Source organism: Sceloporus occidentalis, unplaced genomic scaffold (assembly GCF_023333645.1).
Source record: "Sceloporus occidentalis isolate IW3139 unplaced genomic scaffold, rSceOcc1.0.p SCAF_119, whole genome shotgun sequence".
NCBI lineage: Eukaryota > Metazoa > Chordata > Lepidosauria > Squamata > Phrynosomatidae > Sceloporus > Sceloporus occidentalis.
Genome location: NW_028317099.1, coordinates 1,644,379 through 1,888,171, shown reverse-complemented (window position 1 = coordinate 1,888,171; position 243,793 = coordinate 1,644,379). Strand labels below are relative to the sequence as shown.

General features: G+C 41.8%; 5 protein-coding genes and 1 pseudogene across 5 annotated transcripts; 2 read left to right on the top strand and 4 right to left on the bottom strand.

Moving 5' to 3' along the window:
- Positions 1-18,536: 18,536 nt before the first annotated feature.
- On the bottom strand, positions 18,537-40,202 carry LOC149282327 (transcription initiation factor TFIID subunit 7-like). Its single transcript, XM_089498361.1, has 12 exons — positions 40,190-40,202; positions 38,714-38,787; positions 38,393-38,471; positions 29,756-29,889; positions 28,495-28,621; positions 28,346-28,404; positions 28,168-28,240; positions 24,274-24,378; positions 19,720-19,872; positions 19,419-19,531; positions 19,164-19,223; positions 18,537-18,581 (listed from the first exon to the last, which is right to left on the bottom strand). The coding sequence occupies exons 1-12, from the start codon at positions 40,200-40,202 to the stop codon at positions 18,537-18,539; spliced, it is 1,035 nt and encodes a 344-aa protein (XP_089354487.1).
- A 10,872-nt stretch (positions 40,203-51,074) lies between these two features.
- Positions 51,075-54,935, bottom strand: LOC149282326 (mitochondrial import inner membrane translocase subunit Tim8 A-like). Its single transcript, XM_089498378.1, has 2 exons — positions 54,834-54,935; positions 51,075-51,236 (listed from the first exon to the last, which is right to left on the bottom strand). Exons 1-2 carry the CDS (start codon positions 54,933-54,935, stop codon positions 51,075-51,077), a joined length of 264 nt encoding a protein of 87 aa, XP_089354504.1.
- A 2,527-nt stretch (positions 54,936-57,462) lies between these two features.
- LOC149282325 (tyrosine-protein kinase BTK-like) lies at positions 57,463-146,201 on the bottom strand (annotated as a pseudogene).
- A 10,910-nt stretch (positions 146,202-157,111) lies between these two features.
- Positions 157,112-162,158, top strand: LOC149282324 (large ribosomal subunit protein eL42-like). The gene is made up of 6 exons (XM_089498377.1): positions 157,112-157,226; positions 157,593-157,600; positions 158,351-158,456; positions 158,852-158,919; positions 159,850-159,972; positions 162,097-162,158. Exons 1-6 carry the CDS (start codon positions 157,112-157,114, stop codon positions 162,115-162,117), a joined length of 441 nt encoding a protein of 146 aa, XP_089354503.1. The 3' UTR covers positions 162,118-162,158.
- Positions 162,159-165,248: 3,090 nt separating this feature from the next.
- Positions 165,249-179,326, bottom strand: LOC149282323 (alpha-galactosidase A-like). The gene is made up of 7 exons (XM_089498376.1): positions 179,148-179,326; positions 177,570-177,744; positions 170,125-170,302; positions 168,413-168,504; positions 168,135-168,296; positions 167,771-167,968; positions 165,249-165,506 (listed from the first exon to the last, which is right to left on the bottom strand). Exons 1-7 carry the CDS (start codon positions 179,324-179,326, stop codon positions 165,249-165,251), a joined length of 1,242 nt encoding a protein of 413 aa, XP_089354502.1.
- A 30,585-nt stretch (positions 179,327-209,911) lies between these two features.
- LOC149282322 (myelin proteolipid protein A) lies at positions 209,912-217,958 on the top strand. Its single transcript, XM_089498375.1, has 7 exons — positions 209,912-209,915; positions 213,664-213,850; positions 215,102-215,258; positions 215,742-215,910; positions 216,014-216,087; positions 216,859-216,924; positions 217,881-217,958. The coding sequence occupies exons 1-7, from the start codon at positions 209,912-209,914 to the stop codon at positions 217,956-217,958; spliced, it is 735 nt and encodes a 244-aa protein (XP_089354501.1).
- Positions 217,959-243,793: the final 25,835 nt, after the last annotated feature.

Sequence of the window (243,793 nt, the reverse complement as noted above, 5' to 3'; positions counted from 1 at the left end):
CTTTAGATTACATTGATTTGATTGTATCATATTATTTACTATAAAAAAGTATAAAATATGGTGAAAAATTTAGAAAAAAATGACTTTTTTAACTTTTACTTTTTTTTTTTTTTTACTCATCTATAAAAGCTAATGAAAAAAACCCTAATTAGATTCTACTATTTGTCCTCAGTTTAGAAATACCCAATGTTTTTATGTTTTTTTGCTTTTTTCTGCACGTTATGGGGCAATAAGTACAGGTAGCATTTTGCTATTTCAAAGCATTTTTCCAAATCTGGCAATTCTTTCCCCCTTGTGCTATTTTGGGTATCTTTGAAGTTGGCCAATGCAATTTACCCCAGTATCCCGGTGGGCCAGTCCGGCTCTGTTCAAGTCTGAGTATTTTCAATGGATAGGATGGTCTTTGTGTTTTGATTCAAAAGGTGTCTTATGTCAGTCACTCCCTTATCTGCCCATCGTGTGAATGGGTGTCCTGTCTGGCCATTTTGAAATTACGGGTTTCTCAAGAAAGGCAAAAAGATCGATTGTTGGAAGGATAAGTTCATTCGTGGTCTAATTAGTTGCCATGCTCAGATTCTACTGTATAGCAGGGGGTTTGCTTTTGCCTCTCTTGGGAGCAAGCCCACTGGTGTATGTAGCAGAGTAGTCAGAGAAATGTGTGAGCAAAAGGCTTGATCAAGGGTTGTAGTGGTGTAGTGTGAGTTTCCAGAGATCCAATCTATGGCCTGTCTGTATAGAATGCATAATTTCTTTATTCGCAGCTGTTTCAGTGAACTTTTGATCTTTAATGTTATTTGCAATCTGCTTTATAACAGGGCATTTTGTTATTTTAACCCATATAGTTTGGCGCAAAACAGGATGGATATAAAATACGTTTTGGTTGATTTCTTCACTGACAACACTGTCCATATATGTGAAGTATCACAATTAAAAAACAAAGACATGAAAAAACTACACCCCAAGGCCATTCACAAGTGGGACAAAAGAGAAGAATTATATGTTTTTTGGAAGAAAAGTTTCTCAGGCGAGCCGGAGCGTTGGCCTTGTCGAGTCATCCAGTTTAGCGGTTAGTATGTCTAATGTGCTCATACCTTTAGTTAGAATTTACGAAAAATGTAAAAAGACTACAGATATCTTATTCAAACCCAGTTTAGCAAATGAGAGTTTCCTACTGATTTGTAGCAGGTTAGTGCTCGCGGTGCTGTTGCTGCACATGCACAGTGATGCACGAGGGCTGATCAACATACACACAACTTCAGCCTCACAGACACAATAACTAATTTAATTTTGTTAATCAGAGGTGATAAATTCACTGTTATCTAACTTACCAGTTTTAAAATTTAGTCTGATCATTCTTTGCAATAAAAAGATAGTAATAATTTTAAATGTTGAAAAGTGTGACTGATTCACAATACATCATCAAAATATCACTCCAGCCAGTTAGCAACTCTGTGTGTAGTCAAATGTATGCTGTCATTGAAGCCCAACAAATATAAGTGAAAACTCATCATTTATAATAATAGAATAAACAAAATTGCACTGAATTTACTGTGTATGTGTTTGTTTTTCTAGGAGAGCGTCAACCCCTAATTGATCTGAGGAACAAAATTGAAAAGGGGTGTCCCTTGGACAGTATACCCCTCTTTGCAACAGAGGAAGCATTAGGAAAGGGGAGAAGAGAGAAAGTGAAAAGGAACTCAGCAGATGTTGACGAGACTTCTTTAATGGACATGGTAAACACATTAAGTGCTCGCTCACATTTTAGCTAGTCACAAATGTCAACTGATTTTAGTTAGTATTTAATAAAGATCAACAATTCCAGTTACTTTTAGGCCTACAGTCCTGTATATTTAAATACTAAATTGGTTTAGATCTTTAAACAAAATAGCATAAAACAAAGACAATCTGAATAAACACAATGATAATTGTACTTTATTTTATGTAAAAATTTTTGGCATATCTGATAAATTTTAGTATTAGATATACACAAAAATAGAAGAAATCAAGATTTTCTTTTTTCACTGCACAGTAAAGCATTTATGTTTAATAGTTTGACCTTAATGTGCAGAAAAGCACATTTTTCTGGAATACTTTTTTTAATTGTGTGATGCTGTTTTCAGGAAAATGCAACTGTAAGAACAAAAAAAAAGAAGACTAAAAATAGTATTCAACAAAAGATAATGGCAGCAGTGAAACAAAGCTGCTCTCAAATGGTGAGCAGTACGCTACTTTTTTTATTTTATCTTTCATTATAATAGTTTAGAATATATTTTAACTGATGTTATACTTCAGGAACCAAGACCTGTGAGAGAGTTGGAGGAATCAAGCATACCAAGTCCTCAGCCATCTGGGAGTTCGGACATGGCTGAAGAGGTCGACGAGTTAAAAAAAGAAATCAAAGAGTTAAAGGAAGATGTTAAATATGAGCAGCGCTACAGGAAAAAAGCAGAGAAAGAACTAAGGGAGTGGAAAGGTAATGAAACCTAGTTCTACCACAGCAATTGTTCTCAAATCTTAACATCAGTTCTCTACTGAAGAATTATCATCACAAAATTATTAAACATCTCACATGTCATTGCCAGGGACAGTGGTCTCTTTGACTACTCTTGTATTTTCTTTAAGATACATAATATCTCCTGTATTTAATATATAGTACCCTCCTGTAGCCAAAATAACTACGATAATTAACCATTCATTCATTCATTCTATCCTTCCAGTCAAATTTTGCACAACAAACATAAAAGACAGTCTTCACTTGTCAATGCTGAAAAGTGACCATAGTATAAGCGGGAAAATCATGGCTAGGTGTGCATCACACGATTTTAATGCACTCAACGGAGCTAAGCCACTTTGCATCAGCTGGTTCTTTGCCTCCACCCCATGCATTAAAATCATGTAATGCACCACTAGCTGTGGATTATCCCATACTTATAGGTGAAGACTCAGATGTTACAAATGGAGTTACACAAAGTATTAAATGAAGGGGTGACAATAATTATGAAATACATATAATTTCAGTGGAAAATGTTTTTTTTTTCATTTTTAATTAAAGGTTAGATTTTTTAAAATATTTTGAATAAAAGAACAAAAGGATAAAGCATGCCAATATTTGTGGAGGGCACTGTACAGTATTTAATTGTGATTATGTGTGTCTCTGCTTTGTTTTTCCAGAAATGCATGCTGTAGTACAGGATCTAAAGTGTACAGTAGGAGAAATAAAGAAAGTGTGCGGCTCAAAGCAGAGGCCTGACACACTGCAGAACTCATATTCTGAGGACATTGATACACAAAGTGAAGAACCATGCAATTCTCAAGGAAGTGGGCAAGTAAGTGGGTCCCAATTATACAGTTATTGTAATCCTGTCTGAATACTTGATTCTGCATGGAGCTTTCGTACAGTTATTGGAAGTCCGTTGAGGCACATACAGAGGCTTACTGAATGCTGCTATGTAGCAGCATTCAGTAAGAGGCCGGTGCATTCTGGGAACTCACTGATCCCAGTGTGCACCATCTGTGAGAGTGCGGTTTAGGATACCTCCGCCGTGGAGGAAGAGGCAGCGGAATTGGTCATAAGTATCTGAGCATTTGTACAAAATCTCGGTATTGGTACTGACACTAGTATTGGTGCAGACCTACTAAAGAGCACTTCTGAGCCATTTTGTTATACATGTTTTAGCAGCCTAAAATCTGTCACTGTGGTGGTCAAACTTCCATAAAAATGACTGTTTTTTAATCCCTTTTAGGTAATCGATTACATCAGTTTGGGAGAGGGAGTGAAAATCAAGAAGAGCCAATTAGAAAAAATCAACACCCGTGATTTTAAAAAATTTACAAATGAGCTTTTCTTCGTCATATTTGGTCGAGAAACTCTGGCAACACACTCTCTAAAAGGAAGAAAGGCACCGAATGCAGAGACCAGCAAGGAGGCACTTCCAGCTCATAAAGTGGCTGTCTTAATGGGTAACTTCTGATGACTCAGTTAGGCCCAACCAATATCTAAGTTTAAAATATTTTCTTATTGATTAATTGCTTTAGGAAAAAGGTAGTTATTTAGATGAGCGTTAAATCTTGTTTTAATAACATGTGATGCTTTGTCATCAAATTTGATAATTAAATGACTTATGAAAATAAGAAAACTCTGGTGTGGACTTATAAACTAACATGTTCTTAAGCCCACTTTGCTTTTGTATTAATGCTTCACATTTCAGAGGTAGCATTTCATTCATATATCTTAAGCATACTGTATGCCTGTGGTGAAGGAGTGGTAACTGGGGGATAAAAAGTTTTTCTGATTTTTTTTTCAGAATACATCCAAAAGAGGTTTGATGTTTCAAAATCTGACATAAAGACATCATACGGGCAAAGTTGAATAATGAGGACAAGCTCTTCAGAAAACGAAATTTCCAAGGAGAATGTGGGAAGAAATAAAGAATCAGTCTATTATTTCTAAATAAATAACAGGCTGATAGTTAGACTGTATTTGTAGTATTTAAAGTTCACTATAAAGTTCACTGTCATTTGTACTGTTTCACAAAAATGTATTGTATGTATATTTTGTTCAATACAAAAAAATTAAATCATATTACAATGCTAGTGTGAAACCTGTGTTTTTTGTACTGTCAATACACTTTCAAATAAAACAGCTTTTTTTAACATCCTGGTTGTATTTTGATGGTATTGTACAGCATTGTATTCAGTAGTATTGTAATTGTACTACTACAGTTGTAATGTAGTATTAATTTAGTACTACTTCAGCTGTATTGCACTAATACTGCAGTTGTTTTTTACTAGTACTTTAGTTGTACTGCAGTAAAAGTGCAGTAATAATGCAGTAAAAGTGCCATAATACTGCAGTAATAGTGCCGTAATACTGCAGTAATAGTGCCGTAATACTGCAGTAATAGTGCCGTAATACTGTAGTAAAAGTGCAGTAATACTGCAGTAATAGTGCAGTAAAAGTGCAGTAATACTGTAGTAAAAGTGCAGTAATACTGCAGTAAAAGTGCAGTAATACTGCAGTAAAAGTGCAGTAATACTGCAGTAAAAGTGCAGTAATACTGCAGTAATACTGCAGTAAAAGTGCTGTAATACTGCAGTAATAGTGCCGTAATACTGCAGTAAAAGTGCAGTAATACTGCAGTAAAAGTGCAGTAATAGTGCAGTAAAAGTGCAGTAATACTGCAGTAAAAGTGCAGTAATACTGCAGTAAAAGTGCAGTAATACTGTAGTAAAAGTGCAGTAATACTGCAGTAAAAGTGCAGTAATACTGCAGTAAAAGTGCAGTAATACTGCAGTAAAAGTGCAGTAATACTGTAGTAAAAGTGCAGTAATACTGCAGTAAAAGTGCAGTAATACTGCAGTAAAAGTGCAGTAATACTGCAGTAAAAGTGCTGTAATACTGCAGTAATAGTGCCGTAATACTGCAGTAAAAGTGCAGTAATACTGCCGTAAAAGTGCAGTAATAGTGCAGTAAAAGTGCAGTAATACTGCAGTAAAAGTGCAGTAATACTGCAGTAAAAGTGCAGTAAAAGTGCAGTAATACTGTAGTAAAAGTGCAGTAATACTGCAGTAATACTGCAGTAAAAGTGCAGTAATACTGCAGTAATACTGCAGTAAAAGTGCAGTAATACTGCAGTAAAAGTGCAGTAATACTGCAGTAAAAGTGCAGTAATACTGCAGTAAAAGTGCAGTAATACTGCAGTAAAAGTGCAGTAAAAGTGCAGTAATACTGTAGTAAAAGTGCAGTAATGCTGCAGTAAAAGTGCAGTAATACTGCAGTAAAAGTGCAGTAATACTGCAGTAAAAGTGCAGTAATACTGCAGTAAAAGTGCAGTAAAAGTGCAGTAATACTGCAGTAAAAGTGCAGTAAAAGTGCAGTAATACTGCAGTAAAAGTGCAGTAATACTGCAGTAAAAGTGCAGTAATACTGCAGTAAAAGTGCAGTAATACTGCAGTAAAAGTGCTGTAATACTGCAGTAATAGTGCCGTAATACTGCAGTAAAAGTGCAGTAATACTGCAGTAAAAGTGCAGTAATAGTGCAGTAAAAGTGCAGTAATACTGCAGTAAAAGTGCAGTAATACTGCAGTAAAAGTGCAGTAAAAGTGCAGTAATACTGCAGTAAAAGTGCAGTAATACTGCAGTATTACTGCAGTAAAAGTGCAGTAATACTGCAGTAAAAGTGCAGTAATACTGCAGTAAAAGTGCAGTAATACTGCAGTAAAAGTGCAGTAAAAGTGCAGTAATACTGCAGTAAAAGTGCAGTAATACTGTAGTAAAAGTGCAGTAATGCTGCAGTAAAAGTGCAGTAATGCTGCAGTAAAAGTGCAGTAATACTGCAGTAAAAGTGCAGTAATACTGCAGTAAAAGTGCAGTAATACTGCAGTAAAAGTGCAGTAAAAGTGCAGTAATACTGCAGTAAAAGTGCAGTAAAAGTGCAGTAATACTGCAGTAAAAGTGCAGTAATACTGCAGTAATACTGCAGTAAAAGTGAAGTATTGCAGTTTTTTCTTGTCCAAAAAACTGCATTCTTCTACATGTAACAAAGTGCAGTAGAGGAAGATAAGGCAGTATGATATTGCAGCCAAACATTATATGAGGTTTTTACTAATGGGTTTGTGAGAGGAGGCCTGTGAAGGTTCCAGGCTGGAAGTAGTAAAAGATCACTAATTTTGTAGGGATATACCGAGGAATTTTCAATGTGGACCCAATGTGAATTAGAAGTATCGCACCACCACTGTTTTAGGAGAGTTATCAAAGTAGATATGTAATAACCTTTAATATTAGGCATCCCAATCCCTCCGGCGAGTTTCGATTTAGTGATAATGGTAGCCGATAATCTTGGTCTCTTCCCAGCCCATACAAAATGTGACAGGATTCTATTTATTTTAATGAAAAAGGATTCAGGGAGGTGTATGGGCAATGTCCTAAATAAATAAAGAATTTTTGGTAATATGAACATTTTTAAAGTAGCTATTCTGCCCAACCACGAGACTTCATGCTTAGCATATTCCGCAGAGTCTGACTCAATAGTTGCAAGGAGGGGGATGTAGTTGTTAGTGAATAGGGAAGAGAAGGGGTATGACAATTCTACTCCCAAGTATTTTAGACTAGCTACCTTTCTTCTTAAATAGATACTTATCTGCAAGAACACTGATATGGTACAAACTATACAAAAAATGTACTACATAACTATAAGGATCTGTCTTGTAACTATAATCTATTACACTTACTGTATTTATATTTTGTAATGAAAATGTAAAATAAATAAACTTTAAAAAAAAATAATAATAAATTACCCGCAATTTGTCCTGATTGGACACCCCCTGGCCATTGTTTGGATAATGAAGGCTCATTAGCTTCACTAGCAGATGTTTCTCACTGTGAAAGGACCTCATGGGAAGCAGGGTATCATTCTTTTTATTACATTATTTGTATTAAAATGCCAGAAAGGAAAAGTGTTAAAAGGCCCTAATAAATTAAATACATTAGACACAATGTAAAGCAGAAGAATATTAAGGATATGATGGTCAAATATAATACTATGAAGGGCTTCCTTTTAACAAGTCTATTGTACACAGATAAAGGTTATGGGTATATGAGGGAAAAATATCTTACTACAGGTGAGGGGTTAAGAAATTCATATTCTATATTACTAGGATAAAAAAGGATGGGGCTGCTTACTAGCAACTGTATTCTATACACCGATATTTGATAAGATAAAGGATGCGGCTATATGAGAAAAATGTTTTCGCTAAAGTTGTTTGCTAAGGAATTCATATTAGATACTGTACATAAAAATAATATTCATGGAAAATAATATTCAGGTTGTCTTTGGAGGCAATACTAATGATTTTATGGCATACATGGATAATTGATAAGATAAAGGATGTTAGCATATCAGGAAAAAGGTTTTTCAACAAAGATGGTATACACAGTATTAAGGCAATTATATTGTACACCATTTTGCTTTTTTTTTTTTTTTAAGGCCAACAAACTTGTTCTGTACATTCTGATATTGGAAAGGTTAGCTATATAAAAACAATGCTTACATTAAATTGCTAAGGAATGTATAATAATGAGTTTCATATATGGATATTAGATAAGATAAAGGAAAAGCTCTTTCACTAAAGATGCAAAAATGTTTGAGTATATTATCGTTACTTGTTTTATACTAAATGTATTTGCTATTTTTTTTTCCTTTCAGTCCTTTTCAGGTGTTCAGATCAGAACCTACTAAAAATATAGCAGAGAATAAGATACATTCACGAATTAAACGTGATCTGCATGTTTCTCCTTGGGAAAAAGATAAAACCTGTAGAAATGTTGAGAAAGGTGTATAATGCTTCTAATGTCTCGGAGCTTTGTTGTGTTTGTGGATATATTCTACATACGTAGCAGAGCCCTGCATAGGAATACCTTTTACAGGGGAAGATTTACATTGTAGACAATAGTGTATCCATAGAACATGATATGGAAAAGGTGAGCGAACTTCAGGAAAGACTTAGATCTAGGGAGACTACTTGGGATCCTTTTGGTCTGGGCAGACTATTTGGTTCACTTGGAGCAAAGCTGATGTCTGGTATGTTTTTGTTGCTTGTGGCTTTTATATGTATCTATGTAATTGTTGTTTGTTGCAAAAATGTCTTGGACCAACAAGAGCAATGCCACAGATCCAGGAGCAGAAATATGATGATGACTTCCCACTTGATGAGTTTCCCCTAGAGACTTTGTACAGTGACATGTTTGAAGATCAATATGAGAAGGAGCAAGGCTTATGGAATTAGCCAACTTATAACTCCACTGGACTCTGAAGAAATTGATTCTTACAGTGAGTCCGTAAGAATAAAAAGGGGGGACTGTGGAAGTTGAAGAATTTTGCTGATTCTGGATGTCAGTACAATGATCTTTACCTCATTGCTTATTCTGCTGATAGCAGATAAGATAACACTACAATCACCTGTCTACCTCATTTCTTAGTTTACTTATGTCTTGTTTGTGTCTCGGAAGAATGTGTACATATGGTATGTTTTCGTATGTTTTCTTTGCTCTAAGTGCCTTGTTGCAAAAGAATCAGAGTCCGCCACGACAAAGGACAAGTTGTCCCTTTCTTGACCTTCTGTAAGTAAAGATTTCACATGCCTGGGGTGGGGGGGTATTTTTTTTGACCTCTTTAAACCGTGTGTGTCAGCAAATCAAAGTAAATATACCAACAGATGGCTAGACAATATGCTAATAACTATTTGCGCTTCTTTGCCTATATATTGTTAGAAAATTAAGGAGGGGTAGAGAAGTCTGCGAACTGGACTCTCCCCTGTGCGCACTTGAATAAAGAAGCTCTTGCTTACTCAACTCATTGAACTGGTGTCGTCAGATTTCTTGCCGACATTCACAAGGGATACTAATTATGTCAGGCGATATGAATTGTACACTAGATATAGAGATGGATACCACAACATCTAAGAGACGTAAAACTAAAGCCGAAGCATTTTCAGCGTGCCTTTTTAAACACGGCCTCTATGACGTATGGAGGGTTCAACACCCAGACTAAAGAGATTATTCTTTTTTTTTCAAAAGTACATAAATCCTATTCAGGTAAAGATTTCTTTTTTATGTTGAGCCATAACTTAGATTGCTGCATTAATTCATCTGTGGGAAATATTGTATGGTCTGATCATGCTCCAGTTTATATCTCTTTGAAAGATAATTGCATGATTTTGCTATTTCCATGACGAAAAGTCATGATTTTATTAAAGACACGGAGGCGAGTATTGCTTAACTCTTTCTTTACTGAAAATAAATAGCAGCAAGAATATATGAATAAAAATTTATAACATAATGAATCAAACCAAGTACAACATGTGGCCCCAACAGCCAATCCTTAAGCAGCATCTTGTGTAACTGTCAGCTCCTCCTCCGGGACCTCCTCTTTCTTTGACTGACGAACGTGATCACCCGAACAGAAAACAGTGCAGTCCTCCCAATGCGAACAATGAAGGCAGCAAAAACAGGTGTTATCTCCAACCTCGAACACGGTCTTTCCAATGGCACAAGTTACACTGGAAAAATACAAGGTGACAGTAAGGGAGCATAGGGGTAATGCATGGAAATTAAACAAGCGAACCAGCATAATGAAAACATGGAGATCCCCATATGAGAAAACTGAGTAACGCATTAAGAAACAAACATACGAAAAACAAGGAATCCGCATACACAACGTCAAAACTTACCATACAACTCATAAACATCGACCAAAACTTACCATATAACCCGCAAACATCGGGTGGGAGGGAGTTCCGCGACACAAGGGTGGGAAGCAATACTCGCCTCCGTGTCTTTAATAAAATCATGACTTTTCGTCATGGAAATAGCAAAATCATGGAATTTTATGACAAGACACTGAGGCTCCTATTGCAAGTTTAAAGCTGATCCATGATAGAGGCAAACATGTGGAGAAGGTTTGAAATAAAATTCTTTAAATGTAGATTGTCTGGACCAATCTGCCGCTTTCACCAAATCTTCTAAACGGGACTTGACTTTGGTTGCAACCGCACTTCTAGATGAATGAGCCCCCAAAACGGAGGTATCCACCCCCGCGAGACCCAAAACGCACTTTAACCATCGTGCCAAAGTCGTTGAAGATACTGGTGCAAATGGAGCCTTAAAGGAGATGAAAAGGTTTGGAAAAGAAGAAGATCTCAAATTCGAAGCGCGAGCTTCATATTCCCGAAGGCAAGCTACTGGACACAAAGAAGGATTAGCAGGAAAAATCGGATAGGACACTGATAGAAGTCTTGGTGCGTCTGGAGATGTTGAAAGTAACTCCGTAAGAACGTCCGTCAACGTCTAGGGCACGGACATCAGCAACCTGTTTGCATGAAACTAAGCAGAGTAGAGTAACCAGCTTGGCTGATAAATCTTTCAGGGAAAGATCTTCATTCAAGGGCCATGAAGCCAGGAAAGAAAGGACACAAGAGACATCCCAAGTGGACGAATACCTAGGACGAGGGGGTCTGCTAAGCCGGGTGCCTTTCAGCAAACGGCACACCAAAGGATGCTTCCCGACCGGACATCCATCTATACCTGCATGGGAAGCTGAAATAGCAGAGCGGTAGACGTTGATGGTTCTGTAGGCCCGGCCGTCCTCGAAGAGAGAAGTGAGAAATTGAAGAACCGCATTCAAAGGTGCCGAAGTGGGATCCAAGTCCCTAACCACGCACCAATCAGACCAAACTTTCCAGGCTGATCCATAAGCCTTTCTAGTTCCCGGGGCCCAAGACTCTGCCAGAAGACGCGAAGTCATGTCCGATACTCCATGGAGAGTCCAAGGTCCCCAGAAATCAGCCAATCTACCAGCTGCAATGATCCGTCCTGAATCAGCGGATGAGGTTGACCGTCTGGGTCCAGTAGAAGAAGAGGTGATGGTGGCAACAATCTGGGGTCGTCGATCGACATTTCCAGTGTTGGAGGAAACCATGGTTGCACCCTCCATAATGGGGTGACAAGGACCAACTGGATGCCCTGACACCGAACTTGAACTAAAGTTCGGGGAATCATGGAAAAAGGTGGAAACGCATAATGGGTGCCCCCGGACCAATCCTGCGTGAATGCATCCACTGCTAGTGCTTCTGGATCCGGCCGCCAGCTGAAGAACCAGTGCTTCCTGCTGTATTCAACTTTACCAGCCAATCGCCTGGTAACAGCAAATCTCGAAGGAGATGAATACCCTCCATCTTGAAGTGCCGATACCGGACCAAGGTGTTCAGCGATGTTAGATTGATCACCGGCCGAAAACTGCCTCTTTTCTGAACCAGGAATATGTTGCTGACATAACCTGGAACCCCGTCCTTGGCTATTTCTATAGCATCTTTCTCCCTCAGGGAGGTTAACTCTAAGTCTACTAGGATTTGCTGGTGACGTGAAAACAAAATAGGGGTAGGCAGAGTTGTCTGGTAAGGAAAATCTACTAATTCTATGACGTATCCCTTTACACAGTTTAGGACCCATATGTCTGCCGTGAGACTTTCCCAAACATGGAAAAAATGACGGAGACGTCCGCCCACCTGAAGATGGAAAGAAGGGATGGTTAAATGTGTACTCACCATATGGGCGTTTATGTGTTCTTCCGGAACCTCTGGTACGCCATGGTCTAGCTCTAGACGGGAAGAAAGGTGAAGTATGCTTGAATTCCCGGTTATTGGGGAATTGCGAGAAGGAGCCTCTGGAAATCCGTGAGGAACTGGAAGCATTGCGGCCGGCCAGACGGACCCTGAATCTGCCGGCCCTGGTGGAAACCCGATTCTCAAAAACACGCTTCATGGATGATTGTGCTTTATCCAGAGCGGTGAAAGCACCTACAAACTTGCCAAGCTTCTTAATAAAGGAGTCCCCAAACAAAAGACCTTGAGCATCTTTGCCTGCCTCTGTTAGCGCTAGGTTAGCTAGTTTAGGTTCCACCTTTAACAGGATAGCTTTACGTCTTTCAATACAAAAAGAAGTGTTTACATTTCCTGCAATGCAGATAGCCCTTTGAATCCATCCCAAGAGGGTATCAGGATCAATGACTGTAGCGTTCTCTTTGGCATTAGCTGCCAGTTCAAATAATTTGGTCAAAGGGCCAAATATATCAAGGTGTTAATCTTGGCAGGATTTTAGCGCTGACTCTAAGCCTTTCCTGGCATTCCACCCTGCTTTAGCTAAATACTGGATCATTTTGGGATCCACTGCAGGGGTTTCACAGACTTTATTGGGTACAATCGGTCTCGGGCATTCGGCCCTGAGCTTGTTCCGAGCAGACTTACTCAGTGGACGTCTGACCCACTTCTCAAGATATTGGGCTATATGGGCCTCTGGTACCCATTCCGCTGATCTCGGGTGATGGAGATCTTCTGGGTCAAAGAGAGCCTCACCCTGGGGATCTAGAATTCCCTCCAAGTTTGGGGTAGAAATAGAAACCTGATGGTCCATCTGTTTGGAAGGACCCAGTTCAGAAAAATCTAAAGGCTCCCCATCCAATTCCTTGTCTACTTCAGAGGAAACCCCGACACCGACCAAACCTCCCCAGCGGAATCAATTTCCGATTCAGAATCCTCGGGGAGCGCCTTGGCGCATTTCCACCGCCGCGCCCGTTCTGCCTGGCGCGGATAGGCTCTTTTACGTGTAGGAATCACTTAGTCTTGGGCGGCATGTACATCGCCAGTCTTAATTGTTCTGGAGGTAGGGGGGTTAATGTGTTTCTGTTTGGCAAGCACCTTTCTAGGTGCTGCTGCTACAGAGGCTGTGGTACATGGGTCATTAGAGGGATTAGAGGCAAAATGGAGCTCTTCCTGATGACAGGATTTGAGAGCCTGAGCAATAGAGTGAGACAGTGTAGAGGTCATGGAGCCCACAGCTGCAAAAATTGCCTCAGATACAGATTTATGGAAATCCCTCTGTTGATCTGAACAAGGAGAGAGTTCACTCTCTCCAAGATCCCTGGGTGGCATCTGCCTGAATTCCGGAGGAGTAACCTCCTCAGCCTGAGAAGGAATCTCCTTAGTAGTCTTGTGGATGATGACTACAGTGAAACTAGAATGTTTAGACCCAGAAGAAATAGCTGGAGTCCAAAACCTAAATGAGTAAATCAGGTTGGGAACTTACCCCTTCCTGATGGAGAGAGAAAGGAAAAAAGAGACCGGTTGTCACAGAGAGAGATCGTGTAGAACTGAGGGGGCGGGGAGAAAACGTTGGCGGGAAAAAACGTGAAGCCGGCCGTAAGAGAAATGGCGGGCTCATAAAGAGCAAGGAATGAAAGAATGAAAACCGCGAGGCTGACCGTTTCCAGAGGTTTCGCATAAATCATACGCGAAAAAACCTGAATGGAAAACGGCAGTCTCGAGGAATAAAAAACGGAACCAAAAGTGCAGAGGAAAACGGGGAAGGTATTAAGCGCGCACCTAGAAGGCGAAAGGAGTCCTACGGCATAATGTAACCAGCTGAGGTAAAAATATATAGCGAAACGGCGACCGACAGTCAAAAACCCATAAAGACATGCAAGACAAAAGGTAAGTATCTCTAAATGAGTATAATAAAATTATTGGTAGTAAGTATAACAATTTAAATAATTAAATCGCAATATAGAATACACTGGAAAAAAGCACTTATCTGATCCAGTGAGCAGCAAAGAAAGAGGAGGTCCCGGGGGAGGAGCTGACAGTTATACAAGATGCTGCTTAAGGATTGGCTGTTGGGGCCACATGTTGTACTTGGTTTGATTCATTATGTTATAAATTTTTATTCATATATTCTTGCTGCTATTTATTTTTAGTAAAGAAAGAAAAAATTCTCATTTTAAGATGAGAAATAGATGGTCCATTAACGAAACTATTTTAACAAAAACAGAACAAAAAAGGATAGAGCTGAATCAACCGTTTACGTTACAAGAGATCTCTAAAGTAATTCAAGAACTTAAACAGGGGAAAGCTCCGGGCCCCGATGGTTTTTCAGCCATATTCTATCAAATTTTGGATCCAGTGATCTCCCCTATTCTATTGAGGTCATTTAATGCAATTGTCTTAGGTAAAAAATTTCCTAGAGAAATGTTAGAAGCCAGTATTTCACTGATTCCGAAGCCAGGTAAGGATCCTTCAGCAGTTACTAACTATAGACCAATCTCTCTTATCAATCTTGATGTTAAGATTTATTCTAAAATATTGGCTTTGAGATTGGCCCGAGTGATTAGAGACCTTATCCACCCTGATCAAGCAGACTTTATGCCAGGTAGGGCCGGGGACGAAAATAGAATTTTTATAATTGAATTCATCCATAAAAATAAAATCCCCTCAGTGATAATGGCCCTAGATGCCCAAAAAGCATTTGACAGGGTGAATTGGAGATTTATGGCTGAAACTCTTCGTGCTTTTGGTATATACGGGTCTTTTCACCCTTTGACGATGGCCCTATACACAGTTTCTACGGCTAAAATAAAGGGCCCTGCGCTGGATTCCCTCAAGTCCCTAAGCAAATCATAGTAGATTGGGATAATCTATTCTCGCGGTTTGTGTGAGCGGCAAAGATGACTAGACTCCCAACAGATCTTCTTAAAAGGAGTACAGATCGAGGTGGTCTTGGTTATCCGGACTTAAACGAGTTATATGAAGCCGCCCAAATATCTTTTATGTTAGCTTGGAATTTGACAAATGAGAAAAATGTTCCAGGTTGGTACGATATAGAGAATTATCTGTGTAAGAAGTTTGATCCTTTTTTATTCTTTTGGATGCCTCAAACTCAGTTTAAAAGGAAAAAAATCCCTAGTCTTATTATTAATGATCTTTTATCTACTTTTTTTTTTTTTAAATTAAGAAACGTTTGGAAGATGGGACCATATTTACCAAGTGTTGTCCGATAGATGTCCTGTCTTTTTTCATCCCCGATCTCTCATTGGATAGCTGGAGATTGTTGGGTGTGAAAAAGATAGGCGATCTTTATCTCGCATCCCAGATGGCCTCTTTCCCTTCACTGACTGAACTATATGATATACCGGTAAAATATATTTTCAAATATACATTTCCTTACTGTTCACTTGCCAGCTGAGTCTACTCCTTGGTATGAATTTGTTACCTCTACTACTTCTAAGAAAATAATATCTAAGATTCTGAAAATCTTTAAGGTTAACAAAAATTATGAGAAGAGTAAGGCACAAAAACAATGGGAGAAGGATTTTGATCTTTCTATTTACCTGGCATGGCAGGTTACCCGGAAATCATCGCATTGTTTAAATCTTCATGAACAGTTTTATAAACTCATGTATAGATGGTATATGGTACCGGCTCGCATTGTTAAATTTCAGCCATCCAAAGGAGCCTCTTGCTGGCGATGTCATATTGAAATAGGTACCCATAAACACATATGGTGGGAGCGCATGTGTTTAAATCAGATTAAAACTCAAGTAACTGATCTCTTTTTAAAGTTATTTGGATTTAATATAACACTCTCCCCCCAGGGGTTTCTCTTCCATCTAGACTTACCAGATATGAATGGAAACGATTTAACCCTTTGGCTAAATATTCTACTTGCATTTAAAATTTGCTTAGCTAGGAACTGGAGGAATACGACTCTTCCTATATGGTCTGAGATTAAATCTCAGATCAATCAACAATGCTCCGCTGAAAAATACTTTTTTATGATCTAATGCCAAAGAGAAACATAAGCTGATTTGGCATCGCTGGCTGCTGTATATTGGATAGTTTTTCTTCTTACCCTTATTAATCCCTGTGCATTGTAAAAATCTAATACATATATATTTACCTCCGTGACCTTTATTTTTGAATTTGCTACTACACTCTCCCTCTCCTCCTTCGACAATCTCTCTTGGAAGTTAAGTATGACTGCTAGAAATTTGAATGTGAAATTCTATTACAGGTCTAGATGGATATACGTTTATTGGCATGTGATATTAGACTTATTTTTCCATTCTAGGTTCAACATTGAGATTTGTATGTATGGTTATCTTTATTACCTTATTTGCTCGATTATAAGACGAGGTTTATTTCAGAGCAAATGCTCTGAAAAATACCCGTCTTATAATCGGGGTCGTCTTATAATCAGACCTCAAAGTCTGACTATGAGACGACTAAGATCCAGATCCCCCGCAGCTGCAGGGGATCTGGATCCTCCTGTCTCAACCCCCCCGCCCCACTTACCGGTACTTCAGAGTCCCCGGTGTGCAGCTGGGGCAGCGTGCAGATGTCTACGTGATTCGCGTAGACAACTTCCGCTGCAGCCGGAAGGAGGCGTGGCTAGCAGCAGGGGTTGTCTACGTGCATCGCTCAGACATTCCCCGGCTGTCAAAGATCAGAGTTCCCCACACCGGCACCGACGCGGGGAACTCTGATCTCTGACAGCAGGGGAATGTCTGGGAGATGCACGCCAGACAACCCCCGCTGCTAGCCACGCCTCCTTCCGGCTGCAGCGTGAGTCTACACGCTGCCCCAGCTACATGACAGGAGACTCAGAAGTACCGGTAAGTGGGGCGGGGGGGGGGGGCGAGTGTTAAATGGGGGGCATAAGGCATTTCTGGAGACAGGGTGCTCTGTGAAATGCCTTTTAACCCCCTTAATGCCACTCTGCCTCCAGAAATGCCTTTTTAACCCTCTATACGCCACTCTGCCTCCTGAAATGCCTTTAACCTCCCTATATGCCACTCTTCCCCATAACATGCCTTTTAACCCTCTAAGTGCCAGAGTGGCATATAGGGTTAAAAGGCATATCATGGGGCACAGTGGCATTTAGAGGGTTAAAAGGCATATCATGGGGCACAGTGGCATTTAGAGGGTTAAAAGGCATATCATGGGGCACAGTGGCATATAGGGGGTATAAGGCATTTCTGGGGCAGATGTGCATAACTGGGGGGCAGGTTGGAAAATAGAAGGAAATAAAACCAAAATATTTTTCTCAATCATAGCTTTTATTAAAAAAATTGTTTAAATGAATTAACATTTACTTGTAAAACTTTTTTCTTATAGGGTCGTCTTATATTCAGGCTTTTTCTTTTTTTTCTAAATTAATATTAAGATTTGGGGGGTCGTCTTATAATCAGGGTTGTCTTATAATCGAGCAAATACGGTATATACGGACTGTTAACGGAAGTCCACAAAGGGGACAGGATACTTACATGCTTAATTATTGGTGCTGCTCTCTGCAACATCTTTCTGAGGGAAAGGGGCATGTTTTATTGCAAAAGGGAGGGCGTGTAATATTTTGTTACTTCATTAGTTGCTGTAATGATAGTGCTGCCACCTTCTCTCCCTCATGAATTGAGCAGCAGAGATGCTTTGGTTGCGTCAGTTGGGGGCATCAAAGCACCCTGTCGACTAGACCCACCGTAGAGAAGTGATGAATTTTCTTCTAATATATTTTATTTGTGGCCAACGGATGTACATTTTGTATGACTATTGTAAGATATCTATTGCACTGTGCATGCCAATAAAAAAAATAGAAAACAGTTTACACTGGACTTTGCACATGTTTTTTTACATTTTACTGTAGTGTTAATAAGCAGCATTTATTACAATTGGTCTCATTACACAAGGTTTTCAGGTTTTCTCTGCCAAGCTTGATATGACTCTCTAATCAAAGCAGATGATATTAGCTTCATTATAAAACCTTGTAATTTATGTAGTTTTGAGAAGTGACAAATTCACAATAAATGTCCAAAGTATTTTTTCTGTCCAAAGTATAATTTTACCTATCCATTGAAGGGTAACATTCTTTTTATACATATGTTTCTCGGTACTCTTTTCTCAAAAACTGTTTCCAAGTATAAAATGACAAGCAGTTGTTTATTAAGGACACTACAAATCACGTACAATGAAGTTCAAGTAACATTTACAAATACAGCAGACTTCACAAATATTGGAAGGTGGTACACCTGGTACAGTAACCCTAATTGTGACAGGCAACTGGAGGGTCAACAAATATGTTTCATCTGAGAATTTTAGACTCAAGAGCAGACAGTCAAAGTAATATAGTTCTGGCAAAAAAAATCCAAACTGCAGTCTCATCACTTCTCTATCAATGCTTCAAGCTGCTCTTGCAAGGACGTCACCTGAAACGTACGATGAAATACAAGTATGTGGTCAATGCTAAGTGTTAGCAAAAAAATTACTTATTCTAACATACTTGTTAAACAATGCTAACCATCATTCATATAACTATGTAAAAGGTAATTGTCACAATACAAACGACGCCTAAACTAAATTCTAAACCCCTTAAGGATCCAGGATGTAATGTCTATATCAAAATCCCTTTAATCTCTGGGAACTAATATTTCATCCTATGATATTCTGCATCAGTAATGAGATGTACCTGCTGGTACACAGGAGACTGGGCTGTTGATTCGGCCTGATGTCACTACTTTTAGTTGGACAACTTTGAATGGAAACCGTGTAAACGCAGTGTAATAAGTGATTGAATGCCAGAACCTGCAGAAAGCCATAGGACTGCTTTGTGTCAAATAGTAAGCACGTTTTGGCAAACTGGATCGTTCAATGAGTTCTAATACATATGTTTTAAGGAGGGTGCATCTCCTAGTTTCCTAGGAAAATTAGGAGATGCACCCTCATTCTTCAAAAAAGGTTATTTCACCAAATGTATCCTTTGTATAAAACAGCCTTAAAGATAACCTCACCTGTTGTTTTTCTCTGTCCTCTTGTTGTCTGAATTCATCTAGCACAGCTTGAAGACGAGTCTAAGACAGACAGAAGCATTTATTGCCAACAGTTCATATTCATACAGAATTCTCACATATGCAGATGAAATGAAAAGTATTTGCCTTCTTTAACTTAATATAACCGCTGCAGAGGTAGTACCAGGTGATAACTTCAGTTTGATGCATCAGTGGATTTTAAAAACAAAATAGTGCAGATAGCTGTGAGCTACCTACCTTCAGTGCCACATTCTCCACTTTCATTATCAGCTCTTCTTGACGTTTTCTCCTCTCTTGAGTTTCACGTAGTTTTTTCTGTAAATTCTCAACTTGTTTCTGTAGCTCCAGCACTAAAAAAAAAGCAAAAAGAGCAGTATGAGTATGTTGGAAATAGTGGAACCATCAGCTTATTTTCTTTTTTTGATTGCTATGGCCCATTTTAGTCTTCCTCCTATACCGTGTTCACATTGTGTATGGTATATGAGATGAAAGACAAAACAGTCAGCTAAATGCTAAATTCTCCCAGTGAGGAACTGACCAATTTGATTGGTACCCCCATCCTGGCGATCTCTTTGCTCCTCTTCAGTCTCCATAATATTCAGATCCTCCTCCTCTTGTCTTTCTTGTTCCTCTTCTCCATCACTACTGCTACTAATGTCATTGAAGATTTCACGTAACTCATCCCTCTCCACTGTACAAAGAAACAAAGAAACCACACAGATTAATGGAAATGGCCAAATAGAAACTAAAGTATCAAAGTCTATGTCAGACAAAAAAAAAAAAAATTTATCTCTAGAACATATGTAGTATGAAAGACGCTCAGGTAAGGGGGAACATGGCAAAATAACATTGCATCTAAAATTCCATGTGCCAACTCATGAGATATATAGGATAGTGTGCTCACAGGACCACATTCTCCTGCCTGATGGATTGTTAGCAGTGATCGTGCTTCTGCTTTGCAAACATACAGGGCTTATCAATGTTGTTGCTACCTGTCCCTACACATTTTTCTTAACAGTTTTAGTACAAATTAATGAATAATGACCTATATATACATACATACACAAGTATGTACAGTCGTGATCAAATGTTTGCATACGTTTGGAGAATGGATAATATATGTACCATTTTTAAAGTCTTTGAGCAAGCAAACCATGTTTCTTTTTTTTTTTCCCCTCACAGGATTCATATTCATCTATAGGTTATAACAGAATGGCACAATCATAAAACAAAACATGACAACAAAGAACAAAAAAATGAGCCCTGCATTCCCTTAGTTCTTAATACAGTGTATTGCACCTTTTAGCATCAATGACAGCGTTCAGTCTATAAGGCCCCAAATTCTTGCAGGTGGTATAGCTACCCATTCGTCAAGGCAAAACGCCTCTAGATCATGCAAAGTCTTTGGTTGTCTTGCATGAACCGCATGTTTGAGATCTCCCCATAGTGGCTTGATGATATTAAGGTCAGGAGGCTGTGATGGCCCCTACAGAACCTTCATCTTTTTCTGCTGTAACAACTGAAGGGTCAACCCAGCCCTGTGCTTAGGGTCATCATGCTGGAAAGTCCAACAGCATCCCATGCGCGGCTTTCGTGCGGAAGAATGCAAATAGTCTGCCAGTATTTTCTGAGAACATGCTGCATTCATCTTGTCGTCAATTTTCACAAGATTCTCTGTGCATTTAGAGCTCACCCACCCCGAAAACATCAGTAAAGTCGTCACCATGCTTCACAGTGGGAATGGTATTCTTTTCACTTTAGGCCTTGTTTACCCCACCGTAAAGCTCTATTTTGGTCTACTCACTCCAAATTACAGTGTGCCAAAAGCTGTGAGGTTTCAAGGTGTTGTCGGGCATATTGCGGTATTGGCGCACTAAAGGCTTCTTTCTGGAAACTTTTCCATGCAGCTAATTACCGTCGTATTGTGCTCCTTGAAACAGCCACACCGTCTTTTTCCTGAGCAGCTTTTATTTCTCCTGAGGTTACCTGTGGTATTTTCTTTGTATCCGAACAACTCTTCTGGCGGTTGTGGCTGAAATCTTTCATGGTCTACCTGACCTTGGCTTGGTATCAAGAGTTCTCAGAATTTTTCACTTCTTAATAATTGAACAGTACTGACTGGCATTTTCAAGGCTTTGGATATCTTTTTATATAATGTTCTTTATAACAGTTCCATTACCTTGCTACGCAGGCCTTTTGACAGTTCTTTTCTGCTCAATGCATCCACGTGAGAGCTAACAAACTCATTGACTATTTATACAGACACTAACTGCAACAGGTGTGGGAAATTAACCCTTAATTGCCATTGTAACCTGTGTGTGTCACCTTGTGTGTTTGTAACAAGGCAAAACATTCAAGGGTATATAAACTTTTTATCAGGGCCGTTTGGGTGATAGCCGTTAAAATGACTTAAAAAGGAGCCAAACAACGATGTGATAATAAATGGCTTCATATGATCACTAGCTTTAACCCCTTCGTGACAAAGGCTGATTTTACTTTTTGTACCCTTCGTGACAATGGCCGTTTTAACATTTCTGCGCTGCTCGTGTTTAGCTGTAATTTTCTTCTTTCCCGTTTACTGAACCCACACACATTAGATGTTTTTTTCAGGACAAGAAGGGCTTTCTTTAGATGACATTGTTTCTAACTTTTAGTTGAAAAATCTTTTACTCATCTATAAAAGGTAATAAAAAAACCTGCTAAATAGATTCTACTATTTGTCCTGAGTTTAGAAATACCCAATGTTTTTATGGTTTTTTGCTTTTTTCTGCACGTTATGGAGCAATAAGTACAGGTAGCGTTTTGCTATTTCAAAGCCATTTTTCCCAAATCTGGTAATTCTTCCCCCCATGTGCCATTTCGGGTATCTTTAAAGCCGGCCAATGCAATTTACCCCATCAAATCATATATTTTTGAAAACTAGACAGCCCAGGGTATTCCAAATGCTGGTATTTTAACCCTTTCCAAGCACTTATTCTACCATCAGCCTTTGTCAAACTTTATGGTAGTAATTTTTTTGCATTTGTTTTTTCACACACATTTTACTTTAGGTATGAATAAACAGGTTCTGGTATATGTAACTATCAATATGTGTTTAGCAACATCTCCTGAGCGCAGTGATACCCCACATGAATTATTTTGCCTGGCTGTTTGGGGGCAAAAGGGCCACATTTGGGGCATGCACATTTTTCAATGTTGAACTTTGGCATTTGGGGATCCACTGCCCATGCCCTATTTGGTACATCTTTGAGCCGGGCCATTTCAGTGTGCCCAACAAAACCATATATTTTTGAAAACTAGACACCCCAGGGTATTTTAAATGCTGGTATTTTAATTCTTTGCATGCACACATTTTACCACCAGCATTTTTTCAAAGTTTGCAGTAGTATTTTTGTGTGTGTATTTTTCCCACACACACCTACTTTATGTATGAATTTACAGCTCCTGGTATATGCCGCTGTCACACGACACCCCAATATGTGTTCAGCAACATCTCCTGAGTACAGTGATACCCCATATGCATGGGTTTGTCATTTTTGTGGGGAACTAAAAGGCCACATTTGGTACGTGTGCATTTTTCTAATTGGAAATTAGATGTGTGGCCATCCTTCCCCCCGTGTTAATTGGGACCTTGTTGAACCCGGCCAATTCAATTTACCCCATCAAATCATACATTTTTTAAAAGTAGACACCCCATGGGCATTTAATATGCCAGTATTTTAACTCTTTCCATGCGAGAATTGTTTTAAGCTAATATGCTAATTTTAGGACTTGCTCACAAAAATATACTTTTTATATATATATATTTTTTTTTTTTTTGCCTTTTTTTTATTTTTTTTTTTTTAAATTTCAACTTAAATAGTGACATCAGTGGGAAATTATTTTTACATTTTACTGGGTTTTTACTATTTTTTTTCTAATTATTATTAATTTTATTTTTAATTTATTTTTTCTAATCACACTGTGATTAGAAAGCTGAGCTCCATTGACTTGCATGGTTGAATGCAGTACCTATATTCAACCTGCAAGTGGAGCCAGAGTTCTCTAGAGGGTCTGGAGACCGTCTAGCGAACTTTTTAGACTTTATTGTTTTTCTTTATTGAATTTTCCCGGACCGCCGCCATCTTGCTGATGGTGAAGATCACCGGCAGCTCCGGAGCGGTCACAGTCCATCCCCAGTTAAGTGTTTGGTGTCGCTGGATGCCTCCTGATCGAGGCATTCCAGCGACACCATTTAAGTTTAGGAGGCGATCGTTGATCGCCTCCTAAACGCTTTTAAAACGGGCGTCCGCCGCCATACAAAGTATGGCGGATGTTAACGCCCCGGGGAGGGGCCAGAGATGGCCCCTTTGTGCCGATAATGGCGTTGCTGAATGCCTCGAGGTCGAGGCATTACAGCAACGCCGTTTCGGTGCAGAAAGCGTAAATAGATCGCTTTCTGCACCCGTTTAATGACGTGCCGGTCCTGGCACGTCATTTGTCGTTATCGACTTGAATTTCCGTGACGTGCCCGGACCGGCAATTGTCATCAAGGGGTTAAATAAAAGATCATGCATGATCAGTCATATTTTCAAAATCAATGCCAACATTTTCATTTCTGCCAGGGTATGCAAACTTTTGAGCACAACTGTATTTGTGCAAACTGCTATATAAATACAAAATGCACAGTTCTTTTCTTGGTTAGCCATTTCATGAGATGAATAAAATTGTTTAGATTTTGCCAATTACTTTCACAAATATGTATATTCCTACGGTTCTTGCAGGGCAGCAATGTCCCAAAGGCCATGTAGCGGATCAGAGTGAAAGCCAATCTGCATTGCCAGACTAATTTTAGGGAAAAGTCAACAATTACAACTTCAATATCGGTCTGACAATTGTTTTCAAGTAGACAAGCACAAAAGGTAAAATTAACAGACCTGTTTTTGTAACCTTATCCTGTTACATTGGATATTAGCTTTTGTAGCTTCTTAAACGTAGTAAATGCTTTGATTGTAATATGAGCGATTGTTTTTTTTCCCCAAATATACCTTGCGTAATAATTAAGATAAAATTGACGATTGTAATACATATATTCACTTAGAAATAAAGGCACCTGAAGATCCACGACCTTGCTTAATTCCAGACATGCCTGGAGAGCCATCTAAACCAGTCAAATTTTCTGTCTCTTTGGTCTCATCTTCAGCGATCACTTCCCAGCCTATAGTTAGTGTCAAGGAAAAATAAAATGCAGGTTCCCTAACACACTGCTCAAAGAACATTAGCGGAACAGACAATTTATCAGATGTCTTCTCAATTCCCATGCCTAACTTAAAGTCTACACATCATTATTAGTCACACAATCAACGTAAAAAAATCAGTCAAAAGTGCCAAATGACAGCCCTTTAGCTTTGAATCTAAACAGACACAGGCTACACTTCTAAGACAGTCAGTCTAAGTCAGCAGTCCCAAAAACCATGCCTCTAGGGCATTTAGTCCTCTTGGGCTGCCCTGAATTATGAGTCTATACCAATTATATTGGTGGACCCAATGTTATAAGCAGGTCATTATTTTCCTTGTCAATGATACACACGAGAATTAAGAAATCATTAATTCTCACCTGAAGATAATAATATTAGTTTCCAGCCATACCTAGAGCGTGATAGGCATGGTTCTCATAGATTATGCCTTAAAGCCTTCCAGGATGTAAATGTTTGCCAATTTCCAGGAGGTAAAGTAGTGTAGGGCTGCAACTAACGATTATTTTAATAATCGATTAGTTGGCCGATTATTTTTTCGATTAATCGGATAAAAAAAAAAAAACATTTTTAATTTAAAATAATGTAATAAAACGTACAATTTACACTTTCATCTCTTTATTGTAATGGCCTCTCTCTCTATTCACCTTCTTATTTCACTGACATAATAATAAAAGCTACAAGAACCCAAACAGTGTTTCTCAAACTAGGTTTTAATACATTTATTAGTAAATATTCATTCATATGTTAACTATTTTTCATATTTAATAAAAACTGAGAAAAAAGCCTTGTTTATATTTTCTTTTACCAAACTGCCCCCAGTTGTGCACATCTGACCCCCAGCTTGCCACTCTGCCCCATATATCCCTTATACTCCTTATATGCAACTGAGCCCCCTGATATACCTTTTACCCCCAGATATGCCCAATATTGATATGCCTTATACCCCCTAATATGCCACTCGCCCCCATTTATGCCTTATACCTCCCTATATGCCACTGTGCACCCCGATATGCCAGTCCAACCCCCCATAAATTCATTATACTCCAATTCACCACTCTGCCTCCCCCAGATATGCCACTCTGAAATTCATTATACTCCCTATACACCACTCTAAACTCCCCCAGATATGCCATTCTGCCTCCCTGAAATTCATTACACCCCCATACACCACTCTGCCTCCTCCCCCCTCCCATACACCACTCTGCCTCCTCCCCCCTCCCATACACAAGACACCAGGGAGCCGGGTAGAAAGGCAGAGTGGCGTATGGGAGGGGGAGGAGCCAGAGTGGTGTATGGGAGGGTGGCTCCCATACACCCCTCTGACTCCTCCCCCCTCCCATACACCACTCTGCCTTTCTCCCGACTCCCTGGTGTTTTGTGAACCTCCGTTGCTAACAGGCACTTTCACTGCAGCTTCATAGAAGACTCAGCGTAAGTGAAGGGCAGTAACGGATGCTGTCTGCGCGATGCAGACCCCCACCAGCTGACAGAGAGGATGATCCTCTGCAGGAGACCTCGATTCTCTGTCAGCCGGTGGGGGTCTGCACGATGTGCACAGACAGCCTCCGTTACTGCCCTTCACTTACGCTGAGGCTTCTGTGAAGCTGCAGTGAAAGTGCCTGTCAGCAACGGAGGTTCACAAAATACCAGGGAGTCGGGAGAGAGGCAGAGTGGTGTATGGGAGGGGGGAGGAGTCAGAGGAGTGTATGGAAGTGGAGGGGAGAGACGGAAGTTGCCTGTGCGTATCGCACGGACACCCACCGGCCGACAGTGAGGGGAATCCAGGTCCCCTGCAGCGTTGCGGGGGATCTGGATTCTAGTGTTATAATCCGATCTCTGTTTGAGGTCGGATTATATAAGGAGAGGAGTTTTTCCAGAGCATTTGCTCTGAAAAAAACTCTTTTTATAATCGATTTTAATTATCGATTATTATCGATTAGTTGTTTCAGCCCTAAAGTAGTGAGAACAATCCACCAGGCTATGGATCTCTTCGAATTAGCCAATCCTCTCTTGTGACCAGAACAGGCAAGAAATAACCTGTTTGTCTTTCTAGTCACAGGTTCTATTTAAGTAAGCAAGACTACAGTGTGGGACATCCAAATAAAGAAACTCATCTTTAGTTTTGGAGGCTGAATGGGAATACAAAATAGAAAGCTCCACCCTTGGGATGAAACTAAAATTGCTGGCAAGGCCTCTAAAAGGCAAACTGAAAAATAACCTTGTATTTGTGAATAACCACAAGCTTTTACTTCCTCAGAAGAGATCGCGGCCAGGAAAGACTTTATTTGCTGAAAGAGTACTAACAAACATCTGACAGTAACTTCAACCAGACAATACAATATCATATTGATACCCCATGGAGCAACTGTTACACAACGGGAGTGGAGAAAATAAATATGTACAAGAAAAAGTGATAAGGGTACCAGTGAACACTATACAGTGATTTATTACATAAATTGTGACTAATCCTCTACCAACAAATGATAAAGAAGAAACAATACTTCCCCTATTTCACAGCTGCTACCCTAGAACAGCATTCTCCAGATGCTGATATAAAAAAGCACTGTTCCACTTAGGGGCGCTAAGTAAATAGGAAAAGAGAAAAATATAAGTTTAGCCAATAATAACAGATATAATTTCTCAATCAGTGGTGAGTATTGCACTCACGATATTTATGTGATATTCAGGCTCTTCTCAAAATCTTCACATCTAAAAATGTGAACGAAGAGAGAGAAGGGACAAGATTGCACAGTATCTCACCTAAATATAGAGAAAATAAAAATTGATTGCACTTACAAGAAGTTGAGCACATGTGCTAATGTGTCTTACAACAGGGTTCTCCAACAACCCTGGTTGATCCTAATTGGAATGATGATCTTCAAAGTGTTTTCAGGTTGTTACAGGGCTGTAACTTCTCGGGAAAAATTCCACAGCGCGACAGGAGGAGCGAAGGGCGGGGAAATCCAGCTAATTTGGATTTCTTGTAAGTGCAATCAATTTTTATTCTCTCTATATTTGGGTGAGATACTGCGCAATCTTGTCCCTTCTCTCTCTTTGTTCACATTTTTTTTTAGATGTGAAGATTTTGAGAAGAGCCTGAATACCACAAATACCGTGAGTGCAATATGTACAACTGATTGAGAAATCAATATTGGCTACACTTATTTTTTTTCTCTCTCTTTTCCCAATTTACTCAAGCGCCCCTAAGTGGAAGTGTGTACAAACTGGAGTGGACCTGTATAAAAGTTTAATGAAAGAGTTGTCTGCCATTGAAGGTTAACCAATAGTTTCAGGAGCCGCTAATTATAAATTAGCCGAACATTTTCCTTGGCAAAAATACAAGTAAGACTCAAATTCCCCCTGAACAAAATTCAGAATGCCAGAACTGAATATGCATATTACACCATTGTTATTGCCAAGGGAGGTGGGATTGGATTCTTTTTGTGGCGAAGTAAGGTTCCAATTACTGCTGTGAAGGAACCTACGTTTTTAAGACAAGCTAGATTTCATTTTGCCCAATTGGCCTATCTTGTGAGCTACATGTTCCAACTGGGTGCTGGTTGTTCACCCTTAGACTCCCTATTGCGTTTCAAGGAAGTTTTCTCATGTCTGTGAGTTACTTTAATAAAGTAATAAAGTACTTACAAAATCCTTCAATATGTATTGCTTATTGGTGGGTCATATAGAACACTTTGCTTACCATTTAAATCTACGGCATATTAACCTATGTCAATTCTAGTAAAGGATACGCACACTAACCGCCTCAGCATCTGTACTCAAGAGACGTTTCACCTCCTTCTCCACATCTGGGGACTCTATGTACTAAGGTAAACAGGATGAAATTTATTAAAAAATAATAATAAAAAAAAAAGATGCATCAATGCAGGAATATATAAAACAAGATGAGAAGAAAAAAAAAAAAAGTACCTTCTTCTTGGCTGTTTTCCTAAAGCGCCTTTTTCGCACATTCTTCAGAGGAGGTGTGACTAAAATACATTTGCGGTATTATGCATTAGATTATGGATCTAGACTACATAACAGACAGCCAGCTGCTACTGTAGAAATTGGCCACTTACTTCCATGATTCCAAATGAATTTTTTCTCTCTATCCCGGTCTTTTTTCTTACTGGCCTTTGGGTCGCTTGTCCCAGTTGGCTCTTCCAATGGGGGATAGAGATCACCATCCACAGTGCAAACCAGCATCTGAAAGTATAGAGAAGGAAAAAAGGGTTGTGGGTGGAAAGGTTTTCCTTAATTTGAAGCATTCGATATAAACACATCATATATTTTTTATATAGTTTTTTTAAATGGCATAATTCAGTGGGATAATGTTTCTCGCACACTTACGACAAAATAGTGAAATCTTCAATACACTGCAACTACATGTGGAAGCTGTGTGGTATCACAATAGTCTCTATAAGCAAATGTTGTTTTGCTACCAGATGAAAACAGTTACAGCACAACTGCAGGATGACTCCATGCGTTTGCAAGGGGAACCTTGCTGCTATCATATATATTAAAGTGCATATGATGCCTGGAGTGCCTCGTCATAAAAGAAGGGAATGCTCAGTATGTTCAGTAGGGCACCCATTTAAATAACTGAAGCAGTAGTCAATTAAACGCATGCTAGGAAAACATCAGATAGCATACATGTAAATGGTTGCTGCTACTCCTGTTGACAAGAATGAAAGTTTTTACTGTGAATGTGTGCTGGGTGGTCAGGGCCGGCCGAAGACTTAACGCCGCCTGGGGCGAAGTTTAAAATGCCACCCCCCGCCGACGCCGGGGGGGGGGGGCGGCATTATCTACCCCCCCCGGTACTTACCCTTAAACAGTCCTGCGGCGAGTCTCCCTGTGCAGCCACGGTGCCGGCTTGTAATGCTGAGCGCCGGAAATTCACGTCACTTCCGGCGCTCTGCATTACAAGCCGGCACCGAGACCGAACAGGGAAACTCGCCGCAGAGGAGAGAGAGAGGGGCGCCGAGCGGGTAAGCGAAAACCACTCGGTGCCCCTCTCTCTCTCCTCCGCTTCAAAAAAAACAAAGTGCCGCCCCTTCTGAAGTGCCGCCTGGGGCAATTGCCCCAGTCGGCTCCATTGTAGGGCCGGCCCTGTGGGTGGTTGTGGTAATTAAACAAGACATACAGTGGACTCTGATCAATTCTTCTATGCATTTGCATGCAAAAGACACAGGACGACACAGCATATGGACTGTACAGACAATTCTTGACATTCCTTATGTATTAATGTGTTAAGCAGAAATACAAAGATACTGACAAAAGAATTCAGAAGTTTTTGTTTATTTTTTGCTTGAAGCATTCAGCATTTACACCAATTACCTGGCAGATATCTGCAGTCTTGTAGAAAGTTTTCTTATCAATGGTTTTCAAACACTCTAGGATACATGGAACATCAACCAGCTTCGCAGCCAGAGGAACCCGATCAACTCGTACAATCCCATGACGACCATCCGCTGTGGGTTACATTCAATTTAAAAGAATAAAGACTGTCATAAAACGTACAGTACTGCACATTTCACACATTTCATATGACTTAGAAATATTTATTTACCATCATCCACTGGCCACAAACAGCCACAATTGTTCAGACGTTTCCACAGCACTAAGGATACACACTTGGGAGATAATCTAACTATGAATATATAGTGACTGCATACAACCCACTAGGGCTGCAACTAACGATTATTTTCAGAACCGATTAGTTGGCCGATTATTTTTTCGATTAATCAGACAAAAATAGTAATTTTACTTACCGTAAATTCTTTTTTCCTTAGTGTAGTGTCAGTACCACGGGGTGTCGCTCTTCCTGGGACAAGGACCTAGAACCGAAGAGGTTAAGATACCTCCTAACCCCTCCTACTCCTCCCTATAAGAGCCCCGGCAACCCTCATACCTTCAGAAAGTACCAAGAAACACAAGATAGCTTGCAAAAAATAATTTTAATACAAAAATGCACAGGGAGGGATATATGTACTGACACTACACTAAGGAAAAAAGAATTTACGGTAAGTAAAATTACTATTTTTCCCGTCGTGTAGTGTCAGTACCACGGGGATATAGCAAGATGACCCCTCCTGGGTGGGGAAAAACGGTCACGAGGTAACTGCCTGAAGCACCTTACGCCCGAAGTCAGCATCAGAGGAGGAGAAGATGTCTAGCCGGTAATGCTTTATAAACGTGTGAAAGGAAGACGAAGTAGCTGCTTTGCATATTTCTTCTGGAGATGCCGAAGACCTTTCAGCCCAGGATGTAGCCATAGCTCTGGTGGAGTGAGCAGTAATGCGGGATGAATGAACCTGACCACTGAGAGAGTAGGCTAAGCGAATAGTATCGGAAAGCCATCGAGATATCGTGTGCTTGGAGGCCGCATTACCTGTGGATCTACCAAAATAATTAACAAACAATTGATCCATGGAGCGGAAAAAAGCAGTGCGGTCTATATAAATTCGTAGAGCTCTGTGGACGTCTAAAGTGTGCCAGAGTGATTCTTCCGGAGTTGAAGGAGACGGGAAGAAAGAGGGCAAAATTAATGGCTGATTGACATTAGCTTCAGAGATAACCTTGGGCAAAAAAGAAGGTTTAACATACAGGACGACTTTATCTTGGTGGAAAATAGTAAATTCTGGAGCCGCGGAAAGAGCTTGAAGTTCACTGACCCTCCTCGCTGAGGTAATGGCCACCAAAAAAGCCGTCTTGAGGGATAAAAATTTTAGAGATACCTCTTCCAAAGGTTCGAATGGTTCAGAGCAGAGTGCTTGGAGGACCAATGACAAATCCCAGGAGGGAAAATGCGAACGTCTGGGAGGCCGTTGAATGATGGCAGCCTTAAAAAAACGTCTGACGAGAACTTGGGACGCCAACTCCGACAGGAGAAAATGACTCAGGGCTGAAACCTGTCCCTTAAGCGTCGAGACTGTGAGACCCGCTGAAAAACCTTCCTGCAAAAAATCCAGAACAGAACTTGTGGGGGGAGAAGAGAAATCCAAACCTTTGGAGACACACCAGTGGAGAAATTTATTCCAGACTCGAAGATAAATAGTGGACGTAGATCTTCGTACTGAGCCCAAGAGGATTTCTGACATAGAATTGGAAACGCCTCTGCTCTGGAGGATCATCCTTGCAGCAGCCAGGCCGTCAATCTGAACTGCAGAAGAACATCCTTGGACAGGTTCTTGTTTTCCAGAAGATGGGAGGAAACTGGCAGCTCCCATACTGAAATCGCCATACTGAGCAGCTCCGAAAACCAACTTCGATTCGGCCAATAAGGGAGAATAGCTAAAACCCTGGCTCTGTCTACCCGAATCTTTAGGAGGATCCGAGGAATCATGGCTACTGGAGGAAACACATAAGCCATCTTGAAAGACCAAACCACTGACATTCCGTCTAGCAGGGGGGGATTGTCCTGTCTGTAAAGGGAGGCGAAAACTGGCAATTTCCTGTTTTGTCTGGTCGCCATAAGGTCTATATCTGGTAGGCCGAATCTTTGAACTAGGAGAGAAAAAATGCTCTTGTCCAGGGACCAGTTTGCTTGGGAGCAACGAGATCTGCTGAGATCGCCTGCCAGACAGTTGTCTACTCCTTTGATATGTGTCGCTGCTAAATCCTCCAGGTTTCTTTGGGCCCAGCGCATGAGATGGTCTGAAAGGTCCTGTAGCCTTGGAATCCGGGTGCCACCCTGTCTGTTTATATATGAGACTGTGGTGGCATTGTCGGACTGGATTCTCACAGCTTTCCCCCGTAATCTTGGACCGAAGGTCTTGAGTGCCAGGAACACAGCTTTCAGTTCCCGAAAGTTTGATGATTGGGCTTGATCGATTAAGGACCACCTGCCCTGACTGCAGAGGTCGAGTAGATGAGCTCCCCAGCCTACCTTGGAGGCATCCGTGGTGAGGGTGATCCAATGACGTGGTAGAAAAGATCGCCCTTGGGTGAGGCGCTCCTTTGCTTTCCACCAATTCAGCCGGAGTAAAACCTCCCTGGATACCGTGAAGGTAACATCTAGATCCTCGGGTCTCCTGTACCACTGTTGTAGGATGTCCCATTGCAGGGGTCTCAACTGCGCTTTGGACCAGCTTACTGCCGGAATACACGCTGTAAGACTGCCCAGGATACTCATAGCCAACCTGAAGGAAAGGGTTGGATTTTGTTGCAGAAAGGAAACCTGATTCTTTATCTTCTTGATCTTGGAGCGTGGGAGATAAAGTCTCAAAGAGACGGAATCCACTATGAGCCCCAGAAACTGGATCTTCGTAGTTGGAATCAGGTTGGACTTTTTGTAATTTATGATCCAGCCGTGTTCCCCCAAGCATCGGGTCGTAAAGCTGAGATGTGCCCGGAGCTCCTGAGAAGAACTTGCTTTTAGCAGCCAATCGTCTAGATAAGGGACGACTGTGATCCCCTCTTTCCGTAAAGCCGCTGCAATAGGAGTTAAAAGCTTTGTGAAGATCCGAGGAGCTGACGACAGGCCAAAAGGGAGAGCAGTAAACTGGAAATGACGAACTCTTGTCCCGACTCTTATGGCAAACCTGAGATATTTCCTGGAGGCTATGGCGATAGGCACATGGAGATAGGCATCTTTTAGGTCTAACGTAACCATAAGGTCCCCTTGTCTCAACAGGCGGGTAACCGTGAGAATGGATTCCATTCTGAAGTGACGGTAAGGAATATATGCATTGACTTTCTTTAAATCCAGAATTGGACGGAAGGACCCATCCGGCTTTGAGACCAGGAAGAGACGGGAATAAACTCCCTGAAACTCCTGATACTTTGGAACAGGCTCTATGACACCCTTTTTTAGAAGGGTAAGGCTTTCGGCCAACAGTGCTGAGTTCTTCACCTGAGAGGGGTAACACGAAATCAGGAACAGAGGACGAGGAAAACTGGAAAACTTTATCCTGTACCCGTCCGCAATGATCCTGAGGACCCAGGAATTGTTTGTGGTTTGCCTCCATTTTGGTAGGAACCATTGCAGACGACCTCCAACACCGTCAGAACTTCCTACCCTCTGGTTTCTTAGGGTGTTCCTGAAACTTTCTCTCGTGTTGTTTACGAAAGGCTTGAGTCTTGAAAACTGGTTGAAAAGGCCTGGAAGGTCTATACTGGTATCGCTTGTTCCATCTGCTTTTCCTATCCTGAGGAAGTGCCTTTTTAGTATCAGACATGTGTCTGATCAGTTCCTCCAAGGAAGAACCGAATAGCTTGGTTCTTTCAAAGGGCAGATCGCATAGAGTAGATTTGGAGGCAGTATCTGCTTGCCCTTCTGGCAACGGAAGACAAACCCATGTTACGGGCTGAAAGCTTAAGGCCCTCTTCTGCAGCTTCCAGCAGGAAGCTGTTAGCCAGTGTCAGGTTTTTAAATAGTTTAGACAAACCTTCATCCATAGATTCTGAAAGACTGCCCTCTAAGGACTGCAACCAGACACCCTGCGCTTTAGCCACAGATGCGCTAGACAACGCCACTTTACACTGGAATCCAGATGATTGGTAAATACGTCTGCAAGACGTTTCTGTCCTCTTATCCATAGGATCCTTAAGACCAGCCACTTCACTAATGGGAATGGTCGTACGTTTGGAAAGCTGGGCTATCTGGACGTCTACTTTAGGGATATCTTCCCATTTTTCATTGCCCTGAAGGTAAAAAAGCTGCTTAGAGTGCTTTGATATAAAGGCTCTTTTGCCTGGATTATTCCACTCTCTATACATGAGATTCTGCATGTGAGATAACATGGGCAACCCTTTGGGGTGCGCTGACAGGTCTGAATCCTGAAAAAGCCGTGAGACTTCCTTAACAAATTTACGCAGCTCCTGTGGAGGAAAATTGGTCTCATCCTCTGACTCCCCACTAGATGAAGCTGAATAGGATGAACTAGAAACCTCCCCAGAGGATAAATCAGAATGAGGGGATAATACCCTCTTACGTTTGTGGGATTTAAGTTTAACAGGTTCCACAGGTGTAGCTGCTGCTGCTTTAAACGTTTCAAACGTTTGCGCCAGGTTGTCCTGGAACCAACCTAAAAAAGACTGCATGTCTTTTTGTTTTTCTTTTGCCAAACTCTCAGCAGAGCAGGCATTGCAAAATTTCTTCTTACAACCATCCGGCAACGGAGTGGCACATTCAGTGCACGATAAATGTTTGGTTTTAACCACAGCCTTTTTTGGAGCAGGTGTAAAAGATTTCTCTTTATCCGGCCTATCTGGTGAAACCGGACCAGACATCTAATATAAAACACAAAAAAAAAAAAAAATTTTAGTAGAAAATATACAGGGCAGAGGATTTGACAGGGTAAGATTAACCAAATCCTACCTTACAACTCCTCAATCCGTGGGGGGGGGCTGGTGACACGGAAATCCCAGTGTTGACAAGCTCCTCTGCTGTCAGACTGGGCAGCACAGCTATATATATGCGAAAAACAGTTAGTTTTCGCGCCCTGAACAAGAGAAACTGAATCACGCATGCTTAATAGCGTGTCAGTACTCTTGGTGGAACGCATCGCCCTCTGGCGTGCGTTCCACCGCTGTGCGCATGCTCCAACCTGCCGGCATAAGAGCGCGGCGTCTAAACGGCTCCGTAACGTCCGCCGATGCTCCTCGCTCTGCTCACCACCCGGGGAGCAATCGGAGGGAACCCCCGGACACAACCCGTGTGCCCCACCAACGAAAAAAACAAAAAAACAAGGTCCGTCCCTGACAAGGGACAAGGAAAGAACTGAAGGTATGAGGGTTGCCGGGGCTCTTATAGGGAGGAGTAGGAGGGGTTAGGAGGTATCTTAACCTCTTCGGTTCTAGGTCCTTGTCCCAGGAAGAGCGACACCCCGTGGTACTGACACTACACGACGGGAAAAAAATGAATGTAAATTTTTCATTTATTTAAAATAATTTCATAAAAAAATGATGTTAAACACAAACAGCAGAATAAAAAAACTTTGATAAAATGCATTTCTTATTTCCCAACCAGCCCCCCCAATTTATGCACATTTGAGCCCAGACATGCCACGCTGCCTCCCAGACATGCCACGCTGCCTCCCAGACATGCCACTCCACGCTGCCTCCCACATATACCACTCCACGCTGCCTCCCACATATGCCACTGCGCCTTATACCCCTGATACACCACTCCATCCTCCCCAGACATGCCACACTGCCCTCCCCACATATGCCTTATATAATGTATATGCCTTATACCCCCCAGATATCTCATAGTGCCCTCATAGAGTCACAGACCCGTTCGCATAGCACTGACACCATACTTTTATAAATAAATACAGGGTTAATCTTCACTGCCCCCAGGATTTAGATTCCCCTTAGATTGTCCCCCTTTATCTCTAACTGCACCTTAAGTTAACTTTATTAAATTAATTAAATTAACCCTCAGTCCTCATCATTAAATTAACCCTAAGCACCCCATTAACCATAACTACCCCTAAATTAACTCTAAATACCCCATCAAACACAACTATCCTAAATTAACCCTAAACACCCCATTAACCACAGCATCCCCTAAATTAACCATAAAGACCCCATTAACCACAGTAGGGCTGCAACAACTAATCGATAAAATCGATGATAATCGATAATGAAATTTGTTGCCAACGAATTTCATTATCGATTAGTTGAATCGATTTTTATCGATTCTAAAATGAGGGTTTTTTCAGAGCAAATGCTCTGAAAAATACCCCTCGTGTTATAATCCGTTAGTGTGACTCACAGGAGTCACAGCAGCAGTTGCTACTTACAGTTCCTCCCTGCAGTCACTGCCGACTGGCCCGCCCACTTCCTTTTTCCAGTCCCTCCCTGCAATCGCTGCCGGAGAAAGAAAGGGGCGGGCCAATCGGCAGGGACGGACAGGGAGGAAGAAAGGGGCGGAGCCAAACAGCCGATTGGCTCCGCCCATTTGTTTAGCATCACCATAGCTGTGACACTCATCTAACTGTGAGTATAAAATTAATATTTGGGCTGCTGAAAGTTAGGGGAGGTGGGGGTTAACTTAGGGGCAGGTATAGTTAATGGGGTGTTTAGGGTTAACTTAGGGGCAGTTATAGTTAATGGGGTGTTTAGGGTTAACTTAGGGGCAGTTATTGTTAATGGGGTGTTTAGGGTTAACTTAGGGGCAGTTATAGTTAATGGGGTGTTTAAGGTTAATTTAGGGGCAGTTATAGTTAATGGGGTGTTTAGGGTTAATTTAGGGGCAGTTATAGTTAATGGGGTGTTTAGGGTTAATTTAGGGAAAGTGGTGATTGATGGGGTGTTTAGGGTTAATTTAGGGGCAGTTGTGGTTGATGGGGTGTTTAGGGTTAATTTAGGGGCAGTTATAGTTAATGGGTTAATTTAGGGGCAGTTGTGGTTGATGGGGTCTTCAGGGTTAATTTAGGGGCAGTTGTGGTTAATGGGGTCTTCTCTTCAGGATTAATTTAATGCTGAGGACTGAGGGTTAATTTCATTAATTTAATAAAGTTAATTTAAGGTGCAGTTAGAGGTAAAGGGGGGGCAAACTGAGGGGAATCTAAATCCTGGGGGCAGTGAAGATTAATCCTGTATTTATTTATAAAAGTATTGTGTCTGTGAACGAGTCTGCAAATCCTATGAGGGCACTATGGCATATCAGGGGGGTATACGGCATACCTAGGGAGGACGGAGTGACATATCTGGGGGTATAAGGCATAAGTGGGGAGGGCAGTGTGGCATGTCGGGGAGGGCAGTGTGGCAAGCCTGGGCTCAAATATCCAGGTTGGGGAAATAAAAACAAGAAAAAATTTTTATTCTGCCATTTGTTTTTAACATCCTATGTTACTTTATTAAATAATTTAAAATAAATGAAAAATTTAATTTTTTTTATCCGATTAATCGAAAAAATAATCGGCCAACTAATCGATTATGAAAATAATCGTTAGTTGCAGCCCTAAACCAACCCTAAAGACCCCATCAACCACAGCATCCCCTAAATTAACCCTAAAGATCCCATCAACCACAGCATCCCCTAAATTAACCCTAAAGACCCCCATCAACCACAGCATCCCCTAAACACCCCATTAACCATAACTTGCCCTAAATTAACCCCCACCTCCCCTAGCTTTAAGCAGCCCAAATATTAATTTTATACTTGCAGTTAGATGAGTGTCACAGCCCTGTGGTTCTGGCAGAAGGAAGGGGCGGGCCAGTTGTCACAGAGATTACAGGGAGGGACTGGTAAACAGGAGCTGCTGCTGTGAGTCACTGAAATGGATTATATAATGAGGGGTATTTTTCAGAGCGTTTGCTCTGAAAAAACCCTCATTTTATAATCGATAAAAATCGATTCAACTAATCGATAATGAAATTCATTGGCAACGATTTTCATTATCGATTATTATCGATTAGTTGTTGCAGCCCTACAACCCACTTTATTTAATGCAGAAAATTTTAAATTTCCTTTTTTTTTTCAATTACCGTATTTGCTCGATTATAAGACCAGGTTTTTTTCAGAGCAAATGACAAGCCTGGGGTGAGGTGTGCATAACTGGGGGGCAGGTTGGAAAATAAAAACAAGAAATGCATTTTTCTCATAGTTTTTATTAAATATGAAAAAATAGTTTAAATAAACAGAGAATTTGCATATTGTTTTTTTTATCCGATTAATTGAAAAAAATAATCAGCCAACTAATCGATTATGAAAATAATCGTTAGTTGCAGCCCTTATTCCAACAGAGATCTATATGACATAATAATTACTATTATGTCATATAGATCTCTGTTGGAATAAGGGCTGCACAATAATCATCTAAACAAAAAAAAAAAACTCATTCTAGTGCACAATTCAAGATTTTCAACAGCAAAAACCGCTGGCTGCAATCGAGAAAATGCCACTTTTCAAACTTCACACGAGAGTAACTTACTATAAAAAAAAAATACCCCAATGTTTTAACCTGTCATTTCAGTTCTGTATTAATGACCCATTTATATCTACAGTGTAGCGCTACTCACGATGTAATTCAATAGACAGTCGATCTTTTGCATTGACATTTCCAGACTGGACCATCCTTCTGACAGTGGATGCATATTCCTGAGACGAAAGAAATAGTTATGCAATCACGTTTTAGTTAAATATTTCCTAGAATGTAATAACGTAATAGCCCATGAGAACTAAATTGTATAACCGTGTTCTAGGTGGCACGCTTAAACACGCGGAAGAATTTAATGTTTCCGAGTACTTAAAGGCCCCATTTAATGAGAGCAACCACTTGTATGTCCCTTGATGATGTGCATAACATAAATCATTCTGAACCACTGTTATTCTTTTCTTACCTGTGGAAGCCTTAGAATGAACTGACTCTCTAGCTCATGAGGAGCATCATCTTTGTTCCTTGATGTCTTTTGTTCTGCAGGGTAGAAAGATGATTGATATATATTTACATACGCAGATACCCAGTGTCAAAAAGATATGAACCAATTTTTAAATAAAAAAAAAAAGATATAATATTTGGCTATTTACTGTTATTTGCAGTGCTGACTATCATATTTTACATTTCTAATCACATACCTGGGTCTTCAAACACAAAGCTGTAGGCATCAAACGCAATGCTGATGTGTAAGACTCATACTACACATGCACATACTTCCCTAAGAGTGACTTTGTAAGTCCCAAATCCATATGTAATATTCATATTTTCTAGGAGCTGAGAGTACTTGCTGTATGATTGCAAAGCAGTTTTCTACAGGCCTGGACCTCTCGAAAAATGTGTATAGGGGCCAAGGAAATGTGAGTGTACAGAGGGAAATATTCCAGTGGCTCTTTAACCCCTTAAGGACAATGGGCGGTTCCTAAACCTATTGAAAACAATGCATTTTGAGCCTGGCTTTGTCATTAAGGGGTTAATGTTTTGGGGATGTTTTCTGCCAGAGGACCTGGACATTTTGTTAGTATACTTGGCATCATGGACTCTATATTAAATATCAACAGATATTATATGAACACCTGTCTCTGTCAAAAAAGCTTTTTAAAAAATGCCCATGATTGGATCTTCAAGCACGACAATGAAACAAAATCAACACAAATGGTTAACTGACCATGAAATCAAGGTCCTACCATTACTACCCCAGTCCCCTGACTAGAACCCCATAGAAAACCTGTGGGTTGAACTGAAGAGGAAAGTCCACCAGTGTTGACTTTGAAATTTGAAGGCTCTGCAATTCTGCATGGAAGAATACTCTCAGATCCCTAGCCATATAATCTCCAACCCATCATGCATTATAGGAGAAAACTTAAAGCTGTTATCTTGGCAAAGGGAGGTAGCAGAATGTATTGACTAAAAGGATGTCAATAATCGTGCTACACACATTTCAAATGTACTTGTTTGGACAAACGTGTTGTGGTGCATCCTCATCTGAAATATTGGTAGGCATCAATGTCACATACAGAAAAGTAATCAGCTAAAGGCTCATGAAGTTTCACTGTAACGTTTAAGGGACACTGGGGCCATTACAAGCATTTTAACGCATATTGCAGCTGAGTAATGGGGGACTCGCCCTCAGCTATATCCCATGCAGAATACAGTCACACACCCCCCCCCCTCTCTATTCGCGTTTCAGATGTAATAAGCACATCCGCAACGCAATCCAGGTAGTAAATTACGAAAATCTTATTGTAAAGATCTCCCACTAAACAAGAGAACGTTTATGCCCTGATAGTCTAACAGAACCGACCACCTTCACCCGTACATAATAATAGTCATTGCTGATAAACACGCTTCTATTATATACGGTCCACATAGAAGACATTACTTGTAGAAGCCATAGCGAATCGTGCGTTGGTGCCTCCAAGAAACCTGTAGCGCAATAAAATAAAAAAAAGGAAAACACAACTACATCGTCGAAATCTTCACATTCAACGAGACCTGTATGTTGAATAAGGATCTATTGCAGGAAGTGTTTTAGTCACAAAAACCGACTCGCCAGAAAGGAAATCGCTGACCCGGAAGCAGCTTCATAGTATTCCACCCGGAAACAGAGACTGTTTTGAAAATTAAATTCAGTGGAGTGTGAAAAAATGTGTGGTTTCCTGGATAGTGATGCCTTTTACCACCAATACATTTGTAATAATTTTTAGTACCTTTACGGAAAGGACAGTTATAATCCATTTAATGGGATCGGATATATAATTTTATATAAAACCACTGGGCTGAGAACGTGTGTGCCATAGTGCTTTACACCGACAAAGCTCGACACTTTTGTAAACAAAAGTATTTAAAGGTTAAATAAAAAATATATGTGTGGTGAATGAAAGAAACACACATCAGTTATACCGTCTTGTCCCCAGCGAGTAAAAAAAATGAAATATGTGCTTTTACTTGTTTTGTGTTTAGAAACTCCCTAATATGCCTAGGATTTAAATTATTCTTTTGTATGTTTAACCCCTTCGTGACAAAGGCTGATTTTACTTTTTGTACCCTTCGTGACAATGGCCATTTTGACATTTCTGCGCTGCTCGTGTTTAGCTGTAATTTTCTTCTTTCCCGTTTACTGAACCCACACACATTATATATTGTTTTTTTCAGGACAAGAAGGGCTTTCTTTAGATGACATTGTTTTGATTGTATCATATTATTTACTATTAAAAAAAGTATAAAATATGGTGAAAAATTTAGAAAAAAAATTACTGTTTTTAACTTTTAGTTGAAAAATCTTTTACTCATCTATAAAAGGTAATGAAAAAACCTGCTAAATAGATTCTACTATTTGTCCTGAGTTTAGAAATACCCAATGTTTTTATGTTTTTTTGCTTTTTTCTACACATTATGGGGCAATATGTACAGGTAGCGTTTTGCTATTTCAAAGCCATTTTTTCCAAATCTGGTAATTCTTCCCCCCATGTGCCATTTCGGGTATCTTTGAAGCCGGCCAATGCAATTTACCCCATCAAGTCATATATTTTTGAAAACTAGACAGCCCAGGGTATTCCAAATGCTAGTATTTTAACCCTTTCCAAGCACTAATTCTACCATCAGCCTTTGTCAAACTTTATGGTAGTAATTTTTTTTGCATTTGTTTTTTCACACACATTTTACTTCAGGTATGAATAAACAGGTTCTGGTATATGTCACTATCATAAAACACCCCAATATGTGTTTAGCAACATCTCCTGAGTACAGCGATACCTCACATGAATGATTTTGCCTGGCTGTTTGGGGGCAAAAGGGCCACATTTGGGGCATGCGCATTTTCAATGTTAAACTTTGGCGTTTTGCGATCAACTGCCCATGCCCTATTTGGTACATCTTTGAGCCGGGCCATTTCAGTATGCCCAATAAAGCCATATATTTTTGAAAACTAGACACCCCAGGGTATTTCAAATGCTAGTATTTTAACTCTTTCCATGCACCATATCTACCACCAGTCTTTGTCAAACTTTGTGGTAGTCATTTTTTTGCATTTGTTTTGTCACACACATTTTACTTCAGGTATGAATTAAAAGGTTCTCGTATATGTCACTATCACAAAACACCCCAATGTGTGTTCGGCAACATCTCCTGAGTACAGCGATACCTCACATGAATGATTTTGCCTGGCTGTTTGGGGGCAAAAGGGCCACATTTGGGACATGCACATTTTTCAGTGTTGAACTTTGGCATTTGGGGATCCACTGCCCATGCCCTATTTGGTACATCTTTGAGCCGGGCCATTTCAGTGTGCCCAACAAAACCATATATTTTTGAAAACTAGACACACCAGGGTATTTTAAATGCTGGTATTTTAACTCTTTGCATGCACACATTTTACCACCAGAATTTTTTCAAAGTTTGCAGTAGTATTCTTTTGTGTGTATTTTTCCCCCCACACACATATGTTATGTATGAATTTACAGCTCCTGGTATATGCCGCTGTCGCACAACACCCCAATATGTGTTCAGCAACATCTCCTGAGTACAGTGATACCCCATATGCATGGGTTTGACATTTTTGTGGGGAACTAAAAGGCCACATTTGGCCATCCTTCCCCCCGTGTTAATTGGGACATTGTTGAACCCGGCGAATTCAGTTTACCCCATCAGATCATACATTTTTTAAAAGTAGACACCCCATGGGAATTTAATATGCCAGTATTTTAACTCTTTCCATGCGAGAATTGTTTTAAGCTAATGTGCTAATTTTAGGACTTCCTCACAAAAATATATTTTTTATATATATATTTTATTTTTTTTGCCTTTTTAAAAAAAAAATTTAACATTTTTTTCAACTTGAAGGTTCCCCTGATAGTGACATCAGTGGGAAATTATTTTTACATTTTACTGTTTTTTTTACTATTTTTTTCTAATTATTATTAATTTTATTTTTATTTCCCACCAACCTCTTCTAATGAATGTGACAAAAAAAAATCAAACTGCATTTTCTTACATCCTTTGCATTTGGATTAGGATTCCTTCCATGGAATAGGCAGAGCTGCTGGGAATAAAAATGATCGTGTTTAGCAAGGAATACCCACGTTGTATATCTTTTTAAATTTAAGTCAATATTAACCCCTTAAGGACCAGGCTATTTTTTACTTTTTGTGCCCTTTGGGACCGAGGCTGTTTTAACACTTTTGCGGTGCTCGTGTTTAGATGTAATTTTCTCCTCACTAATTTAGTTTACCCAGAAAAGTTTTTGGGTTTTTTTTAGGACAAGAAGGGCTTTCTTCAGATACCATATTTTTGATCATATTATCTAATTTCCTATAATATAATAAAATATTATAAAAACATGAAAAAAAAACCTCGCTTTTTCTCACTTTTATTTGAAAAATCTTTTACTCATCCAAAAAAAGCTAATGAAAAAACCAGCTAAGTAGATTCTACTATTTGTCCTGAGTTTAGAAATACCCAATGTTTGTATGTTTTTTTTTGCTTTTTTCTGCAAGTTATTGGGCAATAAGCACAATGTCAGGACTCGGGTGATCAGGTCAGGTACACAGCCCGCTTGGAAGGGCACGAAAGGCACACAGCCCGCTTGGAAGGGCACGAAAGGCACACAGCCCGCTTGGAAGGGCACGAAAGGCACACAGCCCACTTGGAAGGACACAAAGCAGGGAGTCCACTTGGAAGGACACAAAGCAGGGAGTCCACTTGATCAGGACACAAAGCAGGGAACCAGGAACAGTACAGGTGCAGCACCACAGCAGGAAGGTCCATAGACTTCAATACAAAGGCCCTGACTGAAGAGCAGGTTCATAAAGGCAGGGTAATCCAGATAACAAGGCCCAGCTGGATGTATGGACTAGGGCTCAACCCAGGTAACAAGGCACACCTGAGTTCTGAGTGCTCCAGAGGGCAGAGGGTGACCACTAGTGGTCGCAGATGTAAACGCCACAGGTATAAAAAAGCCATGGTTCAGGCAGTGAAAAATTGGTTCCTGACACACAAGTAGCGTTTTGCTATTTCAAAACCATTTTTTTCCATTCTGCCCCATGTGCTACCGTATTGGCCCGAATATAGGCCGCACTTTTTTCCCCCACTTTAAGTCTTTAAAGTGGGGGTGCGGCCTATATTCGGGGTCTAGCGCCCGACTGCATGTCCCGGGCGGGCAGCAGGGTTAGGATACAGATCCCCCGCAGCGGTGCAGGGGACCTGCATCCTACTCTCCGATGCGCTCTGACAGCCTCCCCTGTCGGCACTTTCCACGGGGGGAGTGCCGGCACGGGAGATTGTCTAAGCGCATACGCGCATCGTGGCGATGTGCGTAAATGACCTCCGCTGCCGGCACGTCTGCTCGATGTGCTTTAACAATCTCCCTTGCCGGGAATTCCCACGAGGGGAGTCCCGGCAAGGGAGATTGTTAAAGCACATCGTGCAGACATGCCGGCAGCGGAGGTCGTTTACGCACATCGCCACAGCCGGTGAACGTCTGCACGATGCGCTTAGACAATCTCCAGTGCCGGCACCGGAAGTTGTCTACGCGTATTGCGTAGGTGTCCCCTGCCGGCCCCGCAAGACACATGGGAGTCTGCTTTGGTAAGTCGGGGCCCCCCCCGGGGCACATCTTGGGGGCAGAGTGGCAGCGTATCTCGGGGGGGCAGAGTGGCAGTATATATCGGGTGGAGGGCAGAGTGGCTGTATATATCGGGTGGAGGGCATAGTGGCAGCATATCTCGGGGGGGCAGAATGGCAGCATATCTATTTTTCCTTAAAAAAGCACCTAACTTTAAGGGTGCGGCCTATATCCGAGCCAATACAGTATTTTGGGTAGACACTGCTGGTATTTTAACCCTTTCCATGCACTAATTCTACTACCACCCTTTGTCAAACTTTATGGTAGTAATTTATTTTGGGGGGGGTGTATTACTAAAATTGCGCTTCAGGTATGGATTTACAGCTCCTGGTATACACTTTCAAAGAAGACCCCAATATGTGTTCAGCAACATCTCCTGAGTACAGTGATAACCCCTACGCATGGGTTTGCCAGGTTGTTTGGGAGGTAAAATGCCACTTTTAGGAAGTGCACATTTTTTTTACTTGGAACATTTACATCTGGTCCTACTTACCCCATGCCCTAATAGGACCATCTTTGAAGCTGGCTAATTCAATTTACCCCATCAAACCATATATTTTTTGAAAACATATTTTGTGTTCAGCAACATCTCCCGAGTACAGTGATTCCACCCATGCATGGGTTTGTCTGGTGTTTGGGGGTTAAATGCCACATTTGGGAAGTGCATCCCCCCCCCCCCCCATTTTGGTCAGTCTGTGCCTATGCCCTATCTTTGAGCCTGGTCACTCCAATTTACCCCATCAAACCATTCTTTTTTTTTTTAGACAAAAAAATGTCTTGAAATGACGTGCCAGGCACGTCATAGGTCATCACCTGACCATTTTTGCGTCACGTGGCCTTAGGTAGTTGAAATGCTTTTACTTGAACTCTTTCCATATCAAGATTTTTGGGAAGATACGCGATAATTTTAGCACTTGCTCATAATAAACTTTATTTTTTTTATTTTATTCTTTTTTGGCCTTTTTTTTACATTATGCTGGAACTGGATGGTTCCTCTGATGAATAATTATTTTTAAATGTTACCAATTTTTTATTATTTTCTAAATATTTTACTAAACACAATGTGACTTGCATGGTTGAATGCAGTACCTGTATTCAACCTGCAAGTGGAGCCAGAGTTTTCTAGAGGGCCTCGAGACCCTTTGACAAACTTTTCCAACTTTGTTTTTTTTCAAAGGACACGCCGCCATCTTGCGAGTGGCAAAATCACTTCCGGTGGCGGTTGTGACCGCTCTCCTAAACTCTTTTAAAACTGGTGTCCGCTGCCTTTCAATGTATGGCGGATGTTGACGCCCTGGGGAGAGGCCGAGGCATTTCAGCAACACCGTTTAAAGGAAGAAAGTGATCTTAGATCACTTTCTAAGCTTGTTTAATGAAATGACATGTCAGACAGGTCATAGGTCATCACCTGACCATTTTTGCGTGATGTGCCTAACCCGTCAATGGACATTAAGGGGTAAAAAGGCTATTTAAAGAGTTCAAAATTTACAAATACTATGAACTTTCTCCAGAATGTCTGTGTCCTTCTGCATAGGGGGTCTCAGGAACTTTGTTCAATGTTCTAGGTGAGGTCTGGCCAGAGATCTGCAACGTGTCATAACCACCTTGCTAGTTCTCCTAAAATAAAACCATTGCTTCTAGTGTAATGGGCAGCAGCATATAACAAAATTAGTGCAACTTTTTTTGAATTCTTTGTCGTTTTGCTTGGAATATTGATTTGTAAAATCAAATAATTTGTCAATTCTTATAAAAAGAAAAAGTCAAAATGGAGTTAACAAAAGAATAACTAAAGTAGAATGACAAATTATATTTTACAAAATAAACAATAGATACAAAAGTATAAATATATGTGCTTATCAACACATAAGGACAGTTGAAGTACATAAGGTTGAAAAAAGACCTAAGTCCATCAAGTTCAACCCTTCTACCTAACCTTCCTACTCTTGATCCAAAAGAAGGCAAAAAAAACCCCTAATGAAGCTACTTCGAATTCTGCAATTTACGATCATATCACTGCTTTTAAGTATAAGTTGCTTGACTACTATATTCAATTTATGCTGTCATTTTATAGAATAAGAAGATCTTATAGACATACTTAACATTGTTGCCTGTACTACTTTTTTGATCAGCTTTGCTAAATTCTAGGTAATAGGAACCATAAGAACCCTAGCCGGTTGCACTAGCACAGTTTACCTCTCCGACCGTTTATACAGTAGATTTGTAGGCCTGTTATAAAAATGCTTGCAGTAAAATGTTGGGTAAAAGTAAATACAAGCATACAAATTGGCACTCATGATATTTTGCACACATCCATTTTGTCTCGGATACTCATATGTTTTAAATTTTGCTGCATTTGTAAAATGTTACAGTGCATTATGCATATTTATATAGATTGTAAGCTTGTTTGAGCAGGGCCTTCCTCACCTGCTGTCTCTGTTAGTCATTTTGTTATATTACATGCTACTTGTTATGTCCCGTCTACCCATTGTACAGCGCTACGGAACTTGATGGCGCTATATAAAACAATAAATAATAATATCTCCCAATGTTGCAAATGACAAATAGAGAACTTTTGGTTAGGGGTATGGCTGGGCAACAGGACTTTGTTGGCCTATTGATAATTATGTAACTGTGTAAGACATTTAGAAGAAGAATGCATTATATTCACATAATATGATCCACAAAAACACTTTTTGATGTTTTTATACACACTATTGAGACCTTTGGGGTTGTAGAACATCGTAGTTCGCTCACACCAAGCAAACATTCCGAGCCTGTGAGAGAGCGATTTCAGGGGATGAACTTTCCCTTAATTACTTAAGGATTTAACCTTTAATTAAACAGTTAAAAATAAAATGCTAAATTGTCAGTGCAAACAAAAGTCCTAATAATAGCACCACTCACTAGTAAAAGATTAGAAGCAATGGGAAGGTGAATACTCAAAATTAAAGCTTAGGGTAGGAGATAATATAACAATGCAGTGGGGGTTGCATTAAACCCCATATGAGCCCTTCCTAGCCTACCTAAAAAGCGATAGCCGTAACTGTGGTTATACTGATGTAGAGCATTACAAACAGTGCAGCCAGTTATCGCAAACAACAGTGAGGCATAATTTCTTAAACAAAGTGAGGTAGCAAAACGCCAGCTTTGTCGGGTGAAATGAGATTCATGGATACAGGAAGTTTAAAAAGCCCACCCTCTGCACCAATTGGTTGTGTATTAAGTATGCGTATTAAGTATGTACTTTTTCTTCTTTTCTATCGGTTTGTGCAGGACAAACCTCTATCATCTAAAATCCATTTGGCACCCCATAAAACTGTGAACTTACTTTACTTACTAATAGGTGCACAATTGATAATGATAATTATAATATAGTACCTTATTGTTGAAAACGTAATTTCATAGGTAAGGCGTAAAGACAATATACTCTGTGTGTATATATATATATATTTCTACAAGGTGCTGGAAACAGTCCTCAGAGATTTTGGGCCATATGGGCATGATGGCATCACGCAGTTGCTGCATATTTGCACATCCATGATGCAAATCTCCTCTTCCACCACATCTGAAAGGTGCTCTATTGGATTGAGATCTGGTGACTGTGGAGGCCATTGGAGTACAGTGAACTCATTGTCATGTTCAAGAAACCAGTTTGAGATGATGTGAGCTTTGTGACCCTGAGCTTTGTGCATTATCCTACTGGAAGTAGCCATCAGAAGATGGGTACACTGTGGTCATAAAGGGATGGACATGGTCAGCAGGTAGGTGGTCGCATTTAAACAATGCTCATTTGGTACTAAGGGGCCCAAACCATGCCAAGAAAATGTCCCCCACACCATTACACCACCAACCTGAACTGTTGCTAGAAGGCAGGATGGATACATGCTTTCATGTTGTTTATGCCAAAGTCTGACCCTGCAATCTGAATGTTGCAGCTGGACTCATCAGACCAGACAATGTTCTTCCAGTCTTCCATTGTCCGATTTTGGTGAGCCTGTGTGAATTGTAGCCTCAGTTTCCTGTTCTTAGCTGACAGTGTGGTCTGCTGCTGCTGTAGCCCATTTGCTTCAAAGTTCAAAGTGTGCGTTCACAGATGGTATTCTGCATACCTTGGTTGTAATGGGTGGTCATCTTGAATCAGTCTGCCCATTCTCCTCTGACCTTTGACATCAACAAGGCATTTCCACACAACTGCCGCTCACTGGATATTTTCTCTTTTTCAGACCATTCTCTGTAAACCCTAGAGCGTGAAAATCCCAGTAGATCAGCAGTTTCTGAAATACTCAAACCAGCCCGTCTGGTGTCAACAACCATGCCACGTTCAAAGTCACTTAATTCCCATTTCTTCCCCATTCTGCTGCTCGGTTTGAACTTCAGCAAGTTGTCTTGGCCACATCTACATGCCTAAATGCTTTGAGTTGCTGTCATGTCATTGGCTGATTAGCTATTTGTGTTAACAAGCAATTGAACAGGTGTACCTCTAAGACTAAGATCCAGATCCACTGCAGCACAGCAGGGGACCTGGATCCTCGTCTCCGGTAACCTCCGCTGCTGCCGGCACTTCCTCTGGGGGCTTCTATGACGGAGGGCTGGCGTGATGTGACCTTCCGGTTCTCCATCATAGAAGCCTTGGCGGAAGTGCCGGCAGCAGCGGAGGTTATTTGCACGATATGCAGCGAAAACCTCCGCTGCTGCCGGCACTTCCTCCGGGGCTTCTATGACTGAGCACCGGAAGGTCACGTCACGCCGGTTCTCCGCCATAGAAGCCCCAGCGGAACTAACAGGCAGCAGAGGTTGTCTACGCACATTGCGCATACGTCCACTGGCTGCCCCCACCAGAAACCAGCTTTTGTCTAGCTTTCTCTGCAGAATTCTGTTTGCTTCTTTGGAGGGGGTACTGTCATGTCTTTACCTCTGGCTGTCAGTATCTGTTAACTTGCCTATTTCCTATAGTGGTCAAAAGCATGAAGACTCCAGTAAACTGTCATGAGTTTTACATTGGGCTGGTGCTTGTTCTTGCTTCAAGCATCTTTATTGGAAGCAGTTTTGTTCCCCTTGTGATCCTCTCCAGCACTTAAAATCTAGTTCATCAAGGGGACTATTTGGCTTCTGTAGATCTTCAAGATGCCTATTTCCATGTTGCTCCTGACCATCATTTTTTTTTTTTACGTCTGGCTTTACCAAGTTCTCAGAAGCTTGTCCACCTTCGGTTTTGTTCCCTTCCATTTGGACTATCATTAGTGCCTCAAATATTTACAGCGGTGTTGGCTGTGGTTGTAGCACACCTGAGGCAACTGTTGGAAGTTGCCACAAAGTTGGAAGCATACAATTACCTAAAACGTCTTTGTATGCTGTAGCAATATAATTACCCTTCACTGGAAGTAAGGGGCCTAGCACAAATCCTGAAAAACAGACCCAGACCATTATCACTACTCTACAAACTTTACAGTAGGCACTACACATTCCGTTAGGTAGCGTTCTCCTGGCATCCACCAAACCCAGATAAATCCATCAGACTTCCAGATAGTGAAGCCTGATACATCACTCCAGTAAGCATGTTTCCACTGCTCCAAAGTCCAGTGGTAGTGTGCTTTATATCACTCCTGCAATTTGCGCATACTGATTTTAGGCTTATGTGCAACTTCTCAGACATGGAAAATCATCTCATGAAGCTCCCAACGCACAGTGGTCGTGTCGATGCAAATCCACAGGCCTTTTCCCTCCCTCTATTCTCTATCCCCAGATCTTCACGCTTTGATCCTTATTTTCTTCCCTCCCATCTCTTGCTCTCTTCCTCCAATTTTCACCATCCCCATTACATATCCCCATTATATGGTGGAGCACCGATCTGTTCACTAACGGGCTCCCTGTTGCTTGTGAGAAGGTACTCTTTTCTGTAGATGAAGTTTACAGAGAACCGGTTGGCTTGCTGTCTCGGCTCTGATTCGTTGTCTCAACAGGTAACCAGTTTTTATCCCTACAAAACATTACACAGAGCTCTGTCTTCCTCGCACCCGTTGTAACTCCGGTTTACTATGTGGTATTTACCTCCTGTGTTCTTGCATGTTCTGCCATCCTTGTTCAAATAGTTCCATCATTTGGCTGGGCCTAGCATTTTAAGCATAGTCAGCAGCTTTGTTACAATCATTTTAGGAGTTTTTTTGCCCCATGCATTCCAGGACCTTTCCCTTCCTATTGCATTACTTGCTGTAATTAATTCACTCTGCCAGACCAGTGAATGACATCCATTAGAATAAAATGTAGAATTAATAGAAAAAGATTGATATTTTTCAACTTTAAGAAAACATCAAGCTTGAAGCAAATCCACCTACAGTGGAGGACACTAAAACAATGTGCTTGTGTGACTGGAGTTTGAATAACACAAGTACAAGAATATCTGTGTCATGTTTAGTGTATTACTGACAATTATTGTAATATTCTTCCCAGTTACTAATGTGTCATCAGCATTTTCTGCAACCCCTTTATGCATTACGTTAAGCCTACAAGCCTGTGGAAAATAAAATTATATATACACACACACATACTGTGTGATACTTTTGGTTCAGACATTTTACTTTGAAAAGGCCATCACAATCTCAATGTCCTTCTAGACAATGCCTCCACGTGAACTGAATAAGTCCCCTCCTCAATCAGAAAGGCTCTCTGTAAAAACCCCTCTAGATTTCTGTGTCTGTTCCAGTCGGTTGAGGATGAACTGATTGGCGTCTATAAATCTTTCCACACAGTTCACAAAGCAACTTTCACTCCGGGTATCCAGCTTGGGTCCTGGTTTCTCCATACATTTTTCCTATAGGGTAAGAGTAAATTAGTCAGGTGCATTGCACATGAAATAATCAATGAATAGAGCTGGCTGATGAGTTTAATTCCTCTCTACTTATTTTATGCATATGCATTGGTGAATAAGGTAAACCATTATGACACCATAGATTGGGTGTTCTGCTGCATCTTCTACGTAAGGTATTTTTTTGCAAGTTAAATGAATACATAAAAATGTCTGTACATGTGCATTAATTGTTAAGGGGCTCTAAAAGTGTCTTCTGTAATCAAAATGCATTTTTTTTTATTTTATTTTTAGGCATACATGACAATTTACTTAAAGTTGTATTTATTATGTAAAGAGGGAGACAGGCAGACATTAGGAGTTATTTAAATTAAATGTACAGGAAGGCCAAAATACAAACAAATGTGTATTCTTGTAAAGGCTTAAACCCCCTACTCCATTATTTCTTCATTTAAGCCACACCAAAAACAAAAAATAAAGAAAACCAAATAGTTTACTTAAAAGTCCCAACCCCGCACACCATGATAAATGTATCCAATATATGCAGTGATACATACGTGCACACAAAATCCATATAGATGATAGTACACAACACATTGCAAAGTAAGCACACATATGGGGTTATTACTACAGGGATTATTGTAGAGTGATCTTTGTACAGAGACACCAGAGTGTAGCAGTTGGCATCCTGAGCCAGAGTTTCCAGCTAGGTACAGACACTTTTTCCAAATCTCCCTTTTCACGGTTCAGCTTTACGTATTTTTTTCAAGAATAAATTGGGCTTTATTTTCATTTGTATCGTCCAACAAACTGTGCATCACACAATATAATGGTACAAATGTGAAAAAAACAGACACTAAATATGAATAATTCCAACCCGTCTTATTAAGTGTATCATACACATGTACATGCAACCCATGTAGATGACAGTACACACACAACCATCAGGACCCGGTATTTACAGGAAATATTGCATCTACTTGTAATCATGCAAGTCTTCCAACACATTGGTCGCTCACAGATAGTCCCCTGTACTGGGAGCCATCACGTTTCCTAAATATTGTTCTCTTTGTAGTTTTCATTTCATGCAGCGGCTAAAGGTTTCTAAAGTCTACTATTCCATGACAGACTGGAATGCCATAAAGGGAAGGGTTTACAAATGTGCTTTTGCAAAATGTGTGTCAGTGCTTACTCTATACCAGGGGCGTCCAACATGCGCGATATCGGCAGCCAAGGCAACAGATCTTACGCAGGCCGTACCTCGAGCCCTGTTACAACAAGAGCCCTGCTACTTACCAGTGAGAGGGTGTTTTGTACTGCAAAGAGGAAGCGGAACCCAGCAGAGTTCACTTGACATCACATGACTCTGCTCCGGTCCTGCTTCCTCTGTGCAGTACCAGAGAACGCAGAGGGAGGCCGCGCCCCCTGCTGAAGTCTGTGAGCATCGAGGAGCTGCAGTGCAGGTAAGGGGGTGGGGAGGGTGTTTGAATGAGTATGCGTGATTGAGGGACTGAATCTGTGAATGAATGAGTATATGAATGAATGAGTGTGTGTGTGATAGCATGGATGTGTAAGTGCTGGAACCTAGGCATGATGGGACTGTGATTGCTGTTAGCAATCACACTCCTATCATGCCAAGTCAGCCAGTACATGCTAACAGCAATCACAGCAAGCACAGTCCCATCATGCCTAGGTACCAGCAATTACTCGTTGCCTGGGTATGATAGGAGTGTGATTGCTGTTAACAATCACACTCCTGTCATGCCAAGTCATTTGCTATTTTTTTTGTCCAATTGTGGTGTGTTACCTACTTTTATTAAAAGTGAGTTTTTATTATTTTTAAAGGTGGGGGGTCATTTTCGGTTTTGGCTAAGTGAATGTTTTGGTCCAGAATTTTCATTTTGGTGTATCCCTAGAATAAATAGAACTATTTCATTTTTAATTATCCTGAATTTGTAGTCACAAAACCTTCTAGGCCCAGAAATAAGTGAGAGGAAAAGTAAAGGTTTTGTGTCGTTTACTTTATTTTAATCTGCCATATTTTCTCACAGTGAAAAATGAGTGCGGCCCGCGCACGTATACAAATCTGATGAAGTGGCCCACTGCAGAAAAAACTTGGACACACCTGCTCTATACCATATGTTCTATAATTTTACAATACTACACAATGCTATCAATTTGTATATTTTAATGAAATAAATGAACACTGCATTATGTAGTACATTTTTTTGGACTTTATTTTTGGGACTGGAAAGAGCTTCACAGTCTCTCTATATCAGGGGCATCCAACCTGCGGCCCTCCAGCTGCTGCAGGACTACATCTCCCATCCTCAGCCAGCCCCTTAGCTGAAAGAGCATTATGGGAGATGTAGTCCTGCAGCAGCGAGGCCGCAGGTTGGACGCCTCTGCTCTATATGATAAAAAAAGGGGGGGCTGCACGCCATTGTAGTTTTTTGTTAACAAAAAACCCACAAAACTGTATTTTAATAGTTGGTCTTAACTTCTTAATATTTCAGTGGCAAAAGGTGGAGTATTGATAGTGATGTGACTGGAAGCTGTAGAATCAGAAATGAATTCGGTAACCATATGTACAATTAAACACTAGTTTAATAAACAGGTATTCATATTACAATAACTAATGTGGTTATTTCCAACAAACTTCAAAACATGCACACTGGATTGGGTGCTGATCCTATGGGCTTTTTGTGTGGTCCATTTTGTGACTGCGCTGAAGAACACTATCATGAATTAGAGCCCTGCTTTTTGAATCCCGCTCCCGTTGTTTTGAATCCCGCTCCCGCAATGTGGGTGTTCCGCCCCCGCCACATTTGTGGCCAATCCCGCCCGCTCCCGCCACATTTGTGGCCAATCACGCCTACCTCCTTACCTGATTTCCCGCGCAGTCCCGCAAGGCTGCCCTCCAGTTGTTCCCTCACAGCGTCTCTTCTCTTGCTCCGCCCAGGAACGAGGCGGAGTCACAGGAAGTGACATCACATCACGTGACTCTGCCTTGTTCATGGGCGGAGCAAGATAGGAGACACTGTAATGGAGCAGCGAGAAGGCATCCTTGCGGGATCCGCAGGTACAGTGCCTGACCGCCCGCTCCTGCCCGCAGCCCCAGAAAGACCGCCCGCAAGTTTTTTGGCAGGTCCCGCCTCCCAATGCAGTCCTCTATCATGAATCATTATCTTGGTTAAGTGCCAAATAGGTTTTTGCCTAAATTGTATAATTACCATGATAGAGGTATGCCTGCCACCTAGGTTGAACATTGCCAATTATTTGCATGCATTTGCCAGGGGGCACCACACACATTTAAAGATGCTAGAGCATCCCCTTAATGGATTTCTTTCAAATTATCACAACCGAAAGAAACCCCCAATACACTATGATAGCTGACACTGTGGAGACTCAATACACTGAGCTGGACCTTGACCAATTGTCGGACTGGGTCTCTAAGACCCTTCAGTCATGACTCTCAGTTGCCACAGTGGCATGCCTTTTTTGTCTGTAGAGATACAGTAATCCGGCATATGATTAACCAATTATAAAGCCTCAGCACGAACAACTATAACGTATAAGTGTATATAATATATCGACATATACCCAGCAGAGCTCGGTCAGTTGATGTACAAGGCCCTGGAATCGTTGTTTTTGAGTCTCCGCTTCAATAAATCTCTGTAGCTCAGGATCTCCCACAGCCTCCATCATTCATGCACCGCACCGGCACCGTGACCTTCACTCTGTCCCGGAACCAGAAGCTGATCACATACAACAATCGCTGCGTTTCTATTGGTCACAGTATCGCCATCTTGCTGCTCCGTGTTATTATGAAACGTATAATACATAAGGCTACGCGAACCTATATTTTAGACGCTGTATTGCGATGTCTGTGGAACTTGCAATAATTAACGTACCCTGTAATTCCCGCTTCGTAATAGTAAAGGTGATATTAGCATAATGTAATGTTAAATTAGCAGTGGACGGTGTTCTACTTTGTACGAAAGTGTATCAATAAAGGAAATATTTTTGTTATGGGAACTAATTTCAGTTGTGGCCTGATTTCCATAGATAATGCCTCAATATTTATCGTGATCAAATCCCACTTTTGTTAAGGGTTCGTCAGATTATTATATCCAACCAAGAACGTTAAAAACGGTATATATATATATATATATATACACACACACACATATATATATATACACACACACACACACACACCGGTTTTAAAAATATATATACATATATATATATATATATATATATATATATATATATCCAGCCACCGTTAAATATGTATCATGACGATGTTGATGGGATTTGTTAGTATTATCCAGTAGATGGAGATAAAGCTGTAGAAATGTGTCCGTGATTTGTAAGTGGGCTACAGCGTGAGTCTGCCATGATACCAATACCACAGGGCTGCAAAAGGGTTATTAAAAACGGGTAATCAGAATCTTCTTCATTGCACTCGCACAATTTTTTGCCTATCTATTTCTCGTGACTAGCTTGCCCCTTTTATTGGGGTTAAAGTTGCCTCATTAGAAAATGGGGTGAACTAATGATTAGTTACTTGGGCGTCTGACTTACAGGGCAGATGGCTGGGGTAAAAACTTAATATATTGTATATTTTGGTTTATTTTCAAGCTACAAACGTTTGTACTTTTGAGTTTATATTAAATAAAAGACCATGGCATGTTTTATCCAGTTTTGTGTATTGTATTTTATTCTATGGAATGTTTGGTTATTTAGTTTTTATTGTTCTTTTAATTTTAGTTTTTATTTAAGTTAATATATCCATTACACAAAGTACTGCACTTCAGCGTAAATTTATTGACGTGCCCCTGAACCATGATTATGGACTCCTACCATAATTGCTCAGCTTCTCAGGTATTTGTATAAATAAACTAAGTTACCAGACAGTTTTTATGAATCACCTTTACTAAGAATAAAAACATAAATTTAAGAAACACACTGAAATTTGAATAGCAACCTTTTCATACTGTGTGTTGATTACGTCTGTGACGGGACCGACCTGTACCCCGACTAAGTACTCCGGGCAGTCGTTGCTTCCTCCTGCCGGGACACCAACAATTAACCCCTTTCAGAGCCAGACAGAGCCTGCGTTGTAGATAGAAGGGGGGACGTCGCTGCACTGGAGCTGCGTTGGCACTGTGGCTATCCGAAGCTTAGCTACACAGCGTGGCTATTGTCCTGAAAAGGACAATAAAGAACAATCATAGCAGCCCACCCCAAGCATCAGGCAACACTCATGTTGAGGTGAAAACAGGACTTCTTTATTAAAACCAAATACAGAGCTATATATACACAAGTAAGAAAAGGGCAAATATCACATGATCTAATTACCATGTCAGGAAGGAAGTAATTAGATCAAATCCTACAACACAATATCCGGGGGCACGATAGAATGACATGAGACATAAATTATTACATTAGTTGGGGACGTAGACATGGAATGATGGTAGACATATAATTGGCTTGAGACAGACAATAGCGATAACAGGAGCTCACAGGATTAACAGCTACCTGTTGTGTAATTGATAATTAGGCATGCTGCAGTGACACCTAATCATACCTACAGGGGGTCTTAAAACAAGGGCTAATTCACACAATAACAGGGGAAACACTTCACACCTATACAATCAACAATGCAAAGACAATCAGCCTTCTTCCTACAACAGGATGTCCAGTTGCCTTACAGTTTTGAGACTCTGAGTAATAAAACATGGGGGAAATCAGTAGAAACTGACCCCCGTGTCCACACACAGAAGTCTCTACAAGGCCTGGGCTCATAGTCAGTGGGGAGGAGGCTGGCTCTCAGGCCTCTCCAGGGGCCCCAGTGATGGAGGGTTCTGTCACAACGTCGATAAGACAATTTTTACTAGAGTACAACAGAATACTATGTACTATGCAATTAGGGAGTATTCTGTTGTACTCTAGTAAATATCGTCTTACTAATGTAACCAATATGCAGTTATAGCCACCAAGGAAGTAGTTATGTTAAAAGCAAGAATTCATACAGAAAATATTTTCTTAATTATCTTTATTTTAATTCATTAGAGAGACAGTTTTCATCTTTATTTAAAAACACGTCTAAAATTTCAGATTTTTGTTCATGTACCACAACTTAACTTGAAAAACCCTTAAATCTAGCACTGTCCACCATTAATTACAACATAAATATACAAATGCAATTTATTTTACTTGTTTTTCACAAATCCTCCATAACTTCTATTATGGCAGAATGTAGAACTCGGAAGGCGGGTCTGTCATCAGCTTTCTGTGAAGGTATGAAAACGAAGGGAAATTAAAAACCGCCATTATTAAACTATACCATTGTGTACCTGGTTGTATTTATTGCAGATAGAAATGTATTTATGGATTTCCTATTTAACTATTTTTGGCTGTTGCAAGTGTGGTCAAGACTTGATTTCATATCACGCAGACAAAAAGCCTAAAGTGCAATGTTTTTAGAGGCATTGCAGGAAGAAAAAATGTGAGGCTCGGGATAGTATATTTCATTTCATTTACAGGGTATGCTGAGACAGCACAGAACACAAACATCGACAGCTTTACAGTGTATGTATAGGCATAATGAAGTCATGTGAGATTAAACATATACTTCCATCACCTTTACCCACCATAACTTATGTAATGGTATTAAACATATACACAAGACTTCCATTACAGATTGAAGCCATGCCTTTACATTTAAATATCGAGGCTCCTGCTTTAAACACTGATTGGCCAGTGACTGTTCAGCAACTTATCTTGTGAAAAAAAAGAAATTAATAATCTAATCGCTACCTGTAGGAAAGGACTGTTGTGCTTTCTATAGCTGCCTGGTACTGTCATAAAAAGTGTAAAAAGATAAAGATCACTGCATGATCTGTTGCTACATTTCTTCACCCATGAACTAATTTGTTTAAATGTGCGACAGGAATTTAACTGCAGACTGAGTGTGTCAATAACCGTAGCATGTTGCATTGTGGGACTAAAGGATCCTGCAGTGTGAGGGATACTATTAATGTATGTAAGTGCGTATGTATATCACCTCTGCCCAGCAGCTGGACATGACACTGTATACTCTTTCAGTTGCTAGTTGAGGTCTGTACAGACGAACGCCTTTCATTATCTGATCCACAATCTCGCTGTTACTGTATCTTTCGTATGGCATTTTTCCAAATGTGAACACTTCCCACATCAGGATACCTAGTTGACACTATAAGTTAGTTTCATAGAAGATACATTGAACACACTGCTCCTTAGACCTGTACACCACTTCAGCCCTGGAGTTAAAGATCCATATCAACATGCTTAATTTTAATATTTATGTATACTGCAAAGTGAACAAAATGTAGTGGACAGCAGGTAATTCCACTGGTTGCTATAACAATTGCACATTCACCTTACCCCAGAATTGTTCCCATTGAACTTGATGGTATGGACAAAGTGTAAAATTAAAAAAACAGAATTTTCACATAAACAGCACTCACTTTGGAGAAAATACCAAAATGATTTTTAAGTATTTGGGTGGATAAGGCCTGATTCTAGGGCAGCACCCCCTTGTATTCCATGATTAAACTCAACATCACTTCAAATGGGCAAAGAAGTGTGTTTTGTGGGTGTGGTTAGAGTTGGAGGTTGGGGGCAAGGCTTTACCAAGGTTTTTTATCTGAAACCTATATTTGTTTGCTTAAAACTTATCAATGTTCCTTCAGATACAGTACCTTAAGGCCCATGTCTAAATATGCTAGCATAATCACGTTAGACATTTTTTTTTAGCATATGCATTATTTTAACATGTTGCGAACAAGCAAATGTAACAAGCTGCCTAGCAGTGTCTATAATAGCACAAGATGCGCTTTACTTTAGTACACTTCACGTATTACACCACAGCATTATAAATGTACAGGTAAGTAACACTCAAATTTTATATGCCCTGGAAAAATATACGATAATACAATTTTTTTAATCATGTAAACGTTAAATTGTTGAAATTGGTTTTTAAGCATCAGTAGGTTATTGGATGTGAATGGGATGTTGGATCGAGTAAAACCTAAAAGAATTAGATACTCAGGTAAAAGAAAATACTTAGAAAGTGATAAAATACTGATAGAATGAGATAATGTCGATACCAAACATAGGGGAATACACAGAGAATACAGAGAATCAATACATTTACTAAAACATGATATCAGGACGGGGTGACAGTCATAAATAAATTGTGCCTGATCTAATGCAAAATAAGCAAAAGAACGAAGAAAGGACAGTGAGAACAAAAAAAGCTAAAATAAAATTCAAAGCATACTTTCCTGGGTAGATGTTACTTACCAAATGCCCACACATCAGATTTACTGCTGAATTTGCTGTAAAGCAGAACTTCAGGTGGTGACCAACGAACAGGAAATTTAGAACCCAAAGAGCTGGTGTACTCATCATCTAAGACATATCTTCAAATAAATAAATAAAAGCCACATTTCAGGTTGGCCTTGGTACATTTGATTAGTGAATTTTATAGCCCTTCAGAGGAATTGTAGCAGCATAAAATGACCAATGTTGCTAGGTACTATGAGGGTTAATGAAGCTCCAGTTATAATTTCCAGTTGCTAGTTGAGGATAGTAGTTTATGTTTTATATGAAATAATCCATATCTAACTTTTGTTATACACACTATAATCTATGCCCCCATTAACTAATTGATAATGGGTGATGGATTAAATATCAGATAGCTCAGTAAAGATAATAACAGCATGCAGGTAAAACAATGTATATATATGTATATATATATATATAATATATATATATATATATATATTTGTATGCAGTGTACGTATATATATATAACCTTTGTAACAGGAACCAGGGTAACACAAAACTGCTATCCTGCTTCTATCTGTGTCCTATGTGGTGGTATGGATAATCTATGAAGAAGCACTAGATCCCACCACTTGTCACCAGTGTAACGGGAACCAGGGTCATCACTCTTTCCCTGGTCATTGTTGCTGTCTTCCTCTTGCTAGTATGTGGCTAGAAGATGGGTAGCTGGTCTGGTCCTCAGAGTAAGTATGCTCCTCTGGGAAAAATCTCCATACCACCAAACACATAGCAAAGTACACCAGTCCAGAAGCAGGGAAAACACAAACTTTATTCATGTAACATAGGGATGAAGAGCAGTCAAAAGCAATAAAAGAATATTAACATAGATAAGCATTTTCATTGGGTTTCTAAACAGGGACTAACGAACAAATTATAACAACTCTAGGGACAAACTAGGGAACCAATTTTAAGACACAACTGCATTAAGGATTATACCAGGAAAGGGACCAGTGAGGGAGGATTATGCAGAGTGACCACTAGCCCTCTAACTTGTAATTAGATACTCTGCAGGAAAGAACACAAGTATCTTGATTAACCCCTTAGGTCCTGTGGCTGGCTCATACATTGCTACATCACCACCCCCCTTCTAGTACATTTGGGAACAGAGTTGCCTTGCCAGGTAACTCTGTTTCCCACTGTGGAGGGAGTGAAGTGGTTACCTGCCCTTTAGCTGGACAGATCATTTCCAAACTTTTGAGTTTAGTGGATGTAGTCCATTGTTTGTGCTCATGTAAGGGCCACTCGGTTGCAGTTCCATTACTAAGACAAGCATCTCGTTTAGCACCCTTATTGATGACACACAGTCTATGTGCAAGAGGCTTTTCCACCCTACACCCATGACCTTGTACCAGAGGCGTATCTACTGAAAATAGCGCCTATGGCAAGCACTGAAATTGCGCCCCTGTCCAAATATCTAAAACCCATTTACTAGCCCCTGCTGCCCATATATATATATAAATATTAGTCCCTGCTGCCGATAGCAGGTATAGATCAACACACAAACCCAGATCAATTGAAATTCACTTGTGATCTCAGCACTGAAGGTATATATCAAATAAACAGAATCAGACATACAAGTCCTGTATTTGCAGGTATACAATAAATATATGAAACGTAGCATCGCAGGTGTAGATCAACTGAATAAGACATATTAACCCTGTATTTGCAGGTACACATAAATAATGTATGGAAACATAGCATAGCAGATATGGATCTACAGAATAAGACAAAAACCAGCTTTGCAGGTAAAAAACAATTGGAATTCACATTAAAACACGGCATTAAAGGTATATTTAAAACCCCCTAAATTACAGGCATAGATCGCAGGTTGCACCCCAAAGCCAGCCCTGGCATCCACACTGCCCACATAGAACCTGGCCAGCACCCAGATTACACACATAAGATTTGCAATCTGTGTCCCCAAATAGCCCAGCACAAGTCAACTTTGTCCCCAAACAGTCCGGCCAGTGCCATCTTTGTGCCATATACACCCTGCCTGTGCCATCTTGGTCCCCAAGGCTCAAACCTCCTGCTAGTGCCATCTTTGCCCTTCCACAATTATACATCTATGATACACAAACACTTTTACAGTCACTCACTAATTCACACTTTAATTCAGACAACTCATCCACACATTAACTCATGCTCTCCCTCATTCACTCAATGCATCCACACATTAACTCATGCTCTCCCTCATTCAGACAATTCATCCACACATTAACTCATGCTCTCCCTCATTCAGACAATACATTCACATATTAACTCATGCTCTCTCTCTCATTCACTCAATGCATCCACACATTAATGCACACTCTTTACTTATATCTACCCCTCTCCCTCCCCTATCACTTTCTACCCCCCTCTCCCTCCCTTATCACTTTTTACCCCTCTCCCTCCCTTATCACTTTTTACCCCCCTCTCCCTCCCTTATCACTTTCTAACCCCCTCTCCCACCCTTACCCACTATATACCCCCCCCTCTCTCACCTTGAAGTCCAGCGACGGGAGCACGATGCTGCTGTCTTCCTGCACCGCTCGCTGGTGCCCGCTGCTTCACTGCTGAGCGCCGTAATATGACGTCATATTTCTGCGCCCAGCAGTGAAGCAGCGGGCACCAGCGAGCGGCTTTTAAACGCTGTCTTCTTTTTTTTGATGCGGGGGAGAACGAGGGGCGCCGAGCGGTTGCTAGGCGCCCCTCTCTCTCCCCCGCATCAGTGTTTAAAAGCCGCTCGCTGGTGCCGGCATTTCATGCTGAGCGCCGCAATATGCCGGCATATTGCGGCGCTCTGCATGTAATGCCGGCACCGGGACGGGGGTAGAGGGCTCGTGGAGGAGAATGAGGGGAGCCGAGCGGTTGCTAGGCGCCCCTCTCTCTCCTCCGCATCAAAAAAAAAAACGGCATTTAAAAGCCGCTCACCGGCACCCCCCTTGAGATGGCGCCCATGGCACGTGCCATGGCTGCCATACCCTATATACGCCTCTGCTCTGCCTTGTACATATCTTTGAAGTTGTGGTTCACTGATGACACATACTTGAGTATGGAGCAGCCATTAGGTCTCAGGAACCTGCTCCATGTATTCCTCCATCTAAATCTACAGATTAGGCTTTAGCTCCTTGCAATCCTGTACACCTTTTCGGCTGCATGTCTTTGTCTGTGGCTTGGAATGAGGCAACTGTGTCTTATGGGTTGCATCTGAAAAAGGAGATAAGGCTCTTGTACCTCACATCCATGTGGACCTTCCTGAGGCTAAAGATGAGGCTCAAGTATCCCATATGTATGTCTCCTCTTGCAGATCTGAATGAAAGGTTACTTTATCAGAATCCTGTGCATCTTTCTGATGCTCAACGTGTAGCTTAAGCGTCAGGCTTGGTTTGAGACAATTCAGGTACGAATGCCTGGTTTTCCCTCTGCCGCTGAGGATGGTGCTCTTGTGCCTCACATCCCTGCATCTCTGGCTGCTGCTGAGGAAGTGGCACTGACATATTGCATCCCTGAATCTGTGGCTGTCACTGTGAAATGTGTTCTGTTACCTGCAAGTCCGGTTGCTGCTGGTATATTGGCACCTCATATCATTGCACCTCTGACTGCCACTGGGGTTGGGGCTCTTGCACCTCAGATTCTTCAAATGTCCAATGACACTTGCTTAATGGCAAAATTAGCCACACTGTTAACATCCTGTGGATTAGGATTTGGTGATTCCTCAGTCTTTGGACAAATACAGCGCTTCTTTCTTTATAAACGGCCATCCTGCTTCTATCTGTGTCCCACGTGGTGGTATGAGGAAGCACTAGATCCCACCACTTGCCACCAGCGTAACAGGAACCAGGGTCACCACTCTATCCCTGGTCGTTGTTGCCATCTTCCTCTTGCTAGTACCTAGTTACAACATGGGTAGCCGGTCTGGTGCTCCGGGAACAATCTCCATACCACCAAACACACAGCAGGGAAAACACACACTTTATTCAAGTAACAGAGGGATTTAAAAAGAGACAAAGGCAATAAAAGGACATTAACGAAAAGGGGAGGGGTAAGACATTTTATGTCGACAGGATGCTTCATATTTGCATTATCTTCTTTACTTAAACCTCCAGCAGCAAAGAAATGGTTAACATCAGAAAAAACAAACAACCGATCAGAAACATGTCCATAAGAAGCCCCTCAGGACTGTGTTCAAGGCTTTCACTTTCCATCCGTGTCAGCCTTGTCTTCCTCGCCCCATCTGTATGGTGGGGGATGCTCTAGCGCTGGTGCATTCAACTGGTATCCCTGCGGGACAAGTGTGTGATCGAGCGTGCGGTAGGTGCGCTGGTTTTCATCAGCAATATCTTTCTTGTAAAGACTGTGGAGTTTCATCCTGTTATAAATATTTGTGCGCTCAATTCCTTCATTACCTATCGGCATTTCAAAATGGAAGGCATTCAGCTTTTACGAGACCTGATGAGAGAAGGGGACTGGTTTACGAGGATTTGAAGGACGCACGCCTTCACATGGACAACAGGAGATTCCTGCAGTTTTGGTGGAAGGGCGAGCTGTGGCAATTCCCTTTGGTCTGAGTTCCTCCCCATGGTGCTTCACCAAGCTCCTGAAACCTGTCATGGAGTTCCTGCGGGGACATGGGGTACAGTCCATAGTTTATCTGGACGACATTCTCTTGATGCCTCAGGATCAGAGTACCCTCTATAGGGACACCATTCTTAAGGTCCAGTGGTTCCAGTGGTTGGACTTTGTAATCAACGAGAAGAAATCAGAACTGACCCTGACTCAATCATTCGGGGTCTGCTGTAGTGTTCATGCGTGTCTCTGAGGGATATGGTGCATATGATAGGCCAACTCTTGGCTTCCATACAGGCTATTTTTCCAGGTCCCCTTCATTATCGGGCTATACAACGTCTAAAGGCGTCCTATCTCCATCACTCAGGCTCTCACTACCAGGTCATTCGGCTGACCGATGAGGTGCTTCTGGAATTGCGATGGTGGCTACACCATATGGGCACACCCCAGATTTCATCCTGCGAGGTTTCGGCCACGGGTGGCCTCTGGATGGAGGAGAAGAAGAGTTTCCACATCAATTGTTTGGAGCTAATAGCCAGGTCTTTTGCCATCCACAGCTTCACCAAAAACATGTCGCACTGTTCCCTAGTGTTCAGGATGGATCACCACCTCTTCATCAGGGTGGAATACATCCCGGGGAACGAGAACCTGGTTGCGGACTGGTTTTTCAGGCATTTCTGGCACTTGCAACCTGACGTCTTCCGCGCCCTAGATCTAGCTCGGGGTTCACTTCCTGTCTAAAACGCCAGGTGATTAATTTCTTCAGCTGGTTCCTAGACCGGCTGTCTCTGGCGGTGGATACGTTTCTTCAGACGTGGCCAACCTTGGGGGCATATGCTTTTCCCCCATTTTCGGTAATACTCCAGACTCTCCATCAAGTTCACAGTCAATGGGTCACGATCCTGTTGATTACCCCGCTGTGGAGGACTCAGCTATGGTTTCCCATTCTTTTGGAGATGTCATGTGCCATCCTGCTGTTGCTGCCTCCAGATTAGGATCTACTTTTGGATCCAGAATGCAACCCACATCTGTTGATCCTTCTCAGTCAGCTATTGTTGGTGGCTTGGATGGTTTCATCTGAGACTCAAGACCTGCTCTGGGACTACTGGGCTCCAGGCACTAGAAGATCCTACCTGCAGGCGTGAGGGTCCTGGGATAGCTGGTGCGTAGAACGACCCAGTGATCCCTTTACAGCGCCTGTGGTGAAGGTACTGATTTTTTTTCACTAGGCAAGTTGTACCATACTTTATTCATGCACAATTTAAGAGGTGCCGGTCGGTGTTTGGGGAGAGCACTTTGTTTCAGTTTATCCTCTTCTATTTCTCTCTTGTCTAATTACATGTCCCCTTGATTCTACACCCTCTCATCTTACCCAGTCTCTCTCATCCACTCTTGACCCTATACTAACTCATATGTTCAACCCCCCCCTCTCCACTGGATCCTTCTAACCCTTCAAGCATACTACCATAAAGCCCTTTACCAATGTGGCTGGACTCCACCAATTTGTCAAACTACCTCCCTACTCTCTACTTCCTAACGGTTCCAAACATTTTGAATGGCTTGTGTACAACTGACTAACCAAGTTCCTCAACTCTATACATGACAATTATCAATCTGGATTCCATTGTAAACAACTTACTAAAGTGACCGATGATTTACTCATTGCTAACTCCAAGGGTCACTACTCTTTGCTAAAACTTTTGGATATTTTTGCTGCTTTTGACACTATGGACCACCTTCTTCTTCATCAAATCCATCACAATCTTGGTACCTCTGACACTCCTCTTTCCTGGTTCCCATCCTTTTTACACATTAAGCATCTGCTTTTCCAGTCATTCTTCATATCCCCTTCTCTCACCCCAATGTTCAGTTCTAGGACCTCTGCTGATCTCACTTTATATTACCTCACTTGGCAAACTAATATCATCCATGGCGTTCAATACCACCTGTATGCTGATGACATCCAGATCTACCTATCCTCTATTGACCTCTCTCCCTCTGTCTTAGATCATGTAATTTACTGCCTTGCATCTATCTCTACCTGGATGTCTGCACGTTTCCTAAAACTCAATATTTCCAAAACCAAACTCCTCATAATCCCCTTCCTCCAATGCTAACATTCCCTAATCAGTTTCCTTTAATGTCAATAGTGCAATTATCTCCCCGTCCCCTCACGCTCACTGCCTTTGTGTCACCCTTGACTCTGACCTTTTGTTCACCCCTTAGATTCAGTCTTATTCAAAATACTGCCGTCTCCATCTTAAAAACATTGCCCCACATGTCCACAGTATCTCACGCCTTGACTATTGTAACCCTGTCAATCCACCATGAATGCTGCTGCCAGACTTATCTTCCTCTCCCATTGCTTTACTAACACTGTCAGTCTCTTCATTGGGTTCCTGTGCACTTCAGGGTTCATTCCACAATCCTGACTATCCTGACAATCTTACTTTCAAAGCCCCTTATAGCGGTTCCTATACATAAATCTCATCCCTCATCTCTAAATACACTCCTAACTAGTCTCTACGCTCATGAAATGATCTAATTCCGTCCTCTCATGTTCTCATGCATGCCTGCAAGATTCTCAAGGATTACCCCTATCCTCTGAAACACTCTTTCCCAGGCTACCTATCTTTCCCCCTGCTTTCGGTTGTTATCTCATTTGACACAAAAAAGGTACACCAGATATTTTTTTTTAAAATTACCAAAAGCCAAAACAGATTATGATGAGGTTCATACCTTGAAAGCCCAAAATCTGAAACCTTTACTGTCCCGTCTTCAGCTACTAAGCAGTTCCTGGCAGCCTGAATGAAAGCATAAGATTATGGAAGTAAACACATACAATGGTGAGATTACATACAGGTAATGAGTAATTATAGACTGTGCAGGATTATTTGCTACTATGTATTATGTTACTTCCATAATGGAATAATATCCAGATCAGGTACTGCTGGATTCTGTGTAATACGTTATCATTCTACGAGAACAATTACAATAAGAACAGACTGCTTAGCAAAAGAGCTAATATGGAACTGTGAAATTTTTGATCTCCTTACCAGATCACGGTGCAAAAACTGCTTTGATTCAAGATACATCATTGCTGCACATACATCATTACACATTGAAAGCAAGTCTCCTTGGGCTACCTTTCCACGCAACTCCTTCAAGTATGAAAGGAGACTGCCATTTGACAAATATTCGGTAATGATAAAAATTGGCCGCTGCTTAGTGCAAACACCATACAACTGAACAAGGTTCGGATGAGACAGTTTCCTGAGGATCAGAAAGCATAACAAACAAGAATGATATAGCAAAGCACACAGAAGCAATATAACTAGAATACGTGTGTGCAAAGCCATTGCAAGTATAAAAAATGTGTTTAGAAAATTATCAGTGGTACAAAACGGTATTGTAGAATGAATAATTTAATCTGTTAAATAAGGGTTATGTAAACAGTTAGTAAACCATTAGAAGTGATTTCAGAATTAGAATATTTAGTGGGATATTTGCATAACCAGTAAAACTGATCAAAGTAAGATTATTCTTGATCAAATACAGTATATACGTTTATCGCTACCTGCAAATACATTAAATAGTAAGTCAATTGATTTCCTACATTTATAGAGTTGGCTATGGCAGGCCCTTCAATTATGAAACTCTGCATGAAATTAATCTAGTTTTTTGCTTCACAACATGCTCAAACAACAATTGCAATGCAAGATATGTCTATACAGAAAAAATCTTTTCTAAAATTAAACTTCTTATAATATCGCAGGATGAGCATAATTACCATATTGGCTCGGATATAGGCCGCACCCGAATATAGGCCGCACCCTAAAAGTTAGGTTCTTTTTTAAAGAAAAAAAATTCTTAGTAAAAAAAACCATACATATGCTGCCACTCTGCCCCCGCGAGATATGCTGCTACTCTGCCCTTCCCAGACATGCTGCCACTCTGCCCTCCCCAGATATGCTGCCACTGTGCCCCCCCGAGATATGTTGCCACTCTATCCCCCCCTGAGATATGCACTCTGCCCCCGATATGTGCCCCCCTCGAGATATGCTGCCACTCTACCCCCCCTGAGATATGCTGCCACTCTGCCCCCAAGAGGTCCCCCCCCTAGACTTACGCAGTACGCGTACTCAACTTCCGGTGCTGGCAAAGTGCTGGGAAGTGCCGACAAGGAAGATTGTTAGCGTACATCGCCCAGACGTTCACCGGCTGCGGCGATGCAAGCGTTAACAACCTCAGCTGCCGGCACGTCTGAACGATGTGCTTTAACAATCTCCCTTGCCAGGACTCCCCCCGTGGGAATTCCCGGCAAGGGAGATTGTTAAAGCACATCGTGCAGATGTGCCGGCAGCGGGGGCTGTTTATGCACATCGCCGCTGCACGTCTGCGAGATGCGCTTAGACAATCTCCCGTGCCGGCACTCCCTCCGTGGAAAGTGCTGGCAGGGGAGGCTGTCTGAGCACATCCGAGAGTAGGATACAGGTCCCCTGCACCGCTGTGGGGGATCTGTATCCTAACCCTGCTGCCTGCCCGAATATAGGCCGCACCCCCACTTTAAAGACTTAAAGTGGGGGGAAAAAAGTGCGGCCTATATTCGAGCCAATACGGTAATAAGTAAATGACAATTGACCATGTAACTGTACATTATTTTACCTCTACAGATAAGCAAGGATTATATGTGTATACAAGAGAGAGAGAGAGCTTTCCTTATCTGTTTGCATAGGGTTTCAGTGCAACAAGGAGTGAAACTCACATCATGCATTTTGCCTCTTCAATGAATTCATCTTCAGACATGGAACCTTCCTTGATCATCTTTATAGCCACTTCATGTTGGCCTCTCCATTTCCCATACTTAACCACACCAAATTGCCCATCCCCTAGCTCCTTCAAGAAAGTCAGATCCTTGGGGTCAATCTCCCATGATCCTTTGAAATAGGAAAAATGTGCAAATCAGTACATCTTTTAAAACTTCCCCATCTACAACTGTCCTATCTGTTACCTCCTACTGTCTAGTTCCAGTGGCCTCTTTTGATTATTGCAAGAATTTTCACTTCTTTCTTACCATATCCAAGCCCTGCAACAGAGGGTGCACTTCTTTTCACTGAACACACGGGGTATTTCAGCCTTGATATCAGTCCTGCATCAGAATGAGATTACAGTAAGTGAGTACGATTTGTGGAGTAGACACATGATTAAATTAAACTATTCCTTTTTACCTTGAGGTTCCCACTTGCTGTTTAAAATAAGCTTTTAAAAAAATCCATAATTTTCAAGAAAGTTTGGTTTAATTAAAAAATTCCAAAACTAATAAAACAGTACACTGCCAGAGTTTATACACTATAGTTACTTACTGCGTGATCATAGATACATTTTTTTGTACCCTTTGTGACCAAGGCAGTTTTAACAATTTTGCCGTGCTCCTGTTTAGCGGTAATTTTGTCCTCACCCATTAGTGTACCCACACAAGTTATATATTGTTTTTTTCAGGACAAGGGCTTTCTTCAGATATTTTTGATCGTATCATTTTATTTTCTATTTAAAAAAATGCTGAAAACCCCAATTTTGCTCATTTTTTGAAAAAAAGCTGGCCAATTCAATTTACCCCACCAAACCTTATATTTTTGAAAACTAGTTATTTCAAATGCTGGTATTTTAAACTTTTAAGCCTTTGTCAAAATTTGTGGTAGTAATGTTTTTGTATTTTTTATCACACAAACTGTACTTCAGGTGTGAATTTACAGCTCCTGGTATACGTCACTGTCAAATAACACCCCAACATATGTTCAGCAACATCTGTTGATTACAGTGATACCACTCATGCATGGGTTTGGTTGTTTGGGGGATAAAAGGCAACATTTTGGAAGTGAGCTTTTTTCCATTTTGGTCAGTCTGTGCGTTTGCCCCATCTTTGAACTCCAATTTACCCCATCAAACCATTCTACCCCTTGGGTATTTGAAATGTTTTTACTTTAACTCTTTCCATGTCAGGATTTTTGGGAAGATACAGAACTAATTTTAGTACCATAATAATACACTTTATTTTTTTAGTTTAGTACTTTTTTTTTTTACATTTTGCTGGAACTGGAAGGTTCCCCTGATGGTGACATCACTGCATAATTATTTTTAAATTTTACCACATTTTTTAGGTTTTTCCCCCCCATATTTTTATTATTATTTTTATTTATTTTTTTAAAATATTTTACTAATCACATTTTGATTAGAAAGCTAGGCTTCATTGACTTGCATGGTTCAATGCAGTATCTGTATTCAACCTGCAAAGGGAGCCAGAGTTCTCAGGAGGGTCAGGAGAGACCCTCTTAGAAAGTTTGGAAACTTGGTTATTTCTTTAAAGGATGCGTCGCTATCTTGCAAGTGGCAAAATCTCTCACAGTGGCAGTTGTGACCACTCTCTGGAGCAGTCACAGCATGTCCTGGGGTGGGTGTTCTGTGTCGCTGAATGCTTTGCTATCAAGGCATTTCAGCGACACCATTGAAGCTTAGGAGTCCATATGTATGGCGGATGTTGACGCCCCGGAGAGAGGCCCGACATGGCCCCTGATGCCGATCTCGGTGTTGCTGATGCCTCGACATCGAGAGATTACAGCAACACCATTTAAGTGAAGAAGCTTGTTTAATGCCATAACGTGCCAGTCACGTCATTGGTCTTTAATCTACTGTTTTTGCGTGACGTGCCTGGCCTGTCATAGGTTGTTAAGGGGTTAAAAATGACTCATTGTCTAGTATAAATGTAAGTGTAATCCCTTTGTCTCCGTTGTATGCATGATGACATTAGTCAGGTGCTGATCAGTAGCATACCTAAGGGGGGGGGTCTGCCCTGGGTGCCACTTACCAGGGGAGTGCCACCTACTGGGAAACCAAATGGCAGCCTTGCTGTTGGGTCCCATAGATATCTGCGCGGCCCTAGTGCTGCTCGACTAGCCCCCAGACCAGTGAAATCTGCAGCTGAGAGAGTGTAAATAAATAAGTGTGTGAATGAATGAGTAAGTGAATGTTATAAGTGTTTGGGGCAAAGGTGGCACAGGCAGACTACTTAAGGGGCAGGTTTGGCACAATCAAGCCGTTTCAGGGGCCAAGGTGGCATGGGCAGGCTGTTTCAGGGGCAGAGACCTACCATGTCCATGACTGGCTTAGTATATAGTGATGAGGGTTATGCTACACTGCCGCCAATGTCTGGCTCAGTGTATAGTGATGGGGGTTACGCTGTACCACCAATAAATGTCTGGGTAAGTATATTTATTATTTATTTAAACTTATTTAATTTTTTTATAAGTTAATAATTTCTTTTTTTCAGATTTCTAGTTTTTTTCCAGTTGACATACAGTTTTCAAATTTGTGAAATAAATATTCTTGCCAACATTATTTTTTGTGGGTGTCTTTACCTTTAATCTTTTATCTTTAAAGTGCGTGGGAGTGCTACATACAGGTTCTGCCCCGGGTGCCAAATACTCTAGGTACGCCCCTGGTGCCGATGTTGTCTGTGTAATCCCTTATGTTATGTTCTAATTATGTTAATCCTTTCCTGCGTATGTCAATTTCCCCTCTCCTGAAAAAGTGACCATATTAACCATACCCACTTCCAATAAAGTGTGTGCGTTCCCGTATATCTGCCTGGCATGCTTTATCACGTGGATGGTTTAAAGAAACCATTTTGACTCCTATCTCCTGCAGCACTGCTGATTTGGACTAGAGCAGTGACCCCCTGCCGTTTAAGAGAGAGAGAAATTTGGTTAGGACCATGGATTAATTCCGTTGTCTGGTTCCCATTACAATAATCTGAGGTATTCAGAGATCTGTTTTGTGTTTTTTTATAGGGTATTGAAGTTCTGATCAATACCTCCAACCTAGTCTCATTGATTTGACTACATGTTACTCCAATTAAATAGCTACTCCAAATAGCTTATGCATTCATTAGCCTTGGGGGTGACATACATTTTCCACCCCACATTGTAAATGTTTACATGGTATGTTTTAACCACCAGGTATGTCATGCCTAAGTGGGCTCATTAGTTCTGTGATGTACCTGGCATGTCATGCCAAAAAAATTTCCCCACATCGCTCAGATGATTCTCAACATTCCTCTGCTGCCTGATCGCTTCATGAGCATAAGTGCTGTGTTAGCCCGTAAAATGCCACAATCATTTTTGAGGTTAATAACCATTTTCACAGGGCACTGCTGCTGCTGGTCTGCAGTTTTTAGTGGGCCACCGTTTTTAGTGGGGACTAAATCACAGTCAATTCTGAGCTCCTATGGAGCACCAGCATTGAAAGAGTTAAAAAAAGAACAGCAGCAGCACTAATCAGTGAGTTAAGGATCTGCTGCAGTTCAAACTGCTGCAGAACCAATCAAAATTGGAATGATGGCGATCAGATCACTTCTGGCAAATAGGATCATTTGCCAATAACCTGATCATTATAGCAGCCACTGGATGACCCTGCCCTGTGGCATCTTTGCCCCCAAACAGCCTCACTGTGCCATGCTTACACATCCATGCTATCACACACATATTAATTTACTCATTCACAAATATTAATTCACTCATTCATTCACTCATTCAGATATTAATTCACTCATTCACAGATATTCATTCATTTTCAGATACTTATTAATTCCCTCATTTAGATACTCATTTATACAGTCATTCACAAATATTCATTCACTCCTTCACAGATGCTCATTAATTTGCTCAAGCATCACATCCATTGTCAGGTCAGGGGGGTGAGGGTTAATGTATATATAAACAATATCGCTAGAGTGTAATCTTGTGAGCAGGGCCCTTTTTACCTAATGTATCGGTATGTTTTTGTCTGACAATTCTAGTATTGTTATACCCTTTGAATACACATACTGTAACAACTGTGAATTGTTGGTGCTATATAAATGATAATAATAATATCATATGGGAGGCACCAAACTCTCCCAAGACTTGGTGCATATGTTAAATATAACTCACTTGACACCTGAGAACTCAACGCCACTCTAAATTAGCATGGAATCTTTTGTTTGGAAATTGTCTACAACTGAACCTGCAACTTTTTCCCCCTACTCACTTACTCTGTGTACATACAAATTGGGAGGCTCTTCTGTTACCCTACTTATATTGCTTCTTCTCTCATCTTACATAATTCAGAAATTACAATCTGCCTAGCTAGTACATTACAGTTTTCCCCGTCTGTGAACAATTTCCTTGATTTGACATTAAACTCTGACTGACTATGATTCATTAGAACTTCTACTTACCTCATTAAAGAACCATCTTGAACTGTATTTATTTTGCTATTGCAATCTAGTTACAGTTACTAAACATCTGTCATATGACCAGGAATCTGTATCTCATGTAATCTAGTACTATAAAACACGTTACAGCTGCTAAGGCCCTTTGCTAATTGGCGCTGTATGCCTGTGATCAAATGTGAAGAATGGTTGTGCTGCATCAGAGCTTTATGCTTCCATTGGATTTCAACAATGGCACCTTGTGAAATAATATTCCTGTGACTTCAGTTCTCACCTGCGGCATTGTGCTGGTGATAGGTGATCAGATCAGGGATAGAGGAATGGTGATGTTTTTCTGCCAAGTAATATTGATTCCCAGGGGTCTGACACACTACGTAATGACGGATAATCCCTTCCCTGAAAAAATTAATAATAATAATAATACACTTATAAGAAAAATGTAGAATGTCAAATATATAAACTGATAACAAAAATGTTTGTGTTTACAACACTTACCCTGATGATTTGGCAAACACAGACACTGTATATTTTCCGGCCTTACTGGAATCTCTTACTATGAAGCCTCCATCTTTAGCCTATAAGAGACATTAAGAATACAACGTTAAAAATACTACAATTAAATTAGACTGTCTCACACAATCATACACACAAAAATATATAATAAAACAGTGGACTTAACAAAGAAAACAAATCAAATAGACTTGGTGCATCAACCAGCAGGAAAAGCACATATTTAGAAACAAGGCATAAATAAAGTTATCTGATTCACTTGAACTTTATCTGTTAATTTCACCATACTTTTATTACCTCTGTTTTCAGAAGTTGCTCCGCCTGACTTCTTGTCATATTTTTGGAATACCACCTGTTGCATAAACAAAATATCATCAGTAGTAAATGTAATGTTGGCAACATTTACAACCTGACTGGATAATTTTTCTGCTCTTCTGTGGACCTTCTATGCAGATATTTTCTGCAAATGGATGTATTTGGATAGTGCAGGAAAACAAACATTGAATGTGTTATATGCCAAGTGTGTTATGCTACATTTTATTACTAGGCCACTTGGAAAGACTTATACGGAATTGGTTAGGAACTCAAGTTCGAGGCTCTGAATATTTCTTTTAAACCTTTTCTATACTTACTCATATATTTCCAGTGGATCCTGGGCTTCTGTGACATAGTTACCAGGTATATAACCCTCTTGGCTGAAATATATATTAAACATTGTTAGGTATACAGGAAGAAGAAGAAAAATAACCAAACTGGGCTAATGCACAATGGGCTGGTACCTGACATGCCCTCCCAACTACATCTTACATGCAACCACATGTTGTAAAAGTGTATGGTGCGGCCCACATCTCAGGCTTATCACCCACTGTCCTTTAAGTACCAGGGCAAATTCTACTGTTTCATATCAATATTGCTCAACACAGTGACCACAACTTTACCATATTCGCATCTCTACTGTTCTTTGTTAAATGTCAGTTAATTACAAATTACACCATATTAAAATAAACATGCAGGTGGAACTGCTTTATTACACCGAACATATAAAGCTTGTTATTACCTAAAAGTAAAATGATACACAATGGTAGAGGCGTTACCTCTAATATTTAACCTAATTATAATTGCTGAATTGTATTTTTATAGGATATTCAAGAAATCCTTGAAAACAAGGTACATTATTTGTGTTTCTTTGTGATTACTGCACAAAATGTATGTTACTCGATACCCTTCAGAGAAAAAACAATGAAAAATTTAATAAAATAGCAAAAAACATTCCTTTCCTATTCTCTTGCAAGTTAGTAAAGGTTACCCACAATAATATACTACCTGTAAATTCAGACCCATACAAAAGAGGTCTAAAAAGTAATTAACACAAACCATAGCCCAGAGTTGCAAGTACCTGAAAGTTACAAATATCTACAGAGATTAGTGTGCAGGTTCTCACAGTGATCACTCTTCTGTAACTACCTCATTATAGCTAAACTCCTGACCCTCCAGTTTTAGACTATGGCCTCTTCCCTCCAGTACTATGATAAATCCCTTCACATATTTAAAAAAGAAAAAAAAAAACGATTTGGACAAATTTGCTGGTTCCATTTGGCTTGTTTGTATTCAGGCAACGAATTCTGCCCTCTAGGTTTGGATGCTAATTTTTAATTCAGGAACAACATTTCTTGCCTGGTGCCCACATTTGCTCACACTCTGATCCACTGTCTCACATTCCTGTTCATTCCCACGTTCTCTATATGTTTATTTTCTATCTTCTATCTTCGTCTGCATCTCCATGGACCCAACCAGATGTAAACTTCACTGAAAGCACTGCAAAGTTCAACGCAGGGCAAAATGGTGGATCTGGCAAGAGGACGTTACTAGAAGCGCCTCCATTTTGGTGGAAGTTTGCAACAGGTTATGTCCAATCCTCCAATCTGATGAGAAAATGCCACTGAAAAAGTCACCATTTTGGCCTAAGGTGAAGATCATCAAAATCACAGTGCTTTGGGTGATGGCCCCCGCATGGAGGATCGGGTGAGAGGATGTCACTGGAAGCGTTGCCATTTTGGCAAAAGTTCGCATGGGGTTATGTCTGCCGAGATGAGAACGAAAATAGAAGATAAGATAAAAGAGAGAAGATAAAAGATGAAAAACAAAAAGATGTTCGTTAGGAAGAGAGAATAAGGATGATAGATAAAGGGAGAGACAATGAGAAAGGGAAGAGATAATCAGAAAGAAGAGTGATGGGGAGAAAGTGGGCAATCATAGAAAGGAGCTAACTGTGCTGCAAAGTGTCCCTGAATCCTTTTTTCAAATGTTGGCAACTATGTCAGAAGGGGTTGATTAATTAAACTTTACTCTGTAACTGTATATAACAAAGGGTCTACCCTGATGGGCTTCTTCAGCGAGAAGGGCTTACTTAGTTAACTTATATTGGTAAGAAGAAACATTTTATCCTATTGAAAACTACTGGTGAATGGAAACTAATGATAGGTAAAATGGCAAAAGAGAAAGAGAGGGAATACAAAAGATAAAATTGTAGGCAGATGATGTATTACTGACTGTTAGGGACCCATTAAACTCTGTGAAACATATTATGACGTGGATAGATCAATACAGCCTTGTGTCAAATTATAAATTGAATATTGAAAAATCGATCGTACTGTCATATAATTTCAATACTATACAAAAACAACAGATTGAGATAATGGGCTTTAACCGGGGTTAAAGACTCCCTTAGTTATCTAGGAATAAGTATTAATACAACACCAAAATCGTGGATGGGGATTAATCTTCTCCCCTTAATTAAAGATATGAATGCCTCTTTTAAAAAGTGGCGGGGATTATTTATTTCGTGGTGGGGGAGAATAAATGTAATTAATTCATATATTCTTCCCAAATACATACCGTATTTTCCGGCGTATAAGACGACTGGGCGTATAAGACGACCCCCAACTTTTCCAGTTAAAATATACAGTTTGGGCTATACTCACCATATAAGACTACCCCTCTACCCAGTATACAACAACCAGCCAATCACGGCAAGCGATGTACCTTACCGGTGATTGGCTGGTTGTTGTATACAAAGCCTGCTTGGATTGGGTGGGTCAGCTCTCCCTAACATATGCCTGTCCACACACACATGTATAGACATACACTGCCCTCACACAACCCTTCCTTTACACACATATACACGTACACACCAGCTTACAAACACACATATACACATTCACTGCCCTTACACACACCTGTCCATACACATACACTGCCCATACACAGACATATACATACATACACTGCCCTTACACACACACATATATATATATAGCTACACATACTAACATACTCCTGTCCATACATACACATTTATACACTGCCCTCACCACACACCCCTGCCTTTACACACACACACACACATATATATATTATATATATATATACGGTATATATATATATATATATACACACAATACTCCCCATCTGTTACCTTTCTTCTATCTTCCATCCAGTTGTGGGAGCGTGAGGTCTATCATTTCAGACCTATGCTTTACTGCTCCCTCATCACTACGCGCCAGCAATTGATGCCGAGTGCTGGGATATGACCTCATCCCCGCGCTCGGCATCAATAGCCGGCACGTACTGATTAGGGAGCACGGAAGCCGAGGTCTGAAGTGCCAGACCTCGAGCTCCCTAATGTTGGGCTAGTTAGAGGGAGGTCGTGATCTCCCCAACCAGCCCTGCTCATCGGGCGCCCGCTGATCAGGGCTAGTTGGGGAGATCACGATCTTGCACCTACCTCGGTGCGGCCCTGAAGACCGGCCCAGGGGAGGTGGCTTCTCCGCTCGCCCCTCCCCTAGAGATACACTATGTTTTAGGGGCTTCGTGGGGAATCGTAATTCTCCAGTCCGGCTCGGTAAGTAAGTATACCCGGCGTATAAGACGACCCTCGACTTTTGAGATGATTTTCATGGGTTAAAAAGTCGTCTTATACGCCGGAAAATACGGTATATATCTTTAGGATGATTCCTCATATGGAACCTACTAGTTGGTTAGAATTAATTCAACAATTTATTAACAGATTCATATGGGGAGCTAAAAAGCCCAAGCTGGAACTACAAGTCATAACAAAAAACAGGAACCATGGTGGCCTAGGAGTCCCTCTGATTAGGGAATATGCACAGGCGGCATTGTTCACACAGGCAGTTCTGACACAAAGTATTATTGCGACTCAGGAAATAAGGTACAGAGGGGAATTATCAAGAAGCTATCCATATAAAGACCTACAGCCCCTGTTCTGGATCTCCTCCAGGAAAGCCATAGAACTAACAGAACTGGGAACTAGTCTAGCTCTACAACATCTTGTAAGAAATTGGCATTGGGTTAAATTTAAACTAGGACTCCAAGATATGATAATAACAAACCTTCCTTTATTTAACATAGAATATATGAACAAAAATGTAAACTTAATTAACTGGAAACAAAGAGGTATAATAAAATAAAAGATCTGATGGAGGGACATACATTAAAATCATTTAACCAACTTCAATCCGAATTTAATCTTCCAGTGGGGGAATGTTTTAGATATCTGAGGGTTAAGAGCTTCCTCTTAAAAACTTTACATTGGAACCCGAACTCTACAGCTCATAGTTTATTTAAACAATTAGCGGAAGGAGGAGATTATAGAAAGCTACTGACAAAATCTTTAAAATTGATTAGGATGTGTAAAATAGACCATATTCCCCCAGCGTTAGCAAAATGGGAGAAAGATTTAGAAATTAAAATAAACACGGAAGATTGGAACAGAGTATTAAACCTAACATACAAAAAGATACACTGTTTAAATATGAACGAGCTTCAATTTAAACTTATGAATAGGTGGTACTTAGTCCCCTCCGTTTTAGTAAAAATATGTGGAGCTGAGAGAGGAGACATGATCCACATTTGGTGGAATTGTAATCCAATTAAAAAATGATGGCAAAGTGTTTCACATAGATTGGTAAATAAATTTGGACAACATTGGGAATTAACCCCGGAAAGAGCTTTACTTCATTTAAACTTACCCAACATTGCAAACAAAGATACACAATTTCTTTTACACTTATTGACTGAAATAAAAATTGTGATCGCCAGAAATTGGAGATCTTCAGAATGAATCCTTTGGGCTAAGATAAAATCACAATTAATACACCAATGTCATATGGAAAAGGGAATTCTGGCTCAAACCCTTTGGAACAGTAAAAGTTATACTCTCTGGGAAAACTGGATAGAATTTCTGGTTGAAGGCAATTTAGACTGTTGAACAGAAGTGGCAGAAATATATAATATAACTGTTTCTGTATAGTATAATAGATATTGTACTAATTTTCTTACAACAAACTGCATTTTTAAATTGTTGTTAATAAATATTTACAAAATAAAAAAAAAAAAAAGAGAGAAAGAAACACACTAAAAGATAAAGTATTGTGAAACACACAGAACAAATAGAGAGACACACATTTTAACGAAGAGGCGGTATCAAGTATGTGCAAAGGTGCAAAAATTAGTAATACAGTATTAACCAGAATCTCTTCAACTAACCTCATTGCCACTGTCCTCTTCAACTGTGAGGTAGATCTTATGGTAGTGGATGGTTAATTTCCACTTGCAGTGTGTATTGAGATGACAATAATATAACTGCCTACTAATTTTTTACTTTGTTGATCAATATATTTAATTTTCTTATTTTTTACAGAGTTTAAAATTCCATAAAATTGATCCAATACTTGCAGAAACTGTCAATAAACCCCTTTACAGTATTTGAGTTTGCACACATTTCCTGCATAATATGTGATTTGTGATAATGTTAAAAGCACTACTGTATGGCTTTCCAGAGTATCAGAGAGCAAGTTACCTCAGTAGAGAAAACAAAAACAATTACTTAGGGAGAAGCTGGGGCTCCATAGCTGTGTGAATGCTCAGTAACTTTGAGACACAGATTCTTCCCAAAAGAGTTGAATAAGCAGATTTTATTGCTCGTGCACACGAGGGAGTGTCATCAGCCAGACTACTCTCTCTCAATGAAAACAACACATGTCTTATATACCTTTACAAACAAGAGAGCTACGTGCTAAGATCTGTCTACTTAGCAAGTGTCCTGAAATATACATACAGAAAGATACAGAAAACCATTCATCCTATTATGGTCAGTTTATGTCAAAGACCATGTTTGCAGCTGAGATGATCAATCACTTCTGACCCCCCTCATTGTGGTCCTTGAATAGACTTGGTCAGTTTCTTTTAACTTACTTGGAGCAAGAAATAGCCAACCACCTGTCCACTCTTAACCTTTCATTGCACATAGAGTCACACAGAAAAGGACACTCAGGGTTAACATAAAAATATCTGCTGAGAAGCTGAAGGCACATATTCAATATTCACAGTCCTCCCTTTTTATTCTTAACAGATCCTGTTAAGTAATCAATAATTTGTTGTTTTTTTTTTTACGAGATGGAGCTTGTTGCATAGCGAACCATGCGTCCATTAATTCCTTTTCATGTGGATCATACAATGTGTTATCCAGAGTTTCCGGGTCTTTAAAATCGGGGGATTCTTCACCTTCCAACAAAGGCATTGCGTGGCTAGTGCCAGTACACTTTACACTCAGCGACTTAATTAGTAGAAAGAAAACATACACACACATACAATAACAAACAAAGCCACAATCATACCAATCACCAGTTTTGCTCCAAGTGAACCGAACCATCTTTCAAGGCCAAATGGATCCCATTCCTCATCGCTTTATAAAACTAAACCCATTACCTAGTTCCCGTGAAACCCCCGACCTGGCACAGGGACACCCAACACAGGGAGCACCCGCAGCATGTGGAACAAACCCACACACCCAACATGACTGATCACACCCGAAGCTCCACGAAACATTCTGCCTATGTCAAAATACAAACCATCCCTCTCCCATGGTACTCTAATATCCTCCCTTTTGTGTCTGACAATGCAAAGGGAATTCTACCAACATGCACAATCCCATAAAAATCTAACAAGACATGCAAAAAAAACCCATTTAGATCTTTCTTTCAGCTTTTCCAATATTTTGCTGCATGGTTTCACGAGTGGCCTCTTGGCCTTTCTCGGCTTTCCCACGTAGGTTAGTCAGCTAGGGTTATTGTGCCTGTTGGAGGACTAACGTGTTGATTTCCTTGGAGTTGGGAAAAGCTTTATATGGCTGCAATGAATACAAGAAGCAATCTCAGCTACCTTTGCAGCTCTGTTAGTTACAAGCAGACATGATATGGGCATTTCCAGCAAAGTTGAAGAACTTTCTTTTAAAAACTCTTGACCAATACGTATTCTCCTGGTTGGATTTGGTGAATTGGTTTGTCGTCCTGTGTCCGTGCGCACTGCTTGCACCTGTGATTTGAGAGACTTAAAGGACTTCATTAGAGTCTTACAATACACGCTAATTGTGTCATCTATCAGCATGATCATGCACTAATACTTTTAGTGAATTAGCTGCTAGCATAGGACGTCCCATTATGAGCTCGTGAGGTGTAGCTTTTATGGCTGCATGAACTGAGTTTCGCATAGACATTAATGCTAAGGGTAAAGCTGCTGGCCAGAGCATATGAGTTTCTGCGCATATTTTGCTAATCTTTTTTTTTTAAGACTCCATTAGCTCTTTCTACTTTTCTTGCACTCTGAGGGTGATATGGACAATGCAGATGGTACACAATACCTAAAACTCTAGCAAGCTCCTGTACTATATCAGCAGTAAAGTGCGTTCCTTGATCTGAAAAGATGTGCAGAGGTATACCATATCTAGGAATAAATTCCTGTAGTAGTTTCTTTGCTACTGTTCTTGCCTCTGCACCTTGGCATGGGTAGGCTTCTATCCAGCGGGAATATGTACACACTATAACAAGGACGTATTTATAATGCAAAGATCTTGGCATTTCAATAAAGTCAATTTGCAAACTTCTAAAGGGTCCCATGGGACACAGAGTCCTCCCATGCCCTTGTATGTGTACTCGCTTACCCACATTGTGCTGTTGACAAATAACACATTGTTCACAATATTCTTTAACAAGGGGCCGTATACCTGGGGCCCACCAATCAGCTTGTATAGCTTTAACCGTTGCTTCACTAGACACATGACTCAGGCCATGCACTAGTCTGATAATATAGGGTGTCAAATCAGTAGGTAAAGCTGGTAAATGTTGAAAAATTTGAGGGCCATGCCAAAAACCATTTTCTTCCACTCCCCCCTTTTGTTCCCAATATTGTTGAGTTTTCTCATCAATTTGGGAATAAAATTTAATTTTATTTTAACCGGGGGTTCTTCCCAAATCAACCCTGCAGAATCACCTGGGACTGCCCATACCCATTTAGGTAGCCCTTTCCACATATCATTTGTAACCTGCTCTGTCAATGGATATGCAATATCAAAATCAATCGTAGACATCGATTTTCTATCTTTGATCACTTCTTCTAACCTACCCAAATACAATTCCTCATACTCATGAAGTTCTAAAACAATATGGCCATTAGGAGTGCAAGATATGGTTCAAACCATATCACACAGCAAGTCCTTTCCTAGCAAATTTATGGGACAAGTGGGGCTTACAAGAAATTTTACTTGTAAATTTATTCCTGCCAATTGAAAGTTTAGAGGCTGAGAAACAGGGTGAGGAATTGCTTTGTCACCAACACCTTTTACAAGAACTGGCAGGTCTGAGCTTAAGGGAAATTTCCCTATCCAGTCTTTAGACAGACAGGAGCGGGGAGCTCCGGTGTCTACCAAAAATTTCAGTATTTTACCTTGTACCTTTGCTTTAATAAATGGGCCTTCATCTTCGGCCGTTATAGTGGGGAATGAGTCGGAAACAGCAGGAGCATGGGTGTCAGTGTTAACTAGTCAATCTCGTACATTACTGTCCTGTCTGTATAGTGGGGGTACCCACTTTGCTCTCTGTTGACCGGTTGCACTAGAGAACTGCCGTCTGTCAAAGCTATAACCTTCACCATTATTCACATTCTTTTTTTGGGAATTTGCAATTCCTAGCCATATGACCAAGTCTGCCACAATTATAACATGTCACGTTTCCTCCAGGTTGCTGCACCAACTGATCAGTACTTCCCCCTCCAGCCACAGGCTGTGAAGCAGAGACCACTGCTCTCATTGCAGCTCTATACTCCTTAACTTCAGCAACTCTCTGCCTTTCTCTAGAATCCTCTTTATATTTCTCAAAATGCTTTGCAGCAGAGACCACATCTTTTAAACTCTTCTCTTCCCAACCAATCACCACTCTTTTTACTCCCTTCTTTACCTCTGGTAACAATCCTTTCACAAATGCAGCAACTATCATAGGTTCTGCGTTTCTCTCTGGGTCACTCACACCACTATATGCTTTCACCAATTTTTTAATTCTATCCGCAAACTCTTCAACACTTTCATTTTTACCCTGTGAAGCAGTGTTAATCTTAGTCCAGTCAGTGTTCTGAGGAAATCCTTCAACAAAAGCTTTAATAATATTATCATTCAATGTCTTGCGTGCGGCAGCATTGCGCTCTACCAATTCAACATCTGTATCCCAATTAAAATCATGTACTACTTTAGGAAACGCTGCTTTAAAACAAGTAAACTGCACTGGTTAAAATAATCTGCCACAATTGATCATAATCTCGTTTAACAGGGTCATAAGCAGTCATCAGTCCTTTCAAAACATCACAAAATTTAGTAATATCATCTCCAGGACGGGGAAATTGTTGTTTTAGAACTAACAGTTCTCCCGGTGCCCAAGGGTGATGAATGGTAAAGGGAACACCAGCATTATCCATTTGTCCTATTTCTTTCATAGGATACATGCTTTCTGTGCTCGAAGCAATCTGTTTTACTTTAACAGTTTTATCTGTATTTCTTAAATCATATGGATGTTTAACATCAGTAGAAGGAGGAGGGGAAATTGGGTGCAGAGGAGGAGGGGAAGCAGTAGATTGGGATAAGGGTGATAGAGATGAAAAGGGTGTTGGGACAGAATGGGGAGGGGTGAGAACAGGTTCAGGAATGAGGACAGGAGCATCAGCTCCAGGGGCAACATGATTATAAGGGGGAGGATTAAATATCAAATCATCAATAGTCATATCATTGTTAGTAAGCAATGGAGGATATAACTTATCAACAAGTACAACATTCTGAGATTCTTTCTGCAGTTTTTTATCAGTTTCCTTCTTCCTAACAGGATAAAGGGAACTGGCGGCCGCCTGAGGGTGTTGGGAGTTTTCAAGTGGAGCAGACTCATCATGCTTTCTCCAGATTTTGAAACCTTCCCTAAACCACATACAAAACACTCTCCATTCATTTTTGGAGACATGTGACATGTCTTTCTTTAAAGTCATACGGAGTCCTTTTAAGGATTCCATATTTAAAGATCCCTGTGAGGGTCAACAATAAAAATTATCCTCATCTGATTCTGAGGCTAATTTCCATTTATACATATATTTTCCCATCTCTTTGCCATGCTTCTTAATCATGGTTTCTAGAGGGGACCCCGGGGTAACTCTCGAGAAAAGATTTCCCATCTTATTCTCCTCTACACAAATCTACAATAGCGGGTTAGGCTATGCACTTCTACAATAGCGGGTTAGGCTATGCACTTCTACAATAGCGGGTTAGGCTATGTACTCTACAATAGCGGGTTAGGCTATGTACTCTACAATAGCGGGTTAGGCTATGTACTCTACAATAGCGGGTTAGGCTATGTACTCAACTTAGTTGCAACTTCTGACAATACCATACAATACAATAACTTACTTCTTATAAACATACAAAATAGAATAACATGCATGCATCTTACTTACTCAACTCTTATGGATCCCGTCATTCAGATAGGTACCCAGTGGCCGACCCCCGTATCCTCTACCCAATACTTTACACTAAAGGCTTTCTTTTAAAAGAGGTGCCTCTTACCTTTTTTCAGATGAGCTCAATGTTGGGTAAAGGATCGTGAGTCTGCACCGTCTGGATCCTGAGTCCGAAATGTGGGATCCCGGACGAGCCCCCAACTGTGAATGCTCAGTAACTTTGAGACACAGATTCTTCCCAAAAGAGTTGAATAAGCAGATTTTATTGCTCGTGCACACGAGGGAGTGTCATCAGCCAGACTACTCTCTCTCAATGAAAACAACACATGTCTTATATACCTTTACAAACAAGAGAGCTACGTGCTAAGATCTGTCTACTTAGCAAGTGTCCTGAAATATACATACAGAAAGATACAGAAAACCATTCATCCTATTATGGTCAGTTTATGTCAAAGACCATGTTTGCAGCTGAGATGATCAATCACTTCTGACCCCCCTCATTGTGGTCCTTGAATAGACTTGGTCAGTTTCTTTTAACTTACTTGGAGCAAGAAATAGCCAACCACCTGTCCACTCTTAACCTTTCATTGCACATAGAGTCACACAGAAAAGGACACTCAGGGTTAACATAAAAATATCTGCTGAGAAGCTGAAGGCACATATTCAATATTCACAGCTGGAACAATATATATCCGCCATGGTCAGTCATTCCATCCAATAAATATTACATACACTATAATTCTTACCCATTCCTGTCTCTTGCTCGCAGCCATGGTTGTCCATTGCTCTCTTCCAACAGTAGATACTCATCACCCTTGTGAAGTGGAAGATCCTGGGCATTCAGTGGAATGAAGTCATACATTGCTACCACTTTGAGGGGTCCTGGTGGAGGTGCAGGAGTGGTAGGAGCTTGAGGTAATGGCTTGCAAACTTTAGCCTAAGTATAATTGAGAGCAGGATAAGAGATTTATATTTTGTGCTGTGTGTTGTTACTTATTCACAATTGCAATGTTATCAGTCATGACATTTAAATAAACATATAAACAAACTACCGTATTTGCTCGATTATAAGACAAGGTTTTTTCAGAGCAAATGCTCTGAAAAATACCCCTCGTCTTCTAATTGGGGTCGTCTTAGAATCAGACCTCAAATAGAGGTCTGACTATGAGACTAAGATCCAGATCCCCCGCACCGCTGTAGGGGACCTGGATCCTTCTGTCTCCCCCCCCCATTTAACACTCCACCCCACACACTTACCGGTGCTTCCAATTTCCTGCTGTATACCGGGGCAGCGGGTTGACGTCCACGCGATCCGCGTAGACAACTTACGCTGCAGCCGGAAGGAGGTGTGGCTAGCAGTGGGGGTTGTCTGCGTCCATCGCGCAGACCTTCCCCGACTGTCAGAGATCAGAGTTCCCCCGCACCGGTGCCGGTGGACACAGACAACCCCCGCTGCTAGCCACACCTCCTTCTGGCTGCAGCGTAAGTTGTCTACGCGGATCGCGTGGACGTCAACCCGCTGCCCCGGTATACAGCAGGAAATTGGAAGCACCGGTAAGTGTGTGGGTTGGGGTGGAGTGTTAAATGGGGGGGAGACAGAAGGAAGACTGCTGCCCCGGTATACAGCAGGAAATTGGAAGCACCGGTAAGTGTGTGTGTGTGTGTGTGGGGGGAGTGTCAAATGGGGGGAGACAGAAGGAAGACTTCTGCTCCGGTATACAGCAGGAAATTGGAAGCCCCGGTAAGTGTGTGTGTGGGGGGGGAGGTGTTAAATGGGGGCATAGGGCATTTCTGGAGGCAGAGTGCTCTATGAAATGCCTTTTAACCCCCTGAACGCCACTCTGCCTCCTGAAATGCCTTATACCTCCCTATATGCCACTCTGCCCCATAACATGCCTTTTAACCCCCTAAATGCCAGAGTGGCATATAGGGGTATAAGGCATTTCTGGAGGCAGAGTGGCACATAGGGGGTTAAAAGGCATATCATGGGGCACAGTGGGATATAGAGGGTTAAAAGGCATATCATGGGCCACAGTGCCATATTGGAGTGGCAAGCCTGGGGGCAGATGTGCGTAACTGGGGGGCAGGTTGGAAAATACAAGGAAATAAAAACAAAAAAAATTTTTTCTCAATCAAAGCTTTTATTAAAAAATGTAATAGTTTACATGAATTAACATTTACTGGCAAAACTTTTTTCCTATAGGGTCGTCTTATATTCAGGCTTTTTCCTTTTTTCCTAAATTAATATTCAGATTTTGGGGGGTCGTCTTATAATCGGGGTCGTCTTATAATCGAGCCAATACGGTATAAATATAATATATTTTGATATTTAAATGAATATGTTTAATGCACATACAATGTTTCATTATATATACATATATATACACTATAAGGACAAAAGTACTGGAACACCTGACCATTACACCAACAGGGACTTTTATGACATTGTATTCTAAATACATACACATTAATATGATGTTGGACCCCCTTTGCAGCTATAACAACTTACACTCCTCTGGGAAGGCTTTCCACAAGATTTTGGAGTGTTTCTGTAGGATTTTTTGCCCATTCATCCAGTAGAGCATTTGTGAGGTCAGGCACTGATGTTGAACGAAAAGGCATGGCTCACTATCTCCATTACAGCTCATCCCAAAGGTGTTTAATAGAGCTGAGCTTAGGGCTTTGTGCGGGCCAGTCAAGTTCTTCCACACCAAACTCATCCAACCATGTCTTTATGGACCTTGCTTTGTGCACTGGGGCACAGTCATGCTGGAATAGAAAAGGGTCTTCCCCAAACTGTTCCCACAAAGTTGGAAGCATGGCATTGTCCAAAATGTGTTGCAAAGCTGAACCATTAAGATTTCCCTGAAAAACAGCCACATACCATTATCCCTCCGCCACCAAACTTTACAGTTGTCACAAAGTTACCCATTCAACCAGTAGAGCATTTTTGAGGTCAGGCACTGATCTTGAACGAAAAGGCATGGCTCACTATCTCCATTACAGCTCATCCCAAAGGTGTTTGATAGGGCTGAGCTTAGGGCTCTGTGCGGGCCAGTCAAGTTCTTCCACACCAAACTCATCCAACCTTGTCTTTATGGACCTTGCTTTGTGCACTGGGGCACAGTCATGCTGGAATAGAAAAGGGTCTTCCCCAAACTGTTCCCACAAAGTTGGAAGCATGGCATTGTCCAAAATGTGTTGGAAAGCTGAACCATTAAGATTTCCCTGAAAAACAGCCCCATACCATTATCCCTCCTCCACCAAACTTTACAGTTGTCACAAAGTTGCCAAACCCAGACTTGCTCATCAGACTGCCAAACAGAGAAGCATGATTGGTCTACTCCCCAGAACATGTTTCTACGTTGGTGGCGTGCTTTACCCCACTTGATCCAACACTTGGCATTGTACTTGATGTGAGGCTTGCATGCAGCTGCTCGGCCATGAAGCTCCCACTCCACAGTTTTTGTGCTGATATTAATGCCAGTGGAAGTTTGCAAATCTTCAGCTATTAAAGCAACAAAGCGTTGGTGACTTTTAGGCACAATGTACCTCAGAACTCAGTGACCCAACTCTGTGACTTAATGTGTTGCTGCTGTTCCTAAATGCTTCCACTTTTCAATTGACCGTGAATTATCTAGCAGGGATGAAATTTCACAAACCGACTTAGTAAAGTTTGTGTTTGTTTGTGGATGAATCCTATGCATTCGCCCGGTTGCCATGAAGACAAGAAATAAACGTGTAGATGTAGTTTACAAGGAAATTTGAGACCAACAGATGGAAGAAAGAGGGTCAAAATTAATTAAAGTTATAGGGTTAAGGTTAAGAATAGCAGTGGATTGGCTAAATGATCTTAATGAAATCAAAACATTTGAGAGCCATAGACACTGTTAGAAACGGCAGACTGAGGCTCACCAAGTCTCACGCAGAAGAAACTCACACTGTAAAATGCTCAGATACAGCACACCAGTGTCCAGTGGCGTCGCTACAGGGGGGGCAAGGGGGGGCAATTGCCCCCCTAGGTTATTCCTTGCCCCCCCTGTTGCCCCCCCCGCTGAATTTGTAACCACCCAGGACAGTCCCAGTCAGGTGCTAACAACGGCACCTTGCCGTCAGTAGCACTACCTTACCTTGATGGAAGTCTGTGGACCTCCATCACCACCTACCCCGGCGATCTGCCCCTCAAACTGAAGGGCATCACCGGGGCCACCCGATCCGCCCGGTGCCGTCTCGCGCAATGACGCGATGATGTCACCGCGCAACTTTATTAACAACTGACAATTGTCAGTTAAAGAGGTATGGGGGCATGCTGCTTAGATGCCTGTATCTCAGGCATCTAAGCAGCTACATACCCCCAACATATACCGTTGGAAAGGTAATCGCCTCACCTTTCCAACGGTATATAAAAAAAGAATAACAAATATTAAGTTAAAAAAATAAAAAATAAAAAATAATGGATTTGGGGGTCTCTAAAGGCAGATAAAAAAAGATCAAAATTGCCTAGAGACCCCCAAATTTAATTATTTAAACATAAAGTAGTTTAAAAAAAAAAAAAGTTTAAGTATTCTAGCTAAATGATCACTGTGGTAGCCAATGTTACCACAGTGATCATATAGCTATAAAAAGTTACATTCCCTTTTTAAAAATGGCCGATACTAATTTTAAATCCTATTATGCCTTTGATCATGGGGTTAAATTTAGCCAACGGTAGAGGGAGGCAATTTTTGAAATCCTGATGAACTGCAAATATTATTAAAATCAGCCATTTAGCCCGTGCGGTACGTGAGTAACCATCTCATCCCTGGAGCGCCTTGCATTTTTACTGCAAAACTTATTTTTGCTGTAAAAGTGATTTTTTTTTTCTCCCTTTACCATCATTTCTTTGGGATTGTAACGGGAAAGAATGGTGTGTGCTTCTGCGAGTGAATGGAGATATGAAAGGCGTGTGAATGGTCAGTAATTAGGGTTAAAGCCTTGACGTGGCATTACTGCTCACGTAGGAAGTTAAATTATGGCCCAAAAAGTACACATTTGCAAAAACGACATCCCTTGGCGCATCAAATGAGGGGCTGCATGTGTTTCTAGTACAAACCTGGAGTGCGCAAGACAAAAATGAACATGTCGCTATGGTTAGAAAAAACATATTTTCTAGCCAAAGCGACATATTCTATCATTATTTGTGCACTCAACTTTTGTCCTAGAAATACATGTAGCCCCTCATTTGAAGCTCCAAGGGGTGTAGTTTCTTAAAATGGATGAATTGCCTGAATGAGGGAGAACATGAGTTAATATATTGATGAATTGTCTGAATGAGGGAGAGCATGAGTTAATGTGTTTGTGTGTATCATAGATGTATAACTGTGTAAGGGCAAAGATGGCACTAGCAGGATGTTTGAGCTCTGGGGACCAAGATGGCACAGGCAGGGTGTATACGGGACAAAGATGGCAAATCTTATGTGTGTTATCTGGGTGCTGACCAGGTTCTATGTGGGCAGCGTGGTTGGGGTGTGCAACCTGTGATCTATCCCTGTAATTTAGGGGTTTTAAATATACCTTTAATGCCGTGTTTTTGTGAATTCCAATTGATCTGTACCTGCAAAGCTGGGTTTGTGTGTTCTTCTGTAGATCCATATCTGCTATGCTATGTTTCCATACATTATTTATGTATACCTGCAAATACAGGGTTTGTATGTCTTGTTCAGTTGATTAATACCTGCAATGCTGTTTCCATGTATTTATTTGATCTATACCTGCAATGCTACATTTCATATATTATTATTGTATACCTGCAAATACAGGATTTGTATGTCTTGTTCAGTTGATTACTACCTGCAATGCTGTTTCCATGTATTTATTTGATCTATACCTGCAATGCTACATTTCATATATTATTATTGTATACCTGCAAATACAGGATTTGTATGTCTGATTCAGTTTATTTGATATATACCTTCAGTGCTGAGATCACAAGTGAATTTCAATTGATCTATAGATGCAAAGCTGGGTTTGTGTGTTAATGTGTTGATCTATACCTGCTATCGGCAGCAGGGTCTAATATTTATATATATATTTATATATATATCGGCAGCAGGGACTAATATTAATATATATATTGGCAACTGGGGCTAATACAGGATTTGTATGTCTGATTCAGTTTATTTGATATATACCTTCAGTGCTGAGATCACAAGTGAATTTCAATTGATCTATAGATGCAAAGCTGGGTTTGTGTGTTAATGTGTTGATCTATACCTGCTATCGGCAGCAGGGTCTAATATTTATATATATATTTATATATATATCGGCAGCAGGGACTAATATTAATATATATATTGGCAACTGGGGCTAATATTAATATATATGGGCAGCAGGGGCCAATATATATATATATATATATATATATATATCAGCAGCAGGATCTAAAATTTATATATATCAGCAGCAGGATCTAATATTAGGCCCTGAAATCATTTAGTGCAAAAGTTAAGGTATTGTGTTGTTTAAAGGATTTCAAGAATTAGTCTTACTAAATTGTGGCTTCAGGCTTCCCATGTTGAATGTACAAGTATTGTATTGGCCAATAACAAAAGTATCATTCCATAGCACATTACTTTTGGCTATATATATATATATATATATATATATATATATATATATATATATATATATATATATATATATATATATATATATGTGTGTGTGTTTTTTCAGTGGTATGATTTAATGGTGGAAATTATTAACGCCCCCCCAGTTTGACTGTGGTATCTTGTGTGCCCCCCCCTATCTAGAGTCGCCACTGCCAGTTTCATATAAAGCGAAATAAAGGGACAGTGAAATGAACAGATCCCCTGCCTGCTCTGCTCTTATAAACGCTCTCTTCATTAATAGTCTATTTTTTTCTTTGAAATATGCAGCACAACCATTGGACAAGCCCTCAGCACGATGTGATAGGTGTAAGCTGTTTGGACAAACAAAGACCAGCTCACAAAATGTCCCTCCTCTTAGTGCAGGCAAAATGGCGAGATTCTCCGAACGACAGATTTTCGTATTGCGCACCTCGGTTTCGGTTCTTTCCTCCAGTGTTGTATTTGTTCATTCGTTATTTAGATGAATGGACGAAACAGTAATATTCGTCAAGAAAAAGCATTTGTCGGGAAACGAAATGGTTAGGTGCTTGATTTTAAATGCCTGTGTCAATTGAATTCCAATAATTAAGAGATGTGTGCCAATATTTTTGTTATATATACACACACTATATATATATATATATATATATATATATAAATGGACACCTGACCATCACTCCTATAAGTGATGGGCATTTATATGGAGTCAACTTCCCCCCCACACACTATAACAGCCCCCACTCTTTTGGGAAATCTTTTCATAACAGTTTGTAGTGTGACTATGTTTTGTTTCATTTTTTGTACATTTAGCCAAAAGATCATTTGTGAGGTCAGGCACTGATATTGGATGAGAAAGCCAGGCTTGCTTTGTGCACAGGGGCACAGTCATGCCGGAACATGAAAGGCATACCTGGGAACTCTTCATTGGTTTTCCGGGTAAACACCCAAATGCCGCAAGGGTAGGCTCCGAATAGGTAGAGCCTACAAGTTCCCAAGTATGCATGAAAAGGCTTTCCCTATATCGGTGCCACCAACTTGGAAGCATACAATTGTTTAAAATGTATTGTATGCTGTAACATTAACATTACCCTTCACTGGAACTAAGAGGCCTATTCCTAAAAATAGCCCCATACCATTATCCCTCTTCCACTAAACAATACAGTAGGCACTATAATACAACTATTTACCACAGACAAATATGTACATATCAAAGTTGAGTTATGCAAATTAATATAATAAATGTGCCTCCAAATCTAGAGCGTTTCTTGAAAATATAACCTAACATTATTCAAACTATTAATAAAAATTGAGTTTAATCACAATTATAATTAACTTCTCTGTGGCTCAGTGAACAGTACAGACTGGGTGAAACGACATTAAATAGATACACTCATTGGCGACTTTATTAGGTATACATTGCTAGTACCGGGTTGGACCCACAGAACTGCCTTCATTCTTCGTAGCATACTTTGTACAAGTTGGTCTAAACATTCCTCAGAGATTTCGGTCCATATGGACATGATGGCATAATGCAGTTGCTGCAGATTTGGCGGCTGCACATCCATGATGTGAATCTCCTGTTCCACCACATCCCAAAGGTGCTCTATTGGATTAAGATCTGGTGACTGTTGAGGCCATTGCAGTACAGTGAACTCATTGTCATGTTCAATAAATCAGATTGAGATGATGTGAGCTTTGTGATATGGTGCATTATGCTGCTGGAAGTTGCCATCAGAAGATGGGTACACAGTGGTCATAAAGGGATGGACATGGTCAGCAACAATACTCAGGTAGGCTGTCACATTTAAACGATGCCCAATTGGTACTAAGGTACCCAAAGTGTGCCAAGAAAATGTCCCCCACACCATTACACCTCCACCACCAGCCTGAACCGATACAATGCAGGATGGATCCATGCTTTCGTGTTGTTTACTCCAAATTCTGACCCTGCCATCTAAATGGCGCAGCTGGAATCAAGACTCATCAGACCAGGCAACGTTCTTCCAGTCTTCCATTATCCAATTTCGGTGAGAATTGTAGCCTCTGTTTCCTGTTCTTACCAGACAGGAGTAGCACACAGTCTTCTGCTGCTGTAGCCCATCTGCTTCAAAGTTTGACGTGTTGTGCATTCAGAGATGGTATTCTGTATACCTTGGTTGTAACGAGTGGTTATTTGAGTTACTGTTGCCTTTCTGTCATCTGAAACCAGTCTGCCCATTCCCCTCTGACCTCTGACACCAACAAGGCATTTTCGTCCACACAACTGCCGCTCACTGGATATTTTCTCTTTTTCGGACCATTCTCTGCAAACCCTAAACGTCTACTTGCCTAAATGCATTTGCTGCCATGTGATTAGCTATTTGTGTTAACAAGCAATTGAACAGGTGTACCTAATAAAGTGGCCAGTGAGTGTATATTTGTTTAAGAAAATATATTTTCATTTTATATTTTGCTCTTGCTTGATATATAATTACCTGCAAATCAGTAGGTGCTGGTGGAAGTGGTTTTCTGGATCTGCGCTGGGATCGTTCATTTAGCCGTACTTTAAAATATTAGAGAAAAAAACCCCCAGAAAGATTGTTAATGGTAAGTGGTTTTTTTGTCTGTTAAATATCTACAGTTTCATTCATATAATAGAGAGGTTCCTTTAAATTATCATGGTGCCAATTCGTTTTTTTTTTACCTGACCTTAAGGCATTCACTGTAAGTTTAGATTCTGTAGTTAGTGTGGTTGGTGGGGGGTGGTTAGTAGGGTATTACATAGGGTAAGACAGAGATGCTCCTAGTCAGGAATGCACTGGGAGGATCTCATCCTCTTTGTGTATGCCAAAGACCTCTATCCAATTTAACTACACATGTTTTCTAGCTCAAAATATTTAGTGGGTAGCTTATAACAATGTTTTATAACCCGAAAAGTCAACCTGAAAAGTCACTCTGGATCTGCTGAGTTCATAAGGACTGATCTGTACTATATCTTTGAGCAAGTTGAAAAATAAAATCCTAATTTATCTCCTGAGGAAGCCGGTTGTCCGGCGAAACACTTTTCTGTACTTATCTGTACTACTGCTAAACCTCTATTCTATGTGGCGTTACACTATAAATGAATACTGTCTATGTAAAATACACATTTCTCCCTTTAAATGTCATAATCTGTCCCATACATATTTATCAATAGAAAAAACAGTCTCATTGGCCGGTAAGCAATTCTGTGGTCCACTAGGGTAAACAATATGTTCATCTGTACGTAGGACATTATGGAGACTTTACTATTATTGGAATAATATGGCATGTAGCAGGCTGGATGGCCATTCAGGTAAACCATAAAAGCCAAGAGGCGGAGTATAGAATATTTGATACTGTCCTAATCTCAACATTTGATGAAAGGGATTAAGGAGCAATAATTTAAAGTAGGTAGACAATTCAATAGAGCAGAATGCTTGGTTGTATAGAAATACTACCACAACAAGAGGACATTGTCTTAAACTAGAGTGACAAAGGTTTAAGACTAGTATCAGAAAATTTTACTTTACTGAAAGAATAGTGGATGGGAGAGGTGGTAGAGGTTAATATAGTGAAGGAGTTTACATAAGCATGGGATAGGCATAAGGCTGGGCTAGATATAGGATAAGGCCAGGGACTAAGGTAAGTATTCAGAGGTTGGGCAGACGAGATGGGCCAAATGATTCTTATCTCCCGTCGCTTTCTATGTTTCTATTGTTTACAGTATTGGAGATTGTTTTGCACAATCTGAAGGGGGCCGCTGCTGGTCTGTCTTCTGGGCAGACAGTAGCAGTGGTAATGCGATTGTTAGGACAAAATATTACGTCTCCATCCTTAAGGGATGGTTTTGTGGACGTCATATGTTCTCTCTCCGTAAGGGGTTAACACGACTCACTAGGCATCAGGCTTTGTATACGCGACTCACTAGGCATTAGGCTTTATATACGTTTTTATACGCATTCTAACATACACACTCATGCCAACACACACATACACACATACACACTCCATGTCTAACTCCTTACTGTCTTCCTCTTTTATTCTCTTATTTACTCCCTCCTTTACCCCCTTACCATTTTACCTTGTTGAAGCCTTCTTTTAAGTTGCTTGCATGTACCACCTAACTTTTGCAGAGGAGTCGTTACGTGACCCCCTGCTGTAGTCCCTCCTCTGCAAGTTGATCAGTCCTAGTTGGACAAGCCCTTTTTGAAAAATTTTGGACCTGCCCAGGGAGCAGTTTTCCCCCTACCCCCCTAAAAGATCTAAATATTTATAGCTTGGAGGACAGAAAAGAGGGGAAAATATTGAAATGCATAAAAGATTTAACAAAATACAGGAGGGATGCATTTTTGAAATGATGGTATTAGAGGGTCTGATGCTTAGTTGTAATGTAAGGAAGTTTACGTTACTGATTTTACTATGTTTCTATTAAGGAAAGAAAGAATTCTTACCTGGGAATTCCTTTTCCTTGTCCATTTCCAAGGTGGCACATGAGAAGAGAAGGCTCCGCCTACCAGGTAGGGCAGGAAACACTATAAAAAAAGGAGACCTCCCCCTTCCTCCCCAGTGTGGTTAAAAAGAAAGACTCAGACAAATAATAGCCAAACAAAAGTACATTTAATGGGTGGGAGAAAAAGTGTGCCACCTTGGAAATGGACAAGGAAAAGGAATTCCCAGGTAAGAATTCTTTCTTTCCTTGCCATTCCAGGTGGCACATGAGAAGAATTAGCAAGATGGGGAGGGAAGGATTCCAGTCTGCAGGACACGACGACCAAATTGAGACAAGTCTGAGAGATGAAGATTCAGCCTGTAGTGCCTTACGAACGTATGAATCGACCTCCAGGTCGCTGCCTTGCAAACGAGAGACGGAGTCCCCCCGGAGAGTTCAGCCCAGGAAGTCGAGACGGATCTGGTCGAGTGTGCCTTCAGGCCGGAGGGAGGTACTCTTCCCGCGGAGATGTAACATAAAGAGATTGCGTCCTTAAGCCAGCGGCTCATGGAAGCCCTGGATACTGATCTGCCCTTGCGGGTCCCCGCAAAGGACAGAAAGAGCGAATTGGATTTCTTCCAGGCAGACGTACGTGAGAGATAAGACAGGATACACCTCCGCAGGTCTAGCGAGTGGAGTTCCAGCTCTTTGGGATTCTTGGGATCCGGACAGAAAGTAGGCAGGACGATCTCCTGATCCGAATGGAAAGGAGAGACTACTTTAGGGAGAAACTCTGGTGGCAAACGAAGGATAATGCAGTCCGGCAGGATCCTGAGAAAAGGTTCCACTCTAGCGGAGGTGAGGGCTACTAGGAGGACAACCTTGTAGGTGAGCAGCTTTAGAGAGGTATCCTCTAGAGGCTCAAAAGGAGACGTGGTGAGTTGGTGCAACACGAGGTTAAGGTCCCAAGGTGGAACCGACGGACGGAGCCTAGGGCGAAGTCTACACATCCCCTTAGAAAATCTGGAGATCCAGGGATGGGAAGCCAGATTGGAGTCCAAGAAGTTGCTCAGTGCCGAAATCTGGACCTTGATAGTAGCAGGTTGTAATCCTTTATCAAAGCCGTCTTTAAAAAAATGCAGCACCTCACGGATGGATGGAGAGGATACTTCGTGCACATTGCACCAGGTGATGAACGTTTCCCAAACCTTCTGGTACTTAGCAGCCGTAGTATTTTTGCGGCTGGAGAGAATAGTGTTCACCACTGATGAAGCTAATCCTTTAGAGGTCAGGATCTCCCTTTCAGAAGCCATGCTGAGAGGTTGAACCGGGAGGGATCTGGGTGGAGAACAGGACCTTGAACGAGAATATCCTTCACCTGAGGAAGAAGCATGGGCTTGTCTATGGACAAGTTGGTAAGGTCCGAGAACCAGATTCTTCGAGGCCAGAAAGGAACAACCAGGATGACTTTTTGAGGGTTTTCCCGAATTTTCCGGAGCACTCTGGAGATAAGGGGAAGCGGAGGAAAAACGTATGCGAGATCGAAATCCCAGGTCTGCGAGAGTGCTTCCAGGGCTCGGGGACGGCCGACTGGTGAAAGAGAGAAAAACTCCTTTACCTGTGTGTTCAGATGCGTGGCCATCAGGTCTATCTGAGGAGTACCCCATTTGCTCGTGATGAAGGCGAAGACCCTTTTGTTTAAGGACCATTCTCCCAGAGGTACCGAGTTCCTGCCGAGGTAATCCGCCTCCTGATTCAGTGAACCCTTGATATGAACCGCGGAGAGAGTGCAGTGACTGAACTCCGCCCATCGGCAGATCTGAGCAGTCAGGGTCTGCAGGCGTCTGCTTCTGGTGCCACCTTGCTTGGAAAGGTAGGCCACCACGGTAACGTTGTCCCAAAGGATCCTGATGGACTTGTGCCGCAGGATTGGAGACCAGAACCTTAGAGCCCTCCAGACCGCTAGCAGTTCTAGAAGATTGACGTGCAGGCCTGATTCTTGAGGAGACCAGGTTCCCTGGGTAATATAGCTTCCCATGACAGCACCCCAGCCTGTCAAACTGGCGTCGGTGGAGATTACCACCCAATCTTTTGTCTGCCAAGAGAGTCCCTGTGAAAGATTCTTGGCTGACAGCCACCAACGGAGAGACTCCCGAACGAAGGGAGAAAGCCGGACCTTCTTGTGTAGGGACGTCCTGGAGCGATCCCAGTGATCCAGTAAGAACTGTTGGAGAGGTCTTGCGTGAGCCAGTGCCCAGGGAACCGCCGAGATAGAGGAGGTCATTAGACCGAGCAATGACATGATGGATCTGAGGGACACTGACTTGTTCTGTAGGACCGTGTGCGTAAATTCCCTTAATCTTAGGATCTTGTCCCGCGGGAGAAAAGTCTTCTGTAGTTGTGAATCGAGGATCATTCCCAGAAAGGTCCGACGTCTGTTTGGAAGTAACTGTGACTTTAGTAAGTTTACTAGCCATCCTAGGTTGTGGAGGGTCCTGAGGGAAAACGCTAGATGGGATTGGAGCAATGATGCTGAGGCCGCTATCAGGAGCCAATCGTCCAGATATGGGACCACCTTTATGCCTTTTTGCCTCAGGAAGGCCACGACCACTGACATGAGCTTCGTGAAGATCCTTGGTGCTGAAGCAATTCCAAAAGGAAGAGCCCGAAACTGAAGATGCCGAACACCTTGAGGCAATGGAACGGCCAGACGGAGGAATCTTTGGTGGTCCTCCCTGATGAGGACATGTAGATAGGCATCCCGCAGGTCTATAGTGACCATGAAGTCCCCCGATGAAATAATCTCTGTGGCGGACTTCAGGGATTCCATCCGGAACCTGTTGTATCTTATACAGGCGTTTACCAACTGTAGGTTGATTATTAGCCTGAATTTCCCGGATGGTTTTGGCACGACAAAGACGTGGGAATAGGTTCCCTCTCCTATTTCTTGATGAGGCACCGGGACTAGAGCCTTTTCGTGAATTAAGTTGTTGAGTGTGGAGAAGAATCCCGCTCTTTTCCAAAGATCTGTGGGAGGCATGGACAGCAGGAATTTCTGGGCAGGTAGGCGAGTAAACTCCGGTGCATAGCCTTGATTGATGATGCAAAGGACCCAGGGGTCTGAGGTGATCTCTTCCCAGGCATGAATGAAACCGGTTAACCTGCCCCCTACCTGAAGCCTGCTGGCGTCAGAACCTTCCTGCTTTACCGTCCCTGCCTTACCGTCCCGTCCCGTCCCTGCCTCTGCCTCTTCCTCTCTGGAATCTACCTCTTGCATAGGGTTTACCCCGAAAGGACTGGTAGTCTTGATTGGAGGTTGAGGGCCTGTAGGACTCCCTGTCTCTTGGAGCTCTGTAATAATTAGACCTGAAACGAGGTGGTACTTTTCTCTGAGGTAACCAGTGCTTGTCGCTCGTGGTGGATTCTAGAATCGTGTCGAGGTCTCTGCCGAAGAGGTGGCTCCCCTGGAACGGAATGCTGCACAGCTTGTGTTTTGAGGCATTATCTGCAGACCACGACTTAAGCCAGAGAGCTTGTCTAGAAACCGCTGAAAGCGCCGTAGCTTTAGCAGATGCACGGACAGATTCAAAGGAGGCATCGGAGATGAAGTCAATTGCTAAGCAGGTGTCGGACAGGTTTCTTGTGACCTGCTCAGTCCCTGGAATAGCTGCAAGGCCTTCCACCGCCTGTTGGAGCCAGATTTTAATGGCTCTAGAAGTTGACGCCATCGCAATAGCTGGACGAAAGTTCGCCGCTGCTGCTTCAAAAGCCCTTTTTGCGGCATTCTCAGCCCGCCGGTCCATGGGGTATTTGAAATGGGACGCGTCCTCCAACGGAATGGCTGTTTTTTTCGTAGCCTTGGCTACTGCGGTGTCCACTTTCGGGACTTCCCAGGCATCAGAATTCTTACTATCGAAGGGAAACAGTTTTTTGATTCTGGAAGACGTGAAGAATCTCCGGTCAGGATATCTCCACTGCTCCGTGATCATGGCAGAAAGTGAATCGTGAACTGGAAAAGTCTGCGGTTTCCTAGAGTGACCCTGAAAAGGATCTGGTTTTGAGACTGGTATGTCATCCTGTAGATTCAAAGTAGATCTGACTGCAGAGATAAGCTTCCCTGTTTCTTCGACTGGGAAGAAAAAGGTTTCCTCTTTAATTTCCCCGTCCTCATCCGAAGACTGGGGGTCATTCGACTGGTAGTCGTATTCAGAAAAAGGAGCCGAATAATCTTCCAGGGTATCTGGAAGAACATTTGGTGGACCCTGCTGGTAAGGTTGATGCTGAGGCACCGGCGCCTGAGTGGAGCTTGCCATGGCTCGAAAACAGTCAAAGGTAGACTGAAGTTCCCCCTTCTACCAGGAGGTAAATTCTGTTGTGGAAACTTCTTTAGGCCGAGAGCAGGAGCTGCACATTTTGGCCGTAGGGTCGTGTAGGGTCTTTTTACAGGATGAGCAGGCTTTGTGTTTCGTTTTTCCCCACAGACTTCCTATGTGGGGAGGCCTCAGGAGCAATGTCTGGATTTTTGTCTGACATGACTGAGGAGAAAAAACACAAAGATGTAACCACAGACAGAAATGGAATAGGTAATGGAAATCTCCCTCCAAACCAAGAGGGAAACACCTACTTGAAAAAGCAATATACAATCCTCAGGCACAGGCAGGCACAATAGAGGAGTAGAAAATCCAATAATACAGCACAGGAACGAAGAGCAAGGAAAGATCTTACCCATTCTGGCGTTTTTATAGAGGCATTTAGGCGCCCAGGCCCGAAAACATCATATCCGGAAATACCCCGTCAATTGACCTCTCGTGACCCCGGACGCAGTGCCGGAAGTGATGCGGAGAGGAGATTATGAAAACGGCTGCCGTGAAACCGGCACAGCCGGCTATGGAATCCTGCTCACAGCGCCTGTTATCCGGAGCACTCTCCTGCCATGCCTCACGCTGAGGATTCCCCGGGACGGAGAGAACCGGAGCCCGGGGACGCACATCCCAGTGAGCCCCCTGGGCTGTGGGCAGCGCTTAACGAGGGCTGAGCCTCGTGTTGCCGCGATGACCGCGGAGTTACAGCCTCCGAGGCTGCCGCATAACCCTGGATCCACCGGGACCACTACCGGGTATCGGAGAGAGGACGCCCCCCCGGGGCTCCGAGAAAACAAAAAAGAGAGAGAGAAGGTAAGCTTCAGCCTAACCGCTACCTGAGTAGGGCAGGAAACAACACTGGGGAGGAAGGGGGAGGTCTCCTTTTTTTATAGTGTTTCCTGCCCTACCTGGAATGGCAAGGAAATATTAAGGCACAAAACATTGAATAGCTTAATTTAATATCACAATCCACAAAACATAGTACCTAGTGGTGGAAATGCAGAATACAAAGCAAATATTCAGAAATAGTTCAGTTTCATATTTTGTAGTTTATGTAGGACCAGTAGGAAGCCAGAATTTTTTTACTTTACAAATTAGCCTTGCAGGGGATTACAATTTTAAACCCACTTTTACTATGTTAAATCGACACACTCTGCAGCCTCACCGATGAATAATGCATAATGTGCTTTGTAAGTGCTTTAAAATAACTTAACTTTACGATAACTTGCTGCTCCAGGGGTCAAGTGCAACAACCCCTGTGGTCCAATTTTTGCTCCACTGGTGGACCAACCACTGGTTGAAACCAATGGGAATGCTTTCTGCACATATACACAGAGGTGTCTAATTAGACATTTTCTCCCTTCATATAGCTAACAGTGTATCTTAATAGACTTCACTTTTTAACGGAGGGGGAGGGGTAAAAACATTTTACTTGATTTCAGACAGAGGGGCAAACAACCTTTATAACCGTTATTCACTGAATAACATTTAGATTGATCACTGAAATTGACTCACTGTATCCGTACCATATCTTACTAGAATTGGTTACTTAATACAGTTAGTTGCTACTTCTTGATTTTTACTTGCACCATTCAATGTGAGTAACAATACCCTAATTGCACACAACTGCCAAATGACCCTCTATATGAGGCACAAGCCCTTTGTTACAACCCACATCCCTTTCTCTCTCTTTTCCTGTCTGATGCCTTATTTTTCTTGGACCTCTTAATGCTACAATGTTCTTAAGCCCCATACATCATACAAATGTGTATTCAAACAGCAGGAAATGTATTTCTTAAAAAAATGTATGTAAACAGATTATATTATTATTAAGTACAGGGAAACACATTTTGCTCCCATGATCATGGATAACAAAAAAGGAATAAGACATCATTGCCATTTAAGCTTTTCCATGTGTGACAAACATGGTTCCCTTTGATCTTTGCTTACCCTTGTTTAGACATTCCATGCTATGTTGCAGCATGTATTACACATGGTACATGCAGCCACTATGACTGATTTCCATACAGCACACACACATATATATATATAGATAGATAAATAGATAGATAGATAGAATAATATATATTAGATATAGATTGAATATTATATAATATATAGAAATCATTTATACTCACTACCATTGGGGCCCTGGAGCAGTTGGCATCCCATGGCATTCTTGGCAGTTTGAGCACAGCAAAGATACTGGCCGTCTTGATGAAAGCGAGGATGGTACTTCTGGGCCATGTCAGTGTTAAACCTAATAACTATGGGCGGACATAGAACACATAACTAATTAAAAATACAAAGAAGATTATAAAATGGGAAATATTAACATAATGGGGCTAATTGACTGGACTCGTCAAGTGATTAGTCATGTCAAGGATTTATAATGAAACTTTGTTGAACTAAGGGTTACAAAAAATGCTTTACATTTACTTTAGATTGCCTCCTTTGTATTCTCTGGATGGCTTCCAAAGAATTTAATTCAATATCAATTTTGTACATTGTCAGCTTCAACACTGTTGTTGATTTTCAGTCTCCCTCACTGTGATCTAATCTAATATTAAATTTAGACTAAAATTGTCAAAGGAGTATGCAATGGATCCTCTAACCACTTGCTGCTGCTAGGTATATATAACGAACTTCTGCGCAACCAATTCTCAATTACTTATTCAGAGAGTATTACTTTTACTTTTTTACTATTATAGTCTGTATTTTGCTTTTTTAACTTTAGGGAAATAAACAAGTTAGGCAACATGCAGCCACACAAGTTTAAAAAAAAAAAAAAAAAGACAAGAAACAAAAGAAGTCTTGTCTCCTCTCCCATGTGACATCATACATTGGCCAAAAGCCCACACTGACGTGAAATAGGAAAATGCACACAGATAATATATCAGAGGATACATGCAATTGGTACCATAAATATTTTGACAGATACATATTTTTGATTTTGGCTCTGTACGCCAAATGTGAAATGTGATGGAAGTGCAAACCTTCAGCTTTAATTCAATGGGTTTAACAAAAATAATGTACAGCAACTGACATACTACCCATTTTAAGGGGGCTCAAATTTAATTGGACAAACTAACATAATAATAAACAATATGATCATTTTTAATACTTGGTTTGAAATCCTTTGCTGTGAATGATTGTTTAAAGACTGTAACCAATGGATATCCCCAATTCTGGGTTTCCTCCCTAGTGATTATTTGCCAGAATTTAAATGTTTACGTTTCTGCTTGTTTGTGGGTTTCTGCATTCTGCTTTGTATTAAGCAAATGAAATACTTACTTTTTGTCTTGAAAAGCTATTTGGTTGCTTTCCCAGTATGTTTAAGGTCATCATCTGTACTCAAATAAAAGCTGAAGGTTTGCACATCAATTGCATGCTGGTTAATTTGAAACCTATTGAAGCGATGTACTGAGCCAAAGTTCTAAAAATTGTGTCACTTTCCAAATATTTGGTAATTTACAGTATACAGTAAGTCATAAAAACATGTAGTTATTGCCCTGGGCAGTCTTCAGCTGCTAGTCACACACCCAAAAAACATGGGGAGACCTGAATACAGTCGTTTAAACCGGCCACACATCTCCCAACTAGTTATTACTTAACAGAATTTCTCCCAAGTTACAAGAAGTATGTTTTAGAGCCCTGCGCGGGACTGTTTTTTTTTTAATCCCACTCCCGCTGATTTTGTGACCATTACCACCCATTCCCGCAATGTGTGTGTTCCACTCCCGCCACATATGTAGTCAATCCCGCCGCCCGCTCCCGCCACATATAAGACGGTATGCTTCTTTGAAGAAGTGAGTTTTGAGATGTTTCTTGAATGTTGGGAGGGAGGGTGAACAGGGCTGGTCATGGAGCAGAGTGGGGCAACTGCCCCAGGCGGCACTTTTGAAGATGCGGCACTTTGCCGCCCAAGCCCCCCTTTTTTTTTTTTTTTTTTTTTTTTAAGCGGAGGAGAAAGAGGGGCGCCGAGTGGTTTTCGCTTACCCGCTCGGTGCCCCTCTCTCTCCTCTGCGAGCCCTCTAGCTCGGTCTCGGTGTCGGCTTGTAATGCTGAGCACCGGAAAATGACGTCATTTCCGGCACTCAGCAGTAAAGCAGCGCGCACCGTGGCAGAGCAGTCGCCGCAGGACTGCTGAAAGGTAATTGCAAAGTGGGGGGTAGATAATAGGGAGGGAGAGGAAGGGTAGATAATGACCTCTGGCGGCGGAATTTTAAACTTCGCCCCAGACGGCATTATGTCTTGGGCCGGCCCTGAGGGTGAAAGCTGAAGGTTCGGTGGGGGTAGGTTCTAAAGATATTGGGCAGCACAAGTGAAATCTTGCAGGACGAGTAGGGGAGTATTTGTTTATGAATGTAAAACTGGATGGAGGAGCATTGTTATGGAGGGCCCTATATGCTAGTACCAGGATTTTAAATAGGGAGCCAGTGGAGGATTTCACAGAAGCTCAGAAGAGGAGCAGCATGGAAGGAAGATAATTTCAGCTTGTCTTCTCCTTTATTATACCTTAACATTCGCTGTGAGAACAATAAGGTCAAAGAAAAGATACAAAACAACTTTGGAGAGCACCATTAACAGAATGAATCCTGATTACAGTAGTTGGCTACATTCATGAGATTTATTCTTGTTCATACCAGCCAACTCAGTAACTATGATGTTGCCACTTATTGTTCCCAGTAGATCTGTACACGTGGACAGTTTCGGATTAACAGCAAAGCACATGGAGCAAAAGCTAAAGGGTAATGGTGTTCTGAGGGGCCCTGCAGCAATACATCTCACTTACCCCCACACAGGGGTGATCTGATTAGGTCTCGAAATGTGCTGCAATAATCTTCAACAAGGAAGGATGATTGTTACACATCGCAGGACCTGATCAGATCATTGTTCAGTGAGAGAGCTAAAGGCCACATGGGGCATACAGTAGGGAAGTGGAGGATGAAGTATTGTATATACAGTGTGTGTGTGTGTGTGTGTGTATATATATATACTATTTGTGTGTTTATGTCTGTATATGTATATATGTATGTGTATAAGAAACATTATGCTTAGGGGGTGTTTTTCTGCTAAGGGGACAGGACAACTTTACCGCATCAAAGGGACAATGGATGGGGCCATGTGCTGTCAAATCTTTGGTGAGAACCTCCTTCCCTTAGCCAGGGCATTGAAAATGGGTTGTGGATGGGTATTACAGCATGACAATGACCCAAAACACACAGCCAAGGCAACAAAGGAGTGGCTCAAGAAGAAGCACATTAAGGTCCTGGAGCGGTTTAGCCAGTCTCCAGACCTTAATCCCATAGAAAATATGTGGATTATGGTTTCAGCCTCGAAACCTTACTTACTTGGAGAGGATCTGCAAAGTGGGACAAAACTCCTCCTGAGATGTGTGCAAACCTGGTGGCCAACTACAAGAAACATCTGACCTCTGTGATTACCAACAAGGGTTTTGCCACCAAGTACTAAGTAATGTTTTGCAAATCAATTTATAACTTTCAATTTTAAAATGCGTTATTCTGGATTTTTTGGTTATTATTTTGTCTGTTCAAATAAAATAATAGACTGATCATGTCTTTATCAGTGGGCAAATGTACAAAATCAGCAAGGGATCAAATATTTTTTTCCTTCTCTGTAGAGTTCCTAGGCTTATTCTGGGAATTTAGCCAACTCAATAAGTGGCCTCTTTACTCTTATTATTATGCTGGCAGTGACCCCAGAATAAGTCTGGGAACTCAGCCAATTCAGATTTGAAACTTGTTTCTTATTAATGTTAATTTAAATTAACAGAAATCGAAACAATGTGACCATTGAGAGACCTTGCTGAAGTTTCTTTTTGCTTGACTGTGCATGCGTTGTGTGTTATTGTTTCTTGTACTGTGTCTATTAGTAGTTTATTGTAGTGCTTAGACAGGGCCAGTGGTGGTTAGATGAAGCATTTTATGGTCTTAAATGTACATACAAAAATGTGTCAGTTTAATGCTGCACACATCATTAAATCGCTTTCAGGATCGGGATTTCAATGGTTTGAATGATGTCTGGATGGTCGTTAAATGCAGTTTAGTTGGGTCATTTAATTGTTGACTATGTTTTGTTTGTTTTTTTATGACCATTATTGCAAATTACACTTTGGTCTGGACATTGAATCAACCTCACAGTATCTATCCCCATTGACCCCTGGACCAACCTGTTCCTGATTATGACAGATTTTTTTTATATAACACATGCTTATTTACTACTCTTATTTTTGGTGCAAACGGTTTCTTTGTTAATGTCCAAATTCCACACTGAACTATGCCTCAAAAATGTCCATCTTTTTTAAATACTCGGAACTCTGATACCTTTGCCCCATGGCATAACCCCTAATTTTTCTTGTTTCTATGACCTCTGAATGTTTGTATCACATGGTCCTGTAGTCCTGTTAATATGTTTATAAACAACTGTTAAATGTCAAACTCAATTACTTACATAGTTACCTGTAGGCTACAATGTCACATGAGAAGTCTGTGTGAAGCCTGTCCCATAGCCACACAACCTATTACACAATTTAAAGCAAAACTATTCCTCTTTGGCTATTTCTGGGGCAATTGTTGGTAGGTATGCTGAGCTCTATCAGACCTACAAAAGTACAACAATACTGAACAAAAATTGTTTGTTTAAATCAATCATAGGAAATGCTATTTTGTGGAGTAGAGCTCACTATGTTTCAGCTGATGCATCCAACGCTTCCGCAGATCCTCTGTGGGAGAGAACACGTAAAGAGGCCCATCATCATACACTATCTGGAAGAGAAAGACATACATGTAACTGAAACAAGGGTAGCACTACTCTTTGGTTTGATTGAAAAAATGGTACATATTTAATTAAGATTAAAACTTCAACAATGGTTGGAATTCAACTGATCTGTGTACTAGCTATAACCAATATGTAGTCAATATATAAAAGTAAAAAAATATACATATTGTCAGGACTCGGGTGATCAGGTCGGGTAGGAGCCCATGCGCATGGGATACTTGGGGTTCGGTATGTAACCCACAGTGCATGATTATGCCAACAAAGACACCACAAACAGAAATCCAGGTAATGTGGTGTATTTTATGTATATAACAGGACCAGCAAATAAGGGTAATATAGTCTAAGCAAGTAACTGGACGTATGGCAAAATAAAATACAGGTAATATGTCGACAGACAGAGAGCCAACTTGGAAAGACACAAAAGCAGGGAGTCCACTTGGAAGGACACAAAAGCAGGGAACCAGGAACAGTACAGGTGCAGAGCCACAGCAGGAAGGTCCATAGACTACAATACAAAGGCCCTGACTGAAGGGCAGGGCAGGTTCATAAAGGCAGGGTAATCCAGGTAACAAGGCCCAGCTGGATGTAGACTAGGGCTCAACCCAGGTAACAAGGCACACCTGAGTTCTGAGTGCTCCAGAGGGCGGAGGGTGGCCACTAGTGGTCGCAGATGTAAACGCCACAGGTATAAAAAAGCCATGGTTCAGGCAGCGAAAAATAGGTTCCTGACACATATGGTGTAAACTCATATAATGTTTATACAAAATATATAACTGATGGTGCACTCACAAACAACCAGAAGAAGGAGGCTAATCATATATATATATATATATATATATATATATATACATTTATTTCTTGATTCTGCCAAATCAGCTCTCCAAACTTACCTTAAAGCCTTTCTTCAGGAGGAAAAAATAAATAACCAGAAAATGTAAATAGCGAACATTTCTTCAAACCTCAGTATAAGCTACCTACAATGAGGGTTTCATTATTGACATTTTTCTGGTTATTTATTTTTTCCTCATGAAGAAGCCTGAAGGAACCATCAAAATGTGTCCTGGTAACTTTGGAAAGCTGATAAAATATCACTTCCAAGGAATAGGGTCCTTTTTTACGTGCCATTGAATCTATGACTTTTTATTATACATTGTACAAATATAGTCTTTTGTACTATACTACATCATTGTTTTTTATCATTTTGCAAAATCAAGAAATAGATATATTTCATAAGCCTTCTTTTTCTGTTTTTTTGTAAATGCGCAGTCATGGGTGCCTCTTGTTCTGGAATTGACTGTTTATGAGTATTTAAGGAGTACTAATGTTAAGGAGAATATTTATATATATATTTAATTTTACACTCCACCAAAGATTGTAATACACAATCAAATTTAAAGGGGAATTTCATTGTCCTACTGGATTAAGACATTCTATTGTCACATACATTATAATAAGGATATTGGGTGTTTTTCTAGTAAATTGTTATTATTTATTATTATTTATTGTTTTATTGTAAACTTGCGAGCAGGACTCTCTCCACCAAATGTATCGGTTTGTCTTAGTCTGTCAATTCTTGTCTTGTCATATCCCTTGAATTTATGTATTGTATTAAGCGCTGCGTAAACTGTTGGCACTATATAAATAAAAAAAAATAATAATAATAATAATATAGGGCCATCATATTCCGAAGCACTGTGCAATGGGTAGACAGGACATAACAAGTAGTATATAACATAATAATTTGAGGATACACTCCCATATTCCACAAATTAGGCTAAAATAATCCAGAACACATACAAATACCTAATATGAAGCTGAAAACACATTATGTAAAAGCATGAACTGTTTTAAAAAAGAAAACAGCATAATCTTTTTAAAAGCTCTTAAAGTATCCTGGCTCCATGGTTTAACATGTTGTCTTCCACAGTAGCCCTAATCATAAATCAAATACATCTTAATAAAAATACAGACACTCAATGAATACATAATAAGCAAAGCAGTGAACATGGACAAGAAGGCAAGGCTCCAGTGGCATTGTACATTTGGGAATCTGTTTTCTCAGTCAATCTTATATTTATATATTTATCAAACATTTCCCTTAAACATTGCTGTTTATAGTCTTTGATGTAGGATCCAAATAATCTATATAATACATTATAAAGACAAAAGGGTATGAAAGTCTGCATTAAATAAATATAATTGTGGTAGGGCTAATGTCCAGAGGGTCTGAAATGTGCCTAGACCCTGAAAACATACCCCTTTGTGGGTAGGATAGTGCCTACCTCTCGAAAAGGAGAAGGAAGAAGTACAGGAAAGAGAGAATATAGAGAATAGACACTGAGGGGAGAAGAAAGAGTGAACAAAGGGGGACGCAACACCCTGAAGGAGAGAGTCCTGAAGGGGGTACAAATACTTCCTGAGACCCCTCCCACAAATACAAGCCAAAAACACATTTACATTTGTGATAGGGGTAAAACATGAGTGAACGTCCAGAGGGTTTGAAATGTGCCTAGACCCGAAAACGCTCCCCTCTGTAGGATGGAGGCTAGAGAAATGAATCAATGCTGAATGTAGAGTAGGATTAATTGATTAAGGCTGTGTTACAACAGTGTTATCATTTGCAAGGTCATTAACCCCTTCGTGACAAAGGCTGATTTTACTTTTTGTACCCTTCGTGACAATGGCCGTTTTAACATTTCTGCGCTGCTCGTGTTTAGCTGTAATTTTCTTCTTTCCCGTTTACTGAACCCACACACATGAATTTACAGCTCCTGGTATATGCCGCTGTCACACGACACCCCAATATGTGTTCAGCAACATCTCCTGAGTACAGTGATACCCCACATGCATGGGTTTGTCATTTTTGGGGGGAACTAAAAGGCCACATTTGGTACGTGTGCATTTTTCTAATTGGAAATTAGATGTGTGGCCATCCTTCCCCCCGTGTTAATTGGGACCTTGTTGAACCCGGCCAATTCAATTTACCCCATCAAATCATACATTTTTTAAAAGTAGACACCCCATGGGCATTTAATATGCCAGTATTTTAACTCTTTCCATGCGAGAATTGTTTTAAGCTAATATGCTAATTTTAGGACTTGCTCACAAAAATATATTTTTTATATATATATATTTTTTTTTTGCATTTTTTTTAATTTTTTTAACATTTTTTTTAAACTTGAAGGTTCCCCTGATAGTGACATCAGTGGGAAATTATTTTTACATTTTACTGGTTTTTTACTATTTTTTTTCTAATTATTATTAATTTTATTTTATTTTTAATTTATTTTTTCTAATCACACTGTGATTAGAAAGCTGAGCTCCATTGACTTGCATGGTTGAATGCAGTACCTATATTCAACCTGCAAGTGGAGCCAGAGTTCTCTAGAAGGTCTGGAGACCGTCTAGCGAACTTTTTAGACTTTATTGTTTCTTTATTGAATTTTCCCGGACCGCCGCCATCTTGCAGATGGCGAAGATAACCGGCAGCTGCGGCTGTGACCGCTCTCCGGAGCGGTCACAGTCCATCCCCAGGTAAGTGTTTGGTGTCGCTGGATGCCTTCTGATCGAGGCATTCCAGCGACACCATTTAAGTTTAGGAGGCGATCGTTGATCGCCTCCTAAACGCTTTTAAAACGGGCGTCCGCCGCCATACAAAGTATGGCGGATGTTGACGCCCCGGGGAGGGGCCAGAGATGGCCCCTTTGTGCCGATAATGGCGTTGCTGAATGCCTTGAGGTCGAGGCATTACAGCAACGCCGTTTCGGTGCAGAAAGCGAAAATAGATCGCTTTCTGCACCCGTTTAATGACGTGCCGGTCCTGGCACGTCATTTGTCGTTATCGACATGAATTTCCGTGACGTGCCCGGACCGGCAATTGTCATCAAGGGGTTAAAAGCTCTCCTCAACTCCTGTTCCGGGTTCAGGACATGCACTAAGAAGGCCTATCCAGGTGTAGTAGGGAAACCTTATGTTGTATGCATGCTATGTATAGGAGGAGGTGGAATGATGAGTGAGAATGCCAGGAGGCACAGAGAAGAACACCCAGGAAGGTGAGAGACTAGTCAAAGTGCGGCAAAGTGCACAAACGAGAGCAACAAGACACCCCGGAAGTGTAAACGAGATGCCCTGCAAGCGCTAACGAGACGCCCCAACTAGGGAAAGGCACAAACATTTTCCACAGTGGACATTTTTCAAACCAACTGGATCAGTGGCCCCAAACCAAAATTTTAATTTTGCAAATAATGATTTAGAATGTTTGAAAAGTGATATGTCTATGAGTTAGCATTAGCATACTCACAGTCACACAAACAAAAAGCCATAAAGGAGAGGATCCGGAAGGGGGTATAAATGCTACCTGAGACCCCTCCCACAAATTCAGGCTGAAAACAGCCTTTACATTAAACAGTAAGACACTGGTTTATACTTTACAAAAGCCCAGAGATGAAAATAAATTCAGATACATTTATGCAAGAAAAAAGTTAATTATATTATAGCTTTAGCAAAGATAGCCATCTGCAATGTAAGCAACAGACCATGAAAACCTTTTAATAATCCCTCCTCACTGAATGTCTTTCACTTCCTTTTCTTTCTGTAAGTTTCAAACAAAACCCAGAATGCACAACTGGAGCTGAGCTTGCAGGTGCATGGTTTTGTTGTTATACATACTGTATATCTATGTTAATCAAATTTAATAACTGAAGGATAGAATGAAGCGAATATTGTTCCAAAAAAGCCTATGATGACAAAAACAATGAGTTGTTCAGCCAAAAGGTTATTATGCTGCCAAGACTATAACAAAAAATAAAGGCATTGTAATGTTTATGATAGCTGTGACCCCTTAGCTTATAAAATCTATAAAGATTTGCTGAAAAAAGGTGTTTCTGAACTTCTATTTCTCCAAGAATTTCTGGGAGACCTGGGACCTCTGTGTTCAAGTGTGGCATCCCCCCTGATGAGTGGCACCTGGGCAAAGCCCCCAAGTACGCCACTGATGTTGAGGACTGTACACATGTTCGGCCAAGGAAACTTAGTGCAGCAGGTGAAACATACATCATGCTTAGATGTCCAGCAGTGCAGGGACCCTGGTACACCAATCTAGCTTCCACAGAAGTCTGGTTCCGAAGTGGTCTTCAAGGAAGACTTGCAGCCAAAAAGCCATAACTCCGACATGGAAACAAGGCCAAGCAGCTATACTATTCAGGAAAAAACCAAGAACTGAGAGGGAGAGAAATCTTAGCAGGTGCTCTGGACTGATGAGTCAAAATGTGAAATATTTGGATTTAGCAGTTTGTTCAATGAAGGGCCAGAGAGATGTACAGGAATGCATGTGAAGATTCCTTGCAAGTTTGGGGCTTCCTTCCTACAAAGTCCATCGTACAATACCATCAGGCAGGGCCGGATTAATAGCATTATGGGCCTGGTGCTAAGGATTTTGGTGGGCCTTTTTACGGAAATAAAATAGAATAGAAATAGAGTAATCCTTTACTTTTCCTCTCACTGATTTCTGGGCCTAGAAAGTTTTGTCCTCTGAAGAGACTACACATTCAGGAGGCGTTTTATCTCTGGATAACTAAAATTAAATAATTCAATTTATTCCTACAATCAGTAAGGTGCCAGGAAACAGGCAACTGACAGCCATCGCAGGGGGGGTTCTGAGCAATGAGTACTTATCCGCTCTCTGTCGCCTGCACATTCCTGACTGCCTGGGAAAACTGGGGCTGCAGGAGGCTCGCCAGTGATGCGCATTAGGGGGCGGAGCTTCCTCTGTCTCATCTTTAAAAAGCTGTAAGTGCAGTTTACAGGTAACCTTGTTGTGATCCTGTGTATTGTAATTTCACTGCAGACTCCTGATAACATATTTTTGACCCTTGGCTTGCCTAACCGCTCTTTGGATTTGGGATTTTGATTTGGCTTGAGTAATTCTGTGTGCCACACCTGGCTGACTATCTGCTCAGTGTGCTGACTTTGGCTTGTATGATTGCCCGCCTTGTGTAATGAACCCCAGTTTTATCTGACCATTCCTGGTGCAATAACCCCTGACATTCTGAACCTCTCCTCTGTTAATATTTCAGGATCCTGCTGAGCCTTGCCATTACACTCAGTGACCAAATTTACATGCTTAAACTTGAACCTTCTTACTGTTGGGATCATCTAAGTCCCTGTTCTCTCTAAATGTGAGTTTCGGGGGGGTGGGACAAATTCTGCAGTGAGTGCTTGTTTGGGACGACAGATGTCAGTCAAAGTCAAGACAGAATGGGTAAAAAGCTATAGAACTGGACATATCACTACTGGAGTGAACCTCAGGAGTAAACTAAGAAAGGGCATCACCCAGGAAGTGTGAATATAGTAGCATATACAATAAATATAGGCTTCGGGGCACACACATTATTTAGAGGAGGAAGCAAAGGTGCAGTCTCTCTAGCAGTCAAAGGGGGAGAAGAGGATGCAGCCACCCAATTTATGGACCTTGGGTAAGTCCTGACACCTACCTACCGAGTTCCTTAAAAAATTGTGTGCAAGTGTACCTAGAAGAATTTACACTGTTTTAAAGAGTGGTGCTTATGAGCTTATGAAGAAGCATCATCTAAGGCCAAGACACGTGTAAAGCTTTGTGTTTTCTTTTCTCCTTCTGATTATGTATGTGTACAGGCACTTTGTTGGGCATTAAATGACTTTATATTTTTCCATGGAGTGCAAAACATGCATAGTTATGGTTTGGGCAAAAGGATGCAGAGTTGGTTCCACCTGGGCTAAATATAGCACAAGAAAGCATTGCAGTCAAGGCATGCTGAGGTCATGTAAACCGGCGTAGGACTCGAGATGTAAGGATACAGGAATAAGGAAGGAACAAAGGTTGAGGTCAAGCAGAGGTGTGATACACAGTTCAAGAACCAAAAGCAGCAGTACAATAGGACAAACTCAAGGTCAAGGAAAGGCAACCTGGAAACTGGTCCAGAACTCAGAACATGACAATATTATAGAATAACACCCAGAGAGTAGCTCTAGCAAGATAGCTCTTGCATTGGGCTATAAGGAAAGTGAGGAAGGAAGTACACAACTGCACACCCAGCAAAAATGACTAACTCACATAGTGACCTGTGTTCCCCTATATTAGTGAGTAGTAGCATGCACGGGGCAAGGGTGGCAGTACCCTTTCTCCCAGGGGGGGTAAATCAATATTTATTGAAATTTTCAAATTTTGTAGGGATACAGAAGAGAAAAATCAGGGAAGGTAAACAAGGGAACACACACTCCAATATAGCATGTAAGGAGGATGGCAAGGCAGCATACAATCATGCAATAACCAGTAGTCATGCGGAGTACATCAAAAACATGCCAAATGAGCATAGTCACTCGGTCATGACCCCCATCAGTGGTAGGAACATGAATATAGAATGGGAGAAGCTCCCGTAGATAGAAAAACAGGGCATAAGAGCACATCAACATAAGCATATATGAAACCTAATGTTTAGATGAAGCAAGTGCCGAGATAACACAGCATACCAGCACATCACATGAAAGAACCAGGCAGACGCCGAACTAGAGATACGATATACTAGTGTATGAGCGGGGCATGCCAAGGAGAGAGGCGCGTGTGTCCCAGAAGGGAAAATTAAAAAAAAAAAGGGGGGGGAGGGGAAGAGGAGAGAAAGGAAGGGGGAAAAAGGAGAGAGGAGGGAGAGGGGAAAAAAAAACAAAAAAACAAAAAAACATATACATGGGGGGGGAGGCAGAGCAGGCAATAGAAGTAGAATAAACAAAAACAGAATACAACAAAAAGTCCCAACAGAAGCCCATTACAGTCACGCACATGGTGCGTCAAACAAGGAGGTGGCCGGAGAATCGGAAAGGAGCTGCATCCAATAGAACCAGGTACGTAGATGTCTAGTCGCCGCATCCGAGGCAGAACAGATAAGCTCATCAAGGGTTCGCGCCCTCTCAACACGCTGAAACCATTCCCGAATCGTGGGGGGGGCAGAATCACCCCAGTGCAAGGGGATCAGGGCCTTCGCCGCAGTCACCAAATGGTGGAGCACAGAGGATTTATACCAAGAGATTGGGTATGGCATGTGGTTTAGGAGCAAAAACTCAGGGGTAAAGGGGATAGCGTTATCCGACAGGATTTGAAGATAGGAGTGCACAGTCGTCCAGAAAGGGCGTATACTAGGACAATCCCACCAGAGGTGGAGGATGGAACAAGGCGAGAAGCTGCATCTCCAGCACGCGTCTGACACAGCAGAGGTATAGTGCGCAGTAGAAGCAGGAGACCGGTACCACAGGGCGAGCAATTTGTAGGACATTTCCTGGTCCCTATTGCTGATGGAGCAGCGGTGCGCAAGAACACACATCTTCTCCCACTGAGCCTCCGTGAAGACCACTTGTAGAGAAGACTCCCATCTGCCCATAAAGGAGGGCAGGGCAGGGTACAGGACCGTCAGGAGGAGGCCGTAGAGAAGGGAGACACCATGAGCAGGGAGTGAGGGCCGACTCAAAGACCGAAAAAAGTGGCGAAGCTGCACATAACGAAACCGGGCCAACAGGGTCGGAGGACCCGGAGCCACCAAGTCCCCCAAAGGCTTGAGGCCGGAAGGAGACAAAAAGGCACGAATACCAGAGCCCCCCGCTGTGGTCACAGCAGGGAAAAGGTCAACACCCATACCCGGCGGGAAATCCGGATTATCCCGGACAGGGGTGAGCGGCGACGGGATAGTAGACAGTGCAGTACCGCGCAACAAGGAGTGCCAGACACGCAGCGTCGCCCTGAGAAAAGGATGGTGGGAGGCCCACTGATTGGCCGTAGGAATCGCCAACCAGGGAAGGGACCTGGCAGGGAAGCCAAAGAGAGCATCCTCAATGCCAATCCACAGTTTCTGCGGCGGGCCATGCACCCATTCCAAGATCCGAAGGAGGTGGCAGGCCCTATAATAAGTACGAGGGCAGGGGAGCGCAAGGCCCCCTCTAGCCTTGGGGAGGATCAAAGTACTGAAACGAATACGGGGGGAACGGCGCCCCCAAACGAACCGAAGAAAAGCAGAGCGGACGGCAGAAAAGAACGGAAGAGGTATGTGAATAGGAAGAGTCTGAAATAAATACAACAGGCGGGGCATAACAGTCATTTTCAAGACATTAATCCGTCCAATCCAAGAGATCGCTAGCCCAGACCATTTCCGCAGATCACAGCGCAGAGACGACAGAAGGGGAAGGAAATTATACGCATAAAGTTGGGGAAGGTCAGCGGACAACCAGATACCCAGGTAGCGCAGCTTCGAGCAACACCATTTGAAAGGGAAAAGAGCACCCAGGGCACTACACTCCCGCGGAGGCAGGGTGAGATTGAGAATTTCCGACTTGGCCATGTTTATCTTAAAATGAGAGAGCGAACCATACAACTGAAGCTCTCGCATAATGGAAGGGAGAGAGATCCGGGGCTGGGAAACTGCAAAAAGAAGATCGTCCGCATACCCCAGAAGTTTATGAGATGTGCGACCCACCTGTAGGCCCGTAATATCGGGGTTCAACCTGATAGCCTGCAGCAAGGGTTCCAGGGAGAGCACAAACAGCATCGGCGACAGTGGGCAACCCTGACGTGTCCCATTACGGATGGGGAAGGCATCAGATAAAGAGCCATTGATGCGGAGGCGCGCGGAGGGGGACGTGTAGAGTGAGCGGACCCAGGTGAGAAACCCAGGACCAAAACCCATATGGCGGAGAGTAGCCAATAGAAATGACCAGTCAACCCGATCGAAAGCTTTCTCCGCATCAGTCGAGAGAAAGATAGCAGGCAGCGAGTTGCGCTTCGCATAGTGCATCAGATTAAGCGCGCGAATGGTGCTGTCCCGAGCCTCCCGGCCCGGCACAAAACCGGTTTGGTCCGGATGGACCAGGGTGGGCAACAACGGTTTCAGGCGCATAGCTAAGATCTTCGCAAAGAGCTTCAAATCAGAGTTGAGAAGCGAAATGGGGCGGTAGCTGCCACATTGTTCCGGATCCTTATCCTCCTTGGGTATGAGGGAGATGGAAGCCATCAAGGTATGCTCGTGAATCTGGCCCCCCTCCAGGATCGAATTGAAGGCAGAGACAAAGCGTGGGCCAAGGGTGTCCCGGAAGCGAGAGTAGTATCGCAAAGGGAGACCATCGGGCCCCGGGCATTTCCCGGTTTGAGAGGCTGTCACCGCTTGAACAAACTCAGGCAGCGTGATAGGAACATCTAGCGCTTCCGCAGCAGTAGAGGGGATGCTCGTACGGACAGTACGATCTAGGTAAGCAAGCAACGCCGATCGGTCAGCGGTCGGATAGGGGCCACCATCCAAAGGGGGGAGGTTGTAGAGGCCCGTGAAGTAATCAAGGAAACTCCGCGAAATGCCGGAGTGGAGAAGGTGCAGACGACCGTCCGTAGACCGGACCCTAGGGATATATGTCAGGCGCCGGGAGCCTCGGAGGGCACGAGCCAGATACTTGCCAGGCTTATCGCCGTGTTCACGGAACAACACGTTATTGCGTAAGTAAGAGCAGTGGTATTTATCGTTAAGGAGCTTGGCCAGTTCTCCACGAAGGAAGAGCGTAAGCTGCTGTAAGATGTCTCCAGACAGAGGGGCCTTATGGGCCCGTTCTAACTCAGCGATGCGCGCACACAAGGAGCTGAGCTCCCTGCCCGCCGCTCGCTTTCGCTGGGAGCAGAGTCGTATGTAATGACCCCTAATCACACTTTTATGGGCTTCCCAGATAGTAAGTTCCGGGACATCGGGGGACGAATTTTCACTAAAATAAAGGGATAAAGCCTGTGAGGTCTCAGCACACACCGCCTCATCGGAAAGGATAGCGTCGTTCAGGCGCCACGAGCGTTCCGTGGGGCGAGTCAGAGGCGAGGCCAGGGAGAGAATCACCGGGGCATGATCAGACCACGTTGTTAGCCCAATAGCAGCCCGACGTAAAAGGACAGCGCAATCATAGGGGAGGAAAAAGTAGTCAATACGAGAATAGGAATTATGAGGGGTGGAGAAAAAAGTATAGTCCCTATCGGAGGGGTGAAGAGCCCTCCAACAGTCAACAAGACGATACGCGGAGAGAAGAGAAAGGAGGGAGCGTAGGACGCGGCGCGGAACGCGGGAATGGCCAGAGGAAGTGTCCATAGAGGGATGAAGAGCCACGTTAAAGTCACCCCCCAAAACCAGAGTACCCTCAGTAAAGGCCCGTAATCTAGTCAGGATCCGTTTCAAAGATAAATGTTGCCCCCGGTTAGGAAGGTAAAGGTTAGCAAAAGTGTAGGTTTGGGTCGCGACAGTCCCCTTGAGAAACAAATAACGTCCGTCCGGATCAACGCAGACATCCAGCTCCCGGAAGGGGAGAGATTTAGAGAGAAGGATAGCAACTCCTTTCGTCCTCGCGGCAGTGTTAGAACTAAAGAAACCAGTAGGGTAGAACCGGTCAGAAAGCCTAGGGGCTCGACCGGCACAAAAATGCGTTTCCTGGATAAAAGCTACATCAACCTTTTCCCTTTGTAAATCCCGCAGCAAATGGGAACGTTTTTCCGGGATATTAAGGCCCCGAGCATTAATAGAGAGAAGCGTGAGGGCTTTTGCCATGGTAACGGGCAACACCGTATAGGAAGGAAGAACAAACAAACAACAACAAAAAAAAATAATAATAAAAAAAAAAAATAAAAAAAAAAAAAATAAATTAAAAAAAAAAAAAGAGGGGGGGGGAATAGGGGAGGGGGGGAGGGGAGGGCAAGTGCTCTAGGGGGAGGTAAAAGGGAAGAGGAAAGAGAAAAAGAAGGGAAGGAGAAAAATGGGAGAGGAGAGGAGCCGAAGCCCCGAACAGGGGACCGAAACACACCAAGCGCCTGCCGAGACGGCAAAAAAGGGGAAAACCACCTCCCAGTAAAAGGGAAAGTGGGGCCGAGTCGGCAAAAAAGAGGCGATATGTGCAGGGAGGTGAGCAACCAACAAGGAAGAAAAAGAACCCCGCCGCTACACGCAAACAGATGTACGCGGAGTAGAAACCTGAGCAAACAACATAGTTACAAGTTAAAACTGCCACAGGGCCAGTCACAATGTAGAAAGAGCAAGCCACCGAGGCAAGAACAGAGCGGCAGAAGGGCGGTAGACAGAGGACCGTCCCCAGGTGAGATAGGAGAAACACGGGTGAGGCAGAAAAGAACTGACAGGAGGAACACAGAGTGAGTGCACTATGTTACAGGGTGACGTAAACAGACATGCCAAAGTCACCAGCTCAAAGAGTAACGAGAGCACCAAAATAATAATCATACAAATATATACAGTTGCAGAGATAAATGCATATGCGTGTGTGCGAGGCAGGGGAGGCCAGCGTGCGAGGACAACCCTGTGCGCGCGCAGAAAGACAAGTGCAAGGAAAAAATAAAAAAAAATAAAAAAAATAAAAATAATAAATAAATAAATAAATTGTGGGTATGTAGGCGAGGATAGAGGTAGGCCCAGGAGGGATAGCCCCGCGCGCACAGGAGTGGGGAGGCAGCCCCACAACGGCGAACCTGGTTAAGGAGGCGGTGGGCAGGTGAGTGGAAAGCGCACCTCCCATCGACCACAACGTAAGAACACGCAGAAAGCGACGTAAATGGGTGAGTATGTGAGCGCAGGTGAGGGCCACATGGCGAGGACATCCCCCCGCGCGCACAGGGCACCCCCATGCGGCCTTAGAGACATGTGCGATGTGCGCAAATAAACATAAACAACCGCAGTAAAAAAAAAAAAAAAAGAAGAAAAAAACAAACAAAAAAAAACACGTGTACGTATGCGAGGAGGGAGTCAGCTCCGAGAAGGCGAGTGCCCGGAGGGCCACCCGTGGATCACAATACAGGGAGTGAGCAACCAGTGCCACAGCGGGGGGTACCCGGGCGAGGAGGTGGCGGGCAGGTGAGGAGAAAGCGCGCCTCCAGTGGGCCACAACACAAGGACAGCTCCGTGCGTGCACAAAGACATACAGAAATCAACATAAGTGGCCGAGCATTTGTGCGTATGGGAGGGCACGGCAAGGGCATCCCCTGGGCACACAGAGACATATGCAATGCGCACAAATAAACATAAACAACCACCATAACAAAATCAATAATAAAAAAAAAATAAAAAAAAAAAATGTGTGTATGTAGGCGAGGAGCGAGGATAGAGGGAGGCCCAGGAGGGATAGCCCCGCGCGCACAGGAGTGGGGAGGCAGCCCCACAACGGTGAACCTGGTTAAGGAGGCGGTGGGCAGGTGAGCGGAAAGCGCACCTCCCATCGACCACAACGTAAGAACAGCCCTGCGTGTGCCAGAAACACGCAGAAAGCGACGCAAATGGGTGAGTATGTGAGCGCAGGTGAGGGCCACATGGCGAGGACATCCCCTCGTGTGCACAGGGCACCCCCGCGCGGCCTCAGAGACATGTGCGATGTGCGCAAATAAACATAAACAACCGCAGTAAAAAAAAACAAAAAAAAAACAAAAAAAAAAAACACGTGTACGTATGCGAGGAGGGAGTCAGCTCCGAGAAGGCGAGTGCCCGGAGGGCCACCCGTGGAGCACAATACAGGGAGTGAGCAACCAGTGCCACAGCGGGGGGTACCCGGGCGAGGAGGTGGCGGGCAGGTGAGGAGAAAGCGCGCCTCCAGTGGGCCACAACACAAGGACAGCTCCGTGCGTGCACAAAGACATACAGAAATCAACATAAGTGGCTGAGCATTTGTGCGTATGGGAGGGCCACACGGCAAGGGTATCCCCTGGGCACACAGAGACATATGCAATGCGCGCAAATAAACATAAACAACCACCATAACAAAATCAATAATAAAAAAATAAAAAAAAATAAAACATTACAGAAGTAAATATACATGAATAATGCAAGGCAAGGACACCGGGCATCTTACGTGCAGGGGAATTTGTACAGGTAACATAGTCCACCTCAGATGTGCAAAGAAGTCAGTGAAACGTGAGGGTGTGAAAAGCCGCAAGTCTAAACCCCGGTGAATGTAGCAACATAGGGAGAGCAAACCGTGCCTGAGGCCCATCAAGTGGGCAGCCAATAGAGCAGAAAATAGACCGTGTTATTCCTCAGCGGCCCGTGCGGAAGGTAAGGCTCCCGGGTGCGCGTCAGAGTCCGGTGGAGTACCCCCGAGTCGGGGACGCGGAGCTCTTCGTGGGCGAGAAGGGAGCGGAGGCCGCGACGATCCGATCTCAGGATCGAGACCCAGGAAAGTCCAATCGGGGATACGTAGAGAAGACAGGCCAAGCGTGCGGAGAACATCAGGGAGCTCGTGGTAGTACCGAAGCGTGAGGGAGGTGTTTGCGTGTCGGATTACCAGGGCAAAGGGGTACCCCCATCGATACGGAATGTGCAGACGCTGTAACTCCAAGGTCAATGGCCGTAGGGCTCGCCGTACGTGGAGGGTAAGGTCAGAGACATCCTGGTAAAAGGTGAGCTGATGCCCCTGCCAAGGCCATGTCCCCACCGCCCGGGCACGTGACATGACAGCTTCCTTGAGGGTAAAGTCTGTAAAATGACAGACTATATCCCTGGGAGGACCGGTCGGAGTACCTCTGGGCCGCAGGGCCCGATGAACACGGTCGACAGATCCCGCTGCATCAAACGGTCGACCCAGTAAGCTGGAGAGCAGAGATGACAGCAGCCCCGGGAGGTCCTCAGAGGCGTCAGCTTCGGGCACACCGCGGATCCTGATATTATGGCGGCGGCCCCTGTTGTCCAAGTCCTCAACACGGCGGCGGACCTGTCCCAGACACCGGAACAGCCGGTGGGTGTCCTGGTGCGACTGCCGAGTAGCATCATGGTGGGCCGATGAGGCGTCCTCCAAAGCAACCACCCTGCGCTCCAGAGAGGTTAAGTCGGTTCGCAACGCAGAGACCTCGTCTCTCACTACCTGCTTGAGCTCAAGGATCAGCGTTGAGAAGTCCGTACGCCACGGAGCGGAGGAAAACAATTGACGAACTTCAGGCGTAAGAGGCTGAGAAGGTATCGGAGGCACTGGGGCGCCATCTTCAAGAGAGGACGAGCTAGCGGGAGACCGGGCCTCGTGCTCCTCAGAGGCCTGCGAAGCCAGGTCCGCAGGAGTGCGGAAATATTCCCGCAGGGAAGCAGAAGTCGAGCGGGAGCGGGCACCCGGTGTAGGAGGGTCCGCAGGCAGCTTCTTAATGCGTCCCATGGCAGGGAAGAGGTAAGTTAAAGCAGGTTTCAGGCTAAAAAAAGAGCGAGCAGCGGCGGAGCTGAAAGATCACGCAGCCATCTTCCTCGGTAGCTGGACACGCCCCCCCACCCTTTCTCCCAGGGGTGCACTTTGGACTCCCTGGAGCAGGATGTCAGGATGTGGAGCATGAAATGAGCTTACTTTGACAGCTGCATGCACATCAGTGGCAGGATCTCTCCCCTAGAACAAATCCTCTCCAGTCAATTAAATATTGAGTCAAGGATCTTGTGGACCACATATTTGTCATGGTCCTTGACTGGCAGAGCTGTGGAGAAACGGTTTCTAATCACATGTTTCAATAGGGAAACATGAAAGGCTGAGGACTGCAATTTATAAGACATTGAGCATCTGGGTTGATTTCTAGGGTCCAATAAAATGGGGAATGAACTTCCTGAAGGGTTGTTGAAGGTTCATGTTTCGCGTGGACAATCAGATAAAAATCACCCATCTGAAAAACTGTGGCTGGACTTCTTAGTTTATCTGCAGCTTTCTTCTGTATCGCTATGACTCACTCCAGGTTTGTTTTGTCAGTAGACAACCAAATATGTAATCTGTTGATCAGCAGCTGGTAAACTGGTAACATGATAAGCTGGTAACACACAAGGGTGATACCCAAGGGTTGCAAAGAAGGGGGTGTTTTTCAAAGACACATATTATGGGTTGGTGAACACCAGTTCAGCTTCTGGGAGGAAAGAAACCCAGTTGTTCTGCTCAGCAGTACACTACATGTCCAGGTAATGTTCTCAGAGGACCATGTTGACGAACAATATCCTTCATGAAGATATCAGCGAGAGCACGGAAGGTAGGCAATTTGGACAAGGCTGTGAAATGGGCTTGTTTGCTGAATGTATCAACCATAAGTATAGCATTCATACCTTAGGAATGAGGTAGCTGTACAATATGTCCATGGCAATTTGTGTCCAGGGCAGGGAGAGGGAAGAGGCATGGGATGGCATGGCCTTCATTTTAAGAACAAACCTCACAGGCAAAAATTAATTCTGATACATCATAAGACATAAGACATTATGAGATATACGTTCTAAGGTCTTCTTGTTCCCTGTGTGACTAGAGATGGGGAGGTATGACCCCATTGTAGAATGGTCCTTCTAAGATGAGGAGGAAGAAATCATTTATATTGGGGAAGGCCAGCTTATGTCAGAATCTTTTAGGGAGGCTCACTGAATCTTAGTCAACAGGGACATGGAAATAGTTGCAATGATTGTCTTAGGTGTGGAAGGAAGGGAGTCTGACTCAAATTGTTTAGATTTGCATTAGCCTTGGTATTCTTAGAACTAGGTTGGTATGCTATGATGTAATCGAACATAGTAAATGCTTGGAGGTTTCAAAATACAAGAGGTTCTTGTGATCAGTACCTTCTAGGAGTTGTTTAAGAGCCAATTTGATGGCTAATAAGTCTCTCCAACATCATAGTTCTTTTCCACAGAAGAGAACTGTTTAGAGAAGAACGAACAAGAATGTATGTGGTGGTTACTTGGGAACACTTTGGGCTAGGATGCCTCCTGCACCATTCTCAGATGCATCAACCTTCACAATGAATGGTAGAGAATGATATGGATAATGGAGGACAGGAGCTGTACTAAAAGCTATTTTAACATCTCAAAGGTGGACAGAGCCACAGGAGTCCATTTCTTTAATTCTCAGGAAATGTTTAACAGGTCTGATGTCCTGGGTGAGAGGCCAGTCTACCACAGCTCTTACTTTCTTCGGGTCCATCTCTAGATCTTAAGAGGAGAGTATGTAACCCCAAAACGGCATGGAAGAAGTCACATTTCGCTGCTTTGGCGTAAAGCAAATTCACACAGAGGCACTGAGTGAATTCTATGCTCTGCCAAGATAAACCATGACATCAGACCATCACATTTAACCATGTGTTGAATGTAGTTTTCCACTCAAAACAAGATTATATGCTTCTTGAAGGTTTAATTTACTGAAGTTAGTGGTTGTGGATATGTATTCTTAACAGTGATCTTTTTTGAAGCCCCAATCTTCTATACAGGGACATAGTGAGCCCTCCTTCTTGAAGATAAAAGATAACCCTGCACCAATTGTAGAAGAGGAGGGTTGAATAATTCACCTGTAGAGCATGTCCTGGATTTATTGTAAGATGCTCTCATTCTCCATAATGGATAAAGGATATACTCCTCCTTTATGAGGCCTTTGAAGAAGTAATGCCTCTGCTTGTTTCTTTGAAAACACATCAAGGTAATCCCAATAGGATCAGTTTATTGAAATCTTCATCAGCTATCTCCAACACAACTGCAATGATACAATGTAGACAGGACTCTTGACAAAGAGGTGTGCCTCTAAGGTGTGGCAGGTGGTTGGGCAGACTGGGTGCTGGATTGAAGAATCTGGAATTGCAATACCATTCTGTCGTCCTTATATTGCTTTTGCTGATTTTGATTTGTTTGCTGTTTTTGACCCTTGGCTTGCCTGACTATTCTCCTGCCTACAGATTGATTCTGCTACAGATTAAAATACCTGTGTACCATACCTGGCTTGTCTGACTACCTGTTCCATGAACTGACCTCTGGCTTGTATAACTAACCATTTTGTATATTGAACATGGCTGTGTTTGACCATCCTCTCAGCAGTTCCCTTTTCACAGTGTTATGGCATGGAGTAGTTTCTGCATCACTATATAAAAGACTTAATATATATATATCATCATTTTGCCCAACTAGTGACAGGGAAAGGAGAGGGTCTGCTTCTTTGTTCATAAAAAAGGTATTTAATATGAATTAATTCAACATCTAGTTTGGCGTACTGATTTGAATGCTTAGGTTTTATTGTGGAAATACACTATTTGGATAAAAAAACATACTTTTCTGTGACAGCTAATACAGTAAATCTCCAATTAACAGTAACAGTAGCGTCCCACAAAGTCTTTGTCTCTCACCTGGAATGGATATGGAAATCTCTCTATAATAGAGATTTGCTCTGTATCTGTAGATTCTTCTCGGTTCTGAAATTACAGAAACAGATATCTGACTGGATATAATGAAGAAAGTAACAGAAAAGAAAGCAAAGGAAAAGAAGAAAGAAGTGCACTGTCCACTACAGAAGAAAAATGTGCAAAATAGGAGATAAAGCAATCTCATGCAAACCAGATTATGTAAACATTGTATATTGGTAATATACACACATGACTCGAAACAAAAATGTTTGTCAGTATACAAAGTTTCTGAAAGCTACACCTATACTGATAAAAAAATATATTCACACAAGATTGGGGTGTCATAGACCAAAATGGGGTCTTCCCACCAACAGTGATGTGATTATTTTGATTGTATTATATAATTTACTATAAAAAAATATTTTACTCATCTATAAAATCTAATAAAAAATCTGCTTAATAGATTCTACAATTTGTCCTGAAATACCCAATGTTTTTATGTTTTTTTGCTTTTTTCAGCACGTTATGGGAAGTAATTACAAGTAGCGTTTCTCAAAACCATTTTTTACAAATTTGGTAATTCTGCTATTTGGGACATCTTTGAAGCAATTTATCAAACCATATATTTTTGAAAACTAGACACCCCAGGGTATTTCAAATGATGGCATTTTACCACCAGCCTTTGTCAAAGTCTGCAGTAGTATTTTTTTGGTTTTTTTCCCACACACGTTGTACTTTAGGTATGAACTTAGTGGTATATGTCGCTGTCACACAACACCCCGATATGTGTTCAGCAACATCTCTCGGGTACAATGATACCAGCCATCCATGGGTTTGTTGGGTTGTTTGGGGACTAAAAGGGACACATTTGGGAAGTGTGCATTTTTCAAATTGGAATTTTGACAATTCGACCCACATATCCTATTTGGGATATCTTTGAACCCTGTCAGTTCAATTTACTCTATCAAATCATATATTGTTGAAATCTAGACACCCCAGCGTATTTCAGTTGCTGGTATTTTAATTTTTACCACTAACCTTCATTAAAGTTTGCAGTGGTGTTTTTTTCACACACACTTCAGGTGTGAATTAACACCTCCTGGTATATGTTACTGTCAAACAACACTGTCCAATATGTGTTCAGCAACATCTCCTGAATACAGTGATAACTCCATGCATGAGTTTGTTGGGTTATTAGGGAGATAAAAGCCACCTGAGAGGTGTGCATTTTTTTGAAATTTGGACATCTGGCCAGTCTGTGCCCATGTCTTATTTCTTTCCATGAACTGGGTCAATTCGATTCACCCCATCAAATCATACATTGTTTTTTAAAACTAGACATCTCGTGGTCATTTAACATGCTGGTATTTTAACTCTTTTTATGCGAGAATTTCTTGTGAAGATATAGCGCTAATTTTAGGGCTTGCTCATAATATAAACTTAAAAAAAAAATAAAAATATATATATATATGTATATACATACGGTATATACACTCACTGGCCACTTTATTAGGAACACCTTGCTAGTAGCGGGTTGGACCCCCTTTTTGCCTTCAGAACTGCCTTCATTCTTCATGGCATACTTTCTACAAGGTGCTGGAAACATTCCTCTGAGATTTTGGTCCATATGGACATGATGGCATCAGGCAGTTGCTGCAGATTTGTCGGCTCCGCATCCATGATGCCAATCTCCAGTTCAACCACATCCCAAGGTATTGGATTGAGATCAGTTGATTGCGGTGGCCATTGGAGTAAAGTGAACTCATTGTTATGTTCAAGAAACCATTTTGAGATGATGTGAGCTTTGTGACATGGTGCATGGGTATCCTGCTGAAAGTAGCCATCAGAAGATGGGTACACTGGGGTCACAGTGGCGTCTCCAACTTTCATACTTTGGGGGGCATATGGGGGGACAGGGACCCTAGTAGGGGTGCAACTATAAAACGCTACATATACGCTATATATTTATCTGCGTGGATATATATGTTAGACATGCATTTTTAACTACATAACACCTCTTTGAAGCAAAACCCATGATTGAAATATGATTTCAAAAAAACATTCTTTAATATTTCAAATTTTTCATTCTTTAATATTAGACCCTGCTGCCAATATATATTAATATTAGCCCCTGTTGCCAATATATTTTATTGAAAAAATTTAACCCTAGGCAAGCATTTCCTAGGGCTCCGCTCCACGCTCCCTAGCATGCAGGTATACATAAATAATGTATGGACACATAGTGTAGCAGGTATAGATCAACAGCATGACACACAAGCCCAGCTTTGCATGTATAGATCACTTGAAATTCACATCTGAACTCAGCACTGAATGTATAGATCAGAACAGAATCAGACATACAAATCCTGTATTTGCAGGTATACAATAATAATGTATGGAAATATAGCATAGCAGGTATAGATCAACAGAACACACAAACCCAACATTGCAGGTATAGATCAACTGGAAATTAATTAAAGGTATAGATATAACCTCCTAAATAAGATCACCAGTTGCACAACCCAAAGACCAGTCCTAACATCCACACTGCCAACACAGAACCTGACAATAACCCCAATTACACACATAGGACGTGCCATCTTTGTCTCCAAACAGCCCAGCATGAGTCAACTTTGTCCCCAAACAGCCCAGTGTATGACATCTTTTTCCCCAAACAGCCAGCTCTGTGCCATCCCATAAACATGCTACTTGTGCCATATTTGTCCCATGGACACCCTGCTTATGCCATCTTGGTCCCCATGGCTCACACATCCTGTTTGTGCCATCTTTGCTGTTCCACAAATCAATTATACGTCTATAGTACACACAAAAACTTTTACAGTTACTTTTTCATTCACACAATCATTTATTCTTTCACACAAATCATTTACACATATTCATTAATGCATTCTCACAAATGATTCAAGAAATTCATCCACACATGAATTCATTCTCTCATTCATTCACACAATTCATCCGCACATGAATTCATACTCATTCACACAATTTATTCTCTCATTCATTCATTCACACAATTGATACACACATTTAATCATACTCTTACTCATTCACACAATTCATCCACATATTAATTCATTCATTCTCTCACTAATTCACACAATCCATCCACACATTAATTCATTGTCAAGATCCACTCTCTGCCTGAACCATGGCTGAATTATACTTCAGGCTAATACATCTGCTTCCACTAGTGGCCACCCTCCTCCCTCTGGAGTGATCTGAACCTGATTATCAGGTACAGCTGCACCTCATGAACTGAGTGAAGCCCTGCCTTTAAAAGACCTGCCCTTCAGTCAGGGCCTTGGCATTGACGTTGAAGGACTGCTTTGCTCTGAGCCGCTTCCTGTACCCGAGCTTGTGCCTGTACCCGAGCTTGTGCCTGTACCCGAGCTTGTGCCTGAACCCGTGCCTGTGCCTGAACCCGTGCCTGTGCCTGAACCCGTGCCTGAGCCTGAACCCGTACTCGTGCATGATCCAGTACCTGAGCATAAGCCTGTACACGTGCCTGGCCCGGTAGTACTCCGTTCCCGTCCGCTCTGCCAGTGGGCCTCCGTTCCCGTCCGCCCTGCCAGTGGGCCTCCGTTCCCGTCCGCCCTGCCAGTGGGCCTCCGTTCCCGTCCGCCCTGCCAGTGGGCCTCGCCTGTGCCTGAACCTGTACCTAAACCTGCCTGTGGGCTTACCTGCCAGTGGGCCCGCACCCGAGCCTGTACCTGTGCCTGAACCTGCCTGTGGGCTTACCTGCCAGTTGGCCCACACCCGAGCCTGTACCTGTACCTGCACCCGAGCCTGCACCTGTACCTGCTCCCGAGCCTGTACCTGCCTCAGCTCCCGTCTCTCTGCCTTTCCAGTCCTGCTACTCTGTCTGTACCTATCTCTCTGTCACCATGCATAAAGGGGTACAGACAGAGTTCCCCGTATCCCCTGCACATGGACTCCTACCCGACCTGCTCGCCCGGGTCCTGACATTCATTCATTGTCTCACTCATTCACACAATTCACCAACGCATGAATTCATACTCTCTCATTTACGCAATTCACCTTGGGGAAGTCATGCGGTGGGAGCACAAGGCCTCTGTCTCGCTGCTCTGCCGCTTTACTGCTGAGCGACAGAATATGACATCATATTCCAGGGCTCAGCATGAAATGCCGGCACTGCGACTGAGCTAAAGGCCTCACGGAGAAGACTGAGGGGCTCCGAGCGGTTGCTGAAAACGTATTCTTGAGCGACCACTTGGCGCCCCTCTCTCTCCTCTGTGACAATCATCCCTGCACACAAAAAAAATATGGTGTTTCAATTGGGGGGCACAGCATGATGTAGGGGGTCCGTGGCCCCCTCTGCCCCCCCCGGGGGGACATGGTCAGCAACAATACTCAAGTGGCCCAGAGTGTGCCTGAACCGTCATACAAGGCATGGATCCATGCTTTCATGTTGTTTATACCAAATACTCATCACACTAGGCAATGCTCTTCCAGTCTTCCATTGTCCAATTTTGGTAAGCCTGTGCGAATTGTAGCCTGTTCCTCTGTTCTTAGCTGACAGAGGTGGCACCCACTGTGGTCTTCTGCTGCTGTAGCCCATCTGCTTAAAGGTTCGACGTGTTGTGCTTTGAGAGATGGTATTCTGCATACCTCAGTTGTAAGGAGTGGTTATTTGAGTTACTGTTGCCTTGCTGTCATCTGGGACCATGGTTGTGTGTGAAAATCCCAGTAGATCATCAGTTTCTGAAATACTCAGATGGTACCATCAACCATGCCTGAATCACTGTCCTTCTGTTCAATTTGCCATCTGGCTCCACCTCTGCACCTGTACCATCATGCCAAGCCTGAACATCAATCCTGCAGGTATGGCTTGCACTAATCCTTTTTTGTTTTGTTTTGTTTTTACCAGATGCCTACTGCTGCAACCCCTATGCATAATGACCTTCCACTGATAACATCAAAGATATGCTTGATTTTGATTTTCCCTAGGTCAAACTGGTACTAAATTAATTTTTATCCTTCTAAAATTCAAGAAAGATTTCTAACAATATGCATATTATCCAATTGTATGCATTCAGCTGGGCAAAGAGAGCAACGCGATGTGAATGTAGAGCAGACATGGATTGGTTAGTCAAGTGCCTATAAAAGTAATCCGGCACTTTGATAAAAAATATTGGTTATGAAGCCCTAAAACCTATGCTTTAGGTTAACCCATTCATGATAAAAGTATTTAAATTTTAACCATAGTCATGTTAAACCTTAATTCTACTTTTTAGTTTTTAGTGCACCCATATAAAGGACAAGCAGGGCTTTAATTTTAAACCATATTTATACAAATATGTACCGTATTGGCTCGGATATAGGCCGCACTTTTTTCCCCCACTTTAAGTCTTTAAAGTGGGGGTGCGGCCTATATTCGGGGTCTAGCGCCAGGGGACCTGCATCCTACTCCCCGATACGCTCAGACAGCCTCCCCTGCCAGCACTTCCCACGGGGGGGTGCCGGCACGGCACCGGAAGTTGTATACGCGTATTGCGTAGATGTCCCCCGCCGGCCTCGCAAGACACCCGGGAGTCAGCTCCGGTAAGTCGGGGGGCAGAGGAGGACAGTGGCAGCATATCTCGGGGAGGGAGGAGGACAGTGGCAGCATATCTCGGGGGGGGGGGACAGTGGCAGCATATCTCGGGGGGGGGGGGACAGTGGTAGCATATCTCGGGGAGGGAGGACAGTGACAGCATATCTCGGGGGGGGCAGAGTGGCAGCATGTTTTTTTGGTGCTTTTTTAAAGAAAAAAACTTTTTCTTTAAAAAAGCACCAAACTTTTAGGGTGCGGCCTATATACGGGGGCGGCCTATATCCGAGCCAATACGGTATATAAAAACTGAGCGAAAACTAGCAACAAAAAACTTTTGGCTTAGGTTAGGTAGCACTGCTATAAAACATATGGTCGAGAATATCCTCCAAGTATACTAATACACGACATAATTTTTTTCAATGTTTTGGAGAGCAATAATGCTCTCTTACATACTACACTATTTGTGTTATTTGATTTGTGAGGGGTAGTGTAGCCTTTTTAAAATGTTATGTTACTAGATTGTGGGGGGGGGGTGTGTGCAAAATGTTATACTTGTATAGCTTTTGATTGGAAATGCCTATGCGGTTTTAACCCTTTCAGTGATGTTCTGGGCACACTTTTCCCAACCAGGGGCACGCCATTTCTTTAGAGTTTTGTTGTAGCTACATGTAGGTGGTAACTGTATTAACAGCTTAGTTTTTAACTAGTGAAACCTATATTTTGGGGGGAGTTTCAGGACAAGTTAAGATTTTTATAGGAACTTGGTTTAGGGTAAACTTTGCATCAAATCACATGATATATTGGTAAAACATAGGAACTTACTCATTAATTCCGCATAAAATTCCAAACCTTATGGTATAGGTTACCATAAACTGAATACTTTTCTTAGGGGGAATGGATTTTGGGGAGGCACTAGTGATTTCACCATCCCTGATGACATAATACTATCAAGTAAATCCCTCCAGGATGGGAAAAGATCGCTCTGGCAGACTCCCTTGTCCTACAGTAGAATCTTCTCCTCAATTGCATGCATAAATCTCAGAGATGAGGCCCCAAAGAGTGCACTGTATGTAGCTGGAACCCATTTGAGCCAGCTATGTACCACGTATATATGTACGCCATATGGGCGAAACGCGTAAGACAAGGACTCTGTGCTTTGCTCAATGATTATACAAGAGGACCAATAAAGTTTTTTGGTTTTAATGGTACGTCTGGATACACTTGTGTTATTTCGTTCTGGAGTGCGCCGGAAATATCTGCTCATGTCTTTTTGTCTCGACGTTATATACCGTATTTGCTTGATTATAAGACAAGGTTTTTACCAGAGCAAATGCTCTTATAATCAGGGTCGTCTTATAATCAGACCTCAAATAGGTCTGACTATGAGACTAAGATCCAGATCCCCCGCAGCGATGCAGGGGACCTCGATCCTCCTGTCCCCCCCCCCGGTGCTTAGTCTGGGCAGCGTGTAGAGCTCTTTCCAATTCGCGTAGATAACTTCCGCTGCAGCATAATATGCCTTTTAACCCCCTAAATGGCATATAGGGGTATAAGGCAATTCTGGAGGCAGAGTGGCACATATGGGGTCAAAAGGCATATCATGGGGCACAGTGGCATTTAGAGGGTTAAAAGGCATATCATGGGGCACAGTGGCATATAGGGGGTATAAGGCATTTCTGGGGCAAAGTGGCAAGCCTGGGGCAGATGTGCGTAACAGGGAGGGCAGGTTGTAAAAAAAGGAAATAAAAACAAAATATTTTTCTCAATCATAGCTTTTATTAACAAACAATTGTTCACATAGTTTACATGAAATAACATTTACTGGTAAAACTATGTTCTTATAGGGTCGTTTTATATTCAGGCTTTTTCTTTTTTTTCCTAAATTAATATTCAGATTTTGGGGGGTCGTCTTATAATCAGGGTCGTCTTATAATCGAGCAAATACGGTAATCTGTGCCATAATAACTAGGCAGAGCTAAATTGTGCTAATTACTAGACTTGTGCATTCGTATTCGGGCGAACATGAAAACGAACACGAAGGGTGCGTTTTCGTTGTTCGGCCCGAATACCGAACATACGAGCATGGCAACAGCAAAACGTATACGAAGACAAGGACACACAACACGAAGAATCTTTGTGTTCATCTTCGTTTACTAATCTCCCTGGTCCCTTCCCCATCTAGCCTACTTTAACGGTAGGCTAGATGGGGAAGGCCAAGTCTCATAAAAATAGATTTAAGATAGTATAACCTTGCCCTTTTGAAATAATTCAAATTTTTCAGTATAGAATGGGTAAATATATCTATAACTCACATACACCCCAAAGTAAAAGCAAGCAGGCTACAGAGATGATTCAACATAAAATGCCATCAGTTAGTAGTACAAGCTAAATTTTATGTCGGAGTGTAGTATACAGATGAAGGGCCTGATTAAACAAGATTAAGATTAACTAATTACTCCAGGACCTTGAGCCCCAATCCCATAGCCTGAGCTGTTCCCATGCTGTCATAAATCGTGTTGTCTGTGAGCTCTGGATTACTCTGACAGACTATCCGACACTAGCAGAGATAAAATCAGTTCTACTGCAGGTATGTATATTACCTGAATAATCCAGTATACTGTACAGCCATCTCCTCTTTTCCAGTGTCCATGTGCACCCAGGCTGGAAGAGTGGGAGGGCTTTAAAGCACAAGGTGTCCTCGGAGCGGCTGTTTAACCTTCTTTACACTAACCTCCCTTTCCTTTCCCTCCATTTTACTTGGGCTTGTGTGTTAAGTGACAAAGGCACCGTGATCCAATTCCAGGAGGAGCATGCCCAGAAGCAAGTGCTACGCTATTGTGGACAGGAGGTCCGTTATATTGTGTGCCTGCACCAGTGTTCTGTTCTGCCTGAACCTGATTTTTTCTGCTCTGACTGCTGCAGACTGCTTGCAAACTTTGGCCATCTAAGCTGTACTTGAACCCTGCAGCTGGTTTTCTGCATATAGAGCTGTCTATATAGGTCTATAACAGTGGGTCACTGCAATTTGTGGCCACTTCTATATTCTTTTTAATTTTGAAGAGCTACGGACTATGTAACCACATTATATATTGTCCTGATATGAGTGGGACAAACATATCCTGTCCAATTGCACAACAGACTGGGACTTCATTGGCTGCACATGTGCAGTGCCATCAATGAAGGAATGTAGTGGAAACCTAGGCTCCTTAATCTGACATTGTGCAGATGGCAGTCTTATACTGCTTTACTGACTTTATTGTTGTGACTAGTGTTTGAATTACTGAGAGGTAAAAAAACATCTGCCAGTAATTATACTCTGGCAGGCTTTTTAAACTATATTGTAAAGAACAAAGTCACAATCTGTACAATAATACATATTTAAGATGTAATTGTAAGATAAATTCATTTCAATATCATGTATCCCCCAAAATGCAGTGTAATATTGCCAAAATACAAAACAATGTTCTGGAAATATAAAATGAGACACAGAGGGTGTGTTTACGAGATGCCAAAAATTACTATGTAGATGATCATTGCTATTTTTTTAACCGATTTGCTTAAGTGGTCACAAATATTAACCCTGTCATATTCTCTCAGCTCTAAGCGGTGAAAATTTGTATTTGTTGAGTATGTTGATATGTTGGTTAAATTAGTTAAATAGAGTTAACAGAGAGAGGGATGAGATATGTCAATGATGCAGCGGGAAAAAAATCATCAACCTGATAATGTGGAATAGTCAAGCTCTGGCTACCTGAAGCCCACCTCTTTTGAAATGCAGGTAGGCAGTCCCGCTGATGTCTGTGGGCAGTAACTTACCAGGAGAAGCCTCACTACACCTGGAGACTCCAAGCGAAACCCGGAGAGTTCTCAGGTATGCGAATAATACACAGCAACATAAAATACTAAAAACTAATAGTGAAACAGATGAAGAGACAGTGAAATTTAGGTAATACAGATAAACACAGAAAACAGACCATAAAGACACAGCTAGAACTAATTCTAGATCCAATAAAGCCAGATACAAGAAGCACCCTCAAGTATACCAGTTGTAGTGAAACATGAGTTACTGTCTTCAAGGGACATGTGGGCTTAATAAAAAACACACTAAAACCATAACTCTTAATACATTACCTCACTTTACCAAATCAAAACTGACAAGTCCAGGATGGTAAATTTTTTTACATTATCAGGTATACTAAGGTTACTTGCCATACAGAGGTAAAGCGATACTGTAGACCTTAAAACATTTTCTTTTTTCTTCTCTCTTACCGGTATCTGTCTTTCTGGTGGTGGGTTTTCCTCCGGCTCAACACTTTCAACACATACCACCTTATCCAGGTCTACAGACCCCTTCTTACTTCCCCGGCGCTGGAAATTGCAAACAAACAGGTTATATTGAGAAAATGATCACTGCAGGCATTACATATTTCTCAGTCTATTAGGCTAAAATACTAATGCAGAATCTTCACAAATCTTTACAAGGCCAAACCAGGGGGTTGTAACTAAGTCTCTAGAATCTCCCTTCTGCATTCACCTGTGCACTAACACAAGATAGAACCTGTTGGTAACAGCCCTAACAACAAAGTGTCCTAAACAGTTGCATAGGTCACCTATAAGATGGCCCTTGATCTGTACATATATCCTTTTTTCTGTTAATCTCTTAATTGCTGATGTGGTGGTTTTTCACATCGAATAAAATACAAATGCATTTATACCAGTGGATCTAAATGCAGTGTTGGTCCAAGATCCATTTAGTGAAATAAATTGTCCACCTTGAGCAGCATCCCTATAACCATTTCTAATTGTATAAATGAACTGAACAAAACATGAAAATGTTACTGTGTAAATGTTGTTTGGATAACCTGTGGAAACAATGATATATGCATATTGTAATTGTTTTGAATAGTATTTTAATATCTACACAATAGTCCTAAGTAAGATATGCAAACATTTCACTGAAGGTAAACACAAACGCCTGGCACTCCTACTACACCCAGTGTCTTTATATAACATCATTACTTTCCCATAATGAATGCATTCATGAAGCTGTACAATTATTGTTTTATAAGCTATGTAAATTGAATTACTATGTAATATCCTTTTGAGATAACCTACACAGCAGGCTACACAAGGGCCAATGGTCAAAGGTTGATGACCAACTACTCTTTGTGTATGTACTTTCATTTGGATCTAAATTATGGTTATGTCTAGGAAGATGCCATGTGCAAATTTAGTACTCAGATATGGAGGATTATATCAGCCTATCTAGTCTGCCTATTTTTCGTTATGTGAAGACCTTAATCAGCCGTTGGTCTTAGATTGATGGATAGATTGATGCTTGATGCTACTGTTTTACCCTCTACCCCTTCTACCAATTTACAGCAGATAAGAACCATTTAGCCCTTCTAGTCTGCCCAGCCTCGGAATACTTTCCTTAGTCCCTTGTCTTATTGGTCTTATCTTATAGCTAGCTTAGCCGTATACCTATCCCATGCTTTCTTAAACACCTTCACTACATTAACATCTACCACCTCTGCTGCAGTGGCGTCTCCAGCTTTCATATTTAGGGGGGCACATGGGGGCCAGGGACCAAAGTAGGGGGGCCAGTATTAGACCCTGCTGCCGATATATAGAAATATTACACCCTGCTTCCGATATATATTAATATTAACCCCTGCTGCGGATATATATTGATATTAGCCCCTGCTGCAGATATATACTTATATTATACCCTGCTGCCGATATATATTAATATTTGACCCTGCTGCCAATATATATTAATATTAGCCCCCACTGCCAATATATATTATTAGTCCCTGCAGCCAATATATATTAATATTAGCCCCTGCTGCCGATATATATATAAATAATAGACCCTGCTGCCAATATATGTTAATATTAGCTCCTGGTGCCAATATATATTAGCCCCTGCTGCCGATATATATTAATATTAGCCCCTGCTGCCGATATATATTAATATTAGACCCTGCTGCCGATATATATATAGTATTAGTCCCTGCTTCCTATATATATTAATATTAGCCCCTGCAGCCAATCTATATTAATATTAGATGCTGCTGCCAATATATATAAATATTAAACACTGCTGTCAATATATAAATAAATATTAGACCCTGCTGCCTATATAGAAACACAGAAAGTGACGGCAGATAAGAACCAGTAGGCCCATCCAGTCTGCCCAACCTCTGAGTACTTTCCTTTAGTACTTGCCCTTATCCTATATCTAGCTTGGCCTTATGCCTATCCCATGCTTGCTTAAATGACTTTACTGTATTAACATCTACCACTTCTGCTGGAAGGCTATTCCATGTGTCCACTACCCTTTCCGTAAAGTAATATTTTCTGATGTTACCATTAAACCTTTGCCCCTCTAGTTTATGGTTGTGTCCTCTTGTTGTGGTAGTATTTCTCCTTTTAAATAAACTATCATCCTTTACCTTGTTGATTCCCTTTAAGTATTTAAATGTTTCTATCATATCCCCCCCTGTCCTGTCTTTTTTCCAGGCTATATAGGTTAAGATCCTTTAACCTGTCCTGGTAAGGTTTATCTTGTAATCCATAAACCATTTTAGTAGCCCTTCTCTGCACTTTCTCCAACATTTCTATATCCTTCTGGAGATACGGTCTCCCAGTACTGTACACAATACTCCAATGAGGTCTCACCAGCGATCTGTACAACGGCATGAGCACTTCCCTCTTTCTACTGCTAATACCTCTTGCTATACAACCAAGCATTCTGCTAGCATTACCTGCTGCTCTACTGTATTGTCTGCCTACCTTTAAATCCTCAGAAATAATTACCCCTAAATCCCTTTCCTCACACGTTGAGGTTAGGACAGTATCAAATATTCTATACTCTGCCCTTGGGTTTTTATGCCCCAGGTGCATTCATTTGCATTTATCTACATTAAATGCCAATTGCCACAGCTCTGACCATTTTTCCAGTTTACCTAGATCGTTTGCCATTTGGTTTCTTCCTCCAGGAACATCAACCCTGTTGCAAATTTTTGTGTCGTCAGCAAATAAACATACCTTTCCATCAAGACCATCTGCAATATCACTAATAAAGATATTAAAGAGAATGGGTCCAAGTACAGATCCCTGAGGTATCCCACTGGTAACAAGACCTTGTTCTGAATATACGCCATTGACTACAACCCTCTGTTGTCTGTCACTCAGCCACTCCTTAATCCATTCAACAACATTGGGATCTAAACCCAGAGATTGCAGTTTATTTATAAGTCTTCTATGTGGGACAGTGTCAAAGGCCTTACTGAAATCACCCATTCAAAAAAATCAATAAGATTTGTTTGGCAAGATCTTCCTGATGCTGTTGTTGATCTTGAAACCCATGTGACTTCAGATGTTCAACAATCCTTTCCTTTAACATTGTTTCCATTAATTTCCCCACTACAGATGTAAGACTAACTGGCCTGTAGTTGCCCGACTCCTCCCTACTGCCTTTTTTGTGAATGGGCACAACATTCGCTACTTTCCAATCCCCAGGGACAACTCCCGTTAACAATGATTCGTTAAATATATCAGTTAACGGTTTTGCTAGTACACCCCCAAGCTCTTTTAATAACTTGGGGTGTATCCCATCAGGCCCCATCAACTTATTTGTCTTTACCTTAGACAACTGAAGTAGAACCTCCGCCTCGATAAACTCACATATTTCAAATGATTCAGTCTGATATATAAATAAATATTAGCCCCTGCTGCCAAAACATATATAAATATTTGCCCCTGCTGCCAATATATATAAAAATATTAGAACCTGCTGCCAATTTATTTTATAGTGAAAAAATTGGACCCTACCCAAACATTTCCTTGGGCCCCGCTCAACGCTTCCTTGCATGCAATCACTCCCTCCGCTACCATACCAAAAAAAAAATATTTGCCACACTGACTGCAGATCAGAGGAAGACCGTGAGAGTCAGTCCTGAACCGTGACATTGAGAGGTCCTCACCCCTGTTATCATCCCCAGAGTCCCTTTGTCCCCTCATTCACTAAACCATACCGCTCTTTTACTTACACCCTGTAGTTCAGGTATAGATCAAATAAACAACACATGGAAACAGCACATGCAACTGAATGAGATAAAAAAAAACTTGTATTTGCAGGTATACATAAATAATGTATGGAAACATAGCATTGCAGGTATACACACAAACCCAGCATTGCAGGTATATATCAACTGGAAATCACATGTACACTCAGCACTGAAGGTATAGATCAAATAAACAACACATGGAAACAGCACTCCAGGTATTGATTAGGGCTGAAACAACTAATCGATAAAATCGATAATAATCGATAATGAAAATCGTTTTCAACGATTTTCATTATCGATTAGTCAAATCGATTAGTCGAATGCTCTGAAAAACTTATATAATCCGACCTCAAACAGAGATCAGATTATAACGCTAGAATCCAGATCCCCCGCAACTCTGCAGGGGACCTGGATTCCCCTCACTGTCGGCCGGTGGGCGTCCGTGCGATACGCACAGACAACTTCCGCCTCTCCCCTCCACTTCAATACACCCCTCTGACTCCTCCCCCCTCCCATACACCGCTCTGCCTCTCTCCCGACTCCCTGGTGTTTTGTGAACCTCCGTTGCTGACAGGCACTTTCACTGCAGCTTCATAGAAGCCTCAGCGTAAGTGAAGGGCATTAACTTCTGACAGCTGACAGAGAGGATGATCCTCTGCAGGAGACCTCGATTCTTTGTCAGCCGGTGGGGGTCTGCACGAGGTGCACAGACAGCCTCCGTTACTGCCCTTCACTTACGCTGAGGCTTCTATGAAGCTGCAGTGAAAGTGCCTGTCAGCAACGGAGGTTCACAAAATACCAGGGAGTCGGGAGAGAGGCAGAGTGGTGTATGGGAGGGGGGAAGAGTCAGAGGGGTGTATGGGAGCCACCCTCCCATACACCACTCTGGCTCCTCCCCCCTCCCATACGCCACTCTGCCTCTCTCCCCGGCTCCCTTGTGTCTTGTGAACCTCCGTTGCTGACAGCAGGCAGAGTGGAGTATGGGAGGGGGAGGAGGCAGAGTGGAGTATGGGAGGGGGGAGGAGGCAGAGTGGAGTATGGGAGGGGGGAGGAGCCAGAGTGGTGTATGGGAGGAGGGAGGAGGCAGAGTGGAGTATGGGAGGGGGGAGGAGGCAGAGTGGAGTATGGGAGGGGGGAGGAGGCAAAGTGGTGTATGGTAGGGGGAGGAGCCAGAGTGGTGTATGGGAGGGGGAGGAGCCAAAGTGGTGTATGGGAGGGGGGAGGAGGCAGAGTGGTGTATGGGAGGGGGGAGGAGGCAGACTGGAGTATGGGAGGGGGAGGAGGCAGAGTGGAGTATGGGAGGGGGAGGAGCCAGATTGGAGTATGGGAGGGGGAGGAGCCAGAGTGGAGTATGGGAGGGGGAGGAGGCAGAGTGGAGTATGGGAGGGGGAGGAGCCAGAGTGGTGTATGGGATGGGGAGGAGCCAGAGTGGTGTATGGGAGGGGAGGAGCAAGAGTGGTATATGGGTGAGTTATAGTGGTGTATGGGGGGTATTATGAATTTCAGGGCATATAGGGGTATAAGGCATATCGATATTAGGCATATCAGGGTGGCATAAAACATATCTGGGGGTAAAAGGCATATTGGGGGCACAGTGGCATATCAGGGGGCACAGTGGAATCTGGCATATAGGAGGTATAAGGCATATATGGGGGCAGAGTGGCAAGCTGGGGGTCAGATGTGCATAACTGGGGGCAGTTTGGTAAATAAAAAAATATAAACAAGGCTTTTTTCTCAGTTTTTATTAAATATGAAAAATAGTTAACATATGAATTAATATTTACAAATAACTTTGTATTAAAACCTAGTTTGAGAAACACCGTATTTGGGTTCTTGTAGCTTTTATTATTATGTCAGTAAAATAAGAAGGTGAATAGAGAGAGGCCATTGCAATAAAGAGATGAAAGCGTAAATTGTACGTTTTTTATTACATTATTTTAAATTTTAAAAAAATTGCATTTTTTTTATCCGATTAATCGATTAATCGAAAAAATAATCGGCCAACTAATCGATTATTAAAATAATAGTTAGTTGCAGCCCTAATATTTACTAATAACTTTATATTAAAACCTAGTTTGAGAAACACTGTGTTTGGGTTCTTGTAGCTTTTATTATTATGTCAGTAAAATAAGAAGGTGAATAGAGAGAGGCCCTTGCAATAAAGAGATGAAAGTGTAAATTGTACGTTTTTTATTACATTATTTTAAATTAAAAAAAATTGCATTTTTTATCCGATTAATCGAAAAAATAATCGGCCAACTAATCGATTATTAAAATAATCGTTAGTTGCAGCCCTAGTATTGATCAACTGAATAAGACATACAAATCCTATATTTGCAGGTAAACATAAATAATGTATGGAAATATAGCCGATACAGATCAACAGAATAACACAAAACCCAGCTTTGCAGGTATATATCAATTGGAAATTACATATAAACTCTGCATTAAAGGTATAGATAAACCCCCTAAATTACAGGCATAGATCACTGGTCACACACCCCAAAGCCAACCCTGGCGTCCATATTGCCCACATAGAACCTGACCAGCACCCAAATTACACATACATAGGACGTGCCATCTTTGTCGCCAAACAGCCCAGCATGAGTCAACATTGCCCCCAAACAGCTGAACGTATGCCATGTTTTTCCCATAAACACACTATGTGTGCCATCTTTTTCCCCATTGCCTAAACACCCTGCTTATACAATCTTTGCTTTTTTGACAAATTAATAATACACCTATGATTCACTTTTACACTCACTCACTAATTCACACAATCATTTATTCTTTCACACAAATTATTTACACATATTCATTAATGCATCCACACATTAATCCATTCATTCTCTCTCTCATTCTGACTCTTTATTTCAATATTCTTGCCACCCTCCTTTCTCCCTATCTACCCCCTCTCCCTCCCTATCTACCCTATCTAACCCCTCTCCCTCCCTCATCCCTCTCGCTCCTTATCTATCCTATCTACCCCCTCTCCCTCCCTATATACCCCCTCTCCCTCCCTATCTATCCCATCTACACCCCCTCTCCCTCCCAATCTATCCTATCTACCATATCTAACCCCTCTCCCTCCCTATCTACCCCCTCTCCCTCCCTATCTACCCCCTGTGACAGGGCCAGGCTAGCTGGCTCATATGTCATATGAAGTTTAGCCGGGTCACGGAGCACTTTTGTGTCCGGTTCTGTATACTGTGACCCGGTAATATATTATATTGTGTTTATTGTGTAACCGGCCCAGAGACTGATGTGGATTCAGCCCCAGCCTTCAAAGAGACGATCCTATAATCTGGCTGGGGCTCTTAATCAGCCAACACAGCCCTGTCTGCCCAGACGGCACCCGCACTACAGGGGGGATAACACAGGTGGGGGAACCCATTGTATTCTGTAATCCCCTCACCTGATACATCCCCTGTATACTGATGGGATTTGTGATGGGATGTGGCTGATGGGATTGGGGGTTGGGTTCGGTACACATTGCATTGAGATTGTATATAAGTTCTGTGTGTTTGTAATAAAGAGAGTTCTTCTTGGTTTACTACGAATGGTGGTCTGGATGATCCGTGGATAGCTGAGTGCTATCCGTATGAGGGACTGACTGGTGATTCCTCAGCCCTCAAACAGGGGTACCCAGCCTTGGGTAAGTTGACCCTGTAACACCCCCTCTCCCTCCCAATCTATCCTATCTATCCCCTCTCCCTCCCAATCTATCCTCTCTATCCCCTCTCCCTCCCAATCTATCCTATCTATCCTCTCTCCCTCCCAATCTATCCTATCTAGCCCCTCTCCCTCCCAACCTATCCTATCTATCCCCTCTCCCTCCCAATCAATCCTATCTATCCCCTCTCCCTCCCAATCAATCCTATCTATCCCCTCTCCCTCCCAATCTATGCTATCTATCCCCTCTCCCTCCCAATCTATCCTCTCTATCCCCTCTCCCTCCCAATCTATCCTATCTAACCCCTCTCCCTCCCTATATACCACCTCTCCCTCCCTATCTACCCCCTCTCCCTCCCAATCTATCCTATCTATCCCCTCTCCCTCCCAATCTATCCTCTCTATCCCCTCTCCCTCCCAATCTATCCTATCTATCCCCTCTCCCTCCCAATCTATCCTATCTAGCCCCTCTCCCTCCCAACCTATCCTATCTATCCCCTCTCCCTCCCAATCAATCCTATCTATCCCCTCTCCCTCCCAATCTATGCTATCTATCCCCTCTCCCTCCCAATCTATCCTATCTAGACCCTCTCCCTCCCAATCTATCCTATCTATCCCCTCTCCCTCCCAATCTATCCTATCTATCCCCTCTCCCTCCCAATCTATCCTATCTATCCCCTCTCCCTCCCTATCTACCTCTTCTCACTCTCTAACCCCCTCCTAACTTTCTACCCTCTCCCCCCTTTGAAGTTCACTTACCTTGGGCTTGTAGAAATCCAGCAGTGGGATTGCGACGTCCCTGTCTCCCTGGTTCTGCCGCAGTGTGCGCGGCTTCACTGCTGAGCGCCGGATATGACATCATATACCGGCGCTCAACTTGAAATGCCGGCACTGCGACCAAGGCAGAGGCCTCGCGGAGAAGAGTGAGAGGCGCCGAACGGTTTCTGAAAACTTATTCCTCAGCGACCATTCGGCGCCTCTCTCTCCTCCGCGTCTATTACAAAAAAAAAAAAGACGCCGTTTCAATTGGGGGGGCACACGTGGGGGGCAAAGCATGATGTAGGGGGGGCCATGGCCCCCTCTGGCCCCCCCCTGCTGACACCACTGCTCTGCTGGAAGGCCATTCCATGCATCTACTAACGCTTTCCGTAATGTAATATTTCCTGATATTACTTTTAAACCTTTGCCCCTCTATTTTAAGATTATGTCCTCTTGTTGTGGTAGTATTTATCCTTTTAAATAAACACCCTTTCTTTATCGTGTTGACTCTTTTTAAGTATATAAACGTTTCTATCATATCCCCCTGTCACGACTTTCTTCCAGGCTATATGTGTTAAGATCTTAAACTTTTCATGATAAATTTTATCCTGTAATCCATGAACCATTTTAGTAGCCCTTCTCTGAACTTTCCCCAACATACCTATATCCTTCTGGAGATATGGTCTCCAGTACTGCACACAATACTCCAATGAGGTCTCACCAGTGCTTTGTACAACAGCATGAGCACTTCCCTCTTTCTACTGCTAATACAAATATACAACCAAGCATTCTGCTAGTATTTCCTGCTGCTCTATTGCATTGTCTATCTACCTTTAAGTCCTTTTAAATAATTACCCCTAACTCCATTTCCTCACTTGTTGAGGTTAGGACAGTATCAAATATTCTAAACTATACCCTTTGCGTTTTAAAGCCCTAGGTACATTATTTTGCATTTATCCACATTAAATGCCAGCTGCCACAGCTCTGACCATTTTTCCAGTTTACCTAATTCATTTGACATTTGGCTCATTCCTTCAACATCCACCCTGTTGTGTCAGCAAAAATTCATATTTTACCATCAATAGCTTCTTCAAGAGAATTGGTCCAAGTACAGATCCCTGAGGTACCCCACTGGTAACAAGACCTTGCTCTGAATATAATCCATTAACTACAATCTTCTGTTGTCTGTCACTCATTCACTGCCTAATCCACTCCCAAAAGAATATTGGGATCTAAACTCAAGAGATTGCAGTTTATAGATTTGTGGGACCGTGTCAAAAGCCTTACTGAAATCTAGGTACAAAATGTCTAGTGCACCACATTCATCAATTATTTTAGTCACCCAAATAAAAAAACCCAATAAGATTAGTTTGGCATGATCTTCCTGAAGTAAACATGTTGTTTTTGATCTTGAAACTCATGTGACTTTAGATGTTCAACAATCCTATCCTTTAACATAGTTTCCATTAATCCCACTACTGATATAAAACTCACAGGCCTGTTTGTCTACTAAAACTTCCTTACATTATATCTAGACACTCTAGTTTGAGATTCTGGCCTCTTATTTTAACATTTCTCATTCTTTCCGATAAACTTCTCTCTTATACTTGTGAAATCTCTTCATCTATTCTAAATGTTTCTATCATATCCTCTCCTCCACGCTATCCATATTGAGATTGTTACAGGTGGAACAACTCAAAAGGTGAATGACTTAAGTAAATTAGAAGAATGGTTCGAGAGTGTGGTAGCTGCAGGTTAATATTAATAAATGTAAAATAATGCACTTGGGACATTAAATTCCCAAGGCAGAATATAGCAGCTGTCAGCGACAACAGAAGAGAGGGATTTAGGAGGAATTATTTCTGATGACTTAAAGGTAAGCAGGCAATCCAATAAAGCATCTCAAAAAGCAAGCAGGATGCTGGGTTGCAGATGGAGAAGTATTAGTAGCAGAAAGAGTGAGGTAATTTTGCCACTTTACAGATCTCTGGTCAGGCCTCACCTAGAGGTTTGCATAAAGTTCTGGAGACCCCATCTCCAGAAGGATATTGACACATTGGAGAGAGTTCAGAGGAGAGCTACGAAAATTATAAGTGGTTTGCAAGCAAAAATTATGAGGAAAGGTTAAAAAGTATTAATATGTATAGCTTGGAGGAAAGAAGAGAGAGGGGGGATACAACAGAAACATTTAAATACTTAAGGGGATTTAACAAAGTACAGGAGACAAGCTTATTCGAAAGGAGGAGGACTGTTAGAATAAGAGGCCATGTTCTAAAACCCGAAGGCCAAAAGCTTAGATGTAACGTCAGGAAAGTTATACTTTACTCAGAGGGTAGTAGATAAATGGAACAGTCTCCCTGCAGCAGTGCTGGAGGCTGATACAGTGAGGGAATTTAAACAAGCATGGGATAGACATAAAGTTTTCCTCACTATGGGACCTGAGGAAAGATTGATAGGGTTTCAACCCCTTACATCAGGAAAAATGGGCAGGCTAGATGGGCCGAATGATTCTTATGTGACATCAAATTCTGTTTCTATGACTTATGACCCCAAACATGCACATAAAATGCATTTCTATGTATGAAGGGCAAAAGAGAGCCAGGAACAGGACTCCATTTAACATGGCATGCAAACTAGGTAAACCAAGGCATGTAAAATTACCTATAAATAGACAACTAGTTTGAGTGGCAGTAGTAAAATTTAGTTGTGACTTCATTAATAACATTTCAGCACATATAATGCATCAACAACTTTATGAGATGGTTCATTTTTCTATCAAAGCATAAAAATCATGACACATTTCTCCTTTGCATCATGCTCACCCCTCTTTCGAAGTCATACTCATAGTATGTAATCTTAGCTTCTGTTAGCACAAACAACCTCTTCTTGTAGTTGAGAGGAGATGTTTTGCGTTTTTGCTGGGATCTCTTCAGGAAAATACTTTCAAGGATACTGGTAGATGCGGAGGCCATTGTGTTCTTCCCTCTGAGGGTGGTAAGGAGATGTGATGTTTTGTTTTAAACTATTCCTGGGGTGCTCTGCTTGAAGAAAAAGAGAGGTCTATTTTTTCAAGTCTTAGTGTTCACCTGGCACTTTCTCATATCATAACTACTTTCTCAGCACTAGCGAGGGAGATGTTCCATCAGTACATACCTGAGAACGGAGAATATAAGGTCAACAACACGCATTAAAACTTTGTATTATTAACCTTTTGTTATAAAAACAACATGACAGGGATCCCTCTGTACCATGCATCACCTGCGTGCATTGATTATAAAAGAGGAAAAGACAATCTTGGAACAGATCAAACAAAAGTCAGCACAAACATATTGAGCATTATAACGTTTTTAAAGTGGTAACAGCTGAAAAGGCAAAATTATGTTTATTTATGTTTTGTTAGCCTTAGATAATTACCTGGTTACAGTTTTTTATAGCTCAGTCTACATAATAAATTACCAATGTTCTTCTAAGGTAGCAGCATGTTCAGCAATATAGCAAATCCATGAAGCTAATGTAAGCTCACAATTAACTCCATTATACTTCCACATAAGGCCTCATATTTTTTCAATTGTTATAAAGAACACAACATGGTGTGACAACAAATGGTATACATTGGTATCATAATAATAAAAACATATTGCGTTCAGGATTAGGATCAATAAGATGTAACATACTTGTGATACCTACACATATAATGCCACTTGATGATTAGGGCTTACTGGTTTTGCATTACTTCAGTATCTTATTTTATTATTTATTTTGTCATTCTGAGGATTATTCACTAAAGGTAGCGTTTACAGGACAGTTGTGGTTTCTTCTATATTAATTATGAAGGGCCAACACTGGCATGTTTCTCCATCAAGAAGGAATGAGCCGGCCCCATATAATGCATAATCTAAAGAGTGAAGATATAGTTACTGATTTAGCTAAGCATTATTACATTATAGGTGCTGCTTGTAATCATGTTAAATAGCCTACTGCTGTGTATGTGTCGTGTAAGGGTAACTATATATTTGCAATACATGATTGACCACAATGTTTGACAACTTTTGAGGGCCAGATATTATTAAGAGACTCTGAATAGGTGGATTCAGAAACATTTAATTAAACAATAAAATAGTCCTTGGTACTCAAACCTCCCCTGTGGATTACACCAAGCCAGAGGGCCTCCCTTTGAACCACAGTAATTTAGCATTAATAGTCCTGCACCTTCAACATTCCCACTTTAAGACTACCATACTATTGCAGAATAACTACTTTCTCACTATTGATTTAGTGTGCATGCTTCTAGTAAAATATTAGCAATGTACTTACCAAACAGTTGAGGAACCCTTTTAGGTGTAGATACTTCTGGTGTGTAGCCCAGTACGATTCTTGTACCCAGGAGAAACTGTAGCTCTCTGAGGAGGGCAGACAATATGCAGACTAAAAACTCTGTAATTTCTCTCGCCTTTTTCACAAGACTCACAGTTCCTCTTTTTAGTTTCCTGTGTCAGGAGCTGGCTCAGTTTTTTTAAGTATCATTACAACACAAAGCCATTCGTGTGGAATGTTTAGGGTGCATAAAAGTAAATTTGAATTTACTTACCCTCAGAAATAATTGTTCCATTGTAATTTCTCATTATATTTTCATACATGCCTCATCGTGGTTATATGTATGTGAGTGAGCTACTACATATTACAGCAGTTACCTTAGAAATGTCAGAATATTTAGTTTTTGTCATTGTGGAGGCAGATAAATTAAGGTTTAATAAGGTAGTAATTAATAAGGTAGTCACAAAAGCTTAACACCTCAGATATCCCTTCATTAAATGTAATAATGTTTTGTTTGGGGCTGTAGCACGAAAACATTGAGAAAATTGTTGTCTGTCCTATGTTAGTTCATACAAAAATTGTTTCTATGTGAAAGTTTTTATCAGCTTCAGCTTACCAAATTAACATTTAAAGTAGGCTTATTTTCTCTTTATTATTGTTTAGGAAAGGTGGATAATGTAACTTTGGGGGCCTGTCCCAACTCCACTACCTATTACTGGTAATAATATGAATGAAATAGCCTTTTGGATTCTCGTTACTGTCCCCAGTTGTTGAGGGATGGTGGAGTGCTCGGCTAGGGAGAAAGTAGTATCCATTATTTGTATGCAAGTTCTGAATGCTTCATGTTATTCATAAAGTCACTAATATCCCTAGACACACACATACAGCATACAACTTAGCCTGTTGAAGCCTCAGCCTATCTTCAACACAGCTTGAACATTCTGCGTTACTACAGAGGGGTCACGAATTGCAACGTTACATGACTTTGCTGAACCTCGCCTTCTTCTGGAAATCAAGGACATAAAAAGGTAAGTCCAGGAATTGTGAGTTACCTCACAGGAATGTCCCAGTTCTTATCGGGGCAATAACATTTTGCCCCAGGCCCCCACTGATCTGTACTAGCCCTGGCCCGGTTTTGTGTAAACATTGAACTTTAAGGGCCAATGGTATGTTGTAAGTACAGTTTTCTTGTGTGCCTCCATGTTTGCTAGATTGGTAGGTGGTACACTCATATGATTGCTGTGATAACTGATCAGAGCCCATATGATATAGCCAGTGTTAACAAACTCGGCCTCTGTTTCCAGTTCTCTCATTATCTCACACTGATTATGAAGCAAAGAGTGACCACCTTGAACCCTCCTCTAGTGAATTTGGGACATAAGAATGTAAATCTAGGTTCCTGTGGAGGGAATTGCCATTTGCCTTCCCACCAATCCGTGCATGCAACCGATATTTTAAAAGGGTATAAAGACTCATGGTTATGGGACACTTCTAACCTCAACGTTCCACCACTACCCACACTTTGATCCTTTACTTTCTCTTCCATAGTTTCAAGCACTTAAGTTCCATCTGCATGTTACTATAATCTGTCATCTATTAGTGCTGTATGTATGTGTGCTTTGTATAATTAACCTAATTAAGAAGACATATAAGTTGTGATTTTGACTGGTCTTTGGTCATGCAGATATTTAGATTTTGAATAAAAACAAATATATAACAAATTGACAGGCCAGCCGTTGTCTTAACCCCTTGATGACAATGGATGTGCCAGACACATATTGGAAAAGCATCATGTTGGCAACCAATGACGTACCTGGCATGTCATGAGTTTAAATGGATATAGAATGAGATCTCCGATCACGTTCTTCTCCAAACGGTGTTGCTGAAATGCTGAGATCTGCAGCAGGGCTCCCGTCTGATCGCTCCACGGAGCGTCAACTTGTGACATATTGAATATGGCACCGGAGAATGCCATAGTTAGAGACTATGCCTCTTGCAAGATGGCGGTGCCCATTAAAAAATAAACAAGTTCTGAAAAGGGCCTCTCCATACTCTTCTAAATAGAGATTTGTACTGCATTCAACCATGTAAGTCAATGGAGCCCAGCTTAATTATAACAATATGATTAGTGAAATAAATGAAAAATAAATATAAATGTGTTAACATGTAAAAACAATTCCTCACTGATCAGGGGAACCATTCAGTTCCAACAAAATGTAAAAAAATTAAAAAGTCAAAAAATGTATATAAAAAAGTCCTAAAAAAACATTGTCATCATATTATATACTTTTTTATAGTAAATTATACGATATCAAAATAATGGTATCTAAGAAAAGTCTTTCTTGTCTTGAAAAAACCAAACAATATATAACTTGTGTGGGTACAGTAAATAAGTAAGAAGAAAATTACAGCTAAAGACAAAGACCTCAGAGATGTAAGGGGTTAATTGGCAACCCATTGTAAAAGATGAGCCTGCCCTGTTTGAATTTTCACACTTCAAAGAAAAGAGAGGATATTCTCTAGCCAGCCTTCCAAGCAGACCACCAGCAGCAGAGCACCGTACACAATGGGTATTAACCCCTAAAATGCCGCGGTTTACCAGTGATTGCATTTTGAGCCTACAGAATGGCTCCGTGGGAGTGATCGAAGGCACGGGGGGGGCTGGTCTGCTGAGACCTAAAGCAGCAATGGCGAATTTATGACATGCGGGCCACAACGCACATGTGAAGCCTTCAGTTGTGGCACCCGGCCAGGTTGCTGACTGTCAGAGCCGGCGTTTGGGGTGCAGGGAGCAGAGGAGATAGAGGGGCGCCTTCTGTTTCCTCCACTCCCTGCCTTGATGCTGCCCTGACTGCAGCAGTGGGAGTGCGAGGACTCTGTCTTGGTCCCGGTGCCGGTATTTCATGCTGAGTGCCGGAATATGATGTCATACAGCAGTGAAGCAGCGGGCACCGTGGCAGAGCAGCTAGACAGAGCCCTCACACTCCCACCGCAGGACTTCGGCAGGCTAAGCAAATTACAAAGAAGGGGGGTAGATATTGAGAAGTCGGGGAGAGGCGAAAGATGAGAAGGGGGAGAGGGGAACGATAGTGAGAAGGGGGAGAGGGCAATAGTGAGAAGGGGGTAGCTAGTGACAAATGTGGTTAATAATTTTTTTTTATAAAGAGTGAGATAATGAATTAATGCGTGGATAAATTGTGTATGAATGAGAGAATTAATGTGTGAATTAATTGTGTATTAATGGGAGAATGAATGAATTTGTGTGTGGATGATTTGTTTGAATAATTAATATGTGTAAATGATTTGTGTGAATGACTAAGATAATTAATGATTGTGTGAATGACAGAGTAAATGAGTGAGTGACTGTATTAGTATTTGTGTGTATCATAGATGTAAAGTGATTTGGGGAAAGGCATAGATGGCACAAGCAGGGTGTTTGAGCCTTGGGGACCAAGATGGCACAGGCAGGGTGTTTATGGGACAAAGATGGCGCAGGGCGGGCTGTTTGGGGACAAAGATGACTCACGCTGGTCTGTTTGGGGACAAATATGGCTCACGCTAGTTTGGGGACAAAGATAGCAAGTTATGTGTGTAATCTGGGTGCTGGTCAGGTTCTATGTGGGCAGTGCTGGCCTTTGGGTTGTGCAACCTTTGATCTATGCCTGTAACTTTAATGTTGTGTTTACATGTGATTTCCAATTGATCTATACCTGCAAAGCTGGGTTTGTGTTATTCAGTTGATCTATATCTGCTATGCTATCTTTCCAAACATTATTTATGTATACCTGCAAATACAGGGTTCGTATGTAAGTCAGTTGATCCAGGCCTGCAGTTTCCAGGTGTTTGCATGCATTTTACTTTTAGTAACGTTGCTAAAAAGTTTAGTAATCTAAGTTGATCCTCATGTAGAAGAGTTGACTGACTATGCAGGGCAAGTACTATGATTTGTTAGGCTCCATTTTTTTTTGTTATAAACTAATATAATTTCAGGGCAAATGCTAATGTTATTTCATAAAATCCTTTTCACGAATAGACCCTCTTTTCATCTGGTTTTGTTCTTGGGCAGATAGATGGGCCAAATAGTTCTCTGCTAACACATTCTATGTTTCTATGCTTAAAAAACAAACATAATTTATATGGGCAAATTGATGCAGACTGTTGTGTATAGTAATTTTTTACCGAAAAAACTTCCTTTCCATGTTTAACCCCTTAATGACAAAACTGTTTCTTTCTCGAAGTATATTTTGGGACAATGGCTCTTTTAACATTTTTTAGCTTTGCTATTTAGCTGTAATTTTCTCATTTTGTGCACCCATACACAAACAGAGCTTTCTTTAGATACCATTATTTTTATCATATCATCTAATTTACTATAAAAAATGATACAATATGGTGTTTTTTTGTTAAAAACATGACATTTTCTCACTTTTCTTTGAAAAATCTTTTACTCATCTGCCCCCTTTATGTCAATCTGCCTCCAGAAATGCCTTTTAACCCCCTATATGCCACTCTGCCTCCAGAAATGCCTTATACCCCCCCCCCCCCTATATGGCATATAGGAGGGTATAAGGCATATCAGGGAGGCAGAGTGGCAAGCCTGGGGGCAGATATGCATAACTGGGGGGGCAGGTTAGAAAATAAAAGGAAATAAAAACAAACATTTCTCAATCATAGCTTTTATTAAATATGAAATTTTTTTACATGAATTCATAAAGAAATAAATGTTTCTTACAAGAATATCGTGAAGAATAATGTAATCACTGTTTTGTTCCACTGAATAAAATGGACCTTTTTCATCAAAAAGATTTTTCAGTAGCAAATGTTTTGATTCCAAAATCAAAGGAGGGAGGCTAACAAATCTCTGCTGCTGTGGACTACTCTTCCAGTGATGCTCAGCCAGCATTATGGTGGACACCTGGCTGGCTGAGAACCATAGGAATTTTAGTTCACAGCTAGCATCTGCAGCTTTGCTGTTGCTGCAGTTCCCATGATGCTCAGCCAGCATCATGGAAGTAGTATGTCTGACTGAGTCTTATGGGTATTAAATGCAATGTGTTGGTTATTTTTAATATGCATGACTGTGCTGACAAAAATAAAGCGTGTTTTAAGTGGCGATGCAAGCGCGACATTTTTCACTTGAATTTTTTTATTGAGATGTCCACAGTTGACAGAAATGGAAAACAGTCACAGAACATCCGAACAGCAGAAATCGGAGTCAATGGTACAATGTACAGAAAAATACATGCAGTTTGTACAGCACATATAACACGTACCAGGATATCTCAAGTATTTTTGCTTTTAGAATATGATGAACAAACTAAATAAAACATACTCTGGCAGGGAAGAGGAAGGAGAGAGAGAGGAGAAGAAGGGGGGGGGGGAGGAGGAAAGAGAATCTCAGTCTTCGGTAGTCGCTTTCACAAACCAAGGAGTACGCATATTTCCCAAGACATGGCTCTGTGGGGTGTGACAGAATGTGCGCAATGTTCCCAAGTGGATTGGAAGATATGTGTGGTATTAAGAGGCATTTGCCATTTGCGGGCAATACAGATCTTAGCTGCATTTAACACGTGCGCTAGGAGTTTTCTATGTGTGTGCCGCAAGGATCGAGCGTGACATTTTAAAGTGCAATTGCTTGTATTGGTGAGTTCCGCGAGATTTAAAAAAAAAAAAAGTGTCCCTCTTTCACACTTTGAAATGTTGGGAGGTATATATTATATATATATATCTGTGTGTCTCATGCGCTTCATAGTGTGTCCCTGAATGGTACGTCCTGACAAGCATTTTGGCTCAGCTTTTAAGGGCCTACCAGTTTGCCCTAAGGGAAACAGTGATGCACATCCTTAATAATTAGCTTTGTAAATATCAAAATAGATAAGAATACCAAGCATATGGGCTGTTTTTCAAAATTAGGACAAATACTGAGCTACAGGTAAAACTGTTAAAATGTGGCATTTTTTCATTATTTTTACAAACTTTTTTCATACTAAATGATGATGGTTTATATATGTATGTATGCTTTCAAAAGAAAGACCTACTAGCTCTGGAAAAAAAAACCTATAGAATTTGAGTGGTTAAAATGATGTGTGTAGAGTAGTGATGTCCAGATCATGAACGAATCGTTCATTTGATCCGGTTCTTTTTAGTGATCCGGATGAATTGGTTCACTAGACTGAACGATTCATTTGTAGCGGTTCAGTCTGTGAATCATGCAGCTGTAACCTGATCCTAGAGCTGTGAGTCATCTGCAGAGCACTCAGACACAGACTCTGGGGTCAGGTTACAGCTCATTAATTCACACAGGAACGATGACTCATAGAGTCAGAGACTCGTTCAAAGAGTCGAATGATCCGAAGAGTCGAATGATCCGAAGAGTCGAATGATCCGAAGATTCAAATGATTCGAATCTTACAGGGATCCGGATCTTACAAGGATCCGAATCTTACAGAGATTCGAATCATTCAGAGAATATTACTGATACCATACTTTTATAAATAAATACATTAATAATGTTCACACTGCCCCCAGGATTTAGATTCCCCTGAGTTTGCCCCCCTTTACCTATAACTGCACCTACAGTTAACTTTATTAAATTAATTAAATTAACCCTCAGTCATCAGCATAAAATTAACCCTTATACCACATCAACCATAACTGCCCCTGAAATTAACCGTAAAGATCCCATTAACCATAACGGCCCCTGAAATTAACCCTAAAGACCCCATTAACCATAACGGCCCCTGAAATTAACCCTAAATACTCCATTAACCATAACTGCCCCTAAATTAATTGCATGTACTCCAGATAAATTACCTAATAAATTGGTATGGTTGATGGGGTCTTTAGTGTTAATTTGGGGGCAGTTATGCTTAATGGGGTGTTTAGGGATAATTTAGGGGCAGCTATGCTTAATGGGGTCTTTAGTGTTAATTTAGGGGCAGTTATGCTTAATGAGGTGTTTAGGGTTAATTTGGGGGCAGTTATGCTTAATGGAGTCTTTAGTGTTAATTTAGGGGCAGTTATGCTTAATGAGGTGTTTAGGGTTAATTTGGGGGTAGTTATGCTTAATGGGGTCTTTAGTGTTAATTTAGGGGCAGTTATGCTTAATGAGGTGTTTAGGGTTAATTTGGGGGCAGTTATGCTTAATGGGGTCTTTAGTGTTAATTTAGGGGCATTTATGCTTAATGAGGTGTTTAGGGTTAATTTGGGGGCAGTTATGCTTAATGGAGTGTTTAGGGTTAATTTGGGGGCAGTTATGCTTAACGGGGTGTTTAGGGTTAATTTAGGGGCAGTTATGGTTAATGAGGTGTTAAGTGTTAATTTTAGGGGCAGTCATGGTTGATGGGGTGTTAAGGGTTAATTTTAGGGGCAGTCATGGTTGATGGGGTGTTTAGGGTTAATTTAATGGTGAGGGTTAATTTAATTAATTTAATAAAGTTAGCTTAAGGTGCAGTTGCAGGTAAAGGGGAATGTAAATCCTGGGGGCAGTGATTATTAATGTATTATTTATAACAGTATGGTGACATTCTCTGAATGATTAGAATGCCAATGAAGGCAGAGTCTCGTTCAATGATCCGGATCTTACAATGATCCGGATCTTACAGTGACCCGGATCACTGTAAGATTCGGATCCCTGTAAGATCCGAATCTTTGAACGACTCTCTGCCTACATTGAAATCACTGGAGGCAGGGGGGAGGATTCATAATGAAAGGGGCGGGGCCAATCGTTAGTGCGCCTGCATGGAGTTACTGGAAAACACACTGAGTGATCCGAACTAGTGATGGGAAGTTCGGATCATTAAAGTGAATCGGATCATTTCGATTCGTTCACTGAAATGATCCGATTCATGATCCGGATCTTCGGATCACTCAGTATGCCTGCACGGAGTTACTGTTTTCCAGTAACTCTATGCAGGCACACTAACGATTGGCCCCGCCCCTTTCATTATGAATCCTCCCCCCTGCCTCCAGTGATGTCAATGAAGGCAGAGAGTCGTTCAAAGATTCGGATCTTACAGGGATCCGAATCTTACAGTGATCCGGATCACTGTAAGATCCGGATCATTGTAAGATCCGGATCATTGTAAGATCCGGATCTTTGAACGACTCTCTGCCTTCATTGGCATTCTAATCATTCAGAGAATGTCACCATACTGTTATAAATAATACATTAATAATCACTGCCCCCAGGATTTACATTCCCCTTTACCTGCAACTGCACCTTAAGCTAACTTTATTAAATTAATTAAATTAACCCTCACCATTAAATTAACCCTAAACACCCCATCAACCATGACTGCCCCTAAAATTAACCCTTAACACCCCATCAACCATGACTGCCCCTAAAATTAACCCTTAACACCCCATTAACCATAACTGCCCCCAAATTCACCCTAAACACCCCATTAAGCATAACTGCCCCCAAATTAACCCTAAACACCTCATTAAGCATAAATGCCCCTAAATTAACACTAAAGACCCCAATAAGCATAACTGCCCCCAAATTAACCCTAAACACCTCATTAAGCATAACTGCCCCTAAATTAACACTAAAGACCCCATTAAGCATAACTACCCCCAAATTAACCCTAAACACCTCATTAAGCATAACTGCCCCTAAATTAACACTAAAGACCCCATTAAGCATAACTGCCCCCAAATTAACCCTAAACACCTCATTAAGCATAACTGCCCCTAAATTAACACTAAAGACCCCATTAAGCATAGCTGCCCCTAAATTATCCCTAAACACCCAATTAAGCATAACTGCCCCCAAATTAACACTAAAGACCCCATCAAATATACCAATTTATTAGGTAATTTATCTGGAGTACATGCAATTAATTTAGGGGCAGTCATGGTTAATGGAGTATTTAGGGTTAATTTCAGGGGCCGTTATGGTTAATGGGGTCTTTAGGGTTAATTTCAGGGGCCGTTATGGTTAATGGGATCTTTACGGTTAATTTCAGGGGCAGTTATGGTTGATGGGGTATAAGGGTTAATTTTATGCTGATGACTGAGGGTTAATTTAATTAATTTAATAAAGTTAACTGTAGGTGCAGTTATAGGTAAAGGGGGGCAAACTCAGGGGAATCTAAATCCTGGGGCCAGTGTGAACATTATTAATGTATTTATTTAGAAAAGTATGGTATCAGTAATATTCTCTGAATGATTTGAATCTCTGTAAGATTCGGATCCTTGTAAGATCCGGATCCCTGTAAGATTCGAATCATTCGACTCTTCGGATCATTCGACTCTTCGGATCATTCGACTCTTCGGATCATTCGACTCTTTGAACGACTCTCTGACTCTATGAGTCATCGTTCCTGTGTGAATTGATGAGCTGTAACCTGACCCCAGAGTCTGTGTCTGAGTGCTCTGCAGATGACTCACAGCTCTAGGATCAGGTTACAGCTGCATGATTCACAGACTGAACCGCTATAAATGAATCGTTCAGTCTAGTGAACCTATTCATCCGGATCACTAAAAAGAACCGGATCAAATGAACGATTCGTTCATGATCCGGACATCACTAATCCGAACTTCCCATCACTAGTGTAGAGTAGAAATGATTGAAATTATGATTGAAAAAAGGCGGAAAGAAACGTCAGTCCTTAAGTGTAACAATAGAAAAAGCAGCCGTAAAGGGCTAATAGAACCAGCAACTACCTGCATCCTAACAAGTAAAACTGTCCGTACAGTTCTGTACATGCAGTAAGTTAGCTTTGGAAAATCTACCATTAAGCTCGCCGGAAAATAATAGGTTAACGGGTTAACAAATTGAATAGCGTCTTTAACCAATTCCACATAACCGCATTGATAATTATACATTTCAGCAAACCGACTGTGCTTTGGAAGTTATATTATGACATTACATGCCAATAACAATGGTTTCATAGCATCGTAGCTAAATTCAAGGAAATCTATACGCGAACCCCCTCCGAGCTCAGACATCAGGTGCCGCTCTAGCCTTAATTTTTCTCGTTGGTAAGTCTGGAAAGGGATATGATCGAACTTCCTGTTTCCGCTTTCTCTTCTCTGTGCGGTAGCCAAGATGGTGAGTGTTGTATTTTTTTTTTGTCCGTTTCAATCTGTCTGCATCCTAGTTGTCTGGGTTATATAACGACTTGTTATGTCGAGCCATCTTCTCGTTGTACCTTATGTATCCCCTTAGGTGTTTTATTACTTGAGGGAATAGTGTATTTTTGTTAGTTATGTGATGATCGACACCAAGTGTCAGTGACCAGTGGGGTTTGTGAGTAGAAGTAAATATCAAGTAACTTATAGAGTTAGAATAATTTTTATCTGTCTGAAATATAAATTCTCTAACCCGTCAAGTACTATAGCTAATGCGTTTGTTTACTGAAGTCGGCGAGATTGTGTGTGTGTGTCCCCAATGTTCGTTTTGCAGTGTGCGGCGTGTGGATTTATTAATGTGCGAGAAGGGCAGAAGCATCACTTAATGTGTATGCTAAACCTACTACGAGCGTTATGCCGAATACTATGAAATACTAGGACCTCTTTATAAAAATATCAATTTAGTTTTATGCGTACTACCGGTATTAACATGTATCAAATGACTTTTATCCACATTTTTGTGTCCCGTTTATAATTCACTTACTAATTGCCAAACCTCTTGGTCAGATAGTAATACTTGAGTGCCTAAAGCATTTTAACTTTTGGCTGTATAGGGAATTAGTGTTAGATGCGTGTTTTTTTTTGTTTTTTTTTTAATTAGAAAATGTATTGCTATTGAACTCTTATAGTAAATGAAGGTAGTCATACGCTTCACTCTATTTCCTCTTAGGTTAACGTTCCGAAAACTCGTCGGACCTACTGCAAAAAATGTGGGCGCCATCAGCCTCACAAGGTGACTCAGTACAAGAAGGGAAAGGATTCCCTGTATGCCCAAGGTAAGGGCCTCGCTTAATAGTATTGCACTAGCCAGTAGTGCATTTGTTCCTGTTAGAATTTTGTTTTACATGCTGTTAAACAATGACTTGAAATGCTTTTCAGACACTTGTTCTTTAATGCATATGGTGTATTGTATGAAAATGTATAAATCACAAAAAACCCTGTATGCATATAAACTTTGAATGACCTAGATCTGCAGTATTTTTACCAGATTTTTTTCTCACTATGCTAAATTCATATAAAGTAATTACAATGCGCTTAAATGTGCATAATTCACTAGATTGTACAAGTACACTATGCATAAAACTGTCATTTTTGTAATGTTGTAAAGATAGGTTGTTCATGCTAAATATAAGCTTTTACTAACGCTATGCATATCCCTACCAATTTTCAGGAAAGAGGAGATATGACCGTAAGCAGAGTGGTTATGGTGGACAAACTAAACCAATCTTCAGGAAGAAGGTGTGTGCTGCTTAACTTTCTTTTTAAGCTGTGGGGCATTCACATGGGGCTTCTTAACTTAGTTTCGCCAACTTTGCTTTTATAGTTTTATGTATACAGGGAAATAATGGGCAAAATAGTGTTGTGATGCAGTATGCCTTAAGCCATGCATTTATGAGCAGCTTAACCTGCCCTAAAAAAAAGTTTAGTTATGAACATATTGAGTAGAGGAATTGCCACCTTATTCTTCTTTAGTATTGCTGATTTAGAAGCATAGTTCCCAGTACTTTTGGATATCCAATGTTTCCTGTAAATGTGTACTTCAGTATTTCAGGGGGTGTTGGTCATTTGTAAAAACAAGATTTAAGATTGACTTGTTGCATAGTATGCATTTAACCTAGCGTAGTTTAGCTGTCGTCCCACCAAGAAGAAAATCTTTGCCTGTGTAAAACTAGTAAAAACCCTGAAAACCAACTTAGCCGCTAGGGATTATAACGTAACGGGTCAAATGTCTTGTTGCATCAAAGGATAAAACAAACTATCTATTTAGTCATGGCACATTTTATATACGTATCTGACGTTATCGCTGTCTGGCGGAATAGGCTATTGGGAAGGGAAAATCTGTTATAGAGCACTCTAAACAAAGTCAAATTTACATTACTATTGATTGCTTGCTGCATTTACTCCTAATCACATGTGCCCTGTTGGTATGCAGATGTCTTATGGCACATCTGTTAATTTGACAATTGCATTCAATAATGAGCTACTCACAATGCATTTATTCCTGGGGACTGGGCTCAGGATGAAGCCAATTTGCTTTGTCAATGCTGTTGGTATGGATTTATCATACTAATATTGTAGCAGTTGTAGCACGTCTGTATAGTGTTTCTTTAGGGAGCTTTGCATGGGAGTAATTACCATTTCAAAAACATTCACTGTACATTATACCAGGCCAAGACCACAAAGAAGATTGTGCTGAGGCTGGAGTGTGTTGACTCGAACTGCAGGTCCAAGAGAATGTTGGCGATAAAGAGGTGTAAACACTTTGAACTTGGAGGCGATAAAAAGAGAAAGGTTTGTAGAATAATGCATTAACTGAGAAACTTTATAAATCTACCTTTTTTTTTTTTTTGTCAAACATAGCTTTGTATTGGTGTATTCAGTCACTGCTTTTGTGCTTGCACCAATGATCTTTAGTAGGTTTAAAAAAGTTTACCATCATTGGGAATGCTAGTTGCAAAATTAGTCTATTTTTGCCACAAGATTGGTCAAAAACAATGTAAAAGCTCATCACAGAACTTGTCAAGATCAATGCTATATCTCTTGGTATCACATAGCTGCCAAAGCATATGCATGCAATACTTTCAACACTGGTTCATGTGAGTTTCAGGGGGTCTGAGACATGAAAACAGGGAAACAGAGGGGGCAGTGTGAAGATACACTGGAGCTGCCACCAACTTCTATAGGTGTCTTTCCACTCACTCCTACAATTTAAAGCATATTAAAGTACTTTTAATATGGCGTTCATTGATAGTGTTGCTTGAGTAGACCGTCCCTTTAATCTTCCATCTGTCTGAAGGAACCTGCCTTATTGGCTCTGACCTGGCATTGTAATATAACTTCCCTGACACACCTACTACAGAAGAATGCATACATTAGCTTAAGCTGTTAATTGGTGGTGGTAAGGATGTCCAATTAAGTCAATGGTCCTGTCACAAGTATGTCCTGTCGCTGACAGCTTAAGCTGCTAATTGGTGGCAGGAAAGCGTTTCCTTTGACATAAGCGGGAAGACTACACATGAGCACTGGGGCCTAACCAGACCACCTGCATCCAGTGTTTAGCAGCACTAGTGCTGGATCTGGTTATGTTGTGTGCAGGAAGATTCATGCAGCCGAATGCATCTCCTGCAGGGCACTTAGCTAGGGTGTGGGTAAAGAGGCAAATGCATTTAGGTAGGGCTGCAACTAACGATTATTTTAATAATCGATTAGTTGGCCGATTATTTTTTCGATTAATCGGATAAAAAAACCAATATGCAAATTGTTTATTTAAAATAATTTAATGAACTGGATGTTAAAAAACAACTTAAAATTTACATTAACATTCTTATTTTGTTATGATGTAATAAAAAAAACAATACTTTCAAAGTACAAAAACCCAAACACAATATTTATGAAACAAAATAACCCCAAACATTCTGAAAAGAGGTGGACTATTACTGTTCAAGAAACTTTGCACCCGGCACTTTGCCCCAGCACTTTGCCCCAGCCCTGGCACTTTGCCCCCGGCACTTTGCACCCAGCCCCCGGCACTTTGCACCCAGCACTTTGCCCCAGCCCTGGCACTGTGCCCCTGCACCCAGTCTCCAACTCTGCCCTGCACCCAGTCTCCTGCTCTGCATCCCCACCCCCACTCTGCCCTGCACTCAGTCTCCTGGCCTGCCCCCCCACCCCACTCTGCCCTGCATCCCCTGAAACCCCACCCCCACCCCCGCGAACCGCTCTGTGCGAACGGAGCCACTCGCACAGAGCGAACCGCTCTGTGCGAACGGAGCCACACGCAACTAGAAGAAGGCGGAGAGTGCAGCGCGTGTAGCGGAAGGTAAGTAAAAGGAGCCGAGTGCTCCAACAGCGAATCGATCACTCGATTAATCGATAACGGAAATCGTCGACAACGATTTCCGTTATCGATTATTATCGATTTTATCGATTCGTTGTTTCAGCCCTACATTTAGGTGGATTCTGCAGAATCCCTCATGCATTTGAAAAATGGACCACATGAAAGTGTTGATGCATATTATAGTTGTGGACCCTTTAAAGTTAATGAGTACTTGAATATGCAGCCTCCTATAGAGTGGTGACACCGTCACTTTAAATTCACATGTGGTCTGTTTTGCAGAATGCCATACTTGGTGTGGGCTATTGCTGAACATACATTGAGTTTGTTAAATATATTGGCAAAGGGTTACAAAAAACTGTAGTAAGTGTTCCTCGGTGTAGCTGAACAAATGTGAGGTCACAATTTGGTTATTTTCAGACAAACTATTTGCTAGGAATGGCGACTAATATTTTAAAGTTGGTAACCAACAGAGCTTTGCAATTCATATGCTAAACTTATACGGTAGTGTTTGAAAGACTTATTTTTGCAGAAGCTATATTTAAGTACAGCATGTAATTTCTATTCCTTTTCTCTCCTAGGGACAAGTTATCCAGTTCTAAGATGTTGCAGCCATGGTGGATTGAAGCTAATAAAACATGTGGCACACAAATAACTGTTTCTTTCGTGTTTTTTATTTAAGTATGGTAATGTCTTCAGCTCACTTTTTTATTTTATTTTTTTTGATACTTAACATGCTTTGTGACACATGAGGATAGAACATTTTCTGTAGTGTGCACACAATAAATGTACCAATAACCAAGTGTATTGCTGTAGTTGTTGGTGATAAGAGAGAGGTTTGTAGAATAATGCCTTAACTGGGAAACTATATAAATCTACTACATCAAACATTGCAGTACAATTGAAAGGTTACAAAGGAAAGAAAAAAAAAAAGTGGTAAATGCAGGAGGGGAAATTAGCTTTTACAAAATATATATAAAAGTATATCGGAAGTGTGGTACAAGTTCAAAAATACTAACTGTACAGTGTCTTTCCAATAGGCCTTCTCTTGTCTCTCCTTTCTCATCTGCCCTTTTCAGCCATCTCACCACACTGATTCTTCAATTGCCCTCTTCAGCCCCCAACTGCATCATTCAACCACCTGAGCACTAGTTTGGCCCCTTCAGCCTACTGGGCTGTCCTGTCACCCCTAACTATACTCTGACCAGTCGTGATATTGCGTATGGACAGCAGGTGAACCGGGGCAAGTTATTTCACTACTAAGGGAGTAGGTCAGGGGCGTCCAACCTGCGGCCCTCCAGCTGCTGCAGGACTACATCTCCCATAATGTTCTTTCAGCTAAGGGGCTGGCTGAGAGGAGGATTGGAGATGTAGTCCTGCAGCAGCCGGAGGGCCGCAGGTTGGACACCCCTGGAGTTTGTAATGGGGTGATTTAGCAGGGGGAGGGCAGTTGAGATTAGGGGCAAGTAACATGCCTACTAGGCCACAAAAACTGGTAATTGCAGCTCTGGCGTAGTAGGGTTAACTAATTATCAAAGCCTGACTGGGAATCTGAGCAGTTTATAGTGTGCATGTGTCTCCAACACGTTAACTGTGGTTAAACTAGGCTTTATGATTCTGATTTGGACAAACTTGACTTTAAATAAAAACTGCGTGTCTTGTCTGTGTGCGAATCTAGAATAACAAGGGTCGTCTCTGGCAAAACTGCCGAAAACATATTACAAAAGTAATAAAATCTTGTTACGTTTTGGTGCTCCTTGCTTGGAGATGGGACTGTGTAGGAGGATATACATAGAAAGTGACAGCAGATCAGAACCAGTAGGCCCATCCAGTCTGCCCAACCTCTGAGTACTTTCCTTTAGTACTTGCCCTTATCCTATATCTAGCTTGGCGTTATGCCTATCCCATGCTTGCTTAAATGACTTTACTGTATTAACATCTACCACTTCTGCTGGAAGGCTATTCCATGCATCCACTACCCTTTTGTGTAAAGTAATATTTTCTGATGTTACCATTAAACCTTTGCCCCTCTAGTTTATGCTTGTGTCCTCTTGTTGTGGTAGTATTTCTCCTTTTAAATAAACTATCTTCCTTTACCTTGTTGATTCCCTTTAAGTATTTAAATGTTTCTATCATATCCCCCCTGTCCTGTCTTTTTCCAGGCTATATAGGTTAAGATCCTTTAACCTGTCCTGGTAAGGTTTATCTTGTAATCCATAAACCATTTTAGTAGCCCTTCTCTGCACTTTCTCCAACATTATATATATCAATGACTGAATATGAGGTGGTCTCAATGGTTATGGCTGTGCTAGATGGGTCCAAGAACCTGTAGGTGACAGCAGAAGCTAAGAAGAATGGTTGTTGCTTTTATGCAATAACGCTAGTTAACCCTGTTCTACCATCATTGCTGCTTCCCACTCCTGCGTGCAGTATTTTGCACACATTTGCATCAATGAGCCTTGTCTGCCCATGAACCCTGCCCATTTTTCCTGCTTCTAACACATCAACTTTGAGGATGAAATGTTTGCATGTTGCCAAATCTATCCCACCCGCTGACAGGCACCATTATAAGATTATATCAGTGTTATCCACTCCACCTTTCAGTAGTCATATGGCTGATCAGGGTAAATACATAGTAGGATTCTATACTGTAGCTACCTGCCCTCTCAATGGGCAGATTGAATCTAGCTGTAAATTGTATATCGAAGATTCTGCACTATGGCTGTCTATCTTCTAAGCTATTGATCAATTATGTTTGTGAATATATCACTATAGATGCCTAGACAGTTTCTTACAGCTAATCTCTGTGAATAAACTCATTCATAACTAATAAGTAATGTACAGAGCCCAGTATTTCCCCCCCCATAAATAAGAAAAAAGACCAGGGCATTTTAAGAGCTGTGGCAACTGATGTTTAATGTGAACGCGTGCAAGACAATGCACTTAGTGCATAAAAATCCAAGTGCAGAGTATAGAATGTTTGATATAATCCTAAAATCAACATCTGAGGAAAGGTAGGTTGACAATGCAATGGCGCAGCAGGGTTGGTTGTATAGGGAGGGATATTAGTCGTATAAAGAGGGAAGTGTTTATGCATAGAGCACCTCACTTGGAGTTTTGTGAACAGTACTGGAAAACGTAGCTCCAGAAGGATATAGATATGCTACTAAACCGGTTCATGGATTTCAGGATAAAAAAACAAACAAAAAAACACCTTACCAGGAAAGGTTAAAATGAGCTTAACATGTATATCTTAGAAGATGTGACCGGGGGGGGGGGGGGTCTGATCTATGAACATGCTGTTACTGGCAGCTCAGTAATAGTTCAAAATGCTTGTTTAAACCCTATTCATTTGATTTTTTATACATAACCTAAATATATTTTGCATATAATTGCTTAATTAACATCAATGATCCGGGGGGGGGGGGGGAGATACAGCAACTCTTGAATGCAGTTTATTCTCAGAAAACAGTAACTTGCCCCCACATACCTGCCTTGATTGCAGATTTAGAATGTGCAGTCACTGCTCATTTTCTATTTTAATTAGTTGAAAGTGTTCCAGAGTTATGAAAACTAATATACAGCTCATTTTTATTTTTTTTTAACTTGAGAACAGCAGCTTCTTAACTGGAATACACCATTTGCAACGCATAAATGACAGTAAAGAATTCCCAGTTTTTTTGTGACCATCCCCAGTATCAGTTAGTTCAAAGGAGATTAAGACTGTGCTCCTTTAATCTATCCTCAGCAATACAGTCCCTGAAGGATTTACTGAAAGTGACAATATGCCAGTAGTATTGAAGTATCCATACTCTTTTCGAGTTGGAAGAAGCTGGGTAACGTAACATTCATCTCCACAAGCTGTTCCTTTCCAAAGCATAATGCGGGAGAGAACAAATCGGCGAGGCCCACCTATTTCGTTGCGATTTGTTACAGACACAGCCAAAGATCCCCCAAACAGAGGCTTTTCCCATAACTCAAAACTGTCAACCTGTTAAAGGAACAATAAAATTGAAACAATAACAGTTACTAATGCAGCCTTATATAGTCTTTGTTCCTGCATTATATGAACAAATGACTTAACATATGAAATTACTTTACTGCAAACAAAAAAAAAAAGACAAGGATCAAAAATTCCATTAACCCCTTTGTGACAATGGCAGTTTTAACAATTCTGTAGTGCTTATGTTTAGCTCTAATGTTCTCTCTCATTTACTATACCCACACAAGTAACATTTTGGTTTTTTATATATAGATTCCACTATTTGTCCCAAGTAAAAAAAAAATACATTTATATATATATAAATTGTTTTATTTTGCACATTATAGGGCAATAAGTACAAGTAGCATGTAGCTATTTCCAAACCTTCATGATCATATTTGACCTAATCAAACCATATATGTTTGAAGACTAGACACCTCAGGGTATTTCAAATGCTAGTATGGAAAGTAACTCTTTCCATGTACTAACTTTACCACCAGCCTTTGTCAAATTTTGTGGTAGTATTTTTTTTTTTGTGTTTTGTCCCCCCTCCCACACATTTTATTTCAGGTATGAATTTACAGCTCCGAGTATATGCCACAGTCAAACAACGTCAGCAACATTTCCTGAGTACAGTGATACCCCATGCATGGGTGTGTTGGATTGCTTGGGGGCTAAAAGGCCGCAGTTGGGAAGTGTGCATTTTTCAAATTGGAATTTTGACATGTGGTAACCCTGTCCTATGTGTTATTTGGGTTACATTGAAAGCTGGTCAATTCAATTTACCCCATCAAACCATATTGGTTTGAAAACTAGATACCCCAGGGTATTTCAAATGCTGGTATTTTTCCACTGGCCTTTTATCAAAATTTGTCGTGGTATTTTTCCCCCCCACACACCTTGTTCACATATAAATTAACTGCTCCTGGAATATGTCAATGTCAAACCCCTGGATGGTTACAGGTTACCAAATTTTTAGTTTTTTTATTTATTTTGCCAATCCAGGGCTCGACAAATCCCAGGCGCCAGGTCGCCATGGCAACAGAGAATTTTGTCCTGGCGCCTAGGTGTTTGTCAGCCTGTTACAGTCACAAAAAATTGCAGACAGCACAGCCACTCCGAGCCCGCCCCCAAGCCTGTGATCACTCCCACGGAGTGATTCTGTAGGCTGAAAACGCGGTTGCAGGAAAACCAGCAATCGCGGTTTCAGCTGCCACAGGCAGCTTCAGGGAAGGGGGTGATGTGTTGATTGGGTCCCCACACAAGTGTGGGGACCTGACACAACATCCCCCTGCTGCCTGATCGCTCCATGAGAGCGAAAGTGCAGCGTTAACCCCTTCAATGCCGCAATCGCGGCATTTAGGGGTTAATTCCCGTTTTGTACGGGACTCTGCTGCTGGTAGTCTGCCAGGCAGACCAGCAACAGCAAAAACGAGCCCCCACAAGCCCTTTGATGACTCCTGTAGGCATGGAAGCCTACAGCAGTCATCAAAGAGACTCCCCCCTGCAATGGCTGGTCTGTAGACCAGCAATTGCGTCCCAGCTTCCAGAGGCAACTTCAGGGACAGGGGAGAGGGTTCTTCGGTCTCCACATGAGTGTGGAGACCAGCCCCAACACCTCCCTGCTGCCTGATCGCTCCCCGAGAGCGAAAGTGCTGCGTTAACCCCTTCAATGCCACAATTGTGTATGACACATTCGTGGCATTACAGGGGTTAACATTTGTCCCCACAAGTTTGTGGGGACTAAATATCAGGCAATGCTATGCTCCAATGGAACATCAGCATTGAAAGAGTAAAAAACAGCACTGACCTGAAAGTCCAGGGTGCTTCCAGGTCAAATGCTGTGATTTTAGTAAGTGGGCTGATGATCAGATCACTCCTGACCAACTGTTAGTTTAAAAAAAAAATCCTGGCTCCTAACTTTTTTAGCTGGCGCCTAGATTCACATAAGCTGGGCTCCATTGACTTGCATTGTTAAATCTGGAGAGTCCATCTTGTTTATATTTAAGGGCACCGCCATCTTGCGATTGCATCGTGTTTTGGGTGTTGCTGAATTCCTCGTTATTGAAGCATTTCAGCGACACCTTTAAGCCTAGGAGTTGGAGAGGCTACAGGGGACCACCTGCAGCAGATATAGGAGTTACTGAATGCCTCAACATACATCGATTTCTACATTCATGACAGTCATCATGTACCAAACACATCAATTGTCTTCAAGGGTTTAAATGTTTGAATATTCAACGAGTAAAAATCCACAAAAACAAACAAAATACCTTCAGAATTCTATATCCTTGTGCACCAAGACAATCTTGATTAATTGCAATCACTTCTTTGTTCTGGAGAAGAGCTTTTGACTCTGCACTGATCTCTCGCAGGTCATTAGACATTAACAGAGGAGCTGCCATGATGCACCACAGTGCCATCTGTGTCACCTGCTGGTCCCAGCTCAAACCAAAATTACCTATCACAAGCTGGAATAGATGTCAAAGCATGAGACCATACAATGAAATAATCAAAGACAAAAAAAGGAGAAACCACAAAGTGAGAATGAAAACAATAATTCTGGAAAAAACATATTGACTTAGAGAATGAATAATAAAGGCAGATGGCACGCTTATACTTTTCATAGGTACTTGCCATGTCTGGGTCATTCCAGGCACCTGGGCCAGCTGCAGGAACTAGAGAATCTTGCAAGACTGCAGTCCAGTCAAGTACACTTTTCACACTGGACCACGAGTCTGATATATCACCAAAATTTCTCCATGAGTTGCAATATTCTGCAACCTCTGAGTAATTCACCTGTCAAAATTGCAAGATAGTGAGAGGGAAGAAAACATAAAAAAAAGTAATGCACACGTAGACAAACGTCAAATTCAATTCTAAAGTACTGTCAGTATTCCCCTTTGCACCCTCACCTTTTTTAAGGGTCTGGCATACAGAGGCCACTCACAGGACAACACAATATTTCGACCAGTCCTGTTCAAAGCCATAGACATACGACGGTATCCTGCAAGTGGATAAAGACATATATCGCTAAACTCATGTGATAGGGAGACTGATACTTTTTGGTACAAACCTCATTCCCTCCCCTTGCAGGTCATAAGCAACAAAGCTTTTTAAGAACAACCCAGGTAAAAAATGAAGGAATATGAAAAGCTTCATCATATGTTATCAACTTATAAATCACATTTATTTTTAAACCTATGCTCACTTCATTATATTTTCCTTTTGCTATATCCACATTTACTACATAGCTAGGTCAACCTCATTTTTACGTGAGCACCTAAAAGAAAAGAAAAAAAAATAAAAAATAAGAAAACAAAAAAACCCCACCACAACAGAATTACACACACGCAGACATCCACCCCTGCTAGACACTAAGGAGTCTGGGGGTGCGTTGGTAAGTCGGGGGGGGGGGGGGTGGCATATTACCTATAAGTAAGGTGGATTGTGAATTAAAGGGGGGGCTTTAAAATTGGTTTCCCAAATTTCTGTTTGTATTTGTTCTTAAGATCTAATGGTCAAACGGGAAACCTACCTTAAATATGTTAAATAAATTGATTTCTGTGATTTATGTATTCTGGTATCTCCATACTACTAATCAGCTATTTCATATCAACAGCAAGTGAATATGGTTCAACCATGTTTTCCCTTACTATCATGCTAAAAGATACAATGTGCAATTATCTGTAGAAGTACATCCTTCACAATTCGGTGACTAAATAACGACAGCAATTAGTCTCAGAAAACCAAGAGGACTGTAACTGGAAGGGGGTCTACTGTAAAAATTGTTACACAGACCAACTACAATTTGCTCGATTACAAGATGACCCCCCCCCCCAAATCAGAATATTAAATTTAGGAAAAAAAGAAAAAGCCTGAATATAAGACGACCCTATAGGAAAAAAAAGTTTTACCAGTAAATGTTAATTCATGTAAACTATTTAAAGTATTTTTTTAATAAAAGCTATGATTGAGAATTTTTTTTTTTTTAAATTCCTTTTATTTTCCAACCTGCCCCCCAGTTATGCACATCTGCCCCCGGGCTTGTCACTCTGCCCCATAAATGCCTTAAACCCCCTATATGCCACTGTGCCCCATGATATGCCTTTTAACCCTCGAAATGCCACTGTGTCCCATGATATGCCTTTTGACCCCATATGTGCCACTCTGCCTCCAGAAATGCCTTATACCCCTATATGCCACTCTGACATTTAGGGGGTTAAAAGGCATATTATGGGGCAGAGTGGCATATAGGGAGGTATAAGGCATTTCAGGAGGCAGAGTGGCATTAAGGGGGTTAAAAGGCATTTCATAGAGCAGAGTGCCTACAGAAATTTGAAATATATATAGTACTCAGATATGCATAGTTGGCAGGCACAAATGAGAGAGTGCATCTGTTGGACAGTAGCTCATTGGGCATTTACCTGGTGTGCCAGTCTGGGCCTGCCTATGGAAGATTGATACTGCTTGGTGGTGGAAGTACAGCATAAGGGGTTACCTCTGTTATATACAATCACTTTGAGCTTACTTATACTTTCACAGTTGTCACCAATTCCCTTTTATAAACATGTGAATGCATTCAAAGCTTTTTAAATACAATATTTATAATAATTGTGGTCATCACCATCCTCCAGCTGTTCCAGAGTTCCATAATAACACCCGTCAAATTTTAGTAGATCCACTTCCCATTCAGAGAAAGTATGTGCATCCAACTCATAATAATTCTGGCTCCCTGGAAATCCTGCACATGTCTGCTTTCCAACATCCTGATATATTCCAAGACGTAGTCCACGAGCATGAACCTACATATTGGAGAAGCAAATCAAAACATTTGTTTCAATGGTTGACAACAGACTTGACAACAGTGCGCAATGCCAGCAAGCAGCTGCGAGGGCCAATAAGGTTTTGGCATGCATAAAAAGAGGTATTGATTAAAGGGAGGAAGATATTATCTTGCCTCTTTACAGGTCATTGCTAAGAACTCACCTTGAATATGCGGTACAATTCTGGGCACCGGTCCTTAAAAAGGACATTATGGAATTAGAAAAAGTGCAAAGGAGGGCTACGAAATCAATAAGGGGATTGGGAGATACTAGTTATGAAGAGAGACTAAAAAAGTTAAAATTATATACGCTAGAAAAACTGCGCCTCAGAGGGGATATGATAACATTATATAAATATATGCAGGGCCAATATAAAGAGCTCTTCAGTGACCTGTTCATTAACAGAAATATACAAAGAACAAGAGACTGGAAGAGCGCAGGTTTCATAGACGACAAAAGGAAAGGATTCTTTACAGTGAGGACAATTAAGGTATGGAATTCACTTCCAAGTGAGGTGGTGTTATCCAATACATTAGATACCTTCAAAAGGTGCCTCAATATTTTCTTATAAAGGCATGACATACAGGGATATAAATAGAATAACATTAATATTTTAGAGCTTCTTGATCCAAGGAGAAATCCGATTGCCTCTTGGAGTCAAGAAGGATTTTTTTCCCCCTGATGGCAGAATTCGAAGTAGTTTAATAAGGTTTTTTGGGTTTTTTTGCCTTCTTTTGGATCAAGAATATGAATGTTGGGTAGAAGGGTTGAACTTGATGGACTTAGTTCATAAGGTTGAAAAAAAGACCTAACCTTCTCTGTGAGTTCTGCTTGGCTTTTGCAGTTGCATTTAGCTTGGACACACAAGCGAATCCTGAGCTGGGGCGAATCTCCTAAGTGACATCTCTAAGTGAGGAGTTACAAGCAAAGAAGGAGAGTATATTCATTACTATTGCAAGGGGGAGCACTGTGTTTGTTTGTGTTGTGTTCAGTGTAAAGTTTTGTTGAAAAAAGCAAAAAAAAAGGGTAAGGGCTATTTCAGGTGTGTTGCTAATTAAGTAACCTTCTCTGTGAGTTCTGCTTGGCTTTTGCAGCTGCATTTAGCTTGGACACACAAGCGAATCCTGAGCTGGGGCGAATCTCCTAAGTGACATCTCTAAGTGAGGAGTTACAAGCAAAGAAGGAGTTAAAAAGCAAGAAGGAGGGTAAAGTATAAATCCTTGTGATTGCATATAATATATTTATATATATTTTGTGCCTTACTGTCTGTTTTTGCCAGTTATTGGAGCTATCCCCATTGCCAAGATGTCCTCCATGTTTGACAATGCGGTCAGGTGTACATCTTGCTCAATGTATGCAATCCTTGAGCAGCGCTTCGAGGGTGCATATTGCTGTGCGAGATGTGTGCGGGTTGCTCATTTGGAAGCACAAATCCTGAGTCTGGAGGAGCAACTGGCAACACTGAGATCTATTGACAACTTGGAGAGGAGTCTGCTGCTCACTGAGCAAGCTCTCTCGCAGGTAGAGGTGGTGGAGGATAGTGGGATGGAGGTACAGGACAGTCAGGCAGCTAGCTGGGTTACACTTAGAAGGCGGGGTAGGGGGAAAAGCGCCAGGGAGGCTAGTCCTGATCTAGCACACCCCAACAAGTTTGCCCGGTTGGCAGATGAGGGGGATGTTAGTTCAGAGTTAGCAGTACTGCAGCAAGTCACTGCCTCTGACCACCAGAGGGGTGTCTGCTCCAGTAAGGAGGGAAGGAGGAGCGCAGGGCAGGCCAGACAGGTGCTGGTAGTGGGGGACTCAATTATTAGGGGGACAGACAGGGCGATCTGTCACAAAGACCGGGATCGCCGAACAGTGTGTTGTCTGCCTGGCGCTCGAGTTCGGCACATCGCGGATCGGGTTGACAGATTACTGGGAGGGGCTGGAGAAGACCCAGCAGTCATGGTGCACATTGGCACCAATGACAAAGTGAGAGGGAGGCGGAGTGTCCTTAAAAATGATTTCAGGGACTTAGGTAGCAAGCTTAAGGCAAGGACCTCCAAGGTAGTATTTTCTGAAATATTACCTGTACCACGTGCCACACCAGAGAGGCAGCGGGAGATTAGGGAGCTAAACAAGTGGCTCAGAAGCTGGTGTAGGAAGGAGGGGTTTGGGTTCATGGAGAACTGGGCCGACTTCTCTGTCGGATACAGGCTCTACGGTAGGGACGGGCTGCACCTCAATGGGGAGGGTGCAGCTGTGCTTGGGGAGAAGATGGTCAGAAGGGTGGAGGAGTGTTTAAACTAGGGAAAGGGGGGGAGGGAAACTACAATATAGAAGGGGAAGATAGTGTAGATAGAGAGCTGGGGCTTATAAATGTACCTGGGGGTGGAGCAGAGGGAGGGGTTAGAATAGTTAATAGGGATAGGCTTCATAGGGAAAAAAACCATACACCTATAAATTGTATGCTTACTAATGCCAGAAGTCTGACCAATAAAACTGACGAACTGGAGTTAATAATGTCTGAAGAAAATTATGACATAGTGGGTATAACAGAGACATGGTTGGATGATAGCTATGACTGGGCGGTTAACATACAGGGGTATAGTCTATTCAGGAAGGATCGGAAAAAACGAAAAGGGGGAGGAGTTTGCCTTTATGTAAAGTCCAGCCTAAAGGCCACACTGCGGGAGAATATATGTGAGGGAAATGATAATGTGGAGTCATTATGGGTAGAAATATATGGAAAGAAAAATAATAAAATACTGATCGGGGTTTGCTATAAGCCACCAAATATAATGGAAGCAGCAGAAGATCAATTATTAAAGCAAATAAACAAGGCAGCTAATCACGATGAGGTGGTTATTATGGGGGACTTTAACTATCCCGACATAAACTGGGAAACCGAGACCTGTGAATCTCATAAAGGAAACCGGTTTCTGACTATAAGTAAGGATAATTATCTGTCCCAAATGGTACAGGACCCGACCAGAGGGGGCGCCCTACTGGACTTAATATTAACCAACAGACCTGACAGAGTAACTAATGTGCAGGTCAGGGGACATCTAGGAAATAGTGATCACAATATGATGCATTATAACTTGTCCTTCAATAAGGGAACTCTTAGAGGAGCCACAAGAACTATGCACTTTAGGAGGGCAAAGTTTGATCAACTAAGAGAAGCCCTTAACACTGTAAATTGGGAAAATGTCCTCAAAAACAAGAGTACAGACGCTCAATGGGAGATTTTTAAGAATATCTTAAATTCTCACTGTGAAAGGTACATACCGTATGGGAATAAAAGAGTCAGGAACAAGAGAAAACCAATGTGGATAAATAAAAATGTAAAGGGGGTAATAAATGGCAAAAAAAAGGCATTTAAGCTACTAAAACAGGAAGGCAGTGAGGAAGCACTAAAAAGCTATCGGGAAAAAAATAAAATATGTAAAAATCAGATAAAAGCAGCAAAATTGGAGACAGAAAGACTCATTGCCAAAGAGAGTAAAACAAACCCCAAAATGTTCTTTAACTATATAAATAGTAAAAAGGTTAACAATGAAAGCGTTGGCCCCTTAAAAAGTAATGAGGGAGAAGTTATAGACGGGGATCAGGAAAAAGCTAATCTATTAAATATATTCTTCTCTGCTGTATTCACAGAGGAAAATGAAATGCCAGGTAATATACAGCAGGATGAGATAAATGCCCCAGTACATGTCGCCTGTCTAACGCAGGAAGAAGTGCAGTGCCGCCTAAAAAAAATCAAAATAGACAAATCACCAGGTCCAGATGGCATTCACCCCCGCGTTCTAAGGGAGTTAAGTAATGTAATAGACAGACCCCTATTTCTAATATTCAAGGACTCTATAGTGACAGGGTCTGTTCCCCAGGACTGGCGCATAGCAAATGTTGTGCCAATATTCAAAAAGGGGACAAAAAGTGACCCGGGGAATTATAGGCCTGTTAGTTTAACTTCTGTTGTGTGTAAACTGTTTGAGGGTTTCCTAAGAGATGCTATTTTGGAGTATCTCAATGAAAATAAGTGTATGACTCCATATCAGCATGGGTTTACAAGGGATCGGTCCTGTCAAACTAACCTGATCAGCTTTTATGAGGAGGTGAGCTCAAGACTGGATCGGGGTGAATCGCTGGATGTCGTATATCTTGATTTTTCCAAAGCATTTGATACGGTGCCACATAAAAGGCTCGTACATAAAATGAGAATGCTTGGGCTGGGGGAGAATGTGTGTATGTGGGTAAGTAACTGGCTCAGTGATAGGAAACAGAGGGTGGTTATTAATGGTACATACTCTGAGTGGGTGACTGTTGCTAGTGGGGTACCACAGGGGTCAGTTTTGGGTCCTATTCTTTTTAATATATTTATTAATGACCTTGTAGAGGGATTGCATAGTAAAGTATCAATCTTTGCAGACGATACTAAGCTCTGTAACGTGGTTAACACAATAGAGGACAGCGCACGATTACAAATGGATCTGCATAGGTTGGAGGCTTGGGCTGGGATGTGGCAGATGAGGTTCAACACAGATAAATGTAAGGTTATGCACATGGGGAAGAAAAATCCAGGCTGGGAATATGTATTAAATGGGAAAACACTGGGGACGACTGACATGGAAAAGGACTTAGGAGTTTTAGTTAACAGTAAATTTACCTGTAGCGACCAGTGTCAGGCAGCTGCTGCTAAGGCAAATAAAATCATGGGGTGCATCAAAAGGGGCATAGATGCCCACGACAAGGAAATAATTCTACCCCTGTACAAGTCACTAGTCAGACCACACATGGAATACTGTGTACAGTACTGGGCACCAGTGTACAAGAAAGATATAGTGGAGCTGGAGAGGGTTCAAAGACGGGCAACCAGAGTAATAAGGGGAATGGGAGGACTACAGTACCCAGAAAGATTATCAGAATTGGGGTTATTTAGTTTGGAAAAAAGACGGCTTAGGGGGGACTTAATAACTATGTATAAATATATAAGGGGACAGTACAGAGATCACTCCCAGGACCTATTTATACCCAGGACTGTATCTATAACAAGGGGACATCCTCTACGGCTGGAGGAAAGAAGGTTTCTACACCAGCACAGACGGGGGTTCTTTACAGTAAGAGCGGTGAGATTATGGAACTCTCTGCCAGAGGAAGTGGTGATGGTAAACTCAATAAAAGAGTTCAAAAGGAGCCTGGACGTGTTTCTTGAAAGCAATAATATTACAAGTTATGGATATTAGATTAATAGGGACAGAACGTTGATCCAGGGATTTATTCTGATTGCCATATTTGGAGTCGGGAAGGAATTTTCCCCCTGGTATGGGGCAATTGGCATCTGCTTCATAAGGGTTTTTTGCCTTCCTCTGGATCAACACAGTAGGGACACAATATGTATATAGGTTGAACTTGATGGACTTTGGTCTTTTTTCAACCTTATGAACTATGTTACTATGTTACTATGTTACTATGTAACTGTGAATACCTTATTTTTAATTTATTTTAATTTTAGTGTATGTCTTTGTGAGTGTAACAGGCGTAGTAAAAATTTCAAGACAGGTTGGCAAAAATCAGAGGGGAAAAAAAAGCAATGCTCCCTGTAGCATGAAGGCCATAAACGTCACACTTAGGGATCTTAAGCACAGTGCTCTAGGTCAATAACGTTCAGGAACACTGACTTGTAGGAAACAGATTTATTTTAAACTGAAACACCCCAAAACAAGAAACAAATGTAGCTCCCAATAAGAGCCCTCTATAGCTATACTTAGCCGGTCCAGACTGACCAGCCTAAACACCCACTAACTAGACCTCCCAGCCAGACCCAGCTAAGCACACAAAAGGTCCAGGTAGGTAATGCCTCACTTGGGTCAGGGGTAATCTTCTTCGGGGCCTCTCTTTGTCCTGGGAGCACAGGGGAACTTCCTCTTACCCCAACAGTCTCCCTGATGATCAGGCTCCAGGAGATTTTAATGCCAAGCACCTGATGCAGATCCCATAAGAATCCCAGACTGTATCCTGCAGTCTAGCCTCTTGTAAAAATCGACATAGATTTTTCACTGGAAGGGGCAATGGAGCACCCTGCTCTCCAATTGCTCCACTGGAGCTGGGGTTAACACAATCATGTTTAGAGTTAAGTAGTGTGATGCTAACATACATAGTGGTGTTTTGCACTCCTGTAATGCTGTCCTCCATAAGATGGACACGAGGGTGACTGCCTCCACCTTCTCAGACCTTGTGTACTGCGGTGGCGGCCAGCTTATTTCTGAGGCATGCATTCTATGGTGGTGTTGAGCCAATAGACTGCTGAGTTGTGTGTGCACGGCTGCAGTCTCCGATTTGTGGTTTCTGCTGAAGGACCTATTATAGCAATGGGGATTCCTCCTGATTGGTCTGTCCCCCTTTAGCCAATCAAGACAAATTCCCTTGCACCTGATAGACTGTGCTGCCCTTCTGAATCCCTTTGTCACGTTCTTTTTATATTTCCCCCTTTTTTTAAACTATTTGGCACCCAATCAATGAGCTAGCTTTTGTTGTTTTGATTCTTGGTATATGATCTTGCCCTTGCTACATTTACGGTCTTGCTTTTTCCTCTGGTTTTGACATCTCGGCCACTACTACTCTGTTTGGCCTGGTTATCTCTGATTAGATGCAACATTTGATCCCACGGCTATATTTACCATACTCTTGCTACCCGAATACCTGTTCCTGTATTACCCGTCTGTATCTATCCGGTCAGCCAGCAGTTGTCGAGTATGCAAAAGCTTAACTAAATGGACTGATGTAGGTAAATGCCTCCCATTAGCCCCAGAGGCCTAGCACTAGGGCCACCTTCAGACTTTCACTACAAAAAGTTATAATAAAACAATTTTAACAGAAAATCTCTCTCGGGTGGAAAGTATTTCAATATATTCCTTAGTAATCCTTTATTATAAATTAATGAATGTGTTGGGTATACAAAGAAAGATAAAAAAGGGAAGAAAAGCAAGGATGTTGTACAGGACTCGTTGGGGCTAAAATTCTTTCAAAAGGGTCTATTTACTAAAGGAAAAGTTGCCAGCTCCTTTCCTTTATTCATGGTAGCTAACATACACACATACACACAATCAAGCTTCACATACTCCCTAACTCATATGTACACAAATACAGTAATGCTAACACGCACATTTACGCACTCTGACCAACACTCACTCCTTCACACTAATATCGACATACTTACACATACAAACTCATGCTAAGACACACCTATAAAAATATAAAAACTTACATAGTCAGCCAGCTTCTTGATACCACTAGGGAATCGGACAGGGTCAGCCTGCAGCCTGTTTTGTGCATCTCTTTTGGGAGCTAGCCAGCAGTCATCAATACACAAGTACTGATATCCAGCATCGAGCCAGCCCTGGTATACCATTACATCAGCCATTTCCATGAAAAGCTTCTCACTGTAATATAATAACGCATATAATTAAAAAGTAAACTCGGACAATCTCACTTTATAAAAAAAATGGATGTCCAAGTATTCATTTTTATGTAAGATCTACAAGGTTAAAGATTTATTTTTTAATGAATAAGTGAACATGGAGGTTGGATAAGTAACAATAGTAGTGAGGGAAAGAGGACATACATAGTTATACACCAATGAACCATGACCCCCAGCACTCAGTAATCCCTCTCTGTGACTTTACATGGTCTTCTGCTGAAGGAGGATTTTGAAGATTTTAGAGGTTTTAGTGTGAAGGCGAGCGGAAAGAGTATTTTGGTGGATATGTTGATAATTGATTGCAGAAGACAGCAGTCTGAACAAGAAAGGATAACTTTTTTTTTGTTGTGAAGCGAGGGAAATTGGTGGATTTTAGCACTATTTTGGAGAAAGAAGCAACAAATTTTAGCTACTTCCAGTTACCCCTGGGCAATTGAGGACAGGATCTAATAAAACTACAGAGGCTGTGTTGACTCAAGTTGCCACTGAAGGGGTTAAAGAGCAAAGATGAATGCATGTTAAAGTACTTTAATATACACACTTTAGTTTCTTCATAATTTAAAACGTACAGCTTCTAACGTTGCCGCTGGAGCACTACTAAGAATGTCCTTTCAGCTTTCCAAGGTCCAAACTCCTAGAGGCCAATTAACATGGATAATATGCATGCCTCAAACTGAAACCAATAGGACCAGGAACTACATGTGTGAAGGGGCACTTATTACATGCACCTCACGTGTGTTCACTCCAGGAAAACATTCCCAATAGAAAACAGAGGGTTCTCAGGAATCCCACAATGCATTCGTTTACTGAAAAGAATTGACAAGGCAACATTCATTATGCATTAAATGTTTCAATGTAATATGCGAGGTGGAATACTATACCTTTAATTATCTGCCAGGTACTTTTTATTTTAAAAAAAAATACTTATTTAGACAGTTTAGCAATCCTTTATACACCTCATGCATAGATAAACTGCGGCGCCCATTTTTTTTTTTTTTGCGAACTTCCTTATTTTTTTGCATTCTGGGATTGCAGCAGGTTTGAGGTCTTCTCAGACAGCGAATTGATAATACACACGTCCAGACTTCCAGCACCTAATTCAGTGTTTGTTCACTCAGAATTTTTTTTTCTAGAAAACACGTATAGGCGACCAGCACTGTACAATTTACTGCAAATGCCGGTACCGTGTTTTATAATAAACTTGTTACTCTTTGAGCTACTACTTAGTTATGTTCCGAGTTATCCTAACTTAGTATTTTCTATTCCTCTTTTTACTCTAGTTAACAGCCCTCATTTTTTCTTCAATCGTTCTCATAAGGATAATGGGACGTCCCAATCTCTATAAAGCCCATATTATTTTCTCACCTAACACACGTGTAAGGTTCTTTCTCACAATCCGTCTCGCACAGAAACCTTTCCCAGTGCAGCCAACCCATCGGAGGTGTAAGGGCAAGTCCATTCCGTAGTCCATTAGTCACCACGGGCCACTGCGCGACCCCAAAAAGCAAAAATGGCCACGTCCACTTCAGCATGCGCAGCTCCATTACTCAGTCCAGCACATCAATGTAGTCAACAAAATATATTACGATCTGTGAAAAGATCAGTATGTGCGTTTATAAAAGCGGATATAGCTTAAATGTCAGCTAAAGTAGCAAGAATCTCGTAAAGCATCCAATGAAAGCGCAGCTTCCGGGATAATTCTAGGTATGGTGCCCAATCGCAATAATGTTGCAATCTTGAAGGATGGCTGCTTATAAGCTCAATGGAGAGCACAGCAGTTATGACATAATTAGTAAATACCTAGTATTATAAGAAAGGCAATAGAGTTTGGGGAGGTTGCTGCGACAGTAGCGGCAGCAAAGTAAAGAAGTGAGAAATGGTGTAATATGGCAGTATCCTAAATATTAATACCCCTGCGTAAGGGCTGGCCCAAAACATTGTGCTGCCTCGACCAAGAGCGAACAAAAAAAAAAAATCCACCAAAACCATTCCCAAACTCCCTCAACCAAACAAAGCTCATACGAGCAGCACATATATTGTTGTGGAATTTGTATTCGGTGATTTATCAAGTTCTGTATACTGCTTGTTGACGCAATGAGCTGGGGAGCACAGGTGCAGTGATTGCTGATCAGCCAATGGTCATCTGATGATGCGAAGCAGCCCCTCCCTCATGTAGTTCTCTGTCTCAGAATAGGATGGACACGCAAAGTTGATGGCTATAGCGGAGGGGAGGGTGGTTGCAGAATTGCACAGGTACAGACAAGGGTGAAAACTAGTGACAGCTTGTTTTATTTGTAATTGTCACCACTGTACTTTCTTTGCACAGTTGCTGTTTCTGGGATAATTGTCAGTTTATTTTCTACCCCTCCAAAGTCTTCCCACCTGTGGCCCTATCCAGACCCATGGTAGGGCCAGCTCTGTCCTAAGTGTCTATTTAGAAGAAACAGTTCCTCTTTGAATTGATCTTAGAATTGTTTTTATAATTCTGTATAACGACCAAAGACTTGCAGGCACATTACGAAAAAATGGCCAGTGACGCGTCTGGTACCCTGTTGTGTTAAACAGTGTTGCTGAATGCCTGGATATTGAGGTATTCTGTGACACAGAAAATCCACCGCAGGACACACTGTGATTGCCCCGGACAGCAAACACCATAGCAAGATTTCTTGCCTCTCACAAGATGGCAGTTCCCACTAAAAAATAAACAATTTCCCAAGAGGACCTGTCCAGACCTTCCAGAGAGCTCTGAGCTTCCCCTGCAGGATGAATACAGGTACTGCATTTAACCATGCAAGTTAATGGAGCCCAGCTTAATACCATATTTGCTTGATTATAAGACGACCCCAAATCTGAATATTAATTTAGGGGGGGGGGGGGAAGCCTGAATATAAGACGACCCTATAGGAAAAAAGTTTTACTACTAAATGCTAATTCATGTAAACTATGTAAAAACAATTTTTTTTAATAAAAGCTGATTGAGAAAAATATTTTTTTTATTTTCCAATCTGCCCCCCAGTTATGCACATCTGCCCCCAGGCTTGCCACTCTGCCCCAGAAATGCCTTATACCCCTATATGCCACTGTGCCCCATGATATGCCTTTTGACCCCCTATGTGCCACTGTGCCTCCAGAAATGCCACTCTGGCATTTAGGGGGTTAAAAGTAGACTTGTGCATTCGTCTTCGGGCGAACATGAAAACGAACACGAAGAGTCAGTTTTTTTGTTCGTTCCGAAGAAACATACAAGAGAATACAGTGCGTAGGCGAAGACGCACACACGAAGAAACTTCGTGATCGTCTTCGTCTACTAATCTCCCTGGTTCCTTCCCCATCTAGCCTACCTTATCTTCACGGCATCGCGGGAGTTGACTGAAGCGGAAATCCACAGGGGTTACAGGGCAGTGCGAGTGAGCCTATTGGTCACCTGCAGGGTCTTCCTCTGGTATCAACCAATTGTCACAATTTCAATAATTGCCATTTTCAATAAACTTTGCATAAAATAGTTAATTTGCCTTTAATTTTAATGGTTCAAAGAATGTCAGGCAAAATGGTCGGCCCTCGCACACGATCACTTCATCAAATCTGGCACTCTTCGAAAAAAGTTTGGACATGCCTGCTCTAGACTGTAAGCTTGTTTCTGTTAGTCAATTTGTTATGAGATGAGGGGTTCAGGGGTGGATCAGAAGTTATCTGGCAATCTGTATCAATCTCATCCACTTCCCTCTCTTACAGGTATGGTTATTTCATAACTTCTGATTCACCCCTGAACCCCTCATCTTCTGCTGCAACACCCCTGTTTTTTCACCTGGTATGTCTTTTTCCTGCCTGCCTCCATACCCTGCTGCTATCAAAGGGTTAATATCGGTGCCCTCTAGTCTAGCCTAATTGTAATTGCTAGCCAAGGTGTGAACCATCTGCCTCCCGTATGCAATCATCTTATCTGACCACTTGTGATGCAGCCCTATATAGCTCCAGACCCCACTTGGAAATGTAGCGGCCTTTCCCCAAGTGGACAGATAAGAGTTACACTGGAGGAAAACGAGAAACGACATACCGAGGACAGTGCAAAGCAGGTAACCCACATAGGCACATGCTTGCTGCACCCCCTCCCTACTATGAATCCATACATGTTTCCATGTCCTCTACCCACAATTCGCACAATCGCTGCAGCCTCCACGCCCCTTAACAAACCGTCTACAGTCCACATAACTCCATCCCATCTATCACCCCACCCTAGCTAACATGCCTTTCTGTTCTCTTCATACCCCAAAATCACTAAGCACGCACAAGTAATGGCATCCAATGCCCACCAATCACATTCCCATTTGTTTTCTGTCTGTATCCTTCTCCTTCTGTGCTCAGGTGACATTGAACGAAACCCTGGCCCCACCATCCCCACCTTCTTCTGTCCCCGCACATGCCGAACCAACACAAACCACTGCAATCCCTCCAATCTTAAACCAGTCCACTGCAACCCCGGCCCCCCTTTCTCCTGTGCCCTCTGGAATGCATGCTCTGTTTGCAATAAACTAACTGCTGTCCATGACCTTTTCATTTCTAACCACCTTAGCCTTCTTGCGCTCACTGAAACGTGGCTGACACCCTCTGACACTTGCTCTCCTGCTGCTCTCACTTATGGTGGCCTTCACTTCAGCCACACTCCCAGACCTGGAGACAAACAGGGAGGTGGTGTTAGTATTCTCCTCTCTCCTCGCTGCACATTTCAATGTCTACCACCAATTCCCTCTCTGTCTTTCTCATCTTTCGAATTACACTCTGTCCGCCTTTTCTCCCCAATTGCTCTTCGTGTTGCAGTGATCTACCGGCCTCCTGGCCCTACCTCTCATTTCTTTGATCACTTTGCTGCCTGGCTTTCCCACTTTTCCCACCATCCCTACACTAATCCTAGGAGACTTCAATATACCTATTGATGACCCATCCTCACCTGCTGCTTCCAAACTACTTTCACTCTCCTCCTCCCTCGGACTCTCACAATGGACTAACTCCCCAACGCACCGTGGCGGTCACCAAATAGATCTAGTTTTCTCCCACCTTTGTTCCATTTCTCAATTCTCTAACTCTCCCATACATATTCTCGACATACCACACACACCCTCCCTACCTAAGAAACCACCACAAACCTACCGTAATATCAGCAACCTAAACACTCCACAGCTCTCAGATACACACTCAGATATATCCTCCTCCTCCTGTCCTGACACAGCCACAGATCAGTATAACCATACACTAGCCTCAGCCCTAGATACGGTTCCCCCTGTAACTGTACGCAATCCCCCATGCCGTCTACCTCAGCCATGGCATTCCAAGCAGACACGCCTCCTTCAAAGGTGTTCACGTACAGCTGAGCGCCTGTGGAGGAAGTCTCGTTCACCTGAAGACTTCGTTCACTACAAATTCATGCTCCGCTCCTATACATCGGCCCTCCATCTCTCCAAACAAACCTATTTCATTTCCTTAATCATCTCTCTTTCCCATAATCCTAAACGTCTGTTCTCCACATTTAACACCCTTCTCAGACCCACAGCACCCCCCTTTCAGAGGGAGCGCACACGAACAAAAATTGTGCGCACAACCAGTAGCGTACCGAAGGGGGGGCGGTCCGCTACTGGTTGTGCGCACGGCACCCCTCCAGAGACGGACAGTAATGTCCGCCGCTAGAGGAGCAAGCTCGATTGGGGAGATCAAGGATCTCCCTCTAACCGTCTTTAAAAAAATCAAGGGAGCTGGAGGTCTTTTAATACAGAGCTCCGATCCTGCTGCCTTTCGATGCGTGCGGCAACTGATGCTGTGTGTCGGGATTTGATGTCATATCCCGGCGCACAGCACTGAAGCCACGCACACCGCCTCCACCACAAAGGAAGGAGAGGACACAGAAGAGGAAGAACGAAGAGGAGGAAAAGTGACAGGTAGGAAAACATTCTGTGAGAGTGAATTAGTGTGTGAGAGTGATGGGTGTTATGCTGTAGTTCAGGGCTTGACAAATTTGTTGTGAATCTAGGCGCCAGCTAAAAAAAGTTAGGAGCCAGGATTTTTTTTTTAAACTAACAGTTGGTTAGGAGTGATCTAATCATCATCAGCCCACTTACTAAACTCACAGCATTTGACCTGGAAGCACCCTGGACTTTCAGGTCAGTGCTGTTTTTTTGGGGTTTATTTATTTATTTTTTTGATATATATATATATATATATATATATATATTTTTTTTTTTACCGCTTTCAATGCTGATGTTTCATTGGAGCACAGCATTGACTGATATTTAGTCCCTACAAGTTGTGGGGACAAATGTTAACCCCTGCAATGCCACGAATGTGTTATACACAATTGTGGAATTGAAGGGGTTAATGCTGCACTATCGCTGTCATGGAGCGATCAGGCAGCAGGGGATGCAATTGCTGGTCTATAGACCAGCCATTGCAGGGGGGAGTCTCCGATGACTGCTGTAGGCTTCCATGCCTACAGGAATCATCAAAGGGCTTGTGGGGGCTCGTTTTTGCTGTTGCTGGTCTGCCTGGACCACCAGCAGCAGAGCCCCGTACAAAACGTGAATTAACCCCTAAAATGAAGTGGTTAACGCTGCACTTTCGCTCTCATTGAGCGATCAGGCAGCAGGGGGATGTTGTGTCAGGTCCCCACACTTGTGTGGGGACCCAATCAACACTCAACCCCCTTTCCTGAAGCTGCCTGTGGCAGCTGAAAACGCTATTGCAGGTTTTCCTGCAATCGCGGTTTCAGCCTACAGAATCACTCTGTGGGAGTGATCTCAGCTCTGAGTGGCTGTGCAGCCACATTTTTTTGTGGATGTAAGAGTCTGACAAACACCTAGGCGCCAGGACAAAATTCTGAGTCGACCTGGCGCCTGGGATTTGTCGAGCCCTGCTGTAGTTTAAACTGAATGTTTGTGAATGAGTGTGTGTGTGATAGCATGGTTATGTAAGTGTGTGGGGGGGGTAGCATGGCATAGGGAGGCTGTAATCAAATTCTTATCATGCTCAGGTTCCAGCATGTACTGGCTACCTGAGCATGATAGGATTGCTGTTAGCAATTATATATTTTTTTGTTCAATTTTGGACCACACCTTTATTAAAAGTAAGTAACACACCAAAATTGGACAGAAAAATTTGATAACAATATTAATATATATGTGATTGCTAACAGCCATCCCACTCCTATCATGCCCAAGCAACCAGTACATGCTAGAACCTGGGCATGATAGGAGTGTGATTGCTGTTAATTGTGTGTGTATATATATATATATATATATATTGTTATTGATTTTTGTCTAATTTTGGTGTGTTACTTTTTATAAGTGTTTTTTTTTGTTTGTTTTTCAAGGTGTGCGTGGGGGGTCATTTTCGGTTTCAGTCAAGTGAATGCTAAATTTTCAAGTCCAGAATTTCAGTGCACCTAATATATATATATATACATATATATATATAAATTTGTGTGTGTGTGTATATATATATATATATATATTTATAGATATATAGTGTGTGTATATATATATATATACTAGGCCAGACACTAAAGTGGTAGGCCTACACCACATCAATGTTTGGCTTAGTATATAGTGATTGGGGTTATGCTGCATTATTGTCAATGTCTGGCTCAGTGTATAGTGATAGGTGTTATGTTGTACCACGGTCAATGTGTGCCTCTGTATATAGTGATAGGTGTCATGCTGTACCACCGTCAGTGCGTGCCTCAGTATATAGTGATAGATGTTCTGCTGTACCACTGTCAGTGTTTGCCTCAGTATATAATGATAGCAGTTATGCTGTACTACCGTCAATGTTTGCCTCAGTATATAGTGATAGCAGTTATGCTGTACCACTGTCAATGTTTGCCTCACTATATAATGTTAGCAGTTATGCTGTACCACCGTCAATGTTTGCCTCAGTATAAATGATAGCAGTTATGCTGTACCACCGTCAATGTTTGCCTCAGTATATAATGATAGCAGTTATGCTGTAACACCGTCAGTGTCTGTCTCAGTATATAGTGTGTAAAAAGGAAGGCATGATTGACAACCAACTGTATGCCAATGAAGTGAAATGGTGTTATGATGCAGAGATCCAATGGGCAAAGCCTCTCTATACAAGACCTTAAAATGGTCTCAAACATTAATGGAGATTCTTCTCTGCAGAGCACATGGCAAATCAGTTAGGACATTTGGTCACCTTCCACTCCCTCCCCCAGTGCAATGTCCTTTCCCTTTTCTATCACCTTGGTCTCTAAGGGTCACTGGAGAAGATGGGTTACCAGGGGAGTGTCCAGCAGAAGGAGGACTTATTGTGTTTATAAAGTCCTGCCATCTCTCTCTCTCTCTCTCTCTCTCTCTCTGAGTCTGCGTGGAGATGATCACATGGGAGTGGTAATTGTATCACGTGTTTACAGGCTTATCCTGCTGTTTCTTTGTTATTTCCATTCAATCAATGAATAGATAGTTTGGTAACAGCATATACTAACTTATAGTAATTTGTATATGTATTGTTAGTTTGTTTAGCCTCTCTTAATAAATATTGTTAATTGCAGAAAACAAGGAGTGTGGACTCTGACTTTACACTCAATAGTTAGTGGTTATTGATAGCATAACAGTATATATATATTCATACAGTAAATGTTATTCAATAATTACAGTAAGATTCATAAAATACAGACACGTTTTTTTTGTTTATAACATAGTGATAGGTGTTATGCTGTACCACCGTCAATGTCTGCCTTAGTAAATAATGATAACAGTTATGCTGTACCACTGTCAGTGTTTGTCTAATGAAGAAGCTATGCAGTTTTAAAGTGTGTGTGTAGGGGTCCCACATACAGGATCCGCCCCAGGTGCCAAATACTCTAGGTACGCCCCTGCGGACAACAGTTTTTCCCAATTTTTTTTTATCCTTTATGCGGCCTGGAGCCTCCGCTCGTGATTCGCTCATAATTTACTTATGCAGTGAGAATTTCACCTTTAAAAAAACATTACAGTAAGTAATACTGTTGTGTAACTAATACTATATTATCACACTATAATGTAGTGTTATTAACCATGAGCGAGCTATACCAAAAATATAGAATAACAATTTAAATTTACATTTGCAGAAGCATATTGTGGACACAAAATTTTGGCTCTGGGAACATTTTTGCACAAGAGATATTTTCTGCGCACACCACCTAAGAAAAATTAAAGGGAACATTGGTCAGAAGGAGGGAAGACTGTACTGACTCTCACAGTCTTCCCCTGATCTGCAGTCAGTGTGGCAAATATTTTTTTTTGTGTGTGGTAGTGGAGGGAGTGATTGCATGCTAGGGAGCGTGGAGCAGGGCCCAAGAAAATGCTTGGGTCGGGTTCAATTTTTTCACTATAAAATATATTGGCAACAGGGTCTAAAATGTATGTATATATTGGCAGCAGGGGCAAATATTTATATATATATTGACAGCAGGGGCTAATATATATTGGCTGCAGTGGCTAATATTAATATACCGTATTTGCTCGATTATAAGACAAGGTTTTTTTTCAGAGCAAATGCTCTGAAAAATACCCCTCGTCTTATAATCGGGGTCGTCTTATAATCAGACCTCAAATAGGTCTGACTATGAGACGACTAAGATCCAGCTGGGGCAGTGTGTAGATGTCTACGCGATTCACGTAGACAACTTCCGCTGCAGCAGCAAGGAGGTGCGGTTAGCAGCGGGGGTTGTCTGCGTCCATCGCGCAGATCTTCCCCGGCTGTCAGTGAGAAGAGTTCCCCGCGCCGGTGTCTACACCCTGCCCCGGCTACACACCGGGGAGTCCGAAGCACCGGTAAGTTGGGGGGGGGCATAAGACAGGAGGATCCAGGTCCCCTGCAGCACTGCGGGGGATCTGGATCTTAGTCTCATAGTCAGAGCTATTTGAGATCTGATTATAAGAAGATCCCGATTAGAAGACAAGGGGTCTTTTTCAGAGCATTTGCTCTGAAAAAAACCTCGTCTTATAATCGAGCAAATACGGTATATATATTATACACACTCCTCAAAATAATAAAGGGAACACTGAAACAACACAATGTAACTCAAAGTCAATCACACTTCTGTGAAATCACACTGTCCACTCAGGAAGCAACACTGATGGACAATCAATTTCACATGCTGTTGTGCAAATGGAACAGACAACAGGTGGAAATTATAGGCAATTAGCAAGACACTCCCAATAAAGGATTGTTTCTGCAGGTGGTGACCACAGACCACTTCTTAGTTCCTATGCTTCCTGGCTGATGTTTTGGTCACTTTTGAATGCTGGCGGTGCTTAGTGGTAGCATGAGACAAAGTCTACAACCCACATAAGTGGCTCAGGTAGTGCAGCTCATCCAAGATGGCACATCAATGCATGCTGTGGCAAGAAGGTTTGCTGTGTCTGTCAGCGTAGTGTCCAGAGCATGGAGGCGCTACCAGGAGACAGGCCAGTACATCAGGAGATGTGGAGGAGGCCGTAGGAGGGCAACAACCCAGCAGCAGGACTGCTACCTCTGCCTTTGTGCAAGGAGGAGCACTGCCAGAGCCCTGCAAAATGACCTCCAGCAGGCCACAGATGTGCATGTGTCCACTCAAACGGTCAGAAACAGACTCCATGAGGGTGGTATGAGGGCCCGACGTCCACAGGTGGGGGTTGTGCTTACAGCCCAACACCGTGCAGGATGTTTGGCATTTGCCAGAGAACACCAGGATTGGCATATTCGTCACTGGCGCCCTGTGCTCTTCACAGATGAAAGCAGGTTCACACTGAGCACATGTGACAGACGTGACAGAGTCTGGAGATGCCGTGGAGAACGTTCTGCTGCCTGCAACATCCTCCAGCATGACCGGTTTGGCGGTGGATCAGTAATGGTGTGGTGTGGCATTTCTTTGGGGGGGCCGCACAGCCCTCCATGTGCTTGCCAGAGGTAGCCTGACTGCCATTAGGTACCGAGATGAGATCCTCAGATCCCTTGTGAGACCATATGCTGGTGCGGTTGGCCCTGGGTTCCTCCTAATGCAAGACAATGCTAGACCTCATGTGGCTGGAATGTGTCAGCAGTTCCTGCAAGAGGAAGGCATTGATGCTATGGACTGGCCCGCCCGTTCCCCAGACCTGAATCTGAGCACATCTGGAACATCATGTTTCGCTCCATCCACATTCGCTTGCACCACAGACTGTCCAGGAGTTGGTGGATGCTTTAATCCAGGTCTGGGAGGACATCCCTCAGGAGACCATCCGCAACCTCATCAGGAGCATGCCCAGGCGTTGTAGGGAGGTCATACGGGCACGTGGAGGCCACACACACTACTGAGCCTCATTGTGACTTGTTTTAAGGACATTACATCAAAGTTGGATAAGCCTGTAGTGTGGTTTTCCATTTTGATTTTGAGTGTGACTCCATATCCAGACCTCCATGGGTTGATAAATTTGATTTCCATTGAGAATTTTTGTGTGATTTTGTTGTCAGCACATTCAACTATGTAAAGACGAAAGTATGTCATACGATTAGTTCATTCATTCATTCATTCAGATCTAGGATGTGTAATCTTAGTGTTCCCTTTATTATTTTGAGCAGTGTATAGATAGATAGATAGATAGATATATGCGTTAGACATCCATTTTTAACTACATAATATGTACTTATCTCTTTGAAGTAAAGACTGTGATGGAAATATGATTTCAAAACAACAGCTGAACTGGCAGTTATTTTTCATTATTTAATATTAGACCCTGCTTCCAATATATACTAATATTAGCCCCTGTTGCCGATTTATACTAATATTATACCCTGCTGCCGATATATATATGAAAATTAGCCCCTGCTGCCGATATATACTTATATTAGACCCTGCTGCCGATATATATTCATATTAGACCCTGCTGCTAATACATATAAATACCGTATTTGCTCGATTATAAGACAAGGTTTTTTCCAGAGCAAATGTCTTATAATCGGGGTCGTCTTATAATCAGACCTCAACTAGGTCTGACTATGAGACTAAGATCCAGATCCCCCGCAGCGATGCAGGGGATCTGGATCTTCCTGGCCCCCCCCCCCCACACTTACCGGTACTTCTGAGTCCCCGCTGCTTATTCTGGGCAGCATGTAGAGCTCTACGCGATTTGCATAGAGCTCTACACGCTGCCCAGACTAAGCACCGAGGAGGAGGTGCAGTTAGCAGCGGGGGTTCCCCGTGATCTCTGACAGCAGGGGAAGGTCTGCGCGATGGACGCAGACAACCCCCGCTGCTAACCGCACCTCCTCCCGGATGCAGCGGAAGTTGTCTACACGAATCGCGTAGAGCTCTACGCGCTGCCTGGACTACGCACCGGGGACTCAGAAGCTCCGGTAAGTTTGGAGGAGGGAGGGGGAGGGAGTGTTAAATGGGGGGCATAAGGCATTTCTGGAGGCAGAGTGCTCTGTGAAATGCCTTTTAACCCCCTTAATGCCACTCTGCCTCCAGAAATGCCTTTTAACCCTCTAAATGCCAGAGTGGCACATAGGGGTACAAGGCAATTCTGGAGGCAGAGTGGCACATAGGGGGTCAAAAGACATATCATCGGGCACAGTGGCATTTAGAGGGTTAAAAGGCATATCATGGGGCACAGTGGCATATAGGGGATATAAGGCATTTCTGGGGCAGACTGGCAAGCCAGGGGGCAGATGTGCATAACTGGGGGGGCAGGTAGAAAAAAAAAAGGAAATAAAAACAAAATATTTTCCTCAATCATAGCTTTTATTAAAAAAAAAATGTTCACATAGTTTACATGAATTAACATTTACTGGTAAAACTTTTTTCCTATAGGGTTGTCTTATAGTCAGGCTTTTTCTTTTTTTCATAAATTAATATTCAGATTTTGGGGGGTCGTTTTATAATCTAATAATATAATCGAGCAAATACGGTATTTATATTGTATTGTGTATTTTTTTGTCTATATTTATTAAAGCATATATTTTTATACCTATTTTAGTGATGTCAGAGGGGGCATAAGACATATCAGGGGGCACAGTGGCATACAGGGGCTATAATGCATATCGGGGGTATAAGGCATATCGGGGCACAGTGGCATATAGGCGGCTATAAGGCATATCTGGGGGGCACAGTGGCATATAGTGGGGTATAAGGCATATTAGGGGACAGAGTGGCATATCAATGGCATATAGGGGGCTATAAGGCATATCAGGGGACAGAGTGGCATATAGGAGGTAAAAGGGGGCACAGTGGCATCTCTGACATATAGGAGGGTATAAGGCATATTTGGGGGCAGAGTAGCATATAGGGGGTATAAGGCATTTCTGAGGCAGAGAGGCAAGCAGGGGGTGAGATGTGCATAACTGGGCAAACATAGTTTACATGAATATTGACTAGTAAAGCTTTTCTTTTGGTATTTTTGGGGTTCTTGTAGCCACAATGTTCAGGCCTGCTCTGAGCTCTCACTGACAGATGAGGAGGGTGGCTTAGATAATTAGTCCCGAGAGTCCTGGCTAGCAGATCCTTGAAAGAAAGAGCGTACAGAGGTAAGAGATGTTGGTTTTTTTTCAACCCAGGGGGTTTGGGTGTCACAGGGGATTTGACGTTATTGCCCATTATGGAAGATGTTGCCCGCTATTAGTAGTAGTTCAAGATGGATTCACAAAGCTGAAGGTTTAAGCTGCCATCTTTTTAGATGGTTGGCTCACTATGCACTAACCTAACTGCTAAAGTTGTTAGGTTAGTAAATTCAGTGCTAGTTTAAGGCACCAAAAACACATTTAAAAAAAATTAGCCAGAAACCCGGGGAAGGAGAAACACCAAAAATATTTTAAAAAATTGCCTAAAAAACCCAGGCAAAAAACATTCCATGTGTGGAAGGAAAAAGCATATTAATTCTGATACAAGATCAAGAATTATGCAAAGGTAGAATGCAAAATATCAATATCCTGTGTTCCCCGTTAGATTTGTGATTGTGGCTGAATTTGACAATCCTGGGATATATTCTGCCTGTACTGAAATGCTGTGAGCCAGGCAGAAATGCCAAAACTCTGTTGCCAGCTGGGACAGGGGTTGGGGCTTCCTGTCCCCAAGATGATTTACATAACGAACTGCTGATATATTGTCCATCCAAACCAGGATTGAGCAACCGATGACACCATGTAAGAAACTCTGCAGGGCGAACTAACCTGCTAGGAGTTCCAGGCAAGTTATTTTCTCGACGTGACCATTGTCCTCCTGTGGAAGTCTCTCCGCAACTCGCGCCCAAACCTACTAGGCTAGTATCTGAGTCTTTAACTATGTCTGGAACCAAGCCATAAATTGCGCAACTGTTCCACATTTCTATTTATTCTTACCACCATGTCTGTTCCTCGGACGCTTCTGCATCCACTGAGAACATGTGAGACCCTGGCTCATTGATTTTGAGCCTTTGCAGCTCACAGTAGTGAAGTTGGCCTGGAAAAATTGCCTGTACTGCATGCGTCACCGGGGTACGGTACGGTAGGCCGCAGATATTCCACTTTCATTTTGTTTCTAGTCGCCTTGCCTAGGGGTTTGCTTACATGTTGGGGAACGCAGAAGAGATGGACTGCAAAATAGTTGTGGACATAAGGCCCATGGGTGACTGAAGGGCCTGTGACACAGACTTGGCCATAGTGGCGTCCAGCACGCTCTGGAACTCTTGGGAATTCATATAGTCCTCACGTTGTGTAAAACTTGGGCATTGGTAAAGGACCCAGACCTAATGTTTTCCCTATCAGCCTGCATGATGTTGTAGGCTTATTATTGGTTCTTTTTGGTTCTTTATAGTCTTTTCTGCTGTTAAATGAAAGAAAAGACTAATGCATAATGTGAGGCTCCATGTCTTTATAAATGAAAATCCATGACCTGTACTTTTGGACTGGATTGTGCATAATAACACTCTTAAGTGAAGGAGTTACAAGCAAAGAAGGCGTTAAAAGGCAAAAGGAGGGTTAAATATCAATCCTGGTATATTATATATATTGTGGGATTAACATTAGTCCACAAAGTGGAAAGTCTGCACTCTTGGAGAAAGTTTCCCAGGGGCATATCCATGTTGCAAGTGTGAGCAGGTTGCTGCTTGGAATGTAACATACTAGATCTAAAGAAGCAACTGGCAACACTGAGTGACATAGACAATATGTAGAGGAGCTTACTGCTTATGGAGCAGGCACTGGCTGGGGCCAGTATAGAGGAGGGTGTAAATAAGAGAGAAAAGGTTTCTAGGGTACAGGGCTTGGTTAGCTGTGCAATGAGTAGGCAGGCTTGTTCTTAGAAAGGCGCCCCCAACATGTTTGACAGTTTTTGTAAGGTTGTTGGCAAGATCAGCTCAGAGGAGACCTTTCTGGGGCAGACTGGTTCTCTAAGCAGCTAGGTGAGTAGTTGTAAAGCTAGGAAGTCTAGACAGGTGCCAGCGGTAGTGGTCCAATTAAAAGGAATAGAGCGATCTCCAAGACCCCACTGCCAAACAGTATGTTGTGTCCTGAGTGTTCGATTTAGGCATGTTGAGGACTGGGTAGACAGATTGCTGGCACGGATGGGATGATGAGGGGGCTGCAGTATTAGATGAGACAATGTTAGAAGAAGGAGGCATTTTTAAACTAGGTTCTGGGGGAGGGCAAAGATAGCAATGACATGGTAGCTAAAGCAGGTTGGAAGGGGGTCTAGCTTTGGGAAAAGGAGATAAGAACAGTTATGGCGTTAGCTTAGACAATAAGAAGTACATGAAATTAACATTAAACCTATGACCATGAAGTGTTTGTCAACTGATGAACCAAACATGGCTTATTAACCTTAAATGCCTTTTAGCAAATACAAAAAGCTTGATACCCAACACCAAAAAAATATGCAGGGGCGCTGTTTGATCGCGCTCTAGATTAAATTGCACCTAAATGAAAGGCATGCTGCTGGAATGACCTTAGGAAGTGAAATTTTGGCAGTGTCAAGGGTATTTGCTGGTATAAGCATCACAATCAAAACTTAAGGAGACATAATCAATTGCATTTTGGGTACAATACATAAGTATAACATTGGAATTTGAATACGCCACATAATATATTCTAGGACAGGAGCATCCAACGTGCGGCCCGCGGGCCAAATGCGGCCTGCCAGACTTTGAAGTGTAGCCTGCGTGAGCCGCATACATTTCTGATGAAGAGTTCCACTGCAGAAAAAACCTGGACACCCCTGTCCTAGGAGAACCCAACTTGGGGTCATCCCCCAAAGAGAATCATCTACACAAGTAGACCATATAGCTTTACTTATCAGGACATTGGAGCAGGGCCGTAGGAAGGGTGAAGTGAGTGAGATACTCGCCTCGGGCGCAGCTGCGAGGGGGCACAAAGCCACCTGGTCAGCAGCTGCAGCCTCCAGGACTGCCAGCAATGTGATTCACCACAAAGCCCCTAAAAAAACAGTAGCGATTCTATAGGAGAGGGAGCGAGGGGAAAGACCGCCCCCCCCTGGGCTGGTCTTCAGGGGACTGCCGAGGCAGCTGCACGATTGTGTTCTCCCCAACCAGCCCTGCTCATCGGCCCAACATTAAGGTGCGCGAGGTCTGTCAATTCAGATCTCGGCTTCTGTTCTCCGTAATCACTACGCACCGGCAAATGCTGCAGAGCGCCGGGATATGACGTCACCTGGGCGCTCTGGATCAATAGCTGGTGCATAGTGATGAGGGAGCAGTAAAGCAGAGGCCTGGAGTGACAGACCTCGCGCTCCCACCACAGGATGGAAGATAGGAGATGATGGAAAATAGGAGATGATGGAAGATGAGAAAAGTAAGAGATGGGGAGAAAGGGATGTAAGGGCTGTGTGTATATATATGTGTGTGTGTGTGTGTGTAAGGGTTGTGTATATGTGTGTGTGGGCAGTGTGTGTATGGGCAGTGTAGGTATTTGTGCATTTGTAAGCTGGTGTGTGTATGTATGGACAGGCTTGTGTAAGTGCAGTGTATGTGTATATACATGTGTGCAGTGTGTGTGTAAGGGCAGTGTAGGTATTTCTATGTTTGTAAACTGGTGTGTGTCTATATGTGTGTAAAGGCAGTCGTCTGTAAGGGCAATGTATGTGTATGTGTATTAATGGGCAGGTGTGTGTAATGGCGGATGTGTGTAAGGGCAGTGTATGCATATATATGCGTTTTAATGGGCAGGTGTGTGTGTAAAGGCAGCGGGTATGTGTGTTTATGGAGAGGTGTGTGTAAAGCAGTGTGTAAGGGCAGTGTGTGTGTGTAAGCTGGTGTTTGTATATATGTATTAATGGGCAGTTGTGTGTAAGGGCAGTGTATGTGTATATGTGTGTTTACGGGCAGTCGTGTGTAAAGGCAGTGTATGCATATATGCATGTTAATGGTCAGGTGTGTGTAAAGGCAGCATGTATGTGTCTTATGTGTTTATGGACAGGTGTGAGTAAAGGCAGTGTTTTTACAAACCCTGTAAAGAAAAAAAAAAGCAAATGGCTCAGGGGCACAATTTTCCATTCTTGCTTCGGGTGCAAAAGGAGCTAGCTACAGCTCTGCATTGGAGGGGAGCTAGAGAGACGAAAGAAAGGAGGGGTGGGGGAAGGGGGAAGGGGGAAGGGGGAGTGGAAAAGGGAACAGTAGGTTAAAATAAAAGAAGAAAAAATCTTGAAATCTAACCTAAGCAGAGCTCAACTTCTTATTGCTCCATTTTATGTCCTAAAAAAATGTCTCCCTAGTTCATCCCTACTGAAAATCAGCATTCCTTATTCCTGGAGGTTATAGGACACAACCTCAGAAGCTAAAGAATAATCTCTATATTTGACTGCACAGAACTTCATACTTTTGTTTCAAAACAGAATGTGGTTGGTGTCTGTGATCCTATCATGTTTTATTTTACACTAATATTATGCTCCACCTATATTATTTGGCTCTGTTGATATGCCATAGTCACTTATCAACCTGGCACATGTCACATTGTACAAATGTATACTTTACAACAAAGTGGGCATTGCGTTACGTCACATGACACAGCGTTGAAACAGAGGCTGCCCTCATAGTGTGTGAGCAGCCGGAAAAAGTGTAAGCAGTGAGAGGTAAGCAGGGATGGGCAGGGATGGGATGTATGTGAGCATGAATGTGTAATTGTGTTTGTGTATTAGCATGGATATGTAATTGTGTGTGAGCATGGATGTGTCACGAACCGGGTGAACAGGTCCGGTAGGAGCCCAGGTGCAGGGGATACAAGGGGCTACGTCTGTACCCCGCGATGCATGATGGCTTGGGGTTGTTACAGACAGGCACAGGAAATAACCACAGATAGAATACGTAGTTAAGATCTGTATTGCAGATGTTGTTAGGAATAACAGATACAGGTGGTAAGTCTCTTAGCTGGAAGCCCTCTGGATGGGGCGCACATGACAGGTAGCCCTCTGGATGGGGCGCACAAGGCAGGTAGCCCTCTGGATGGGGCGCACAAGGCAGGTAGCCCTCTGGATGGGGCGCACACGACAGGTAGCCCTCTTTGCAGGGCTCAAGGCAGGGACAAATCAGGATCAGGAACTCAGGAAGCCAAATAGAAGTCAGCAACAGGTACACGGGCCACAGCAAAACGGTTCACTAACATCAATGCAAAGGCCCTGACTGAAGGCTGGGCAGGTTTAAATAGTCAGGCTTGAGCAGGCAACAAGATGCAGCTGTGGATGATTATCACTCTGAGTGGTTCAGAGTGACAAGGGCGGCCACTAGTGGATGCTGACAGAAATTAGCAGCACTAGGTTGTGTGTATTCCAGGCTGCGAAGGGTGGAATGTTACATTGTGTGTGTTAGCATGGATGTGTGTGTGTGTGTGTGTGAGAGAGCATGGATGTGTAATTGTGTGGGGTGAGATGAGTGTATGTTAGTGAGTATGTGTAATTTGTGTGTGTTTACATATGTGGTATGTTGGAAGGAGGCAAGGGGCAAAGAAGGCACAGACAAACTTTTTTTTTGGCACAGAGCAGCTGTTAAAGTGTGGGGGGCCGGAGCAATTTTCACACCAGGCCCCTGTGGTTTTTAGTTGCACCTCTGCCTACACATGATTTACACTTGAAAGTACTTTGTATTACTAGTTTAGCTTCACGCTATGTATAAATGTTAGTATGTGTTATGTATATGTATATACAAATTCAATTGTACACCATTTTAGAATAATTCATTACCCCATCCCACTGTATTCATTTGATTGCGGCCACATCGGTTTTGCCGAGATATTGGAAATCCCCAAATGTCCCAGGTATTGGGGAATTAATATAATGTGTCATGGAAAACTAAATGTATGAGTTACATACTAGGCCATTCTCTTCAAAACTGGACGAATTACATATATCTTGGGGTTCTTGGGAAGATAAGGTTAAACACTATTGCAATAATCCTTAAATGTTTATGTTGGAAATTCTGTAATTTTAAGAAGTATGCTTCTGTATTTACTATGTAAAATTTTGTATTATTTGTTATGTTACAAAAATGTTTTTTGAAAAATATTTAAAAAGATATCTTGCCATGCAAGAAAAAAACTCAGTGTAAAAATTGTGCCTGTTCTTGCTGAATAAGATCCATTCATACACATCATAGTATATAGGCAGAGGCTAACGGTTAAACTAAGTGGATCATTTTTGTTTTTACACGGTTGCTCACTTTATGGTAATCTGTGTGAAACACCATGCATGAAGGCAGCAAACACAGCAGATTAGAACAGTTCAGTTCTGCCCGTTTTTCCTAATTTGAAGACTCAGACGTTAATCAGCCCTTGGTCTCGTCTTGTCTCGTCTACGACTGCTGCTGGGAGGTGGTTCTACTTACCTACCACCCGCTCAGTGAAGGAAAACTTAATTTTACATCTGAACCCTTAGTTTTATATTATGACCTGTTGTTCTAACAGTTCTCATGTTGTCCTTTTGCTTTGACCACCAAAGCCAGGGTAGCCAGACAGGACAGAATACTTTGTTCCTAATTATTGTTGGCACATAATCCTGTGTGTGTGTTATAGCAAGTTATTGGTCGTCTGTAGCCAGGGCCGGACTGGGACTGAAAAGCAGCCCTGGAAACATTTGGAGACCGGCCCCCATATAGTTTATCTTGCGGTCGAGCTCTTACTGCAAATGTGTTTAGATGAAAAAGTTTCATTTTATTCAGTGGAACAAAACAGTGATCACATTATTCTTCACGATATTCTTGTAAGAAACTTTTATTTAGTTATTAATTCATGTAAACTGTTTTTTCATATTTAATAAAAGCTATGATTGAGACATTTTTGGTTTTTATTTCCTTTTATTTGCCAACCTGCCCCCCCAGTTATGCACATCTGCCCCCAACCTTGCCACTCTGTCCCCTGATATGCCTTATACCCTCTTATATGCCACTCTGTCCCATGATATGCGATGGGCGACAGAGATGGCACTGGGAGGGGCTGAAAGGGGACAGAGGTGACATGGGGTGATGAAAGGGGACAGATGGGAGACTGAGAGGGTCTGATTGGGGACAGAGGTGACACTGGGGAGCTGAATGGGGACAGCAATGACACGGGGGTCTGGGGACAAAGGTGACACTGGGAGGGGCTGAATGGGGACAGAGGTGACACCGGGGAGCTGAATGGGGACAGCAATTACACGGGGGTCTGGGGACAAAGGTGACACTGGGAGGGTCTGATTGGGGACAGAGGTGACACTGGGAGGGTCTGATTGGGGACAGAGGTGACACTGGGGAGCTGAATTGGAACAGCAATGGCATGGGGGGCTGATTGGAGACAGAGGTGACACTGGGAGGGGCTGATTCGGGACAGAGGTGACACTGGGGAGCTGAATGTGGACAGCAATGACATGGGGGCTGATTGGGGACAGAGGTGACACTGGGAGGTCTGATTGGAGACAGAGGTGACACTGGGGAGCTGAATGGGGACAGCAATGACACGGGGGTCTGGGGACGAAGGTGACACTGGGATGGGCTGAATGGGGAGGGTCTGATTGGGGACAGGTGACACTGGGAGGGTCTGATTGCGGACAGAGGTGACACTGGGGAGCTGAATGGGGACAGCAATGACATGGGGAGTCTGATTGGGGACAGAGGTGACACTGGGGAGCTGAATGGGGACAGAGGTGACACTGGAGAGCTGAAAGGGGACAGAGGTGACACTGGGAGGGTCTGATTGGGGACAGAGGTGACACTGGGAGGGGCTGAATGGGGACAGAGGTGACACTGGGAGGGTCTGATTGGGTACAGAGGTGACACTGGGGAGCTGAATTGGAACAGCAATGTAAACTGTAAATTCATGTAAACTGTTTTTTCATATTTAATAAAAGCTATGATTGAGACATTTTTGGTTTTTATTTCCTTTTATTTGCCAACCTGCCCCCCCAGTTATGCACATCTGCCCCCAGGCTTGCCACTCTGTCCCCTGATATGCCTTATACCCTCTTATATGCCACTCTGTCCCATGATATACGATGGGCGACAGAGATGGCACTGGGAGGGGCTGAAAGGGGACAGAGGTGACATGGGGTGATGAAAGGGGACAGATGGGAGACTGAGAGGGTCTGATTGGGGACAGAGGTGACACTGGGGAGCTGAATGGGGACAGCAATGACACGGGGGTCTGGGGACAAAGGTGACACTGGGAGGGGCTGAATGGGGACAGAGGTGACACTGGGAGGGTCTGATTGGGGACAGAGGTGACACTGGGGAGCTGAATGGGGACAGAGGTGACACTGGAGAGCTGAAAGGGGACAGAGGTGACACTGGGAGGGGCTGATTGGGGACAGAGGTGACACTGGGGAGCTGAATTGGGACAGCAATGACATGGGGGGCTGAAAGGGGACAGAGGTGACACTGGGAGGGGCCAATTGGGGACAGAGGTGACAATGGGGAGCTGAACTTGTGAACACATACAGACACAGAGATTTCTTTTTTTGTTTAATCATTTAAAAATAATCTATAATTTAAAAAAGCATTATGGCCCCACGGACACACTTACATACATACACTTGCCGGTTTTTTTTTGTTTTGAACAAATAAAAAAAAATATTATACAGTTTGTACAAAAAATAAATTTGTTTACTGACCTTCTACTTCTTCCACTTTGGGGCTTTTTCATCTTGACCTCCGTCCTCTGGTAGCTGCAGACTGTTTTCTATGCTAACAGGATGTCAGTGACACGACATCCGGTGCTCCAGCAGCCTGAGTGCGAGGGGGCGGAGCTTTCACCCCTCACGCTGTTCCCAGCACTATGTAATAAAAAGTATTAAAGCAGCACCGGACGGCGGCATCAGCACGCATCGGCCATTTAGATTAGATTTCCTGCAATCTGATGGCCGCATAGTGATGGGAGCAGCGTAAGGGGTGAATGCCCTGTGCGAGGGGGTGGAGCTTTCACCCCTCACGCTGGCGCTGCTCCCATCACTAGGCGGCCATCAGATTGCTGGAAATCTAATCCAAATGGCCGATACGTGCTGATGCCGCTGGCCGGTGCTGCTTTAATACTTTTGTTTTAAAATTTAATATGGCAAGCCGGATGCCAGCGGCATCAGCACGCAGCGGCCGTTTAGATTAGATTTCGGGCGGCCTGGGGGGCAATTGCCTCCCTGCCCAGCCCGCCCCTGGCACCGGAGGAGGCTTCCAATCCCGTTTGCAGCCGCTCAGCGGTTGTTTTCAATGTTACTCTGCCAGCCGTCCAGCCCACGGACCTGCCTGCCCACCGGGAAATTTCCCAGTATCCTGGTGGGCCAGTCCGGCCCTGTCTGTAGCTGGTATATGAAGTAGTGGCAAAACACTGGGGTCTGTAAAGTAAGCCGTTATGAGAAAACAATCTGGTGAATTTGATACCTTTATTGGCTATGGGGAGATTGCATGCTTTTGAAACTACTTAGATCTCTTCTTCTGGCTTAGGTAGTTTTTTATTTTCTTATTATTTTATTTCTTATTTAACCCCTTGACGACAATTGATGTGCCAATCATGTCACCGAAAAAACATCCCGTTGATGACAACTGCTGGCACGTCATAAGTTTAAATGCGTGTAGAAAGCTTTCTTCTCTAAAAATGGTGTTGCTGTAATGCCTCAATGTCTAGGTGTTCAATACCAAAAATTGCAGCAGGATCCCATCTTCACAGGGTGTCAACGTGTGCCATATTATATATGGCACCGGCTACCTGTTTAAAATAAATGAGGAGGCAATCAACCTACCTCAGACCACACTGTGACCACTCAGGAGACAATGAATCCATGGGTGGTATCACTGTACACGGTAGATGTGGCCAAATACATATTGGGATGTTGTTTAACAGTGACATATACCAAGAGCTGTAAATTCATACCTGAAATATGTGTGTGAAAAAAACAATTACTACCACAGAGTTTGACAAAGGCTGGTAGTAGAATAAGTGCTTGGAAAGAGTTAAAATACTAGTATTTAAAATATCATGGAGTGTCTACTTTTCAAAGATATACGATTCTTTAAGGGAAGGAAAGGATTACATATTGGATTATGATTGTGGACTATTTAGTGAGGGTCACACATTATAGGGATTGCAAGAGAACACACATTATTAGGATTGGACATAGTTTAAATAACCACTTCACCATGGGAGGGGAAATTGACACATACAGTAAACAGGAAAGAATTAACATATAACACAATGGCATGACTATTCAGACAACACTGGCACAAGACTATGGGATTTTCTTGATTATAAGACTAGTTTTAAAAAACACATATTGAAAAAAGAATCTTGTCTTATAATCAAGGTCATCTTTAATTCATGCCTATTTTTTATTTTTTCCCCAAAGTGTCATCTTGTATTCAGGGCTTTTCTTTTTTCTTTCAATAAGATCCAAAGTTTGGGGATCCTCTTATAATCAAGAAAATACAGTGAGGGTGAGTCATTCTTAATACACATAGAAATGGAAATAAGGGTGTATGTACAAATGATTACAGTGCCAATAATACTGTTAAAACAGGGGTCCAAGTTAGTACTATAACCAGTTAAAAAAAATCAAAATAATGTATGCATTAAAAACATATCAATATACTAAACAAAGCAGGGAGAATATATCAGGGGTATAATCAAAACACTCCCATATTAACAGGGCCATGTCCTGTTACAGTCCCTGGCTGTTGTTGCCGCTTTTCTTGTAGCAAAAGCCATCTATGCCATAGGTAGCCACTCTAGTTTAAGTCTCTCAAAGAACTGTGCTACCAGTCATGACACATCAGTTAGGATGCAAACAAACACACACTTTATTATTTATTGGGGCTGGGCACTGCCACCAGTGAGTTCCCTTGCCATAATTTCTGCCTTCCTCACATTCTATGCCAGCTACCAGTTGGTAGCCTCTCCAGTAAAGTATGCTTCTCTAGGAAATATTCCCAAAAGACTGTATCACCAGGCACACCAGGCAGGGTGCATAATAATAAGTCTCTGCCTTTAAGTCATATGGAAAAAACATCTTTCATCATAAAATACAGTACTGTATACAGTAATGCACATTACTGGTTTAAAATTATTTAATAGACCCCCTGTATCTCCAAACTGAAGCCTGCTATTGTTGTACATTATGTGATATTTTGCCTGCTCAAACACCATGGTAAGCTGATTCTTTATGGCAGTGATAAATAGCCCATTCCTCTATAAACTTTCAGAGTATCCAGCTGGGTGATTAACAACAAGATATTGTTTTGTTCACCATAGTCAGTATGATAAGGAGTCAGTGTGTTTGTCTAGTAGATTGTGCTAAAACAGGCCCAGACTGGCCAATCTGGCTGTCAAAGAGGCAAAAACCAGCTATGCATATCCAGCAATTGGCTGCACTTAGGTCATCACCATACCTGGGAACTCTGCGGGTTTGACCCGGAGATCTCCGGGTGAAGCACCACTTCTCCGGTTCTCCAATTCAACACCTGAATCCTCAGAGTCTTGTGGGAAATTGGTAATTTTGTTGCTTTTTTCAACAAACTTTCCATAATTCTTAGGATTGTTTGCACAGATTACATGCAACTAAAGAGAAACCCAACAAAGTATATTTTTTTAAATCTATGGGGCACACTACATGACACACTCATTTCACTGCGCACTCCACACAGAAAAGATACATTTTCACAAGCATGCCGTTTCCTTTTCTCACCTGCTCACTTTTTTGGGATACAACTACCATCACTCTTATCATCAGCCTGGTTGAGGGTGATGAGAGTTGTAAGTCATCAGCCCATTGCTACAAAAAAAAAAGTGTAGGGTATTTTTTTTTTATTGCGATTTTGATTTTACTGATTTATTGATTTTATTTGCAGGTGTGGGGGTTGACTGGCTACAGCATAATGTCTGATCCCCTGCATGATGGCTAAGACCAAACAATTTCTGTTTTTAGTGTGCCAGCCAGCTGACCTAACTATAGATCCGCCGGCAACCTGTTTTACACTCTATTGTCTGCATAATATTAACAATAATTAATTTCTACTTAGTTTGGAATATTCCTAATGCAGCTCTCTTTAATGTTTGTTACCAGTGGCGGATCTACCGGGGTCGCAGGGGTCGCGACTGCGACCGGGCCCCGGCGGCAGGGGGGCCCAAGCCAAGGGGCCGCCCGAAATCTTTTTTTTTTACGTTATTATTATTATTTTTTTTAAATAAGGCAGAGGCGTCCAACATGCGGCCCGCGGGCCAAATGCGGCCCGCGAGACCTCGAGGTGCGGCCCGCGTAAGATCGGCAGCCAGGGCAACCGATCTTACACGAGCCGCACCTCAAGCCCTGCTACTTACTTGTGGGAGGGTCTTCTGGACAGCACGGAGGAAGCGGAGTTCACGTGACTTCCTACTTCCTCTGTGCTTTAGCAGAGAAGGCAGAGGGAGGCCGCGCCCCCTGCTGAAGTCTGTAAGCGGCATCGAGGAGCTGCAGTGCAGGTAAGGGGGTGGGGAGGGTGTTTGAATGAGAATGTGTGTGATTGAGGGAATGAATCTGTGAATTAATGATTATATGAATAAATGAGTGTGTGTGTGTGTGTGAGTGTGATAGCATGGATGTGTAAGTGCTGGAACCTAGGCATGATGGGACTGTGATTGCTGTTAGCAATCACACTCCTATCATGCCAAGTCAGCCAGTACATGCTGAAACCTGGCCAGCTGCCCCCCTTGTGTAGTGATAATGCCAGCAGTATGGGGTCTGCACTTACAGCCACCCTGTACCAGCATGTACTGGCTGACTTGGCATGATAGGAGTGTGATTGCTAACAGCAATCACAATCCCATAATGCCTAGGTTCCAGCATGTACTGGATGGATGTGTAAGTGCTGGAACCTAGGCATGATGGGACTGTGATTGCTGTTAGCAATCACACTCCTATCATGCCAAGTCAGCCAGTACATGCTGAAACCTGGCTAGCTGCCCCCTTGTGTATTGATGCTGCCAGCAGTATGGGGTCTGCACATCACTTACAGCCATCCTGTACCAGCGTGTATAGGCTGACTTGGCATGATAGGAGTGTGATTGCTAACAGCAATCAGAGTCCCATCATGCCTAGGTTCCAGCATTTACTGGATGGATGTGTAAGTGCTGGAACCTAGGCATGATGGGACTGTGACTACTGTTAGCAATCACACTCCTATCATGCCAAGTCAGCCAGTACATGCTGAAACCTAGCTAGCTGCCCCCCTTGTGTAGTGATGCTGCCAGCAGTATGGGGTCTGCACATCACTTACAGCCACCCTGTACCAGCATGTACTGGCTGACTTGGCATGATAGGAGTGTGATTGCTAACAGCAATCACAGCGAGCACAGTCCCATCATGCCTAGGTACCAGCATTTACTGGTTGCCTAGGCTAACAGCAATCACACTCCTATCATGCCAAGTCATATTGCTAATTTTGTCCAATTGCGTGTTACCTACTTTTATTAAACATGTGAGTTTTTATTATTATTTTTAAAGGTGGGGGTCATTTTCGGTTTTGGCTAAGTGAACCCTGAATGTTTTGGTCCAGAATTTTCATTTTAGTTCATCCCTAGAATAAATCTAGGGAATCCTGAATTTGTAGTCGCAAAACTTTCAAGGCCCAGAAATCAGTGAGAGGAAGAGTAAAGGTTTTGTGTTATTTACTTTATTTTAATCTGCATATTTTATTAAAGGCCATATTTTTTGTCACAGTGAAAAATGAGTGCGGCCCTCGCACGTATACAATTCTGATGAAGTGGCCCACTGCAGAAAAAACTTGGACACCCCTGGATTATGCCCTTTGTACATGCGCCCCTTTTTCTTTGATTATGATTCAATATGTAAATTGAATTTGTTGAATTAGTTGAAAAAAAATTGTTGGGTAAAAATCATGTTTTTTTTGGGGGGGTGGGGGGGCCCTTAACAGATTCTCGCACCCGGGCCCTGAGGCGTCTAGTTACGCCCATGTTTGTTACAAGTTTGTTTGTTCCCAAAATGAATAACATTGACACTTACTTGCAATAACTTCCTCAGTTTGTCCAAACCCTTCTGCAGAGAACTTTCATCTTCTCAATATTTACCTTACATATCCTTATGGCATCTGACCATACCAAGATGCCCCCCGTAAAATCACACCAGGTGTTGCAGTGGATGTAATCTACTTGGATTTTGCCAAGGCGTTTGACACGGTTCCACACAATAGGTTAGTATTCAAACTGAAAGAAATTGGTCTAGATGCAAATTCTTGTTCTTGGGTTGAACATTGGTTAGTGATAGTGTACAGAAGGTTGTTATAAATGGTAAATTTTCAAGCTGGACAAAAGTGGTAAGTGGTGTCCCTCAGGGTTTTGTTCTGGGACCAGTTTTATTCAACATATTTATAAATGACCTTGCAATAGGCGTTGAAAGTCACGTTTCTGTGTTTGCAGATGACACTAAACTCTGTAACGTAATATAATGTGAGCAGGATATTACTTTGCTGCAGAGGGATTTAGACTGGGGGACTGGGCACACAAATGGCAGATTAAATTTTATGTAGATAAATGCAAAGTTATGCACTTCGGGGTAAGGAATGCGCAAGCAACTTACACCCTAAATGGTAGTGAGTTAGGGATAACAACAAATGAGAAGGATTTGGGAATTGTTAAAACTAGGAAACAATGTGCAATGTCAGTCAGCAGTTGCTAAGGCAAGTAAGTATTGTCATGTATAAAAAGGGGCATCAATTTGCAGGATAAAAATATAATTTTGCCTCTTTGCAAATCAATGATAAGACTGCACCTTGAATATGCTGTGCAATTTTGGGCATCTATTCTAAAGAAGGATATTATAGTACTGGAAAAGGTGCAGAAGCGGGCTACAAAATTAATAAAAGGAATGGCGCCTCAGAGGGGATATGATAGCATTATATAAATATATTCGGGGCCAATACGAACCCTTGTGTGGAAATCTATTCATAAACAGGACTATGCATAGGACACGTGGTCATGCGTTCAGACTGGAAGAAAGGAGATTCAGACTAAAGCAGAGGAAAGGGTTTTTTACAGTAAGGACGATAAGGATGTGGAATTCTCTGCCTGCAGAGGTAGTTTATCAGAGTCTGTACAGACATTTAAACAGCAACTGGATGAATACTTGCAAAAACATAATATTCAGGGATCCAAGGAGAGATCTGAATGCCATTCTGGGGTGAAGAAGGAATTTTCCCCCCTAGTTTGTGCAAAATTGGAAAGCGCAACAACTGGGGTTTTTTGTCTTCTTTTGGATCAACAACAAGAAATTAACAGATATGGGAAAGGCTGAACTTGATGGACGCATGTCTTTTTTTCAGCCTATGTGACTATGTAACTATGTAATATTATTAGGTGCTTTATTTTAATTTTCATTTCATTTTGGAATTATGATTAATAAAGTACTCACGAACATGCATTCTTCTTTACATGAGGTGTACGGGACATTAGACTATTCTTTAAAGAGGTAAGCATTGAGACACAACTATGGCTACCTAAAATGTGTCTAGACATGCAAAGTAGAGCCTCCCTACATTCATACACATATTTTTAATAATAATAAAAGTCAAATAAAGGCTGAAATTAGTTTGAATGGCTTTATATGACCCACACAGCGTAGCTGTGGATACCATGACACAATATTTCAGGGTGATGATATTCCTTTGTAATTATATATCTATTGTTACTAGAAACCAGCATGACAGTATTGGTATCCTTTAATATTTCTGCTCTTGGGATGTATCACTGTATCAATTAATAATCCCTGTGTTTACAGCATAATCCCCAGAAACACTCCCATAGGCACTGGCATATTTTACTTAGTGGTTTATTCAACTCTGCTCTAAATGGCTGTTGTAAATTAATATTTTTCTTTATTTTATGAGTTCTTTATCCTAAAATAATTTCACACTCTCTTTCATCGTGTTTTCTGTGTTCATTATCTTTAGACACAATTGGTGTCAGAGCTTAGAGCTTAGCAGTATCAGGAGCTGACAAGCTCTGACATTGTAGCTAAACCAAGACTGACACAAGGAACAGACAGTAAGCCATTCACTGTGTGAAAATTATGTAAACAGCATGTGCTTTATTATTCCGAAGAGCAGTTTCAAGACCACTAAGTGTGATCATTTAATACAGAGCACAAGCATTTGAAGGTGTCTTCATTCAAGGAGCTGTCTAAAGTTCAGACAAATGGTAAAAAAAAGGATTGCGCTCACTAGTAAATGATTCAATTCCTAGTGCACAAAGTGAAGTAAAACATGCATAGCACTTGGGAACATAACTTAAAATCAAAACTTGTCTAAACAGATCAAACTGTACCACTGGGCAGTCAATTAAGAACAAAATAATTGAACAATTAGATTCAATGAAGGTAAACTAGCTGTAAAATATGTCAGGATCCCCTTGATATATGCTTAAACAAGATAATTAAACATTTTCATATACACTAATCCCTACTGGGATTATCTTGAAAACAAGTAGTTGAGGAGCCAACTCGTAAGGAGGCCATATTGGATTTAGTGCCCTTACGAAAAAATTACTGCAGTTTTTCTGAAGTAATACTGCAGTTTTTTGGACTTGAAAAAACTGCAATACTGCACTTTTACTGCAGTATTACTGCACATTTACTGCAGTTTTATTGCATTTGTACTTCACTGTACTGCAGTTTTACTGCAGTTATTTTTGTACGGAAGTACAAATGCAATAAAGCTGCAGTACATTGAAGTACAACTGTAGGTTTGCAGTATAAAAAAAAGTGCACTAAATGTGCAGTAATACTGCAGTACAACTGCAGTACAGTGAAGTACAAATGCAGTAAAACTGCAGTAAATGTGCAGTATTGCAGTTTTTTCATGTCCAAAAAACTGCAGTATTACTTCAGAAAAACCTGCAGTCATTTTTTGTAAGGGTGTTCACAAATGGAGATTTGTTAACGGATATTTCTGTAGATGAAAGTTTGGGATCTAGTGATCATCAGTCTGTGTAGTTTAATATACAAACAGTGACTGAGTCGCCCCACAAAAAAATACAAGTTTTAGATTTTGGAAAAGCTGACTTTTCTAAAATGAGAATATATGTAGAGGAGTCACTTTCAGACTGGGGCCATTTAAATGGAGTCCAGGAGAAATGGGATTGTTTAAAAGTTGAATTATTAAAGATAACAGAAAATTGTATTAGGCTGGTAAAGAGTAAAAAATTTAAGAAACCGTTTTGGTATTCCACAGAAGTAGCCAAAAATACCAAAAATACCAAAGTGAAGAAGATAGACAGATTTATAAGATTAGGCAGAAAGAAGCAAAGCAAGTTATAAGGGCTGCCAAATCACACGCAGAAGAGAGAATTGCCCTGTCAATAAAAAGGGGAGATAAAACATTTTTAGATATATAAATGAGAACAAGGAAAGTAAAACAAGGATTAGTTAGATTAAAAACAAAAGAAGGAATGTATGTAGAAGAGGATAAAGGTCTAGCTGACTGCCTCAATTAATATTTCGGTTCAGTTTTTACAAATGAGGGACATCAATTATTATAAGAGCTTGGTAACGTACCGTTAACGGATTTAACGAATCATTGTTAACGGGAGTCGTCCCAGGGGATTGGAAAATAGCGAATGTTGTGGCCATTCACATGAGCACTTCACAGAAAACACCTGATTCTGCACTACTTCCAGAAGAGCATTTTATCTTACGGAGGTGTCCGGTAACCCTCATTTTATCAATGCACATTTTGCACTTGAGCTGGTCCTCAGTGCATGTCTGTTTGTGAGTTTATTTATAATAAATTATAAACAGAGATGTTTTAAAGAGACAGTATTACACTATTTTTGTCCTTTTTGTCCTTTCTTACATATGTCCACCTGTGTCCTTGAGGGGGTCATTCAGTCCAGCTTTACCAAGAGAGCTATTTTTGTTGAGATATTCTGTTTTTTACTGGCTATATCATATACATTATCAGGCAACTGCTGGCCCTAAAGTGCCTTTTAAGGCCGCTATGTCAAAGCCAGTGTGGGACCGGCCACATATGCCTGTCCCTTACATGTTTAAATTCCATCACTTTATTAACCATTACTTCTTCTGCTTGCAGGCTGGGCTACTCATCTACCACCCCATCAGTAAAACTCTGTACAGTTATATATATATTTTTAAGTCTACAATCAACTTGGCAAAGTATGCATGGATGCCATACTATTGTCAAACTGATCATAAATATAGATGAATAATAGAAGGTGAATTAAAGGTCATAGTCAATGTATTTGATCTATTAGACAATATAATTTATTGCATATGTATCTATAAAATATATTTTTTAAATGTTTGTATGAAGTTAGCAAGCCCCACATTCCAAAGCAGCCCCCTCATATCATGTCACTACAGCACAGCACCAACATTCTAGTCCGTCAGTTACAATACGTCTTTATTTCCCCAAACAAACAGTGGGATGGGAAAATCTGACGGAGGGTATCTGACTCCCACTCTGAGGTTGTTAACCTTTGGACTCCCAAAGTTTCTATTTGGTGCCATGTTGCTATTTATCTTATAGTATGCTTTAAATTAAATTGGTAATTGAAGTGTTAAGGGGCTTGGCAGTGTAAGGCATAGACAATGAATGCCATTTTGTGGACACAGACTTCAAGAACAGTTGGTGAACGAGAAGGAACAGTGACAAGAAGAATAACAGGACCTTTCTTATTTTTCCACTGAAACCATGGGTAAGTCAGGACAACTCTATCTATCTATCTATCTATCTATCTATCTATCTATCTATCTATCTATCTATCTCTATCTAGTTATCTTAATTTATATGTAAAAAAAACAATGCTGTTAAACAACATATTACATATCAGACAATGTAGGAAATTTATCATGTGATTTTTTTCTACAGTTTATTAGACTGCATTTTTTGAATATGCCAATAACATTGTTTCTGTAAAAAGCAACTAAAAGTTATCTTTATAAATTCTTAAAATACAGTTACCCATACTACACCCTCTGGTCTCCAGTCTAGCGTCTAGACATGGACATGGCAAGGAATAACCAAAATAAATATCCAGCAGCATCAGGAGAAATCTACTATGTATGGCGGTGTTGAAGTACTGATATCTATATGTATATATATATATATAGACTTGATTTTGTATAGGACTTATATATCCATATAGGTTTATGTTCAAAAGTTAATGGGTCTACCACGTTATCTTAATAAGATACAGTTACCTTCAGTGAAACTTTTTGTCAATTTAGATTCCTCCCCTTAGAATGTATCAGCATTATAATGAACTCTTCTAGAATACTACAGTTGAAATCTTGTAGTTCTGAAATCTGTCAAATTTATAAAAGAAGATAAAGCCCAACCATTATAAAAATGTGAAACACTAACATAAATACAGAAGAACATTAACTAGAACAGATATTTTGAGCCACGAACTTAAACCTTTTTAATAATAATAATAATAATAATAATTAGAAGAAGAATCCATTTCTTAACTTGAATGGATAAATCACATTCTAGGCAGCTCTTAATTCTGGACCTGTGAAAAATATACAATACATTTCCATCAAGTACAAAACCAAAATTTCACTTATATATGTCTCATCGTGAATTGTAAAGTCAATTTAATATTAAATGTTATTGAGACATAACAATAACACCCAGCATGAGCTGGAATAATCATGTTGAAGGCCACCATTGTGTTATTTTATGTTGCATAGCTATTTATCAAGTTGCAAAGAAAGCCATAAATTAAACTTCTGTCTTTTCCTAATACCTACAGTGGATTATCCTAAAGAAAGACAAAACGGGGGCATACTTTTAAGATTTATTTTAGGTGGTTAAAATCCTATCTCTAAATGTTTTTCCCTGAATTAATCCCGTCTTTTCTAATTGTAGCCCTTACAACTACATCACAAATTATATAAAGTATATATGGATTCACATTGATAACATTTGTTAGATTTTTGCAGTTCCAGTTCTGAATATTTATGATGATTTATGACGCGTAACTGATTTTGATACAGACAAAGAGGAATTTTAAATTTTATTGAATTGAATTTTAAATTTTATTAAATCTTGCATACAAATTTCACTGTATAGCAGATTTTAATTTTTCTCCCCACAGATGTAAATTAAGCTTTGTCTTCATTATATAGCATAATAAAACATCATTGTTCTATCACTGCATAATTTTGTTGGCACATTATAAATGAAAGATAAGAGAATTTTGAACTGGGTGTAAGCTTTTTTTATATATATATATATATATATATATATATATATATATATATATATATATATATATATATACACACAAATACTTATTATATGAACACTCATGATCATTATATAATGATCTATTTATCTAAATTTGTGGGCAACAAAGTGGAGGGATTTAGTAAGAATCCCTGTGTAATCCATCACCCTGGCTATGTTGTTTCAGATTGTTGGGTACTTGTTAGTATATGTGGGTGTATTGTTAACTAATCTACTACATGTAAACAAGTGTGCATAAATAAACAGAAATGGAAATTTCCATTTATCTGTGCGTAGGAAAATATAATTGATGCTGAACAACTCCACCAATAAGCGAGTTGACCTTATATGTGTGGCTATAATGTTTATGCAAACATTCCCCCTACGTGCTCTTATGTACATGCTTATGTATCTTTTGTAGTTATCCCCTTAATACTGATGGACATATCAAACCTTGGGGGCAATTATGTGTATCTGAAAATCTCTGCAACTTGCATTAATAAATGTGCATACCAGTAAATTTAACTCTGGTTTACAGACAACTTTTGAAACTATTACCAATGCAGTTTAATCTGTTTATATATAAATTATTTTACTTTGAACCGCTCCCCTGCTTGTCTATCTTTTTTACCCTGAAGGGGATACTTTCTCGATGATCTATAAAATGAATCTTGATCTTCATATCAATGAGAATAAAAAGAAAGAGTGGCCAAAAAACAATCAGTGGCCAATAAAAGGCATGCAGTTGTTGTAATGACTAATCTCAGAGATTTACTGTGCCCCTAACACCATTTTTGTGGTCAGGAGGAGAAAGATGAATTGTGCTCTTATTGCTCATTATAAACAGTTTTATACTATTATTATTAGATCGTTTTCAATATATAAATATGTGTGTGTGTATATATAGTGTGTATATATATATAATTTGCAGTGAAAATACATTGTCTATACCACACTGGTTATTACACAAAAAACATTTGCAATAAATGACAAATAAGCAAAAACATTTTTAAAGAATGAATATTTAAAAACAGTTCAGTAGACTTCTTTCCCAGAGTATGTGGAAATACTGAAAAAACTTATTATTTGTAGTCAGCAACACCTTCTGAGTACAACAATACACTTGCTTGGGTATGGAATATAGGATATTGTGGGGTCAAATTTGGAACATGCATTATATTTTTTAAAATTTTAAATTTACATTTGGGCCACAGTATAAAACTGTATATTTCCTACAAGCACTCCCCCTATTACAACCACAAATCTAAGGGGGACACAGGAGTTTATGAGATTTTTTTGCTTTATGGTTTTTGAATATTTCGTTATATTTTGGGGTGAATGCCTCACATTGGGCTACCTGGAGCAAGAAAAAAACACAAAAAAATAATCCCACACTTTTTCTGAGTACATGTATGTGGTATATTATCAGTGCAAAGTTATAAGAGGCCCCCAAATCATGAGAAGTTGTTTTTCTTTTCTTTGCTTTGGGGGTAAAACTACTCCTAAATACCAAAATAACCCCCAACACTTATGTGTTCTCTGAAAGCCCATCGCCTGAGGATTTCTAGGTGGCCCACCACAAGCACCAATCTAATGGGTTTCAACTTATTTATTTTGAACTAGGAAGGGATACATCTAGACATCAAGATAAACCCCAAAACTATATATTCCCCCAAAAGCAGAAAGCCTAAAGACCCCAAATACACACAGAAATCTAATGGAGACACAAAATATGAAGATTTTTTTTTCTATCTTTTCACATTTCTTGTACATATCTGGATGTCCTGTTTTCCTGTAGACATAGCATGGTTCTTCCTCTGGGTTTTGGGGCAACTTTAAAAAAAATGGTGTCTCTCCTTCCCTAGGTTTGGGGCTAATTTTTAAATATGTTTTTAGTTTCTGAGAAAATGGAGGTATCTTTCTGCCAGTACCTGACCTTTTGTTCTTCTGCTACCGCTGAAAAAAAGCTAGACTAGCAGCACTGCTGTGTATAAACCTGTTATATTATTACCTAGAATGTTTTGAGATGTAAGGCATATAGAAAAGCAGTTCTGATGCAATGTGCTGTATGTAGTATAGCATCAGGAACATTCCATTGACTTCCATTTAGAATTTTTGCCACAGAAAATCAGTTTGTATGGCCTAGGCTAGTTCAGTTAGTCATGATGATAATCAAATATTCAACTAGTCTTTTTCTCTCTCAATCCCAGGTTGGCATGATGGATGTGTGCGTTGTATGGTTGGGGTTCCATTTGCTTCCATCATAGCCACAGTTCTTTGTTTTGCTGGAGTGGCTCTGTTCTGTGGATGTGGCCATGAAGCTCTTAGTGGAACAGAGAAACTGATTGAAACATATTTCTCCAAAAACTACCAAGAGTATGAATACCTAATTCATGTGTAAGTATTAACTACAAATGTAGAGTAACTAGAAAAGCAAAGTCATTTGTAATGTTTTATAATGTGTCACATATTAATGTGAAATGATAACATGCCGGATCCATTTGATGTTATTTTAAGCTGCAAACTTGCTTTTCTTTCAAAAACAAGATTTTTTTTGAAAACTTTTAAGCAGTAGTGTATCTATCCAGCAAGGGCCAGTTAGCCCCTGCTCCTTCCCCTATCATAAATGCTTTGGGATGGGTAGTGATAAATCCTAAGGGGCAGGAATGCCTTATAGTTTGCCCCTTACCACCCCTTGCCATATGATTTGGAATATGTGGTTTATAAATCCTAAATGGTAAGGATGTTAAGCCTCTGCCCTTGTCCTCTAAGCATGTTAGAGATTAAAATATGAAGAAAATGTATTTAAAAGCCTCTATCCTGACAAAGAATGCTACTTATACTTAACTGCAGTTTTGGAAAGATCATCCTTGGTATTGCTTTAAGAAATAATAGTATTTTTTCATGGAATGCTTAATTTGTGACTCAAAAGCAAATACTGATAGGCTGTCGTCATAGAAGTTTAAAAAAGTTTCACAAATTATGTTTTAAACCAAATAATAGAATATGTTAAGATTTATATGTTTAACATGCTAGAAAGCTCAATCAATGTTTTAAGCAGAAGAGCACCGTCAAATGTCCATTCAGTGTTGTCAAATTATGCCTTGATTGAAGTCATCATTTTTAATGAAATGGGCCATCCTATTGAAAGCCCAAAGGAAAACAAAACATAAACGGTCAAAAAAAATAAAAATGTTCTGCTCCAAATGTAAATGAATTAAAAAAAATAACCTATGTTTGAACAGGAGCTTATACATACTCCTCCCACATCTAGAGGCTAGCCATGTTCAGTGACTAACATTAACTGTAACTTGAGTTGAGCAGAACTAATCAAGGCAATAAACAAAGGTAATCAAGGGATATAAATAAATAAATAAATAAATGTGAGAAACCTCTGCTTGCTATTTTGTGGAACCTGTGCACAGAACCTAAGTTGAGATAACTTATTGGGAGTGATGTGCCTGAGGTTGCAAGTAGAAGCATACCTTTTGAGCTTCTTATTAATACAGTGGCTGTCACATTGTTACAATACATACTAAGGGAGATACATTATAAGAAGTGTGCAAGCTGTCCCATAGTCTCAACAAATGGAAATGTACCTCAACTAACTATATAGAAAAAAAACTATTTTTATATTTTCCTCTACAGGACCAATGCCTTCCAGTATGTGATCTATGGAACTGCAATCTTCTTCTTTCTGTTTGGGGTTCTGTTGCTAGCAGAGGGATTCTACACCACAACTGCCATTAAACACATTTTGGGAGAGTTTAAGCCCCAAGGAATGAAGGGTGGGCTCATTTCCACTGTGACTGGTGGTCCACCCAAAGGGAGAAGCTCCAGAACAAGGCAGCCTGTGCACACCATAGAGCTGCTCTGCCGTTGCCTTGGGAGATGGCTAGGACACCCTGACAAGGTGACATCACCTTTTATTGAAGGAATAATATAATGTTTAAATAATCAAAATAAATAACAAAAGAGCAGTATTGTACAAAACACACAAATGCCATTAAAGCACCAGCAAAGAAAGAATTCCTGTTGTGCAATTTTAAAAACCACTAGTTGAAAAAAATTGGAGAAACACAAACAATGAAAATTGTAATACATTCACCCACAACAATGGTAGATTTTACTTTCCACCTATTCACATATATATTATATGTTTATACATATATACAATTATATATATTATATTATATAACATTTAAAACTAAACTAAACTAAAACTAAAATATACCAAAAGCTCATAAAGCCTTACTCTTAAAGTCACCATTTTCTATCTTCTTTGTAGTTTGTTGGGGTCACTTATGCTGTAACCATCCTGTGGATCCTGATCTTTGCCTGTTCTGCTGTACCTGTCTACATTTACTTTAACACATGGGTAACGTGCCAGTCCATTGCTGTCCCAGGAAAGACTTCAGCCAGCATAAGTACTCTATGTGCCGATGCCCGGATGTATGGTAAGTATGAGGATCACAGAATATATGCAATTGCTAACGCAAATAAGTCTTCATTCTATGAACATGATTGAGTTATCTCTTATCTGGGTCTATATTTTGACAGGGGTTCTTCCATGGAATGCCTTTCCTGGGAAAGTGTGTGGAACAAGTCTTCTAGCAATATGCAAGACAAGTGAGGTTAGGATATTGCTTAGACTAATGCTGTTCTAGTAAACATTCAAAGAATAATCACTCCCTGAAAAGTGTAAATAATATTTACTCCAACATTTTTTGTAACACACATTTCCATAATGGCACTGGCAAATCGGTCATGGTTATTAAACATATTCAGGAGTTTATGCGCTGAATATGAAAGTAGTCTAAAAATGTAAAACATCATGTAAATAATCAAAGTGTTAAGGGTCGGTTGAACTCATGGGCATGGCTAGTGAAAAAAAAATAATACAAATTGGTAATAACTGGGACCTTTGGAACAGGAACATGTTTGAAAAATTTTCAACATGCACAAGGTGAAGCTATATCAAAGGAACCTTGTTATGTTAGAGTACAATTGGCTACAGAGGGGTAACACAAAATGAGCAATATTGATAATTGAGATGATATATATTTATAATACATATACAGTATATCTAGGTTTATTAGTAATTTAAGGTTGCAAAAAGCATTCACATAAAATAAGCATGATCTTGTGTCACGCTGAAAAATGTTGAACTGACAATTTTAGAGTTTCAGGCATGCTTTGTCAGTCTCTCTTAAGGCATTGTATCCAATGTCTAGGCAAAACATAAAGGAAATTAGCATTTTGTAATTAGGCTGAAGTCTATGAAATATCTATAAACTATATAAAATACGGTATTTGAAAACCAAAACAATATAATTAACCAGTTATCTCCATGATAAAAATAGTTTGGTATTTATAGCTATTAAACATATTTTTCCATATTTCAGTTCCAGATGACATTCCACCTTTTCATTGCTGCATTTGTGGGTGCAGCTGCAACTCTTGTGGCCCTGGTGAGTTATGCATCAAGATTCCACCACCCAAAAAAATTATATCTTTTTACATTATTTATTTATATGTCTGTTTATTATTATGCATATAGTTTGCATTTCAAACAGAGGAAAGTACATACACTATATGGACAAAAGTATTTGGGGCACATTACCATGTATTTGCCCCCCCCCCTTGCAGCTATAACAGCTTCCACTCTGGATATGCTTTCCACAAGATTTTGAAGTGTTTCTGTGGGGAGTAGAGCATTTGTGAGATCAGGTACTGATGTTAGACGAGAAGGCTCTCAATTTAGTTCATCCCAAAGGTGTTCAATGGAGTAAAGGTCAGGGCTGAGTCCACTGGACACTTTTGAGTTGAACTGGAATGGAGATTGCGAGCCAAGCCTTCTCATCCAACATTAGTGCAGACCTCACAAATGCTGTACTGGATGAATGGCAAAAATTCCTACAGAAACAGTCCAAAATCTTGTGGAAAGTCTTTCCAAAAGCATGGAAATTCTTATAGCCGCAAAAAAGGGGGGCCAACTACATATTAATGTCTATGTATTGAAAATGTGATGTCATAAAAGTCCCTGTTGGTGTTATGGTCAGGTGTCCCAATACTTTTGTCCATATGGTGTATGTTCTCAGTAGTAGGATCTAGTATCAATCTAGCAAACCTACAGCTTTTGAATCATCTATATGTATTATCATGTGCATTTCAAAGTGTGATCCAAATCAAAGCAAATGTGGCTCTGCACCATCTTCTGGTCATCGTTTTCTGTATGAAACATGCAAGAATTGGTGACCTTTATACTGTAGTTAAATATATTTCAGAAACCTCTGCAATTAAAAGTTTAAATGCATAAAATTAGAATGGCAATTCAGACTGAGTATATATACAGACTATAGATATTACTGATATCTATTTAGTATATATTCAATATAAAATATCTCTCCCCTACATTCCTTTGCAGCTCACTTTTATGGTAGGCGCTTCTTTCAACTATGCTGTGCTTCGAGTTACTGGCCGGAGCGATCGTTCAAAGTTTTAGACCTTGTGTCAACTGTTGATAAAAAATCCTGTCTACATAATCATTGTTATGGCTTTTTTTTTCATTTTTATATAACATATACATTGTCTTCTTCTCTAGGTGACATCTGTTTGCTCTTTTTTCCCACCTGGTCTTGTGTTAGAAGTCATTTAGTGAGCTCCACATTAAGATGAATTTGCTTACCTATATAAAAAATAAGACACTGAACAGGAATTTAGCCATTTATGTCTGGATATACAAAATAACAGAACATATTAAACATGTCATGACATTTCAATCTTCATGTTACACTGGAGTTTATTCATTGAAGCATTAGCAGGAGAGTATTGGTTTGAACATCCTAAATCCACTATTAAGGCACTTCCATGGCAAATGCAAGAAAGGCTGTGCTGCCCTCAAGGTTATAACACAGAACCCCAGCCCCTATGACTTGGAACCCCCAAGACCTCATGTTCAGAAATGGATCTTTTGAAATTTACCCTATTGTTAATGATCTCATTGCATACCAGTGGCTCATATTTTTAGCAAAATTGCTTTAATTTGGTTATTAATATTTACATCCACAATAAGATACATACATGGGTTGGGTCTCCTTAATAGCTTGCAGGGGACCTCAGGAGTTTGTGTTACACCACTGCTCAACCCTGGATAATGCATTGTTCAGTCAATGAAGTGACCTTTAAGAAGATCTTTACAAATATAAGCATGCTTTATTCAGGGCCACCCAAACTATTCTTGCTGGAGTTGGCCCTTTATAATTTAGTGAAATAAGCAGGATGAAATTGCAACTCTTCTGCAATCTTGCCTGTCAACTGTGCCTTTATTGAATAAACCCCACTTTGTAAATGAAGCAATTATATCACCTAGCTTTACTTGATATATTAGCAGTAAGAATGACCAGGCTTTCTAAAATGAGACATCTCCAGTTGAAATAGAACTATTTGATTTCCAACAATTCTGAAAGCTGCTGAGAACAGCCGGCATTGTTGAACAGAGGCTAGGTATGCACCTTCGGACATCCTTACAGTAAGTTTGTTTTAAATTTGTCCCTCAATCTTCTGTAAAAATCATGCGAAGTACTGGCTTCTTCTGAATATATTTAAACACATAATTTTGGGACCTGGAATTAAAATCCCTTTCTCCAAATCTCTGAGGCTCCAAAAGCTAACATATCTTTATGTTTTCTTTTTGTTTCTTATTTTACTTTGGCCTAAAAGGTATCAATGTTGACTAAGGAATTAAACAAACTAAGCACAGTGAAATCACTCTATATTTTACAAATTCACCAATTACCTAGATGAGTTCAGTGCTTCCAAGTTCCCACTCTATGTATTGAGCAAGACGAATGCAAAACTCAGTTTTGCCCCTAAGGTGGTGAACTCCTTCTTGACTCCAAAGGGCATTCACATTAACTTCTGGATTAACCACATTGTGCATTAAAGCTCATAACCATGAATATGCCTCCTTTTAAAATATATGCAGTTTACCTGTGTTGTCAATGCCTTTTCTATTGAAAAGGGTGCAATACACATATTGTTCAACACAATTATATAGAGTTAATTCCATATGTAAAGAATACATTTGCATTATACCGTTTTTCAACTACTAGAATTGTAATTTAATTTTAAAGGCACACTTTAAACAAAATATGCAATTGCATGTTAATGATAGCTGATGGATCCCTTGAAATGTGGTATCCTCTTTGCAAACTCATATGGAATTCTGTAGATCCCATTTGCCTCTTTTTCAAATCCCCAACTATTCTCCATGCAGGAGACACATCTCCTATCACATGATACCCTGTTCTAGTGCATCAAGCAACCAATTATCTGTGTAAAATGTCAAGTAACAGAAGGGTTGTATGTGCACCCCTCCAACTTTGAAGAATGCATATTAAAGTACTTACAAAGTACCTTTGTGTGCATCAATGGTTTAAGGGGCTCTCTTGGACACTGAACTTCCATTTTAATATAATTTTTAGATGATGCAGTAATTGTTACCCTACCACAATCATCACTTTACAGTGCAAAGCAGTCTAGAAAAAGCAGTGGAATTTAAAATGTTCCCATATGAATATGAAGCAGCATTTTTTGATGCTTTGCAGCGTAGAGAGTTTGATTTTTGGCCGATATAGGCTCTGATTTCACTATAACTATATTGTTTCAAAGACATACTAGGGTGCAGATGTAGATGTACGTGTAGCTTAGATCACGCATTTGGATCATGACAAAAGAGGTTTGGGTCAGGAATCTCTGTGTAGGAGGTGAGCCCACAAACACATTGTCATATCCTCCATCTACCTTGCTATATAATTGCACATTAATATAATGTCCAGCTAATAACAGAGCAAAATAAGGAATAAGCTACACAAGCTTGTAAAGCACATGATCATGCAGTGCAGAGTTATAGCTCAAAGTAAATAGTTGAAAAAGAAAGATTTAAATTAAACTACATGATACCCACCCAATTTTAAATACCTATAGTCATATTAGTAACCAGAGTTACACACATATTAATTTTGTACTATTTAATAAATATTAAAATAGCATTCCTAGTGTTCCTACTGGCGCTCTAGCTGAATGTAAATGTGGGTATGTGAGTATAGACACAGACAACTTGCAAAGTTACCTGTGTCTCGTTTCAGCAGAGATTGGCCATTTCATTTATTTTTACTTTTATTGTGAAATAACAATTTGTGAAATGTAAAAATTTCAAAAGCAATTAAAATATTCCTTTATTAAATGTAAGCCCTGTCTGAGTGAATTTATTAGTGTGTTAGACAATACTTTTATGTTTACAATGTTGCACATCTACTGTATAGGTTCCATAAGAGGATTTTTTTGGTTACAAATCTATAGGAGGTGGTGTTTCAAGGACAATTATTCATCTAATAATTATGTGCTATTTCCTATGTCTCAGTCGTACTATATAAAATGTTCAAATGTATATAACTGTTGATGGAAGTAGCATATAACTAATGAGAATATATTATTAGTGCTTCTAATCACCCGGTATGTCAGTATGAAATATCCTCTTATGAATGCATATTTTTAGTAATACAATTTACAAATCTTTGGTTTCACGTACCTTGATGACTCTATCTATCCTGAAATATTTCTCTAAAGATTGATATATCAGGAATGGTGTCAGAGGGGCAAGAGGGATTTGTCAGTGCAAAATGTAATAATTAGTATTAATAAAGATAATGGAAAATATAACCTTTTACTCATGGCTTCCTTCTGGCTATAATTTTATGTTATGTAATCTACTGTAGTGGTGTGCTTATTAAAGAAAAAACCCGAAACATAAATCAATATTACCATATATAGTAAAAATTGTTTATTTGACAGCTTTCTGAAGGGGCTAGTACCTTCTTAGGTAGCTCTGCTTCCTCTCCTTAAAGAAGATTGTTTATTTTTTGGAGGGGGTTGCCTTTAACAGATACATTCTTGTATAGCCACAAAATACACAATACATACTTATCACAAACCCTCAATGATACCAGGATTAGCTAGGTAAAGATGTAGTCATTTTATTTAGTGAGACAGAGAAACCATGATAATATGGAGTAGCAAAATGTTTAAGCGTTTACATACATGCTGATGTATTGGTTGGGCTATTTTTCCAGCGTACATGCTGTAGAGTTTACCTGACGAAGAAAAAAATATTGTAGAATAATAACATTTTTGGTGCCAAAGCATGTTATATTTTTATATTCATTGTTATGCAAATAATGATCAATATAACTTTACAGATTTTGTACTTAGGTATTTTAATGCACCTAATAATAAAAACAGCATTTTTCCTTAATTAGACAGTGATTTTAAACACCAAGTGATGGTACAGTAATGTTGCATGTAGGTCACAGGAATATATTATATAAATTAGATTATTAAACTGAAAGTAACAACTATATTTTCCACAATAAACTCGATGGAGGGGGGAAAAATTGCATTTTTCCACCAAGTGTTTTTCTACTTCTACTTACTACTTTTAACATATTATTATTGGCGTTATTTTGGCATGCACTGTGACATGGAATACAACCCATACATAAAAAGCTTGATGCGTAAACTCATTGCTTAAATTCAGTAACCTTCGCAATAACAAACTTTGTTCATGTAATTTAAGTGTTATGCGTCTTGGCTGTATGGTTCTAGCATCATATGATTCTTAAAGGAAGGGCTACATATGTCGATTGTACTGAAAAATAGAAGTTATTTCAAGAACAAATGTATGTCAAACATGTGTGTATAGGTGTTAGGAAATAGAGTATGTGTGCAACAGAATCAAAAGGAAATTAATAAAATGTTAATATGGCTTATCAACAACTCATACTATCTGAATTATGAGGGTCCTTAAGAGGAATGTTGAGAACATTATTATTAAGATAATACTGCTGTATAAATTCACCCACTTGTCCCTGGTGTAGTTTCACAAGCAATTACAAGTATCTTAGTAATTTGTGATGAAGTGGTGGTATTAGAGTAGCTAATTAGTTCCTCCTGTGACCCCCAACTTCAGGTAAGTTTGAGAAAATAATTTTCATTCGTTTTACTTGTAAGGGATTTTACTACAACATAGGAAGTTACTTGTTCAGATTCTATGAATCCAAAGGCAGACACTGGTCTTCCTTTTCTTTCAGATACACGCCCTCATGTGTCTGTCGGCCAACAGGGTGTACCATCAGCACGCCCTAGAGACGGGGAAAACCCGGGAGACTCCACATGCTGAGACCTCAGAGCTCACTGAGATTCTTCCAGAGCCCCCCCAAAGGAGCGCAGAGAACCTGGTGTAAAGCACCTCTTTTGTTTGGGGTGTTCCAGGATGGGAAAACAACTTTTAATTGGCAACTTTATTTATGAGATGGGGCACTTTTATTTATACTATACCAGTTTAATAGATGATGCACATTAGTTCTGTTGATGCTTCTTCTTTATTTTTTTAAGGTTACAAAGTTCCTGAGCATTTGTGTTAACAAATGTTAAAAGATCTCTCATACAATACTAAATCCAATGAATGATACTAACATAGCTAAAACAGACATAAACCTTGTGCATGTGTATTTCTTTTATTTTCCCATTATTATTGTAATTATATTATTCTATCATCATAGGTGCTCATTATCACACCCATTTTGTTTATCAACATGGTTTCAGAAACTATGCATTAGTATTGCTTACATTATTAACAACTAAATATCAGCATACACCTTTGTGTCACAGGAACAATAGGGCCAATTGACAAAACATCTGGTTTCTATTTAATAAACATCTTTGAACAATGGAAGTGAACACATAATATAAAAATATTTAACACTCACTACATCACACTTTTTGCCTCCATCTAAGATATTTGTGATAATAGCATTTCAGAAGAATTGCGTTGAGCAAAATAGCTCATTTGCTTGTAGAGCCTGGGAAGCGTACAGCCATCTAGAGTTAGAAGTACAACCACCCACTTGGTTTGGATAGGATTTCAGTCTTTCTCTAAATTATGATGACAAATATAAGATCTGCATGAAACTCACTATCACCGGTGGATATCAGAGCCAGCAAATGTTAAAATAAATAAATAAATAAATAAATAAATAAAACTTAAAAAGCAGAATTTGTGAAAAGATTTATTCACCAAATAAATGTAAAGGTAAAAAAATTAAGGTCAAATAAAATATTCCATCTTACTAACCTAACCAAATCATCTATTATGAATCCAACTTCACAGCTTTTCTTTTTCTTTATACCTTAGCGAATAAACCTTGTAGTGACTAAGAATGTGAGAAATAGAGATATCAGTCTGCATAATACATAAACGGGGAGAGATTCAGTAGATTTACTAGATAATAGATTTGTCCATTCTTATTATATTGTTAAATAAACTGAGCTAAATACCCGCAAAATTTACAATGATCAAATAATGATCACATAGCTAGACCCGTGTAAATTATTAAAATGAACAGCCCTTCAGTCAGAATAATCTGAGGTATTTTTTCATTTATTTCAGAAACATGTTTAGCATCTAAACAGTTCTTCAAGATTCCAAGACCATTTTGTCTTGCAAATGCCTGTGAACCCTGATAAAATAAATTTATGGCAATAAAAAAATTTGTCACATATGGTCAAGTTTGTTTTTAAAATCAACAAATTTACTTGATGATATATGTCTTTGACTGCAGTTCATGGCCACCTTGGCAGAACTGAATGGGAAGTGAAATGAATAACAAAGAAAATACAAAGAAGAAGAAAAACGAGCATGCGATCCTTATATGCTCAAATACATTGTATTTTTTGCATGTATATGTGTGCAGGAATCACACTGACAATTCTAAACAAAAGTGTTAACAGTTTTTATAGTACCAAAGGTTGAGGCCTCACATTTGTGAAGAGAGCAAAACACAGGGGGGGTCCAAAACATCTCCAGGGACGCTATGCAAAATAGCTGTCAATTACTTAATAATTTACCACACCCACTACCCCAAAGCTCCACCCATTCTGCCCAACTCACATAATTTAGCTGCGCCTAGTTATTGCTTTAAAGATTATATCACTAAATTCACAAACTGACTTGTCATTGCATCCCTAGGATTTGGGATTGAACCCTGCAAACACCTGTCCATGCTCATCAGGCTGATATGCTACCAAATCCTGGGTCAGCTCTCTTGCAATATAATATACATGCCTACACGCTTACATTATATAGACCCCCCAATAATATAGTAAAAAATGCCAAAGCATTAAAAAAAACTTTCTGATAAGCCACAAAACAAACATATATGTTGTCTTATTATATATACACCATGCCCCCCGACTGTCCCGATTTAGGTGGGACAGTCCCGATTTGTAGGAGCAGAGGAAGAGTGAGGCGAGATCTGTACTCACCTGAGGTGCAGCTGCTGGGGGGCGTTATCTCCCTCTAGTCGGCTCAACATTAGGGAGTGCGAGGTCTGTCAGACTCGCTTTACTGCTCCCTCATCACTAGTGCGTAGTGGTGAGGGAGTAACATAGTAACATAGTAACATAGTTCATAAGGTTGAAAAAAGACCAAAGTCCATCAAGTTCAACCTATATACATATTGTGTCCCTACTGTGTTGATCCAGAGGAAGGCAAAAAAACCCTTATGAAGCAGATGCCAATTGCCCCATACCAGGGGGAAAATTCCTTCCCGACTCCAAATATGGCAATCAGAATAAATCCCTGGATCAACGTTCTGTCCCTATTAATCTAATATCCATAACTTGTAATATTATTGCTTTCAAGAAACACGTCCAGGCTCCTTTTGAACTCTTTTATTGAGTTTGCCATAACCACTTCCTCTGGCAGAGAGTTCCATAATCTCACCGCTCTTACTGTAAAGAACCCCCGTCTGTGCTGGTGTAGAAACCTTCTTTCCTCCAACCATAGAGGATGTCCCCTTGTTATAGATACAGTCCTGGGTATAAATAGGTCCTGGGAGTGATCTCTGTACTGTCCCCTTATATATTTATACATAGTTATTAAATCCCCCCTAAGCCGTCTTTTTTCCAAACTAAATAACCCTAATTCTGATAATCTTTCTGGGTACTGTAGTCCTCCCATTCCCCTTATTACTCTGGTTGCCCGTCTTTGAACCCTCTCCAGCTCCACTATATCTTTCTTGTACACTGGTGCCCAGTACTGTACACAGTATTCCATGTGTGGTCTGACTAGTGATTTGTACAGTGGTAGAATTATTTCCTTGTCGTGGGCATCTATGCCCCTTTTGATGCACCCCATGATTTTATTTGCCTTAGCAGCAGCTGCCTGACACTGGTCGCTACAGGTAAATTTACTGTTAACTAAAACTCCTAAGTCCTTTTCCATGTCAGTCGTCCCCAGTGTTTTCCCATTTAATACATATTCCCAGCCTGGATTTTTCTTCCCCATGTGCATAACCTTACATTTATCTGTGTTGAACCTCATCTGCCACATCCCAGCCCAAGCCTCCAACCTATGCAGATCCATTTGTAATCGTGCACTGTCCTCTATTGTGTTAACCACGTTACAGAGCTTAGTATCATCTGCAAAGATTGATACTTTACTATACAATCCCTCTACAAGGTCATTAATAAATATATTAAAAAGAATAGGACCCAAAACTGACCCCTGTGGTACCCCACTAGCAACAGTAACCCACTCAGAGTATGTACCATTAATAACCACCCTCTGTTTCCTATCACTGAGCCAGTTACTTACCCACATACACACATTCTCCCCCAGCCCAAGCATTCTCATTTTATGTACCAGCCTTTTATGTGGCACCGTATCAAATGCTTTGGAAAAATCAAGATATACGACATCCAGCGATTCACCCCGATCCAGTCTTGAGCTCACCTCCTCATAAAAGCTGATCAGGTTAGTTTGACAGGACCGATCCCTTGTAAACCCATGCTGATATGGAGTCATACACTTATTTTCATTGAGATACTCCAAAATAGCATCTCTTAGGAAACCCTCAAACAGTTTACACACAACAGAAGTTAAACTAACAGGCCTATAATTCCCCGGGTCACTTTTTGTCCCCTTTTTGAATATTGGCACAGTAGTAGTAAAGTAGTAAAGTAGTGTAGTAGTAAGTAGTGACAGACCTCGCGTTCCCACCACAGGATGCAGGATACCGGATGGAGGCAGAAGGAAGAAGAATGGTGGATGGTGGAAGAGGTAAGAGATGGGGAGAAAGGGGTGCAAGTTCAGTGTATGTGTAAGTATGTGTTTGTAAGCTTGTGTGTGTATGGGCCGGTGTGTGTAAGAGCAGAATAGGTATTTGTTAGCTGTGTGTAAGGGCAGTGTATATGTGTGTGTTTAAGGGCACTGTACATGTATGTGTGTGTGTAAGGGCTGTGTATATGTATGTGTGTCCCATCTATCCCTTTCTCACAATCTCCCCTCTCCCTCCCTAACCCACCTTCTCACAATCTCCCCTCTCCCTCCCTAACCCACCTTCTCACAATCTCCCCTCTCCCTCCCTAACCCACCTTCTCACAATCTCCCCTCTCCCTCCCTACCCCACCTTCTCACAATCTCCCCTCTCCCTCCCTACCCCACCTTCTCACAATCTCCCCTCTCCCTCCCTACCCCCTTCTCACAATCTCCCCTCTCCCTCCCTACTCCCCCTTCTCACAATCTCCCCTCTCCCTCCCTACCCCTTCTCACAATCTCTCCTCTCCCTCCCTACCCCCCTTCTCACAATCTCCCCTCTCCCTCCCTACCCCCTTCTCACAATCTCCCCTCTCCCTCCCTAACCCCCTTCTCACAATCTCCCCTCTCCCTCCCTAACCCACCTTCTCACAATCTCCCCTCTCCCTCCCTAACCCACCTTCTTACAATCTCCCCTCTCCCTCCCTAACCCACCTTCTCACAATCTCCCCTCTCCCTCCCTAACCCACCTTCTCACAATCTACCTTCTCCCTCCCTACCCCCCCTTCTCACAATCTACCCTCTCCCTCCCTACCCCCCTTCTCACGATCTACCTACCCCCCCTTTGTAGGTCACTTACCGTCAACTCCTGTGTTGGGAGCGTGAGGTGTTTGTCTCGGGTGCCGGCGCTTCACTGCTGAGCGCCGGCATATGACGTGAAGCACTGGCACTCGAGACAAACGCCTCACGCTCCCAACACTGCACTCTGGGCAGCGCTGAGGCAGGCGGCGGCTGCGACGGCGGCAGCAGCGGGGAGCAGCGGCATCCTGGATTTCTGTCAGTCAGGGGGGCCCAAGAGTTGCCGAGCGGTCGTTTTCAGCAACCGATCGGCACCCCTTGGGCCCCCCCTGACTAGCAGAACTCCAGGGCCCGGTCACAGTCGCGACCCCTGCGACCCCGGTAGTTCCGCCACTGGGTAGTGTACATGTGTCTGTGTGTGTAAGGGCAGTGTACATGTATATGTGTGTGTGTGTAAGGGCAGTGTATGTGTACATGTGGGTGTGTAAAGGCAGTGTATGTGTATATGTGTGTTTATGGGCAGGTGTGTGTAAAGGCAGTGTGTAAGGGTCCAGACCAGCCCCGGAGCAAGAAATAGGTGTAGGGGCACCATGACCGGGGAAGGAACGAGGAGCACCCCATGACCTAACAAGGGGTTAAAATATTGGTTAGATACATACATCCTCTGTGACTGCTTGGCCCCTGTGTGAACTTTTGCCCCCACACTCTGAATGTTCAGGAACAGGAAGAAGGGGAGGGCACTGGGTGTCATCAACTAAATAAATTTGGGAACCTGCTCACAGATGAGCTTGTAGGTTTTTAAGTAGGCGAAATTCTTGTTGGTCCACGTAAATATTTCTGCTGTGATCATGGAAGAATTGTTGCGGGAGCTTCGTTCCAGGCTTACATCCGAAGGGACGGGTTTGCTGCGTGATCGAGTGGCTGAGCTGTTGTCCGAGTCTCAACAACCTGATGTGCCGGTGTCACCCGAACCGGCTAGGGCCCTACGCTCCACGAGGACCCGGGTGACTCGCCCCCCGTCGCGCCTTAGTCCCGAGGCGTCTGGGCGCTCACGACCCGCTTCGGTTGAGGCCAGGCGTGCTGGCTGTTCGTCCGCTAAACGGAGCAGGGCATCAGCGAGGACCGGACGTTCCAGGGAGCCGCGATTACCGAGACGGTCAAGCCCTGACATTCCACCTACCTGCGGTTCTCCTAGCAGCGCGAAGACGAGATGGCGGGCGTTTCGGATGTTCTGGTGCGGCAGGATCCGGCTGCGTCGTCTGGCTCAGCTGATGGGGTACGTCCTGACGATGCTTCTCATTCCTCACGCTCCGGGGCTCTCGCCCGGAGGCAGCAGGTGCCTGAAGGTGGTTCCAGCGGTGGGCAGGATTTGCGTCGTCGCGGCAGAGTGGGCGGTTCTCGCGGGAGCAGGGCTGTTGATGGACGTCTGGATGACCTCGTTCCTGCCAGCACAGTCGAGGACCCCGGTACGCCTGAGCTGTTCACGCCGGTGCCTGGTACTTTGCCAACTCGGGAGGCTATGCCCTCTACATCTTCCCCTGCAGCTGGCCTGGCGAGGGGTGAGCATACTGCTGATCATTCTTTTCCTAATTTTTCTTCCCATGCGGCTAATATCCCTAGTAGTTTTTTAGGTTATGCTGGGTCACGGGGTCAAGTGGGGTCACAGGATCTTAGGGGTTCAGTGGTTGCTAGTGCAGGTTTGCCTGGAGCTTTAAGTGTTTTTTCTGCGCCTCATGTGTCTTCGGCGGCTGTGGATACCGCAGCTGGACATGTTTTACCTATGCAGCAGGGTGCTATCCCTTCTGGGTAGCAGTTGTTAGCTCAGGGTGCTAATTTGAATCCACACAGTGCCGTTTTACCTGCTTTGTCTCAATTTGTTGATGGTTTTAGAGATTTATTAGTACGTTGTGGTTTGCAGGGTGCTGGAACCCCGGCGCAGGCTTGGGGGTCTTATGGCATTGCGGGCAGTCAGGCGGTGTCAGTGCCCCCTGTGGCGACAGTGGCGGGGGTAGGATCTCCGGTAGCTAGTCCATTGCAAGGTCCTACCGGACCTGTGGCGCCTGCAGTGCCTGCTCCTTCTGGATCGAGCGGTTCGGGTCCTGTTGTGGGGGACAAACAGGGTGATCAGGCTGCCGTTCGTTTGGCGGATGCAGCCAGGGGTGAGGTTTATGTGTGCTTTGAGGCGCCCTTGGGTGCCCATCTGAAAGACGAGGTCCGGGAAAAGATTTGGAAAGGGGAGTACGTCGAGATTTTTTCTTTGCTTCCTTTGGGTAAATTTAATTTGGACAGGGTGAAGAAAGGTGAAGAGGTTAAGAAGGAGGAGGAGGAAAAAAGGCGTTATCGTTTAATTCCAAGAACCTTTTCAAATTGGCTTCAGGCTTTTGCCATTTTAGCCAGTGTAATCGGGCAGAAGAATCCTGAGCACTGTAGCGGTCTATTTGGTTACATGGATAGTATTGGGGAAGCTTACCGGGTTTATGGGGGTCAGTCGTGGCTCCACTATGATGAGCAATTTCGACAAAGGATGGCTTTTCAGAAGGGTTTGCGATGGGATCATAAGGATATTTCTTTGTGGCTTAGGGTTATGACACCTGGCCGCAGTCAATCCCAGCCCTTTCCAGCAGCGGCCGGTGACAATTCCAGTTCTGGCTCATCGGCCGGCATGCAAAAGGGCTATTGCTGGAAATATAATGAGGGGTTGTGTAAATGGGGGTCCTTGTGCAGATTCAAGCACGAGTGCTCGGGATGCAATGGGTCCCACCCCTTCTCCAAGTGCTTTAAGAAGCAAAAGAAGGTTAAAGGGGCGGCTGGAGCAAAAGGGGGTGACTCCGGTACTGGTAGAGAGGATGGTACCGTGGCTGACTAACTATCCTGATCAAGAGGCGGCTGCTTTGTTACTTTGTGGGTTCAGGGACGGTTTTCGGATTCCTTTTAAGGAATGCGCAGTTACTACTGTTGTTCGGAATTTACGCTCCGCCTTGTCCTTTCCTAATGTTGTGTCCGATAAATTGAGTAAGGAAGTGGCTTTGGGGAGGATGGAAGGCCCTTTCCTGTCTTGTCCTTTGCCTAATTTACGTTTATCCCCTTTGGGGGTTGTTCCCAAGAAGGAGCCGGGTAAATTCCGGCTCATCCACCATCTGTCTTACCCGAAAGGGCAATCGGTCAATGATGGAATTGACCCAGATTTGAGTACGGTGTCGTATACTTCCTTTGACCGGGCTGTAGAGTGGGTGCGTTCTTTTGGACGAGGGGCATTGATGGCCAAGACTGATGTGGAGGCGGCTTTCCGGTTGTTGCCGGTACATCCGGAGTGTTTCCATTTGCTGGGGTGCAAATGGGACGGGCAATATTTTGTGGATAAATGCCTCCCGATGGGTTGCTCGATCTCTTGTAAATATTTCGAGGTTTTTAGTTCATTTGTCGAATGGGTTGTGCGGGAGGTGTCGGGTTTACCGTCCGTCATTCATTATCTCGACGATTTTCTATGTATTGGCCCTCCTTCTGCGTCTCATTGTAGTGTTTTATTGGCTACGGTGATTCAGGTTTCTCGGGATTTCGGAATACCTTTGGCACCGGACAAGACGGTGTCCCCTTGTACATGTTTGAGTTTTCTGGGTATCGAGTTGGATTCAGAGGAGATGGTTTGTCGGTTGCCGTTGGATAAGGTGCATGATATGCGTTTCATGGTTGCAAGTTTTCTGCAGGTTTCTAAGGTTACCTTGAAGCAATTACAGTCATTGATTGGCAAACTTAATTTCGCGTGCCGGATCATGCCCATGGGGAGGGTTTTCTTACGACGGCTGTCCTTGGCTACAGCCGGGGTTAAGGCCCCCCATCATTTTATTAGGCTTACCGTGGCTTTGAAGGAGGATCTGAAAGTTTGGGATACTTTTCTTTGCGAATATAACGGTTGTTCATTGTGGCTTGCGCCTCCGGTTTCCAGTTCGGAATTGGAACTGTGGACTGATGCCTCGGGTTCCTTGGGTTTTGGCGCTTATTTTAAGGGTTCTTGGTGTGCTCGGCATTGGCCTACGGGTTGGGAATCTAGAGGTTTGACTAGGAACCTGACGTTTTTAGAACTCTTTCCGATCTTGGTGTCCTTGGAGCTGTGGGGGGACCACTTGGCCAACAAACATGTTAGGTTTTGGTGCGATAATTTATCCGTTGTTCATGCTGTGAATAATATCTCCTCTTCTTCTTTGCCGGTTTTGAAGCTATTGCATTGGTTAGTGTTACGTTGCCTTCAGCTGAATATATGTTTTCGGGCTATTCACGTGCCGGGGGTTGATAACGGTGTAGCTGATTCCTTGTCTCGTTCACAGTGGGACAGGTTTTTCCGGCTGGCGCCTCAGGCTGCCCGCGAAGGCTGTCGGTTTCCAGATTGGATGTGGACGCTGGCAGAGTGATGGCTGAACAGCTTCGATCGCGGTCGCTGGTTCCTTCCACGCGGGCCTTTTATGACAGAACATGGCAGGAGTGGGAGTGCTTTGAGCGGATCGCAAAGGAAGCTGACGGGGAGGTGGACAGGGCTGAGGTATTATCGTGGTTTATTGGGTACTTGTTTAGCAAAAAAGTATCCGTGTCAGGTTTGGATCGCCGTATGGCGGCCCTGGCTTTTGTCTTTAAGGAGAAAGGTGTTCCTGATGTGACTAAAGTTTTTTCGGTGCGACTGGCGGTTAAAGGGTTTAAAAAGGGCCCCAAGGTGGCGGATTCCAGGCGTCCCGTGTCGTATGGGATGTTGATGGGTCTCGTGGGCAAGCTGCAAGGTGTTTGTTCATCGTCGTTTGAAGTTTTGCTCTTTCGTTGTGCATTTTCATTGGCCTTTTTCGGTGCATTTCGGATTGGGGAATTAGTGAGCCCCTCAAAGTCCGTTCAGGGTGGGATTCAGGCTGCGGATGTGGTTTGCCGTGGCAATACGGTTAGTATTCTGATTAGGCGTTCCAAGACTGATCAGGGTGGTAAGGGGCTGTATGTGGAGCTCGTGGAGTGTCCAGGCAGCCCGGTTTGTCCGGTTGCCGGTTTGCGTGCCTATGGGGCTGTGAGGCCGGATGGCCCGTCTTCTTTTTTGGTACATGCGGACGGTTCCGCGCTGTCCCGTTTCCAATTTCATTCGGTTTTTAAGCATGTTTTGCGTACGTTGGGTCTGGCTGAGGCTGAATTTGGCACGCACTCCTTTCGCATAGGTGCGGCCACCGAGGCTTCGAGGTGGGGGTTGAGTAGGGACTTAATTAAGAGAATAGGCCGGTGGGAATCCACTAGGTTTAGGTCCTACATTCGCCCTCATTTGCTTTTATAATTGTTTCTGTCGGTTTTGCGGCGGTTTGTTTGTGCTGTGCTATGTTGTTTGTTTTTCTCTTTTACAGACTCCGTCCGCCGGGAAGTGTGGATTTTGGGGCACTCGTATGTGTATTGGGCGGCCAGACGGGCGTCGGTTCGGCCTTCTGGGCGGCAGCTGGGTTTCGATAGAGATACGGTTGCTATCAGATGGCTCGGATTCAGAGGTATGCGCTGGGATAGGGTTTCCCGGGAATTGTCTCGGCACGTTCAAGTGCATGGTGTGCCCCATATCGTAGTTTTGCATGTTGGGGGAAATGATCTGTGTTATGTGCCGCTGCGTGAATTGGTGTGTAATATTAAGGCCGATCTTCGGCAATTTTGGGCCGCCTACCCGCGTACGATTTTTGTGTGGTCTCACATTGTCACGAGGAAGGTTTGGAGGGGTGCCAATTCCCGGGAGGGAATCGAGAGGGCCAGGCGGCAAGTTAATAAGACTATCTCACGTTTTGTTGTTTTTCAAGGGGGTCTCGTGGTGAGGCATGTTGATTTGGAGGGCGATTTGTCGGGTCTCTTTCGTTGTGATGGCGTCCACTTATCGGAGGTGGGTTTAGATTTATGGAATCTGGCTATTCAGTCAGGGATAGAGCGGGCCTTGGAGGTTTTGGGGGGCCAGTAACAGTGCAAGGGGTCGCACGTTACAGGCTGTGGCGGTTGGTGTTTACATTTTGGTCATTGTTAATATGTGGTTGGCTGGTTCGGTGCTTGAGACAACTATCTAAGGTATGGTTGTACTCGTGGTGCACATGCCTCAGGGCGGAAGTGCAGAACACTCCCTGGGCGCCTTGCTCAGGTGATACGTTGGGTGACGTGTGGTTGCTGGGCTTTGGACGCCGGCAGCCTCTACAGGTGACGTGGTTTGTTACGCCCTTACCAGCCCTATAGATATACGGTGTTATATGGTTGGCTTGTAGCCAAGAATTTGTGGTTTATAACGTTTAAGAAATATGATAATGAGTGTCACGGTTGGGGATAATACCGGGATTTTGACCGTGGCCAAATTTATCCAAAATCGAACAATAAAGCAATTTTAATTACATACATTGTCTATGTGTCTTATTTGGGGAATGGGGCCGAAGTTGACGATACTAAGGTCATGGGAGGGAGTCTAACATTAGCCTTTTTTCATTTAAAAAAAATCTCTGCTGCTGTGGAGTACTCTTCCAGTGATGCTCTGCCAGCATTATGGTGGACACCAGGCTGGCTGAGAATCATGGGAATTTAAGTTCACAGCTAGTATCTGCAGCTTTACTGTTGCTGCACATCCCATGACTCATGGAAATTCAATTCAATGTGTTGGTTATTTTTAATATGCATGACTGCTGACAAAAAGTGATGATGCAAGAGCGACATTGTAAAGTCCCTCTTTCACATTTTGAAATGTTGGGAGGTATGATACACTCACTGACCACTTTATTAGGTACACCTTTTCAATTGGTTGTTAACACAAATAGCTAATCAGCCAATCACATGGCAGCAACTCAATGCATTTAGGCATGTAGACATGGTCAAAAGAACTGAAGTTCAAACCGAGCATCAGAATGGGGAAGACAATGACAGTGACTTTGCATGGTTGTTGGTGCCAGACGGACTGGCCTGAGTATTTTTCGGAAACTGATGATTTACTGGGATTTTCACGCACAACCATCTCTAGGGTTTACAGAGAATGGCCGAAAAAGAGAAAATATCCAGTGAGCAGCAGTTGTGTGGACGAAAATTACTTGTTGATGTCAGAGGTCGGAGGAGAATGGGCAAACTTGTTCTAGATAACAGAAAGGCAACAGTAACTCAAACAACCACTCGTTACAATCAAGGTATGCAGAATACCATCTCTGAATGCAGAACATGTCAAACCTTGAAACAGATGGGCTACAGCAGCAGAAGCCTACACCGGGTGCCACTCCTGTCAGGTAAGAATAGAAAACTTAGGCTACAATTCGCACAAATGTTGCTTGGTCTGATGAGTCTAGATTCCAACTGCGACATTCAGATGGCAGGGTCAGACTTTGGCGTAAACAACATGTAAGCATGGCTCCATCCTGCATTTTATCATAGGTTCAGGCTGGTGGTGTAATGGTTTGGGGGACATTTTCTTGGCACACTTTGGGCCTCTTAGTACCAACTGAGCATTGTTTAAATGCGAAAGCCTACCTGAGTATTATTGCTGACCATCCCTTTATGAACAAAATGTACCTGTGACACGACGCCCTGTACCCAGACTGGGTACCTTCGTCAACAGCTCCTTCCTGCACACTCCAAATTACTGACTCCAGTCACCCAAATCACTAGCTGAAGCTTTATGCAGGGTGAAGTAAAAGAATTGTTTATTCAGAATGACACATGGGGTTTTTATACAGACATAAATTATTTTTCAACATAGTGGAATACAATGGGGGGAGGGATGGGGAAAGACTGATTTAAACAACATATTAGTGCACCATGGAGAGGGGGTGAGACACTAAACCAATTAACTGAAACAATGGCTTGTAAAGGTTACATATCCTGGCTGTCTGCAAGAGTTAATCCCCTCAGCAAGTGATGAGACAATACACTTCTGGGGGTAGCTAAAAACATGGGGAGTTACAGGGAAAAGTTATAATATACAATAAATAATTGTATGTAAAACATCATCTGTATTAGCAAAATACAGGACCAATCCCTAATCAATATACTAATATTGATTTGGGATTGGTCCTGTATTTTGCTAACACAGATGATTAGCAAATATTCCGAAATATGAGAGACTCTGAATGGCACAGATGATTAGCAAATATTCCGAAATATGAGAGACTCTGAGGACTGTGGAGCACTAGCTCCACAGTCCTCAGAGTCTCTCATATTTCGGAAATATGGTAAAACCTGTAACAGAGGGAAATAAGTAGAAACTGGCCCCCTGCACCTACACACAAAAGCCTTCAGAAGGCCAGTGCCCATAGTCGGTAGGGAAGAGGCTGCCTCTCCAGCAACCCCAGGGATGTAGGGTTCCTTCACGGTACCCATCTTCTGATGGCTACTTCTAACAGGATAATGCACCATGTCACAAATCTCACATCATCTCAAACTGGTTTCTTGAACATGACAATGAGTTCACTGTACTCTAATGGCCTCCACTGACAGTTGGGGAAGGTCTGCGCTAACCGCACCTCCTTCCGGCTGCAGCGGAAGTTGCCTACGCGAATCGCGTAGACGTCTGCCTGCTGCCCCGACTAGTACAAGCCGGGGAATAAGAAGCACCGGTAAGTTTGGGGGGGGGGAGTGTTAAATGGGGGGCATAAGGCATTTCTGTAGGCAGAGTGCGCTATGAAATTTACATGAATTAACATTTACTGGTAAAACTTTTTTTCCTATAGGGTCGTCTTATATTCAGGCTTTTTCTTTTTTTCTTAAATTAATATTAATATTTTGGGGGTCATCTTATAATCGAGCAAATACAGTATATCAAATAACAGATGCAATAAGTATCCTGTGATAATACCTTTTTTATTGGACTAACAGAATTTTGGAATGACAAGCTTTTGGGAGCTCTTCTCCCTTTCTCAAGTCTAAAACATTTCTGAGCAAAATTACACATAGAATTCAATGTTGTGTGGCAGGGGAGGGGGGCTTACTGCCCAGATCTGATAAAAATTGTGCGCTGACCCCACCAAAGAATACACCTTGCAACTCAAGGAGCTCATCAAATCCTTCCCAAAGGAGCTACAGCCAGAACTGGAATCACTATTACCAACCAATCCCTGCATGGGTACATTCTACATGCTTCCCAAAATCCACAAAGCAGGTAATCCAGGCAGACCTATAATTACAGGTATGGACACACTCACAGAACAGCTCTCTGGACTGGTCGAAAAAAGCTTCATAAAAGACACCACTGACTACCTCAACAAACTCAACCAAATCACCAACCTCCCTGCTAACACCATCCTAGTAACCATGGGTGTGGAATCCCTGTACAGCAACATTCCACATAAAGATTAAAGCCTGCTCACATTTTCTCTCAGGCACTGACAACCAAAAATACAACCCCTGAATCATCACAGAACTGGTAAAATTCATCCTCACACATAACTACTTTACTTTCAACAAGGAGATCTACCTACAAATCATGGGGACTGCTATGGGGACGAAGATGTCACCCCAATATGCCAGTCTTTTCATGGAAGACCTAGAACAGAGATTCCCTGAAACACAGGACACCAAACCACACAAATATTACCGCTACATTGATGACATCTTCATCATTTGGACCAAGAGTGAGGAAAAACTGAAACAATTCCATGACTCTTTTAACTCATTCCACCCGTCAATCAAACTTAAAATGGAGTACTCCACAAAATCTTACGGATTTTGTGGAGTACTCCATTTTTAGTTTGATTGACGGTTTGATTGTACCCTCTGGACACTACAGTAAGATGTACCAATGGTACAACTCACATCTCTCTCTACAGAAAACCCACAGACAGATGCAGCTATTTCCACAAATCCAGCTTTCACCCCTCCCATACTAAGCGGGGCATCATCTATAGCCAAGCAACCAGGTACCATTGAATATGCTCTGACCCCAACGACCGCAACCTGCATCTAAACGACCTCTCCAAATCTATGAAACAGAAAGGCTACAAATCAAAAACTAACAACAAACAAATCAACTCTGCTCACAAAGTTTCACGCTCACACCTGCTACAATACAGAGAAAAAAGAATCTCTACACGTGTACCACATGTAGTCACCTATAACCCAGCGCTTGAAGAAATCCGGAAAGTCATTAAAGACCTACAGCCAATGCTAGCAGAGGATGAGACACTAAAAAACATCTTCCCTGAAACCCCCATTTTGGCCTTCAGACAACCCCCAAACCTGCAACAAAAATTAATTAACCGGAAACTACCCACTGACAGAGTGAAAAAGAAAAAGGGACCACACCGTGCAAAAGGCCCCGCTGCAAACTGTGCCAACACATATGCACAGACAACATAGACACACACAACAGCAAGACCTACAATATTAAAGGATCATACACCTGCACATCTAGCAATGTAGTGTATATGATACAATGCGCTAAATATGACCTAGGATGCTACATTGGAGAAACCAGCCAGCAATTAAATGGCGGAATGAACATGCACAGAGATTCCATTAAACACCAAAAGAAAAATTTATATTGCACCCCTGTGGGACACTATTTCACCCAACATGACCATTCAATCAAGGACCTAAAAATAGTACTGAAAGGGGACTTCAGTTATACCAAAGAAAGGCAAACGTTTGAAGTCAGAACAATTCTATTCAACTGGAAGAATAGAGGACTCAATGCCGATTTGGGTTTCCTGTCCCACTACACAGGTTTTACATAACCCCCACCTGCTATATGTACTGTATTTTTAAGTGCACCATGTTCATCTATATTTACCTGTGTATATGACAACATGTGTAGACATATACATTCCCATCCCTATATGCATCACTGCATTCCTATTCCCTGTATGTGAGCACTAGCATCTTAATTTTTTTTGTTTGTGTCAATTTATCTTCAGCAGTGCCCCTCAAAATTCCTTACTCAGAACCCTCTGGAGGGAAACATGCTTTTACAACATCTCACCCTCAATGGGCATTACAAGCCAATTTGGTACCATTACAAGCTGTTTTTGATGCTCCTTGATGAGGTAAAGTGGGAGGGACTGTGTGTAGGATGGTACATGTGAATAACTGTTAGGTAGAACTAGCCAAAGAAACTGAGAGTGGTCTCATTGCTACATTTACCCACCTTTATCCTTAATTTTTTCTTCCCATAAATTTATTCTTCTTATCTATTTCCCTTTTCCATCTGCCCCCTTCTCCCCATCTCTTACTTTTCTCCACACATACACTGCCCATGCACACGACTGGCCATTCACACATACACACCTTCCACATACATATACGCTCCTCTTACACACTCCTGTCCATAAGCTCACATATACACTGCCCTGCATATACACACACACTTCAGACATTCCCAGTGGAAGAGCCACGGTTTATATAAAATAGGAGAAAAGGCCACTGAGATGAGACAATATGGGCTTGAATTTTTGATAATACAAGTTTGGAAGGCCATCAGGACCTGGGGCCTTAAGACTAGCGAGCAAGTGTTGATGTAGTAGTTTTTGGAACCTCTTCCCCTGGCTAATAACCAACTTCAGATATCTTGAAGATAGTAGAGCCGAAGAACCCATACTAGGAGTGGAGATGAGGTTGAAATCTCCCCCTACAATCACTCTACCGTTCCTCACATTTTGTAGCTTGGTAAGTATCCCATATAAAAGCGTAAAGGTTGAGCAAGGTATATGTGTGCCATTAATACAACCTCTAAGAATTATGCAGCGGCCCTGAGGATCACAAGTCTTAGATTGCAATTGAAAATGAACATTCCTACTAAGAAGTATCGCCACTCCCAATTTCTTGCCAGGCGCCCTTGCATGAAACTCCATAGGATAACATTTGGATGCCAGCAGCCAACGGTTGGATTTCGATGTAAGTTTCTTGATGCAACATCCTGCACTTATGGGGAGTATTGATGGATAGAATGGTAAGCTGCATTGTATCAACGATCAAACAAGCAATACTGCTACAACTATAATATGCTAGTTCAGTATAGAAGGCCCTGTCCTGTACTGTGCACACCAGGCAACCCTCAAGAAAAGATAAAGCAGAGAAAAGCAAGACAAAAGGAGAAAAGGAAAAATAAGCCCAAAGCATATTACAAGCGTACCCGTTTGTAATATGGTCTGTAGGAAAAAGAAACTGGAAAATGGATTGTTAGAACAACCTAGCTAAACACAAAAGAAGCACACTACCGAGTATTTCAGAGTTGAGTGCATTTGACAAGTTATTCTATTTGGGGGGGAAAAAAGCAATATCAATGAACTGCGAATGTCGGAAATGGGATATATTTGGGAAAAGGGGATTCCAGGTGCTGACACACCTTCGTCTAGGGGTAAATAGTTTAAATCCACGTAGCTCGAATAATCACAAGAAAATGCTTCTTTGATAAGAAAATTGGTAATGAAGATGTATGGTAACAAGGATGTAACAGATTGTAACAAGGTATTGGGGGAGACAAACAGTTCTTATAGGGAGAATGACATCACGTTTATAAGATCAAACATCTCACACTAAACAAAAGCTTCAGGTTTCTTTTACAGGTCTTATCACACATTATTTACGAACAGGCCCTACTGCTTTCACAGACAATGCGATATGCTATTTACAGTTGCCCTTTGATGTGGGCTTCAGGAGGCTATATTTATATTTAAATAAAAGTCTCTGCCTGTCCTTCCTGTGAGCATGTGAATTCAACTGGCCAAATGTTGTTTAGTTAGGTCAGATCACATACACACTCGCAAGAACTGTAATTATATATAAAACAGAAACAAAACAAAAACAACACCACCAAAGATGAAATACAAGTGTTATGAATGAGTAATTTGTATAAAATGGTGTGGTGCATAGTGTAACATGATGCTCCCAATACCAGAGAGAGACAATTAAAGCCCAAAAAAACAAAAAGTAAATATAAAACTATGAAAACTGTAGCCCTGCCTCCGAAGTGGTAAGAGTTAAGGCGGGTGATAAACTCTCTGCAACAGGGATCACCCAAACACTTCCGAATGGAAAATAAGTCTGGAAAAGAGACATATATGTCTTACAGGAAGTAGCGTGCAAGGTTCCACAGCACAGCGATCTGCATAGAGGGGGCTATAATTGGGGTTTAGTGCAGGGATGCGCAATTAGTGTCACCCGACACCTGGGACATGCACCCACGGGCACCGGGCGGGTGTTTTTTTTTCTTTTTCATTTACATACCTGGGAACACTCCGGGTTTGACCGAGAGATTGCCGGGTGAGCACTGTTCCTCCAGTTCTCAGGGTCACACCCCGCTCCCCGCCCATTTTTTCCTTTAAATGGGTGTTTTTACAGGTTACCATTTTTTTAACTATTTTTATATTTATTTTTTTTCTTCAATCACATTCAATCACAGATTAGAAAGCTTGGCTCCATTGACTTGTATGGTTGAATGCAGTACCTGTATTCAACCTGCAAGTGGAGCCAGATTCCTGAGAACTCTTTTTGCCGTCTTATTGCAAAATCACTCGCAGTGGCGGTTCTCTAGAACGGTCACGGTGCGTCCTGGGGTGCAGTTCGGTTTCGTTGAATGCCTCAATCAATTTCAGCGACACCATTGAAGTTTAGGAGGCAATCCTGGCCTCCATGCCCAAGAGGGTTAAGGCAGTGCTGGAAAATAATTGTTGGCCACACAAAATATTGACACTTTGGGCATTTGGACATTTCCACTTAGGGGTGTACTCACTTTTGTTGCCAATGTTTAGACATTAATGGCTGTGTGTTTAGTTATTTTGAGGGGACAGCAAATGTACACTCACTACTTTACATTGTAGCAGAGTGTAATTTCTTCAGTGTTGTCTCATGAAAAGATATAATAAAATATTTAAAAAAATGTGAGGGGTGTATTCACTTTTGTGAGATACTGTATCTCAAATTGGTGCCACAGGCTTTTCCGACTGAGTTGTGCAAAATTATGCAGAGTTTGTGGTGCCCTTCCATAGAGGACGTCCGGCCCGCGCCACCTCTGCTGCCAAACACCTTATGTCCATTCCCCATTATGCGATTGAGTTCCATACCTGGGCAGCAGAGGTCGGGTGGAACAACAAGGCTCTAGTGGCTGCTTTCTTCCATGGTCTGAGCTAATTCCATTAAGGATGAAGTAGCAGGCAGGGATCGCCCTACTGACCTTGAAGCCTTAATCACTTTCCTGACCCTTATTGATACAAGGCTTAGGGAGAGACCCTCTTTCAAGAAACACCTGAGGAGGCATTCTATAAGGTTTGTGCCAACCTTTTTGGACCCACCCGTTCCTCCCTCTCCTCCTGCGCCTCCTGTGTACGTCCTACTGGAGGGCATTGAGCCCATGCAAGTGGGTGCTACCCGGCTCTCTGAGGCAGAGAGCGCTCCATGGGCATTTGCTACGTTCCTGCCCAACTCGCCCAGGAAACGCTCGCACCTAGGGTCTGGTAAGGGACACACTCTAGTTGGGCTTACCTGGTCCCCTAACATCTTAAAGAACAAGCCTCTGGTTACGGTTGTTCTGTCATGGGCGGCTGCTTCAATTGTTACCAAAGCACTCATAGACAGGTGCTGCCATGCCTTTATTGACACCTCCTTTGTGGCTAACCATTGTATACCTGTTATTAACAAGGAAATGCCCTTGGCCGTCCAGGCCATTGATAGTAGGCCTCTGCAGCCTTCACTCATTACTAAGGAGACGATTCCTCTCTCCGAGTCCATCGGGGCTCTCCATCAGGAGAAGATCCATTTCCAGATGATCTCCTCACTTTCCTGTGGTGTTGAGCTATCCCTGGTTACAAAAACATAATCCTACCCTGGACTGGCGGCAGTCTGAGGTGTTAGCCTGGTTACTTGCTTGCTTCGCACTGATGAATACAAGGACTTTGCTGATGTCTTTGACAAAGTTCTGGCTGGTTCCCTACCTCTGCATAGGCGCTATGATTGCGCTATAGAACTCAAGTCGGGTGCTACTCCTACTCATGGTCGAGTCTACCCATTGTCAGTTGCCGAGAATAAGGCCATGGAGGATTACATCTCCGATGCCCTGGCTAGGTGATTTATACGTAAATCCACTTTCCCCGCTGATCCCGTTTTTTCTTTGTTAAGAAGAAAGGGAGCGAACTTAGGCCCTATATAGATTACAGAGGTCTGAAAAAGATTACAATCAAAAATGCATATCCAATACCGTTGATCACTGAGCTTTTTGATCGGTTAAAAGGGGCAAAGCTATTCACCCAGTTGGATTTATGTGGGGCCTTTTAATACCAGAAGTGGGCACTATAAATATCTGGTTATGCCCTTTGGCTAATGCAATGCCCCTGCTGTCTTTCAGGAGTTTATAAATGACGTACTCAGCGATATGCTACAGGAGTGTGTTGTCATATGCCTGGACGATATACTCATTCACTCGCCTTCACTCGAGATCCATATCAGAGATGTGAAACGTGTCCTCCAACGCCTCCGAGAAAATGGCTTATATTGTAAGTTAGAGAAATGCAAGTTTCATAAAGACCAGGTTGCATTTTTCGGCTATATTATTTCTGATAAAGGCTTTTCTATGGACCCTCAAAAGGTTTCTGCGGTAATTAATTGGCCCTGTCCTGTAGGTCTTCTGTCTGTCCTACGCTTCCTCGGTTTTGCTTATTATTACTGCAACTTGTCTGATTTGGTCAAACCTATCACTGATCTCACCCGAAAAGATGGTGATCCTCTATGATGGCCTCTGGCTGCGATTAAGGTGTTTGAGGCTTTGAAAAAAGCATTCGCGTCCGCTCCCGTCTTGGTCCACCCAGACCCGACACTACCGTTCATCCTGGAGGTAGATGCGTTTGAGACCTGAAGGGCTGCTACACCCGTGTGGATTCTTCTCTAAGAAACTTTCTCTGGCCGAATGCAACTACGAGATTGGTGATAGGGAACTTATGGCTATAATTCTGGCACTCAAGGAATGCTGTCATCTCCTCATGGGACCACAACACCAGTTTTGATTCTAACGGATCACAAGAATTTGACCTACCTCTCAGAGGCCAAAAGATTGACTCCTCTGCAAGCTCGATGGGCCTTATTCCTTTCCAGGTCGAATTTTCTGGTATCTTATCTCCCAGGCTAGAAAAAAACGTATGTGCAGATTCTTTATCTCAACAATTCACTTCCTGTGCGGATTCTTTATCTCGACAATTCACTTCCTCTTCCAGAAAAAAGTGCCTCCTACACAGATTGCTCCTCTCGATTGCATCCTGGCAAGCATCCGTACCAGTCTGACCTCCCCATTAGGGGAGAAAATCCTGGCCGCACAAAATTAGGCTCCATTGTGCAAACCGCCTGGCAAGTGCTATGTACCTGTTCTCCTCCGACATTCCTTTTTGCACACTTACCATTGTTCTAAGGCCGTGGGTCACCCTGGTAAAAATCAAATGATTTGGGGTATGACC

What these genes read in the sequence shown, in the direction of transcription:
- LOC149282327 (XM_089498361.1), bottom strand. An exon ending in TGCTGAGGCGGTTAGTGTGC is followed by an intron (nt 24,379 to 28,167) that starts GTATCCTTTACT and finishes CACTAACTATAG; the next exon opens with GCTGGGAAGTGATCGCTGAA. An exon ending in AGGACAGAGAAAAACAACAG is followed by an intron (nt 18,582 to 19,163) that starts GTGAGGTTATCT and finishes CGTACGTTTCAG; the next exon opens with GTGACGTCCTTGCAAGAGCA.
- LOC149282326 (XM_089498378.1), bottom strand. Translation starts at nt 54,935, where the DNA reads ATGGAGGCTGTGGGAGATCCTGAGCTACAGAGATTTATTGAAGCGGAG. An exon ending in AACTGACCGAGCTCTGCTGG is followed by an intron (nt 51,237 to 54,833) that starts GTATATGTCGAT and finishes CTTACCCTATAG; the next exon opens with GAAAAATGTATGGAGAAACC.
- LOC149282324 (XM_089498377.1), top strand. Translation starts at nt 157,112, where the DNA reads ATGATTGAAATTATGATTGAAAAAAGGCGGAAAGAAACGTCAGTCCTT. An exon ending in GGATTCCCTGTATGCCCAAG is followed by an intron (nt 158,457 to 158,851) that starts GTAAGGGCCTCG and finishes ACCAATTTTCAG; the next exon opens with GAAAGAGGAGATATGACCGT. An exon ending in GAGGCGATAAAAAGAGAAAG is followed by an intron (nt 159,973 to 162,096) that starts GTTTGTAGAATA and finishes TTTCTCTCCTAG; the next exon opens with GGACAAGTTATCCAGTTCTA.
- LOC149282323 (XM_089498376.1), bottom strand. Translation starts at nt 179,326, where the DNA reads ATGGAGCTGCGCATGCTGAAGTGGACGTGGCCATTTTTGCTTTTTGGG. An exon ending in ATGCCAGACCCTTAAAAAAG is followed by an intron (nt 168,297 to 168,412) that starts GTGAGGGTGCAA and finishes CAATTTTGACAG; the next exon opens with GTGAATTACTCAGAGGTTGC. An exon ending in CCTGGAATGACCCAGACATG is followed by an intron (nt 167,969 to 168,134) that starts GCAAGTACCTAT and finishes CATCTATTCCAG; the next exon opens with CTTGTGATAGGTAATTTTGG.
- LOC149282322 (XM_089498375.1), top strand. An exon ending in CAATATGCAAGACAAGTGAG is followed by an intron (nt 216,088 to 216,858) that starts GTTAGGATATTG and finishes TCCATATTTCAG; the next exon opens with TTCCAGATGACATTCCACCT. An exon ending in CTGCAACTCTTGTGGCCCTG is followed by an intron (nt 216,925 to 217,880) that starts GTGAGTTATGCA and finishes ATTCCTTTGCAG; the next exon opens with CTCACTTTTATGGTAGGCGC.